Source organism: Sorex araneus, chromosome X (genome assembly GCF_027595985.1).
Source record: "Sorex araneus isolate mSorAra2 chromosome X, mSorAra2.pri, whole genome shotgun sequence".
Classification (NCBI taxonomy): domain Eukaryota; kingdom Metazoa; phylum Chordata; class Mammalia; order Eulipotyphla; family Soricidae; genus Sorex; species Sorex araneus.
In genome coordinates, this window is record NC_073313.1 from 224216588 (window position 1) to 224504945 (window position 288358).

Genomic DNA, 288358 nt, shown 5'->3' on the forward strand with positions numbered 1-288358 from the left:
CTGGGGTTGGCCACACATAAGATCTTACCACACATGAGACCAAGCCTCCTCTCTCCCCACGCCCCGCCATCCCTACCACTATTTTTCTAGCCCTGATATTTTATTTCAAATGTTAAAATAAATTTTTGACGACTTACTAGGATGTCCACAATCTGAAGATGGAGCAAGAGGAAAGATGGTCCAGTTACAGATGTAATGAGGTTGTCACTTCTCCAGTTCCTGTTGCTACAAAGATGAGCAAGGCAGATAATAAACTCCACCCTCCTGGAGCTTAGAGTCTAACCGGGGGAAATAAATACTCCACAGACATAGCATGAAAGTTAAAGCCATTCAAAACGCAAAGTCCTGCGTTTTTCTAAATATAAAACAGATGGACTTAACTTAGTTTGGCAGCCAGGGAGCGCTTCAAAGAAGAGACCATGGGAGATAATCAGGTAGAGGAAAGGAGGGTAGATAAGCATTCCAGGCGAAAGAAGGGATCTTTGTCTGCAGCTCTATGTGCAGAGCCTGCTGAATGCAGACCACTGAGAAAAGTCCAGTTGAGCCCAAATGAAGGCTAGGAGCTAGACAGGTAGCCAAGTGGACAGATAAGACATTAAAGGAATTTAAATAAAAGTGGTAGGGTGAAATGCACAGTTGCAACTGAGATGGGGAGCCTTGATTGAGGAGGGAGGACTTGATTGAGAGACCAGGGAGGGAGTTTTTATAACTCTCCTGTCAAATGAAGATGACAACCCAGAGCAGTGTGACAAGATGTGAAGGGCTTTGAGAAACATTTTAGACACAAATTTGCTGATTAAATGTCCAAGGTGAAAGAGTCAAGGTTTCTGACTGAAGTAAGAGTTTTGATGGTGGGGCTGGAGCGATAGCACAGCGGGTAAGGCGTTTGCCTTGCACGTGGCCGACCCGGGTTCAAATCCCAGCATCCCATATGGTCCCCTAAGCACCGCCAGGAGTAATTCCTGAGTGTAGAACCAGGAGTAACCCCTGTGCATCACCGGTTGTGACCCCCAAAAAAGTTTTGATGGTGTGGTGGTTTCCTAGCACCCAAACAGGCAGTGAATTTTGGAGCAGTCCTGGTTTGGGAGGGATATTCCATATGTTTTGTTTCACTATTTTGTTGAATTTGAGGTCCCTAAAAAATATCAAGGAGAGCTGTGGGGAAAGCACTTGCTATGGACTCCTCGATCTTATAAATTTAAGAGTTGTCTTTACCAGTACATAAGTGGGAACTAGAATGAGAGGTTCTAAGGAGAATATGAAGTTTTAGAAGAATGTCCTGGGAAAAAACTCGTAAACGCCACCATTTTCTTTTTTTCTTTTTTTTTACTTTTTGGGTCACACCCGGCGATGCTCAGGGGTTACTCCTGGCTCTGCACTCAGGAATTACTCCTGGCGGTGCTTGGGACACCATATGGGATGCTGGAAATCAAACCTGGATCAGCCACGTGCAAGGCAAATGCCCTATCTGCTATGCTATTGCTCCAACCCTACCACCATTTCCTAAGTTAGTAAAAACCAAGAATCAATGAAATGAAAACAGGGAAGTGGTTGGCATGTAGGAGAACAACCACGAAGCCCTGTTCCCTTCCCTGGATTAGGGGAAGTAAGGAAGAATGTGTTGTGATTACTGGCAAGGACAGAGGAGTCAGGGATCTGCCCCCCTGGTGACTCAGGGGATCACTTTGTATGGCATGCTGAAGGCACAGGTCTAACTGGTGAGGTAGGGAGACAGTGGAATAGTATATGCCCAAGACTCTAGAGATTTGGCTGGAATGAGAAGTGGGAGAAAGGAATAAAATGATAGAAACTTGAGTCATTTTAATTTCTCATTTAAAAAATGTTAGGAGAGGGAAAAGTTGAACACACAGGCAAGAGAAACAGAGCAATAGGGTTAGGATATCTGAATCACTGTATCACTGTCATCCTGTTGGTCATCAATTTGCTTGGGTGGGCACCAGTAACGTCTCCATTGTGAGACTTGTTACTGTTTTTGGTATATTGAATATGCCACGGGTAGCTTGCTAAGCTCTGCCGTGTGGGCGAGATATTCTCCGTAGCTTGATGGACTCTCCGAGAGGGGCAGAAGAATTGAACCCGGGTCAGCCACGTGCAAGGCATACGCCCTACCCGCTGTGCTATCACTTCAGCCCAGGATATCTGAATACAGAGCAGAATATAGACCAACTCCAGAATACAGAACAAATTCCTCATGAAAAAAGAACGAGAATGAGGCAAACTCAAGAATGCTTGTAGATTTGGTAGTAGGAAGTTGGTAAGTTCCTATGCAGTGTGTGTGTGCGTGTGTGTGTGTGTGTGTGTGTGTGTGTGTCTGGGCCACACCTGGTGGTCCTAGAGTCACTCCCAGTAGTACCAGGAGTATTACTGCCATTCAGTAGGGGTGGAACCCAGGGCTGCAGAATGCAGAGCACACACCCGGCATTGAGTTCTCTCCACAGCCCTATGATTGTTTCTTAAACACAAAGGGTATCACCGTCTGATGGTGAGGCAATGTGGCATCAGAGGTGTGAGCAGAGTGAGTGAGGCTAGAGGTCCAGGTGCCAGCTCCGCAAGAGGAGACCAGACTGGGGCAGGTGACCTTGACTTGGAGTGACACAAATGGAAGAAAAGTATGTCATTTTCTACAGTAATCGTCATGGTTTACAGGTCATTGGAAAGTGGTGAACTGTCAGATTTTTTTGCCGACTGATTTTAATTGTTAAAATTTGGCTATGGGGGTGGCGGGGGAGAGGGTACTCCCAGGTGTTGTTCAGAAGGCCCAGGAGCCCCTCCCACTGATACAACTATTCCAAAATTCTCTGCCTGCTTGGCCAATGTCAGGCCCAAGGCTTGTGATACAGCTCAGCCTGGCAGTGTTGGGGTTTACCCCCATCACCTTGGATGTGATAATGGACCTCCATTGCTGGAGTAGTGCCCAGCAATACTCTGAGGGGCAAACAAGGTCAGCACGCACCTTAACCCCTGTACTATTTCTTCTGCCCCCTCCCCCACCAATTGTAATTGTGCTTCTGCTCTGTGTCACACTGCTTTCTGCTGGGCAGGTGTCAGACAGAGGAGATAGAGACAAGGGGTGTGGGATATAGTAAGAGAAGGACTTAAGTGATGGGTACTGAACCTTAATCACACCGGGCAGAAGAGGCTCTGCCTCTGGCTTCTGCTTCTGTGACTGGGCTTGAGAATGAACTGGCAAAAGATCGGTGAGCAGAAGACAAGTGTGCCAGTCATATTGGATAGCGTTATTTTCACGTGGTCTTGAAGACCGAACAATCAAGTCGGCCCGAAATGCATCATTTCTACAAAGAGCAATAAATTGTGGAGATATGCCAAGACAACGGAAGAGGGATTTGAGGTGGGGAAGTGAATTGTGGGAAAGTGACTAAGAAATATGTGGGGGAACTAATGAAAGATAAGGGTTATTTTAGTACATCTGTTGATAGAGAATCACAGTTTCCAGTGAATAATATGCTCCCTTTCCTGGTTCTGAGAGCATATTTCTCATGGGAAATTAATGTCCTGCTTGTAGGTAAAAAGCAGGAGGACAGAGCGCTCTTCCCACAAGTGCTCTTTCTCTTTTGTAAGCTTATTTGGAGGAGAGTGTGGAGAGGGAAGGGCCACGGGGGATCAAACCTAGAGCCTCATATAGGCAAAGCATTTGGTCTACTTATGCTATATTTTAGTCTTTTTAATTTTCTTTATGTAGGGGCCACTCTGGAAGTGGTTGGGGCCTCCTAGGCCATACCTGGCTCAGTGTGTATGTGTGTGTGTGTGTATGGAGGGGTATGAGGGAGTGTGTGCATGTGCGCATGTGGGCAGGGTGCACATATCATGCCTAGAATCAACTGTATGGCCACACACATGCTAGGTACATGCTCAATGACTTGGGCCATATCCTTGGACTCAGACAATACTTAAATGCCTTCTGGATCCAGGAAGTACATGTAGAATGTAGGAGGCCCTGGGTTCAGTCTGGCACTGAAGAAACAAACAAAACATTCATATGTTCTATTTGCCCCAAATAATCTCTATGTCAAGATGGCATATTTAGAGGTGTCAGGTAGATAAGCAGGGAAGAGAAAGAGAGAAATGATGTAGACAGTGCATGGAGTTAGAATTCGGAAGATAGCAGAGTGAGAAAGGGGCTCAAGGATTGGATGAAACAAGAGGTGGATTCCAGGAGATGCCTTTGTTTCCACCCTGGAGGGCCAGAGCTTGTGAGCTGAGAGGAAGATGTTGTGACAGGCAGTGTTGATGTGGCCTGAAGTGTGGATGGTGAGTGAAAGGAGACACCCTCCCACCAGGGCAATTCTTTTGAATGCAAATTTGAATGGGTGACAATTACAAATAACTTTCCTGTTGGTTCTAGGGAAAAGATTCCTGAAATCCTTAACTTGGTCTTCAGAAAACCTTGCTGATTCCTTCCAGGTTCACACCTGAAAGCCTCTTCTGGCCCACTCTGGCTCCTACTTCAGGACGATGGCCTGAAATGCCCCTCTCTACCCCTTTATCAAATTAACTCCTACTTTTGACCTTCCATATTTAGATACCAGCTTAATATCACCACCTCAAAAATACCTTCCTTGCCCTTACCCCAGTTCTATTAAATATTACCTACACAGCAATTACTACTAGTGACCTAGTCTAGATGTGATTTTAAAACAGTGTGTGATTCTGGAAAAAAAACAACAGTCATTTTGTTGTGGGGTCAGAGAGAAAGTACATGAAGGAAGACCCTTGCCTTGCATGCGACTGTATCAGCATTGGTTTAAACCCACAGCACCACATACGGTTTCCTGAGCACCACCATGGTTTTTTCCTGAGCACAGAGCCAGAAATAGCATATGAATACCACTGGGTGTGGTCAGTCTTGAGTGAAAGACACCAACAGGCATGACTGATGACAAAACTCACACAGTTTGAGGCCATCAGTGTATGGAGATCTGAGCCCCGGAAGGCTTGGGAGGACCATTTCTCCTAAAGAATAAGGGATGAAGAAGGAGAGTGACATGATTTCTTTCCCATCATCACAGGAGGCTTTATTCCCTCTGGTCACTTCTGCCTGACAGTTGTGAAAATTCCAGCACTTTACAAATCCATCCTCCAGGAGCCGGTGCTCACATACATCCCTACTGGCTGCTAGACCAGGTCAACTTTGCAGCATTCCCACCACGTCCCAAGTTGGTCTGAGGTCTAGACCTGCCCATCTCGCTGGCTCTTTTTTTTTTTTTTTAATCACTGTATCTTGCCCGCATGCCTGGCTGTCTTCCCCGGGGCCCCTTGGAGGGGATGGGCTCCAGCTTCCCTCCCCACCTCGAGCAGAGTTCCCGGCAGCCGAAGACCACCGGAACCTAGCTACAGCCATGCTGGAGGCCCCTCTCCACACGTTCGGACAGGCCTCATGCATGAAGGTACCAGCAGAGGAACCCAGGTGTGTGTAATCCCATCAACGGTCAACATCCAGAGAGAGACTTAAAAGCAAGCTCTCAGAAGCGCGCTTGTAGTGATATCTTGTAGCCTACTTCTCCCTCTGGGAGAAACTGGCAATCTTCTGAGAGTTTCCTGCCCACATGGGACAACCTTGCAAGCTTCCCATGGTGTATTCATATGTTAAATCCAGTAACAAGCTGGATCTCATTCCCCTGACCCTGAAAGAGCCCCCAGTGCGACATCGTTGGGAGGGCCTAGTCGAGATAGACTTCTAAGATTTCAGGAAAAGGACGAAATGAGAGGTTACTGAGCCCCCCCCCAGAGAAATCAGTGATTAACGGGATTTTGTGATTTGTGATTCGTGATCACTGTATCAATGTATCACTGTCATCCCGTTGCTCATCGATTTGCTCGAGTGGGCACTAGTAACATCTTCATTATGAGACTTGTTGTTACTGTTTTTGACATATTGGATACGCCACGGGTAGCTTGCCAGGCTCTGCCATGCGGGCGGGATACTCTCCGTAGCTTGCTGGGTTCTCCGAGAGGGGCAGAGGAATTGAATCCGGGTCGGCAGCATACAAGGCAAATGCCCTACCTGCTGTGCTGCAGCCCTTGGGTGTGACTGCCTAGCTACTGGAAAATGGGGAACCTGGGCAGAAGTATAAAGTCGTTCACAGTATTTATAAAGTACTATTTTATAATACTATACTATATTATAAAATAAAATATATTTTATAATACAATACTATAAAGTAGTTCACAATATTTCATTACATTTAATATTCAAACACCAATCCCACCATCATATTTTGGGTGTTTCCATCTCGAACCCCAATCCTTGCCCCAAAGTGGAACCGAAATAATATATTTTGTGCTCTTTGTTATGAAAAAACCCTGAAAAAGCTACAAAAATGTAGCCTTAGAGGAAAGAAGGTGAGGATTGTTGTATTCTACCAGGGGCCATTAGGCTCTTCTGTAAGAGATCACTAACATGTTGTTAGAAGTTGAGCCATGTGTGCTTACATATATCTGTAAAAAAAAGTATTTCCCTCTAAGATTGGCTGTCTCCTACTTTGAACCCCATCAAGTGCGTTGCAGTACTCTTGGAGTATGGGTAGGGTGTGTGGTATGAAGTATCCAGGAATAGGTTCATTCATGGATGAGTCTCAGCCGTGAGTGTGATGGCGGTTGAGTTCAGGAGGTTTTCAGCTGACCAGGCTGTGCTCCTTGGGGAGAGGGGAGGAGTCTCATCCGCCCCCTAGGATGCCCCAAGTGAAACAGCCTGGCGTGGGTCCGGCAGCATGGTTATGGAGAGCATCATGTTATGCTCTTTTCCGGGAGAGAAGGACATGCTATCTGGATGGTGGACCATGACCAAGATTATCTGGCACCAGATAATGGGCGTGGCTAATGGGTGTGACTGCTGAGTCACCGGACATGGAGGGGCGGGAATACAAGCAGGGATCTCCATTCCCACTCCTGTTGAACCCAGAGTTCTCAGTCACAAATCCTGCATACCTGGGTTTTCCAGGGTTTCCCTCATGGGTGAGGCTCAGCCCGAGCATGTGGAGAGCAGCTGTGAGCATTGCGGCAGTTTGGTGCTGGAGGTTTCGGCTGCCAGGGCTGGGTCCCTTGGGGCAGGGAGGGGTCTCATCCACCCCTCTCTGGGGCGCCTGGAGGGAGGGGTTGGGCGGCATGGTTATGGTGATCGTCATGTGATGCTCCCTTCTGGGAGACTCGAGTGCTCTTTTTCTTGAGCAAGGAATCATTTAAATATTTGGTACCAAAATACTTTAACCTTTGACTGGAGGATTTTGTTCATGGATTTTCTTCTTCTTGTTGTTGCATTGTGAGCGGAAGGGTGGCAAAACTTTCAGGGCTTGGTGTTCCTCCTGGTTCCGTGCTCAGGAATCACTCTTGTTGATCCTCAGGAATCACTCTTGGAACTGGGGTCAGCAGTGTGTAAGGAAAGTGCCCTTACCTGCTGTACTATTTCTCCAGGCCCTCACTTGTTTTCTTATAATCCTCCAGCCCTTCTCCCATTTTGCATCTGGAGAGCATCCACTGACTGAGAAAATAAGTGTTTTTCTGACTTGAGTTCACATGCAGAAACCCCACAGGGAACAAGGCGTTCTTGGACAAAGTCAATGGATTCGAGAGAATACACAGTGACGCTGGAGCAAAAGTTTCCAGTCCAAGTCACCATCTGATGGGTCAAGTGATAAATTTCCCTGCATGTCTGAAGGGAAATAAAGGACATGAGCTGCGTCCCTCAGGGAAAAAGTCATGTCCCCACTATTAGATGAATGTCAGAAATCAGAGGTAAGCTGAGGCTGAGGCTGCCTTCCAGCCAGTCAGCTACCCATAGCCCACATTGGTGAGGCTCCAGAAAGCGTTTCCAGTTGTGCAAGAGGAGATTGGAGCTGCTGCAGCCCCCAGCCCTTTTCCAGCATGCAGGAGCCTGGAGAGGTGCTTTGGTAGGATGGAGTAAGGGACAGTGCACGCCTGAGGACAGACTCCTTCCCAGCAGCCACCGGGTCCTCTTTGGACAGATTAAACCCCAGACCTCAGCGAGTTGCAACTTGAGCAGGGGGGTGGGTTGGCCTTGGCCCCATTCTGCCTCCCATCTTTTTGTTTCTCCTCAAACTTTGAGCTGATATGCAGCACATACCGAGAGAGGCAGTCTTGGAATTGGGGGAGGGAGGTTACATTTCTGCCACTTGGAAGAGTTTAAACTGGTGCCAACTGTAGGCATTCATTATTGGATGAATATTTTTGAAAGAAAAACTTGCCTCTTTTGATGATTGAAAAATAAAACTCCCGTATCTTCTTGTTTGGGTTTGTCAAAGGTTTGCACATCACTTTGTTTGGGTGTTACACCCAGCAGTACTTAGTTATGCCTGGTTTTGTCCTAGTGCTCAGTCGACCGTCTAGTGCTGGTGTTGGGGATCAAACGTGAGGCTCCCACAAGTGAAGTTTTCCCCCCAGCTGTTTGCATGCTCCTTCCAGTCCTTGTTGTCCTCTCCTGCACAAATATCTGGTCTCTGCTGAACTGCAAGAAAGTCAAAGTGGGGCTGGAGCGAAGCACAGCAGGTAAGGCATTTGCCTTACACTCGGCCAACCTGTTCGATTTCCAGCATCCCATATGGTTCCCTGAGCACCGCCAAGAGAGCACAGCCAACCCCTGTGCAACGCTGGGTGTGACCCAAAAAGCAAAAAAAAAAGAAGAAGAAGATAGTCAAAGCATCAAAGTCCCTCCTTCTCTTTTCTTCCTTCTCAGCACTTTGTACATAACAAACCCACATGTTATAGCACAACTAACTATTCAACAGGATGCGTGGTCCTTCTATGCACACAATGATTGCCAGAAGACAGGTTCCGGGACTTTTAACTCTGACTTCCTTTCTAAGTTGAATGGGCTCCCCCCCGGTGTTGGTCTGCCACAGTAAGAGGTACGTATTTATATTTGTCAAGCAAGTTCTGGCGGCTCCTCTTCCCTGTGTAGGGGCAATAGCTCATGCCATCAGGAAGCTTATTGCTGGAATTGGAGCTGGAGCTTGACGTGACAAGTGACTTGAGCCTACTTTGGTTTCAGGACAGGAGGATGTTTTGTTGCCAGTTATTTTAAATACGCAAGCTGATGGCAAAGGAACCATCTTTTTTGAGAAAACTTGCTAATTCAGAGGTAAACAGGTTGTATATTCATAAACTCAGAATTAGAACTGATTGTTGTTAACATTTTCCTATGTATAATACTTATACATTATAAAAATATATCATGATTTATTGGAACTGATTAGGTAAAGAAATCTCTGAAATGTGTGTGTTTGAGGGAAAGAGAAATACTACACAAGAGAGAATTGCTTTCTTCTAGAAAGGGGATGATGTTATTATTTAAGAGTTTCAGTGATCAAAAAAAAAGTTTCAGTGATTAAATGTACTCATCCTCCTCCTCCTCCTCCTCATCATCATCATCATCATAATCATCATCATCATCATCATCATCATCCCATTGATAGTCAAATTTCTCAAGCGGTCTCAGTAACATCTCCATTCCCCCAAGCCCTGAGATTTTTTTTTCTTTCTTTTATTAGTTCACCATGTGGAAAGTTACAAAGCTTTCAGGTTTAAGTCTCAGTTATATGATGCTCAAACACCCGTCCCTTCACCGCACATATTCCACCACCAAGAATCATAATATAACTCCCCCCTTCCCCCCACCTCCCCAGCCCCCCACCCCGCATGTGTAACTGGTAAATTTCACTTTACTTTGATTACATTCAATATTTCAATAAAAAAATTCATTATTATTGATTTGGAGTTTCTCCCCCCTAAACAAGCCCTGAGATTTTAGAAGCCTCTCTCTACTCGTCCTTCCAATGATGCCGTACTGGAGGCTCTTTCAGGGTCAGAGGAATGAGACCCATCTTGTTACTGGTTTTGGCATATTAATACACCATGGGGACCTTGCCAGACTCTCCCATGTGGGCATGAAAATCCCAGTAGTTTGCCAGGCTCTCCCAGAGGGAGAAGTAGGCTATAAGGTATCACGTGGCCACTTTTTGGCCTCGCGATTCCAGGAGTTGGCTTTTAAGTCTCTGGATGCTGGCCATTGACAGGATTACACAGCGCCACCGGGTGCAGTCCTTGGGTGTGACCGCCTAGCTACCGGGAGATGGGAAATCTGGGCAAAGGAGGCCCAGTCCCAATCCGAGCAGCCTTGGAGGTCTCAGCCCTGGGTCCCACACACCTGGGTTTCTCTGCCGGTTCCTTCATGCGTGAGGCTTGTCCGAACGTGTGGAGAGGGGCCTTGAGCATGGCTATGGCTAGGCTCCGGAGGTCTTCGGCCGCCGGGGGCTCTTTTCATGGGGAGGGAAGCTGGAGCCCATCCCCTTCGAGGAGGTCCTGGGGAAGACAGCCAGGCATGTGGGCAAGAGACTCTGTGTTCAGTGACCAAATAAAGGAAATTTTAAAACTGTATTGCAAAACTTTAGGAAGAGCTGAAAATAAGGTTCTCTGGTAGCTGAGTGGGATAGGAAACTAATTATATATATATGAATTTACTTGCTGGCATATGCATGAAAATAATTCTGCTGATTAATTCAAATGTTATTGTCTTGTATTCCCTGGGGCAGAGTTAGCCAACTAGTTAGTGCCTCAATTTTAGAAATTTTTTTGATCTATATTTGATAATATATTTATTATTTTAATAAAATGATACATAATTGTGCTTATATAATAATAGTCTATTGTATTTTGGGAGGCAGTACAATGTTGTTGAGAGCACCGATTTTGGATTTAAACAGTTCAAGTAATAATTTCAGCCATTAGCTAGCCATACAACCTTGAACTAGTATTTAGTCTTTCTGAAATATGATCTCATCTGCAAAATGGGAATAATACCATCTATTTCATAGAGTTCTTAATAGAGAAAAGTAGGACAATATTTGCAATATGTTGGCTCACACCAAAACCCAGTCAATAAATAATAAGTATAATTAATTTGATTATAGATGTTGCGATGGTTTTTTGCAATAGCTTGTTTAGCAATGCAGTACTGATTGCAGCATTGCCGGTGCTGGTTGAGGAGTGCTTTCCTCTGCACTTTGAACAGCAGACAGACAGCAAACTTTTCTCACTCAGCCTCTCTCCCCGAGAACGCAGCAGTCCACGAACACTAGGACATCCGTAGGGAAGGAAAAACAGCTGTGGGAAGTGCCAGATGAAATGCTTTCACCCCAGGAATCCTCACTAAAGTATTCAGATCAAATTCTAACTGTCAACTACAATAATCAGTATTTTACAGGTTCATTACCACTGTAACTGTGAGCTAACCTTCAAGGAGTACTTATTGTATTACAGGTTTTGCCCTGTGCTTTATATTATCTTGAACTACAAATAAACAAACAAACCTGTTTATACATAGGATCTGAGGGCACCATTGATCATCAAGTTTGATTGAGCTGATCTGGATGGCTAGATAGGTGTTCCCTCCTTCCCTCACTCTTCTATATGTGTCTCTGTCCCTCTACTCCCACGCTGTGTCCTCCATTGAAGAGAATGGCTTTCTGGAATAGACAGACTGTTCTCCAGTTTAGGGTACACGAGTAGTTGCTAGAACCTCCAAACAAGCTCTCCAGATCCATTTGTAGGAGAACTAGTCAAGCTTGAAGACGCCAGGCATATCCAAATGGAGAGCTGCATGTGGCAGGCTGCCTTTCTACAAAAGCAAACAAACAGAAAACCTGTTTATACAAGTCATTATTTAATTGATTATTGGGGGCAGAGTGTTGGCCACACCCAGAGGTGCTCATGTCTTACTCCTGGCTTTGGCGTCAGGAATGATGTTTGATGGGGAGGGGGTCATATTCAGTGCCGAGGAATGAATCAGGACCAAGGCAAATGCCTTTACCTCTGTACAATACCTCCAGCACTGTCTATTTTAATTAGCTATTTATTAGTAGGGGGCCACACCTAGTGACATTCAGAGGATCGTTCAGGGTCTCCTTCCAAAAGAGCATTCTCACAGCCCTATGAACTATCTCCCCAGGCCTCTATTGTATTTTAACCCCCTAGAGGTGGATACTAGATCTTTAAACAAAAGGAAACTGAGGCCCAGCAAGGTTCTGTGAACTCTGACTGTTGAGGTTACGACAGGAAATCCTGAGACTCTGTGCTTTGAGGTGAGACCTGGGCAAGCGTGAGGAAAAGCAGCAGCCTGCATTTCCCTTCTCCCTGGTGAAACGTTTTATTTGTGTTGAAGTCTCTTTCCTTCTGAAAAAACAAATACATGAATTTTTTAAAAAAATTTTTAATAGTTAGTCACAGTGAGGGTACAGTTACAAATTTACCCATCTTCGTGCTTGTGTTTCCCTCATACAATGTTCGAGAACCCATCCCTACACCAGTGTCCATTCTCCACCACCAATGAACCCAGTATCCCTCCCACCCTCCAATCCCATCCTCCCCCCACCCCACCCCTACCCTGCCTCTGTGGCAGGGTATTCCATTTTGTTCTCTCTCCTTTTGGGTGTTGTGGTTTGCGATAGGGGTATTGAGTGGCCATCGTGTTCAGTCTCTAGTCTACTTTCAGTACGCTTCTCTCTTCTCGAGTGGGATCCCCAACTTCATTTTACTAGGTGTCCCCTTCTCTATCCGGGCTGCCTTTCCCCCAGCATGTGAGGCCAGCTTCCAAGCCATGGAGCCAACCTCCTTGTATTATATACTACTATTCTTGGGTGTTAGTCTCCTACTCTGTTATTTTATATTCCACAGATGAGTGCAATCTTTCTATGTCTGTCCCTCTCTTTCTGACTCATTTCACTTAGCATGATACTTTCCATGTTGATCCACTTCTATGCAAAGTTCATGACTTCATCTTTTCTAACAGCTTCATAGTATTCAATTGTAAGGATGTACCAAAGTTTCTTTAACCAGTCATCTGTTCTCGGGCACTCGGGTTTTTTCCAGATTCTGGTTATTGTAAACAGTGCCGCGATGAACATATAAGTGCAGAAGTCATTTCAACTATACTTTTTTGTTTCTCCGGGATATATTCCCAGAAGTGGTATTGCTGGATCAAATGGAAGCTCAATTTCTAATTTTTTGAGAAGTGTCCATATTGTTTTCCAAAAGGGCTGAACCAGTTGGCATTCCCACCAGCAGTGTAGAAGGGTCCCTTTCTCCCCACATCATCTCCAACAGCGGTTGCTTTGTTCTTTGGATGTGTGCCATTCTCTGTGGTGTGAAGTGGTATCTCATAGTTGTTTTGATCTGCATCTCCCTGATGATTAGTGATGCAGAGCATTTTTTCATGTGCCTTTTGGCCATTCATATCTCTTCCTTAGAAAAGTTTCTGAAATTCTTGATTCGTTCATGATTCAACCATACTGAGGTCCAAGGCAGATTTCTCCCCAAAAGAGGCATGCTCAGAAATACCAATGGACATTTCAGTATTCTGCTGAGTCCCAAGCAGTTATTATCATTGTTGTTGTTGTTAGCTTTGAGTCACAACCCAGGGCTTTCTCCTGTCTCTGTGGTTAGGGATAACTCATCGCAGTGCTCACTGGATCATATATGGTCCAAAGATTGAACCAGGGTTGGCTTCAGGCAAAGAAAGTGCCATCACTAATGACCTATGCTATCGCTCTGGTCATTATCATCATCATCATCATCATCATCACATCATCATCATCATCATCATCATCATCATCATCATCATTATCATGTTGTGGTACAAAGGATAGAACTCAGTCTTCAAACACACAACAGGTATGTGCTTTATTACTAGACCATGTTCTTGGCCCAAGCAATCAGCTTTTTTTTTTTAAGGGGGTTATGGGTTCCCAGGCACCAGGGAGGCGACGTGTTGCCGGAGATTGAGCCTGGCCTTCGGCATGCCAGGCATGTGCTCCAGCCCTTTGAGCAATCCTCCTAGAGCCAGTAATGACTTTAAAAGAGGAGCTTGAAAAAGACTTTCAATCCATTGAAATAATAGTCACAATAATTCATATCCTGTGTGTATGAAAACAATTAAATCCCCGGCAGAGCCACAAAACAAACAATAACCTAAATAAAATTGAGAATGGAGGGCATTAAGAATTGCTTTAAGAGCAGCGTGTCCTTGGAGAACATTTGATCCTATGTGATTGGGGCTGTCGTTTTCATGAGATCTATTGATTTCTGTCTGTTTTCTACATGAGATACAATTTAAAAATAGATACGTTTTAAAATTAAGATGAACCTCAAAATTATTTTACTTCAAGGAAGCTGCTTGGCACCTTTCCATGTCCCACACTTGTTCCTATTGACCAGAAGTCTTCTGAGTTGGGAAAATATTTTTGTTTTCCTCCCCCTTTCCGAAGTGTTCTACAAAGACCTGTACTAGTATGGGAAATATTTTCTGGGTCCCAAAGGAGCCTCGTTTGCTTGAAAGAGATATCTGAACTGAGCCCAAGCAGAGCCTCTCACAGAGGCAAGAGAGGGCTCAGAATAGCTCCTCAAACATTCTGTGCATACTTTCTTTGTTCATTGCCACATCTGCTCGGTGAGAGACAAAATGTGGTCCTGAAGAGCCTTATATGCTTCATCTTTCACGAATTTCCTAAGGGAGAACCCAAGCGGCCACTTCTCAAGAACATCTGCGTGGTTTCTGGCATAGTTACTTGTCAATGGTGCCTTCATTTTCTCCAAAATTAAAGCAGAAACAACAGAGGCCACCAAGTTAGTTTCAGGTCAACTGTTCTTCTCTAAGAAAATAAACGTATTCAGAGGAAGGAGGGGCAAATGTTATACCTGAAATATAAATTTTGCCTTACTTTGATATATATTAGCCTGTAATATACATTATATTATATAATACATAGCCTTGTTCTAATAGCCTTGTTAAAGACATCTAAGAGCCTTGTTCTCCCTCTTGAAGAACTGGACAAGCTTCCAAGAGTCTATTGCCCGCATGGGAAAGCCTTGAAAGCTCCCCATGGCGTATTCATATCCCCAATACAGTAAAAGGTATATACATACCTCTCGGAGAGCCTGGCAAGCTACCAAGAGTATCCCGCCCACACAGCAGAGCCTGGCAAGCTACCTGTGGTGTATTCAATATGCAAAAACAGTAACGATAGGTCTCATTCCCCTGGCCCTGAAAAAGCCTCCAATCATTGGGAAAGATGAGTATAGAGAGCTGCTAAAATCTCAGGGCTGAGTGTAATAGAGATGTTACTGGTGCCCGCTCAAGAAAATCGATGAACAATGGGATGACAGTGATACAGTGATTATCAAAATATATAATATATATTTGATATTATATAATATATTATCAAAATATATGTATTTATTTTATATATGTTATGCATAAAAATTGTATAATATTATATAGGAAAATGAATCCCACCCACTAAAACTTATAGTTACACTTCTTATGTAACAATAAGAATTCACCTGGGAAGTATATAGTGAAGTCTCAAACCATAAAGGTACCTAGTGTCTATTCAGGAATACTTTCTGGGAAGATGGAGAAAAAGAACAGTGGATTGGGTCTTTGCCTTGAATGTAGCTGACCTGGGTTTGATCCCTGGCACCCCACACAATCTCTTGAGCCCACCAAGAGTAATCCCTGAGCGAAAAACCAGAAGTAAGTCCTGAACACTCTGCATGTGGCTCAAAACAAACGAAAAATACTTTATGTAATAAAACAGGCTAGTGTGGAAAACTCTATCATTATAGAAATCTCTCCTGAAAATGAGGACAGAATTGCTTCTGGATTTGACAATTTTTTTTCTTTTTGGGTCACACCCGGCAATGCACAGGGGTCACTCCTGGCTCTGCACTCAGGAATCACCCCTGGCGGTGCTCAGGGGACCATGTGGGATGCTGGGAATTGAACCTGGGTCGGCCTCTGTGTGCAAGGCAAATGCCCTGCCCACTGTGCTATTACTCCCGCCCTGGATTTGACTTTTGAATTAATATTCTGAGTGGGAGAAGTGAGAAGTGTAGTGTACCATCCAGATGCCTAATATATAGTCATTAAATGTGTGATGCATAAATGGAAATAAGTATTGGAAAAGGCCACTAGTTGTTGGGATCATAAAGTTGTCATTTAGAACACTCAAAATATGTTGTCTCATTCAATTCTATTAGTTGTGAGATTGTGTTTGTTCCTTCCTTTCTCTCTCTTGTCTTTCAGTCTTGTGTCAGGATCTACCCGAGGAGCTACAAACACCACCATGAACCTCTGAGACATTGCTCTCATAGTACTGACATCTGTAAAGATGAAGGCATTGGGGAACAGCAGAACATGCTCCCACTTCTGTAGGTATGGTACTCTTGGATTGGATAAGTAAGCAGAATAACACCAGCCAAGTTAGCAAAGGAAAACTTCAATTAAATTTAAGTTATTTATGTAGAATCTAATGACTTTAAAATATTATGATAAAGCATTGTATTTCTAATTAACAACTGGACTGTTTTGATGATCCTAATTTTGTTGGCAACACCCAAGACGTCATAGGTAGGAACCAGCAGAAGACATGACTACTTCTCTCTGTCAGGTCTGATCAGGGGGTGGACTGTGGCTAGTTTAATCTTGCTGGTATGACTTACACAATGAGCATAAGTGTGTTGATTTCTTCTATCTTCTTCCTGGCCAACTAGTAGTCAGAGAAAGTTGACAATGACTTGGCGATCGAGTTACTATCTCCCAAGGGTGCTCTCCCAAGCATATGGGTTTTTTTTTTATTATTAGTGAATCACCATGAGGTACAAACTTATGAACTTTTATGTTTGCATTTCAGTCATACAGTGACTGTTTATCCATCCCTCCTCTAGTGCCCATTCTCCTCCATCACCCAGTATCCCTCCCTCCACCCCCACCCTATCCTCGACCACCCCATCTGCAAATAGTGAGAGTTGGATTTCTTCCTTTCCTATCTGGATGCTCTTAATATCTTTTTCTTGTCTAATGGCTATTGCAAGTACTTCCCGTATTATATTGAACAGAAGTGGTGAGAGTGGGCATCCTTGTCTCATCCCTGATCTTAGAGGGAAGGCTCTTGGTTTTCCCCATTGAGGATGACGCTTGTCCTAGGCTTATAGTAGATGGCTTTGACTATATTGAGGAAAGTCCCTTCTATACCCATTTTAACGAGAGTTTTCATCATAAACGGGTGCTGGATCTTGTCAAATGTCCCAAGCATATTTGAGTTGCTCTCTGGGTTGCAGCATTTGGGGACTCTGGAAGACAGGTGACTGTAATCTTTTTTTTTTTTTTTTGTCTGTGGATACCTTTCAGTACTGCTTTCTCGGCCTCCACACTTTGGGCTTTGACTTCACTTTAGCCTTTAGCCCCATCTTCATGAAAAATAAAATGCATGATTGTAAATTTTATTTTGTTTTGTTTGTTTTCAGGCCACACCTGGTAGTGCTCAGGGCTTACTCCTGGCTCTGCATTCAGGAATCATTCCTAGCTGTGCTTGAGGGACTAAATAGGATGCCAGGAATTGAACCTAGGTCAGCTGCATACAAGCAAGCCCCTTATCTGCTGTACTATCTTACTGGCCCTGATGGTTCTGAAGTTTTGGACGAAGCAGGCTATGTGCCCTTACCAGGATTCTAGACATCATAAAGAGAGGAGGCTTCACATGACAGGTGGGGCAACTGGCCTCATCTTTGCTCTCAGATAGTGGGGATAGGCTCACTGATAAACACACACCTGGATGACACCCCCAGCTACATTCTTGCAAATCATAAAAGTGGAGAGCAGTGATTGTGCAGTTAGGTGAAAGGCACAGGTTTCCCTCCACCTCTAGGGCCTTTACAGCTTTTCACTGAAAGCAATCTGAATTCTTTAAGTTCTGATAACAGATTTCACGGGACTTGGTTGACTTTGGTTTCCATTTATTGGAAGTTAGAATCCTCTGGGAAGATTAAGGAAAACCTGCCTGACCTTTTTTTCGGGGGAAACTGATTCCACAAAAGCAGAACAAATAATAACAATTCTGTAAACCAACAAATAGTCTCAAAGAGCACAAAGCAATGATGTGCTGGGTCTGTCTAAATGGAAAGTAGGATGTACTTGGTATGAGAAGCAAGTTCTCTCTTGAAAACACACGTTTCTGTTCCTTGTCTCATCTCACCCTTCAGCATATGAAGCTTCAATTAAAAAAAAAAATTGGGAATCAGCAGGGAGTCCCAGCACTGGGAAAATCATACAGATCAGGATAATGAACAAACCTGCGCTCGTGTGCACACACACACTCACACACACATACACACACACCTTCCCTTTGTTGTTCTTGTGGCTTGCTCTGATGTAACTGTAGGCTGGTTACAGGGCTGGCACATATTTGGTTGCTCTGAGATTGGGAAGGTGCAGACATCCAACTCGCAGCCTCAGACCCACAAGGTGGCACTTGCTCACTGACTGCCACATCCCGGGGCCCCATAAACAAATCACTCATGCCTTCTCTGAACATTCTCTTTAGGCATTTTAGGTTTCAGTTTACTTGGCTGCATTGGCTATCAGAATAATTGGACAATTTAAGGTGTATTGATTTCCTTGAGAACAATGGATATCTGATTGGTTTCTATAGCACAGTAATTATCACGAAATCCTCCTGTCTTCATCTTGTCTCCTTCTTACCCGCCTCATCCCCCGTGCTCCCTTGTTTTGACTCTATCATTGAGTGAAAAGACAGGAATGGAGTCTGCATATTAAGCAGTCTATCTCCACATTATCCTCTGACACCAGTTCCACTTCATTTGTGGTGCTGTAAAAAGGGTGCTACGTCCCTGTGTTTCTGTGGTCATGCAATTATAATTTGCTTTTCACATAGGCTATTTCCCTATGCACTGCAGAAGACAGCTGAAGTATTGTTAATGCACTTCCAGTTACTCTGGTTCAGGTAAGGACATCAGGCAAAGTCCTTTCAATATTACACACAGGGTGAAGTTCTACCTGAGAGATTGTTTGACTTCCAGCATCAGATTTTAAATGTGGGAGGTTGAATTAGAATTTGTTCTTATGACTCTGATACTTGGGTGTCATTGCATAGGTGTGTTGACTCTAATTTCCAAGTGGCGCCATTGTTGTCAAATGTGGGCCATTGTTACTGTTCTTATTAACTGGAGAGACTGGATCTTGAGCAACAAAGGCATGGAATGGAGCCAGACCAGCATCACCTAAAGGTTGCTTATACCCTTCTTCCTTCCCTGGGCAGGGCCACACAAATTGATGACAGCAAAAATACAGACTGCTGTTGGGGAGCAAATCCAGAGGGTACAGTGGCATAGCAGGCAGGTAAACAAGATGTTGTTAGAGTGCCATGTGTCTTTTTTTTTTTTTGGTTTTTGGGTCACACCCGGCAATGCACAGGGGTTACTCCTGGCTCTGCACTCAGGAATTACCCCTGGTGGTGCTCAGGGAATCATATGGGATGGAATCGAACCCGGGTCGGCCGTGTGCAAGGCAAATGCCCTACCCGCTGTGCTATCGTGCCAGCCCCAGAGTGCCATGTGTCTTCGCTATACGGCATAGATGTGTTGGCACTGGGAACATTGACATAAAGAGTCTTCTGAGTCAGAAGGCAAGTGGCCATTGCAGAAGGAAGGAGGTTGACAGTGCATGTATTGAATATTAAGCCATCACACCAAGTAGCTGTTTTTCCCAATTAAAGTAAGGTCTTCACACAATCAACTGTGAGAACACTCTGAAACTCAATGAAGAAGGATCCTTGTTGTTAAGTCCCCAGAATATAATGCCTGATGTAGATTAAAAAATATATATATTACAAAAATATTCAGAGAGATAAAGTGCTAGCGTTGCATATACCTGAGCCTGGTTTAATTTTTGGCACTGCATATGGTTCGGAGTTTGACCAGGGGTCCCAAAGCCAGGTGTAGCCCTTGGATACTGCTGGGTATGGCCCCAAAGTTCAACTCTCCCCCAAATATTACACCAGATATTGATGAGTATAATATTCATTGTTTGTTCTTTCTTTTTTTTCTGTTGGTGCAGGGGTCATATCTGGTAGTATGTCTACCAAGGTCTACCAGGTCAAAGCCTACCAGAACCGTAACTGTGGTGCCTGGACACTCACAAAGCCAGGGATAGAATTTAGGTTCTCACTCTGAAAAGCTTGTGCAATACCACTTGAAATTTGCCTCCACCTTAGTATTCACCTTTTAATCAAGGATTCCTCTGATTCTTTAACTTCAGGGATTACATGGTATTATAGTTGTAATCTCTTATTGCATACAATGTTTTCCTAGTTTAAAATAATCAACCTCTCATAGCGTCTGACGGTGAGGATTTGTCAATCCTAAAGAATTAATCACACTGTAATGAAATCAAAAGGGTGTTTATTTGAGAATAGGAATCATGACTCAAGTTCATGACAGAGGGGCAGTCTCAAAGAGTTTACCAATAACAACAGAAGTTTTCATTTTCAATTTTTTTGTTAGTTTTGGGGCTACACCTGGATGTACTTAGGGCTTACTTCTCACTCTGCACTTAGGGATCACTCCAGGTGGGCTTGGGGGACAAGACAAGACGCTGAGGATCAAACTAGGGTTGGCCACCTGCAAGGTAAATAAATACCCTACTGGCTGTACTATTACTATGACCCCCCCCTTTATTTTATGTTATTTTATTTTTTGGACAATGGGAATTTTAAAGGAGCAAGAAAGGGAGAGAAGTGGTCTAAGATGATAGTCCATTTAGATAAAACTTTATGAATTTATTCTTAAATTCATTTATCTCTCTAATTCATGACCAGATGTCTTTAGGTAGGGACTGAGGTGGCAGCTCAGTAATAGAAAATTTGGCTTGCATTGTGAGGCCCTAAGTTTGATCACCAGCACTGAAAAAGAAAAATCTTCAAAATAGAAGGCTGCATTGTTGGGATCTATTCTAACAATTTCTTTCTCTCCACCCCCACACCCCACGTGCGCGTACACACACACACACACACACACACACACACACACACACACACACACACACACACACCCTGCTGTCACTGAATAGCTGAGCCTGTTTAATTTTCACCTTAAAATCTCAACATGGCAGCTTGAGACAAGATGGAGTCTGACTTAAAACAGGTTCCACAGACTCAAGGAGTGATTTATCTAGATGGTTCTCTTTCAGAGATTCTCTCATGAGGCTGCAGTACAGCTCTGAGTGAAAGTGCAGCCATGTAAACACTTGGCTGGAAACTGTCAAACTGGCTCCTTCACGTGGTTCATGCTGAAGGCCCAGTTCCTCACTAGGGATCTTTGACAAAGGCTCTTAAAATGGCCTCCTGACATTACAACTGTCTTCTCTTAGAGCAAGAAGGAGCTACAAAGCTTTTTGTTATTTGCCATGAAGACACATGCATTGCCTCTACCATTGTTTGCTCACTAGAGCTGAACCATTAAGTCCTGCCCACACACAAGTGGGATGTGATGGGAATTTGACTCTTCCTTTTAGAGTTGGAACTGTTTTGAGACCTTATAATGGTTTAGTTTGTGATGCTGGGGATTGAGCCCAGACCTTCTGTGTGCAGGGCAGGTAACTGACTATGGAGCCGAGCCATTTCTCTGGTCTTTGAGAATTTAATTTTAAAATTGTTTTTTAGTTTTGGGAGTCTAGTGTTGGCCACACCCAGGGGTGCTCAAAAGCTATTAATAGTTCTGTGCTCTGAAGTGACTCTTAACATTGCTTCAGGGACTCTGCATGTGGTTTTGGCAATTGAACCAGGTTCATGGCCCAAGGAGTGGCATACAAAACCTTACCTCCTGTACTATCTCTCCAGTATCCTTGTTTAATAACTTTAAACTATATAGAAGTCTAGGTTATCAAGAAGCAGTAAATTTCATGCCCACTGTAAGATTTGTGGAAACCATTACAAAATAAAAACAAAAAGCTACTTCTTCAAGTTCAGACACTGACAGAAAAACATGAAACCAAGCAGGGCCCTTCTAGATGACAGGATCTGACCAGAGCCTGGCTTCACACATCTTTGGAAGGCAATGCTGAGCAAGTAGTTACAAGTCTGAGCTTTGAAATCAAGATTTGAATCTCAGTCCCACCACTAAATCCCATTATCCATTTCTTTAAAATAGATATGATTAATTGACCTGTCACTTAGGATTTTTGTGAGAATTAAATAAATTGACTTACAGTGGGCACTTGAGACCTACAGGTACAATGATTGCTTTATTTTTTAAAAACAATATTGGGATTGAATCCAGGGTTATACATGCAATACAAGTGCTCAATCACTGAGTTACAACCCCAGTCCTTTAATTATTACCTTTTTTTAAAAAAAAAACTTTTGGGCCACACCTAGTAATATTCATGGCTTACTCCTGGCTCTGTGCTCAGGAGTCATTCCTGGGAGTGCTCTAGAGACCTTATGTGATGCTGGGAATTGAACTTGGGTTAGATGCAAGGCTGTCCTATCTATGTTATCTTATCTGGTCTTAAAAATGATTACCTTTTGAAGTCACTTAAAGTGTAGAGAAAAGGAAAACTACTCTACTGATAATTTAATTGATTAGTTGGCTTTTGATTACAAATTATTTTAAATAGCAGTGACCTATCACATTCTCAGCAGTACCATTATTTTCTTTACCTAGCAGATACCTGTATGAGTCTTAAAAAAGTAACATGTAAGCAAACAGAATGGCTAAGATGTATTTCAGAAATGACTTATGTTCAGGATTCTAAACAGTAGAACCCAAACTACTATTTTAAGAAGATCCGTGTAAGATTATCAATTTTTCATTGGCTCTTTAGTAAGAGGCATTTATCAGCACATTAGAAATGGTTGCCATGAACTACTTCCTACTAATAACTCAGTAGATGAGGTGGAGTATTAAATAGACATTCTCCCACCGCAATATTATTTTTAAGTTGTTCAAAGATAAAAGCTAAACCAGAAACTATTTCTTAATGAAGTCTTAATACAAGCACATTTATTTGATAAGACATTTTAGAGATTTGGAAAGGTTTTCTGCTTTTCTGATGCCACTGTGGAGCCCAGAAGAGTGAAGGTCCACAGACCAACAGCAATGGAATGAAGGGGACGAGTGCTTGCTGCCTTTGTCCCGTTCAGGGGGCTGTCACTACTGCTGCTGTTATTCTGCATTGTGGGTTGTTCCATTTCAAACCACCAGCTGGCTGTCGTCAAAAGCCTGCTTCCACATGGGCCCTCTATTAAGCTCTTAACCAAAGTGTACTGTTGTGCTGACAGTTGAAAGAGTCACGTACACCAGCCAAGAGTGAAATTCACAGAATGGAGTAACTCAGTCTAACCGATCCTCAAGGAGTACCATTTGGTACCATGTTTTGTTACAGCATCAATGAGAAGAAAAATAATCCCAGTGGAAGTTGAACCAAGCAGTTCTCAAGGACCTGCTTTTGTCGTATGCATGATTTTTCTTAAAATGGATGTGATGAAGCACTGGGGAGATAGGAGCAGGGTTAAGGGGTTAAGGTGTTAGTTAGCTTTGCTTGCCGTCAACCTTGACCAGATCCCCATCACTGCATATGGACCCCTGAACACCGTCAACTGTGGCCCCCCAAGCCTCCAAACAGATAAACAAAAGATTTTTTAGAACCTCTCAGTGTCCAGGACTTTGAGTGTTACTCTATGTGCCTGGAAGACTGATTGGGGCTCCAGAGGTCTCTCTCCCTTCTTTTAAAGAGATTGTCTCATCAAGGACACGAGCAAAGAAAGTGGGCAAAGGTGCATGTTGTTTATCTGAGCAAAGAGATAAACAGAAAACATTAAGAAAAAAAAGCCCATTCCCTTTATGAGCACAGTAACAGCAAGTAGTAATGAAGTCAGGTGTAAACAGCAGGGGACCCCCCCCCAGCCCCCCACGCACCGCAGGCAGCCCTGTGCTCTTGGCAATAATCGTCTTCCATTTCTCAAGGAACTTCTTTATTTATTCCCCTACCCAAAATTAGTTCCTTAATTTGAAACAGTCATAAACAAACATTGCTAAAGAAATCCCTTGGGCTCCCTTCTCCCACACCCTCTCCCCCTACACACATTTTTTCTGTTGCTTTGTTTGTTCTTAGTTCTTTGTGCCTTTGTGCTCAGTACAAGGACCTGCAGTGGTCTAGCTTTCTGAAATCCCTTTCCGAATCTCTTGAAAACATATTTTAATTTCACTGTAGGAGCAAATTAAGTTCACATTAATTACAATCGCATACTCAATGTAAAGTGGCTTCAGTCACTTCCAAGTATAGATGTAATCATGGGGTCATGTCTAAGGTCACTGGCCGCTCTCAGACTTCTGTTGGGCTGACCAGAAGCCTTGCGCAGTGGCAGAAATGGAGCCGCTGGTCTGGAAAGCTTCTCTAGTCTCCTTGGAGAATGACACCCCCACCCACTTTTCCTCTATCTTTTCTTGACTCCTGACTTCGTTTCTGCCACTCCCTTTCCCTTCCCTACCATTCTTCCTTGGCGGTCCCTTTCCCAGCTCCTGTCAAGAAAGAATTCCGCAGCCATGTGTCTTTCTTCTCAGACTCCTCAGCACCATCTTCACCAAAGGAAATGTGGAGTCATTTGCCTGGAGTCTGTCCACCCCCCAGCCCGGCTCTCTCTCCCAGGAAACGCCAGTCTCTGACTTCCTTGATCTCTGGAGTCCACTTAGGCTGAACCGGTGGAGAAGACTGGAGGGTGGAAAGGATGGAAAGGTCAGAGTTTCTCCTCCTCTTTTCCTGTTTTGGGTGGTTTCTCAGACAATGGCAGCTTCTCTTCCACGGTTTCAGTTGCTGTCATCTAGCTCCTTCCGTCCAGGCTTCAGTGTCTGCTGGAATCTTTACTCTGTGCTGGTGGTTCCTCTTTGATAACCCCATCTGACTCATTCAGATACTGTCACCATCACGTATTCCCCTGCCCCCAGTCCTTCTTGCCTGGGCGTGGGGACTGGGGTAGGATGGGACTAATGCGTTCTATGCTTAGTCTTTGGGTTACCCATACCACCACCCCTAGAGAACCCCCTGGTTCTTGTTTTTCTATCACATGCATAACAAATTCCAGTGCTAGGGGCTGGAGCAATAGCACAGTGGGTAGGGCGTTTGCCTTGCACGCGGCCGACCCGGGTTCGATTCCCAGCATCCCATATAGTCCCCTGAGCATGGCTAGGGGTGATTCCTGAGTGCAGAGCCAGGAGCAACCCCTGTGCATCGCCGGGTGTGACCCAAAAAGCAAAAAAAAAAAAAATAACAAATTCCAGTGCTAAATTCCTCCTGTTCAAGATGTGCACAGTGGTTTCTGTTTTCTCATTTGATGTCCGCCTGAAACAGGGGCTCAGAATGATAACTAGAATAAAGCACATGAACTTACAGGTCGGGAAACAGGTGGCAGTGCTAGGAGAGTGGATGTTGGGAGAGTGCGTGCAAGCTCCAAGTCCCTGGACACATTCCTGATCCTGTGCAGCCACTCCAGCTGAAAAGCTGCAGCCACACCCTTTCCTAGTGACTGTCAATTTAAAACTGTTTAAGAAATTGACAAATTCCCCTGAATCTCTCAAATCACAGGTCTTGAGAAATCTTCATAAATTCAGTCCAATGACAAGTTTTTAGAAAATGATAGTGTGATAAAATGAAATGAGTGTAAGTGTCTAAAACACCACTCCATACCAGGTGTGGCCCAAGCCCACCCCCTAAAAGAATTTGATGTGACATAAAGGTGAAAAGGACGAGTAAATTTAAAGGTAGCACTAGCAACAACCAACCACCAGAGCAATGTCTCCACCCAACAGTTCTAACACAGTGAAATGCAGCTATGCATGGACACATTCAATGCTCCCATGGGGTTTTATTCATATAATAAATCTCATAAAACAACTATCAATATTGAATCCAATGTCAAAAGTGAAATGCAGCTATGCATGGATGTATTCAATGTTCCTGTGGGGTTTTATTCATATAGTAAACCTTGTAAAACAACCAACTATCAATATTGAATCCAATGTCAAAAAATGAAATGCAGCTATGCATGGGCGTATTTAATGCTCCCATGGAGTTTTATTCATATAGTAAACCTTGTAAAATAACTAGCTATCAATATTGAATCCAATGTCAAAAGGAGTATTGGGGTTCACATGAAGGATGCCCTAGGTAAACACAGATTGCTTTCCATCCTATTTGTTTTATCACCCTAAGCATGAAGATATTCTACCCTTCCAACACTGATGTGGGCTTTGCAGCAAAACGTTATGTGAAATTTGTCCACGACTTTCTTTCTAATTCCCAACTGAGAAGGCACATCCCACCATCTGCTTTTTACCACTGCTCAGGACTCTACAATGTGGCTTCAGTAATCACTATGTTCAATAATATTGGATCTCAGTAACGGTTTGCTACTGACAGTAACATTTAGTTTATGATTCTGGGAACGATTTGCTCTAAAGCAGTGGAGTGTAACATTTTGTGAGTTAAAGATCTTTTGGAGAATATGAGAACTATTGGAACCCTCTCTCCAGAAAAATATCTGGATAACCCATGACCACAAATGAGCACATGTACACACACACACAGTTTTAAGAGTAGTTTCACCATATTTACTGATACGAGACCAAGAGGCCCACCCTGCTCACATACGCTCCCATACACATAGTCCTTGGTCAGACATGATTCTTTTATACATATTCAAAATGACTCCAGATGGTTCCTACACAGGTAACTACAGTATAGCAAATAATTTATTTCTCCTATTCACTCATTATTCTCACTTTTGGTCTGTTTTGGGGGATGTAGAGATTCTAACCCAGGATCTCTTACTCTCCCTACCCTTTATTTAAACACTATGGTATACAAAGTTTTTCACAATACAGTTGTTTCAGGCGTTCAATGTTCCAGCACCTATCCCACCAGCAGAGTGACCTTCCCTTTCCTATTGTTTCCAATATCCCACAAACTCCCAAGGCCTGACCCCTCAGCACAAAACAAATTATTTTGTTGCAACAAAATGACTATGGAATTATTGAAAAATACTTCAGCAAAAGAAAATTTGTGAAAATGGTTGTATCTCATAATGGGATCATCAAAGTCATTATCTGAGGATTTACTAAAACTATTTGTTGTCAATTGAGTTTTCTGTGTTACTCTTTTTGCTTATTGAGTTTGGTGACTTCTATGCTACTTTTCTTTCTACTCGGGTGTGCTCCCACTGGGATGTTAGTATCATGTAATTTAAAGGTGTCCAGTGGCCACTTATGCCAAGCATGCCAGGAACTCCAGAATCTGCAGAACTTGGTGTATGATTTTCAGCAGCTCGGATTGGCTTGCAACTCTTCTGAGATCTGTGGTGAAGCTGTGAAGCTGAGCTGTTGTTTATATGGCGGTTACTATGGGTTGGCCACTAGGCCTTCTGGCACTACAGGGGAGTGGGGAGGATGCCCACTCACACCCCGAGAAGATGCCAGAGTTCTCAGTTCCCCAAATGGTATACCTGGAATTTTCATTGGCTTGATGTCTTTGCAGAGATGAGTTATAAAGCAGTGAAGTTGGACTGTTCGCATGATTTGCATAGCAGGGGCTGTGGGGTACAGGTGCAGCTGCTAGGGCTTTGGGGCAGGGTAGGGACTGACTTGACCTGCCCCTTCCCAAGGACTCCACAGAGTTTTCAGCCCAAAGACCAGTGTAACCATGAGTTTTAGAATCTTGGATTGTTATCTCTTCTGAGATTGATGGTGGAGCTATGAGGCTGGGTCATTGTTTACACGGTGGCTGTGGGATCCTCATATTTTTAAATGATGAATTTAAGCTTCAACTTGCAGAATCTGTTTATTTTCTTATTTGGGACTTATTCTATAGCAGATAATTCCATGTCTTCTACTAAAAGAGATTTCTCTATAGTGATATTAAATGGTTCTGCACCTGAAATAGTAATTTCCTCCTGCTGTTCTGAGCTGTCTCTCTTATTGGCATCACAGGAGATAAAGTTCTGTGATTAGGAGAGAGATTTATGAAGTGTTATTTTAGGTGTATGTGTATGTTGCTTTCCTGTTGTGAAACAAATATGACATGAGCCTTTCATTTGAGAATTGATTTGGGGCTGAGAGTAACATATATATTGTAATAAGTCACAGTGAATTCTTCCTATTCCATCCCTGCATCCCATGTGGGTTCAAGTGTGGATAATTTTGCTCATTCTTTTGGCCTCTGCTATGGCTTGTCAGGGATAGGACTCTTGTTAATAACTCTCAGAAGTGCTCAGCTGTGAAATAAGGACCGAAAAGATGAAATACAATTGATCCTGAGCCATTGTGATCTTTCAATTTTGTGTAAGCATGAAGTAAGTATTTAAAGTGGCCCAATACATCTTCCTGTTAAGTTTAAAAGTTCATAGATTTAAAATATTTATAGACTGACTTGGCCAGGAAGATTAAGAAAAACATATGCATTGGCTCTGAAATAGAGATAGAAATACATTATGGAATATTAATGATAGGCTGAATGGAGTCAACCCAGTGTACCCGGGTGAATGAGAATCCTGTAGAATCCAGGTCTGAGACTGTACATCAGAAGTATAGGAGTGGTCAGTAAATAGATAGATTGTCACTTGTCATTTGTCACTTGTTATTTGTCATCCCATTGCTCATTGATTTGCTCAAGCAGGCACCAGTAACGTCTCCATTCGTCCTGGTCGTATGCTAGTGTAGCCTAATGGCATCTGCTTGCTCCAGGAACACGAAGAGCATCTAACCATTCCTTCAGGGTCTTGACTAAGAAGTCTACCATCTTGTAGGTGAGCAGACATATGTTCTTTTGACGTCCCATGGAATCCAGTCAGTAACAGCTCTAGTCTAGCGATTGTCTCCAAATCGAGTTATGTGTCTGGTCCATCTGATTTTTGACACCTTGGCAAACAAGGCAACATCCCTGATTCTCGATCTTCGACGGAGGACAGAACTCCAGATTCCTTCTCTCACTTGAGTGAAACGTGATACTCCAAGCATAGCTCTTTCTATTCCTCTTTGGGAGAACCAAATAGCCTTCTCATCCTGTTTTCATAGGGCCCAGGTCTCTGAGGCATATGCTAGTACAGGAAGGATGGAGTCAAAAAGATGTGCCCAGAGCCAGAGATTCCTCATCCTCTTAACAACTTCTTTGATGCTCTTGAAGGTGTTCTATGCCACTCTCTTCCTCCTGCACAGCTCAGGTGCCAGGTCATTCTTCATGTTGTGTTCTCGACCTAGGTACACTTAACTGCTGCATTCGGAGATGTTCATTCCATTGAGAGCAAATGGAACATCAGGAACTAGTCTGTTTCTCATGAACATTGTCTTTATGAGATTCAGCTGCAGTCTGACCTTTCCACACTCATGGTTGAAGTCGGCCAGCGTTCGTGCCGCTTGGTTGATATTTGGTGTTACTAGAACGATGTTGTCACAAAGCAGAGGTGGTGTAGTTGCCGGCTGTCTATCTTCACTCCCATTCCTTCCCTTTCCAGTCATTGCATGATGTTCTGAAGGGTGGCACTGAGGATTTTCGGTGAAATGGTATCACCCTGCCAAACCCCTCTCTTTACATCAATGATCACTTCCTTGTAGAATGGTAAGATCCTGGTGGTGAATCTGTAATACAGCTTATGGAGGATCCTGATGTACTGAGTTTGAACGCCCTGTTTGGCCAGGGTCCCACTTCAGTCTCAACAGAATCAAAGGCCTTCTTTAAATCGAAGGTTAGACAAAGGCGGCATCTTGAACTCTCACAAAACCTCAATGAGCTTGGTCACCCTGTGGATATGGTCGATTGTGCTGAATCCTTTTCAGAACCCGGCTTACTTGCATGGTTGTCCTTCATCTAGTGTTCTGCCAATCCTATTCAGGATGACTCGAGTGAACAACTTGTAGAGGATGGACAACAGGCAGAATGGTAGATAGATTGAAAGTTAAAAATGACCTTTCTCTGAAACATGTGTAGCTATTTGTACTTAGCTTCTTAGAAGAGGATGTTACACCAAACTTCTTTGGGAGAAAGGTAGTTTTACAAATTGGGTGTACTCAGGAAAGAAGATACTGAAAACACCTGATGCTCATTCATCCAGGCAAAAGGCATGATTGAGTACTTACTCTATACTAGGAAGTGTGCTAAGCCTCGGAATAAGGAATAAATGAAACAGAATATTCTACCCTCTGGATGGTCTCAGTGTAGTAAAAGAAACTGGTAAACAGGCAATATGATTACAGTAGGAAGTATTGTCTGACTGAAACAATGTGTTGGAGCACTGAAGAAATTTTCTTTTCTAGTTTTGAGGGTGGCTGGAGTGATAGCACAGCAGTAGGATGTTCACCTTTCACGTAGCCGACCTGTGTTCGATTCCTCTGCCCCTCTTGGAGAGCCTGGCAAGCTACCAAGAGTATCGCGCCTGCATGGCAGAGCCTGGCAAGCTACCCGTGGTGTATTGGATATGCCAAAAACAGTAACAATAAGTCTCACAATGAGAGACATTACTGGTGCCTGCTCGAACAAATCGATGACCAACGGGATGACAGTGACAGTGATAGTTTTGAGGGTCCAGTGTTCCTTTTTGGAAGAAGCAGGAGTTTTTTGTTGTGTTTTTCAGAAAGAGAATATATCGACTAGGGAAAAGAGGAAGGAAAGGTGTCCCAGACAGCAGAACTAATAGTATGTGAAGAGGTAGATGTAGAGAGTGCTGAGAGATTACTAAGTACAAGGACTTGGTGTAAAAGTACTGGCGGGGAATGTGCTAGTGTGTAGGAGATGTTGCCTAGAGAGGGAGTTCAGGGCCCTAGTGTGCCCTGCTAACTGTGGAGGATCCTGAAAGCCGGGCTGATGAAAGAATGAGAATGTGGAGCAAAGGGCATGGATCTTTGAGAAGCCAAGAAGGGAGAATGACAGAACTTCCTGAGATGGAATGCAGAAGATGCCCCCCAAAAAAGAATTCTGGAGCGGCCTTCACTTCTGACCTGGGTAACTGGATTCATAGTGATGTTCTTCATCCTGCGTAGGAACAGAGAGGACATGGAAGGAGGTTGAAGTGAGATGAGATGATGATTTCTCTTTCCATATGGTATCTTGGGTAACTGCGAGTTTTTATATGTCTGACCTAAGGTAATAAGCAGACACTTAAATATGTGGAACTTGAGCTTAAGAGATACATAAGCATTTAGGGGCCATTAGTAGTTGAAACTTTGGATGTGGATGAAATTTGAGAGATGGAAGATGACAAGAGAACCTGAGGTGACACTGTAATTTAAGATGAAAAAGCAAACACATTGTAAAAAATATTAAGAAAAGGCAGAAAAAATATTGAGAGGAGTAAGGGAGTAGACAAACAGAAGCCAAGAAGAGTGGTTCAAGGGGGCAGTAGAGAGGTGTCAAGGGGTGACTTTGTACATGAAACTACTTTTAGGATCTAACAATTGGTAGATCACTGAGAATGTTGGCAAAACCAAGTTTTTTTTATCTAAAGGAATAGAATTTGGGTCACACCCTGGATAGTTCAGGGCTTTCTCCTGCTGCTGTGCTTAGTGATCACTCCTGGTGGTGTTCAGGGGACCTTCGGTGGTTCCTGGAATCAAATCAGGGTCAGTCATATTCAAGGCAAGTGCCTTAATGCCTGTAAACCTCTCTGGCCTAGCAAGCTTAGTTTTAATGAAATCATAGGAACAAAGGTTGAAGTGGTGTAGTAGATAAAAACCATCGACTATTTTAAATTTCCCATTTAAACATTTGAATTGAAGGAATGGGAGGCAGTTTTCTGATCCTATACCCTGAAGTGATCCCCCACAGCACTACCATCCTTGGGTCCAGGTTGTACTTCATTGATTCTAAAAGTCTGGGTAACAAAGAAGGGCGGATGACATGGGGAGACCCCTATGACAAGAGGCACAGCTCTGGGGTCCTCGTCTTCTGAGTGACTGCCTGGGTGGACATTGCAAAGAAAAAAAGGAAGGTGACAAAGAACTGAAGTAATACCCTATATTCTGGAAGGTTCTAAATACAGACAGTCATGGTTCTAATGGTGAGGCCATATCTAGCCTGCATGTGTTTTTCATACTTCACAAACAGACCCTGGAGGAATGGAATATGGGCTCTCGAACAAGAGTCCCACGGTGGATGCTCTTCTGTAATTAATAACTGAGAATAATTGCCCACCAGTCAGTTGCACTGGGAGCAAAAGAACTTAGACACTAAAATGCCTGAAAAGAAAGAGATTCCATTTTTCCCAGCCTATGACTGAATCTCAGAGGTAAGATTTGCTTTAGGCTGATAAGAAAATCTGCAAAGTTATAAAATATGCTTTCCAATTTAATGAAGCTAAAGGCTTGCAGAAGCATGCAGGATCCTGCAGGACCAGATAGGAGTTTTAAGGATATCTTTGGAAAGTAGGAATTTTTAAAAAGCAATTTACAATTCATGCAAAAGCTATTTTTTTCCGGAAGACAAAACCATTGCGACCTCTGAGTCATGTCAAAGTCATCTCAAATCCAGATGTAAAGATTTGGAAAGAATTTGTTAAAGCACATACTGGGAGGAAGGCTGGGGCAAGTGGGGCCTGGCAAGAGGACCCCAGAAAGTCTAAGTATCTGCTCCCTTTTCTCAGCAATATGAACATGGGAAGATTTGGGAAGAAACACCAATATTGTGGTATGTCTCTGGGAAATGAGCCCAGGTATCTTGTTGCTAGAAGGCACACCTGCTCTAAGACGTGGGCAGCTTTTCAGTGCTCCGGCATACGCAGTTCAGTTCTACCTCTGAAGGAAGTGGGCTAAATTTTGCTATTACTATCTTCAAAGCTTTCAACTTTCTTTTGGAGTTTAAGGAGGCTAACACTGTGACTCAGCCTGGACCTGCCTTGACTGTGACAAGTCTTTACAAGTGTTTTAAGAGTCATCTGAAACAAGTGACTAAGGTCAAAGGCCAGGTCACCTAAAATGACAATCATTTATAAAATCTATTCAGAGGTCAACACTATCTAGAGAACAATGTTCCTACGCTCTGAGGCTACAATTATGAACCAAAGAGACTAAAATATTGACCTCAAGAAGTATCTCTTCTCAATAGAGGTCAAGATTAAGAAAAGTGCTGAAACAATGAGCAGATGTATAAATAAGCTTTTGGCTTATGTTTCCCACTTGAAATATTGGTGCATTCACTTAGTAGAGCCTAGATCCTATGTTATCTTGAATGTCAATAAATTAAAATATTTTTCAGTTACATGGTTTTCTTTCCTATTACCATTTTCATAAATTAGCATCTGTGATGAATGTGTGTTTCATGTTCCAATCAATGGACACTTAGTTTTAGGAACTGAAGCAGAAAAAGAATATGACTTCATATGTGTGCTAAATTACTCTTCTTCGGTAGAGACAGATTATAGTTCCTTCCTTTGTCATATATTTACTTTTCCTTACAGTCTTCCTTGAGTATTCTTAACAAGATGACAAGAACCCTAGTGAGAAAAATGAAAATGCTTTTTAAAAGAGATTGGAAAACCTTTCATCGTTTTTCAGGTTGATTTATTGTTTAACAGCAAGGTTTTGCCATAATGGGACTAGCTTGCTAAGCTTGAGAGGAAATAAAAGACAATTATTTTACTAGATTCAATGACAAAATGCTGAATTCCAAAATATCGGAAAATTCAGGCAACTTAGTTTTCTTGGCAATGGGCTCATACTCTTTTTTGGAGGGGGGGCAATCTCAAGCAGTGCTCAAGGGGCCTTGGGGCCACTCCTGATGATATGGGCCAACAGAGCCTGTCCACTGTCAGGGCATGAAGATGCAGCACTGCTAAGGCCCGTGGACTAGGTAATACCAGGAGATGCTCTGGGGACCATGTGGGTGCTTGGGGATTGAACATAGCTCTGTATTAGTTCCCAGTTCCCATATATATATTTTTTGAGATCAGAGTATCACAGAAAGTGCTTTATGAAGTTAAAAATTATACTTTGGATTTAAAATATGTTGTTCCATTACATAGCTATATTTTAAAAAAGAATAGTTGATTTTGGTCTTCATATCTAGTATGTATAAGGAACTCTCTAAATGCCTTTTTATCTTCAAAAAGCATTAGTGAATTTTCCTGCCTGGGAGAAATTCCATCAGTCTTTTCACTCTGTAATATTCTTGTCATTTAGCTGCAGTTTTTAAAATATGAAGACTGAGTGTGTTTTTACCACTGAATCTTGGAGGCTGGAAAAGCTATAGAAATATTTTTCATAATCTCTAATCTGAATTTGAAATAATGGTTAAATATTAAGTCTTTATTTCTAAAGCCACTCTTAAATACCTTAAAACAATTTTTTTTGCATACTTCATTTAAGAAATATAAATTCAGGGACTGGATAGATAGTACAACAAGTAGTGTACTTGCTGACCCAGGTTTGACTCCTGGCACCCCATATGGTACCCTGAACCCTACCAGGACTGATCCCTGCACACAGAGCCAGGAGTAGGCCCTAGGCACCATTGGCTATGGCCCAAAAACCCAACAACAAATATATGGATTCATTTTTAGTGTAATTGGAGCACCACCATAAACTAAAAGGTATAAACTAGAAACATGATAAATAAATACCTGTTATAGAGATAAAAACACAAAAGAGCTCACAGAGTGAGTGTTCAGATATATGAAGGAAAGTATATAGTCTTGAAACAGAGGTTGGACCCTAAAGCTAAATCAACTAGATTTACATCCTGGCTCCAATGTTACGGCATAATCTCAGGGTTATCTTATATTTATCTATATTAGTTTCATCACCTGTAAAATAGGATAATAATAAGCCACTTCATACTGTTTAGGAGAGTTTAATGAGCATGCAGAGATTTTTACAATTTTCTAGAACTTTCTTAAACACTTTAAGATTGTCCTTACTATCATGGGACTGATGTTTTCAAACTGAATTATTCCTTTTGTCTTAGAAACTTAACATCAAGTTGGAGAGGCCAAATATTTATAAGGGAATAACTAGAATGATTCTTTAACATTCAGCCAATTAGTACTAACTGAGTGAATGTGGTACCAATATGTAATCCTAGTACTGAAAACCTGATGTGCACCTCCTGGCTAGTGCCACCGTGACAAATGTCGAAGCAGCACAACGAAGCACAAGTGCAACATAACCCCATCATCATGATAGCAGTGAAGGGGCAGGGAGAAAATTTAAAAAATATATTATAACATATTTAAAAAAAAGAAAGTAGGATCCATTACAAACAGAGATGAGGGCAAATTTGGTCTCAAAGAATAAGCAAAGTGTATGAAAATGAAGTGATTGGACATACAGTTGAGGAAAGAGAATATGGCAAAAACACACTCTTGGATTTAAATTCTTATGAATTTAACCAGTGTGAAATATTTAAAGACCTAGGATGAGGCTTTTGATTTAAATTGTTCACTTGGTAGCAAATAGGACAGTGAATGAACTGAACAAATCACTGTGAGCACCAGTCCACTGTTTTGCTTGTTGCATCAATACGTGACAAAAGAGGCCAGGGAGAGAGAGTACAGGGGCAAAGCGGAATGCCTAGCATATGCCCAACCCAGTCTCTGTCCTCAAAACCACATGGTTCACTGAGCACCACCACTGATGTTGACCTGGGTGATCCTTGGGAACACAGGGGCAACACGGAGGGTACACTGCATCCTCCAGCACTCACATTTAACTGCCAGCTTAGTTTGAATAAAATTATCCAGAGTAGCCCTCAGACCTCCTGAACACTTCTTGGAAGTTCCCCCACCCTCACCCCCAAATACAGTCTTACTCCCAATGATAGACTCTGTTATTTTCAAAATGTTTTAAGAGGTTTTAAAGTAAAACCAATGAAAGATAATAAGATCTCTAGATATTTAACGCTATTCTTTTCCTGAGTATGAACTTTGATTTTTTCATATTTTCCCCTGAGGATAGCAAGATTTCCATCGTTTCCACTGAAATCACTGCTTTTTTCCATGAAGGTAAGGCATAGTTTTATATTCTTTTAACCTGTAATTTGATGATTTATGTTTTTCACCCTAAAATCTTAATAATAGTCTTTCACCATCACATATCCTCTACCTCTAAGAAGACTGAGGAAAATGTAAAAAAAAAAAAAAAGAAAAAGTGTTTGTACTTTGTGGTTGGTGGATTTATTACCCACTCTTGACAATTATTAGAAAAACTTTAATCTGCTACTTTTGAATTCAAAAGTTGTTGACTGATTGTTAGAAAGTAGGGCCAGGTAGGGGAGAGTATTTTAAAGCCTTAAGGCATATCTTCAGAAGTATGGATTTTGAGATTTATGAAAACTAGGTTAATGGTATTTTAAAAGGGGAAACATGGCTTTTCGCTAAAAAGAGTTTTGGCTTTTTAATAGCTTTGTGGTACACTTTCTTAGTGTTTAACATAACGAGTACCAAAGTTTCAGTATTCAATTTTCTGAACTTGCTTAAAAATGGAGAAAGCCTCATAAACCATAATTCTGGATCCTCCAAAAGACAGAATTGCTGTACCATAACTAAGTCCCTATAGCTTTCTTGGGGAAGGAGCTCGGAAACTTCTCTCCTCCATCCCTTTCAATAGTCCTGCAGCACATACTTCTCCCAAGCCTACTGTTTTTCTTATTGAGCCTCCCAAGTAGTGCCCAGCTGGCCCAGAAAGCCCCACTAGCTATTCTTGGCCTACTGGGTCAGTGGTTCACTGCAAGGTAATGTGGTGCTGAGGATTTATCCAGGCTACCCTGGTCGTGCTGGAGAACCTCCAGGGCTGCATCTGGTGATGCTCAGGGACCATGTGGTGCTGGCATCAAATCTGTCAGGTGTATGCCCCCTAACTGCTGTACTATCTACCAAGCCCCCCAAACCTACATTTATTCAAACCTGCCATCTTCCAAGATCAAACGTCTCTAAATTTCTTTCTTATTCAAACCACTTGCTTACATTTTAAGTTTGTAAGTATGCCCTTTGAATTCTGCAATTATTGAAATGCTGAACTAGAGAGCACAGCTGAAAGATCTATTTGACCTAACTGCTAAATGCAGACAGATTGGAACCTCAATTCAGATGGGTTGGAGAGGCAAGACTAAAACATGTCATCAGGCAAGTAAGGGAAGGTAGATTCCAAGTAATCAAAGTAAATTAGCAAGCCACCACCACTGCTACATCAATCAACAACTGGAAAAATATTGTGATTATGGGCCAGAGGTGTGAAGGTGTTTGTCTTGCACAAGGCAGACCCTGGCTTGTATCCCCAGCATATGGGATCCCTAGAACCACCAGAAGAGGCCCCTGAGCACAGAGTCAGAAGATATGAGCACAGCTGGGTGCGGCTCCAGAACAAACAAACAAAAAATTATGATTACAAGCACAAGGGTGAAGTGTAGAGGAAGGATAAGATGAGAGAGAAAAATCACCATGTGCTCTACTTCCTAACGCTGGTAATACTGTCCCCTAGGGGGCGCTAGAATGCTCCAGGGTGGGGTGAGTAAGAATTTTGATCACTATAGCAGGCAGCATATTTCTTTATTCTTTTTCAATGTTTAAAAATATTTTACTGGAAACTATTTTTTTGTATTTTTATATTTATTTTTGTCTTTTAAAAAAATTATTTTATTAAAGAAACATGGTTTGTGGGGCTGGAGCGATAGCACAGCGGGTAGGGCATTTGCCTTGCACGCGGTTGACCCAGGTTCAATTCCCAGCATCCCATATGCATCCCATCCTATCTCGAGCACCGCCAGGAGTAATTCCTGAGTGCGTGCACGAGCCAGGAGTAACCCCTGTGCAATGCTGGGTGTGACCCAGAAAGAAAAAGATATATATAAATTAAATAAAATTTCTTCTAAAAAAATTAAAGAAACATGGTTTACAAAACAGTTAAATAGTGGAGTTTTAGATATACAATGTTCTAGCACCAATCCCAGCACCAAGTGTAAACTTTCCTCTACCAGTAAGGTTCATTCCCCCAACTCCCAGCCTGTCACCTTGACAGACACATTTTAAAGGTAGGCTGTTGTAGCTTGGATCTTTTGTTTCGGGTGTTGTGGAGTCTGGTTTAGATATACAACTATATCATTACCCCTCATTACCGATGTACCTGAGGCCCTGACCTCTGCTTGAGGAAAGCATTTTTCTGATTGCTTTAAGGAGGCCCATTCCCAGGAGTGCACTGAGTGATTTTTCTTGCAGAAAGGGGACAGGAGGTCAAAGAAGAAATTAGTTTGGGAACCTCTGTGCCAAAGGGTATGGCACTAGAACTTTGGCAGTGGTATGGTGAGGCCATACACAGATGGAGGTTTAAGTAACCCTCCCAGAAATTATGCAGGATTAGAAATCAATACAGATTAGTATAATTTTGTTAGAAATCAACAACAAAGAGGGTGTCATCAGGGAGTCAGCCCTTATGTAAATTATCTGGTATGAAGGCTGGCCTCTGCGGGGTATTCATGAGGCCAGAGGATCACGGGAGGAGGTCATGGGCTCAATTCTGGTCGACACTGCCCATACTCAGATCCAGCTCTGCCACCATTCCATGCCTGTCCCATGTCTGCTGCCATGTGGCAATCTCTTATGTCGTTGTTTTTGGTGCTGGGGAGCAAACCAGGGCACCACCCTCAGAAAGTATGTGTGCTCCCTTGAGCTACATTCCCAGCATGCACACAACCATCTCTACTGCCATCTCTCGTGGCATTGATGCCATGAGGCTCAGCTCGGTTTTCTTTTTTGGAGCTGCTTAAGGGCTCATTAACTCACGTTGGGATAGTCCCTTCTGGCTGTAGGCTGGGCCCTTAGCTGGTCTGTGGCCTGAGATTCCTCATTGCAGGGCAGCAGGACTTCAAGGACCAGGGCTCTGAGGGAGGGCCAGCTGGCAGAGGCTGCGCCTTCTGTGAGCTGGACTCAGAGGTCAGCTATCACTTACCTCTCCTGCTACTTCTACTCATTACAATCAGGTGTCTAACAAACACTTGAGAGGAGGGCAGTGAGGTTCACTCCTTTATGGGAAGAGTCCAAGAATCGGTGGACATGTCTTCAAACCAACATAGTCACCTCTTAGCGGGGACATCTCTTCCTTATTGACTTTCCTGACCTCGAAAACAAGAATACTCCGGGTCGTTGACCTCTCAGTTCTTTATGAAGATGAAAGAAGAATCGTAGCCAGTGCTCCATGGTTTAGCCTAGATCTAAATTATCATGCCTTCTGCAGGTCTGAATCGATACTGCTGGTGTCATCAGGGCTGATAGAGTTCCAAGCAGATACGGCCTGAGGAACCTTTCCAAACCCTACTGACAAATCCCAGCGGCTCTTACGCTGTGGGATCAGTTACTATATATGGTCTGAATTCTTTGGTTCACCTCATTTTAGTGACAGTTTCCAGATATAGGTCAGCCACTTAAACCTGGCCCCATTTATGGCAATTTATTTCATTATAGGATAAAGCAGCTAGAGCCATGAGTAATAATTACTGTGTCTACAGTGCTTTTAACACCTTGGCAAAGTAATCCTCACCTCGCCCAATGAGTAACTCAGATTGAACTACCTTACCTCCTCCAGGAGGAAGAAACCAGAACCTGGGTCAAGTGGCTTGTTCTAAATTCTACAAAGAGGGGGAAAAAAAAAAGCCAGCTGGAGGGAGAAGTTGGAGGTCCTGACTCACTGACTCTCCAACGCGCATAGTAATATCCAGATCAACACCCATTTTCACATAACACTCTATCCCGATCATTATTCAGTGGCCGTTAACACATCATACATGGACATTTGAAATTTCTCTGATGCCAGCTTTTATTTCCTGTAACAGAGAACTGGCCAGTGTTTAGTATAAAGCGAACCTATGACACGAAAGCAGTGAAGCGGTAAGAGGAAAAAAAAAAAAAGACACACTGCCATACCGAACACTTTTCTTCTTCTTTTTTTGGGTCACATTCATGTTTTTTTGTAGGATGCTTGAGCACTTTTTTTTTTTTAATCTAGGGGAGGAGGAAATATCGAGAACACTTCCGCTCTTCGCCAGGATCTCCCCCTCGCCCCCAGCAGTCGCCTTTCTCCCTGGATGTCCGTAAATCCGGGCGTTCTGAACCGCGGCAGGATCGTGCCCGAGCTGGTGTTGGGGACTCCCCGCCCCAGGACTGGACCCCCCGGGCCGGGCTGAGCCCCGCAGCCGAGGCTGCTGCCCGCGCTCACCTGGGGGCGCTGTGCCGCCGGAGGTGAGTGGGCCGGCGAGGCGGCGGCTCCCCTCGGTGCGGGGCTCGGAGGGGCGAATCCCGGGCTGCGAGGTCGCCGCCCCCGCCCCTCGGCCAGCCCCTGGGCCGGCGGCGGAGAGGGGGAGTGGCCGGCGCGTGCAGGGGAGCGCGGGGCGCGCCTTGCAGAGCGCTGGCAGCCGTGGGACCGCGTCCGCCCAGCAGCCGGGACTGAGCGGGAAGCCCCCTCATCCCCCCCACCCCGCAGCCTCCGAGCGGGCCTGCGACCCCCGGGAAGGGACGACTCCGGCGAGGCAGCGCCCACCGAGGTATTTCGAGCGCTTCCCCGCTTCTTCCCTCCCCCGGGCTCTCCGGGCTTGGACACCCCTCTTCTCGCCCCCCACGCCCGCGGCGCCCTCGAGGGCCGGCGAGACGGTCGCCCCGCTCTTTGTGCCCCCCACCCCGGGTTTCTACGGGTGGGTGGTAGGGTGGGGGGAGGGAGAGAGGGGGGACCCAAGCACCGCGCGAGGTTAGCGGGGTCTGCAGCTCGCTCCTCCCGGGCGAGGAGGGCGGTGCTGCTGCGGAGAGCTCCCCCGCGCACACGGGGGGTCGCGGTGCCGGGGTAGGGGGGGTCGCGACTCTGCAGATGCTTGGAGTAGGCGGAGGTGGGGGGGTGGCGGCAGGGTGCGGTGGTGGCGGAAAGGACACCGCCGGGGAAACTAAAGTTGCGCTGACTTTTGCCCCCGAGCTTCCCGCGTACCTGTGGGCAAAAGTGGGAGTCCGATCGCCCCCGCGGTTCGCCTGCACCCACCCGCTCCATCCCTCCGACCCAACAGCTGCTTCCTGGCCCGCGGATTCTAGGGAAGGACGTGGTGGTGGTGGCGGTGGTGGTGGCCACTCCGGGAAGGAAAGCGGAGGGAGAACAATGGGGCGTCCTGGGGAGTGGGGTTCAGGTGCGGCGTGCTCCGGCGCCGGCGGGGCCGGCCGAGGGGGCTGGGGACCCGACGGGGCTTCCTGCGCGTGCAGCTGCGCTCTCCTCCTTTGTTCCGCCGCGGCGGAGGGGCTGCCCGGGCTCCCGTTTCCTGCCCGGGATGGAATTGATTCGCAGTGCCCGAGAGGGCAGGGGAGTGGGGCGGGACTGGAATGGAAACCAGATTGGGAACCCGAGTCCTGGAGGGTGCCAGGGGCGGGCCTGGCGGGGGGTGGGTGAGGGGGGGAGGGAAGGAGAGAGGGGCTTGCTGAGCGTGCGCCGGAGAGTTGATTACAAACACCCAACATATGAGTCCAGGGGCCTGCGGATTTCTGGAGCGTCTTTGTAATGCTTTTGTTCAGCGTGCCCCAGTGCGTTTGTTGCTGCAACAAGTTGGGTACTTCCTTGAGTTCTTGGCGCTCCCGATCTTAGTTTGCTAAAATCAAATCCTCGTTCATTACAATGGAAAACTTTTGTTGTTGCTCCCCTCCTGATATGAGTTAGGCTATTTATTTGTGTGTTTGCTGTGCCAGTGGGAATCTGTGTGTATACCTAGTGAATGTTGGGAGGGTGGGTCTCCCAGAAAATTAGACATTGCTGAATAAGTGAATCAATGATGTAACGCTGAATTGAAAACCCTTTCCAGAAAGCACACCCCACACCCCAAACTTTGGGATTTTGAGTTGGGAAGCCAACAACATCTGTGTTTTCTGTCTCCCTGTGTGGGTAGTCTGGAATGAGAAAGAGAACACTTACCATTATGGTGAGTGTTTTTTTTTTCTTTTTTAAAGGGGGAGGTAGAATTAAATGTAATATGTCAGGCATTTGTTAAGTGACCCTTGCTAGATTGGAATCAGCCAATCCCCGGAGGATTGGCTGACCTGGGAGGGAATCTTGGGGGATTGAATGATGAGTGTTTTTTGAATGGAGTATTCCAGGCAAAACTGTTTGGGGAGGAGGCTGACATTTCCAGGCATTCATGCTTTGTGCCTGTGAGACACTGATGGAAGGAACCCAAAGTCAGACTGAAGGTTAGAATTACTGCGGTGATAATTTAGGAGACATTCAGTTATAAGTTTCTGGTTTCAGGGACTGGAGTGTCACCCCTGCCTTTGCTTTCTTGATAAGCCCTTGAGGGTCTACTGTTAAACCATCCTATTTAGCCGTTCATTTGGAAACCACTGGGTCTGAAAGCCTCTTAATTGCAGAAGGCATTCAGAGGCATTTACTCTGGGGGTGGGGGGAGGAGAGCACGTTCCCTGCCCACAAGTGGTAATGGAAAAGAGCTGTACTAGTTGCTGCCGAGGGTTTTTGTCTTTTCCGTGGAGGATGTGGTCAGATTTTTAGGCCTGGCTGAAAAGCAGTGGGACTTGTCCTCAGGAGCCATTATGATGTGAAGCTGAAGTGGGATGTTGGCCAGCTGTCAAGCTGTTTGTCGTTAGGAGTAACACGCTGTCTGGCAAAACATTGTGCAGTGAACAGAGAGAGTTCTCTCAGTTTCCTTGATCTTGCAAATTGTTCTGGAAGGTACTGCACAGTTGGATTCCTTCTTGGTACTCACTGCACTTCACTTGAAGCATAGTTGAAAACTCACTGCTGCCAGAGACCAATGAATCCTCTTCTGTGGCTATCGGCTATAGTTGGAGTGCCCTGCAATGAAACGTGTTTCATAGGGGCTACACCCCCTTTCTGGGAACCATCATCACTTTCTTCCACCTGGACTTGCCTTGGACTCCCCCTAGTTGTTGGGGAGTTCTGCAAACAGCAGGGGACTTCTGATCCAAGTAAGGGAAGGAGCAGGGTGCGGAAAAGGGTTTTTGGCCCAAAATCAGTTTTCCGGATGTGCTAACCATCACTCACTGTCATGAGAGACTTATTGTTACTGTTTTTGGCATATCCAATATGCACGGATAGCTTGCCAGGCTCTGCCGTGTGGGCGTGATACTCTCGGTAGCTTGCTGGGCTCTCCGAGAGGGGCAGAGGAATCGAACATGGGTCGGCCGCGTGAAAGGCGAACGGCCTACCGCTGTGTTACCGCTCCAGCCCGTGCTAACCATATATATACATATATATATGAATTTTTTTTAGCATTTATTCTTCTGTTTGGGTGAAATACTCTAAGTCTCCTCCATCTCTTCTGTTTTCAATCGCTGGACATTTGATATTAATAAAAGAATAACTACTTAGAGTTGTCACTTAGAAGTTTTTTGTGTGCTTTAAAAAAAAATCTGTACACTGATTTATTCTCACAACACTCGGTAGAAGTGGGCATTGTCTCAGTTTTACAGTTCAGTCAGAGATAAGGAATTTTGCTGTCTTGGTTCCCAAGTGGTAGGAGTGAGTCTTGTACTTTATGTCTGAGTGCTTGGCCTGTACTCTGTAGTGTCCATTGAGCAGCAGCATTTTTTATGCTCAGTTCAGCAACAGTTCGATGACCTATTTGATGAGCCCTTTGCAGATTTCAAATGATTTTCACACCATCATCGTTGATCTTCTGAAAACCACTTGCCCTATAGGCTTGGAAGTCCAGATGAGTGACATCGCAGCTCAGCTGGTGTTTGGAAACCTCCTTTTGCTGTGTGCTAGCTTGTGTGAATAAGCTTCAGTGAATGAAACTTTATTTTTAAAAAGTCAAGATTGCCAGCATTCGAAAACAAGGTTCTTTCTTGGAAGCACTTAAAAGTAGCGGGAACAGAGCGCATCTTATATAATCGTTCAGGCATTTTATAGTTAGTGAAATCCAGTGCAGCCCTTTTTATCTGACAGCCTTTATTCAAACCCCATACTTAGCTTTTTTATGGACACCCAATGCCTGAGTGTCTTTAAAGAGGAGAAACGCAGAAGGAAGGAATGCGATTATAAAGAGGAAGTGGGACATCAGAGTTGGAAACACACGTAGCAGCAGGCTGTAGACTTTCCCAGCACGTGCTCTGTGTCCTGGCAGTCGCCCCTTACAGAAGACATTCTTCCGCAGGGAAGTGTCAAGGGTCTGCCTCTACAGTATCCTCTGAGATCATCCTTGCTGAGCTCTGTGGGAACTCCCGGTCCCCAGGGTTCCTGTGCATCTCTTCTCGCCAGGGGAAGTGGGTGTGCTTAGGCCTCAGTGAGCAGAGGGAGTCGGAGGAGGTGTCTGTCTGTCTTTGGGGGAGGAATGGAAAGTGCTGGATGGCACCTGGCCTTGACCCATGAGCGACCACCCAGTGGGATGGAGTTTTAACACGTGGCCTCATCATTTATTCAGAATGCACCTGGGCAAAGGGACCAGCATTGGCCTTTTATTTTTAACTCAAGACTTCGAAGACCCAGAAGTGCTACCTTTTTTGTTTGATTGTTTTAATCTGGAACATTTGTTTTTTTTTTGGGGGGGGGGAGGCTTTTTAGGGATGTGAGCAGGTGGCGTTCACTTTTGTTTCCTCACCCCATTAAATTTTCCCAGCTAGGGAGGCCAGCTGATTCCTGGCTACTGAGTTCTGTCTGACAGGGAGCAATCTTGGCTCTCTTGGTTGAGAAGGCCTGAGGTACCTGGGTACTTCATTCTTGCAGAGTTTTCTCTTTGGGTATTGGTGTCATCTTCATCAGTCCACATTAAAACACACAGTTGATGCAAGGCCATGCATTAGAAAGCCGGGAGGCAAATCCTGCGTCCCTCCATGGTTGCTGAAATGCAGATTGTTGAGTCGGGGGAGCTGATGTTGCAAAATCATGGTTATAGCTTTGGTGACCAAGGTCCCTGCCAAAGCTGGAAAGCAATGCATGACGTATCGGAGAAAATGAGCACAGCGCTGGTTCCTTCCACAGTTTCATTTCCTCCAGCCAGAGATGAAGGTCAGGTCTTTGGCAGTTGCTTCTGAAGGCTGGATCTTCGGAAACAGTGTTCTGGTGAATTTGGTGTCTGAGGAAAGAGTGAAGGGTCTTTTGGAACCTGAGAATATAGGGGAGGAAGCAGTGGATTACCTAGTTAACCCTGGCAAGTGGCAAGATGTTGGTGTCTTTCTACTCTCTTGCCACTATACCTGCCCGCATTCCGTCCGCATCTTGTGTTCAGTCTAACTCGTCAGTTCCATGCTATGGAGGCTGCCCGGGGGCCCCAGGCAGATTTGCACGAGGGACAAGGAATGCAAGTCCCCAGTGAATGACTCACACATGTTTTATGAGACATGCATGCTGCTGTTGATTAAGTGTTGGGTGAGGGTTCTCTGCAGCTGGTTCCATTTCATCTCATTGTTCCCTTTCTGTAAGAGGAGCCTGCACAGGAGGAAATGGATCACTTCTGGATGGGTTGAGATGAAGCCTCAAACCTGCTAGCTTTCTGGGACAACGTCGTGCCTCAGGCGGCAGTGTTCTCTGCCCCGGGATTCCCAGGGCAGCCCTGAGGTGTTGGAGGTCCGCTGCTCTGCTCTCTCCTGGCCTCCAGGATTGCTTCCTCTGTTGTCTGGGAACCAGGTTCCCGTGCCTTTCCTGGGATAGTCCAGAGCCTAGAGATTTGGTTGAAAATACTTCTCAGTGTCTCCTCCTTTTCTGGGTCTTGTATGTAAGTTCCTCATCCTGTAGCGTTCTCTTTTCACTAAATGAGGGGGACTTGGTGAAAACAACCCCTGTGAAGGGAGATGGAGGGATCAGTCCTGCCTGGGAGCTTTCTCCCCAGCTCTCGGATTGAGAATACCCTCGCCAGGATCTGGGGCAGGGGTTAGCGTGTTCTGTGAGCTGAGCCGGGTCTGAGCATGGGCCTGGGGTGCAGTTGTGTGAATGAATGCCCTGCAGAGCAGAGCTCGGCCTTGGGGACAAGTAACTACTTTGCATGAGTGGGGAAGGGAGTCGTACTATTGTAAGGTAGACAGTTTTTGAAATGGAAATCTGGAAATAAGTGAAAATGGATCTTTCCCCCTTGCTTATCAGATAAACAGCAATGCTGAACTTCTAAAACTGTTCTTTGGTCCACACCAGGTGGTGCTTAAGGGTCTGACTTTGATAGCTCAGGAGACCAGAAGGAGACCAGGTCTCTGCATTCCAGAACTTCCCTATAATCCTTTATGGACTCAAGATGCTTTGAGAGGGCATAGTAGACTTAAGTTTGCTGTGTTAGAATCGTTGCATTTTGAAGGACACATTCATCCAACTATTAAGATAATTTAAAACAACAACAAAATTCAGCACCCTTATGGAGATATTTAGAAAATTGAATTAGGACATGGAAAAAGATTATCATTAACCAAGTTATATGTGTGTACCTGTCATTTCCTGAACTCGTTTTCAATGATTATCTCGACGGGTTCTTTTTTTTCCCTCCCACACACATTCATCAACAAAGAAAAGAAAGAGGGAGATGGCTCGAAGGGCTGGAGCATGTGTAATCCAGGAGGGAGCCCAGAGTTCAGACTCTGCTACCACCACATGGTCCTCGGCACTGTTAGGTGTGACTCTTAAGCATCACCTGGTGTGGACCGAAGAACAAAACAAACTTTCTGGCCAAAACCTTGAATTGAAAAATCCCTGCTGGCTTAATCACTGACATTTCCTATTGTACACCTTCCCTCTCCTTTTCCAGTCTGCCTCCTTTCAAAGGCCGTGTGATTAGACCCTGAAGTGCTATTTGCAATGTTCAGCATGCTAATGCGCATGGTTTTTAGCTGATTACTTTTTCCCTTGAAAGAGCTTCAAAATGATTGTCGCCCTTTCAGTCATTTTAGAGTTGCAGCATAAATGTTTTTAGGAAACACTTGATCTTTAAAAACACTGAGCCCATGCCAATTTGCATGACTTTTATTTTAAGCTCTTTTGCAATCTGCTTATAATTGTAGTAAGTTGACCATAGTTGCGATCCACCGCGGATGTGTAGAGCCATCTAGGAAAATGTTCTCATTTGCCTGAAATCTAATTTAGAGAACAGGGTATTGAGACATACTCCTAAAAAGATATATGAACTGCTATGTTGGGTCAGATATAGGAATCTGCTTTATGTAGAAGTAGAATACTTCGTGTTCTGTGACATTGGGAGGGGACTTGATAACGTTTCGGTTTTAAGGGATATCTCTTTTTGATGGGGGGCTTGGGACCCACATCCAACAATATTCAGGGCTTACTCCTGGCTTGTGCTCACAGATCTCTCCCGGTGGTTCTCAGGGGACCATGTGCGGTGCTGGGAATTGAACCAAAGTACAGGGCACGTGCCTTGACCCCTGAACTATTTCTTTGGACAGAACCACATGAACCACACTTACTGCAAAACGTCCTGTGCTCTTCCAGCATCTCAGCCCTCTCCATTTTCTCCGTGCTGCTTCTTCAGACACACCTTGGAACTTATGTGTGGGTACGAGAGAGGGGTCCATCCTGAATCTGACCTGAGTAGAATCCCTGTGGTACAGTTGAAGGCTTCCCACCAGGGGCAAGTCTGTCTATCCTAACCTGGGTCTCCCTTGCATGACCAGGAGAAGTCCTGGCCTCAGTGGAAGGTAATGTAGCAAATGGTTTGCTCTTTAGTAGCGTCAAGATTTGGGCTCGGACTCAATCTCTCTCTGCCTCCAGTTTTCTTATCTGCAAAATCTGGGTAGGAAAGAATTTTCTTTGGGTTGTCATAAAGACTTAAGGTGCTAAATTGTGTCTGTCCCTCGAATGCAAAGGATCAGGCTCAGAGCAAGCACTCAATAGTAAATGTCCCTGCTGCTATTGAGCCTTTCCTGAAAGTGGATGCCTGGGGTTCCCCTCCCCCTCCCACCAGGCAGTCAGATCTGTTAGCATCCCAGCAGTGCCTGTAATTTATGATTTGATACGAGGCTTATGTTACTCCTCTGGAAAAAAAAAAAGATGAAGAAAGATGGCAAGAAATAAACCAAAATGTCAACAGTGTGTTGTTGGTAGAATGACTAGGTTGACTGTTGCTCTTCTTCTTTCCACAGTTCACATGACCCGTGTCAATAATAGTGTAATAAAATCATGTGAACAAAGATCAGGCTATCAGTTGCCCAAGTGGTTGGTTGTAGTGGGCAGAAGAGGGTGGGAAGCATGACTTGATCTCATTGTTTCCCCTCAAGGAGGACTTTGTCCAGGCTGTCTTGTTTTTATTTCCCATTTATGCATAAATGTAATGGTGTTGATCTGAATTGATTTCCCTCCCCACCCCCCCGTGTATGTAGCGGGGGTACACTTGGCAGAGCTCAGGGCTTCCTCCTGGCTCTGTGCTTAGGCACCACTCTGGTGGTATGGGGGGACCATATGCGATGCCAGGAATCTAACCAGGGTCGGCTGTGTGCAAGGCAAATGCATCCCTACACTATCTTGCAAGCCCCTGAACCAGTATTTTAAAAGTCTTTAGGTATGTAACCCCAAAAGTTAGCAGATGGAGATAAAGGTCTTTTGTGAAGTCCATTTGGAATGTCTCATTGTCAACCCTCTTCCTTCCTATTTCTTCCCTGGGCTGCCTGAGTGGGCTACTTGCTCACTGTTAATGTGTCTCTTTAGTCTTCGGTTCTTCTCCTCCAAAATGCATTTCATGAATCAGCCATTTTTCCTTCCCTTTGTGAAATGCTGTGTATGTTTCTGTGATTTTTATTAGTTTTAATTGTAAAAGCTAGTGTATTTTTTTTCTTTTTGGGTCGCACCTGGTGATGCTCAGGGGTTACTCCTGACTCTTCACTCAGAAATTACTCCTGGCAGTGCTCAGGGGACTATACAGGCAGGATGCTGGGGATCAAGCCCCGGTCGGCCGCATGCAAGGCAAATGCCTTACCAGCTGTACTGTTGCTCCGACCTGGCAAATGTAATTTTTCATCCTCAAAAATCTACTTAAGTGCCTTAAATTCCCCCCGGCTGGAGCTCACCAGCTAAGCTCTGGAATCTATGGGAAGCTGGAAGGAAGACTGAGGAAAAGCTGAAGTTAAAGTTTTCATCTGGGGCTGATGGAAGGATGCTTGGATCATTGGTGGTGGAGAATGGGCACTGTTGGAGGGATGGGTATTCGATCATTGTATGACTGAAATGTAAGCACAAAAGTTTGTAAGTCTGTAACTACCTCACACAAAAGAAAAAAAAATATTGTTAACTAGTCCTAGGATGGAGTAGAAAGCTTAAATATCTCTATGAAGATAAGAAATTTAGCATTTTAAAAATACACACATATACATCTACATAAAACCATTCTATATAGATTATGGGGCTAGGTGTATATTTGGAAGATTTATGGAATTTGAAGGCTTTGTTGTTTTGAATGAAAACTGGTAAGTAGGATCTTTAGTTAAATCTAGAACGGCAAAAGTGAAAATTGCATGACAGAAGAGACATACCTTTTTGTAAAGAGTGGTTGTAAACCTGAAGATTTTGTGCAGGGAAAGACCAGGGTTATGCTTAGAGTTAAGGTAGTGAGAATGAATTTTTTTTTTCTTTTTGATCACACCCGGTGATGCACAGGGGTTACTCCTGGCTCTGCGCTCAGGAATTACCCCTGGTGGTGCTCAGGGGACCATATGGGATGCTGAGACTCGAACCCGGGTTGGCCGCGTGCAAGGCAAACGCCCTACCTGCTGTGCTATTGCTCCAGCCCCGGAGAATAGAGAATGAATTTTAAAGAGACACATTTTACATCCTAAATATAAATATTACCCTTGTCTTTAAGTCCTGAGCACACATTGAGCATAATAAATTTAGTAAAATAACTTGCATTCAAGAAAGGGAAAAAAATTTTTTTCATCTTTCCACAAGTTGCTTAGCATTGTCCGTTGGTCCCATTTTGGTATGTAGCAGACCTTTTAAACTTTTCCAAACTGGAAGGAGAGAAATCACCAAAACATAGTATTTTTTTTAAAAAATTTTTTTATTTTATAAACTAGTTCACAATATTTGGTTAAATTTAATATTCAAACACCAATCCCACTATTATAATACCTTCCCACCACCATATTTTGGATATTTCCATCCCAAACCCCACCCAAATCTCACCATCTCCCTCCTCCACTGTCCATTGATTTTAATTTTTAAAAGAATCTCATTGAGTTCTTACTTTCCTTCTGTGCACTATAATGGTGTCTAATGGTGTGTAGAGAAATAGAATTGATTTCTTGCTAGGCATATTTTTTTTCTACTGGGATTTATTCTTGGGGATGGGGTTTTTTTTTCTGGGGATGTTCAGAGGGCCCAGGGGCCCTTCCCAGTGATACTCAGCCAGACTGCTGGACTGGGTGGTTCAGTACAGACCTGCTGAGGGCCACAGAATCACTCCTTGTGGTTCTCTGGGGGCCATGTGATACCAGAGTGCCATGTGAACTTGGGGCCTTACACTTGCCAGGCGATGTGCTCCAACCCTTTGAGCTCTCTCTCTCTGGGCCTTGCAGTGCATTCTTAAAGCAGTGTCATTTTGTTAGTATCTCAGAATAATCATGGATTTGGAGCAAGCCGTGGCAGTGATGTAACCTGGCCTCTGTGAAATAACTGCCGACTTGACAAATATTGCTGCTTCAGTAAGATGTCACACTTGAATTCAGTACTCAGTCGGGCTTTGAACAAAGTGATACTTTCTGTATGTTATTCTACGATTTATAATGTTAATTAAAAAATATCTAGCCACAGTCTCCTAATTTGAATGTGATATAATTATGGGAACTCTCTACTGCAAGGAAGTCTAGTATATTATAGTAATATCTAGATTGCTAGAACGAAGATAAAGAGGGGTTAGTTTTTTTCAGAAGGGTTTATCATATTAGTTCTCTTTTTGCTTGTTTTGGGGCCACACTGAGCTGTGCTCAGGGCTTCCTTGAGGCTCTGCCCTCAGGGGTCACTCCTGATTGTGCTTGGGGTCCATATGTAGTGCCGGGCTTGAACTCAGGTTGTCCATGTGCAAGGACACTACCTACTGAACTATTGCTCTGGCTCTATCATAGTAGTTCAATTTGGAATGAAGGGATATATCCCCCGCGTGGCTCTTTGGGTCCTAGGCACACCCACAGAGGTGTGGTGTGAGCACACCTCACTGATTCTTAGACACACTCCATAGAGGTGGAGGTGTTTGTTGGGTTTAATTGAGTCACAGGAAGGGTTGAGCATGAGTATGGAAGAAATGGCAAACCTGTCTGCCCAGCCCTAATACTCGCTGTTTAGAAAGCAAAATCAAAGTATAGGTGACACAAGGTGTGAAAGGAAAGCTTGTACCATTTCTTCTCTTGGGAATTGGTCTGTTTCCCATCTCCCAGACTTGGGCATAGGTGAGTTGTCCACTTCTGTCATCCTGTCCTGGAGAAGAGGAGCTTTCCTTATCTGCTAGTGAGCCTGGGATTTCACCTGCTGTGATTCAGCTTCCTGCTCTCTCCTGGCTTTCCTGGCAGCGGCAGCTGGTACATGCCAGTCTTTCCTTCCTGGAACAGTTAATCACCGTGCAGATGTTGGGGGCCCAGTTCTACATGGTACAGCTGTTTACACGTCTCGTTGGTATTTCTTGAAAGAATTAACCAATTTTTAGGATCTCATATGTCTAGAAACTTATAGCTGGGGTTCTGAGTATAATGGGATTTGGGGGGAAACTTTATTCTGGGGGATTTTGCATTGATGAGTGTCACAAAGGGGGCATAGAGATCGAGTGGCAGTGGATGGGAATTCCGGAGTAAAGGTTCGTTGTCCTGAAACCAAGCCCTCGAGAAATTCCCGGATGACTAGAGCTCACTTAGGATATATTTTTAATAATTTTGAACTTTATATGACACAGTTATAATAGTGTTAGTGTTTTTTTGTTTGTTTTCGGTGTAAAGTTAATGTACTTTCAGCTTCAAAGTACCCAAGACCCTCAACTACTGGCTTTATGTCACATCTATCCCACCTCCTCCTTCTCCTCCCACTCTCCCCCTTCCCTATTTATACTCTCAGTTTTGTAATCAAAAACTAAGGGTTTATTATTGTTTGATGCTGTCCCTTGTTTTGACTCTCTACATACTGCAGATAAATGAGATCATCTGATGTTCCTCCTTTCACTGACATTGTTGAACATGATTCCCTGGGTCCCATCCACTTTGCAGCAAGTGTCAAGACTTCCTCATTTTTTTTTGGGGGGGGGCATGGGGAAATGGATGGCGGCAGGGTTTGGACCATACTCAACAACGCTCAATCGCTATACTCCTAGCTCTGCTCTCAGGGGTCACTCTTGGCATGCTTAGGGACCATATGTGGTGCTGGGGAACGAACTGAGGTTGAGATCATGCAAGTCTAGTGTCTTAATCCCAAGATTTTATCTTTTTATTATAATTGAACAATAGTCCATGATGTATATATATGAACCACACCTTCTCTATCCATAAGTTCATCTGTCCTGGGCATTTGGGTTGTTTCCATGTCCTGGGTATTGCACTTTGGACTGAGATGAGCATAGGAGTCACTGGGTATTTGGGTTGTTTCCGTGTCCTGGCTATTGTACGTAGGGCTGTGATGAATATAGGTGTGCACATACCTTTTCAAATTAGTATTTTTATGTTATTGGGATAGATGTCAAGAAGTAGTAGAATTGCTGGCTTGTATGTAAGCTCTTCTCTTAGTTTTTAAAGACATTTCCATACTGTTTTCCATAGAAGCTGACCCAGATGACATTCCCATAAGAGCACCTTTTTCATTACATTCCAGCCAACCCTGGTTGTTCCTAGTGTTCTTGGTTAGATATCATTCTCACTGGTGTTGAGATGATGTCACATTGCTGTTTTGGTTTGCATGTCCCTGGTGATGCATGATGATAAACAGTTTTCATGTGCTTACTGGCTGTCCTTATGCCTTCTTCATGGGAGTTCCTGTCTCCCCCTATTGTTGGATGGGGCTATTTTTTGTTGCTGTTGTTGATCTTTGTGACTGATTTATATATCTTGGATCTTAGCCCTTAATCTTAAATATGTTAACCAAATATTTTTTTCCCATGCAATAGGACACCTTTTAACTTAAATTAAAAACAATTAGGCTCATGGTTTACAATACTGCTAATGGTAGAGACTCATGCGTAAAGCATTTCGGCACCAGACTCTCCACCAGAGTGTTCCCCTCCCTCCACCATTGTTCCAGTGTCCTCTGTTCCTCCCTCATTCGTCTCTCACTGCTAACCTTTTACAGTTTGACGCAGTACCTCACTGGGACTATGTTGTATTAGAGAATCATCTTAAGAACATGAGGAATGGATGGTCTGGGGAGAAAGGTAAAAGGACTAGAGCGCATGTCTCACGTGAGCATGGCCCCAAGTTCAGTGAGGTTAAATATAGGGCTAGATTGGAGGGGCAGGGACGGTTGGAGTCTGCTGGGACTCTGTCGATTTCTGGTCTGTGTCATGTCGGGGAGAGCTGGGACAGGCAGGCCAGGACGGTGGGTTGAGTCTGAGCAGGGTCTTCCAAGCAGTAGATGAGGTTCAACAGATTCCTCCAGTGCAGGCCCTGAGCGGGGAGGACCAGCCAGGCTGTGAAGCCTGGAGGAAGACACCGCCCACAGCTGGGCCCACAGCTGGGCCCAACAGCTGGCTGAAGTTGTTGCTAAGATTCTTTGGAAGGTGGAGTGAGAAGAGAGGAAGGTGGGAGATGGAACAGCGAGGATTGTAATTATGAGACACGCAGAGGAAGGAAAAGCCAGCGAGGAAAATATAGAGTGCCAGGCAGGAAGGGAACAGCCAGGGAGAAAGGCCACACGGGCAGGGCAGTTGAGTCTTTCAGTGGGTGACAAGAGGGGGCTACAGAGGCTCTCTGGTTCAAATTCTGGGCACAACATAGAATCCCCTGAGCTCTGCACTGTTTTTCCTGAGCATAGAGCTAGGAATAGTCCCTGAGCACTGCTGAGTGTGTCCCAAATCAGTAACCCCCTCCCCTCCTAAACCGAAGAGTTGGCAGCTGGCCTCAAGGCACCTGGGGATGGCTCAGCGGCAAAAGTGTCACTTGTGGGCCAGAGAAGTGATGCTGGCTTTGCATGTGGCCAGTAGAGTTCGATACCCACCACCCAGAGGATTTCCTGAGCACCACCAGGAGTGATCACTCGAGTGCAGAGCTAGGAGTAAGCCCTGAGCAGAGCTACTTGTGACCCGAAAACCAAAGTGTCACTTGCAAGCATTAGGTGAGTTTGCTCTCACACCTACATGCATAGAAGAGTACAGACCCAGCAGTTTTGGGGTTGGGCACCCCACCCCCAGCCATGACAGCCTCAGTGATCCCCAGCCCACTGAATTATGTGCACGCGAGGACTGCGACTAAAAATATGTGCCTCCATGAGCATCACAACTCAAAAGAAACACACACACACACACACACGCACGCACACACACACAGACTGCATGGAGAAAGCTCCTAAGTGTGTGAGCACCCCAACTAGGCACTGTGCCACACTCTCATTGTCATTGCAACAACAGCCAAGGGCAGGGTTGGGAGACTCCAGCCAAACAGTGACCGGAGGCCACTTCAATGGTGCACCCTGAACAATGGGCCCTCAGGAGGCCACAGTTTTCAGAGATAGACCTTAATTGTGGAAGAAGAGGCAGAACCAGGCAGGTTTTGGAAAAGTTGATTGGTGTATTGTTACTCGGGCAGCCGGAGCAGAGTAGCAGACTCCCAGGGACTTGAACCAGCCTCTGTCCACCTTTCCCCCTGGGGATGCGTATCTCTTGTAACCAAGGTGATGGGACAGTGGTTTTCAGCTTTCTTCTGCCTGCAGCCCGTAGCTGTCCTCTTGCAGTTGAAGATCATCACAAGCATGTTTATTTCCTTGCGGTATCAGGGACTGGAAGTCCTAGATCAGGTGTCTGTAGAGTTGGTTTCTCTGAGACCATCTGGCTCTGTTCAGATGGGATGTCTGTGTACCAGCCTCCTCCTTGAATATGGAGACCATGGGCTGGAGATATGGTACCGTGGTCAGGGTGCTTTCCGTGCACACACCTGATCTGGATTCAGTCCCTGGCACCCCATGTGGTCCACGAACCCTTTTAGGAGTGTTGAGTGCAGAGGCAGGAGTAAGTTCTGAGCACCGACCACATTTTAACATATTGCCTCTTACAGGCTTATTATTCTCCAAGACATCACATTCTAAGGGAGATGCATTTGGGAAGGGGGTACAGAATACCCTAATAAAGGATGATTCCGATCACAGTTTCTTACTTACCTTCTTCCTTGTCCTGTGTTCACCCATCCTCGACAGTGTCCCCCATCTGTCACACTCTTACCGTCTGGCTTTGGTGAGGCCAGCTCTGAGGGCTTTGAGAACTTCACCCTCATTGTCCTGGTCCCTCGGTGTCTGGGTCCTGCTGGCTCTGGGTCTTGGCTCTCTTTCTAGAGTCACATTCATCCATGTGTCCTCAGCTCCTCAGTTGTGACTCAGTCTCCATGGGGAAGGGCCTTCACCCACCCTGGCACAAAGCTTATACTGGCTAGCGGGGTAGTTTCGTGTAGGGGTGTGGGAGCCTTGGAGTGATCAGGTCCCGATGGGTCACTCCTAGTGACTATTGCTCATTTCACCAAAGAACTCCCAGACAAAGCTGAGACACTGATTTAGGTATATTACAGTAAAAATTTATATTTGACTTTGTCTCAGATTTCACAAGTTTTGTTCTAGGTTCTTTTCTTGTCAAAAGCCTACCATGGTTAAAATAAGACCGAGTGGGTTGCTATCCTGGTGGAGTCCGGAGGTGGAATTATTTTGGTGGTTATGGTATTACTGCTTCTCCCCTCCCCCTTTCAGATGCTTTTTTCTTCATTTTCTCTTTTGAGTTAAAGCTATATAGAGGTATAGAGGTTATAATTATCCTCTTTGGTACTGAGCTGGGAACCATGTGAAGGAAGGGCTCAGGGTTCATGTATAAATACATGTTAAACTGTAATTATTTTTTTTGCATTTCTGGTATTTTTTTGTGTATGTGTGTGTTTGTATGTGCATGTCTGTTTACCTAGTGTTTATTGCCATCGTCCATTGCAATAATTTCAGTATAATTTTTGCATGAAAGATCGATATTTTATTAAAGAGACAGTGAGAATTCTAAAATATATATAAATCATGGATATTTAGTGACCTAATCTAGACACACCCGGTTTTTGTGGGATAGCTTTGAGGAACATTTTTAACTCTGTTGACAGTTATAAAGAAGTGTGTGATTTTAAGTATGAGACTCAAATTTAGAAACTTGATAAACACATTAGTGTTTATTCTTTGTATCTTTAAGAGTTCAGGTTGTAGATTGACAGGTGTCCTTGTACTCTTGAGTTTCATCTGGCAGTGGGTTTGAAGTGTAATTTTTTTTAAAGTGATTTATAAGCACTTCTGACTTGGGGGCAGAAGAAATACAGTAGTTGGATATAGTTTTGTAAAACCAGCCAGGTTGCTAACTTGTAATTTACTGTTCCTTCTTCTGTTTTCTAGTTCTACAGCTTTATAAAACAGTACAAGGTCTTAGTGATCTTCAATTAAACTTGCTGGATCAATTGGTCTCCCTTTTCCTCTGAAATAGCCAGTGGATGCTGGTAACAGTAACTTCTCAAAAGTTAGAGGGCTGCTATGTAGTGTAGTATAGTATACATTTGGGAATTTTAGCTTCCCTTAGGGAGATGTAGACTTACTTAGATTCAATTGTGTCTATTTCCAAACCTCTTGATGCCAATTGCATATGTCATAGTTTAGTGATTTTGATGGAATGGAGAGGTAGTACAGTGGGTCTTAGGAACTTGCCTTGCACATGACTGACCCCAGTTCAATCTCTGGCCCTGCCTGTGGTTACCTGAGCACTGCAAGGAGTGATCCCTGAGCACGGAGCCAGGAGTAAGCGTAGAGCACTGCCAGGTGTGACCCCAGAAGCTGTATATATATTTTCATAGTAACAACAGATCTATATCTATATATCTATACCCATTTATAAATAATTTCTGTGTAAATACTCAGATGTGTATATACTCATGTGTATATATATGTATACAACAGATACACATAGGCTTATGTATATGTACATATGTGTTGTTCCTATGACAATTCACTGGAACTACTTTTATATGGAGCTATCTTGATAGAAGTGGTCAGCCCAATAACTGGGTTCAGCAGTGCATGTGCATGGCCCACGAGAACTCCTACAATGCCCAGGCTTTTGTGAGCTGCTGCGGCTCAAACTTAGGACCTTACGCATCCCTGGCATACGCTCTCCTGCTTCCACTGTTAACCCCGGCATTTGAAAGCCATCTGATGAGAGTGCATTTCTCAGAATGATTGTAGACAGTTTAGGAGTAGCTGAGATATCAGCAAAGGATTTGGGGGAATCAAAAAATAAAAGGACTCAGGATAGATAAACTGAGGTATGACTATGTGAATCTGAGAGTCTTAGTGGCTCACTCAGACCTATGCTCACCAGCACTCAGGTGGGGACTGTGCCCATGAAGTCCTTCCTCCAGGCAGGGTCCGATGGAGCGACCCCTGGGAGTATTGTGGGTCCCCACAGCTGCAGAGGGAAGGGCAGGCTGAAGCTCCCAGGCTCTGTGCCTGAATTCACAAGGAGTTGCTCTGGAACCTTCCCAGGCCTCTTCATCTCCACCACTTGAAACAAATGGTGGCTGAAGGCAGAGCCCTGAGGATGGTTCATAGAAGAAGCAGCCCTGGACACTTAGTGGACAGATACTCAAAGCAGAGTTCTCAGCACTGTGATGCAAGACTGGAAAGCAAGTGGGTTTCTAGGATTGAATTTAAAATGATATGTTTAGGCGTGGAGTTTCGTTTCTCTTTTGATTTTTTTTTTTTGTTTTCAGGGGCGGGGTCGGGGGAAATGGTCCACACCTCACTATGCTTATTAGGGCTTGCTCTGGGACCATATATGGCACTGAGGATTGAATCTGGTTCATAGACAAGGCCTGCTTTACCCACTGTGCTATCTCTCTGACCCAGGTCTTTGTAATTTTACTTTGAACTAATTATTTAAAAAAACCCTTAGCCATCCAAAGTGTCCATCATTGTGCATGTAGATGAGAGCACCAGCACAGACCCAAGCCTCCCTCCCCCACTTACACACATCTCACATCAATTTCTCACCTTTTACAATAGTCATTTATTAGTTTTTTATGCTTGTTTCAGTTCCCTTGGTTCTAATTTTGTCTGTATTCCCCAACTACTGGATTCATGCTCCAACCCAGGTTTCTGCTGTCTGCTTACACGGGGGCCCTGTGAAGTTAGGAAAAGGGACCCCCTGGGGCAGGCACAGCTTTGTTTGAATCTCCATTTCCGTTTATTGTTCCAGAAGACTTTGTCTTGCTTTTTGGGCCACACTCAGTGGCACTGAGGGCCCACCTACTCCTGTTGGTGTTCAGGGATCATGCATGCCTGACTCTGTGCTTGATGGACCATATGTAGTGCCAGGGTTGAACTGGGTTGGCCATGTGCAAGGCAAGTGCCCCGCCCATTGTACTATATCGCTACCCACTCCCCCTCTCGCACCACTTAAAAAATATATTGCTGAATTGAAAACTGTGCAGGACAATTCTACTTCCTGTGTCTAGATACGCTCCCATCTGAATCTGTCTATTCTCTGATTAAATCTGTAGGGTATTTTTTTGTCTTTTTTTCCTGCTCAGACTGTCTTTGAGGACTCCCCCTCACCTATACTGACAACCTTTAAGTTTCTTTTTCAGACTCTCCCCAGCAGCGCTCAGCTTTCCAAACGCTTGAACATCAGTAATGACAGCAGTGTGTGTAAATGTCATAGATGTCACAGCCAGGCAGTGTGACACTTTTCCCCTGCCATTCCATCCCTCTCCCCGTCATCCCCCACTTTCACAGCTGTAAACTCTTTAGCTGCATGCTCAGTCTTGCCTCAGTTTACTTTTCCTCCTAGTCTCGTGGCCTGCCAAAGCTAGCCACCAGTTATCTTTAGCTGCCCTTCTGTCCAACCACTGTCTTTCTGAATGTCTTCTGTACTTGTGCTTTAAAGTTATTTTCACTTTGACCCCATTCTATTCACCCTTGAAAAGTCAAGGACAGATTTCACCTCTTAGTCATCATCCAGTCCTCCTACTCAAAATAATAGCCTCACCTCCAAACCATGCCATGAGTCTCTGTGTTCCTCTTGAAGTGAATTAGCGGCCGTGCTATTCTGTTGGAGCACGTCTTGTACTATTGTGTTGCTCTGAAGTATTTTTCCTTACCCAACTGGATGGCTCATGCCGGGGAAAGCGGTAGCTGTCTCTCTTAATTGTTTTCTCCCAGTGACTATCAGGCGCCCGATTAAAGCGGTGGGCAGTGACTGGTGGAGAGTCCAGCCTGGTTAATCATACAGCAGCCCTGGATGGAAGTGGAGGCCACTGCTTCTTAGCCACGGGTTATTGACCCACTTTTATCTTATCTCTGTGCAAAATATTTGTTGTACTTAGTGTGTTTTGCCCGTCACAGTGAATGTTTGTCTCTCCCCATCATGTGAGCTAAAAATGACAGTGCTAGTTAAATTAGTGAAAAGAAAAATGGAGAAGAAAAGTTGGTGAGTTGTTTTAATTTCTAAATGTGGGCCTTAGAAATGTCTTTTAAAACTAACACTACTTAGTTTTTCTATTAGCTTTTCACCTATCTACCTCTCTGCCTGCTTCCCTAGTTGTTTATGTAACATGATTAAAGGTGGATTATAAAGTTTTAAGTTTTTATGGCTTTTAATTTGATGATATGTGTAATTACAATATGGTATTTGTAAAGTCAAAAATGAACTGCTTCTTAAAGGGAATTAACTTTCCTTGATCAGGCATGTACAGTGTAGTTCACTATTAAGTATATATGGGTATACATATAATATTTTACAAAACTTCCTTTGGGAAAAGTTACTGGTTCTACATATGGTTCTCATATGATGAAACAGGTTAGCAATTAATTTTTGTACAGTTTTATAGGTTAAGTATATGTTCTGTGTGTGTTTGCATGTGTGTGTGTGTGTGTGTGTGTAATTTGGTGATGGCAGGGATTGAACTTAAGGCCTCACACACATGCAAAGCCTATGTTCTATTGAGCTAAGGGGAACAGACGTGTGGGAAGACATTTGTATGTTGGCATCCTTATACATGTAATGATTTCTGTGTCATAGAACTTTTAGAAATCAGCAGAACTGATATTCCAAATCCGTTAACATATATATTTAAAGTTAACACATAGATTTTAGTCAATTCTTGAATATATTACTTAAAAGATTTATTCTATTATGGCATGGTTTATAGTTGTTTTGCTGATTGCATGTCTTTGTACTTTAGGCTATATTTAGAGAATTTTTAGATTAAGGTTCTCTTGATTTTAAACTCAGTACTGCTTCCAGTATTAAGAAATAAATTGACCCAGAAAATACTTTCAAAATTTAGTATGACTTGATTTTGATCAGCTTAGATGAACATATCCACTATAATTTATCAGTTTTCTCTAAAAATTCTTTCACTGTGACAAACTGATTTTTCTTCTTGATGTTCACAATCACAGCCTGTTTTTCTTTGGGAACACCTTCGCTGTTTTTGTTTGATTAGTTCTCATCTGATAAACATTCATGAAATCCTAATGCAAAACAGTTGCACCCTTTGATTATGTAGTTTGCTAGTTTTTATTTTAATGGAAAACTGCTTAAAGAAGCTTATACATATTTTTTTGGCTATTTTTTGGGGGGGGGAGTGGTATACACCTGGATTTATTCCTGGCACTGCACTCAGGGCTCACTCCTGGCTCGGGGGACCATATGGGGTGCCAGGGATCAAACCTGGGTCAGCTTGTGCAAGACAAGTTCTTTACCCACTGTACCATTGCTTCTGCCCTTCCAGAAGCTTATAAAATTTTATTATTCTGAAAAATGTTTTCTCTTATTTTTTGGGGGAGGGGGTTTCGGAACCATAGGTGTGCCTGGGATTCAGCAAGAGAAGCAAGCGTCCTAACCCAGGTATATCTTGCTATCCCAAAACACCTTTTTATTACTCAAAAATACAACAGTCCTATTTTAAAGAACCCAATGAGCAATACAGAGTTTTCTCTTCCTTTGCTATATTTCTTAAATTGTAGTCTTTAGGTCACCCCTCTCTCTTAACAGATCTTTTCCTTTTATCTCTGTTTGACTTTATTAAACTAGCCAGTGCCATTTTTCAACTTACACGTATAGTATGAACACACAGAACATGTTTTCACGTGCCTTGATGGCTTTCGATGCAGATGCTGGTGCTCTCTGCGGTTCTCTCTGTGCTGACACCCATAAGAGATTCTTCTGCTGCTGAGGTCAGAGTGAAGCGGGCAACTTTCCTTGACCTCTTAGTAAATGTCATTGAGAAAGATTCTTGTGGACTGGTATTTGTTGGCTTTTTGGGTTTTAACATTCTTTATAACCAGACCCAGGATGCTTACTCACCCCCAAGTGAGGAAGTTCAGTCTTTCTAGAGCTGAGGGTTTCTTCTTGAATTAACAGTGACGGAAGCTGGGATGGGATATTTGGAGCTGTTGTATTCAGCCTCCTGGTGGGGAAATTGAGGTTCTGAGGGTGTGCCCAGCATCACACTGCAAGCTTGCTCTGGAGAAGGGTCTGCAACTTGACTCATGGCTGTTCCTGAGTTCTTTTCTTCTTCTTCTTCCTTTTTTTTTTTTGCTTTTTGGGTCACACCTGTTGATGCACAGGGGCTACTCCTGGCTTTGCACTCAGGAATTACTCCTGGTGGTGACCATATGGGATGCTGGGGATCGAACCCGGGTCGGCCGCGTGCAAGGCAAACTCCCTACCCACTGTGCGATTGCTCCAGCCCCTCTTCTTTTCTTCCGTGTCTAATAGATTCTGTGGTCTATTGCAGAATGCAGTAATTCATGTTTCTCTGAGGGAAGATTTGCCCCATTACTGCTAGATCATAAAGAGTGTGCTAAATTCAGTTTGTTTCCTTCTGTTATCGCTAAAGAGTCTGAAGGATGGAAGGGATGGATGAAGCCAATTGGACTGCGGTGTATCCCAGGTTATTACATGTGCTGGTTCAATCAAGTATCTCTAAGAACCTATCTGGGTCGGCTTCTCAGACTGCTTGAGGGTGGGCTTCAAGAACTGGTGGCTCCAAGAAACCCTTTCAAATCATGGTATCTTTAGTGCTAATGAGACTCCCTCAAGTGATTGGATGGTCCAATCCTGCATAAAGAGATCAGAAGAAGTGGATTATAAGTGGGGTGCAAAGGAGGAAGAGGCATGAGGCCCCTGGCGTATAGGATGAGACTGGAGACCCTCTGATGGTTAGCAGGCCAGTGCCTTTGGAAGGGAAGTTGGTTTTCCCCTGGTGACAGCAGTAAGCTGGTGACAGTTTAATCATCATTGCTTCTATTTGCTGCCCAGGCACTGACCAGGAACAAATCAGAGAAGTGTGGGGTGTGCCAGAATGGAGCGGCTTCATGGCCACCTTGGGGTTCCAGGCTCTCAGGCGTGCCAGTGTAAATACAGTCGTCGTCTTGGAATTTTTTTTTATTTTATTATTATTTTTTTAAATCTTCCTTCAGGGAATGAATTGAGAAGTCTATGAGCTATAATTAGCATGTGCCACATGGAGCTGAGTTTGTGTTTCTGGCTGTTACAGTGGTTTCTCATTTTTGGCTGCCTCTGCCACAGAAACACATTGCCCCACTCAGACATGAGCTCACTCATTCTCATGGCGCGTGAGAGTTGGCTCACGGGACTGTAGGTTCCCCAGCAAGCCAGGCCTGCTGGCTGTCCAGGTTTGGCTGTGGGGGAGGGGAGCGCCCCGCCGGAGACTGCTGAAGGCTGGGTGGTCGTCATTGCAGTTGCTCTGCCCTTGGGTGGCTGGAGCTGCTGTTGTGACCCTGCAGAACTTTTATTTTTTAATTATTTTTTTTTCTTTTATAAAGTAATTCAGGTTTGCCTTGCACGCAGCTGACCCAGGTTTGATTCCTCCATCCCTCTTGGAGAGCCCGGCAAGCTACTGAGAGTATCCCGCCCGCACGGCAGAGCCTGGCAAGCTACCCGTGGCATATTTGTTATGGCAAAAATAGTAACAAGGGGGTCGGAGCGATAGCACAGCGGGTAGAGCACGCGGCCCTTGCATGCGGGCCTTGCATGTGGCCGGCCCGGGTTCGATCCCCAGCATCCCATATGGTCCCCCAAGCACCGCCAGGAGTAATTCCTGAGTGTAAAGCCAGGAGTAACCCCTGAGCATTGCTGGGTTGTGACCCAAAAAGCAAAAAAAAAAAAAAATAGTAACAAGTCTCAGAATGGAGACATTACCGGTGCCCGCTGGAGCAAATCGATGAGCAACGGGATGATAGTGCTATAGACAGTGCTAAAGTAGTTCACAATATTTGAGTATGTTTAATATTCGAACAACAATCCCACCACCATCACACCTTCCCACCACCATATTTTGGGGGTTTCCATCCCAAAGCCCAGCCCCTGCCCCAAAGAAGAATTGATATAATGTCATATTTCCTTCTAAGGTTGGTTCCCTCTACTTTGAATCCCATCAAATGTGGTGCGGTACTCTTGGAGTATGGGTAGGGTGTGTCCGGTCCAGGGAAAGGTTCACTTGTGGGTGAGGCTTGGCCTGAGCGTGTGGGGAGTGGCTGTGAGCCTGGCGGTAGTTGGGTACTGAAGGTTTTCAACTGCCCGCTGGGTTCCTTAGGGCGGGGAGGGGTCTCACCCCACCCCCTCTGGGGTTCCCCGAGTGAAACAGCCTGGCATGGCATCTGGCAATATGGATATGGTGAGCATCATGTTGCTCCCTTCAGGGAGAGAAGTACAGGTGACCTGGGTGGTGACCAATGATGAGATTATCTGGCGCCAGCTAGGGGTGGTTTATGGGCGGGCAGAGGATGACCCTGCAGAACTTTTTCGAGGAAAAGCCATTTGGGTACTGAAAACATTCTCTGGGTACTGAACCCATGGCATGGCTGATCCAGTTGAGGCGGCTCTCCTGGGTACTGATTTAGGCAGACCTGCCCAAAGGACTAGAGCGATAGCACAGCGGGTAGGGGGCATTTGCCTTGCATGCGGCCGGCCAGGGTTCAGTTCCTCCATCCCTCTCGGAGAGCCCGGCAAGCTAACCGAGAGTATCCCGCCCGTACAGCAGAGCCTGGCAAGCTCCCCGTGGCGTATTCGATATGCCAAAAGCAGTAACAACAAATCTCACAATGGAATCGTTACTGGTGCCCGCTCGAGCAAATCAATGAACAACGGGACAGCAGTGCCCAAAGGCAAGCCTGGGAGAGTTGGGGAGCTTTTGGGGGCCAGAAGAAGAAATGGGAAGGGAGAGAGTGAGTGTGTCTGCTGCTGCTGGCCTCTGCATGGGGGCTCTGCTTTCTCTGGCTGCCCCGTTCTAAGATTGTGGCATGCCTTCGGGCACCCCTGGCCCCTTCACAGGCATCTCAACTCATGAGAAATGAGTTCTCTTGGGTCAGAGTCTGGGGCCCTCTACTGGGTCTGGGACCCACAGTCTGTGCTACACTATACTTGGTGAGTGTCAGAGGGGGAGTTCTCAATAGAGGAAACTATTGTCACAAACCTTTGTGGAAAATGACCCTTACCTAATGTAGACAGAAGCTGCTTTAAGGAAAAAAAAAAAAGCAATCGAGTTTGAAGAGCTTGACAATTTAGGGCTCAGCATTTGTGTTCACCATGGTCAGTGGGAAACGCCGAGAGGAGTCAGGAATGCTTCCTACGTGCTGGCTGGCTCCTGGCCCCATTTCTCTCGCTGTTCCAGGAAGGTTTTGCCAGGCATCCAAGACATTTTACTTATGCATCAGAAAAGATAGCTGCTAGCTTGCAACCTAAAACCTTCAATGTTGTCATAGCAGCCACTGTTTTTTTTTTTTTAAATAAGAACTCCTAATTATTCTATTTAATAGAATTGGTATTTCCACAGGAGTTGGGGGAAAAATACATGTTAAAAAAAATCTTGTGACTTTGCAAATTATAAAATTTCTCCATGCTGCCTTTCCAGTCATCAGTAACTGGCCTGTGTGTGGAATTGACGGGTGTGTGTGTGGGGGGGAGGAGGGAGCGGGAAGCCTCCTTCCTGAGTTGATGCCTTTGGTTGCCCTGGACTTTCGCAGTCCCTGACCCAAACAAACCTTGCCATTGGCAGGGGTGCCGCCCGCCCCTCTCTGCCTGCTCCTCGGGTGAGAGTGGTGGACTCATTGCCACTGTCTTCACTTAGGATGGGTGACCTGTGTGGCTTGTGGGCTTCTCTGTGCTTTTAGCTATTTCTCTCCACGCCCTGTCCACACGTATCCTGTTTTATCACCGTGACCCTTTAACTTCCTTCATGGTATCCAGAGTTGGACTAGATGATGGCAGGTGGGTCGTCTGTAGTAAAATGGCCCAATTGTTGGGCTCCTTTCTTCCCCAATCCAGGATTCTGATGAAGAGTCCTAGGAACTATCAACGAGCAAACTACCCACTATTCTTAATGAAACGCTTTAGAAAAGGCAGCGCCCCCTCTCCCTTCCTCGTGGTTTTTCACCCTGGAGGAAAGGGCTGGGAAATCAGATGGCTTTGCTTTGCATAAATGCCATGAATGGTCTCACGTTATCAGTGGCATAAAGATGTGTGTGCTGAAGGGAATGAAAATTGGCATCTCCGGGCGTGGCCACACATGCCTGTCAGGGCCCATCTCTCACACTCTCCAGGGCCCTGCAGGGCCCTCTGCTGCTCTGTGTGATGCCCAGATTGCATCTCCTTGGCAACCATTTAGTTTGAAGAAATTGTCTCATCAGTGTAATTTTTTGGGGTGTGTGTGTGTGTGAGAGAGAGTCCCAGGGGTGCCCAGGAAGCACGGAACCTCCCTGGGTATTCCTGGCCTCCAGGTCTTAGTCCCAGTGGTGCTAGGGCCACCTGAGCCACCCGGATGCTTCTCAGGGTTCCCAGGGCCACATCTTACCATCTTCAGCAAACTTTAGGACTGCACCTAGCAGCTTGGGGTGGGGGTGGGGTGGGTGGGTGGGTGGTGGGCACATGGTACCAAGAACTCACCCCAGGTTTGGCGCCTGCTAAACCTGAACTGTACCCTCTCTACTCTTAAGTCCTGGCCCGAGAAATCATTGTTTTATTCCGATTTTATCCCATGGCAAGTCCCGAGGACGTGTCTTACCTTTTGGTTTCTAACTTGAGGCTTGCATGAGCTGTCACATCCTTGCTCTGTTGCTTTGTTGTCCAAGACCCCCTGATTTCCTATTGCTGGTGGCCAACCGGACAGGGAGGGAGGAGATGATGGGGACCGCGTTGGCATGAAGCGTGAGCTTTGTCAACTTGTCCGTGGCTCTGCACACCACGGGCCTGTGGGGCCTCCGGGGACTGTGACACACGCATCCCAGTGTGACGGGGAGCTGGCTCGGGCTCGCACAGAGCACTCTGCCCGTGAGGAAGGGCCACCCATTGCTCTCAACTGGGTGTTATTTAAGATGAGCAGAATGGGCCTGACTCCAGGTTTTTCTTGTGGGCCCAGGAATCCCGTCATCCCTGCTTCTCGCTGAGGTGCGTGCGCCTCTCTCCCCACCCCCGCCCCCAAAGTTGCTCCTGCAGCAGGCGCTGAGCTAGGCCGCGCACCCACTCACCTGTTCTCCTCCGTGGATTTCCTGGCCCAGCCACCTGACTGCAGTCTCTCTGCGAGTCTATTTCCAGAGCCCTGGAGGCTGGTGATGTGTGGGTGGGGACGCGCGGGGCCCCGAGAGCTGTGGCTGTGTGTGCTGTCTCGGGGCCCGGGGCTTCAGGGAGAGACGAGCCGAGGAGGAAGGCAGCGTCATCATCTCTGAGAAAAGCTTTTTTTTTTTTCCTGGAAAATATACATGACATGAAATTGACCATTTTTATCCCTTTTAAGTATGTAGTTGAGGGGCATTAAGTACAGGTTGTGGACCGTCTCTGCCATCCATCCCTAGAACCTTTTAATCTTCCCAAACTGAAATCATGGCCGTAAACAGCAGCTTTCCACCTTGGTGCCGTGAACCTTCTCTCTCTGTCTGCATTTGACTACCCCCCCGGCTCATAAAAGTGGAACCACACATTACTTTTCCCTTTGTGCTTGGCTTACTTGGTGTGAGGTCCTGAAGATCCATCCATTTGTAGCATGTGTTATTTTTCTTTTTCTTAAAAAAAATTTTTTTTTTAAAAAAGATTAGGAACAGTATTCCTTTGTGTGTATATTATCCCCCCCCCCCGTTTTTTTGGAGGGGTCCATTTCCAGTGGTGCTTAAGGTGCAAACCTGGGGCTCCCTCATGCAAAACACTGGAGCCAGCGCTCTGAGCCATGCCTTTTTTTCTCTCTTCACCAGCTGATTGATACTTGCTTGTGCTTGACTTTCGTCTCTTGGGAGTAATGCTGCGTTGAACACGAGGGCAAAAATACCAGTTTGAGTGCCTGCTTCCTACCCAGTAGGAATTGGAATTGCTAGATCCTACCTACCTCGATTCTGTTTCTTTTCTTTGTTGCACCTGTGCTCTCCCCGCCAGTCCCCCTTGCACTTCCCTTTTAAGATCTGTTAAGGAATTTGATTATTAGCTTAAAGACACTGGTGAGTTATTAAAGGATTAGAGCAGGGCACACGTGATGAGATTGCAGCTTAGAAAGGCATCATGGGTGGTGTGTCTGGATGGGGAGGGAGAGGACGGGATCAGAGAGACCTGCCACTTAGCAGATTGTTGCCCTCGAGGTGAAAAAGGATGAAGGCTGAGCTAGGGCCATCACAGTGCCGGGAGAAAGGTGGACTGGGATGAATTGGTGACAAAGTCAATGAGACAGGCTGGTTATGAGGGAAGTAAAAGGCCCAGAATAAGAAACGGGGTCAGGCATGACTCTATGACATTTACCATAGCGGGAGATTGGGGGGGTTGGTGTGAGGTTATAGAGGCTAGAAGATTTTGTTGTACGTTGTCTTAATTAAGCTTGGACATGTGCTGCAGGCCACTAGAACATGAATGCCCAGATGATGGGCGGGCAGATTGTTGATAACAGGAATTGCTGCCTTGCAGTATAGAGAATAAAGGGCCAGATGGCCAGGCCATGCGGCTGAATTTAAAAGTCAGGAATAGTAATGGTGTGGCCTGGCAATTAATTTCACAGGTTCTTCAAATCTATTTCACACTGCTACCTGGAGGCAGAAAATCGATCTTTATCAAAGTTTGTAAAACGGGAAGTGATGGACAGTTCTTTGGTAATAAAAATTAGGGTTTCATCAGAATTCTAACGAATTCAAAAGGATGTAGACTGAAGCTTGAGGGGCAATGAATTTGGTTTATTTTTTTCTTATCTGTACTCACCTTGTGATTTCGTTTTCAATTGTGAACATGGTTGTCTAATGATTAGAAAGATTATTTGAAATTTCAGAAGTCTTTTGTTTTCTTGCCTTCGCGCACTTGGAGTAGGAGGTCCTCCATCAGCGAGGGGAGAAGTACCATGTTTATTCACTGTGCATCCCTAGCACGTAACACAGTAGTCTACCAAGTAGATTCAATATTATAAATGGTGTTTGAATGGAATAGAATAGAAATTTAATCTATCTGCTCTCAGAGAAATGAGATTCTGTACTATTTTAAAAGATCTAGGAAGGAAATTTCAGTTTTTCTTCATCACTTAGCTCATAATATTAGGTAGTGAATCAGGCCCTTTCCACTTGGCCCCCTTTGCTTTTGTTTTGTCATCGGGATTTGCTAAGATTTATTTTGCTCATGAAATCTTGCCACATTGGCTCCATTTTCTTACTTAAATGTCTTTCTCATGTTATTCTTTGCAGCATAAATGAACACTTTGAGAGCCAAATGGCTCAATTCTGTTTCCTGTCCTTTGTTGATAATATTATGTTTTTAGGGGAAGGGATGAAAGTGGCTCAAAGCCACAGTCCTTACTTTGCCTTCTGGCCGGCTGTGAGGAAACCAGGGCCGGCAGCTGGGAGAACGCACATTATTGAATGACCCAGTGGTCAGTTGTCAATTTGTATGCATGTTTTCCTTTTGTGTTCTCTGAGTGCTTAGCCTGTCTTTGAGGCTATGCTCTGTGCCTTTGGGGAAATAAATATGAATAAGGTATGACTTCAAGGAATTGATTCTCTGGAGAAAAGGCTGTCATGCATCCATGTAGACCCTGTAAGGAGGTTAATGGGTGGAACTGGAGTCAGCTAGAACAATGGTTAGACTGAGACCTTTTGAAAGTGCTGCCTGGGATGTATATTGCTAATGATGCTATGGTAGGCATGTTTAAAGCATCTCTGTAATGATCAAAGCAATGCACTTCTGCTTTCATTATCTTTCCGGTAAGAGCCTTCATATAGCATTGTTTGATATTTTCCTTCAGATTTAAGATTATGTTCCTGATTTAGTGTCAATCCTTGTTAGTCATTGTAATCTCTGCTCTGATTTGTGAATGATTATGCATAGTCAACAATAAAGCTCTCTTAAAGATCCACATGGGGGCCAGGGAGATAGCTCAACAGGCTCGGCTCAGGAGGCCACTGCTTCACTTGCAGGAGGTCCCCAGTTCCATTCCTGGCACAGCATTCACTTCCTGGATCATTGAGCCTGGAGCAATCTCTGAGTACCCCTGAATCTGTTCTCCGAGTGTGTTCTCCAATGCGATGCTCTTGGGAAGTTCGAGTGAGATGGAAGCTTTGTTTCAGCCTATTCCATATCTCTTACAAGTTATCATTAAGTTATGTATTAAATTGGAACAGTCCCGCCACATTGCCGTTCAGATATCAAATAATAGAGTGATCATGTGTTTCCTACTGCTGGGCTTTGTGGGGTCAGACTATCTCTGGGGGCAGCAGGGCAACTGGGGGGCTCTTGACTCAGAGGTTGCTGGGTGTATCATCTGGAACAAGGATGGCGTCAACACCTCATAGGTGGTTTATAATTTGAGGTTGATGTCTGGGGTAGATACTTATATTTAAATGTTAGGTTGCAAATGGCCATTTTAAGGTAGTATAGGATGTTTATGCTGCAGTTCGAGCAATCCTTGAAGCGACACTTTCATTATTTTGAACTGTATTTTTACACTGCAAAAGATGCCAGCAAATGAATTAGTGCTTACTGAACTACGTAATTAGTGACTTTGGAAGTTTTGGCGACGAGAGTTAGTGGCGTGGAAGGAATGGCTGCAAACATGTTTTGTGTTTCTAGGGTGGTCAGACAGGTGGAAGGAGCTGGGGTACCAATGGAGTCACCTGTTGGTAAGTGATGGCTGGTGACTGCTGACTCGGCACCCTCCGGTTCCCAGGCTTTCCTATGATTCCTCTGAAGACCCCTCTAGTGATTGTACCTTTGTGTTTTATTTTAATTGCTTTCACCAGTGTTGGGATAAAAAGTTAAAGTTTTAAAAAATAGGAGAGATCTGCTAGTGGTGTAATACCTCTTGTTGGACTCTGTGCTTGGTATTAAAATCAGCTGGGGATCTCAGTTGCTCGTCTGGCAGGAATGAGAAATCGAGAGACTCAGACATCACAGTGGCTGGGTAACTAGGACGGATGTACGCCTGAAGACAGGTGGACACTCAGGCCGGGCCAGAGGGCTAGGCAGCTGGACAGCAGGGTCCATCGCAGAGACTTGTCAGCTCTTCTGTGTATTGGTGCTGTGGCAGTGGTGTACATACCTTCCTTCTCTGCTCCAGCTTCATCATCACTGTGGACACTGTTTCCCAGGCCCTGGCCATGCAGATGCCATGCCTTGGGGTAGACAGCAGATCTGACTCCTTTGGATTCTGTCCTGAGAATTTGGTACTCCTCACTCAGATTGCCTGTTAGCCCAAGATAACCGGGGGCCCTCTAAAGGGAAAATTAGATGTAAACAGAAACAGGAAGGACTTTGGAAGTATGAAAAAAAAGAGATGGATCCATTCTGGCTTTCCCCTTTGCTCTCCAGCATTTTTATATACTTTCTCACTGTTCCTTCGGCTTCAGAGAGTAAAATGCCCAGCCAGTATAATGCAGCTCTTCCCACGGTGGCCAAAAACACCACCAGCCCTTCTTCAGAGGTTCAGTTAACTGAGACAGTAGCCTTTGTTTATTGTCTCTGCAGCCTCACTTGAGCCTTGGGGGAAATACCTCTATCAATCAGCAGCTCAGTTTTGATTCTCATGGGGTGGAGGGCTTGGTATGAATTGTCCTAGGGTTGTTACGCTCAACCAGACTACTCGGACAGTGAAGAACTCTTAGAAGTGTCATTGGCATTGTTGGTCCCTGTAATTCTGTGGACTAGTGACCCACACTGTCAGTATTGCCCAAACCCAAGGGTTTGAACCTAGAACTTGGCCTGACTTGTCTCCTGATCACGTGCCTTCGCTGTGGGTGGACCGAGTCCCCTGGGGACAGTTAGGAGGTAAGCAGCAGAAGAGTAGACGGGGCCTCCCTCACTTTGTAGTATCTAGATGGAAGGGTGGGAAAGAGGTAGCCCTACGCAGCCAGGGTCAGAGGTCACATCGTTGGTGTACTTGGGGTCACACTTCCACCTATAGGCAGAGCAGATGTCCTTTGTGGTCCCAGAATTTTCCTCTGGCCTCTGGCCAGACCAATTCTGGGGCAAGTTTGCCTGTTTGGGGAGGTCCTTAAGAAGTAGCCAGCACATATTTGGGCATTCATAATTTCCTTGAAATCGCTAAACCCCAGAACTAACCTGGGGCAATAAGCAATCTGAGTTGGGCATACCAAATTCTCAACCCATTCATCCAACTCCAGAACCAGGGTGTTTTGGGGGTGGCAGTGGAGGGGTTGGATTTGGACCCATACTGCTTGTGCTCAGAAATCATCAAAAGTCATTCTTGGAGGTGCTGAGCGACAGTATGTGTTTCTGGGAATTCGAACCGGGCCCTTGTAGCCAAAGGGCCAGCCAAACTCCTGGACTAGCTCTTTGGCCCAAGAACCAAGTTTCACTACAAAGCAGGCTGTGACCAATCAGTTCCTTTACTATTCGTGGCTAAAGTTGTCAATTCGAGATAGTCGGGTCCGTGTCATTCCCGTGTGCTCCTCAGTGCATTGCTTATAACACCACTACTTTTATTTGGTAAGTTGTTTGCTTTTTATCAGAGAACATCCACCCCAGAAGCCTAAATAGATTCTCAATGGAGAATAATTTGGCCTCCATAACCGAAAACTTGAATTCTGTGGCATAGGCCTCAGGCATAGCTTGACCTAGAGGTGTGTGATGTTATCAGGATGAGTGCAAGAGTTTGACTTCCCCTGGTTCTGTACTCTTCCACTCAGACTGGCCCTCTCATCAAGACACATGTGCCATAGCAGGTTCAAGTAGCACATGTGGAAGGCATGCCTCCAGCTGGAGAGCAAACCTGGGTCCTGATATTCCAGACCAAAGCCCCAGGTCAGGGAATGGGGAGTGTGATGGCTTTGAGGGTGATCCTGTAAATATACTGCCTTGGATGGTAGGGTGAAATCATCGTCTCAGGGACATGGATTCCCATGGGAGTCTTGGGAAGATAGCAGATAGATCTCAGTGTTTCCAACAAAAAGTATCCCCAGGGCTCCACTCAGGAGCCCATTTAACTCTCCCTTGTGAATTCTTCTGATCGTTTATGGAAATCTTGAGTTAGCAGATGATTTCGAAATGTGTTCCCGTGGTGAGTATTGCCTCTTTGGAGGAAAAGGGAATCATTTTCTCTCCCCTCCACCTTTCCTTCTGTTGATATGATTGAGGGGTGCAGGGAGCATGAGAGAGAATAGTACTTATGCTTAGTTGTGGTGCTCAGGTACTTGGCCGAGGTGTTCCCTTGGAGATGCTCCTTTCGCCGGTTGCACGGGAGCTCACTAGGGGTTGCACTGTTTAGTTGTGGTGCTGTACCTCACATGCCCTTGAGGGCTTGTGAAGGACCACACTCATTCACTCATGCTGCTTGCACCCAGCAGTTAGGGTGTGGCTGGAAGTCACTGGTGGGACCAGGGATCACAGATAGGTCGTTTGGGTGGCACTGGGAATTGTCCTCTGTCTTCTGCTGGTGAGATAGGCACTTCTGCCACTCAGCTTTCTCTCGGCCTCAAATATTCTTTTGTTGTAGCAAATATCGGCTAATTCCTGTGATCAGTCAACAAACAAAGTCAGGGAAGCAAACCATGTGAAGTAAGGTAGGGAGATCTCTCTACACTCTTCTTGGTGTTCCATTTTTACCCTGAGACTGACGCTATACCTAGATGCTAAAAAGAGAAACAAAAACAACATCCAGAAAAGCAAAAGCGAGATATGAATGAAACCTTCCTTGAACAAGTCGACGAATGCATTGCCTTCTTCACTGGTTTACCATATTGTATTTTATTTGGGAAAAGTGTTTTCAGAATTTTTCAACTTGCTTTTAAGGTCACAGAAGTGGGACCGTATCCCAAGTAGTACTCAGAGGACCCAAGAACCACATCTGGAGATGCTCTGGCAGTGAATTGAACTTATGATTCAGTTCAGTGCACTGTGGTACTGCTTGCTCCCAGGCCATCTGGGGCCACCATTGGTGAGTGTTAGGGGGCCATGAAGTTCCTGGGCTTCAACTTGGCATACACTCAACCCCTGAGCTGTCCCCGCCACCCTGGAGATTCACATTTAGCCAGTGGAACTCAGCCTTTATTTTACCTCTCCCCTTTGGTTTATAAGGTTGGGATCAAACCCATAGGACTTGCTGGAGACGTGTATTTGAAAAGATGGAGAAGCAGGTAATTATGGTGAAAGGCTGTCTGTCTAATCATCATTACCTGCAGCAAAGCTTTTGTCTTTGTAGGACAGTTTCTATAAATAGACTGGGAATCTACCCCAGGGCAGAGGGTTCCCATTCCTCTTCTTTTTGCTTAATTTAAATTGCTAGTTTGTGGTGGTTATTTCTGAAACCCTTCTCAGGTTGACATCCCTCTTAATCCCTTAACTTTCTTCCCTCATCTGCCAAATTATATGTAATGCATCCCAACTAGAGTGCTTTTGGCATTTCATGAGTGGGAGATCTTGAAATCTGATTTAAATGTTAATTGATTGTGACAAAGGTCGGGTACTTGTGTTCCTATTCCTGTACAAATCTTTGCCTGGACTTGGGTGTGGGACCAGCTGTCTCCTGGCTTCTGCTGCATCTCCACAGACTGGCTGGCGTCCCCACCCCGCTGATGTTGTTTGAGAATGTCTGGCCTACTTCAGAGTGTGCGAAGTCATTTTCAGTATTATTGTCACTGGGTTCCAGCCATACTTTTTTCCCCCTTCAGGTGGAGTTGACATGAGGTTAAAAAATGAGCAGAAAGCATATTTGATTTTTTTTTCTCCTTTCAATATGAAATACTTTCTGGGTTGCTTTTGTTCATAGGAGAATGCATTTCTTGTTCTCTCCTTTTTGATTTTGCAGTAACCATTTAATATTTTTTTAAAAAAGTTGGGTAACAGATAATGGATGTATTTCTGGATCTGTAGAAGTCACTACCAATACTCCTTGTTAATTGTCCCAATAGTGAGTAGTAAACAATTGTGTCATCTTTCTCAACATTCCTTGAAACAATCCATGGGACCTGGGGATGTGACTTGGTCGAAGAGCACTTGTCTTGCCTATGGGAGTTGCTGGGTTCCGTCTCTGACATGCCCGCCCCGCCCCCCCAGTAAAAATAAAACAGTCCATCTAAAATGAAATTTCTGTTGCTTGTGTTTTGGAGGGGCATCCTAAGCATGTTTATGGGGACCCTTCTGGCTATTTTTGGCCAAGCAGTCTGGGAGTTAACTAAATAAGATGTGATGTTGCAAGGGTTCTGTGGTGTCCTGGATCACCCTAGTGGTGTTAGGGGGAGGTGGGTCATTTCTAGGGATGTACCCAGTGATGCTTGGAGGAACATGTAGGGATGGGGGTCTGTTACATGCAAGACTGCACCTCTGGACTATCTTCCAGCCCTTGTGCTGCCACTCTTGAAGATGCAAGGTGGATACTCCACATTAGAATAGGGGAACAGTGTTTTCATTTGTGAAGTTTTAAGCAAGTAGGTTTCAATGATGTTGATAGAAATTTGATTAGAATCTGTGGGAATTTAATGTTGAATAGCACCATGCATGAGTATTAATTAATGATGGGGGTAAAATCAGCCCTAGCAATGCCTTACTTTTTCTGCTTGCTAGACTTTCTATATTGAGTTAAAGGGAAGTGAAAATTTTGAGTCTGTTCATTGATGACTTTGGTTTTATCATGACCTGTCTGTTGAACTGACAAGAACATTGCAATGAAGCCTTCTTGACAGAAGGCCATCGCTGCTTTACAAGTGGGTTGTGTTCTGTTCTTTAAAGATTGGGGGCCAAAAAGATAACTCAGTGGGCTGGGCATGTGCTTTAAGTATTAAGAAGATAACTTGTTTTAGGACCACCAGGTGTCATCCCCAAACCTGAAAAAGAGTACCGATGCCCGAACTGAAATTCCCCTCCATAGTTGTGGTGTTTCAAGTGGATATTGAATTCTTTAATATAAAATGTAACCCCCTCTTTAGTAATCACAGCAGAATGTCTTAATCTCCCTACGCCTCCCTGTATCCTCTCACCTTCTCTTTATTATTATTGCTGTTGTTATTGTGGTGTTTGGGGTCACCTACTTCTCTGATTTCATGCTTTGGCGGCTTGATTGCCGGGGGTTGCATACCTGGTTAGGGTGTTGTGGTTCACAGCAGCAGAGCTACTATAGAATCATGCTTGGCACATGGGGATCAAACTCCGGCAAAGCTGGTGCTCTTCCACTGAGTGCCTCATCACTGAGCTGTAGCCTCCTGCCTTAAAGTGGGAATCTAGTAACTCCCTTGGTCTCTAAGAGTTACAGTGAGATATAAATTGATCGGTACATGTGATGTTCTACTACAGCATCTGCTCTGTGGCAGGCAGTCAATAAAAGTTAGTGTCATTCTAAAAACATTTCCTGGGGAAACGCGTTCAGCATTTCATCTTGGAATGCTGGGATGTGCTCCTGGGGGAAGCAAGTTCATGGCATTCCAGCCTTCCCATTGACATGCAGGGGGTGCTTCCCAGTCATGGGTTCCATGCTCTGGCTGGAGTTATGCAACTTCCTGTGGAGAGGGGAAGATATGAAGAAGAAACTGGACATATGGGTTTCCTAATATCTCCTTGTGTAAAGGACTTGGCCTGGGATGGTTGACGTTGTGGCAACAATTTGGTAAATGGAACTTCTAAGGGCTTGATGTCACCATTAACTGCCTCAGCGGCTTCAGCTAGGGACTGTAGGGAGGAAGGGAATGGCAGTTATGAGGCCTTTGGAGTTGCTAATGATTCATTCTTGTGGTGGAGCTAAGAAATGTCAAAAAATAATTTTGCTCATTTAAACGAAACCCTTTCCCCTTTTTCCCTACAGTGGGAGACTATGGCCAAGATGGAGGTGAAAACGTCACTTCTGGACAATATGATTGGGGTTGGCGATATGGTTCTTCTCGAACCTCTCAACGAGGAGACCTTCATCAACAACCTCAAGAAGCGCTTCGACCATAATGAAATATATGTGAGTATCTAACACAGGTTGTTGGCAGGGTTTGGACTTGGTATTCGGTGACTCCCCCACCCCCTCTTTGACCTTTATGTCTGCTCTCAGAAAAGCCAGAGATGCCTGTTTATTCTCTCAGGATTGTACTTTTTCTGAATAGAAGCCTCTCCTAGTGGAACTGGCAGGCATGGGCAGACACTATGCCTGGCCATGAGGGCTGGATGGCTCAGTGCCCAGCCTAGCAGTGCCTGGGAGTGTCAGGGATCATCCACAAGTAAGCAGTGCCAGGGATCAAACCCTTGTGTGCTAGGCATGTTCTCTACTAATTCCAGCGACCTCCTCAACCCTCTAGAGGAGTTTTGTGTTCACTCCTTGGGTGCCTGATCAGTATTGGTTAAAATCAAGTGAGCTGTCTCTTCCTAAGTTTATACATTGCTGATAGAGTGCCAGATGTGTGCGGAGTCACTGTGTGTACTGGTGACTGGGGGAGGGGTGACGGTGAATGCATGTAAATGGCTGGGCTTCTGCTTTCCTTGTAACATGGATTTGGGAGAAATTTTGAAATCCCTTGGCATCTTTTAAGTCCCTTTAGAAGATTGGTATTCTGAAGGCTGGGAATATGGCCCAGTGGTAAAGTGCATGGTTTGTGTGCCTAGACCAGGGTTTGATTTCTGTTATTGCAGCAGAGAGAATGATTAGCATCTAATTATTGGGAAGAAACTCATTAAAGTGCAAGGCAGTAAGCTGTGAAAAATGTCATGAACCTTATTGACGTTTGTAATTTTCAGGGATAGGAGCAAATTACCAGATAAGAGTATGTCTTTGGATTCTGGAGATATAGGACAGTGGGTAGGACTCTCGCCTTGCATGCACCTGACCTGGGTTTGGTCCCTGGCATCCCATACGGTCCCCTGAACACTGCCAAAAGTAACCTCTGAGCATCACCAAGTGTGGCTCAAAAACCCAAAACCCATAAAACAAAAATCACCCCAAAACCAAAACTCTGTTTGGTACCTGGATATTTGAAAACCATGTCCTGCTACACAAAAAAGTATAATGCAGTATAGGAAGTTGAAAACAACTACATATTTTCAACAATAGGAGACACTTTGTGTTTTAAAAAAATTCAAAATTAAAAAAAATAATGATAAAAAATTCTTTAAAAGGATTTCACAACATTCCTTTGATTATCAATTTCCTTAAATATATTTAGAACCTGAGTAAAATATACTTCTATGCAACTCTCCTCAAATTCATCCCAAACTCAGAAATCTGCATCTGTTCAGATTAACCTGTGGTATTGACTGTACCAGTGAAATGGGGCATGAACTCATAAACTCCTGACAGAGACAAAAGCAGGGTGGAGTGGAGAGGAGTCCACTTGAATAGATTCTGCTTTGTTTGAATTCATGTCTCATATCTCCCCTTTGAAAAATTCCTTGTGTGCTTGATTACTGAGACATGCTTCATATTTTTTTTTTGTTAACATCAACAAGTGCAGGAGGAAATATAAATAAATGAAGGAGAGATCCTTGCTGTCATGGGATCAGCTAAAGCTTGTTACTTGTAAGTTAAAATGACATGCAAAGTGATGTTATTTTATGCCACTATTTTTTCCAAACAGCCAGTCATACTTCAGGGATAGCTTTGGATATCTTCTTAATGAAAACATTAGTCATCATCTGGGAATTGCGCTCTTTTGATTTGTTGGTTGGAGGTCTGATGTGGGGTGTTGACAGTAACATGAGCTATGGGAACATCGTTTTTGGAATATTAATTTGATAATTGAATTCAAAACTAGGCTGAGGTAAGTCACCTGAAGTTCTGAGCCAGGTGGGAGAGGTCTAAAAATACTACCACAGAGTGGGTAAGAGAAATGCTTGGTTTGGCAGAGAGACCCGGGGTCACTTTCCCTTCAAGTGTGGCAGTTCATCTTTCAGGTGGGAAAACGAGAGGTTGCTGCAGCTTGAATGGAAACAGATCTGAGAGCAAATAAATGGCAGGCTTGAAACATTGGTCTCTGAGTTGGAGATAAGAAGGAATCAATTATATTGTAACTAATTCCGCTGGTCATTTTTCTTTTGGGCCCTAAGAAGCACAGTATGCTTTTATTTGAACTTAAATAGAATGGACAACAGAACATTATTTGCATTTAAATACCTTAGTTGCTGGTGTCCACTAAAAAAAAAATTTCCCCTTTTTAACAAAATGCTAAATGTTAGCATTCATGAGTCTTTGGCAGATAAAGTGTCTGGTGGTCAACCCCACATGATTTTATTTTCTGACTAGGAAGGATCTTTTGTGCTATAAAACAAAAGCATAAAATTGCCTTCTGCTTCCACATATGCATATAAGTGAACATTTTCCTTCATACTTTAGGAATATCATTTCCCTGAGATGTGTCTCTTTGTATTGGAGTTTTAAACACACATTGGCGGGTCAGACATATTTCTACGGCAATAAAAGAAAAGCAGGCAATGTTTTTAATGAGGGTGTGATTTGTGGATGTACACACATATTTCTATGCAGAGAAAGAAAAACTGGCTTTGGGATAACATATGAGGACAAAGAAGGGATAGAGATTTTTGTTTTTAGATTGGGATTATAGGGTTTGTTAAAATCGGGCATTGTTTCTAGTAATAAAAACTTTGCATAGGTGGCATATGGTCCAAGTGGTAGTTCACGTACCTAGCATGTGCAAGGCCCCAAGTTCCATCTCTGGCACAGCAAGCACTGCTGAGGTGGTGCTAGTGGTCCCCAAGCACTGTGCCAGTGTGTCCGGACACTGGACCAAGGAAGCCCCAAGAATCTCAGCATTGCATGTCATGTGTGCCACCCTTGGGGAATCAGGGCATCACATGTTCAAGATGTGCTCTGCCTTGAAGCTGCAATCATGGTCCTGTCATTTATATGTTCAGAGGCCATCGTTGAGAAGGAGCCAGTGAGAGGAAGAAAACTTGGTGGAGGCTTTTGAACTCTGGGGATAAACCATAGCCCCGACTGGGGCTCATATGTGAACCTCTGAACTGAGGGATGCACCCCAGATGGCATCCTGCCATCTGCCTTCCTCCTTTGCTAGAGTTAAGAAATAGTCTCTGCCTTTAAGACCTCCTGGGAGGGGTTACTTTGCCCTTGGATAAGAATTATCAACTCTCTTATCTCCCTGTGACCCTTTGACTCTCCAGCTCGCTGAATCTGGATGTGGCCACACGACCTCATATCTCCTCATTCTCAGCAATGGAAAACAAATTATCAAATGCTTCCTTTCCAGCAGGTCTGACTTTGGGGCGGGGGGGGGGGATCTCCAAACAATAATAGTGAGTTTTTTGTTGAAATATTGAATGTAATCAGAGTAAAGAGAAAGTAAAGTGAAATTTATCAGCTACACAGACGGGGTGGGGCGCTGGGGGGCTGGAGGTGTGGTGGGGAGGTTTACTGTGGTTCTTGGTGGTGGAATATGTGCACTGGTGAAGGGATGGGTGTTTGAGCATTGTGTAACTGAGACTTGAGCCTTCATGAAAGCTTTGTAACTTTCCACATGGTGATTCAATAAAAATAAATGAATGAATGAATGAATGAATGAATAAATAAATAAAAAAGAATTCCATGTGATCCCCTCATGCTAAACATGAAGCCCTGGGGGCCAGAGTAGTAACGCTTGCTACGAAAAGCCTGTGCTTTACCTGTCTCAGATCCTGGCTTCGGTTCCCCCGATAGCCCAGCTCTCCTTCCCCAAGTAAACGCAAACCAGACCCCCAAAGCAGCCAGCCCCCTCGCCATGATTTCTGGATAGGCCCTTGGAGTCACATGCTTCTCAAAGTCCGGACTCTGCTCTCAGGAGAAAAAGTGTGAGGCCTACCTCCGGGACTGGGGGAGGGTTCGCTCTTCCCTACATGGACCCAACCAAGTCATTCTATCAACACGGCAGGCAGGAAGGGGCAAGGCCTGGATGCTCGTGAGGCCCCTGCAGGAAGGCCCTTGTAGTTTGGTAGAAGTTCTGTCCTGAAGTGGCCTCGTGGATGTTGTTGTCCCTAGAGGATGTGCGCTGCTTGGAAGCATCAGGACTTCATCCAGGTACCCCCAGTGCATGCCTCACGCTCCTGCCCGGAGCTCCTCACCGCTGCAAATAGGTGCCCCTGGGACACTGCGGGTATAGTGGAAATCTGTTTACAGAGAAATTTCCTTGAAATGTTTGCTTCTCTCACACCATGTATTTCTGCCTCCTTGGCACACCCTGTTTTTTTGTTTTTTTTTTTTTTCCCCAGTCATGCTAGCACAGAAAAACTTTGCAGGATGGTCATACCTTTTTTTTTCTTTCCCCACCCCTCCAGTAGTCATAAAATCCATGACGATTAAGTGGTGTCACACAGGTAACTCAGAGCTTATCCTGCTTGTGAATGCGTCTGGATTTGTTTTCAGTGGTTATGGTCCTCGCAGCCCTTCTTTGAATGGGAAATACTTTTAATGCTGACATAAGTAGATTTAAGCCGGTTTTAATCTGTATTGCCAGGTTATAGATCTTCTAGGTCCCGAGGTCTGAGTCAGTCCAGTTCTATAATCTTATGGTAAATGGGTTATAGCAGAACTGACTGCTTTGAAAGATTTGTAAAACTTGCCTTTGTTTTTACAATTAACATTAGGATTAGGCTTCCTTCCTAGCAGTGCTCTGTGGCCAGGGGCAGGGGAGGGCGGGGGGAGGGGAATCATACCCAGATGAGTGGTGCAGGCCTGTCAGTTTGGTGCTTGGGCTCGGGAGTGCTGAACTCTGGGCTGCCTTGAAGGGTCAGGCGCGTGCTCCAGCCCCGCGCCACAGGCCTGGGGGCGCAGGTGCTGCTTTAAAAGATCCTCAAGTGTGTGCTCCAGGACTATTTCTTCCTCATTTGAAGTGTGTTTACACACTTGTTTAAAAAGTCTCGAGTTGGTTCACGGCCTGCCGGTTGCTAGAAAGTCTAACTCTGGGACCATTCCCAGCCTGGTCTCTGGAGCAGGGCTGTTGGGTTGAAGGGACGGAGGAACCGGGGAGCAGAGACGGGAGCATTGCTCCGAGAGGCTCAGACGTGGTTTCTGTCCTCTCTCTGGGCAGAGGGCAGTTCAGGGGCACGTCAGTTCTTTGGTCTTGTCTCTATGTGGGGTCAGTGGCTGGAGATGCAGGTGGTGACAGTCCCGAGCACGGCTATTCTGCGCCTCTCCATGTCCTCTGCCAGACCTCCTTCCGGCCACCTCAGCCATGCCCCCTGCTCCGTGGTCACATTTCATGGGACTTGGGCTAGGATGGGCCGCCCGGCCAGACAGTTTTCTGTATTTCGGGTGACCGGTCGGGACGGTGGTTCTGTTCAGGAACAGGAAAGCAGCAATTTAGACAATAACGAGGTCCAGAGAAAATTTTGCTAACTAAAGAGCCAAGTCGTCCATTCCCTGTCACTTCTCACAAAGAAGTATTTTTGGTGCTGACAAGTAGATTTAGTCTGTTTTTTCTCTGACTTATTGTGCTAGAGACCCTCCAGAGAAAGGAGGTCTGAATTAGTCCAATTTTGGTATTTTCAAGTCAACACTAATTGTAAGAATGGCTGATTTATGAATCTAGTCAAAAGTGTCTTAAGCTTTGGAACTTGCTAGTATAACTTGGATCCCCATAAGGGTACTTTAAGGAAAAGTGACTAACTATACCTAGAGTCTATTTGGTTTAAAATACTGCATAACTGAAGAGATACCTCAGCTGGAGGAGTGCATACTTTGCAGGTGGGATGCCTGGTTCAAGCCCTGCAATTCCTGACCCCCTGCAACACCATTAGGTATTGGCACTTCGATACAGTGTGATAACACCATATCCCTAGAGAGTATAAGCTTCCATGCTCTTGTAAGCCAGTGTTACCTTACTTAGCACTGCAGCTCTGTCATCCCGTTGTTCCATCAATTTGCTCAAACGGGCACTAGTAACGTCTCCATCGTGAGACTTGTTGTTACTGTTTCTGGCATATCAAATACGCCACGGGTACTTGCCAGGCTCTGACGTGCGGGCAGGATACTCTCGGTAGCTTGCCTGGCTCTCCAAGAGGGACAGAGAAATTGAACCCAAGTCGGCCATGTGCAAGGCAAATGCTCTACCCACTGTGCTATCGCTCCAGTCCAGTATTACCTTAATAAAAATTCATTTAAATTGATTCTTTACATTCTGGAATTGTAGTTAGGAGGGATGTTGGACTTTTACTTTACCCAGAGAACCCAGAGAACAAGAACTGTCTTTCCTTCCACCTCCCATTCCATTTTATCCAAGGGAAGAGAGGAGGGAACCTTGGAACTGGTGAAATGACATGTCTCAACTATGTATTTGGTTGTATATGAGCCCAGTGGGCTGGTTGAATTGGTAGATTGCTGGCGAAAACAGGGGACAAACTGTGTGATTTTAGGAATGAATTTTGGGTGTTTAGAGACACACAGCACTTAGATGGCTGAAGTTAGTTTAAGAAATAGTGATGAGGCTGAAGAGAAATGTTGTGTCTCATTTCTGAACACAGTCTAAGCTCTTAGACAGCTTTATAATTTCTTTTCATAATAACATGACACTTTTAATCTTTGCAAACTCTCTCAAAGTCTTTGTTGGGAAATATGTTCTTTGGGGCTGGAGTGGTAGTACAGGGGGTCGGGTGTTGCCTTGCACACAATCTCAGGTGCTCATGTGCTACCGTCTAAGTTTCCTGTATACAAAGTCCATTTCATAAGAGTTGGCATTCCAGGACTCGTCACTGTGCACATTCTGGTGGCCAGTAGATCCCAGCTGAGGAAAACTGAATTTCTGGAATCACAACAGGTGCTCTTTGTGGGATGCCTGCTGTGTGTAAGGGGCTAGGTTTTGTACTATGACACACAGCATCCTTTATTCATCATAATTAAGTGAGGGAGAAAGTAGATTCATCCTTCTTGTTCAGATGTGGATATTTTGGTCAAGTCTTTGTAGGAGGATCACAAAAAAAATGAAGACTTGGGCCAGGTAACATGGAAATCTATACAACATTTCATACACATTTAAAACTCTTAATACTGCATGACATAGAATCAGAATCAAGAACTCAGAAACATTTTGGATGAGTTGGGTTAAATCCATCATACCCTCTTCTCAGCATGTGCACCAAGTGTAGTTTAAACCACTTACCAGCTGCAGCTCCGATTCCTAACCTTGACATTCAAGGTTCTGTGTTTATCATCGACACTGTGTCACTCACCGATCTTTGCTCTAGGCAAGCCCTTCTATTCCCTGTCTCTGAAGAGAGGCTGGGCAGACCTTTGTGCCTATGTCTCATGCTTTCATTCACCTCTTAGCATGTGCCAAACTTTCCGTTCTTTGAAGCCTAAATAATAGTCCACCGTATGTACACCCATATTTTTCTATCCCATCCCTCCATTGATGGAATAGGCATCACTTCTGTGAATAGTACTGTAGTCACTCAGAGTGTACATATACATATATACATATATATGTATATGTACATATTTATGTATATATGTAGATAGATAGATAGATAGATAGATAGATAGATAGATAGATAGATGCCTGCTCGAGCAAATCGATGAGCAACAGGGTATATGATGCAGTCTCTTGCCCCTGTGCCTGGTTATTTTTATTGGGGCCCCTCAGAGGGGGGTGGGTTGAGTTTCCCTCCCTGCCCCGAGTAAAGCCCCAGCAGCTGAAGACCTCTGAAATCCAGCCATAGCTATGCTCAAGGCCACTCTCTGACATGTTCCTTACGCAGAGGAACCCAGGTGTGGGGGACCGGGGCAGAGATCTCCAAACCTACTTGGATCAGGACTGGGCCTCCTCCACCCAGATCCCCCATTTTCCAGTAGCTTGGCAGCCACACCCACAAACTGCATCTGGCGCTGAGTAATCCCATCAACGGCCAGTATCCAGAGACTATGAAAAAAGGCTCCTGGAAGTATGCGCAACCTCTTATAACCTAATTCTCCCTCTCGAAGAACCTGGCAAGGTACCGAGAGCATCCTGCCTGCACGGCAGAACCTGGCAAGCTCTCTGTGGCATATTCGATATGCCAAGTACAGTAACAATGATGGGTCTCATTCTCCTTACCCTGAAAGAGCCTCCAATGCAGCACCACTGGGAAGAACAAGTAAAGAGAGGCTGCTAAAATCTCAGGGATAGGACGAATGGAGACTTTACTGGCACCCGCTCGAGTAAATCGATGATCAACGGGATGACAGTGATACAGTGATATATTTATGACAACAATTTTAGCAGAAATTTCTTCCATTAAAGGGGTAATTCAATTCAGCTACCACTAAACCCAAGTCATTTCCCACTCTCTTTTAGAGGAAACACTGCTGTGTTATCACACTCATGTTACACAGGTTCAACCCAGGAACTCAAGACTTCTTGGGTCTGTCTTGGACCTCTGAGGTTCACCAAGATCTTCATATCCGCTATTTAGACAGTAAGAGAAGAGTCGTATAGTTATGAACCACTTAAATCATGTTTTACCTGGTTTTATGACTTTTATGGTTAACTTTAACTTTGAAATTTTATGTTTTTATGATATAAAGTCTCACCTTGTGAGCTCTATTCTTGCCTCCTCTGGTACTCCTGATTGTAGACCCATGATGCCTAACAGGAACTTTTGCATCAAGAAAGCTTTTTGTTAAATTATATATATATGTGTCACTGTATCACTGTCATCCCGTTGCTCATCAATTTGCTCAAGCAGGCACCAGTAATGTCTCCATTGTGAGACTTGTTACTGTTTTTGGCATATTGAATATGCCATGGGTAGCTTGCCAGGCTTTGCTGTGCGGGCGGGATACTCTCGGTAGTTTGCTGGGCTCTCCAAGAGGGGCAGAAGAATCGAACTCGGGTTAGCTATATATATATATACATATATATATCTCCAATATATATACATGTATGTATATGTATATATACACACATATACACATATGTATAGATAAATAAATATGTAAATATAAATATATATAAATATAAATATATATATTTATTTAAAGAAGGCTCTTAGCAAATGCTTTGCTTGCTTGTTAAATCTAAATTCAGTCAAGGCAGTTGTGTAACCTTTGAAGTGTTGTATTTCCTGAGACCCTACCATCTGGGCTTTGTTTATTTCTAGAGGTATAAGAATCTCCACATGTTCGCATGGTCATTTAGGAGGCAGCTCAGCTTCTTACAGGAGAAGCTGTCTGTTACTCAGAGTTCCAAGGGACTGGTGTATGGCACTGTGCACACAGGCTTCTCGAGATCAGGCAATCCTCTTGGTCCTTTGCTGGAAGCTTCCCAGGCTAACAGACAGTATGGATTGTGTGTTCTACTGAAAGAAAACAGATTCTTGGCTCCTTGTGCAGCTCCCACTCGTCTTAGATGGCCATACCACTTAACCTCTTCCAACTCCGTTGTTATGAATATAATGATAGAGGATCCACATTTCTGTTTCAGGGATTTAGGGGAGGGGTATTTCAGTGTACACAATAGGTTGGCATCTTAATAGGTTTGTGGGTGAGGATTTTAAGGAATGAGTGATTGGAACCAAGAAACTAAAATTCAAGCTGAAGACAGACAGTTGGTAGACAGATGGCTTGCCTACTTTAGGTCCTGTCAAAGAACGGGCTTTAAAGATGTGGTATGAAAGAATCCCATATTAAATAACTAGCACCAAAATAGTTACCATGGTGAAAACAAATCACTGTAGGGTTTCCTTATATATTTCCCTTTTATTGCTAATTATCATTTAATTTTCAGTGTCATATGGGAAATTGAAATGTTCACTTTTAGTCTTCAGGACTTGTAAAGATTCTAATGTTTTGAAAGCTGTGATGTGAAAGATGAAGAAACATTTGTACTTTCCTCTGTATACTAAGGCTTCATTTTTGTCAATTGTGTGGAGAAATGCATGGATAATCCTATGGAATAGACACTCACTGTCACACTGTTGTTCCATTGTTCATCGATGATGGACAATGGGGCACCAGTAACGTCTCCATTGTGAGACTTGTTGTTACTGTTTTTGGCATATCGAATTCATCATGGGGAGCTTGCCAGGCTCTGCCGTGCGGGTGAGATACTCTCGGTAGCTTGCTGGTCTCTCTGAGAGGGATGGAGGAATTGAACCCGGGTCGGCTGTGTGCAAGGCAAATTCCCTACTTGCTGTGCTATCGCTCCAGGCTGAGATACTCACTAAATACTAAAATATCACTAATTTGAACAAAATTTTATTTAAAAAATCATCTTATGTATTGCACAAATTCTTATCATTTCACTTTCTAATTATGCCTGATCAAACTTAGCAGTGTTTGAAAGTGGTCTTAGGACCACTGGAGTCGAACTGTTTTAAACTTTGTGTGAGAATCTATAATTTTATATTTCAGAATTATTTTGGTCCTTCCTCCTTTCTCTCTTCCTCATTTTTCTCTCCTTGCCTCCATTCCCTTCCTTCCATCTCCCCTCTCTTCCTCCTTTTCTTCCTTCCTCTTTCCCTCCTCCCCTCATTCTTTTCTTTCCTTCCTCTCTCACCCCTCTCTCTTCTGCCACCTCTTTTTGTATTTTATTGTTTTTGTATTACTGGCTATTATTTATTTATTTACATAAGGTGAAACCTTAACCTGGCCTATCAACCTCTTCTCCTCTATGCAAATTCTTATGTGAATATTATATGCATATTTTTCTGGAGAAAGGTTCGTGGCATTTATTGGCATTCAGATAGATCAACAACTAATAAAACTATTTAGTGGAGACTGCAAATTGCTGGCGAATGTCCTTTAGAAAGACTTTGGTTTTTACTGTAATCATAATAGAGATACTCAATAGTATTCGGTTATTTACAAGGCATTTGTTCTGGAATGCTACAATATCTGAAATATGAAGATGGAGATTGTTTTGACTTGGGAATGTTTTCACATTCTTGATTTGTCTGCCCTTGAGCAGTAAGAGATAAACGTGCTAATTGAGTTTGTCCTTTACAGAAAGGTACAGCTTTTTCTCTCTCTTCCCTCTTTCCTTTTTACTCCCTACCTTTTTTCTCTATTTTTGCCTACTTTTCCTCTCCAAGATGTCAGAGGGAAGTGAGGGGTAGAGGAAGAAGCTTTTTATTTTCATGTTGGTGGTGCTTGGATGTGCCTGAGGACTTGGGGGTCTGACGGAAGTTGAGCATGGAGGGGGTGAGCTAGGAAATGACTGGGATGATTAGAAGGTTAGTTACCCCAAGTAAATATGTACACTAAGCAGATCTACACACATGTATACACATCCTACACACATATGCACATCTGGGCGGGGTAATGCAAGTCATTGTTTTTGATCAAGAGTGTAGAATTAAACCCAATTGTGAGGTCACCTTGTCCATTATGTAGAAATAGTCATTTGCAGTGTGATCAGTATACTAAAACATCCTCTGGATTTCGTTTATTTGTACTTTGGGCCACACCTGGTGGTGCTCAGGGATGACTCTTGAGTCCATGCTCAAGGATGATTCCTAGCAGGGCTCAAGGAGATGTATGTAGTGCCAGGGATCAAACCAGGTCTGCTGCATAGGCAGATGCCTCTGCCCACTGTCCTATTGTCCTATTGTTCCAGCCTCTGACATCGATTGTGTGTGTGTGTGTGTGTGTGTGTGTGTGTGTGTGTGTGGGTATTGGGGCTGGTGGGTACACCTCGCTGTGCTCAGGGCTTACTCCTGGCTCTGTCCTTGGGATTACTCCTGGTAGGGCTTTGGGGATCACATGGGATGCTTGGGATTGAACCTAGATCTTGAGAAAAGCCAGCACTGTACCCTGCTGTATGAGCACTTCAGCCCCCATCCATGGGATTTAATAGGAATTGGTTAGGGTTTTTTTTTTTTTTTTGAATCCTTGGCAATCTGAGAACCAGCTTGAAGTGAGATCACAGATCACAGTCACTGACATGACCTGCAGGGAAAAGAGAACCTTCTTGGGCTTTTTTGGTCCCTTCCCTACCAGAACTCAGGAGAAGGGCATTATGGTCACAAGTCTCCTTTGAGGGCTGGGTGGGTTATATAAATTGCCACTTGCTCTCAGTTGAATAAGTGAGTGGGACTTGAGCATGCCAGTGGTTGGTCCTTCCATTGTACCATTTTGTAAAGGTTAAAGTGCTTTTTAAATTTTCTTTCTCCTTAGCATATACAGAATAAAAGTGCCCAGCCGTTTCATCTGTATGCTTGATATTAAGAAGCTGTGTCTTATCTCCCAACTTCCTGATTTTAGCAGCTAATGAGGATAGTTTCGATTAAATTTAGTACATGATAAAATAAGAAAATTACTTTAAGTGATACCCAGTTTTGTTTTTTGTTATTTAAAATACAATTCGCAGGGTATATAATTTCTAAATCCAAGTGTTGATTGATAGGAAAATGAACCCTCTGGTCCCTCTGTTCTGTTCTCCAACCAAGAGGTTTACTTGTACTGGAGAATGCCCAGAGGGTTGTTATCTAAAATGAGAGTTGCTTTATAAATTCCTCTGAGCCAATCAGATGCTGTCAGGAGTCTCTGCATTGTATAGGAAGGAGAAGACTCTGCACACTTGGAGTATTTTAGTGGCTGGAAGGGTCTGTGAGTCATTAGTCAGTGTGCTAAGCGGAAAGGAAGAGCCCCATAGATGGCCAGAACCGGTCTCGTAGTAGAGGACAACCGATTAGGAAGTCAAGGTTAGAGATAGATTATCTGAAACATACAGAAAGTGAAATGGGGAGATATCTCCGTTTACTTTATTGTTTGCATCTTTAGACTGATAAAGCTAGTTCTATTTGGTCCCTTTTCTCTTTCCGTGTGTACACGCATGCACGTGCACATTTGTGTGTGCAGGAATGGGGGAGTTTGGGGGGTGGGGTAGGCAGTGACCCACACCCAGAGGTGTTCAGGGATTACACTTAGTTCAGCTCAGGGGTTACTCCTGGCAGGGATTGGGACCATATGGGGCTAGTGAATGCTCTGGATCAGTGAAATTCAAGGCCTTACCTCTCTGACTTCTTGGATCATTTTCTGGAGCAGTGAAGTAAACCAGCATCATGCCCCTAAGAAGCAATCTAAAGCAACAGCCATTTATTTGCACCATGTTTTCTGGGACAGCAATTCAGGCTGAGTTCAGGTCTGATCTGGGGATCACATGTGTGATTTTAGTCCTCTCATGCTCCCTGGGGCTAGGTGGTTTACAACAGCCTTACTCATGGGTAAGAGGGTTGGCAGCAGATTATGTGGTTCATCTTGATTATCCATTCAAGCTCTCCCACAGGCTAGCTCGAGTTCATTGATTATAAAAAGTAGAAATTCTAGTGCAATATACTTTCAGTTCTTTGCTATATCTCTTTGGTCTTGGTCTCTTTGGTCAAATCAAGTAACATGAAATGTATGGAGAAATAACTCCTTTTTTTTTTTTTTTTGGTAGCATACCAAAATCACATTTAAAAGATTTGTCTATTCAGAATGGAAAGAATTGTTCCAGCCATCTTTACAAACCATCTGCCCTAGTTGGACAAGAAATGGTGAGGAGAGAATTTGTTCAGTGGTAACAAATGGCAAATAGTTTTAAGGAAATATTAAGTACTGTTTGTAGTGTGCATGCTGTCATATTTCAACACAAGAATAATTGTATGAGGGGCTGAAGAGAGAGAGTACATCAGGTAAGGCGCTTGCCTTGCACTGACCTTGGTTTGATCCCTAGAACCTTGCATCGTCCTGTGAGCAATGCCAGGAGTGATCCCTTCCAGGAGTGCAGAGTGAGTGTTGTCCCAAATGAAAACAAAACAAAATAATAATCATATGAGAGTTAATGACTCCTACTATTCACTTTCTTGTTGATGAACTGTGTGAATCATCCAGTTAACAAATACTTACTGGATGTGATTAAGGGGCTGTACCTGTGATTAAGGGTGAAAGGGAAATAGCTAGGGACACTTGTCCACTTAATTCAGAATGTATACAAGTTAGAAGTAATGAAGAGGAACATTCAACCTGGTAGTGAGGCTTTTGATTTGAGGCAGCAGTTTTTTTCTGTGCCAGAATAGTGGCAGATTTTTATCGAGTCACAAGATTAGCCGCCATGAAATTTGGTTTTTCAAATCGATGTGATAGGGACTGGAGAGATAGTAAGTGGGTAGGGCACTTGTCTTGTGCACAACTGGCCTGGGTTTGATCCCTATTACCCCATATGGCTCCCCTGACCCTGATGAATACCACTGTCAGGTGTGGCCCAAAACTCCAGGAAATAAAAGAGCGTCTCGATAATTGGGCTCTTCTCTAATGACAAAATATCTATTTTCTTTGTTGCACGTAAGAGTTACTTAGAACCCAGAGTCCTGTACTGTTCACTGAAAGAATACTGATCCTAAGTAAACTTAACAGTTGTTCAGGGAATAACCGATCATTGTCTCTTCCTATCAACATGTGTAACACAATTTTCTTTTTTAGCTAGGAGTTATTTAGATAATAAGTTTCAAACATTTCCACCTGTTTGCTTAGATAAGTTGCAGTCCAAAGAAGCCTTCCTGAAAAAAGTCTACTGGGTTAAGTTAGGAAACTTGGAGCCGTCTTTCATCAGACTACATTAGTTGTATCCCTGTGGTGGAGCATCAGAAAAAAAATGCAAAAAGTTTCTTGGGAGCTGAGCATCCTGCTCACAACAGGTTCTTCTTCACTCTTGATATTATATTCATAAAGAATGAAATCATATATGAATATGGCCTTTTTCCGCTTAGGGAACTGTTATATGGCCAAATATTCTGACCTATGTTTTTAAAAAGAACAAGAGGACAGACATTCTGTGTGTCTGTTTTCCATTTTGTTTAATTTTGTAAAAATACCCGGCAATTTCCTTGATTTTAGTAGTAAAATTAGTATTGGTAAAACTGGTAAAATTAGTAGTGGTAAAACTTGTTAGGAGAGAATGTTTCCTTTTGCTGAAACTCTCAGGAAAGGGGGAGGCTAGAGGTAATTTCTATCTTGGTTTCAGCCTCTGACTTGTTTAAAATTTTTGCCACCTATATATATGTGTGTGTGTGTGTGTGTGTGTGTGTGTGTGTGTGTGTGTGTGTGTGTGTGTGTGTGTGTGTATATTTATTTATTCCTATTACCCTTTCCTCCTCTTATCTTTCTGAAGTTGAAACTGAAAGGAAAAGTTGAGACATTAAGATTGAATTACTGTTTCAATTAGATCACAATTACAATTGATTGAATGACTTTTGCTTGTGGCATTGACCTAGTCTTGCAAAATGAACTAGCCGTATACTTGGCTGCCTGGAATTTAAGATATAAATGAGAAAACAGTAAGGAGAATTCTGGTTTATGGTTTAAGAGGGTTAGCATGTGCTAAAGTACATCACTGATCTGTCAGAAAGTTAAGTTCTACATTCTCTTTATCTTATCTGACGCAATAGCACAGTGGGTAGGGTGTATGCTTTGCATGGAGCCGACCCGGGTTCGATTCCTCCATCCCTCTCCAAGAGCCGTTAAGCTATGAGAGTATCCCGCCCGCACAGCAGAGCCTGGCAAGCTACCTGTGGTGTATTCAATATGCCAAAAACAGTATCAACAAGTCTCACAATGGAGACGTTACAGGTGTCCGCTTGAGCAAATCAGTGAACAACAGGATAACAGTGCTAAAGTGCTACAATTTATTTTAGAATTTTATTTTACTCACCATGATTTACAAAACTCTTACTGTTAGGTTTCATGCATACAGAATCATAACTACATACTCTCCAGGCATGGGTCCGCTACCCTCCAGCATTGAATCAGGGAGTCTGAATGTCCCCCAACTCCCACCACTATGAGCTCAGTTCTGTAGACCATCACAGATTCTGTTCCTTGTGCCTTCTATTGTTCCCTTACTATGCTTCTTTATATCACACATAGGAAAGAGTTCATTCTGCCTGATTCCCTCCAGTTTTATCCATATGGAAGCAAATTGCATGATATTGCATGTTCAAGACAAAATCATGCAATTATAGTTGAGTGGTATTCCATTGTCTTTATATATCACAGTTCATCTAGTCACTAGTTCTTGGAAACTTGAGTTATTTAAGATTTTGGCTGCTGGGAATAGTGCTGCAATGCTCCAATGAACATAGGAAGGCAAACATCTTTTCTCGAGATGCCCAAAAGTGGGATTGCTGGGTCATTTGGAAGCTTAGTTCTTAATTTGTTGAGAAGTGTCCATATTTTAAAAAATCTGTGATCATTTAAATTTGACATTGTGTACTTCAGAAAAAAGCATTTAAATGATAGTATTCCAGCACATTAGTTATAATACAAATTATGTTATTTGAATACACAGAGGGAAATTGTGGTTTTGATATGGAACTAGTTCACTCAGAGCTCCTCACAAAAATTGAGAGACTTGTGGAAGATCAGTAGAATCAACGTCAACTTCTTCAATGGATATGGGTGTGAGTAGGAAGGAAGGGAAAACCGGGGTTACTATTGGAGGCTTAAGATGAGAGACAGGAGCACTATTTCTGACCAGAGTCAGCGAGAACATAGACCATGCTCAAAAATTAATGTGGCTGGTAATGAAACTTTGGCAGAATCGCTAGACAGTTGGGAAACTTCCTTCAAGAGTCATTAATTAATCTAGAGCTTTATTTTGCAAGGTATTTTTGAGTGTATGAACTATGTTTCCAGGTTTAGCAAAAGTGAATAAACAATCTTGACCATTGGTCTTCCAAGCTGTGAAATGGTTTCGAAAAGTGAATGGTAAGGCATGAGAGCAGGTGTTCTGAAAAAGATAAACCCTCTTACACTGAGGTTTAAGATGCTAGAAGACATCTTTGTGCTAATGCATTTATTTCATTCTTTTGTTTGCAGACATACATTGGAAGTGTGGTTATATCTGTTAACCCATACCGGTCATTGCCAATTTATTCACCAGAAAGAGTGGAAGATTATAGGAATAGAAATTTTTATGAATTGAGCCCTCACATGTAAGTACAATGTTAAAAAAGCCTTAAGTTTCTCTTTCCCTCCAGAAATGTATTGTTGACAGATGTGTGCAGATGTAACCATGGAGTCTCATGAAAATGTTTGTGGTGGAGGGAATCATTTGAAAAAGTCAGATAAGGAAAAGTGGAGGTTGATTGTCATGGCTAATTTTAAACTATGCCACCCTCCCCCATCCTTTGGTGGGGTAGAAGATTTAAGTTCTGAAGTATTTGGGTTCAGTATGTAAATGACCTCTATTCAGCTAAAACTTGTTCAGCTAAAACTCAACTAGTGCCGAATATTTTTGCTAATAAAATGGGGATGTACATAGCTTATTACTATAAAGAGTCCAGTTTGTGTTGTCATAGTCTTGTTGGGTCTAAAAAAACCCCAGTTACTGGGATTCTTGGTGGTGGAATATGAGCACTGGTGAAGGGATGGGTATTCGAGCATTATATAACTGAGATTTAAACCTGAAAACTTTGTAACTTTGTAACTTTCCACAATAAAAAATTAAAAAAAAAATAAAAAAATAAAATAAAATCTCAGGGCTGAGTGTAATAGAGACATTACTGGTGCCCGCTCAGTAAATCGACAAACAATGGGATAAAAAAATAAATAAATAAATAAAAAACCCCAGTTATGTTTTATGTAATGGTATTTGAGAGGAAAGGAATACTGCCGTCTGTGTGCAATCTCTAAATGTTGCTCACTGATGTGATTATCAGGCCTTTGTTTCTCCTTGCTTGAGGTTGATCCACTTGTTGATTTCTTTGACAAAGGTCATTTGTTAGTGTAATTCCTGTAAAAAATAACCTATCAGTATTGAAGTTGAGAGATCCTGAATTCAAGTGAAAAAAGAAAACGTAGTGTTCCTGTTTTCAGCAGAAAAGACTCTCTCTTCCTCTATGATAGAAGATTGAGTGTATTTTTTTTTTTTTGCTTTTTGGGTCACACCCAGCAATGCACAGGGGTTACTCCTGGCTTTGCACTCAGGAATTACTCCTGACAGTATTCAGGGGACCATATGGGATGCTGGGAATCGAACCCGGGTCGGCCTTGTGTGCAAGGCAAATGTCCTAGCCGCTGTGCTATTGCTCCAGCCCCGAGTGTATTATTTTTGATAGAAAATAAAATCTAATAATTGAAGAAAATGGGCGCGCGCGCGCACACACACACACACACACATATAATCATTGTCCAGTGTGAATTTATCCTGATATTGCAGTGCACAGGGCCATTTGGGGCCATTTGGAACAAAATATTTTTGTGAAATGGTTATTAAAAACTGAACACATTTTTCCCCTAAAAATAGATTTTCCAGTTGCTCTTATGTCCTTTTGTTTGAACAAAACAAAAGATCTGAAATTTGTTAACAATTTATCTATGAGACTAGAGAGATAGGAAAGCAGATAAGGCATTTAAATGTTGCACACAACTAAATTGAGTTTGATCCCTGGCATCCCATATTGTTCCCCGCGCACCACCAGGAGTGATTCTAAAGTGCAGAGCCAGGAGTAAACCCTGAACATTGCCAAGTGTAGCCCCCAAACAAAAACAAAAGAGAAAAGGAATTTATCCATATAGTTAAGTGCCTGCGATGATACACGTTATCTCCTTCTTGAAACTTTATGCCTTGAAACAATGCATCATCAAAATTAAGATCCTTGGACCTGCCATATCAGAATCTCCCGGGGAGGGCTGTGAAAATAGTCTAGTTTCCTAGGCCTGACTTCTGACAAGCCAGGAATCAACATTTTCCACTAGCTCTCCAGGTGATCCTTAAGTACGAGGAAGTTTGAAAACATGTCTCAGATACGTATTTACGCAAGCATTTCAAAACTACTGACTGCAAGTTTTATAGTGATGATGATAGCGTTTATTGAGATATTACTCAATATTACTGTGTGCAGGTACTGTTCTAAATACCTCTTAATTTCTTTTTGACTTTTGGACCAGTGCTCATGGGCTATTCCTGCTTGGTACTCAGGCAGCCATGCATTGCGCTCTCTCTCTCTCTCTCTCTCTCTCTCTCTCTCTCTCTCTCTCTCTCTCTCCTCCCTCCTCCCCCATCCCCCTTTAAATTATGAGGAACCAAACCAATGGCCTAGCTCATGCAAATCATGAACTTTACCTCTGAGCCCCAACCTCGGTCCAATACTGTACACATTTTATAAATCATTTCATTCTTGAAAGAATCCCGTAAGAGTGAGGTGCTATTGCAAACGGGGGAAACTTCACAGAAAGGCAGTTTCTCCAGAGCCCCAGGACTGGAGCCAGGAGAGAACACTGCTCTCCCGTATTGCTCCACTACAAATGAGGTTCACCTTTTCTATCCATCTTTTGGGCTCTGGCAAGTGCTTCCCTCCCCCTGCCTCTAGTTTGCTCACCATGATAACTTTAGCCCTGCCTCAGTGTGCATTCTGTGACAGTCCTGCTTGCCATTCTTCCAGCTTAAATCTCTACTCTGGGGTGGTGGGGGGCAGGGGATGTTTATGCATAGAATGCTATCTAACTAAGAACATACAAATTCATGCACTGGCGTATTCATATTTATCCCTGCCCTTGAAAGGGTCTGTGTAAGATGCTGTTAGCATGCCACTACGGCCCAGGTACCCCACCCCTAAGGAAAGGCACCAGCCCTTGTAGCACTGTAGCACTGTCGTCTCGTTGTGTTGTTCATTGATTTGCTCGAGTGGGCACCAGTAATGTCTCCATTGTGAGACTTGCTGTTACGTTTTTTGGCATATCAAATATGCCACGGGTAGATTGCCAGGTTCTGCCGTGAGGGCAGGATACTCTCAGTAGCTTGTCAGGCTCTCCAAGAGGGACGGAGAAATAGAAACTGGGTCTGCCATGTGCAAGGCAAATGCCCTACCTGCTGTGCTATCGCTCCAGCCCACCAGCCCTAGTAAGGAAATGAAATAAATAATAAATTCCTAATGTGATTAGAATAAAGACAGCACCTTTTTTTTTTCACCATTGTCTGTAAGAGACAGTGTATGGCATTTAAGGCACAGATTTCCCTGATAAATATGGAATTGCCAGGTGCAGGCCAGCCCCAGCCCCCACCCCATCTAACTGTGACCTGTCAATTCTCATACACCTCAGTCCGTCTCACCGTGGCATCTTTGCATCATCGGTATCTTCTGCCTACATTGCCTTTTTTCCAGTCCCCCTGAGCAGCTCCTGTTTTACCCTTTGCTCTCAGACTGAATTACACATAGTACATGTTCCCTTGTTCCCCAGGGAACCCGCCCAAACACTCTCCCTGCTGAGCTCCTGTCCATAGCCATAATTGCATGCTTCCCAGAGGGAATCTTTCATCCATATCAGCTGTTACTGATCTGTTTTTTTAAAAATCCCTATTTTAGCATTATGATATAATTAATTGAGAGTGTTTTCTTAATTTCAGATGGACTACCTGATGGGCTGGAGAGATAGTATAGCGGGCAAGGCACTTGCCTTGCATACACCTGGTCTGGGTTAAATCCCTGACACCTCATAAAAATCCCCTGAGCCGGCTAGGAATGACTCCTGAAGTAATCCTAATAACCACTGGGTGTGGCCATAAAACAAAAGAAATCAGGTGGATCTCTATTTGTATGTATTATGACGTGATCACCAGAATACATTGAATTAACACCTGTGATTACAGATAGCGGCTGTGTGTGTGTGTGTGTGTGTGTGTGTGTGTGTGTGTGTGTGTGTGTGTGTTGAGGTCTTTTCTTTTACTGAAAGTAATTGTAGCCACACCTGACAGTGCCCACAGGCCAGTGCAGTGTGCAGGTTAGTGCTGTGGGGCCCTCCCGGCCTATGAGGCTACTGTATGCTGAAATCTCTCATGGCAACTTCCAGATACAGTTGTTTCTCCAACAAGACATGGGCCGAGAATGTGTTCTGTTCTGTCCTCATGGATTCAATGGAAAACATCCCTCAGCTTAGAAATAAAATGCACAGTGGGTAGGGTGTTTGCCTTGTACAAGGACAACCCAGGTTTAATTCCTGCGTCCCTCTTAGAGAGCCCGGCAAGCTACCGAGAGTATCCCGCCCACCTAGCAGAGCCTGGCAAGCTAGCTGTGGCATATTTGATATGCCAAACACAGTAACAAGTCTCACAATGGAGACGTTACTGGTGCCCGCTCAAGCAAATCTATGAACAATGGGACGACAGTGCTCCAGTTCAGTGTGAAAATAATGATTAGCTCGCAAGATTTATGCATGTGAGAACTGTTTAGGAGATATCTAGGTAATATAATTATCTGGTTTGTTAAGTGCTTAGCAAGATCTTGGTCACAGTCCTTTAGTAAAGCAGCTTCTGTTCTCTGTGTTAATGTTGATAGTTGTAATGAGAAACATGAGCCGTTGTTCCAGCATTCTCACTCTTTCTCTTCCTAGTGGGACTTTCCCACTGTAGTTCACGTTCCTGCTTTAATCTAATGAATCTTGAACAGTAATGGAAACAGAGTGAACGCTAGCTCAATTTCATTTTCTCTTTCTTTTTTTTTTTTCCTTTTTGGGTCACACTGGGGTTACTCCTGGCTCTGCACTCAGGAATTACCCCTGGCGGTGCTGGGGACTATATGGGATGCTGGGAATAGAGCCCAAGGCAAATGCCCTACCTGCTGTGCTATTGCTCCAGCCCCAGCTAGCTCAATTTCTGATGCAAATCAGCCAAGTGTTACAAAGGTGGGATAAGATCCCACATCATTTTGTGATATGGTTGGATAAGATAGCTTAGTTTGGGGGTTGGAGCAGTAGGATGCTGTACTGTTTGCAGATGGTTGACAGGGGTTCAATCCTAGGCAACCTGTATGGTCTCCTGAGTGTTGACATGAGTGATCTCTAAGTACAGAGCCAGGAATAACTCTGAACCCCAACAGATGTGACCCCCCCAAAAAACAAAAGAAAACAAAATCTTAAGACTTTTTGCTGCATGCTAGCAGAACTATTTCAAGAATTTGGTTTTTAATTTGAATAAAAAAGAACTTGAGCAGCTTCTCAGCCCACGTAATTTGAAAATTTTCCAATGAGTTTACCTCAGAGTAAGTACATTTGGTATTTCATTGGCCCTACTGCTCGTGGTTAGTCTGGAAAAACATCCAGATCTTTCCCTTGGAGCTCACGTGACTTTGGAGGTATCTGGAAATTTTCTTTCCTTACATGTTAGATGACTGAAAAATATTCACATTCCGTCTTCAGTACATGACTTTCGGATAAGGACAGTGCATAAAAGAGTGAACTGAAAACAGACCATGGCTCTTAACTCTGCTCCTTTGCAGAACAAGTTTTTTTTGTTGTCTGTGGCGGATCTTTGACTCCCAGATGTGCTGGCTGCACTACTCAGCTTGGCTTCTCTCCTGCTCCTGGCTCCTCTGACCTCTCACCCCTGTGTGTGTCAGGAGCCTTGACCTTGATGTCATTGGGCGTCCTCCACAGAGAGATGAGGGCAGCACAGAAGACATACACTGTTTGACTTTCTGATTGTGAGGAGTGTCTTTCCAGTGGAAGTTCTAAATTCTTTCAAGAGAGGACTCTTAGGTGTGATAGGAAGGGTCTGTACAAGAGAGCTCTGTTGGAGAGCTCTGTACCGAGTTCATGGGTAACTTGTCTGGCCAGCATTTGCTAATAATGGATTGTGACAGGGAGAGATGAGGATCAAATGCTATCTCCCGCCACTCAGAATAGCACCAAGACCATGCACCTTTGAACCTCATAGTTACTGAATACAGGACTTTTAAAAGTTTTAGGTTTTGGCACCACACCTGGGGCCTGTGCCCAGATCATGCCTCAGAGGGTCTCTCCCTGTGGTGCTCAGGGGGCCCCATGCAACCAGGACCTCCAGCATGGAAGCATGCGCTCCCCTTGGAGCGCTCTCTCTCTCTCTCTCTCTCTCTCTCTCTCTCTCTCTCTCTCTCTCTCTCTCTCTCTCTCTCTCTCCTTCTGACCTTGCAGTGCTAGGTACTGTCAGTAGGTGACCATCAGAAGGATCTTCCTAATTTCAGATTGCGTTACTTTCCTTCTCTGAAACCTTCACGTCTTCCTCTTACTAGGATTTGAGTGAACTCCAGGTTCTTTCGTCTAATGATTAAGACCTTCCAGAGTTTTCCTTCTCTCCAACTTTAAACACCACGTGTTTCTTCCTGGAACCATCTATTTTTGATACCTGTCTTTTCCTTCCTAACTATTGCACCCCGTCTCCTGTTTCCACTGTTTAAATCCTGCCTTTGTCCTCTGGCAGTGTTTTCATTCTCAGGATAATCTAAGGGGGCCACAGTGAAAACTGTGTAAGTGTGGGGCCAGGACATGAGACTGGGGGCCACCTGGGAGAATGGGGGTGGGCTACATGAAGGAAACAAGCTCACAAAGGAGGAGCAGGGTCAGGGAAAAACAAAACATTGAGAGATACTGCCCTAAGGGCTCACAAAGGGACATTTCCCACTTCTCTTTTATGGCCCAGTCATGTGACTTTGAAGGTGCCCATGGCTTCCTGGGGCCCACTGTTGTGGACTGACAGTGCCATGTGTTCGGTGTTTGGGCCTGGCAATGCACTATGGTTCAGGCCCAGCTACGCTGGGGTGTGGGGGCCTCTAGGGCTACACTAGGTGGTTCCCAGCAGGCCATGTAGTGCTGAACATGGAACTCTGAGCCCACACATGGGAAGCATGACCACCTGACTCCTGTGGCCATTCCCTGGCCTGGCCCTTCGGTGCTGTTCTGACACTCACCAGTTCTTCCTGCACTGCAATGTGTTTTGGTGTCGTTGTTTTTAAACAAATAGAAGCTTCTGTTATTTTTGTGACTCTCAGTGCTTTTTCTCTTAGGCGATTGTTCATCAGAACTCATTAAGTAGAGAACAAAAGAGATCGAAAGTAATTTCTCATTGCATTTTACTTTATGTTGCCTCTGACAATCTAGTGAAATCACACTGTTCTTGGTGGAGTATTTGCAGAGTTTATTTGCAGTTTCACATCATTTTCATGAAAATAAGCAAGAAGATTTGATTATGCTTATTAATCCCTAATGTGTGTATTTGTGATGTAGATGACTTACCAGGTGATGATATGATAGGCATAGTGAAAGGACCTTGTCACTGGGATGTAGGGTGTATGGTGGCACCATTACAGTTCTGGTGGTCTCATCTCAGTGGGGAGATGATAGGTGTCCTCTACTATTAGGATAGCCGATGATAGTCACATTGTATCAAGTGTTACAAGCATTATTTACAGAAAACCACTCCCCCCCCCCACACAAACACTTTTTTTGTTATTTGGGCCACACCTGGTAATGCTCAGGGCTTACTCCTGTCTCTGTGCTCAGGATAACTCTTGACAGTGCTCTGGGGGACCATATGTGGTGCTGGGGATCCAGCTGGGGTCAGTCAGCCATGTGCAAAGCAAACACCTTACCCCTGTACTCTCCCTCCAGCCCCTCTTTTCCATATTTTTAAAAATTGAATCACAGTTACAAAGTTGTTCATCATTGGGTTTCACTCATACAATGTTCCAACACCCGTCCTGTATTTTTTTTCTAAGAATAAGACCACGTAATAAACTTATGAACTAGAGAAAAATGACTTAAGCCCTTGAAAATTTTCTGATTACTCTCAAAATAGGAGAGCAATTATGGCAGCATTCGAATACTGCTTGTGGCTGTTGCCCAGACATTAGCCATTGTGTCCAGGAAACCTTTGGCCTCTTATTCTGCGCCCAACTGATTTTGAGCCGCTCATGCTTTGAACCCCATGAATGACCTGTGTGTTTTGAGTTCTTCTTAATCCTCCTATCATTTTACTCCATTCAAAGGGAACCAGATAGTGTTTTCGGCGAACAGTTCTGACACTCTCAAGCTGTACAAATGCTGTGGTTGGGTGTCTAGAGCTTAGGAGAAGGGGATCAGGACAGAATACTTAAAGCCTAGTCACTTTCCTTTTACATGATTAGTCTGAGTAAAGTAAGATTTATTTGGGGAACTCCTATGACAACGGGATCTTGAGTTCTCTTGGAAGCTGCTTGACTGTGTAAATGTGTTCCCTCAGGGAAGAGGGGCAGAGAGAGTTGTGATGTTGAGCTGCTTGAGGCTTTTGTACTGTTCCTCTCATTTCATTTTTGGAATAGTTGAGCTGTGAATTGGTCCAGTATCTCCCCAAGAAACGGTTGCAGAAAGGGTTTACATTTTCTCATTTAGCATTCTTTCTCCTTAGTGCTTTAGAAAAGTTACTCATTTACTGAGCAAATATTTATCAAGTGCTTACCCTGTACCAGGCTCTCCTTTAGACACTGGGATTCAGCAGGGAACAAAGCAGATAAAATTCCTGTCATCATTATCATCAGGGAGGTCAATCTTCAAACTCAAGTCTACAGAATCTGGGATTATCCAGAGCATCAGCTAAGGAGGGAGAGGAGTCTACTCTCATGAAAACAGAACTGAACTCTTAGGAAAGTCTTGCTTTGCCTAGCAGCTTAAGTCCCTGCACTGAGGGTTACGGGCTGGAGGGCTTTGTAGCTGCTTCCTAGACCAAGTGCCATGGGAATGGAGCGCCCTTCCTCTCAGTTTGGAATCCTTCTGCATATGTTGGAAATAGTTAAAATTTTGTGCTTCCAACTCTTTGGCCTTTGATTGCTAAGGTGAGATTGCCAAGCGGAGGCAGAGAGCAGTGGGGAGGGGTTGGGCACAGAGACAGTGGTAGAGGGCCTGGGATGCTTTGGCGGTGGTGAAGGTACCAGAGCATTGTTCTGCAACACCAAGCAAGTTAACACTCTTGTAGGCCATGTTACCTGAATGACTGTATAGATAGACCCATAGCAATTCCACTCCACATGCCTGTCATGAATCAAACTATAGAATGGGCTGGACACTGTGTTTCCTTCGTTTGGGCAGGTATTTGTTTGACTTTCGATGCTTGTGGGGCACAATAGTGGTGTGCAACCACCTGCTGGTCCTATTTGCCTAAATAGGAGTGGGTGTTGAAGGTTGACAGCCACTCGTCTGCTGCTTTGGTTATGACCGCTGGTTATAACTGGCCACACGTGTGAAAATGTCGAAGCACGCTCAGCTGGAATGCTTGAGGAGGCTGGCTTCCATTAGCAGGCGGTCAGTGTGATGTATGGGAGGCCGAGGGCCAGCCGGACTCCCCAAGTCTGTGACTTCTGGGCCAAGAATATATCCCACTGCCTGTACTGTCTTTGAATCTCAAATGTTTGTCCCTTTGTTGCCTTATTGGGACTCCTCTCAAGCGTTTCCTCTACTACCCACCCCCCTTTAGAATTTTATCTTGATAAGCAGAAAACTCAGCTAACTTTTCTTTGCATATGAGACATTTTCAGATAGATTTCTGCCACCCTAATGTTTCACCATAAAAGTCACTGGAATGTGAGGGTACATTTCTAATGAAGTGTGTTTGGTATGCTGAAGCCTCAGGTTCCTAATCTTTAGATCCCTGGTTAGAATGTGTGTGGCTTTTTGCAAAACAAACCTCTTGTAAGAAAGTTTGTTTGGCAAAGGTTGTCGACTGAGCCGAACACGTGTTCATACCAGTGCATATAAGCATTTCAGTGATATTGTCTTAAGAGGAAAAGTTTGTTTTCTCAAGTCAATAGGTTGTCTTTGGCCAGAATGTTCCCAGTCCTTGCTGTGCTCTAAGAAGTTCTGTCACATTCTGGAAAAAATCCATGTCATCCAAAGGGGTAGTACTGAAGTATCAGCCCTGGAGGGATTAGTCTAATGCCTTTATCACCGATGAAGGAAGGACACATATTTTATTGGGGTGGGGAGGGAGTGTCAGGGGTACTCATTTATTGTTGAAATAAAAATAATGGCCATAGTCTGTTGTCAGTGCCTCTGTGACTGGCGACCCAGTAAGCAGGGTGAAGGAGCTTTTGGTGTGTTTTGTCGAAATAGGAATAAATACAGGGCCTGGTCTCATCTGGGCCAATCAGCAAGGCCAGGGTTAATAGAGAGCTCAGGAACCTCAGTGAGGGCTTTGGGCTTGCTTGAGAACTGACTGTGGGACTGGGAGTGTCCAGGGGCAGAATGGCACATAAAAGGGTCTCAACACTGGTAGACCACGCCTGAAAGGGGACTTCCTGTGCCCCCACTGAATGTGATACACTGCTGCCCACTCCAGCCCATGACTGAACACGAATCCCCAAGTGGAAGGGATTGTTTGTTCATTAACCTGTATAATCAGTGTCACTAAATTCCCGAAGTGTGTGAGGGGTGCTGGAGATGAAAAGGGTGGGTTTATCCTTTGGATTCCCGGGCTGAAGTGGGTGTCTGATCCGTAGACACATAGCTACTGAAGTGGAATGGTGGGAGCTGGGGAATAGAGAGGGGTGTGTGTTCTGCTCACTCTGTGACTCAGCGTTTTCCTTGCTGTTGCATGAATATGGTGACAGTGAGTGGTGCCCTTTTGTTCTCGAGAAGTGTCTGAATGTGGGTGCTGAGATGGGGTGGTGAGGAAGGGGCTCAGTTACACCGAGGGCACTGATGGATACAATGGTGGACATCTTTCGGGGCACTTATTTCACTCGTGATCTCTTTTTTCTCAAGAAATGGACACAGATGAGCACTACCAAAAATACCTCAGCTTCCTTATGTGGGCAGTTTTGAATGAACTTTTTGGTCATTGAACATTCCAAAGCTTTTCATTGCCGCCTAAGTTTCCACAGGCCCCACATTCAGTGACACAACCCCAGGCAGGCCCATGAGGACCTGGAAAGGGAAGGGAAGAGTAGGCCCAGGAAATACCTTCCCATTAGGGGAATGCTGTTGATCAGTCACTCTGCTTTTGCCATCCGAGTGTCTGCTTTGTGCCAGAGACAGACTCGGGTCCTGGGCAGAATTCTCAGCCTGGTACGAATTAACCTTCCAGCAGAGAGAGATAATAAAAGAAAAAAAGGAAGAGCAATGATGTTTTAGAGGGTGACAAGTGCCTTGAAGGATGGGCTGAGAGTGGGCATATTATCCTGTTTAAAATTCTGTGGCCACACCTGCCACACTAGAAATGTGGCATTTCATACTATTGTGGAGGATTAAGGGGGCAAGCCGTGTCATGTGTTCTAGGCCGGAGAACCACATGGACAGAAGGGGAGACAGGGTTGTAACTGCATGGCTTGCCCATGCCCCGAGTTCACGTGAGTCCCCAAGGTTGACCCGTACGATACATGCCGTGAAGGGGGAGGAAAGGAGTGAATGAAGAGCAGACTCAGGTCAGGAAGGGCTGGGGTGCAAGATTTGCACTTTTAAACAGACTGGAGGGGAGATAAGTTTGGCCTTGGAATTTGAACTCTATTGGGAGCATTCAAAGAGGGTAAAGTTCAGGGGTCTGGTATGTTTTTGCAATAGTTTTGGCTTAAAGAGAGAAGGCTAATAGACTCATTTGGAAATGGGGGGGTTGTTTCAGAGGCAATCCCATAGACCCCTGTGAAAGTGACTGGAATTGGTGAAGACTGGGGAGGAAGAGGGAGACTTAAGGCCAGTCACAGCCCCCAGCCAGCATGGGGAACCGGAGGCTTGGAAAGTTGACACAGCTTAGAGACTGTCATGCTAGTGGATGCTGAGAAGAGGTTGGTCCCACACTTTTGGCACAAGTGTGGTACAGAGAGGCTTTCTTCCCCGTACCTCTAATTCTGAGTGTGGGGAAAGTGCAGCTTGTCTGAATTTAGGGAAGAGGATGTGTTTAGACTTAGATTCTCAGTGCCCGATCCTTCCCACTTGTTCCCAGCTATTCAGTATTGATTTATTTGTCTCAGAATGACTTTGTCAAGTTGGATTTCTCTTTGTTATGCATCTCATATGTAGCTGTTATATTTTCAAAGTAATTATGAATTTTCATTTAGTTGTTCATGTCTTTCTCTTAACTCATTGGTTCGATGTTACTTTGTTGTGGAGTTCTTAAGGCACTGGAGCTTTCAGAAGCAGAGACCCGCTTTGCTCTGGGTTAACTTCGCAACCCCGAATTTGCATTTCAGGTTGTAGGGTAGAGAGGTATGTCTTCTGTGCCATGTCTCTAGTTTTGTTTTTTTACTCCTTAAACCTGGGCTTGAAATTTCCATACTGAGACATTCTCTTCTGTTGTCGGTTCCAGTGGTCTTCATCTCTTTTTTTTTTTTTGCTTTATATCCTAAGGCCTGAGAGAAGTTTGTGTTTTCTGAACACCGTGTGTGTGTGTATGTGTGTGTGTGTGTGTGTGTGTGTGTGTGTGTGTGTGTGTGTGTGTTTCCCCAGCACTGGTCAGGTGTCTGACACCAACTAAGTGTCAAACCATTCAGTTCATTTCTGACACTAGTCTACCAGAACGTGTAGACCTCACACAGGTCAAGGTCTCAGTTCTACATGAGGGCCACCCCTTTAGATGCCCCCTGCAGATAAAGCGACCTGACTTCTTCCATTTCTGCCAGCTGATTCTCCATTGGGATTTCACAGCCACGCTTCACTCAACTCCTCTCCTGTTCTTCAGAACATAGCTCTGTGATTCTTTCCAAGCCCTCTGTGTTAGGAACCTCTGCTTCCATCCCATCAAACTTACATTCTAAATATTTCTCATGATAAATATCTCATGGACTCAGTCCTTGAAGACTTGAATGGAGTTGAATCCATTTAACTCTAGAAAAAGTTGCATATATATGCATGTATATACACACACATACACACATATACATATATATATGCTTTCTCCAATTTAATCTCATTTTATTTTTGAACACTACTTTTATCCTTGCACCCCACTAAAGCTGTTATTTTTCACATCATCTATGATCTTCATCTGTGACCTTCCATGTTGTCAAATTTGAGGTCAATTTTGAATCCTCTTTTCCTTTAATTCCCAGTAACATTGGAAAAATGTGGCCCATTCCTTCCTGTTACCCCTTTAGATATGTTACTTTTTGGTCTCTACACTTTCCTGTTTTGTTCACAGCTTCTGACTGCTCTTCTTCCTCTCTGCTTTAAATGTTGGATCCTGCCCGGGTTTGGTTTTTGGCCTTTTCTTTTCTCCTTCGTAGACATGACTTAGATGAGTCTCTGGGTTTTATTTTATTTTTTAATTTTTTTATTTTTTGGGTCACACCTGGCGATGCACAGGCGTCACTCCTGGCTCTGCACTCAGGAATTACCCCTGGCGGTTCTCAGAGGACCATATGGGATGCTGGGAATTGAACCCATGTCAGCCGTGTGCAAGGCAAACGCCCTACCCACTGTGCTATTGCTCCAGCCCCTCTGTGGGTTTTAAATACCCTCTGTATATTCTGATGCGCTCAGATTTTGGTCTTCATCTGAACCCCTCCTTGAGTTCCAAGCATTCCAGCATTTCACCCTTTCCGTTTCTCCTCATCTGTCCCAGGAGACATCTGGAACTTTCTATGTTTCAAGCCAGAATTTGGATGGCCTCACTTCCTCTCCTTCTCTTTCCTTTTAGTTGGTGTCAGCAGCATCTTTTGATGCTTATGCCACAAATGTTAAAATGTTGCATCCCATCAAACATACATGCTAAATGGTTCTCGTGGAATCATTTTCCTGGTTTCTCATGAAAACGTTTCTCCCAGTCCCACCATCAGTTCAGCATTATGTCTCATTGAGTCTGCTGTTAGTTGGCCCAGTTTTACCAACTCCCTTGTCTCCATGATTATCCAGTCATCATCCCCCTTTGCTTGGGTTGCAGTCACGTATTGCTAACAATGAGACATATTCTGAGAGATACGTTGTTATTGACTTTGCTTTGTGTGAATATTGGAGAGTGTACCAACACAATGAAAGATGGCTCACTAGACCCCCTAGTGAGCACATCACATCTCTCTCATAAACCAAAGCATTGTGATGTGTCCCATGATTGCATTGTGTAGCTGCCTGCTTTGGCTCTGTTTCCTTGTACACCTCACTCCCAGCACTTGTTTCTCCACAAATATGATACCTGTTGGCTAGAGATATTTATCCTCAGGATGCTTATCAGATTGTTTTCCTTTGCCCCTCAAAAACCTATAGTCACTCCCATGAGGCCTGCAGCTCTTCCTTTCTTATAAGCGCTGCCATTACACACTTGATCTACACTGGCTAATATTCCTCAGATATAGCATATGTACACTGTATCATTCTCCTGTGTGGGGTTGGATTGCCCTCTCAATTTCGAGAGACATTTTCTCTAATTGCATGATGTGAAATAGCAATCCTCATCCTAATTCATCATTACCCCAGAGACTAATTTCTTCATACTTTATCAATAGTTCACATATTACTAGTTCATTTGCATAGTTCTTAGTTGTTCATCTTCTCTAGTAGGATATCATCTCCATGAGAGTGGAGCTTTAATTTATTTCACATATTCGTGCGTCCTTAGTAATTAGCAAATGCCTGACTTGTAAGAACTGTTTAATAAACTCAGTATTTGTTGATGGGTGAATGGAGGAATGAATTTGGGGAGTCCACTATTTATTAGAAAAGTTTCATAGAAAACAAACACGATATTTGTTTAGGAAAGTTAGGAAGAGAGAGGAAGAGCTGTATAAGGAGGTCATTATAATGACAATCACTGGCAATTACTAGGAATAAGTCGAAAGCACAGAGAGATTCAGGGATTCTAGAAGTATCATCTGTGTTGAGTTTTGAAGAAGTTCTGGAAAGAGGTGGCTATAGTCGTACAATCACTGTAGTAGGGAAGATGAAGCAGACCAGTCCTGGCTAACGCACGGTGAGCCAGGGTTATAGGGAAGAGAAAAGGTCTATGTACTGAAATGAGTTGCCTATAAGACTTTATTTTTTTCTCTTCCCCACCCCCAGTTTTCATGTTATTAAAGAACCATGATTACATCATTATTCATTATTGGATTTTTGACATACAATGGTTCATCACCAATCCCGCCACCAGTGTCTACTTCCCATTACCAGTGTCCCCAGGTGCCCTCTCCAACCCCCCACGCCCAAGCCCCCGCCTCCCATCTAGACAGGCATCCTTTGAATTTGCTTAGTAAAAGTTAGGTCTCGTGATTTCAGGAACTTTATTTTTAAGACAAAATATTTGAACCATTGAGAGGATTTACGCTTTCTGAATTAATCCATTAAGCTGTGTGTCCGGAAAACTTGCCATTCTGTATTTTCAGTCACCACCTAGAAAAAATAACTTCAGTTATTAAATACACTGAAATGTATATGTAAATGCACTGTTTTAATAAACGAGTGTAAATGACTGAATGCTGAAATGACCTTTATGTGTGTAGACAGATGTTAAACTGTTATGTTTAATGACAGATCCTTTAATTATAATTGGTCATGAATAATAATATTAAGGATGAGGTACATGTGATGAAAAAGCATATAGTTTTTCAACTATTACTGATGTCCATAAATAATGTACTCTCCTTTGGATAGGAAGTAATCCTTTTGGGATGTCAGTCGTCAGTGTCTGAATACATGAGTTGTCAGGGGGAAGAATGAGAAGAACATATTCACATTAATTTGGGACCATTCTAAACCTTAACAGGTAGCCTTGCTTAATTCCATAAAAATGTTAGCAATGGAGAAATATATTAGAGCATATACACTAGTTATGCTGGGGCAGATTCAAGAGGAACTGCAGTCTCAGACAAAGATAGAGCATGTGCCTTGGGGCTGGCAAGGATTAGAGGCTGATTGACCCAGCAAGATCTCAAGTAGACGTTATTTTTCAGAAGTTCACCTGGTGCTTTCTCTCTGTGTGGGTAGAACTTGCTTATTAGCTGTCAGGTGCACACCAGGAAGGAGTGTCTTTTTTTGTCTGCTTGGTGTCAACAGTCTTGCTATTTTTTTTTGTAGTGGGGGCTGGGGAGGCTTGGGAGAATGTTATGTGGTGCAGGGCATTGAACCCAGGTCAGTTGCTTGCAAGGCAAACTCCTTAAGCCCTGTACTATTGCTCAGGCCCCAATCTTGATATTTTCTTTCTCCTACACCTCCTTCGGGGTATTTGCTGGGATGAGGAGTGGCTGAAGTTCTTCTCTGTGGTTGGCTGTCAAGGTCTTTTACTGTGGAGGGTGAGTTGCTCAATGGGCTTTGCCAGCATCTTGACCAGCATGAGAGAAAGGTTATCAAGATGGCTCCAGTCAGCAACTCTGACCCTTCATTCCCTGCACATTCCTTTTTGGGAGAGAGGAGGAACAGGCAGCACATCAGGAGATACCCAGGGCTTACTCCTGGCTCTCTGCTCAAGGGTCACTCATGGTAAGGACGCATGAAACCATATGTGGTGCTAGGAATTGAACATTGGTCAGCCAAGTGCAAAGCAAGCACACGACCTGCTGTACTGTCTCTCCAGCCACCCCCCCCCACCCCCCGTGTCTTGCCTCTCATCAGTATGCAAGTGTGGGATCCTACTTTGGGATGCTAGTATTTGGTGTCACTCCTTTAACCCCATCCTCTTTAAACTACTTCTTGATTGTAGTTGATGGCCCTGAGTTGGGGATTATTTTTTGGATACATGTGAGGGACCCAGTATATATATTTTTTTTTGGTCTCTTTCTGCAATCCAAAAGACAAGTTTTGTAATCCAAATTTTGGTGTGTGATTGCAGGAGGGAGCAAGCAGCACAGTTACTCCTTACTCGACATCTTGACTCCACTCCCTGTGTATACACATTCTGCTCATTTCTTCTCCTTCGATCCACTCTGCAATAGTCAGAAATCCCTAGGAGGGAAGGAAGTTTGGTTTGGTTTGCTCCGTTTACCTTAGGGGAACACATGCAGACATGCTCCTGCTTTTATCTTCCATGTTCAGTATGTGTCCTTGAGTGCCCGGGAATGTGTGTTCAGGAATTGATTGTTTTGACGCCATGACTTTGATTGCTTTCAGAAGACTTTTGTATGCTCCTCTGCCCTACCTCACACGTCTCCCATGGTGTTGCTATAGTGGTAATTGCCTTGCCTGTTGTTAGTACCTTATACATAATTTGCTCTTATTAATACTGTAATGGCTGAAAAGCACATACAGAGTAGCAGAATTCAATCTGAGGTCAAGAGAAAATGTATGAAAGATATCCTTGAAGTATAAAGATGTTGAGACAAGTTCCAACATGAACACATGTAGTTACTTAAGATTACTTGATATGGGTGATTAAATATTAAATATTTCTTGCTCTCTGGTTACTCATTAGCTGGGTCATGGGTATAAGGAAGGAGGAAGTGTGGAAAGTGTGTGTTTGTTGGGTATTATTCCTACAACAAATCCGAAAAGGTATTTGATACTTTAAACCATTGTTTCCTCTTTATATGGAACACTTATCAAGATAACAGTATCATCTCTGATGTGAATGGCATGCATTGTGTTTAGGCATAAAATAGGTAATGTAGATGAATCATAAACCTAGGAAATTTTTGTTATTTTCTATATGTAGAGACATTAACTCTTCCTTGATGTCTGTGTATCTTTTTGCAACTTTTAAAACTAGCCATCACTTCAGCCCTCATGAAAATGGAGTAACTGAGCCTGAATAAATTTGTAGCTAGTGATGAGTTAGTAGAGAGCCAAATTTCTCTTGATCTATACCAGCACTGTATCATTTCTCCTTTCCCCAGGTACTCTGATCCCCCTATTCTGTAACTTCCACTCTTCTCCACATACTCAAGCCTCATTCATCTCATGTCATTTCACCTTTGAACTTTTTCCCAAGAGACCACTTGGTGGCTAAGCACTCTTTTTTCATACATGCATTGTCATGCCTTATGTATATCAAGTCCCTATTTAACTTCAAAGGAAGTACTTGTCTGGGAGGTGGAAAAAGGCATGGGATTTGGTAAAAGTCACATGACCTATTTGCTAGGATCATGTTAGTTTTGATAAAATTGTTTCTACATTTATCTGTTGGCAACCTGGAAAAGGTGACATCTTCATGCATTTAAACATGAGTTCAGGGCTGGAGCCATAGCACAGCTCGTAGGGTGTTAGTTTAGTTTGCCTTACAGGCAGCCAACCCGGGTTTGATTCCCAGCATCCCATATGGTCGCCCAGCACCGCCAGGAGTGATTCCTGAGTGCATGAGCCAGGAGTAACCCCTGTGCATCAGGTGTGTGACCCAAAAAACAAACAAAAAAATAAAAGCCAAAAACATGAGTTCAGTAGTATAATTCAGAAATAAAATAAGTCCTCAAATATTTGAAAATATATTTCTTTTATAAAGACTGAGGACAGTGCTTGTCTACATTTTCATTTGAAGCACTTTTGAAAGCATTTTAAATTACAGAAATCAAATCATTCATTCTTTGATACTGAAACTAGTAACTTTTTTGTGCTCAGACTTTAGTAGTATCATATTTTGTTGCTTTTGTTTATAGAAGCAATTAATATTCATATTTGGGGATTATCTAAGTGCTTTGATAGTTTATAGTGATAGATATATCTTTGTGCAATTTTTGTATTACTGATTTTCTTGGAGCCAAGGTGTTTATTGAGAATATACAAGCTTTACTTGTGTATATTCAATATGCCCACATATTAAGAATTATGGCAAAATTGTTTTGCAACTTAGCACAATATTTGAATGATTTGAAACTTGGTACAATGTTAATCTTTTTTGTATTCAGTACTTTCCAGATGAGTGGTAAATAAAAAATCATTTCCCCAGCATGATGTAGTAATTTTAAATAAGTAATTTTAATTTTCATGGTGGGAAAGCCAAGGTCTAACCTTTTGTCTCCAGTACATATCAGTTTATTCCAGTTTATTCTGAGTTTTAATCTGTATAAAGTAAATTACATATTTTTGAAGTTTGCTTTCAAATTTGTATCAGTTGTTTCTTTTGCTAATTGGTCATGACAAAATGCTGTAAAAGTGCTTGTAATAGATCCTTTTCAATGTGTTCACTGGATATGGATAAAAATATTTTGTATGTAAGATATTTTGGTGCAAGTGTTGATGGATATGAAAAGCAAGCTCCAGTTTATGCACTTCTACACATTTGTTGAAAAGTCTTTCTAATTTCTATGCATTCGTTGAAAAACCTTCTGAAATGTATACGCCCTACAACCCATTCTTTTTGCTGAAAAGATTTTCTGCTTTCCCTGAGTGTAGCATTTGAGTATCTTGGAAATCAAAGCTAAACTGAAAATGTGATCAATTACAAAATAATTTTTTGCATAGCACATCAAAACACATGAAATGCTTGAAAGAAGCGGATTTTCCATATCACTTAGGTTTAAGTTACATTTCTGTTATGAGATTATGCGGAGAACATCTTCTACAACAATTAACTGAAATTTCTGTGTGAGTTTTATGGAGTTCCTTCTTTTTTAATTATAGAAAAAAATCTGTATTCATTTCGTTCATTTTCTATAAGATATAGGAATTTTTTTTTTATTGAATCATCATGTAGAAAGTTACAAAGCTTTCAGGCTTAAGTCTCAGTTATGCAATGCTCAAACACCCATTCCTTCACCAGTGCACATATGCGACCACCAAGAACCTCTTCCCCACCCCTCCACCTCCCTAGCTCCCCACCACACTGCTCCCTTGAGTGGAAGCAGGCAGTGTCGTCCCATACATGGTAGTAGCGTTTAGAACGTGCAGTTCAGTGAAACGCAGGTGTCCTCCTGCACTGTTCACACTGATGTAGAACGGGATCTGATTCTCCAGTGTGGGAGCGGGGAAAAAGACATCAGCTGCCCAGTGGTTCCAATGCGCATTCCAGACCAAGAACCAAATGCACCAGGTCAGCTTTCCTAGCATTGATGATTGAGGAATGCCAGGAACATCCAGAGGACAGTTTCTTCTTCAGGTGTTCCTCTGTGGCAGTTTGCTCCTGTTTTTTGTTTTCCCCAAACTGGACTTTGAATTACAGCTGGTCTGCAGATTTAAAAAAGGTGGTGTTATCTGGAAAGGGCCTAGAGTACACATACTCCTAATAAAATTTTATCATCCACTGAGTACTAGTTGGGCTGTCATTCTATGAAAGTCGAGGTGTCAGTGGAAGAGATATTTAAATACACAGACATCTTTCCTTTGTAGAGCCATGAGCCATAAACCATACGGCAATTTGAAAATTCTAGACTGGAATGAGTTTATGACGGGGATTTGGAATTTTATAGCAGAGGCCGTCAGTCTTTTCTCTTATTTAAAGCATCTGGAGAGCTTTAAAATATCCTCCAGACTTCCTGATAGTCCTGAGAACACTGTTGAGGCCCAGACTATGACCACAACATCAGAATAGTCCGGGAGGGGGGTGTCGGGCACCAAGGTTTCAGTCATTTCATGCCTCCGCAGGTGATTGCACTGTGCAGTCAGTGCTAAGAGGCATTGTTCTTTAGGGCACAGTAACGGTGCCAGCTTTTGGTCCTGGAGCATTATTACAGAGATGGGTACTTTCTCAAGTAGGCATTTGCATTAGCTACTTGAATTGCTCTTGGAGAGAGCAGATATATAGTTATTAACATGTTTGCTTCATTTTAACCATAAGGTTAGAATAATTTGAAGAATTGAAATTGCTCATTAGAATATTTGTATGTCCTGCACAGACTTTGAACCAGCTTAAGTTACAAAGGTGAAAGTGTTTAGCCGTTGGAGATGTATTTATCCATCCTTCAAAAGTTTTGGTTTTTGGAGTTTCCATAGTGTGGTGGTTATCACATTCCTCTCACAAAAGTTTTGGTTTTTCCATCCCTACCAGTCCCAGTGATTTTTATGGTGGCAGAAAATTGCTCTGAAGAAGATAAATTCTAGAAGGGTGAGACTCCAGGCTTTCTTCCAAGGAGGCAGTGTCTTTTGCTTAAGACTAGAATTTGGGGGAGTTACTCTTTAGATGGGACTGGAGCAATAGCACAGTGGATAGGGTGTTTGCCTTGCACGCGGCCGACCCAGGTTTAGTTCCTCTGTCCCTCTCGGAGAGCCTGGCAAGCTACTGAGAGTATCTCACCCACATGGCAGAGCTGGCAAGCCACCCATGGCATATTAGATATGCCAAAAATAGTAACAACGTCTCACAATGGAGACGTTACTGGTGTCTACTCGAGCAAATCAATGAATAACAGGATGACAGTGCTACAGTGCTACTCTTTAGATATCATGGTGAAGAAAGAATCTTTAATTGAGTGTTCGAAAAGTAGATGTATATCACAGTTAGTGTTACATCATTTGTGAGAGGAGAGTTTAGGCTACACATGGTCAGTTTTTCAAAGCAAACCTAGAGAAGTGACTAGATACTGGAGGAATTAGGTCAGATCAGCTAGGGTTCGAGAAAGGGTAGAAGAGGCTGTTCTCATCGCTCATCCCTGGAGAAGACTTCAAATTGCTTTTGCCTCTTAATTCTGGAACTAAAATGGTCACAGTAAGTTACAAGTGAAGATATAATCACATTGTCTTGCTAAAGTGGAATATTTTATGTGACCACTTACTTGTTCCATCTTCAAATAGAATTTGCATAGACTAGCGTTTGAGAGAATTGCAAAATACTAATAACCTACATGAAGATTTTTAGAGCAGGTGTAGATTCCTGTTTCTCTTTAACTTTCTTTGAATCTTCTAAATTCATAGTGTTTTTCTTTGTAAATATCTAAATGTGCACATATATGTGCGGAACTTTGTGCTTTCTCCTGTACTAGATTATTCACAAAGATCTGTTAACAAAAACACAGATTTTGAAGATGTTATGCTTTATTTTTGTTCATTTCTTTTGTGAATAGGAGAAAAAACCTGTGAGGCTTCACTTGGCAGATGTACTCTGAGCATAGACTGTACCAGGCACTGAGGGTGATGACTCATGATTGTTCTTAAAGGGAGGGAAGCCTTAAGCAAAGCAATTTCCAAGAAGTGACACCACATGCTAAGGGGGTGATAGGCATACAAGGGATTTTATTTCTTTTTAATTAATTTTTAATTTGACTAGCCACACCCAGTGGTGCTTAGTGGCTCCCTCTAGCTCAGTCCTTGTAGGTTGCTCACCAAGCATTTTCAGGGATCGATTCTGGACCTCCACATGCAAAGTAGGCACACTAGCCTGCGAGTGATATCTTGGGACTTCTGTAAGGGAGTTTTAGAGATACAGAGTCCGAGGGACTCCTGGAACAAGAGGATCATTGAGGGCTTCCAAGAGTGGAGGGGTTTATTATTATTATTATTATTATTATTATTGGGCTGGAGAGATAGCACAGTGGTTGGGCGTTCGCCTTTCATGAGGCCGACTTGAGTTAGATTCCTCCGCCCCTCTCGGAGAGCTTGGCAAGCTACCAAGAGTATCGATCCTGTGCAGCAGAGCTTGGCAAGCTACCCATGTGTATTGGATCTGCCCAAAACAGTAACAATAAGTCTCTCAATGAGAGACGTTACTGGTGCCCGCTCAAACATTATCATTATTATTATTATTATTATTATTATTATTATTATTATTATTATAGGATGAATGGAGAGGTTACTACTGAGCCAGCTTGAGAAAACAACGATCAATGGGATTTTGTGATTCGTGATTATTGTTGTTGTTATTATTATTATTATTAATTTTAATTGAATCACTTTGAGCTACAGTTAGAAAACTTTCATGTTTAAGTTTCAGTCATACAATGATAGAACACCCATCCCTCCACCAGTGTACATTTTCTACCACCAGTGTCTCCAATATCGCTCCCCCCATCTCCCCCCTCACCCTGCTCCTGTGACAATTTTCCTCTTACTTTCTCTCTACTTATTGGTATTATGGTTTGCAATACAGATAATGAGAGGCCATCATGTTTGGTCCTTTATCTGCTTTCAACACACACATCCCATCCAAAGTGATCCCTCCCACCATCACTGACTTAGTGGTCCCTTCTCTATTCAGCTGCCTGCACCCCTAGCCCTTGAAGCAGGCTTCCAACCATGGAGCAACTTTCCTGGCCCTTGTCTCTACAGTCCTTGGGTCAGTGTTAGTCTCATATTATGATATCTTATATTCCACGAATGAGGGCAGTCGTTCTATGTCTGTCCCTCTCTTTCCGACTCATTTCACTTAGCATCATACTCAAATAGGAGGATGTTTGGTGGAACAGTGGGACAGAGCAGGGACTTTAGGGGTGTAAGGTGGGAGAGGGGGAGAGAATAGGCAGCCTTGGATCTGGGAAGGGCCTTACTGGCTTTGTAGTATACGTGTAAGAAGAAAACACTCCTGAGACTAGGTTCCGTGTGATGGTGATCTACCTGTTTTTTCACTTTTGAAGTAGATAGAAACTAATCTGGATATACTTGCAGGTTTTATATGGGAGGCCAAAAACTTGTATGGATTTATATTCTGCAGTGTAAACATATACCAGTACTCAGCAGCACTTGGGAGAAGTCCTATGAGCCTTTACATGTGTGTGTGTGTGGGGGGGGGGTGAGTGGAGTTGGTTAGGGGGAGGGATTTTGCATCACACCTGGCTTTGCTCAGGGCTTACTCCTGGCTCTGTGCTCAGGCATCACTTGCAACAGGGCTCAGAGAATCATATACAGTGCTAGGGCACTTGTGTTAGGGCTCAGAGGATCATATATAGTGAAGGAGCTCGAACCTCAGTCAGCTTTGTAGAAGGAAAGTGCCTTACCCACTCCACTTTCAGGCTGTGTGGGTCCTTCTAAGGATATAGAAGCTCAGGGAATATTTTCTCTTCTTCAGGCTCTTTTGCCCCTGCCCTGGTCATCTGAGAGAATTATGGCTGGCTTTCCAAACTTTCCTCTTCAGTTCCCAGTTTGATGTCTAAGGATAGACTCCTTATTAGATACCTTTCTTCTTCGTCCTTATAGAAGGTCATAAATATGAGGTGCCTGCCTGAAGGTCTGGGCAATTTCTCGAGAAGTGTGTGTGATCCGCGTATGGGATCGAGCCAAGTGTCATCGTTTCATGCCTACTTTGCAGAGTCAGTGACTTGGCTTCATAAGAACTAAAAGCAGATATGTGAATGATTTGTATTTGGGCTCAGTTTGGAGCAGTTCTTTCACAGGGGTTCTTTTAGACTCCTTGCCAGTGCCAGGCCCTTTCGAAGGATCAGCATGAAATCTAGCCACAGCAGGAGCTCAGAGCTTGCCTGTTCCATCCTCCCTGGGGCCAGCCTCTGCCAGACTGCCAGAGAGCCAGCTAGCCTCGTTTTTCAGGAGGAGGGTGGCAGGGAGACCAGCCTGGAAGCCGAGTGACATGTGATATTTTGGGATGACCCATTCTTATGTGGCCACTTTGAAGTCTTTTATTTTTATATGCAGACATTTTAGCAGTTTTAAAAAAAATCTTTTAAAAAAAAATAGACCAAATCCACTGCAGAAACAGACCTCTGACATTTGGATCGTATCTTATTCACTCCCCTTTCAGATACTTGGGGAAAGGAGGGAGTGGGAGTGAGAACCCTCTGGAAGATGCATCCAAGTAAGAAGTCAGATCATCCTTTGTTGATCACACTTGCTTCTCTCGAAGGGGGATGCCAGTTACCCCCAGCCTGCTTATTCTCTGGTGCCTTCTATCTGGACCAGATGCTCATAGGCTTATTTGGTCCACCACCCCCTTTTCTGAAACAGAATGACTCAGTGCCACCTTCAGAACGTCTTCCTTCTTCAAGTCAACAAACAGAAACACCCCCACCCACGCCACAACCTTCCCCACATTTGCACTGAGGCTACTACCTGGATCTTTCCAGTGCACCCCCTAAGCCATTTTGTGAACACATAGTGTTCAGGGATTACTCCCGACTCAGGGCACGAGAATCCTGCCGGGTGGTGTCCAGGGGACCATATGTGGTGCTGGAGATCAAAGTTGGTCGACTGCATGTGAGGTGAGAGCCTTCCCTGCCATTTGACTATCTCTCTGAGCCCACTCACTCAGCCTCCTGCTCCTGCTCCATTTTGGAAGACCCTGTCTCAGTATTCCCATGTAGCCTCCTGGAGTTTCTGGGTTTCTTTGTTAACACATGGATATGACTGTGTAGTGGTAACTAGCACTGTCATCCTGGAGTTCATCAATTTGCTCGAGCGGGCACCAGTAATGTCTCCATTGTGAGACTTGTTGTTACTGTTTTGGGCGTATCAAATATGCCACGGGTAGCTTGCCAGGCTGTGCCATGCAGGCGGGATACTCTGGGTATTTGGGCTCTCTGAGAGGAATGGAGGAATCAAACCCGGGCTGGCCGCGTGCAAGACAGCCACACTACCCGCTGTGCTATCACTCCAGTCCCTGTATAGTAATGGAACTTATTTGTTTTTGTTTGGAAATTCAAAGGAATGGTTTCTGTGTTGTTTGCTGTCTCAAATTTGCAAACCTTATTTGAATAGGTATATAGTAAAACCGAGGAGTATGTAGGGGAAGGAGGATCATTTAAGTTCAGCGTAGAGCAAGATGCTTCTACAACTTCTTTGTGGAGACTATGCAAAGTAAATGTGTTACATGTAAAACCAGAGTATTCTATAAAGGAACCTTAGCTTTGGAAGATCTGCCCGGTACAACCTTGTGTAGAGTTCTTAAAATAAGTGGGAAAGTGCCCTGAGGGGTTGTGCGGGGAGTAAGGCGCTCGGCTTGCATGCTGTCAATCCTCGTTTAACGTCCAGCACCACAAATAGAGGACCACCGGGGTCACTCCTAAGTGCAGAGCTAGGAATAAATAGCCCCTGAGCACCAACTGGGCTCAGCCTACCCTCCAACAAACTTGTCTGCTCCAACAAATCAATACATTTTAGGGAAAATCCTTGTTGTAAAATCACACAAAAGCAAGAAGTGAAATCTGGCTGGATGTGAAAGTGTCTTGGTTGGATATATTAAAGCCCTTTGAGAAGTTACTAAAGCTGAGCTAGAAGGATAGCACAGTGGGGAGGGCACTTGCCTTGCGTGTGGCTGGTCCAGGTTCAATTCCTGGCAGCACATGTGGTCTCTCTATCTACTCCAGGATTAATCCCTGAGCACAGAGCCAAGAGTAAGCCCTGAGCAGTGCTGGATGTGTCCCCCAAACAAAAAAAGTTACTAAGTTTAGGGTGGGAATGATGGACTCATTATTTGTGCATTTTTTTCTATTTTCATGTAAACATTGGAGCCATAGCATAGCGGGTAGGGCATTTGCCTTAAACACGGCTGACCCAGGTTCAGTTCCTCCGTCCGTCTCAGAGGGCCGGGTAAGCCACCGAGAGTATCTCGCCTGCATGGCAGAACCTGGCAAGCTACCCATGGCGTATTCGATATGCCAAAAACAGTAACAACAGGTCTTACAATAGAGACGTTACTGGTGCCTGCTTGAGCAAATCAATGAGCAACGGGATGACAGTGCTACAGTGGAATGTAAACACGGAAATTTTGCTTTGATAAACAGTGTTCATTATGAAGGATGTAGTTGTGAAGTATCTGGAATCAGAATATGTTTCAAAGTAAGAGAAAGACCAACGAAGTGCCATATGAAATGCTAAATCATATATGTATAAAAGACACTTAGCATTTTCAGAATTTTGACATCATTTTCCCTTCAGTAAGTAGAATACCAAGTCTTAAGGAACTGCTCTTGGGATATTTGCTTCAAGGGGTTAGTTGCCTAAAAACGGAAGTTAATTGAAATAATCTATTTTGCCAATACAATTGTGTTGGGGATTTTAAATTGTAGCAGCTTGAGAAGGAAAAGCTATTCTTGTAGACTGTAACTACATAATTACTTTTTTGAGGTCCTGGTAATAAAAGATAACTCTTAGAATTCTTTTGTTAAATGAAATGCTAAAAATACAGGGCATATTGAATTTCAGTTAAGGGGCTGGTTGTCTCTTTGCTCTTTTTTCCTTAAGTCAGGTGTGTTTTGTTAATTTCTGGTAAAAAAAGGAAATAACACAATTTCCTTCTTACTCTATATGTCTCTTAGCTACCGGCTTTGTCTCTGTGCCTAGGGGTCAAGGTTTTTAACTTTCACCACAAGACTTATTCAATAATAGTTTTGCTCTCTTTGGTCCTTAGGAAGTTGTTGATTGGTTTCCTCTTCACTATTTTTGAGACCTGGCTGTCTTTCCTTCCCTAAGACAGGAAAGGACAAATTCTAAAGTTCTAGAGGGCAAATTCTCTTAAGTGTGGTATTCAGAACCCTCGCCGTGAGTATGGTAATTCCCATCTCCTTGGGTGCCAGCCGAGTCCCTGAGTGTCCCTTGGTGTTTTCCTCTCTCTTCCCTGTACTCTTGCAGTTTAGTGACTAGGGAATAGACACCATCTGCACATCATTAATTTGTGAGATGGGGCCCTTCGGGCGCCAAGTCTGCTGGAATGGAAGCCACCTCTTTGCTTTTTTGACTGCCTGCCAAGCCCGAGCAGGATGCTGCCCCGGCCGAGGGCTTTCCCAGCGGAGCCCAGAGTTCAGGGCACCATTTTCAGAAGGAAGCCCTCCACGGCACCGGGGGTTTACTCCTCCAGTCCAGAAAGGAGTTTCTGTACTCTGAAGGCAGATGTTTCCTCCTCTTTACTTGCATATCTTAGTCCAGTTCTTTTCCTGGCATGATTTAGTCTCTTTAAGCCCCTTATCTACTTCCTAAGGCCTGTCTTCAGTACCTGACTTTTGCAGTCCCCCTTTGGAAAACAGTCACCTCTTGGCACAGTCCATCTTGATACCAGCCCCGGACTCTTTTGAGTAAACTGTCAGCCAGCTGCTTCTGGCTGCCTGTCTCAGAGGATCTCCATTGTGATTTCAGTGGCGGTCAAGTTTCTGGATTGGAAGAATTTGGGTATACCCTAAAGAGCCCCCTCTTTTTTTTTTCTTTTTTTCTTTCTGGGTTACACCTGGTGATGCTCAGGGTTTACTGCTGGCTCTGCACTCAGGAATTCCTACTGGTGGTGATCAGGGACCATATGGGATGCTGGGGATCGAATCTGGGTTGATCCTGTGCAAGGCAAATGCCTCACCCCCTGTACCATGGCTTCTGCCCCCTCCCTGAAGTTTTTATATTACAAGAGTATTTTAAGTATAATTTGTAAAATCTTGAAAGAAGGATCCGCCACTAAGTGGTTTTGGTTAATTTGGTTTGGATTCTATTTCATAATAGACACGTGAATTTATGAAATAAGTAACTTTGCTTGTACTTATAATAGTTTGGGAAGACAGTTTCTTGTGAATTACACGGTCCTGGCCACCATTCTCTAAAGCAGTGATTTCAGACCACTGTCTCTGGATCAGTCCTGTCTACAAGCGTTAGAACATTAGAAACCACTGTTCCACAGTCTTATAACATCTGTGAACCATTTTCTATTCGTAACACATTAAAATGCGTTGATTGTTGTCCTTTTAATGGTTAGATTCACTTGTGACAATGAAAATGTCCTTTTGAGTAACCCGTGAAGAAAGTCATGAGATCTGTTATCCACTGAAGCTATGAAGAAAGGTGGCAGTCTGTGGGATTTCAGAGAAAAATACTGAAGTCCATATTTTGAAGAGCCAAATTTAAAGACTTTTGTGTGCCAATTTGTCATACCTTACTTAAAAGTCTGGCTTCTGGGCTTTATTGTTGCTTCAGCATTGTCACTTCAGAACAGTTATCATTCCTGAAATGAGTTGCTTCTGTTTGTAGCTCATAGAAACAGGTGTTTTCAAATTTTGTAGCCAAAAGCAAGCAATGTAACTATGTTTGATAATATTATAAGACTAGGTATGTAAGCTTCAAAAATAAAGTTTTGATAAGATGTTTACAGAAAAACGATTGTATATGACTTTTAAAGCTGATGGTCCTGGGGGTGACTACCGTCTTGTGCTTGGGGGACTGTCGGGAGTGCTCAGGGAGGAACCACGTGTCCTGAGGATGGAATTGTGGACTCCTGCATGTAAAGCATGTGTTCTAGCATCCCACCCACCTTCTCAGGCCCATGATCACCTTCTTTTATTGAAATGGCAACGAGGGACTTTTTGTAATCTTTAGATATTTAGAAAGAAAATTATAATTCAGGTTTTGGAAACCATTTATTTTACTACCTTAGTTAATTCTAGCCTTTCTATTTCTTCATATTTGACTCCTGTTGGTGGCATGTAACTGGGTTTTGCTCTCAGATTCATTTTGATATTCTTTGCCTTTTAACTGGAGTGTTTTCTTCATTAACATTTAATGTAATAATTGATAAGATTAAATTTAGACCGAGGACTGGAGTGATCCCACAGCGGGTAGGGCGTTTGCTTTGCATGCAGCCAACCCAAGTTCGATTCCTCCATCTCTCTTGGAAAGCCCGGCAAGCTACCGAGAGTACCCTGCCTGCATGGCAGAGCCTGGCAAGCTACCCGTGGCATATTCTATATGCCAAAAACAGTAAGAAGTCTCACAATGGAGAAGTTACTGGTGCCCCCTCGTGCAAATAGATGAACAACAGGATCATAGTGCTACAGTGCTCAATTTAGATTTATTTTTAATAGATCTATGTGTTGCCTGTTTTCCCTTGTCTTTTTAGATTGTGTGAGTTTTGAGGAATTTAGTTTAAAATTTATAGTTTCTTGTAGTTCTTTTGTTCTTTTAGTTATTTTACTGATCAACAATTAGTCATGAATAAGTAATGAAGATTAATAAGTAGTACTTGATGACAATCTAGACATGATATAGATCTTTTATATTGCAGAATCTGTATAGAGTTAATGCTACAACATTTTGATTCTTCCCCATTTGTTTAATATTTCTTTTTATGTTAGTTTTATATTCTTTAATTTTTTACTTTATAATGTATATTTTGCCCATTGACTGAAAATGTTATAGGATGCCTGGTAGAAGAGCATGACTTTGAATTGACAAAGTGGTTTCTTATTTTGATTTTTGGGCTACATCGATGCGGCTTACTTACTTACTTCTGACTCTGTGACCATATGCCGGGCCGAGGATGAAGCCTGAGTCGGTCACGTGCAAGGCAAGGGCCCTACCTACTATGTTATCGCTCTGGCCATGGGGGTCTTGAAGTGGGTAAAGTTTTCAAATTGAGACAGGAATAAGACAAATAGGGAGCACATGGGTTTTCTTCTTTTACTGTCACAGCAAATCAGTGCCCAAACTCACCAGCCTGAATCCCTGATGAACAAGCTTCCAGAGCAAAGGACAAAAACCCGAACAAACACTATACCGAAACCCAAGCTTAAAAATCCCCACCCAGAACCAGATTGCAGAGAGTTGTGCCTTTGAGAAAGGCCTTGTCTCCCAGAGACAACAAGTTGCAGCTGGGGAAAGATTTCTAAGACACGGGACTTTATGCTGGGAGTGGGCATTAATCAGTTACCTAATCTATTGTCTAGCAATTTAAATACCAGAACAGGAGGCAGGGAACTGTAGGGTCCAAACAGGCGTCTGGGTTGCTGATAGAAGTCCTTGGTGACCTCTGTTAACCTTGCTGTTAGCAGTGTGATTAGATACCGTATTGGATTTCATTCTCCCTAATAAAAGAACCTGAGGGGGAATTTCTGAGATTTCCATCCACCTCTAGAAAGTAGCTGAGGTAATTTTCAAGATTTCTTGATCCTAGCAGAGGAGACTGATCTATCAACCCACATCTGCCTATTAGCAGATGGACAGAGCCCTAAGGAAAGCCCCCACCACAGACCTCCCAAAGCATAACTAGTTAGCAGGGGGGCTGCAAAGGGATTGTGTTGCCCCCTGTGCTCCTTTGGTGCCCATAGTGATCCAGGCTTGATTTCCTGCTACACTGGGGTATGCACTCCTCACGAGATGAGACTGTGGCTCCGACTTCCTTTACGCCATGGATTTCCCTACCAGCGTCTGGGTGTGCATGATCTAGTGGCTGATTAGTACCAGTGACTGAGTTCCTGAGTACTGTCTAAGCTTCTTTGAACTCAGGCCTCACAACCCTGAGCTCCTGGCCTCTGCCCAGGCCAATACAAACTCACTGTTACAGAAGGACCCAAATACTGGAAACTGAATCCTTTGGTTCTCCCTACACATAACATGCTTGACATTGATTCTTCAGGGCTGTGAAAGTCCCCATGTTTGTGAATTCATCAGTCACTGCCAAGGGCTTAAACATATCCCTTCAGCCCTCACCCTGAGTCTCCTGAAACATCAGATATAGTGAGGAGACAAATATGGATCAAGACAACAGTCTAGAAAGAACTCTTAATGTGACCGAGTTATACAGGTTACCTGAAGAGGACTTCAAAAAAAATATCCTAACAGGTGCTCACTGAAATGAGATTGATAGATGAAAACTTTAACAAAGACAGAAAAAGTATGAGATAAAGTCCAAGCAGATATTAACTTTAAAGAAAACAGTAGCTGATTTAAAAAGCAGTAGTTGGGCTCAACAGCTGAATGAAAGACACTAATGATAAAAAAAAAAAGAATAATAATAAACCCCTGAACTCAAAGTAAGACTTTGTATTCTTTCTTTGTATGATCTCAGAAATCATGGAAAATATTCCAAAAGACCAACAAAAAGAAGGAAGAATTAGAAGCAATGAAAATAGTATAAAAGCTATATGGGCAGAGAATAACAGACAGCATCATAGTCAGAGATACTCCAGAATGTGTAGAGAGAAAGGGGCAGAATTCTTTGAAGAAACAATAGTTGGGAACATCCCCTAGGAAGCTCAAAGAGTTCCAAACAAAATAACCCCCAAAAGACAACCTCAAAAAGCAACATTATTATTGAGTTTGAAATATTCAAAGGTGAAGAGAGAATCTTAAAAGCAGCAAAAGAACAGTAAGGACACACACCTAAGAGACCCATAAAAGATTATGAATAGAGGGCTGGAGAGATAGTACAGATGGCAGAATGTTTGCTTTGTAGGTCACCTGACATCACCTATGCTTTCCCCAAGCACCACCAAGAGGTGATACCTACACACAGAACAAAGAATTAGCCCTAAGCATTGCCTCTTGTGGCCCAAACCTGCCCCACTCGCCCCCAAACAAAAATAGAACAATCGATTTCTCCACAGAAATTCTGTCTTCAATAAAAACACCCTCCAACCGAGAATACTGTACCTAGTAGATTATCTCAGGCTTTAAGGAGGAATAAAGAGGTTTTCAGGTAAAAAGCAGTTAAAGCAATTCATTACTAAACAAGTCTTCCGAGTGTTTATGGGACTCCTACTAAGTGGAAAGAAACTTCAGCTAGAAGCAGTAAGATACCTACAAAATGTAAAATGGGGACAGAAGGAGATTAACAATGGGATTATTTTCGAGTATACTAATTCTTTCCTATAACCTCCATATAGTTTAGAGAATTAGAGATTTTAGATAACTGTAATTTTAGTTATATTCACTGTATCACTGTCATCCCATTATTCATTGATTTGCTGAAGCAGACACCAGTAACGTCTCCATTGTGAGACTTGTTGTTACTGTTTTTGGCATATCGAATATGCCAAGAGTAGCTTGCCAGGCTATATTATTTTATATTAAATATTTAACATTTAACTTAAATATTAAAGTATTTGTTTCTTTTTAAATTGACCTTATTTACATGTAAAAAAGAAAGCATCTTAAGGATTTTCAGGGTGTATTTTACTTTAGGTAAATTTTAGTTGTTTGTAGCACTGCAGCACTGTTGTCCCATTGCTCGTTGATTTGCTTGAGTGGGCACCAGTAACGTCTCCATTTTGAGACTTGTTGTTACTGTTTTTGGCATATCAAATACACCACAGGGAGCTTGCCAGGCTCTGCCGTGCTGGCGGGATACTCTCAGTAGCTTGTCAGGCTCTCCGAGTGGGATGGAGGAATTGAACCTGGGTCGGCCATGTGCAAGGCAAAGGCCCTACCCACTGTGCTCGGAGTGAACTTAGTTGTTTGTAATTTTAATAAATAGGGTCATTTAATTAGCATTCATCTTAATTCCTCATGATTCTTCTAATTAGTATCTGGGGAAGCAGTTGGTCATAAGATCTTCAGTTTAATTTCTGATACTGAAAACTTTGAGCTGGAGCGATAGCACAGTGGTAGGGCATTCACTTGCATGCGGCCGACCCAGATTTGATTCCTCTGCCCCTCTTGGAGAGCCTGGCAAGTTACTGAGAGTATCTCGCCTGCACAGCAGAACCTGGCAAACTACCTGTGGCCTATTCAAAATGCCAAAACAGTAACAAACAAGTCTTACAATGGAGACGTTACTGGTGCCCACTCGAGCAAATCGATGAGCAACGGGATGACAGTGACAGTGACTGATAACTTTAATTCTTCCTTCCCCTTATTTTTCTTATGTAAATGTTATTGATCTTTTACAAAACTTTTATAAAATTCATTGCTTTTCTTTTTTCCTATTGCTTTCTTTTCTTTTTGAGACTGCATGGTTAACAGTGACGGTGATGGTTTCCTGCATGAACAATCCAGCACCACTCCCTCCACCAGAATGTTTTTGCCTCCACCATTTTCCCAGTGTGCCAATCCTACTATATTTCTTTGTATCTCACATACGAGAGAGATGATTCTCTGACTGATCCTCTCCTTCTGGTGAACTTCATTCAGAACGATACTCTCCAGATCCATTCAGATAGATGCAAATTGCATGATTTTTCAACTATTCTTATAGCCTAGTAGTAATCCATTGTGTCTGTATATGTATCACATTTACTTTATCCAACCATCTGTTCTTAGACAGTTAAATGTTTTCAGGTTTGAGTTGTTGTGATGTTGCTGCAGTGAACATAGTGCAGATGGCTTTTCTGGATAGAGTTTTTGAGCCTTTGGGGAAGATGCCCAGAAATGGAGTTGCTGGGTAGTACATACACTCAATTCTTTGTTTTTTTGAGAAATGTCCATCTTGTTTTCAAAGGCTGGACAAGTTGACATTCCCACTAGAAATGAATGAGGATCCCTTTTTCTGACATCTATGCCAACACTGGTTCTGTTTGCTCTTTGGAATGTGTGCTAGTCTCACTGATTGAGGTGATATCTCGTTGTTTTGATTTGCATTTCCCTGATGGTAAGTGGTATAGAGATATTGTTCCTTTCTTTTGGCTATCTGTATATCTTTTTTTGAGGACCTTTTTTTTTTTTTTTGCTTTTTGGGTCACACCCAAGTGATGCTCAGGGGTTACTCCTGGCTTTGCACTTAGGAATTACTCCTGGCGGTGCTTGGGAGACCATTGCTGGGTGTGACCCAAAAAGCAAAAAATAAATAAATAAATAAATAAAAGATTTAAAAAATAAATTCAATACATAACTCCAAAGGTTGCTATGTAAACCACACTGTATACAGTTGTCTTTCATCATTATTGTAAGTGCTTGATTAGGTTCAGTGTGAAGTTAAAAATTGTTGAAGTGTATTGATGTTAGGAATTTTAAAAACCTTTTAGAAACATCCAATTTTTAGGGCTGGACCAGAGTTAGAAAGAAAAAAAAATAGTTGGAATTTGTAGATACTAATTGTAGATGAGAATTTTGAGACTGAGCTATTTTAAGATGGTTAAATTCAGAAGCAGAATTTCCCCAGTGTGATCTGAAAGTATTCTAAAGTTCATGATTGAATGCAAAGGAATACCATTTCAAGAGCTTCTGAAGGAAAAAAACAAAAAAAAGAAATAAAAAAGAAATGGTTATGTAAGTTGAGGAAAGTTTTCTGAGACAGTTTTGTTTCCCTATTATACACTCTTCATGAAGATTAAAAATTATATTCTTAATAAATGAGACGTCCCGAAATAGATTCTCAAAGCATCTCAGGGTGGAGACACTGGGACTGGGGAGAGTCGTGGGCTTGGAAGAACATAAGCTCTAGGTGGTGGCGATGCATTCGCGAGTCACATTTTCTCTGCTGTGCACTCGCAGTGACTTAAACTTAGAAAGGAAATGACAGGGTGGAGAGCATGAGGTTTAGGGAAAAGAAACCTGCCCATGGTCCTTGATGATCACAGAAGCAGAACCACTGTGGAGATTAACATTCTGAACAGAAATGAAATGGAAGCAAAACCTGAGTACCAGCCAGATCATTCTGAACAAGCAACTGAACAGAAAACAACAGATGAGCCTCCGAACTTAGGAAACCTAAAAGCAATAGGTACAGCTGCTTGGAAGTGCACAGTGGATGTATTTACTCCATGTTGAGGGGACTGGCTTTGCGTGAACAGCCCTCTAGTCAATCTGGAAATGAAGGCAGACCTACGTAGGCATGTCAGACCTTCTCTATTTTAGGGCTCAACTGGAAGATAGAAGGCTAACATCATATTTTGATGTGGTGGCATAAAAGCCCTGCTTGCCCTTTACATTACCATCGTTATATTATAATAAGCCATTCATTTTTGCATGTGGTAAATAACAGTGCTGACTTGCTCACAAAATAATGTGAAGCATATGGGTCACAACTGTTTTTAAGTAGAAAGTCTCTAAAGATTTATTTAGGTTCCTTAATTATAGAGTGGTTTGGAAGACTGGTATGTGGTTTCAGTTTATAGTTATAAATGTTGGCTTTGGTGATGTGTATGTGCTAATGTTGCCAGAAAAAAAAGAGAACAAGGATGGAAGGAGGGGCTCCTGTAGATTTAGGGACTGTCCCTTTGTTCAGTTTTTTGAAAAATGATATGGTCTTATTGGAAGCAAGTATAATGACAATTTTTACTGTTTTTGAGATGGATATACCAGGAGGCCAAATATTCCCCCCCACACACTACTTAGTACTTTAATTGGTCAATTTTTATGGCAGTTTGAAGTCACTGACTCCAGAGTTTTGAAAGAATACCCCTGGAGCTTTTCTCTTATAATATTCTCCATTCAATGTGTCAAGCCCAGCTTGCGGGAACAGCAGTCGATATGTAGATAGACAAGAACATTACTCTTCAACTTTATGGTAGAGCAATTCAGTGATCTTCTAAAGTTGTGGTGTGTGTGTGTATACACATGCACAGGTATAGTTATCTTTGATTATTCATGATAGAGACCATTTTGGATTATTTGGGATTAAGGAGCAGTGTAATACAAAATTGACTTGCAGTCTTGGGTGCACCAGAAAAGACTGGAGTTGAACAGCCCAGGAAGAGATAAATGAATGTGTGTGGTTGGAAGGTTCATTTGTATTTCCCATAATATTCCTCCAATTCTTGTCAGTGATGATGAGTGTCATCTCTGAAGTGTGGAGGAGGGAAAGTGTGAAATGGGGAGACTAATAGCATCTCCGCCTTGCTTCCTGCCTCCACCCTTGCCCCATGAAGGGCATAGATCAAATGAATTTTCTGTTTTCTGTATGGGGGTTGTGGATCTGGGACCATGTCTTTCCAGCCTGTCTCTTCAAAATGTCTTCTGCTTCCACAGTCCTTGTCTTCCCCACTATCCCCTGTCTGCAGTGATGCACTCAAGAGGTGTGATGAACAGCCTCTGGTTCTGTCAGAGACGGTCTAAAGAGGGCTGAGGGAAAGGAAGACCTGCTGGGGAGGAGAGATGGGTGGTCACCACTCACATACCCAAACAGCCTGTCAGTCAGAAAAGTCCCTGTGCCAGATAGTTTCATAATTTTTTTCCTTTCTGTTCCTCTTATTCATACACTCATCCAGCAGAACACATTCAGGGCATGAAGAGTCCTCAAGAGTCATGACCATTGGGATAGGTGTCTTCGAGGCTCCCACAGCAATTCAGGGAGAGTAGAAGATTCTCTGTTATGCCGTAATGTGTTGAATGGGAACAATGTGATGCACAAGGCTTCTGGGTTCTTGTTCTGAGTGTCCTCAGAGAGACTTTGGGGAATCTCTTCTCTCCTCTCAGGCCCATCTTCATCACGGTTCTTTGAGGAGGGTAGTGGTAACTTCACAGAACAGTTTCAAGGCCTAAACCAATGATGAGTATGAGAACTGGTATTTGCAAAGTGCTCAGACTGTGGTGAGTGTTGCCGTCATGTCCTTTCTGGAGGAAAGCTTGAGCCCTTGACTGAAGCGCTGGGCCTGGTTCTCCACGTTTCAGTGTCTCTGTATCCTGGCCTAGCAGTCTCTTTGCCTCCTTGCACCCGTTGTGGCCCTATGTTCTGTCTCAGAGGCAGAGATGCTATATCCTAGAGTTCAGCAGCCGGCTCAGTTTTGGCTCCTCTGTCAGGCAGAGTGACCTTGGACCTTGGTAGGGTAGATCTTGTGCCCCAGTTTCATCCATGAATTAAAATCAGGTTGTTGTTACTAGTAGTTTTATTGGATAAGTATGAAGGATTTGGGAGCATTACGTGACTGTTCAGGCTTTTTTTCAGTACTAATCATCATCTGTTTGTGTCACTCCTGCCACTGGTCTGTGGGTGGATCCTGTCATCCATGCTAATTTGGAGTCCAGTCATTTGTCTGTCTCGCACTAGCTCATCATTTATTTATCCTTCCCTTATGCTTTTCTCCCAGCCATATTGGACTTACTCCCTCACCCCTCAAATAGTTAGACTATTTTGGCCTTTGTTTTTGCCTAAAAACCCTTGCTTCCTAATGAATTCCCATGCGGGCTTTTCTTTTTTGTTTTCTGGTCCTACGTTTGGGGGCTACACACAGTCGTGTTTGTCTCTGTGCTCAAGAGTGATCCTCGGAATTGCTCAGGGGACCATGTATGCCCGGGAGTAGAATCAGGGTCGGCTGCAGGCTAGGCAAGTGCCTTAATCCCCGTATTATCTCCCTGGCCCCTAGTTAATGAATTCTTTTGGATTAGTTTTTTCACCTTTTTTTTTTTAATTGAATCATTGTGAGATAGACCCTTACATAGCTGTTCAGTACGAGGTTTCAGTCATACAGTATTCCAACACCCATCCCTCTACCAGCCTACAATTCCCAGCACTAGGGTCTTTCCACCTCTTAGCATTCTAGGGTTCTGACATTGCTGTCTTGTTGCACTTATTTCATTGGGTGATCATTTTCTTTATGAATCTCTCCCCTTTGTTTTCTAAAACAAGGACTGAGATTTCATTATCATTACACTCCAACATGTGCTTATCACGTGGTATACTCTCAACCAATGCTTGCTTATAAATGTGCTAGCAAAAGGAACTTTTACATGTTTTAGCATGTTTTAGATATAGTATCATGTTATGAAAACAATTTTTTTTAATTGGGTGGGGAAGGGACTGAAGAGGGGAAAGGTCAACCTGGGGACGGGCCTGGTCTTACTTCATGGGGAGAGCGGGAGAGGAGGCCCTGGTAGGGGGTTCTCTGTCATCATAGAACATGGTGAGAAGCTTGTGAACCTGGGACAGGACCTGATCCATGGCAGACACATGCGTGTCTGAGGTATGTCAGCTTTAACTGTTTGTGAAGGCAGTGGTTCCTTCTTTACCTTTGTGATAATGATATTAGTGTCTTTACACTGTTGGAAAGATTTTCCTTCTTACTGTTCTGAAACCCCTTGGTGTCAACCTGAAGACCTCGCTGTTGTCCAGTTGTCGATATGATGTCGATATTGGTTCTTTGCGTTGCCTAGATTTTATTAAAAACAAATGATCAACCTATCATGCAGGTTAAAGATAGCCCAAGTTCGGGGTACAATAAATAAGTAGTATTTTGGTTAATAGTATTTGGAAAAAACATTTCGGAGGACTACCAAGGGTGAAAAGTTTTATTTACCTCAAAAATTTGAAGGAAATAATGTGTTGTCTCAGCTTTCTATCTAAAGCTTGGCAGTGACCCATTAAAGAACACATAGTTAAATCTGATAAGCACATTATTATAAGCTGAATTTAAGGACTTTCCCCCATTGTTCTCCGCAGCTTTGCCCTGTCAGATGAAGCATACAGATCTCTCCGAGATCAAGATAAAGACCAATGTATTCTTATCACCGGGGAGAGTGGGGCTGGAAAAACAGGTAAGGCCATCTGCACAACCTTTCTTTGTCCTCTGTCAAGGGCAAGTACTGCAGAGAGTGAAGCAGGAAGAGGGCCAGGGCCTAGAGCCTCATTAACATACAGCTGCCCATGGCACATGCAAGGGATATATTGTCTGGGAAGGACTTTCTTCCGCTCACACATGAAGATACAGATGATTCTAAAAAGGGTTTACTAGCCTGTGTGTTTGTGTGTGTGCTTGTGTGTTGGGGGTGGGGGTGGCAGATAAGATAATTCAAGAGGTGAGTTTCCTGCATCCAAACTTTGTTCTTTTCCTGATTCTCCCAAAGCTCTGCTAGGGGTTACTCCTGAGCACAGAGCTGGGAATAGCACCTGAGCTCTTATTGGTGTGGCCCAAATACCCCAAATCAAAACAAAACCATATGGGCTCTGATGCTGGATTCTGGAATGTTCTAGCCCCTCAAGGTCTTTGACCTTTCCACCAAGAACCCAGTGACTGTGCATGCTGCCAGTGCTTGTTACCTTCTTAAGGAGCTACAAGTTATTGGGGAACAAATTTTTGGGGGGAACAAAACCTCAATAATTTGGGCACCAGGAGGGCACAACCACAGATGATCTCCGAAAGTGAGGGAAGGCCCCAGGGAAATGTTGAATTTCGCTCTAGACATGCCTTCATCTGAAACACACAAAAATGAAATTTTCAGATAAGCTTTTAGATGGGCTGGCAACCTCTCCCTCTAAAACAAACACACAAATGGACAGATTAACTTGTGTTTTCTTTTTTCTTTCTGACTTTTAATAAAAGCAATTTGTGTGATTGATGGTCATGAGAAAATGATTTTGCACATGGAAAAAGTTTCAGAAGAGCAGGGTTTTCTAAGTCCAAACTTGGACAGATCCAAACAGCTGTTGTCAGAGAGTTTCTGGGGTGAAATGAATGAGTCCTTGAGGGGAAAGGATAGTGAAGGAGAGAGTATTTTCAGGACCTTTTATTTTGTTAAATGTTCTTGCTCTATAGATAAGACTCTGATGGTAGGTGATTTCTGCTAGCTTGCCAAAGTGGGATTTAAATGCTTCTGCTTTGCTTGGTTATATATGGCTAAGAGAAGAAAATGGATGTTTCACTCAACTGACTGAGTCCATTTTATTTATAACCTTTAGTGATATTTATGCTTTTACAACCTTACTTTTCTGACCTGAAATGTCTTTTTCTACCTACACCTATTTCTTCTTCCCTTTCTGTAGGAGTACAGCAGGCATTTGGATAATATGATTTCATTCAAGGCCTTTCTTTCATTATACTGTTGAGAAAACAACAAAAGTAATCCCAGTTAGTGGCAAATACGTCATTATTTGAGGATCTATTTTTGTTGTTATTTAAACCAGGTTCAAGAATCTAGGACTTACTAAGCCTCCTTCCTTCCCCCTATGTAGGTGAAGGAAGAATGACAAAGTATGTCTAGCTCCTTTTCTTGAACCTTTTAGAGACATAGTACCGTGTTTCTTAGTAAAATTATGTAGCCCTAGGCTGTGGAGAGGTAGAAATGGAGAAGAAATGACTGGCACATAGAGTAATAGAAAGCACTGTCTTATGTAGATTGGGAAAGTTTATTTATAGACTAGTGTAGGGACCTGTAGACGTTTGTAGTACTGAATAGCACTCTGCTTTGTGAGGTAATTTGTCATTCAGATCCAGCTGACCTAAGTTGTTCCTACCTAGATTTGAATTGTCCTGACTCATTGGTCTGGACTATACCATCTGGCACCTTACTAAATATTGTCAACAACCTTTCCTCAGTTATTCAAATCATTCATTATATCTTCCTAGGGATACATATTTCTTTTTGTCCTATGCAATCAGTCATCTTGGAATTAATTCCTGAATATCTATGGATGAGCCAGAATCCATTCATGTCTGTATGGAGTTTATAGCCCAACAGAGAAGATAAAGAGTATCACTAGCCTACATATGAAAATACTTATGTACTCATGTATGCATGTGGTTCATACAAAAAAAACATTGAGAGTAGTGAATGAGAAGTACAGGGTGACTAGAAGAACTTACATCAGGAGGACTGAATTTCATTCCATATCCCTCAAAATCCAGGTGACAGGATTCTGGAATCATACCATTTGTTAACATACAGCATAAAATTATAAATGTAGAGGTAAATAAAATACTTCATCTTAGTTTTGGAGGCTGTGGTGGGACCACTAGTTCTCTTTATGTGTTGGTAGATTTCTCCAATCACTAGTATTGATTAGAACACGTTTATTGCTTCATAGTATCCTTTTCATCATGTAAGATATTGTAGGGTTTCTACAGATTTACTGATAATAGGTTAGATCTTCTTGCTCCATTACTGTTTAATGTGCTATTTTAATCTTATATATGAAATCTTCTGTTTGTTTTTCTTAATTTCAAGCTTGAAAAATTCCCAAATGCTGATTCTGCTCCTTGTTTGAAGAGTCACTGCCATCCCTTTGGATGTAATAATAATGGCCACTTAGCATTGAGCACTTACCCCATGATGGGCTTAGGAGTAACTATTCTCCTTATTCCCCTTGTTTATGATGGGATCATTGACCCCTATAAAAAGTTAGCATCTTGTTCAAACTGACATAATTCCCACGTATCTTGCATGGGCTGCTGGAACAAAATGCGAGAGACTAGGTAGTTTAAACAATAGGTAATTTCTTTTTCATCGTTCTGTAGATTGCAGAGTCCAGCAACAGGGTTCTTCCTGCCAGTGCAGTTCCTGGTGAGGGCCTCTTCCTGAGCTGCAGACAGCTGCTGTCTTACTAATTCCTCACACAGTGCAGTGCAGAGACAGAGAACCGGTGATCTCTCTTCTACTTATAAAGCACTAAACCATCATAGAATTCTCATCTTCTTGTCCCCATCCAAAGCCCCACCTTGAGGGGCCGGTTAGGGTTTCAGTGTATGATTTTGGCATGTGGGGGGTGGAAGAACAGACATCCAGCCTATAACAACTGTTTGTCTCTTTAAAATGTGCAGCCCTGGGGATCAAACCTTGGGCTCAGGTACACACTTTGCCACTGAGCGATGTCCCTGTGGCACCATTTTTATCCCCTTATGCTAAAGTGTATCTTCAAACTTTGAGGTTGATTTTGAGTATCATTAAATCATTACCCTTATTAAGTCTCCTTTAACTAGCCTCCAAGTCTTGTTAAAACAGGTATTTTGTTTTCCTCATCTTTGTGTCTCTACAGTTTAGCCTGATGATTGGCACATGGTATGTAGTCACTTTGTAGTTGAGTAACTGAATAAATATCTTTGCTCAATTTGAAAATCTAGTGCCAGTGCTTCTGTGCTTTATTTAAGTAATTGAGTAGCAAATAGGACCAGGGCAAAGAGTACTCTTCATGAAAATGCTCAGTCTCATTTCAAATATAAACCCTTTCTATTAAAAGTCTGGCTTAATTCTGGGGCATCATTTCTGATCTTTCGTTATTAATGCTTTAGGTTGATTTAGGGTGTTTTTGGTAATGTTCTGGCTGCCTAAGTTATTTTTCAGTTAACACCTTTTATGTAGTCTCTAAACTTACATAACCTGTTTGACTTCACTACTTGGATGTCTGAGACATCTCAAACTAAGCATACAATCAGATCAACTTTTGTAGAGTAATTGTTGTTATAAATTGAACTAGGTCCTTATACAGGTGTACACTCCACTACTGAACTCCACCCTCCCCACCCACAAAGTCAAAATCTTGATTTTTCTCTTTCCCTTCCTACCCAAATTTAATAATCTCAATAAATGGTATCAATCCGGTTTTTCAGGCTAGAAATGGAAGAGTTGTCCTTGATTCCTCCCTGCCCCCATATTTTTCATGTGAAATCTGTTTTCTATTCTTGTCAGTTCTCTCCAGAATCTCTTTCATGCCAAGCTGTATTTTCTTTCCTTTCTGTCCATCTGGAGACTAGTGCGAGTCACCATTTCCCTGAAGGATTAAATATAATAGTAATGTCTGATGGTTCTCTACCTCCCTACAGTCCCTTTTCAGAAATGATCTTATAACTGGAAGGTTTGTATCCCTCGTACAGACTTTGTACCTTGTCCCTTATCCTAATTCCCTGTCTGCCGCCACTATTCTTGCTGTATTTTTTCCCCCCTTGGCCTTTATCTCCTACGGGGTATCCTGATTGTATGATTTTTTAATCTTTCTGTTACTGTGGTACAAGACATGTTTTGATTTTATAATTAAAGCCATAAAAATTAAAGGATAAATTTCACTTGATCTTGGTATTAGTGCTGAATTTGATTAGTATTCTGTTGAGAACTTTGGTCTCATATTTATCCAGGATATTGATCTGTACTTTCTTCCTGCTACTCTTATTTGGCTCTAGCATCAGGTTTATACCGGCCTTGTTGGAGTTCCCTTTTCTTCAGCATTTTGAAAAAGTTTGAAATGGGTTGGCATTAATTCTTCTTGAATTGTTTTGTAGAATTCACCAGTAAAGTCAACTGAACCTACACTTTTCCTTGTTGGGAGGCTTTTAGATAAGTAAAAAGATAATTAAAAATAAGATCACTTATTCAACCGTCTCGTTATTCGTCTATTTTTTCATCATTCATTCTTGGTGCATTGTGTTTCTAGGAATTTATTCACTTCTTCTAGTATGTCTAATTTGTGTATAAATTGTCCATAACTGCTTGGGATTCTTTGTATTTCTGTGGTATTTTCTTTCCTTTTTCTTCTACGTACTTTGTGCTTATATTTTTGTTCCAGTTTCTTGAAAAATGTTGTTTGTTTATCTGAGATCTGTATTCTTGATGTATGCAAGTATAGCTCTAAACTCTCCTCTTTGACTGTATCCCTTAAGTTTTGGAATTAATTTACATTTTTGTTTTATCTCAAGATATTTTTTATTTTGTAACATTTTCCATTTAATAAAATGAAAGGCAAACCCAGCAGGCCTGTCCCACAAAATTCTGTATGATCTAGCCCAGTGTTTTTGACCTTTTTACACCGTGTGGACTGGCACAGGTTGGCATATTGACCCTGGCCATTAGTTGAAAACCACTGGTTCAAGCCCTTAACCTGCTTCTGCAATTCCCCCGCTTCCCCTGGTTTCTCTCCTTTAATAGTAACAACTTATATTGAATATTCATTAGAAGGCTGTACATCCATTTTTAGAATATTTATTTGAATCTCTGGGGAGGGGGGCTCTTACCTGCATTTGCTTTGGCATTTGTGATTTCTTGTAACTGTTCACAACTTTCCAGTTTGTTTGTGGGACCATGAGAGGTGGTGGCATTATACCTACTGGTCCCTGTCCAGCAGTGGTGGGGGGGACATGCAGTGCCTTGGGATCATATCCAGGGCTGAACCCATGTCAGGCATGTGTGACAGGACTTTTAGCTCTTTATCTGGCCATCTACGAAGGACTTTGAGAACACATTAATGTTCATCAGGAGAGAGCTGTTGCCCCGACTTTATTCCTTGTGTAATAGAACTTAATTTTAGAAGCCATATGGATATTAGTCTGTTTCCAGGTTGACTGGTGAAATGGTAGTTCATAGTCAAGTTACCTCTGGCCCTTGGTCAAGGTTTTGTCATGCTTTTCATTCCTGTTCTGTCTTTTCCACTCTATCTCCAACCTTAGTCACTTCACACAACTTGGTTCTTATTTATTCAGTGTGGACATAAAGAGGAAATTATGCTACATGTATTACGTGTGTGTAAGGTTTTTTTACTTATTTTTTGGTAGTGCCTGGAAATACATTCATTGAGGGTCTGATGGTAAAAGTTTATTCTTTTTTTTTTTTTTAAAGAAATATTTTATTGAACCACCGTGAAAACAAGAAAAAAAATACAAAGCTTTCAGGTTTAAGTCACAGTCAAATACTGATTAAACCACCATCCCTTCACCAGTGCACCCGTTCCACCACCAAGAACCCCAATACACCCCCTTCCCACCCCACCCCCCATCTAAGTAGCTAATGATATTCCCATTATTCTCTCTATATATTGAGTACATTTCATATTTCCATACAGAACTCACTATTGTTGATTGGAAATTTTCCCCAACAATCGGGCCTGCTGAATAAGCATCATCTAATAATTTCTCTTCCTTGGTAAAAGTGAAGACTTTGAGTCCGCATGGCCGCGATAGCGGCCGCGCGGTTTTGGGTTTCTAATATTTTAGCTCAGTTCACAGTCAAAATGCATGGCTGCAAGAATCTGCTCTGGTGCCAAAATGGGTTAGGAGACCTCAGGATCACAGTCAGTAGGCGCGGAGGCTCTGCTTCTCGTGCCGCGGCTCTTGGTTCATCTCTGGGCGGAAGGCGCGCCGGGAACACCTCCCCTCCCAGGATCACCTGCAGGCTACATCACTAAAGAGAGTCCTACCTCCTGGTGGAGGGGTCTTAGAGGGTGGCTCTCACCGCGTGGCTGCTGCCGCTGCCGCCATTTTCGCTCAGAAAAATGGGGTGGAGAGGGAAAAAAATCCCTCCCCGGGCTGCACGAGGTTGTAGTTCAGTTCACAGGTAAAAGTTTATTCTTAAGTGAGTCATCAGAAGTGGATTGTAGTCACTGATTTGATTGGTTTTGGTCACTTGTTTCTCTTCTCTGGAATGTATGTTTTAAGAAGCCAGACATATATTGACTTGTGAGCCATGTCAATACATGGCCTCGTTCTCAGAGAGTTGCCTTTCTCCTGGAGAAATATTCCACCTCCTGAGGGTTTATTTATTGACCTGGAGAATAAGGTCTGGGGGCCCTTCCCACTGAGTATTGGCCTAGATGGTCTAGTTCCAGGAGCGGCCCTGACAGTGTGTTAATCTGGCCTTGTGGTGCTGGGCATTGCCCAGGCTACCCTGCCTCTGCCGAAGGGCCTTCAGAGCTGTACTCCGTGGTGCTGGGGAACATTGTGGTGCAAGGGATCGAGCCAGGGTTGATAGCCTGCAAAGCATATACCTGAATCCCCAGCTCTTTCTCCACCCCCTCATGTATGTTCTTTAGTAAGAACATTGGTGGAAGTTGCTGGCAGTGCTTCCAAAGGTTGGCGTTCGTTCTTTTCTGAGAAAACAAATGTAGAAACACCTTATTTTCCTAGTAGGTATCTAGTGGCAGGAGTTTATTATCTTTCCTGGAGTTTTTCTTTTGACATTTTTAAGTCCCGTAACTTTTACTCCTGCCTCTATGCCTGGATATCTTTACCAGGGCCCCTCGGAGAGGGAGCAGGTTGAGTTTTCCTCACCTCCTGAAGCAGAGCCCCAGTAACCAAAGACCTCCAGAACCTAGCCACAGCCATGCTCAAGGCCATTCTCCACACTCTTGGATGAGCCTCATGCATGAAGGAACCGGCAGAGGAACCCAGGTGTGCGGGACCCGGGGCTGAGATCTTCAAGCCTAATCAGATCAGGATGGGGCCTCCTCCGCCCAGATCCCCCTTTTTCTAGTAGCTAGGCAGTCACACCCACAACTGACCCCCACATCCCCTTCGGTGCTGTGTAATCCCATCAACAGTCAAGATCTAGAGACTATAAAAGAAAGCTCCCGGTCCTCTTATTGTCCAGTTCTCCCTCTCGGAGAACCCGGCAAGCTACCAAGAGTATCCTGCCCACATGGCAGAGCCTGGCAAGCTTCCCGTGGCATATTCGATATGCCAAAAACAGTAACAATGATGGGGATCTTTCCCCTGACCTTGAAAGACACCGTTGGGAAGGACAAATAAAGAAAGGCTGCTAAAATCTTAGGGCTAGGACAAATGAAGACGTTACTGACGCCCACTCAAGCAAATTGATGAACAACGGATGACAGTGATACAGTGAATTTTTACCATCCCATATCATAGTGCAATGATAGTTTATTTTCTAAGAATTAGTCTGGGTTATAAGCCCCTTTTTTGGCAAGTGATGATGTTATTTGTCTTAAGCATTGGGTGGACCCTGTGGACTCTGATAAAGGGGGCACTCAGGGAGAGGTGCGAACTCTCGGAGTCTTTTGGAGTTCTGCTTAATTCATCACTACTGTGCTAAATAAAATTATGATCATGCCTCATGTGGACACAAAGCCCATTGCCTTGAACATAAGCATTTTGGTGGCGAGCCATTGAAATACTGCTGGGGATGGGGAGACAGAACATGAGGAAAGCATCATAGCTACATTTTTCCTAAGCACATCGGAATAAATCTGTGGGTCTAAGAAGGTGATCCTGACATAAGAAAACATTATAAATTATTTAGATTCTAATTTTACAGTTACATCAGTTTCTAGGAACTCTCCTACCATCTGCTAAAAGAGTTAAGAAGCCTGCCATACACATTAAGACTCTTGGTTCTGAACCCCAGCTGACCTTGTACTACTCTGAGTCTGTGACAGTACTCTGACTCTGGCAGTGACAGCAATGTCACTGACTTCGTAGCCTAAACATGGACGAGCATTAGCAGCGCTGAAGAAACCCATGTTGAGAGAGAATAACTGAGCAAACTCAGTGCCAGAATGCCTGCATCGTTATGCTTTATGTCTTCCCACATGGGAAAGCCCCTTTCTTAATGCACATGCGTCACATAAATGACCGGATTTTGCGGCAAACTTTCCAGAAGCAGAGTAACACACACATGGTTGTTTTTGACTGAAAACATTGCAGTCAGGACTCTTTCTGGAGCCAACCCATGCTCTTTTTTTATTGTGACACCCATGGTCTTTGTACTGTGATTGGAACAGTTTACAACTTCCTGTCAGATCAGTCTGGATGTGCTGCAGCTGGGTCATTTTACAGCACTGCAGGCTGGTAGTGCAGCTAAGAAGGATGCGTCTCTGTTGCAGAGCTCTTGTTTCATAGTGCACAAACATAGCCTTATTGATTTGATTTAGGAAGTTTTTTTGGTTTGGGGGTCACACTCGGCAGTGCACAGGGCTTATTCCTGGCTCTGCACTCATGCATCACTCCTGATGGGCTCAGGAGATCATATGTGATGCTGGGGATTGAACCCAAGTTGCCCATGTGCAAGGCAAGCATCCTTCCCACTGTATTATCCCTTCAGCCTGATTCAGAAGTTTTCCTCTTTAGGTGACAACCGACCAGACCCTTGTAAGCCCAGTCTTTGGAAAATCTTTGCCAGTTTAACCCAAGAAATGGAGAGGTATAGACGTAGATAAAAATATCAGTATGTGAAATGTGTGATAGTCTATCTTGTATGGCATGTGTGAAATGTGTGACACTGCATTTTGTATGGCATGTGGCTTATGTAACACCTATACCATGTATCTGAATTCACTCATACCTGTTAAATTATGAATTAATTAGAAGCTCTGTGGGAGGGAGCCCCCCGCCCCCCCCCCAAGAAGTCTTGCTTATATTCCTACTTTCCCCACTCTGACACAGCAATTGGACCCATGTGGCGCCTGCTCAGTTGACATGCCGAGATTTGGATGTCTGTGTCAATCCTTTATCTTCCTGGGTCACAGACATTTTTCATTGAAATGTTTGTTTTTCCCTGCCCCTTCACCTACTGTGAAATTCTCATTTCATGATGGTTTGTTTTATTAAAAATATAAAATTATGTAGTGAGATGGTTATTGTACTACTGTACGATATTTATTGTACTATTTGCATAATGCGTATATAATTAGTTGCAACCTAGGGCAGGATAACTGAGGAGACAGATTAAGTGCTCCTACTTAAACAGGAAATTAGAATCCTCAGAAACATAAACTGACATCTTCTACTCTTTTCCTATCTTTCCAAGAATGAATTTTAATGGAGACAATGATTGAGAATTATTTTTTAGAAGCCATTGGTTCGTTAGTGGAATATCTGTTTAGCCCTGGATTTCCTGCTATTTTCTGTTGAGGAAGGTTTGACTTGTTTTTTCATTCAGTCTTTGGGGCTAAAATGATAGTACAGCAGGTAAAGGACTTTTTGCCCGGCACTCAGCTGACATGGATTTGATCCATGGTGCCCTATATTGCTCCCTCCTCTCCCCCCCATCCATGAGCAATCCTTGAGAGCAGATCTAGGACTAAGCCCTGAGTACCGTGGCTGTGGACCAAGGAAACAAAAAGCAAACAAAAAACCAGATTGTTCAGTCTGTTTTTAAAGTGAATGAATGTTAGCGTTCAAGTTACATTCATACATGTATATGAATACATATCAAGGTGCCTTGAATGAGAAGAGATGAAAAGGGGGCTGGAGTGATAGCACAGCAGGTAGAACCCTTGCCTTGATGTATTCGACCCAGCTTCAGTCCCTAGTGCCCCATATGGCCCCTTAAACACTGCCAGATGAGTTTCCAAAACAAAACAAATTATAAAGAATGAGGAACTTGAGCACTGATTCTAATTATGCTGTTACATTTTGCCAGCTCATGTTTAAGAATGGCAGTGCTTTTCAGAATTTTGCATACACATGAAGAATATACACATGAAAATCATTTTTATCATTTTATAGAATACATGCAAGACACTGTCATTGAGACAATTACTGACCAGTATATTCATAATGCACTCAAAAATATTGCTTTTCTTAAGTCTTAGTTTCAGGCTGTGTTTGCCTGAATCATGTTTAGTTAGCCTTGTAGCAATCAGCATAATTAAGAACTGGGTTTTGATATGAAGGAGCTAATTTAATTCTTAATTTGTCTCAGAAATATGATATTTCTCATTCATAAGGGTTCTTACATACATATTTTATTTGGATAAATATGTAAAGATTGAATACAGATCTAAATTTATTTGAACTTTGACACAGAAGAGCCAAAAGGAAATGAATCAGAAATCCTCATGAGATAGATGCTATTTCCTGTTTCCAGCATGGTGAAATGTGAAAATAGTCCTTTCAGCTATGTTGGACCTTACAATGGTCTCAGGAAGGGATTGAACTAGTTTAGGAGGAGAGGGTTTTTCCCTCTTTTCGATAGTGAGATTTTGAAGAAAACCATCTTTTTTTGAAGAGGCAGGGCAATTCCTGACTCTCCTCTAGGTTTACTGCAGACTCTGAGCTCAGGGATCACTCTTGATAGGGTGCCTGAGATTGAACCTGGCAACACAAGATGAGCCCCTTGGCTGTTGTACTGTCTCTTCAACCCAAGAAAATTATTTTTAATTCCAATTCGCAAAAATTAATTATTAAAATAAATGAACTAATAGAATTCCTAAAGCTCTGTTTCCCTGCTATACTATCTTTCTGGCCCCTAGAATAATTTTTTAATAGCGTAGAATTCTAAGTGTCTATGGACTGTACTAAAAACTTTTATTTGAATTATTTAAATGTTCCAGGTTAATATAAAAGTGAACTCTAATTTTCATTTAATTCATTTAAATGTTTCAGAGACATGGTGGTTTATGTGTAATTGTCAGCCAGGTGATACAAGCCCAAACAAAATTCCAGAAGATATGCTTCTTCTGGACCACGAGAGAGCTTGATTTCATTGTATTCTGGCCTTTGAGCAGGCAGATCAATTTTTTGTTTGTTCTGAGGCTATACCTGGTATTGCTCAGCATTATTCCTGGTTTTTGCACCAAGGAATTACTCCTGGTGGGCTTGGGTTACCATATGGGGTTCTGGGGGTCGAACCTGGGTCATATATATCAGGCAAACAACCTATTTGCTGTACTAACACTCTAGCCCAGGGCAGAGCAAATTTTTTTTTGAAGCTAAATTTTATTTTTATAAAGTTGTTCACAATAATTCATTACATTTAATATTCAAACACCAATTCCACCACTATTGCACCTTCCCACTATTTAGAAGGTTTCCACCCCAAATCCCAAATCGTACCCCCCAAAGCAGAACCAAAATAATGTAGTTTTGTATTGCTTGTTCTGAATGGTCTGCTAAAAATGGTCCAATAAAGTTTCCTTAGAGGAAAGTGTGTGAAGATTGTTGTATTTCATCCTGGAGTAATTAAGCCCTTATATAGGAGATTACTAACATGTTTGTTAAACTCAATCAAATGTTGTGTGCTACTCTTGGTACATCTGTGGTGTAGAGTATGAGAGGTTGCTTCAGGAATTCTAAAGTTTAGAATACGGTTGATACACTCATGGGTGAGGCCTATGTTGCTCTCTTCCAGGAGCTTTATTTCTGAGCCTCTAGATCATGGCTGTTGATGAGATCATATTGTGCCAGGGACAGTCTGTGGGTGTGACTGCCAAGCTACTGGTCAGTTTGGGAGATGGGGGCAGTAGGCCGATTCTCACTCGAGTGAGCTTGGAGATTTCAGTCACAGGTCCTGCATACCTGGGTTTTTCTACAGATTCACTCATGGGTAAGGCTAGTTCTAGCCCATGGAGAACGGCTGTGAACATGATGGCAATTGAGTTCTGGAGGTTTTCAGCTGTCTGGGCACTGTTGGGATGGGGAGGGAAACTCACCCCCGCCTCTACCCTACTCACTTCAAGAATCTCTGGTTCAACTCATCTAATTAGACTAGATGATCCAATCATACCAAACCTGTGGGCGGTCTTCATTATCCTCCTGTCATTCCTTTTGCTGAATGTCTCTGACCCTGGGTAAATGAAAAGCTACATAATAGGAATTATTCATCGCACTCAAAACTCAGGGGGTCAACCTTAGTCTTCTGTTAACTAGCTCGTGAGTGCTCACTGAAGCAGGTTACCAAACTCCATATGGTCTGATGTTGTTACTCATCATCTGGATATAATAGCATCCGTCACACGGGCTGGTGTGAGGGTCAAATGAGCACATGTAAACAATTCATGTTTTTAATAGGAGAAACATGCAGCATTACTTGAGATTAGGGCTTGTGGTTCTGAGAATCAATAATCATTCAAGAGAGTGGCACATACGTGCATATACATACATGAATACACACATAAAACACAAGTAAGTTCTTTCAGGCGTATAGGAATAAAATATAAAAGTGCAGGCCAGTTTTTCTTGATTTTATTCCAGAGATTATGGACTTCACTCTAACTGACCCTCAAATTTCAGACAAATGTCAACATCATATTGTTTGTTGTTTAGTAGAACATAATCTGACAGTGTTGCTTTTTAGAACTACCGTTGATCTAACAGTTGAGTAACAAACATGGATGGCAAAATGGATGTCTATTTAATATTTTAGAAGGGGGGCTGGAGCGATAGCACAGCGGGTAGGGCGTTTGCCTTGCACGCGGCCAACCCGGGTTCGAATCCCAGCATCCCATATGGTCCCCTGAGCACCGCCAGGGGTGATTCCTGAGTGCAGAGCCAGGAGTAACCCCTGTGCATTGCCAGGTGTGACCCAAAAAGCAAAAAAAAAAAAAAAAAAAAAAAAAAATTAGAAGGGTTTGGGAAATTAGACTTACTTCCAGTAGTGAAGGCATCTGAAACCAGTATTAGTGGTTTTCTCACCCAGTTAACCTCTTCTCTGCCCAAACATTAAAACATGTCTCCTTAATGTATTAATGGCTTGTTTCCATCCACAGAGGCCAGCAAGCTAGTGATGTCCTATGTCGCAGCTGTTTGTGGAAAAGGAGCAGAAGTTAATCAAGTCAAGGAACAGCTTTTACAGTCCAACCCAGTCCTGGAAGGTAGGATTTTCTGTGTGATGGGTCTCTGAGATGCATGTCACAAGTCCATTGTTCAGGCACTTTAGGAACCAGTGTGCTGGGCAGTGGGCCTAGAGAAGAGAGTAAGAAAACGATCGCTGCTCTGCCTAGCACAGGGATTGCATCCCAGTAGCCTAGGTACCCTTGGCATCTTGAGCTTAATAGAGCGAACAGTTTACTTATGCCCCAGGAGCTTTACCATTTACAATCATTTTTCTCTTTTAATGTTTATTGTTGGGTAGAGCGTTTTCCTTGCACGTGCCTGGCCCAGGCTTTGCCTTGCACGTGCCTGACCCAGGTTTGATTCCACCGTCTCTCTCCAACAAGCAGCCCGGAGAGTATCTCACGCACCCGGCAGAGCCTGGCAAGCTACCTATGGCGTATTTGATATGCCAAAAACAATAACAACAAGTCTCACAAGGGAGACGTGACTGGTGCCTACTTGAGCAAATCGATGAACAATGGGACAACAGTGCTACAGTGCTAATGTTTATAATTCAGCATTGCTTAAAAATAATCTTAGTATTTGGCTTGATGGCTAGGGAAACCTTTGTAGGAGAGAACAAGGCTGTGGGTGCTGGGCTCTTTTTGTCATTCAAGAGAGCACCATGGCTGGTTCTTTCAGCAATCAGGGAAACTAGGACTGTGCCTGAGAAACATGTTAGGGCACATTTTTTACAGGGTCACAGAAAGCCTAAACATGGCTCTCGAGCTCAGATTCTGAGGTTGGTTGCCTGTGTATGTGGGCCAGACCACCATACCACCATGTCAGAATGCCACATACCAGACCGTTACACCAAGAAAATGACTCTTAACTCTCTCATTAAAGTCTGAGGTGTAGGTACTGACAAGGCAGGTTTACTGCTGAGTCCTTTTGGCCTGTAGGAACCACTTTTTGCTTTGTGTACATGTGACCTCTGATTGTATAGGTGGGGTGGGAGGTGAGAAGGGGGATAAGAAAAGGCTCCTGAGCTCATCCAAATAGAATTGCCTCTTAAAGGCTTCATATCCAAATGCTATCACATATAAATTTGGGGGCAGAACATAAACTGTTCAGCTCACAGCATCATCAAGCCAACACAAGATCAATCCTCTTATAATACCGTGGGTGTTAGCATAAATATTGGTATAAATACTTAAATTGGAAATAGTAAATCATCTTTTCCTATTGATGGCATGCCACCCTCCTTTGAGAGGGAGAATTGTGCCATATTTGATAGTGCTTAGGATTGATTCCTGGCTCTGTGCTCAGGATCACTCCTGGCAGAACACATGGTTTTGGAGATCAGACCTGACGTGTGTAAGGCAAGTTTACTACCTGCTATACTGTATCTTTTGTCTTGATGGCAAGTTCTTAATGTTGCTCTACATTGTAAGCATGGTCTCTGCTGTCATTTAACACAGTTGTTGGGACAAAGTAGGGTCATTGGGATAGAGTAGGGCTGTTGAGTGCTTCACAGTATTGTTAAAAGCATCCTTCTCCTCTATACACAAGATGTGTCTCATAACTAATATTGAAAATGTCTCCATTAATTGGCAAATGCCCCCCAAAGGGGTCCAAAACACTGCTGATTAGAATATTTGGTCTAGAGAAATCACTTGGTTCAACCCTTTGTTCTAAGTAATGTAGGGCCAAGATCTAACATTGGGGTGGATGGTGTACCTACCCTGTGGAGAGCAAAACCCTAGGTCTTTGGCCTTCATTACTCAGACTTAATTCATTCCTCCATTTTATTACCAGGAAACATTGGTGACCTTTATTCCCTTGGTACTGAACTAAGTGGGAGACGAAGATCCAAACATTTTGCATTGTTCTTGTTCTTTCCCCTCAGTATTTCAAAAATGATGCTGTTATACAAAGATTTAGCATTTTGATCTTACTGTTGGAGTATTTGACTTCTTATTTACTGACTATTGCTTTTAGGTTAGGGTGTTATTTGTACATTGTATTTCTGTATTTGCTTTTAGAAGAATGCCTGATCTAAAGGAGCAATACTGGAATGTTATAGCTTGCATCTGTGATTAGAAGCTGGGCCTTTATTTAGTGGTATTTGAAACTAGGTCTCAGTGTAGGAAATAGAAGCAGTGTCTACATGGCCATATATTATCTTTTATGGGCATGCTTTACTTTATAACTGGAGCTGCTACTGAAAATGAATATTTAGAACAATGAAGTTAAAAAAAACAATTGAGGAATGTGTCTCAAGTGTTCTATAATGGAACACTTGTTTTTGATTCTGTGGTTCACATAAAAGACTTCAGTGTTTAGTAATGTGCAACTCAGATTTGCTTGATGAAAAGATGGTTTATGGCTTGCAAACGGTGCCCCAAATAAAGTGTATTTTGAAGTAACTCTTTCACTTGCCCTTGACCTTCAAGGCACAATAAACTGCCTTTTATGTGTCAATAAGATGTCAAGCAAGACTTTGGGGTTGTGGCGAGGGGGCTTGTTTTATCTTGACACTTCTGCATGTTCACACCCACCACAAAGGACTAGCCTGTGAAAACATGAAAAAAAAAAAGTAATGGTCTTAGATCTTGAAGAGAATAAGGTCAGCCCTCACCTTTGTCCAGGTTGCATGTAGTGAGTGTCTTGGCTAGTGGTGGCCACGGGCTAATAAGCACGTGAGCCTCTTCAGTTGCATTCTCATTAGTGAGTCTTGGAGGTGTGTACCCTTGTTCAACACAGCACCTCAGTTCATTTCCCACCAAGAGACAATGTGGTATCAGAAATACCAGTCCATCTGCTTGTTCCAGGTGGAGTCTATGATCCAAGAACGCTCCCAGTGTTGGTGTAAATTTTATACTTGTGCGGTTTTATCTTTATGGGGTGGAGGTTGTACACTTGGCAGAACAACCTTAGTGAGCGACAAATGAAAGGTGTATCTGACCTTTGTCATTCATTCAGAAGGGCAGTGGACTCCAATATGGTATTCTCAATAAGGCAAGGATGGTATGAACTCATTCCAGTATATCAGATATTTCTGTCTTCAGTTCTACTGAGGAAGTGGCTCCATGTCCACACAAATACTATTCTTGGTTGTCAGTGGGCATATAATTTATATCCCTATTGTTTAGGGACCTAGGAAAACACATGAGGGGTTGTTTTCTTGAGAGTAGAGAATAGGGAAAGGCAAAACCAATGCCACCAGTGAGGTTCCTGGTGGAGGGATCCAGAGATCCCTCCACATTGAGGGATCACTCCTGATCCTCCTGATGTTTATATTTTGTATTCTGAGTGAATTAGATTTCATGTTTGGCAGGGGGAACTTTATTGAGATAATCTAATGAGACAAACACTTTGATCCTATTGGGAAAGATAGTCATTTCTAGATCTTACTGTTTCTGAATTTCAGAGTTATTATTTGTCATTTTTAAGTAACTTTATTTTAAAATTAAACAATTTAAGGTTTCTCTTGCTCTTTTTTCTACCTGGAAGTCTCAAGAATTCCACTTTAACCTTCTGTTGCATTAAGTAGTTGTCTCTGAACTAACCTTTTACACGGATGATAATGTTGGACCAGCATAGAATTCTTGCTTGTTAGCACTCAATCAGTTACTGTCAGAAGCAGTAAGAGGTGCTGAATATAATAAGAATAATTAGAATGGAAAAGGTTAAATTTATACTATTATTTCAGAATTCTAACTCGTTTTTAAAAATAAAATTATAATAATACATGGATACTTTAACAACTTAGGAGTTCTGTTAAGTTTGTTTCTATGGAAATTTTAGGCAGAATGTAATTGTTACAAGTTGTATTTTATTTTATGTATAGATACCATTAATTTATCTTTATGCTTAAAATTATTTTTTTCTAATATATTCATACATCTGTTTCTTTCTAGCATTTGGAAATGCCAAAACTGTAAGGAATGACAACTCCTCTAGATTTGTGAGTATTTATATAAACATGTGTTAACAATGATAATTAGTTAATATATTTAGACAGCCAATAGGTATTTGATATTTATTAATACCCATATTTAAAAATGAAAGAATATCATTTCTGTTGTCCTGAAACTTGTAGAAGAACTATTTTTTCCTTTTCTTTTCCCCATTCTGGAATTTTTCTTTTCCTTTTTAGAGTGATAGGCTACTTTTCTTTTATCTGTACTTGTCATCTTTTATAAGATTGGTATAAATAGGACTGTTCGAAATAACTCTTGTCTGAGTATTTTGGGGGGGAGTGGGTAGGTACATCCCATAATACTCAAGGGTTACTTCTGGCTCTGCACTCAAGAATTACTCCTGGTGGTGCTGGGGGACCATGTGGGATGCTAGGGATCAAACCTGGGTCAACTGCATGCAAGCCAAGCACCTTACCCCACTGTGCTGTCTCTCCAGCCCTTCTTATCTGAGTTTTCATATGTAGAAATGATCACTCAGAATCAGAAATTAAGTAGAGAAGGGTAAAACTGGGTGTTGAATTTATGTGTTGTAGAACTCAAGTCCTGATTTCAGCAGCACCACCAGTGGGTTGGGGGTTGTATTCTGAAACATTAGGAAGCTCTGATCAATTGACTCAGCAACTAATGGGACAGGAAGAGTGGAGGGAGCAAACTGTAGAAATCAAAGCTGAAGGATGTTTTAAATCTGGTTGAGTTGGGAAATGCTAATTCTGCTCATCCTTCCTGGCCTCATCTCAGCCTGCATTGCCACGTCAGCCACTGTGATGCCCCAAGCGGGGATGTTCTCCTTGGTGCCTTTAGTCTCCAAAGAAACAAACGCTAGATGCAGCTGGGGGAAATATGTTGACTGTGATGGTGGCATTTTGAAATTGGTCTCTTCTTTGGTTTAAATGATTGCATAATAAAGGTTCGTTTGCATTGTAGCTCTCTTAATTGCTTCTGTGGAGCCATTTTTCATCTTTCCCACTTACCTGAGATCCTCCTTGCCCTTTCTCTCCCTTTTCTGCTTTTAGTGCTCCCCTGTCCCCCATCCCCAGTTGCCTTTTTCTCTCTTGCTTCAGGCAAGAGAATGACCCCAAGCGGGAGAGAGCTTTAGTAGTTTATAAAGTGGGACACTAAAATTCCTCCTTCTCAGGCTGTGAATTTTTTCCATTGGATTAGCCCCTAAAGTTGTTGTAACTGATTTGAACCATGCTTTTTCCTGTTGTGGTAACATGGCTAATCTCATTATATAAATAGAGTGGGAAGCCAGTGTGGAGAGTTAGAAATAAGTCCTATAGATCATCCTTCTTCTGTGGGTTAGAGATTTTATTTTTGCTATTTGCAAATTATGTATGTATACACATACTTTTCAAAGTATGTGCAAATATATTTAGTCTCCCAATGACAAAAATGTAGACAGTCTTTTTTGCTGAAAGAGTCACTGCTGCTTGGTGATAATTGAAACTAGTGAAAGGTTAGTGGGTGATCTGGCTTATTAAGTAACTTCAGATAAATCCCGTTATAACATGGGTATTAGGACTGAGCATAATACTTGATTATAGGCTTAATCTTTTCATCCAGTTTTCAGTAATTTCTCTGCTTTGTCATCTGTGACATGAACACTAAGGTCCTTAAATTCCACAATAAATTTAAATTTACTACTGCATATAGCAGTGGTCTTTTACTCTGAGGTTCTGGCTTAATCCTCATTGCCCTTTGGTTTGCTGCTGCTCAGCCTCCCTTTTAGTCTGTATTCAGGGTTGATTTTTCTTCTGTTCTCTTCAACGTTCTTGTCCTTGACTCTCAGGTGGTACTGTTAGATCTGCTTCACAGCAGTCTCCCTCATCATCATCTTCCAAGCCCTCAGCCTTGGTGCCTCACCTTTCCCTCTGTCTGTATATGCATCCTCCTACGGCACTGGGAGAGTCTGAGCTCCCAGCTCCTCCCCACCCACCTCTGATCTAGGTGTGCCACTTGCATTGTCCAGGAACATTTCATCAGAGCTATCCCCAGCTTGATGATCAACTCCTGACTGTCTCGGGTAGTTGCCCTTATTCGCTTCCTTCCTGGCTGCTGTACTTGGGTGTTCCCCCACCCCACAATATCACCGAGTGTCACTGCCTGTCCGTTGCCTAGGCCATGTTTCTGGACTCAGTTACCTAGATCCAAAGCCAAAGAGTAATTCTGATGAGTCTTTGATTCTGAGCTGGTCTTACTACAAAATCATGCATTTTGTGTTCCATTGCAACTTTGCGTTCCATTTTATTCACTATCCAGCATTAATCCAGCATTTCTTGCTGTAGCTTCAATTATATATATATATATTTTTTTGCTTTTTGGGTCACACCCAGCGATGCTCAGGGGTTACTCCTGGCTTTGCACTCAGGAATTACTCCTGGCGGTGCTTGGGGGACCATATGGGATGCTGGGGATCGAACCCGGGTTGGCCGCGTGCAAGGCAAACGCCCTACGCGCTGTGCTATCACTCCGGCCCCGCTTCAATTACATTTTACCAGTGTAAAGTATTTCCCAGTTAGTGCATATATCACTGTATAACTGTCATCCCGTTGTTCATCGGTTTGCTCGAACAGGCTCCAATAACATCTCCGTTCGTCCCTGTCATGTGCTAGTGTATATATAAAGGGTGTAATCTCTTTTTATTCCCCCCTGATTTTAATCTTGAGTTCACACATCAGAAGTTTGAAGCGCATATCTGAAGTGGGAAAGCTACATGATGGCTCAGAAGATCTTTTTTTAAATAAGCCAGCAGAATGCAGTTAGCTTTGCATCAATGGTGTTTTTGCTATGAATTATTTATGGAAGCCTATTGTTTTGCATCATGGTTACTTAAATTGTGTCTCTCTTAATTACATTTTCTTTTCTTTTTTGCTTTTTGGGTCACACCTGGCAGTGCACAGGGGTTATTCCTGGCTCTGCACTTAGGAATCACCCCTGGCGGTGCTCAGGGGACCACATGGGATGCTGGGAATCGAACCCAGGTCGGCCGCGTGCAGGGCAAACGCACTACCCGCTATGCTATCGCTCCAGCCCCTCTCTTAATTACATTTAAACAAGTGTATAAAAATAAGGGCATAATGTGCTATTATCTAAGAAGTTGTGCTGACTGAATATTTTGAACACTCACAAAATCTTTCTTTGGCAGGGCAAATATATGGACATTGAATTTGATTTTAAAGGCGACCCACTGGGAGGAGTGATAAGTAACTGTGAGTATTTAATTTCAGTCCTCTTGAAACAGTTCCGAATAAAAAATTAAATACCCAACATTTAAAATAATGTATTTTAGACACTGGATCTCCAAGAGGCAAGGATAAGAATAGGTTTCCTTTTCTTAGACTTTTATATGTTTCAGACTGTCTTGAAATAATTAGTGTTAAAATCTTTTTAGAATGTAAAGACTTCGAATCTCTGCCTTTGACAAACTTTTTAGAAGTAAACTCAAACTATAGTCCCAAGGCTTGGAAGATAATGCAAAGAGCTGAAGCATATGCCTGCATGCATGATGGTCTGAGTTTGCTCTCTGGTACCATGCCCTGTTCTCTTCCTATCTCAATTCTCACCCATAGAAAACCTGGGTATAGCCTAGGTAGCGCCCTGCACTGCTGTGGGGAGCTAAGCCTGAATATAAGCACTGAACAAGCAGGTACACACCAGGAAAGAAGGCAGGAAGGGAAGGAGAAGAGGGGAAGGAGGGAGGCCACACCCATCAGAGTTTAGGGCTTACTCCTGGCTCTGTGCTCAGGGACCCCTCCTCGAAGGCACAGGGGGCCATCTGGGGCGCCAGAAAATGTTATTTTCTGTAATAAAATTTTTCTGTGATTTAAAAATATATAAATCAATGCTAATTTAATAACCTATTCCAGTAACATTTATCCAAGATGAATAGATCTGTACTTAAAATTTTATTGTGAAAAACTTTGTCTTCATTATGTCATTAAATGTGATATGTCTATTTGTCTAAGTACTGATTTATTAGCCTCCTTCAGTCAGAATTTGTGATTATGGAAATCAGATGTTATCTGTCTGGTGAAGTACTTAAGAAGACCGTGTGAAGTCAGCTTCACAGAGAGTTGACATAGCGGAGCCACTCTCTAGGGCTTGGTGTCGGGTCAGTATCTGTTGTAACTGGGTCCTGTGGTCAGTGCCATGGAGCCAAGCGTGTACAGCTCTGCCCAGTATCTCTCAGTTCAGAGCATTTGCAAGAATCACTCAAAATTTGCCCTGCTCTTGCCACATTATCCTCTTGCATCCTCGGGGTGCGTGAAGGGCATACTCCTAAAACCCATTCTTCTGGCCTCTCAGCACCCCATGGTGCATTTGGGATTATTAGAATGAAAAGATCAATTTGAACTAGTGGGAGGGAAAAAAGCACCAAATATTACTCAAATACCCAAAGCACCATATATCTGATTTATTGACTAATGGCATTCCTTCTTCACATGAGATTTTATAATGATTCCTAAATATTAAACTAAATAGAACAAGACAGGATCGCAGAAGAGGAATTATGTAGTCATAACTCCTAGATACCAAAGTGGTCCCCGAGATCTTACTTATAAACTCTTGAACCACTGGGATGTTATTTGAGAGGTGGTGTATTAAATAATGCTGAATTGTGCAACTGATTTTTTTTAATGGACACAACTTTATAGAATAATCTTTTAGGGCCAAAGTTTCCTCATATTTGAAACAATAGGATTGAATTGATAGGATTCTTTGGCTCTTTCCACTTTCATCATTCTGCATTTTCTTTACTAATTTTTCCATTTTAGAGTCCCCGGCTGCTCACTCTGTAAATCGTGCATTGGGATTATATGTAGTGTAAAGTGTATAATTGCTAAAGAAACATCTTTTTTTTTTTTCTTTTTGGGTCATACCCAGCGATGCTCAGGGGTTACTCCTGGCCCTGCACTCAGGAATCACTCTTGGCGGTGCTCAGGGGACCGTATGAGATGCTGAGAATTGAACTCAGGTTGGCAAGGCAAGCGCCCTACGCTCCAGCCCCAAGAAATGTCTTGAAGAGAAAGCTTTAGCGTGAAACTAAATAGAATTTTACTTAGGCTAGATAGTTTTTTTGATATGTTAAATATGGAAGCAAAATTACTGAGAAAATTGTATATTGCATAACCAAAAGCAGATTATTACAGCTTTCTTAGTCTCTGAGATTCCTTCCCTTCATTGTATCAGCTATATACAAGCTTTCAGGAAAAATCGAGTCCATTTAAATACACCAATCCAGGGAATAATTAGTTTTTATTCTGAAAACTACCCATTAGGCTTTTTATTCTCTTATAAGACAAACTAACTCTCATGGTTGATTTAATAATAAGTATTTTTATATGAGGTTAAATTTACTTTTTTGAAAAGTAGAACTTCTGCATGTAAGCATTCTAGAATAATTTAATCAATATTTCTTTTGAAGACCCTGGAACAGAAAAGAATAAAATGACTTTATTTAAACATAACTTATATTTTGAGATTTTTAAGTTCCAAACAGAAATCTCTTCCTGTTCCCTAACATTTTACTGTTTCTATGGATAATAAATATTATACACTCAATTCTTTTCCAGTTAAGATTATTATGTCATTTGAATGGATTTCATATGGTGTTTGTTACCATTTGTTCCCACAGTAGAATTGCACTGAAGTTTGTTGTAGTGGGAACACCCTGGTATTTTTGTGTGTCCTTTGTATTGGCAGGGAAGAGAGACAGTAGCAGTGAAAGCAGGAAATTTCACCCTGTTGGGAGAACTGACTCAGAAGTGGTCAGTGGGCATTAGCTGTCTCCTTGGCTCAGGGGGTGTTTGCAAGCAAACCCATTCTCGTTTACTTCAAGTTTCTTAATTCAGCTTCTTATGTAGTCAAGCAGAGAAGACAAGATTTACTATTGTGTAGAAGGATATTGTGCTTCCTTTACCAGCAGCAGCCCAGTGAAAGCTTAGATTATTGTTGGCTGTAATTATTACCTTTGCAGACAACACACAATTACCTGAGCCATTGTGTACCAGGAAGTCAAAAAGAAACCTAAGTAACTCACCTCCACTTTTGAAAGGAGGTCCTGGAGAACTTCAGCCTTGAACTCCCCAGAAAGCTGGATAACGGCCTCCCCCCCCCCCCCGTTTATAACAATGATGAAAGAGGTGTTACAAAAATTGAAAATGATACACTAGTTTCAGTTTAAAAAATATGGCAGCTCATCCAGATGTTTGGCTGGGAAATAATGTTTCTCATACTCTTTTAATGCTTAGTCTTAGTCTTATGAAACTTACTCGATCATATTTGAGGCTTGGGGAATCCAGTATTTGGAACTAGAAACATAGGAAACCTGTGGCTTTTATTAATAGGCACTAGATGACAATTTGGATGGGAGACAATGCAGACCAAGTATCAAGGACATTTTTCTTACAGAAGAGGAGACAGGGAGAAGGCTGTCCTGTCCACGGTGTGTGTAAGATCCTGCCTTTAGACCTGACACACACGTGCTCAGTCAGTGCTGGAAATGCAGACAGAATCAGATATCATCAGCTCCTACCTTTTTCTCTTTCAGTGGGGAAGGGGGACAGGGTATCATCACCAGCCTACTTGGGCAACTCTTACTGGCATATCCTGTAGGTTTCAGTGTGAACAAAAGAGACCGTGGTACTTAATTCTCTGTGCATCCATTCCTTTCTCTCTGAAATTGGGTTAACTATACTAATCTCATGAAATATAAATTTTTGCTAACATGTAAAGCACTTGTAACAGTGTTTGGCATATAGTAAGTGTTCAAAAAAGATTTGCTTTAAAGGGTTGAGAAGACAGTTCGAGGTCTTAACCCTTGTTCTGTCTGATTCCCTTTTTGGATAATTTTATCTGCATATTTTAGGCCAATACTTTTTATTAATTTTTTTTAAATCTTAGGATGGCCAATATACTAGTAGATTACATGTTACTGGCTTCGCTGTTCATCCTGTACAAAGTACTGGGATTCTGTGGAGAAAAGCAAATGCTGAAATTGGCGTGTGGTCCAGTTACCATCACTCTACAGTACAGCTCCCTGCCCATGGTGGGGTGAAACAGTGCCCTTTTTTATGCTTTTGAATTTGGTGGGCCAAGAATTAAGATGGAGTCTAGCAGGTGGGGCTGGTTTCTGTGACCTGTGGAACTGTGCTCAGAAGACTGATGCTTAGGGCTGGTATGGAATCTCTGGTGGTCTTGTCACTCAGTCAGGCTTCTGGGTTGCAATAGTTTGAAGTCTGGGCTTTGGTGGATCTGTGGACTAGAGCTACCTGTTTGTGGCCACTATAGTTTGGATTCTGCATAACGTGGCAATAAGGTGCTGACTAGGAGAGCCCTGGAAGAAATATCCCCACAGCAGATGCTCCAGCGGAACCAGGGCAAAGCCTGAGAATTAGCCTGGAAACCACATGGCATCACGGCATCTGTATAAAATGTCAGTGTAGGCTGAGGATGGTGCCTGTTTTTGTAGACATTAAGATTCAGGACAGAAGTCGCTGCTGCCTCTCAGTGGGACGAGTGGCAAGGAATTTGTGACCATTTCATTTTAAATTGCCTGAGTGAAGTGTTGTTTTCAGAGCTGATTACAGTAATTCCTCACCTCTGTCCATACTACGGGCAAGTCCCCTTTCTCCATGACTGAAGACTGGGCTGTGACTCTGGTTTTGGTCAGTGATGAAGACACATGAAAAACTGGTTTCACACTGGAATATGTCCCCTCCTGCTCCTCTTGGGAATTCTCATGTGTATGAACTTGGGCTAGTCCACTGACTGGTATGACACACCGAATCAACATCAAGACATAAGCCTGAGGCCATCTCTGATTACCCAACAGCCAGAGACCCTATTGGCTGATTTCTCAGGCCAGGAAGCCAAGCAGAGATCGGCCAAGGTGGCTCAGACCAGATCCACGAAGCTAAACTAATAATAAATAGTATTGTTCTAAGTTACAAATTTTCTGGGAGATGTGTTATGCAGCAAACCCGACAGGTACAGAGGTCTAAGTATGATAGCTTTTCCTCCATCCAGTTTGGAAACACATGAAAAGTTGGTACATTGTGTTCTGCAGAAGTTGTTTTTCTTCGAATGGTTAAAGAAGAAGGTGAAAAAAAGTGACTTTGAGTTCAAGCCCAAGCCCATAGGACTCTGATGCCAGACTCAGACAGGCGTAAAAGCATCAGGCCGCTGCTGGTGTATCCTGTGTCACTTGACCCTCACAGCACTAGGCTACTGCGGTCCCAGGAAGGAACCCAGGACTGAACAGGATCTTCTTGGCCCTTTCTTTTTCTGATTTCAACTTCTTAGGAGATGCTTCTGGACTCAAAGCAAGAAAATATGGCCTCACTGCCATCAAGGAAGTTGGGGAAAACAACCAGTCTCTCTGCATGCTTTCTCTTTCACAGTTCTTACTGCTTGTTATGATACAGTTGGTTTGTACTGTAAACGCCAGGTCATGCCAGTTAAGTGTGTGTATGGAGTGTTTGTGCCATCTTATGTAGTATGAACTATAATCTTACTCTTTAAACTTGTTTGAAATGCATAGTTTGTTCTTCCCCTTACATCATACCTTTGATTTTTATTGACAAGTCAGCTATTAGGAGTGAAGCCACCTATTAGAACACTTCTTTTTTTTTTGCAATTTTTATATATTTTATTTTCATAAAAGTAGTTCACAGTAGTTTATTACAGATAATATTCAAACACCAATCCCACCACCAAGCACCTTCCCACCACAATAAGAGGGAAGTTGTGAAGGTTGTTGTATTTCATTCTGGAGCCATTTAAGCCCATATATATAAGAGAATACAAACAAGTACGTTAAAACCAAACAGATGTGTGCTACTTCTGGTATCTAAGTGGGCTAGAGTTAAGAGATCATGTGGCCGTGAATGCAGCCGTGCATTCCAGTACATTCTGCAGTGCTCTCTTCCAGAAGATTTCTTTGGCCGTTGATGAGATTAGATGGATGGCTCTGGGGGAAGTTTGTGAGTGTGACTGCCAACTACTGGAAAACTGGATTGGGAGGCCCAGTCCCAATCCAAGCAGGCTTAGAGATCTCAGTCACGGGGCCCACATACCTGGATTTTTCTATCGGTTCCCTCTTGGGTGAGGCTCGTCCAAGCATGTGGAGAATGGCCTTGAGCATGGCGGCAAGTTGGGTTCTGGAGGTTTTCAGCTGCCAGGGTACTGCTGGGGCAGGGAGAGAGACTCAACCCACCCCACTCTGAGATGCCCTGGTTAGAACAGTTCTTGCTTCTGGAATGTATGAATTGATGTACAGTTGAAGACTATCTGTACAGATGCCAGTTCTTTTTTTTTCCCTTCCTTTGGTTTTTGCATCACATCCAGCAGTGCTTAGGACTTACTCCTGGCTCTGCATTTAGGCATCACTCCTGGCAGGGCTTGGGGCACCAGGTATCAAACTCAGGTTGACCTCATAGAAGGCAAGTGCCCTGTCTGCTGTGCCAATGCTGTAGCTCCAAATGCCATTTCTTAGCAACTCAAATAGTCATCAGTAAATCATGTTTGCTTTTTAATCTGTTCTCTAGGGTTAAAATTTATCAGAAAGTCAGACAATATATTGCTACTTAGTAATACCAAACTAGGCTTTTTTTTTGTACTTTGATGTTCAAAGCTCTTTAAGGAAGACTGAAATAATCATTTATAGAGTAGAATAAAACTGAAATTTGAAAGAGCTAATTTGGTAGTTTGTATTGGATGGCATTATATAAAAGCAGATGTTTTCCTTTGTTTCAAGCTGACTTTCGTGTCTTTTGCAAAAATAAGTTTGCCATGCAAAAGACTATCACAAATCAAAACTAGATATAAAAATATAAAAGAAGCCAGATGTTCAAATATCTCTTACTTGACCTTCAATTATGGGATGAGCATGAGTTTATGAGGATAAAATGTATAGTAATAAAATATTATGGACTGAATATTTTACTAAGTTTATGTCAGGCAGGACTGGAACCATAGTACAGCGGGTAGGGCGTTTGCCCTGCACGGGGCCGACCCACGTTCGATTCCTCCGCCCCTCTCGGAGAACCCAGCAAGCTATCGAGAGTATTCTGCCCACACGGCAGAGCCCGGGAAGCTACCTGTGGTGTATTCGATATGCCAAAAACAGTAACAACAAGTCTCACAATGGAGATGTTGCCAGTGCCCACTCGAACAAATTGATGAACAACAGGATGACAGTGCTACAGTGCTATGTCAGGCTATGGAATTTTGGATTAAGCTTTGTTTATGAGGAAGTTTTCCAGTTTTAAACATTTGTATTAGAAAACTAAACTATGTGCCCAGAATTATAGTACAGTGGGTAAGGCACTTAACTTGTATGCATGCAACCAGCCTGGGTTCAATCCCGGCTTCCCATATGGTATTACATGCTCTGCCAGAAGTCATCCCTGAGTGTCGAGTAACCCCTGAACATAATTGAGTGTGGCCCAAAAGCCAAGCAAAAAGAAAGAAGAAGAAGAAGAAGAAGAAGAAGAAGAAAAGAAAGGAAGTTGTGCTGTGAAAATACAAACATGCTTTTTATATCTTATATAAATAACCGGATTCTAATCGAAAGCATTAGTTAGAAGATAAGCTGTATTTCCTTTGTTGTATGTGTGATCCAGAACCCTTCCACAATTCTTGTGTGCAGTCTGTCCAATTAGCTATAGTGCTGTTTTCAAGCTTAATGACTCTGACTTTTGATTTAAAACTATTTAAGATCATTTCTTAAAAAAGTCACTGCCACAATGGAGACAGAAAAAAGGCGGGGAAACGCATGCCATATGTTTTCAATCTCTCAGAGTCTGTAACTCTCAAGTAGTCAGAATACCAGGGTGAGACAGTCGCTTCCTGTGCGTGCATAGGCACGATTTGTAAGAAGACATTTGTCCCATCATTTTCACTTTAAAGTTTGTCATTGGTGTGGAACTTCCTCATTGTCATTATTGAGGGTTCTGTTTTCTATTTCCAGAAAAAGGAGAGTTCTTCTTAGTCTGTAGACTCCTCAGAATAAGCATAAGTTGAGTTTTCCACTAAAACTAGCATGAATAATTTACTTTTAGTAATTCATTAGTTACTGGGTGCTGGGTTTATTTATTTGGGTCTTGAGCCACACCCTTAGAGAGGAGCACAGAAACAGTGTTTTGCATCGTGACTTTCATTGGTATTCCCCCCCTGCTGGCAAAATTAACACAAATCTTGTTCTTTTGCTGCCTAAGTCAAGGATATGGGCTTTTTTTTTTTAGAATGGAGTTGATAAGTAAATTGAGAGATTTACTTGATGCTGCTGCTAATGCTTCATCTGTCTTGTCCCAAAATATGATACTTTTTTTCCCTTCCCAACCAACTTCTCACCCTTTTATTCCTTTGCTTACTGGAAAGACTTGGTTCTGAAGCAGCTACAATGTGAACATTTTACTTATTCATGTATTGTGTCATGGGACCATAATGCAGCACCTGTATAGGCACATGTTGTAATTAAACTGGAGCGATAGCACAGCGGGTAGGGCGTTTGCCTTTTATGTGGCCAACCTAGGTTCAATTCCTCCATCTCTCTCAGAGAGCCTGGCAAGCTATGGAGAGTATCCCGCCTGCACGGCAGAGCATGGCAAGCTGCCTGTTGCGTATTTGATATGCCCAAAACAGTAACAACAAGTCTCACAGTGGAGACATTACTGGTGCCTGCTTCAGCAAATCAATGAATAATAGGATGACAGTGCTACAGTCAAAATTAAGAAAACCCCAGACTTATAGCCTGATTCTGATAATGGTCAGGTGGTGGTGTAGCAGGGTGGTGAATTGTGTGGGGAGATTTTGATTGCAAAGTGTTTTGGTAGCTTGTTGTTTCCTTTTAGAATGCCTTGCTAAAGGTTGGGGCACATTCTTTCCCTGTGAGAGCTCTGGGTTTCATCCTTGCCACTGTATGGTCCCTCTGGTACTGCCTGGTCTCTCAAAACTGATCTGGGGACAACCCCAAGCACTGCCAAATATAACCCTCTCCCTCCCTAACTCAAGAAGAATGACTTCATAAATTTAATCCTTCCTTCACTTTGGTTGACTTTGGTGCTGAAATTTATGTTAATAAACCACCCAATGGGAAGCCACCAATGGTATTTGCTGATTTCAACTGTTAAATTTAATAGCAACTTGTGTTTTGAACTGGGAATATTGCATTGGAAAATCTGAACGCTCTTCAACTCTCTATTCTTTATCTGTCACATGCAGTTGTTGTCATTGTCCTCCTCTTCCTCCTTCTCCTGCTCTTTCTACTCCTCCTCCTTTTTTCTTTTTCACTTTTGGACCACACCTGGCAATACTCAGGGCTGACTCCTGACTCTGTGCTCCAGGATCACTCCTGGCAGTATTCAGGGACCCTGTGGGATTCTGGGGATGGAACCCAGGTCAACCACTTACAAGGCAAGTGCCCTTCACACAATACTCTCTTTCCAGCCCATTCATACTTATCTTTACTAAATATTTTTCGGCAGAAATTCAGTTAGTGTTGGCAGAAGAATCTGCAGTCAAAGACTCTACCAGTGTTTTGCTCTTGCTTAATTCTGGGCCAGATTTAAGTAAAATAAAATGGTTGAAGGTCGAGTCCTTATAGGGAATTGAATTTCTGTCATGTACTTTGAATGATTTTTTATTTGGTTTTATACTCAGTTTATGTTAGTGCATGCATATCAGAAGGCTTTGAATAGTGATAAATTATTTGGGGCCAAGCATTTTGCATCATTTCTTTCTATCTGGAAACCTGAAACTATAAGAAAACCTATAAATAGAAGCGTCTGGGGTAATAGTGTAAGCATTTTAAGAGATGAAAGCTTCAGGTGTTTATCATAAAAAGATTCTCATTTGTGAGTGAGTTGCTCAGGAGAAGTCATATATTTGTGTGAAATACAACATTTTCAAATGTTTACAGATTTTCTGTTTTTTGTGTTGGAAGATTATAAAGAGAACAAGTCACCTAAAGCTTTGAATACTGGCCCCATGGTTTAGTAACCAGGCATTATAAGCCTGGTTTTGTCATTTGGAAAACAGAGATTATGAAACCCAGCTTAGGGAAGGTGCTCAGAGTTGAATGTGATAACAACTGAAAAGCTCAGAAGACAGAATGGGAGGCCTTTCTACTACTTCCCTTTTGCACCTTTCATTTTAAACACTCACAGCATTGTGTTTCCTATTTGCATGTGAGAGTAATTGCTGATTGTATCAGTGTGGGGCTGCCAAGAAGTGTATTCATCCACATAGCCTTTTGCACTGTGTACAGGTGAATGTTATTCTTTACCTTGGTTTTAGTTGCTGGCTTTTAGAGCCTTTTCTCTCTATTTCTCTGAGCATTCATCTGTTAAAAAGTACCAGACGTTATAAAACTGGCTGGTGTATTGCCATTGCTCATTGTAACCCTGTCACATACTTTGCAAGTATTCTTTGCCTTGAAGTCCCACAGTTTGCTTATTGGCATGAGATTGGCTAAGTGCTGCCAAACAGTGGTTTGTCATTATTATTGCAATGCCACTGTGAGGTGAGACTGTGTAGGCTGCCAGTGCAAAGAGCTTGGGATTTGCATGGTTTGACTGGTGAAAGACACATGATCCTAAACTTCCCCACCCACTTACTGTGTCCCGAGCGTCTTGGCATCCCACCGTGGAAAGAGATAGAACTGATGGTTTGGGTGAAGTAATCTGGAACACTTAATAGCGCTTGTCTTACCAAAAAGAAGAAGGTCTTTAGGTTTGTCATGGGTTCTGGACTCATTACCAGGAGAGATCCTGACAGTAAGTGACAAACAGTGAGTTGACTAAAGGAGTTTACAGAGGAGTAGGTGAAGTAAGCTGGAGCATTTGTTCCTATGGTTCTTGTAGTTGAGTTACTTGCAGTTGAGGTGTTCACAGTTGAGTTAGATTTGTGGGATATCGTAGGGGAATTAGCTTCTCCAAGAAAAGTCTGTCCACTGTCAGTGGTGATTACTGCTAATATTTTACTCTCAAGACCTCCTGTGAGTGTGGTTGGATGATATAAAATGCTACATTTTCATCCCTGTGTGTTTATTCTATCTCTTCTTTGTATGCCCATATATACATACTAAGTATTTAAAATGTCCATTCCTGTGGTCAGAGTGATAGTATAGTGGGTAAGGTGTTTTCTTTTCATGCAGCCGAGCCAGTTTCAATCTCCAGCACACCATTTGGTCCCCCAAGCACTGCCGGGATGGATTCCTGAATGCAGAGCCAGGAGTGAGTCCTGAGAGCTGCCCAGTGTGACCCCCCAAACCTTAAGTAAAATGTTCAATCCTTAGAAACAATGAGATTATATAATCTTTTCCCCTGCTTAAATTTGTGTCACTTTCCATTCGTTCAATTTTCCAGTATTCTGTGTCTATAATTTGAGAACCTTAACTGTCATTCAAGTTATCAAAAAAAAAAAACCAACCCACAAACTCCACAGTATTTTATTCTTAATAATGTTGGTATTTATATGAAAAGGGAACATATACCTATTCTCTTTTCCGGTGATTTGACTTTAATCTCCTTATAATCTATCTTTTCTTTCTTACAATTGACCTCCTGTATTTAAATTATCTGACTCCCAGACCTCTGGTCTATTTTCTTTAACTCAACCTACATTCCACCTCCAAAACTGAGATAGTTTTTAGAATTTCAAAAACCATCCTCAGATAAATTGTACATCATTTTACCCTTACTCATTTATTTGATCATATTTAGAATTCAACCTGACTAGATGTTAGATGTGTTGAGTTTGGCTTTTGTCTACAGGACCTTCTCTTTTAAATTATTTTAAAAATCATTAGGTAACACTTACTTGAAAAAATGTAACTGTTTATATGTATTAGGGATATGATGTTACCACACTATGCCCACCACCAAAATGCCTATATAGCTCCACTACTCTCCATTGGATAGTTACATTTTTATATCACTTGTCCATCATAAATAGAAGTCCAGTAGGAATATTCTCTGTTATTATACCTTCTGGTAATTTCTTTCATATTCTTTCCTCCCTCCCTCCTTCTGCCACTCCCTCCAAGTGTGTATGTATAAAAATACATCAATTTTCAGGATAAAAGCTAATCTGGTATAAAGGATGCTGTAAAAATCATCTTCCACTCAATGAAATCTAAAATCTCTTTCTAAAACGTGAAAAATCTGTTATACATTTTGTCAAGTAACAGCGTGTGTTGATATAAAGTAGGGTCAATTTCTCATCTGCAAAATAATGCCTTATAAAATTGTGAGGAACATTCAATACAGTAATGTTTAGACGGCATATAATACATTGTAAGACCTCTGAAATGTTAATCTTATAGTCATAATTATAGAGTGGGTTGATAATTGATGGATCATATTTTATTCCTTAGATTTATAATGTTACATATTGAAAGCTGAACTTAGTGCTTGTTTCTGGGCCTCCGACTGGTGGTACCGAAGGGGGAGACCATATGTGATGCCAAAGATCAACCTGGGACTGTTGCATGCAAATCACCTTAACTCTTACACTGTCTCTCCAGCCCTTCGTGTCACTCTAAGCCAAGAAAATGTCAATATAAAAATGGTTTTTAATAAGCTGATTGTATACCTTTTTTCTTATTCTCTGTTTTTTTGACACCTGATTTGTTTGATTTAGTGATTTTAGTATTGATGGTTCTTCTTCCTGAAAGGTCACCTGAAACCTGAAACCGTAGCTTCTTTTGTAATTTTATTCACACAGAACAGTAAATGAAAAAGAAAGAGAGACCCCGATGGGTGTGTAAGACACTGCTCTTGCACTGTGGCACCAAGAAAATAATTAATACGCTACTAAGATTTGGTTCTTCTGGTTCTTTCTCTCCTCAGATCTTTTAGAGAAATCTCGAGTTGTTAAGCAACCAAAAGGTGAAAGAAACTTCCACGTGTTCTATCAGCTGCTCTCTGGTGCCTCTGAGGAGCTGCTCAGTGAGTCCCCGTTTCTATTTCTACTCTCACAGCATTTCCCAAAGTATTCTCTTTTCAAGTGCCCATATATTCCTCCCTGCCTTTCTCCCAAGGTTTCTGGGACAGGGATTGAAGTGAAGAACATTGGGTGTTGGCTCCTCTCTCACCACAGACAGGCCCATACACCTTTTAAGTGTTTTTTTTTTAAAAGAGATTTTATTGAGGTGAGGGTCAGTGCTAAGTTTTAAAAAAAAACGAAATGGAAGAATACAATTAGTCTTGTTGAGGAAAGGGAGATTAACAGGGAACTGTTGCTGTCTACAGTTACATAAAAACAAATTACTCAGTGAAGATTTAAAAATAGTGATATGATGTTTTCAACTGCTGTAACTGATAAAAATCTGACATTTGGGTATTTTTGAGAATTTATATAAATCCATAATAAGAACAAGCACCCTACCCACTGTTCTATTGCTCTAGTTCCCTTGTATTCATTATTATAAGCTGGAAAGCACCCAGTATCCAATTGTGAGGACTCATAAAACAGACGCATTATGTTATAATCAAATCATGAAAGTGCTTTGTGTTATAAAGCATGGAAAGGACTGGGCCCAATGTAAGTTTTCCATGCCTTTATAACATGAAACATTTTCATGGCCAAGTGTATATTTTCATGGCCAACATATACCTGACCCAATATAAATAAGTATAAAAGAAGCAGAGTTTTAAAAGTGTAAAACAGTAATGAAGATTTAAAAAAAAAAACCTATTTTTGATGTGTAGGCCTTGATTTCTCTGTGTACTTGAAACATAATAGAACAATTATGTTCTCTGCGGGATTAAAAGAGCTTAATATTAAAGGTGATGGATTTATTGAAGAAGTTATTGTGTGTGTGTGTGTGTGTGTGTGTGTGTGTGTGTGTGTGTGTGTGTGTGTTTCAACAGATAAACTTAAGCTCGAGCGGGATTTCAGCAGATATAACTACCTGAGTTTGGACTCCGCTAAAGTTAATGGAGTGGACGATGCAGCCAATTTCAGAACTGTTAGGGTAAGCTGTAATCTTTTATTACTTTTTAATTAGGTAACTCAATATTGTTTCACTGAAATTGATAGCAGTGCTAAGTGCAATGTATAACTCACCTTTCCAAAGGTTTTTAGAATTTTATAAGAATTTGACATATCTTATGACTTTCATTTATTTTGGTTTAGAGGCTGTATCCAGTATTGTTCTACAGCATTTGGGAGACTGTGCAGTGCAGGAGAGGGAACAAATGTTGGGCTCCCACTGGCAGGTGCTATGCTCTGGTCCTTTAAGCCATCTCCCTAGTTTCATGGCTCTGAATTTTGACTAGCTCAGATACCAAATATTGTGAAGCCAGGGCTTTACTGGAGCATGCAGCATTACTGTGATTTTTTTTTTTATTGCCTTGAGTTTGGACACATTTAATTTTGTGTTTAAATCCCAAATATTTTCATAGCTATAGTTCAGTAGTTAAGTTTGCAACATGAAAATCAACCTAGGTTCTGGTTTGGTTTACTCTTATTTTTAAAAGAAAATTACGCTTTTATTTATTTTTTAAGAAATTATGTATAAACTAAAATAATTAGCATTTTTATTTCATTAGAAACGATAGTATTTAAAATAGTATATGCTGTATTTTGAAATAGTATATATGGCATTTGGAAAATTGCTGCTGTCAGGACATGAAACAGTAGCTGGGATTTACTTCCAAATTAAATAGCTACATTGGTGAGAAGAGGGTTTAGATTATAGATAAAATTATGGTTTTTACACTTTATTCTTTGAGAGTGAGTGAAAAATGATTCTTCTGCTGTTGTCTCTACTTTGTACACATTTGAAATTTTTCATAGCAAGAAAAAATTATACTACTCCCATTGCTGAGTAGCCTAGCTATTAAACATAAATAAGTGAGAAATGAAATAAAGTGGGTCATTGTCCAAAAAATAAAGCATTTTTTTTAACAGTGTAAACTATATTAATAGGGCCCTGTTGGTGGTGGATATAGTTTTTAAGACCTGAGTTCACAGCCAAATTTACAAGTTACCTGCTTGGCAAATCACTGGCACCCGCTAAAAGTTTATGACCTAATAAATGTTATTTGTTATCCATAGTGCATTTGATCAGATATTTTACCTTTGCAAAGCACAGGGATTTTTTTTAAATATGTAAAATATTTTGTTGGGTTATGAAAACTTTTTTGCTTAGTTTCACTTTTATCAGCTGAATACCAGTACAGAAAACTTAGGACTTCTACACAGTCTGAGCTGCTTGGAATGGGAACCCAAGGTTCAGCTCACAACCTTTTTTTTTTTTTTCTTTCCGTTGTCTGCCAGCTCATACACTTTTCACTCTTTGCTCCTAGAATCTCAGCAGGAAACCACTGAACAAGATACAGCCCCTCACTGAATGTCAGTAGGTTTCCCCTTTGGAATGTGTATCCAGGATGTTTTCTCTTCCCAGAGTTTTTTTGGTGGTTGTTTTTGTATGTTCAGAAATAAATCTATTATTTGTTTAAAAATACAAAAGGACTACAGGGAAAAAAAAATGCTCTTTCCCCATCTCAGAATGCCATGCAGATTGTGGGTTTTATGGACCATGAAGCGGAGTCTGTCTTGGAAGTGGTCGCAACGGTGTTGAAACTGGGGAACATCGAGTTCAAGCCCGAATCTCGAGTGAATGGCTTAGATGAAAGCAAAATCAAAGACAAGAACGGTAAGTCTGCAAAAAAGCAACATTCATTGTAGAGCAGACTTGCTTTGAACACCTGCCCAGTTCTTAATCTCAGAGGGAAAACCCTGGGTTTTTTGTTGGGGTTTGAGCAGACTCATTATAGTAAAACTTCTGATATGTACATCTTTCATACAGCTCAGCGTGGCTGTGATTGCGAACGCATACCCAAAGCCTTGAGAATGTCACATTGTGTGTCTCTCCTCTCCCTACAGAGCTAAAAGAAATCTGTGAGTTGACTGGCATTGACCAGTCAGTCCTAGAACGAGCCTTCAGTTTCCGAACAGTGGAGGCCAAGCAGGAGAAGGTTTCCACGACACTAAATGTGGCTCAGGTGGGTGAGAGCCAGTGTTCAGAAGTGAGATTTTAAAGACGGTGCTGTTTTTGTAAGAGGCAATGAGCATTTTTCTGTTTTGGGCTGTCATCGTTTTCAGCAGGCAGAGCAGTTAACTAAACAGAAAAGCTCTCAGAACTTGCTCACAGAACTTAACCTTTGGGCAGGAAGACTAGACAATAGCTCATAGTTCTAAGAAATAAACGTGTCGGGCAAGCTTAGCAAATGGTTTGGCAGCAAAGAGAAATCTCGGAGCCCATAAAGGGAACCCCACGGGGCTGGGGCTGTGGGAGATGGGTCTAAGTGAGGTGGCACATGGGTGCACAGAGGCACGATCTGCTGTTTTGTTTTAGTGGTTTACCAGGCTGCAATGTGGAGAGCTGAGTATATAGAAGGAGAAGGAGCAAGCTTAGTCCGCGTGGGCTGCTGTAGAATAGAACACCACCCACTGGTAGCTTCACTAGCAACATTTTTCGCCGAGGTCTGGAGACTGGGAGTCAGAGAGCAGGTCCAGTTTGGGTAGATTCGTGGGCAAGAGGGGAGGAAAGAGGTTTCTGGGGTTACTCATGACCACACCCTAAAGACCCCTCCTCTGAATACCATCCTATTGAGATTACAGCTTAAACATAGGGAGCTGGGTGGGTGAGAGAAACATGGCCACGGAGTTCATATCACAGGGTCTTGGAGACCCTTCAGGCCGTGTACTAGCCTGAGATGGCTCGAGCCAAGTGGAGGTGGTGGGGTAAGAAGTGGATCTGTGTTCATATGTTGTTGTTTTTTTCTTTTTGGGGGTCACACCTGGCGATGCACAGGGGTTACTCCTGGCTCTGCACTCAGGAATTACTCCTGGCGGTGCTGGGCGACCATGTGGGATGCTGGGGATCAAACCCAGGTCGGCCGCATGCAAGGCAAATGCCCTACCCGCTGTGCTATCACATCTGGCCCCGGCCGTGTCCATATGTTTTAAGATTGTTGCAGTAGGATTTGCTGATGGCTTCATGTGTGGGGTGAGAGGAGGAGAAGAGTTGAAAGATGACATCCAGTCTTTGGGGCCCAAGCACCTGGAAAAATGTCATTGCCAGGGAATGATTTGGAGAAGGCAGTGAGCGGGAGAAGTGGATAAAGCAGTTAGTGGTCAGATGGGCAGACTGGCCTTTCTGCCTTCCTTATTGGTGCTCCTCCATCCTCTGTATTGCAACCAGGAAATGTTGCCGAGACACATCTGAATTGCTTTCTTCCTTCCTTTGGTTCTGTTATGTGGATGGTTAGAGGCATTTATGCTGCTTGAATATATGTGTGTAATAGGCAGTTTTGGGTGCCTTTTTTAAACTCTTTGTTTTACAACTTCATGGAAATTATGTCTGAGCCAGTCTTGAAGGTCTAGCTATATAAAGAGTGGATAAAGGAAACATTTCAGAAAGGAAACAAAATCAGGTTTGGCATACACATCAGAAAGGGGTTGATCGGGCTTAGCTATAGCATTAGCTATATATCTACCCGCCCCACTTCGCTTCTCTTTGCTTTCTTGTTGTTTTCTTGATGAGGGTTGCACACGTTCGACTCTTAGGGGTTGTACATCTCGTGGTGATACTTGCACACATGTATGGGAGGCACTTTAAGCCACCAAGTCATCCCCAGACCCCGTACAGCTTTAGATAGAGAAGAGGATTCAGAGCATTGTGTTTGCAAAGATGAAATTTGTAGTCTGTATGGAGCATGTGCAACCTGCGAGTGTGCATTAGACTCGCCTGGGGAGTTCTTAACCATGATTTGCAGGACGGATACCCAGGTGATGTGATTGAGCAGGTCTAGGGTACAAACACACCTGTGTTTCCGATCAGTTGCTTTTCTACTTCATGGTTTTTTGGGGGGCAGGCTTTGGAAAGGCTCCCCAGCATTGTTTAGGGGCCTCCAGAGCAAGGTAGCCCCTTCCCATTGACACAAGGCTGCCTGTACATTGCCACCTTGACCCAGCACTCGCTGGTCGCTGAACCACACCTCTGAGTGCTGGTGGGGCCTTGTTGGGGCCAGGGATTGGACTCGGAACCTCGAACACTCAGGGCTTATGCTCCTGCCCTCTGTTCCCTCTCCTGGCCCCTGCTATTGCTTTGTAACAACCCTCTGCAATGTTTCAGTTGAGCTGCTCCTGTATGAGGTTGAGGCCGCTGCTTTGCTGGGTAGAATTTTCCATATTCCTTTCACCTGCAGTATCTGAGACTGTGACTTTACACTCTCAATGATTCCGGTCCTTATTCTGATTGGTTATTTCGTTTGTTTGTTTGTTTGTGGGCCACACCTTGAGGTGCTCAGGGCTTCCTCCTGGCTCCACACTCAGAGATTACTCCTGGTGGGGTTCAGGGGTATATCACGTGCGGAGAACCAAACCCAGGTAGGCCGCATGCCAGGCAAGGACCTTGCTACCCACTCTGGTTCCATTTTTTAATGTAGACCTGGAGTATCTGTTCTTACTGATCTTCACTGCTTAAAAGGTTTCAATTCCAGTGAGAAGTGTTTTGTTCTCTTTGCCTCCTAACTTCAATTCCTGCATCTCATCATTTTAACTGACCTTGTGTCTCATTTTCCTCAAGGCATTTTTGATCCATGATGATAATGATTGACACCTTGACTCCAGGCTCCTGCCACTGATGACTCACACTCGCATATGGTTTTATTGCAGCGTCCATAGGTTAATATTAAAATTGTGGAAGCTCAGGCAAAGTTGGCTTTCAGTTTCTACCACGCATCCTCTCCTTGACTTCTGTGATCTCTTGTCTTTAATCTGACTCTGCACTGTTCTTAGTTTATTCCCTGCTAGTTCTCTAAAATCCGTATTATTTTCACATGGTGTTTTTTTTGCTCCAGTTTATCTCCCCAACCCTCTGCCCACCCCCTTGAGGGCTATGGCTCATTTCCTTTTGCGTGTCTAAATCGCATACCTAATTGCACCTTTTCCAGGGAGCCATCCTTGATTGCATAGGCCCTCTGTGGTTCTTCCCTAAACTTCTTTTCTCTCCTGGAGCTTGGCACTGCCCTCTGCTTGTCTCACATGTCTTAGGTTTCATCCTCCCTGCCCTGCTGGGAAGCATCCAGAGGGTGAACCTTATGTCCATGCTTTCCTGTGATTCTGCCCTGACTGACAGGCACTATCCCGGGCCATCTCTGAAGCAGATACCAGCTATCCTCAGTGAAGCTTATGCAGCTCTAAGAGCACCATGTTTTCTTTTTTTAAATTTTTTTATTTTATTGAATGCCCTTGAGATACAGTTACAAGCTTTCATGTTCGAGTTACATTCATACAGTGATCAAACACCCATCCCTCCACCAGTGCACATTCTCCCACCGCCCACCACCAATCTCCCCCGTATATGACCCCTTTCCAACCCTCCCCCTGCCTCCCTGGCAGACAATTTTCCCTATAATCTCTCTCTACTTTTTTTTTTTTTGCTTTTTGGGTCACGATGCACAGGGGTTACTCTGGGCTCATGCACTCAGAAATTACTCCTGGCGGTGCTAGGGGGACCATATGGGATGCTGGGAATCGAACCTGCATTGGCCTCGTGCTAAGCACATGCCCTACCCACTGTGCTATTGCTCCAGCCCCTCTCTCTACTTTTGGGCATTATAGTTTCCAATACAGATATTGAGAGGTTATCATGTTTGGTCCTTTATCTACTTTCAGCACACATCTCCCATCTGGATCCTGACAGATCCCTCCAACCATCATTATCTTAGTGATCCCTTCTCGACTCCAGGGAGCACCATCTTGTCTTACGGTGCTTACTGGCTTCGACAGTGATGGTGAGCTGTCTGCTCTCATTTCCACACACCTGATCCTTAAGGGAACCAGCATTCCTGCCCTTACTTTTGAAGATATTGTGGAGACCTGTGTCACAGTCAGGAAGTCTAATGTGGTAAATTGACAACCCCTGGGGCTAGATCTCGTGCAGTATGCAGTTTTTAAAACTGGACTAAAGTAGGCCTTTTTGTTGTATTGTTTGCTTTATAAATTCAGAATCTTGAGCACCTTTAACCTAGACTGCATCCTCCAGCTCCAGCAGAGGATGCCACGGCTTCCCGTTCGTTTCTACCCAGGAGTTCCTGGAAGCATTTGAGTTGGAGGCTCCTAGCATAAATATTTGTTTAAAGGAAGCAACGAAGTTTAGTATTGGCTGTGAATGCAATTTAAAAAATACTTAGTAATATACCGGGGTAAACTGCCCCTGTCAATTCGTGTGGCATATTGAAATGGTAGTATTAGATATGCCAAAAACAGTAACAAGTCTCACAGTGGAGACATTACTGGTGCCCACTCGAGCAAATCGATGAGCAACGGGATGACAGTGACAGTTTATTAGAAGCAGATAACATTTTTACGTTAAAATGTTTAAAAACCTGGATGCTATTATGATGATAAAGGGTCTATTTCAAATTATGTATTGTGATTTTGTGGCATTTTGAAAGGGGAAGAATTTAGAAATTACATAGGCTCATGAGGTTTTACTAGTAGAAGAGGGAAATGTTATTAGTATAACTATCTCAAATCTTCTGTGTTAGGCACTGTTCTGAGCATTGCAATGCCGTATTTATTGCAAAAAAAGAGAAAGAAAGACATATACATCTCTTTTGAGAGACTTCTCTTTCTCTCTTTCACTCTTTCTCTCTCTTTCACTCTTTCTCTCTCTTTCTCTCTCTCTCAGCATTTTTGTGTACTTTCTGCTATGGAATCATCCCCCACCCCGCACACTTCCATTGCACAGTTGTGCTTTTTTTGTTTGTTTTGCCAGCTTGTAAGATCATGTCCTCACAGTGCTTGATGCAGCTCTCTGAGGGCAGCAAGGTCTGGGATTAGCAGGGCAGCTCCAGGTGAAGGAGGAGCAGAGCGAGTTGTTCCAGCTGCAGCAGGTGGCCTGGGATGCAACCCTGTTGTTCAAGTTGTTTGGCCTCATCATTTTGGAAGAAATAAGGAAAAGAGAATTACCACATAAGCTCATCCATCGTGTTCTTATAAAATAAAAACGTAATAGCTTGGGGCTGCAGCGATAGCACAGCGAGTAGGGCATTAGCCTTGCACATGGCAGACCCGGGTTCGATTCCCAGCATCCCATATGGTCCCCTGAGCACCGCCAGGAGTAATTCCTGAGTGCAGAGCCAGGAGTGACCCCTGTGCATCCCTGGGTGTGACCCATAAAGCAAAAAAAAAAAAATAACGAACCAAAAAAACGTAATAGCTTAAAGGTGATACTCAACCTTTTGCTTAGAAGCCGCAGATGCAGCCAGAGTGTTCACAGTAGATCCGCTCCTAACTTTCTTCTCTGCAGCTGCCAGCACCCTGTCCAGGTTTTCTGGGACCTCTAGTGCCAGTCTCCTTGTTTCATATTGGCACTACGTGCCTGGCACCTGTGCAGATGGAGAAGGTTCCTGATATTCTCCTCCCCACCAACTTGCTTCAGCCTGTGGATTCTTCATGCCTTTTTTTTTCCCCATTGTTTTTTCGAGCCACACCTTTGCCACTAAACTCTTTTTGCATCCTCCAGCCTTCTAGAGATTTCTGTGCTTCAGCCACTTCCCTTTCAGGTAGCTCTCAGTAACTTTCAAATAAGTTAGCAATTGAAAGGGTTTTATGTTCATCACAGTGTATCACCCAGCAGCGCGATACTGCGGTTTTCATTGTTGATGATTACAAATTGAAAGGTTAAGTTTTTTTCATGTATATCTTGTACATTTCTTTTTCTATGTGTAGGAGTTCAAAGCTAGTAGTATTAGAGACAGTTTTAAAGACATTAAGGATACTTTTAAATTTTCACGTAATGAAAATATTTTTTATCATCTAATTTTATCAATGATTATTCACCAACGACCATGTTGCTTCTCTTTTAGTGGGTATTTTCTTATTTTACTTTAATTCTTCCCCTCAGGTTGGGCTGTTATTGCTTCTGGTTTTTCTCTGTTAAAGAATATGGTCTTATATCTTATATACATATATGATAGCATCATACATCTTATGAGACATCTTATGTGGTGAATTTTAGAATTAGTTTCCTGGGAGGCTAAAAGGTATAACTGGGTTGAAAGAACTTGCCTAATTCTTTTAATAGCTTGACTGTTCATCGAGAGTATAATAAAAACTAACTCTGAAAAGAAATTTGAAATAGAACAATCCTAAATATATTTTAAAATAGCATTTAAAAGTGTGTAATAATAATTACGGCTGTTGAATTTCTGTTTTGTTTTTATTAGGCTTACTATGCCCGTGATGCTCTGGCTAAAAACCTCTATAGCCGCTTGTTTTCATGGTTGGTGAATCGGATCAATGAAAGCATCAAGGTACTGAATCTCTGTAACCTAATCGTTGTAATCAATGGCATTTAGAAAGCAAACTCTAAGTGAGTTCAATATTCTATTCAGAAGAGAGATGACCACATCTGCAAAGAGTGACTGAAGAAGAATTTACCTTGTGGAGGACTGAAGTCTGTTAGTTCTGTCTGTCTGTTTTGTTTGGCTGTGTTTATTCTATGAAATCTCACCTGTGCATAGTCTTTGCAAGGTTACTCTGAGAATCAGCATCCCAGGTCTTGATTGTGGCTCACCCTCTAGTTGTAGACCCTTGACTGAATAGGTCACTTGATGTCTTTAGCTTCAATAAAATGAGAGTAATGGACTAGATAGTATTGAATGGTTCTTGCTATGCTAAGATTCAGTCATCTTTTTTATAATTAAGTTCCTCTAATGCCTTTTTACATTTCCATCTATCACTAAAATAATCTATCCCAGTATCCCATCTCACATGTTAAAAAACACCCAACTTAGAGTCATTCTCTTGGTTATGAGTACAGTTAACCTAGATATATTTGTGTTCTATGATTTTTAGTATTACATTACATGCCGAAATTAGCTCATTAATTTGGGACTTTTTTTTAAAGGCACAAACAAAAGTGAGAAAGAAGGTCATGGGTGTTTTGGACATTTATGGCTTTGAGATTTTTGAGGTAAGTCTTTTTCTGTGTTTCGTGTTACTTTTGTTAATTTGGAACAAAATTTTGAAACTATAACCTGTGTACAGATGTGGTGATGCGAGTGCGCATCATTACTGGGAGAGTGAGCATTTTAGAGTTAGCACTATTTTAGAATAATTTCTTAAGAGCAGTACTTGATTTTTGAAATAAAAAATTCAAAGCTCTTACCATGAAATTTCTTACAAGGTTTATGTATGGACATTATTCCTGTAGCCCTTTTTTCAGTGATAGATTGCTTGGAAACTGAGGCAGGATGATGCTTTGGACAGAAGCCAAGAATAGAATAGCCAAATGAGGGTCACAGTCTGCCAGACCAATGTTCTCATCTCTGTGAGACTTGGGGAGAATTGCTTGAGCATGCTTGGAAATCATCGTGGCGCCACGATCTGGACTGGTTTTAAGATCCCATCCAGCTGGGATCTTAAAACATGGTTCTGCAGTAGAGGGTGAACTAATTTCTGCTGACACTCATAATGATATTTTAAAGACCCTATGCTCATTACAGTATTCAAACATCCTGTACTTATTTGAGAATCTCTTGTTTACCCTGAGACTAGCTTTGACATTTAGAAGCTGCTATGAGGACCTTTTCAAACATTCTTCTTACGTTTATGAATGATATTTTAGTTGGTTCAGGAAGATAATGCATAGATCAGTTTCCTTTTTCCTTGATTCTACCCCACAAATAAAGATGTATGAAATTTTTTAAATAATGAAGTCCTGCCCAAAATAACTACCCAAAGAATTTATGTGGTCTAAATGACCAGATTTACAGAATCATGGAAATACAATCAGACATTCCTTGCAGCTAACTTTTTTTTAACCATAAATACTATTTTCTTATTCGGTTTTGTGATAGTTTCTCCTCCTGCTTGATTGTATTCCATATTAAATAGCTAGTGTTAAATAATAATTAAGGGCTAACTAGGCAAGCATTATGGTAAGTGCTTCATATGTAATTACTCCATCTTTACAATAACCCCCTGTGTGAGCTAGTTACTATTATTCCTGTTTTACAGAAGAGCAAGTGAGACTGAAAGTCCAGTAATTCCCCAAGGTTTTATGACCACTAAGTGGTAGGCCAGAGCTTAACCCTTTCAGTATTCCTAGTAATAAAAGACCTGCTAAAGCATGCACTGTTATTCAGTCTTTTTCCGTCATAGCCCCTTTTGACATTGTTTTCTCCTGGTTGGCTGCTTCGTCTCGTGTCATGGCCTCTGATTTAGGCCATTTTTATCTGTGACTACTCTGGAGCATCTTGGGGTCCCAGCAACCTTATTGCCCCTCGATTGAGAAACACTGTGCTGAAGGACATTTTCCATTTCCTAAATGCACCGAGTTCTTATCCAAAAATTAGAAAAATAACCCAGTGTGCTCAGTCTCTTACACTTCCTGTTTTTGCACCACTGTCATCACTCCAAGTCTGGTCAGTATTAGGAGTACTATCACTCCAGCCCCTTACCTCAACATTGTTACTGGATTGTCTAAAAATGCCTGCATTGGGGCTGGAGCACAGTGAGTAGGGCATTTGCCTTGCAGGCAGCCGACTCGGCTTCAATTCCCAGCATCCCATATGGTCCCCTGGGCACTGCCAGCCAGGAGTAATTCCTGAGTGCAGAGCCCAGAGTAACCCCTGTGCATCGCCACTGGGTATGACCCAAAAAGCAAAAAATGCCTGCATTGTTTTTCTAAATGTTTTTTCTTTGTTCAAAGGAATTACTTAATACTTCTCAACCTAGCCTTACTTTTGAAAACTTAGAAGTCCAGACTGTACCCCAGACCTGTAAAGCAAGTCTCCAGGTGTGGGGCCCTGGCAGCCACCGTGTTATTTTAATTTTTACTATTTTAAAATATTCTACTTAAAATATTCTACTTATTTATATTGGAGGGTTGAACTTAGGACCTCACATGTGCGCGGAATGTGCTTTACCACTGGTGTTGCACCCGTAGTCCTTGGCAACAGTATTTTCACAGCCCCAGGTGATTGCAGTGTGCAGTGAGTGGTGAGACTACGGGAGCAGACAGGAGTCTGCAGAGGGAACTCAGTTTCAAGCATAAGTGCTGCTCTCGCTGCTTGGCTTCTGCATGAAATGCCCCTGGTAAATATTGAGCCTCGTGGATGGTTTGTTCCCCCTACACCTCACCTGTGTATGTATAATAGACCCCAAAACAATTAGGTGACTTTTTTTTAACTTTTTTAAACAGAAACTTCACTCACAGCACACTCCAACACATCATAGCCATAGCCAATCTTTGGAGGCCCATAAACTCATTTTAAGTGAATGAGTTAACAGTTTAATTTTGATTTGTTTTCTTTTTATAGTTTCGTGAGAACATTAAGATATGTTTCTCATAAGTAATGTTTCTCTTCATCTTCCTCTCCTAACTGCCTCAGATTGATCTTCCAGAATCTTAATCTTTTTTAATAGTCTGCTTTTTATTTCTTATAAATAAATTTAGGGGCCGGAGCGATAGCACAGCGGGTAGGGCGTTTGCCTTGTACACGGCCGACCCGGGTTCGATCCCCGGCATCCCATATGGTCCCCCAAACACCGCCAGGAGTAATTCCTGAGTGCAAAGCCAGGAGTAACCCCTGAGCATCGTTGGGTGTGACCCAAAAAGCAAAAAAGCAAAAATAATTAAAATATAAATAAATAAATAAATAAATTTAGTTGGGGGAAAGCAGGATGAAGATTTGGTTTTGAACTTTTACATGCTTTTCGAGGCAGAACTAAAATGTTATTTATATACACTCCCCAGATGACAGAGTATATTTTCCTGAAATTTCATCAGCATTTAAACTCAGGAGTGGAAACATCCATGAGTCCATAGCACGGAACACTAGAAATTTAAGGATTTTAAAAGTCCCACAACAAGCTGAGGTCCAAAGGGCCAAAGTATGACATGTAAGAAGGAATATTCAGATTTCACATCAGTGAAGAAATGGAAATTTCTGTGATACTGTTCAGACAACGAAAAATGTATGGAGACTCAAGTGATAGACTGTAGAGACAATTCTGGCATTGTTCCTCAGGGCAATTAAAGGATTGTGGGTTCTGCCTTTTAGAATGCCCGAAGTATCTTTTTAAAAAATTGTATGGTAAAGGTTCAGAATGGTTTTTACTCACTGTTTCTAAATGTGCTTTGCGACCCTGTCATCATTCCCATGAAAACATTCTTCAGCCAACTTGCTAGAAACCTTTCTTTCACTTTAGTCTGTCTCTAAAAGGAAGAGGGAAGCCAGTGCATTCAACCATGGGATGATGGCATATGAATTTGCAGAATGTTCCTGGACTGGCTGGTAAACAGACCTGTCCTGCTAGTGCATATGATATGATGTGTGTTTAGAAAACAGATTAGTGGGCACTGATATGACAAGTAAGGTGAAGTGAATTGAAATTTTTAGAGGATAAAAATTCAGCTACGTATCTTGGAAGAGCATGAGTTCTGTTTCACAAGGATGAAGAATTTTTATCCAGACACCCTATCCATTACAGAACTGAGTTTGGATATTCTTATACCTTAAGATATGGCCCTGAGCACTAGTGGGTGTGACACAAAGGCAACGAAAGAAAAAAGCTTCAGAACTTACGATTTGAATTGATTCATCTTATTATTCATCAGATAGCAATTAAAATTGATAGGCAGCTTAGTGGGAATGTCTAATGCTGAATGTCTTGAAAGCCAAACCAGGGCTACAGTGAACATTCCATTTTTTATTTGCTTGAGCAAGTTTATTCATCTTGCCCTTCTGAACCACTCTGGAAGTCACCCATCTCTCCTAGAGGTGTGCTGGGCTTGATGTAGTGGTTGTCCCAAATTAAGCCATCTAATAGCTCGGCAAGAGTTAATGTAGCCTGGTAAGTCTTTTCATTATGATTTGTTGTCTAAAATGTTTTTAAAATAAAACTGATTGTGGTTACATGCAAACATTCTGTTTTAAGCTTTTGAATTTTGTTTTTATGGGTTACAAAGCTTTAGAGTTGAAGAGAAAGGGTGCAGTTTAAAATAGATTTTAGAATGCAAATGGAAAGATTAAAATAGTTCATAATATTATGTACATAATTATTCTTGCTATAGCTTAAAAACAGATTTTGAAAAAATAAGCAGTGCCTTGTACTGTAATATTTTTCCTGCGTACCATATTTTTGAGTGCTTATCTCAAAGAAGAATGTTATATATTTAAAGGAAGTTTCTGTAAAACTTTAACCATCCCTGCAATTGTGTGAATGTCAAAAATATCATATTTAATGTTTTTCTCATCTGAAGACTTTTAATATCTGAAAATAAAGCAGTTTGTCATCTGTTCCCAATTTTTGACATTATAACTTTGTAAAAACAGGTTGTTTTACAGGTTAAGTGCACGATGTTTTTCTATGGAGAGAGCACTATAGTGGAGATAGCTCTGAAGCCTTCAAGTACATGCTTGCTAGGATTGACAGTACATTTTAAAACAGTGACCCTGCACTGAAAGCCTTATAGATTTTAAATAAATATGACTTTCACTGTCATCCCATTGCTCATTGATTTGCTCGAGCGGGCACCAGTAACATCTCCATTGCAAGACTTGTTACTGTTTTTGGCATATCAAATACTCCATGTATTTGGATGGTACTCCATGTATTTAATGGTAGCTTGACAGGCTCTGCCATTCGGGTGGGATACTCTCGGTAGCTTGCCAGGCTCTCTGAGAGGAATGGAGGAATCAAACCCAGGCCGGCCACGTGCAAGGCAAATACCCTACCCACTGTGCTATCACTCCAGCCCTAAATAAGTATAACTTTTATTTATGATGCAAGACTCTGTGTGTGCTGCTTACAGCAACCCCACCCCCAGCTATTATATACAGTGTTAGACTTCAATTGAAAGTGTTAAACCATTAGGGAACTCCAATAAAATAGGCAACAGTACTTGGCAGGGGGCACTCCTAACAGTATTTGGGGTATTTGCGATGCTGGCAGTCAAACCTGGTTCTCCTGTATGCATTATAGCCCATTGAATTATCTCCCTTGCTCTAGTACTTTTTATTTTAATAAACTGTGGTCTTTCTATTTTAACCACCTCACTGTTTTCCTACATACGGTATCCACCTGCAAACGTTAACTACGAACATAAAGATGGAAGTGACAGTGCCCCCTTTATTTTACCATCTTCCTTTCAATATTTATTGCTCTTAAAGAGCGATATCCCAAAGATATAAATGTCTCTCTTAAAAAGTAGGCATTATCATTAACCTCTTTTATTGCTTTGGAAGATACAGACAGTAGCAGGTGGTATTTTATACCTGGATGGGAGGGGTCACAAAGAGACTGTGTCAAGGGACTGTGTAATGCTGCATATCTTTCAAGATCTTTCTGGTGGAAAGCTCATGATTGATACTTAGGAATGAGCACTGTTGGGGTATGATTTTATTTCACATGTTTGTTGAAAGGATGGACTCAAACTCGAGAATTCTGAAGAAACACAAGTTGTAAATTTTGGCGTATTCTTCATTGTGGAGTAAGTGCCTACTGCTACCCACAATAAATGCACTGTAGAACTGTATGGAGCCTAGAAGCCTTGTTTGCCTGTGCTCTCTAGAGCAGTCCTCTGGCATGGAGTAATTTTAAGCTTCTTTCAAGAGAATCGTATCATGGAAAATTGTATTTCATGTTTTCATCCCAATGATATGCGCTGGATATACTGGTTTGAAGATGTTCTTGAAAGTTTATAGTTTTATTGCTCAGTCTTCATTGATAAATGTGAATTAAACCAGTATTCTTTCAGTAATTTTTTTATTGAGGTATCATAGTCGGCAGTACTACTAAAGTTATTTCCTATTGGCAAAGCTGCTACACCAATTCCTTCCAGTGTTTCAGGGTCCCTACTCCATTATCCCACATAGAACAATGACTTCCAACCACTGTTCCATAGACCAGTGCTCATCTGCAGCTGTAGAAAGGTTGAAAACCATGGGTCTACCACCTAGGTTATAACTGTTGGTGGGGTGCTATGAAGGATAGGTGCTGATCCACAGACTAAAAGAGGTTGAAGAACTGGGTTAGACACTGGAGAAAATAAACCCATACATGGAGCATGGATAGAAAAGTGAAGAGGGGATGAATCATTTCTTGGGAGCCTTTTCTTACTTCCTCCTTTGGAGACTGAGTCATGAGATCAAAGCATGGGAGAATGTTCGACTCAGGGTTTGCAGGCCACCCCTACCCTTCTTATCAAACCTAATACATTTGTCCAAATACCAAGTTTTTTTCTGGATCTTTATCTTCCTCTGATGGTTCCTACACTCAGTTTGCATATTTTATGAAGGGGAGAGGGACCCAGGGGAAAACCTGCTCATGTTTAATCAGTGCAGAGATGCGGCACTGCTTTGAAACGCTGTCCATTGCAGTTGTATCGGTGCATCCCAGGTTGTTTTTAATTTTTGCAATTTATAAATTTCTGCAAGTTATTTTTCATGATTTTGGAAGACTCATTTCCCTCAAAACTTGACAGTGAGTGAAGCTTAGATCAAAAGAAATGTGGCTACATTTCTTTTCCTTAGTAATAATCACCTTGGTGAATTGTGGCATGTTTTGGAATCCGTGGGGTGTGCTTTTCATTGATGTTCACATATCATACGGGAAAAGTAGTTGGCTTCTGTCATTTTTTTTTCTTTTGGAGAGAACAGAGGGATTTGGCCACAACTGGGGTGCTCAGGGTGTACTCCTGGCTCTGCACTCAGGGATCACTTCTGGTGAGGGTCAGGGAACCATGATGGTGCCCGGGGAGCAAATCTGAGTCTACTGCATACAAGGCCCCCACCCACTGTACCATCTCTCCAGCCCCTCTGTCACCTTGTATTTGGGGGGTTGACAAGGTGGGTTGCTGTGACTTAAGGGGAAGTGTTTTTGTATGGACTAAAGGAGGATTTCTTCATTCTTTTGCTGACATTCCAACTGTCACTATAATGGCCCCCCGAAAGCCTATTTCACACACCTATTTTTCCTAATGTGTTTGGACTTCAAGAAATTTTGTGTTTCATTACTTAAACTAAATCTTACTTGTATTATCACATGTAGCTCTTGACAGAACCCCAATTCACACACCACATCTAGGAATGGTGGTCGTCTTTTTTTTTTTTTTTTTTTTGCTTTTTGGGTCACACCTGGCGATGCACAGGCTTTACTCCTGGCTCTGCACTCAGGAATTACCCCTGGTAGTGTTCAGGGGACCATATGGGATGCTGGGAATAGAACCCGGGTCGGCCGCATGCAAGGCAAACGCCCTACCCTCTGTGCTATCGCTCCAGCTCCAATGGTGGTCTTCTTTTAATTGATCAGATCTGCATCGTGATTTCAAGTTTTAAGCCAATAAAAAATAGGGCTTGAATGTTAAGATCTGTCATCTGCACCAATGAGTAACTCTGAATGAGTATTTCCTTTTAGAAGTTTATTGCCAATGATGTACTGACTGCATTTTATGTAATCTGTCCCCTTTTGCACCAGAATGCAGTAAGTATGAACTGTTTGCAGTGGCACTCTGTTGCATGCTCCTGTGTTAATAGCTTCTCCAGCTGTGTGAATTTCACAGTAAATGGTCTTTGATTAACTATGTGAAGTACAGAATTCAGGAGTGCTTTTTCCTCCTTCTTATAATTGTAAGGAACGTTAACTTGACTCCATCCATTATGCTTTAAGTGTGAAGCTTTGCCTCTCATTTCTAATCTGCTTGTTGTGTATTTCATAGTCTTGTTCAAGAAATATACTACACACTGTCCACAGAATGGGCCTAAGGATGCCATTTTCTCTCCCCTTCTACCTCTTCTTTAATTGTCATTTAAAGATTCAGCATAGTTTTGTTAAAATAGCTCATTGGGCATAAACTTGATAAATAATAGGAGATATTTATTCTATGAATTTGTATTCTTAAAGATCAAAAACTGAAAAAGCCCAAAGATCTTTGCATATAAGCCATTAAAATTTAACTTTACTTATGTTTTCTTTTTGTGGTAATGGTATTGAATGAGGAAATATTTTACCAGATCAGGAAAACCTGACATTCATATATGAAGTGGCCTTATGCCCATACTAGTACTATAAGGCATGTGTACCGATTGACTTCAGTTTTTGTTAAGCTCTGAGGATTGGAACACATTATTTTTAAAATTTTATGGAAAATGAGTCCTAGGAGGAAATCCCTTTTATGTCTCAGATGATTTTTGTACAAAGATTAATACTAAAGTGTGCCTGTTGGAAAAAATCATTAGGGATCAAGAATTTTAAAACAACTTTTTAATCCTTGACTCTGTTTTAACATTAAAAGGTCAGCATTAGAATATCTCTGTCATTTGTGGCTGAGAATTAAAATTTTCCTCAAATTAGTGACTTATCACCCACAATTACAGCATGCTGAGCTAACTTCTGGGGAACAAAAATATTGTCAGATTTATCATTGTAAATATTTCAAGATTTGTCTTCAGTGGACTGCAGTTTCTTTTGATAGATGAACTTTAAAAGTACTTGACACTTTTGCTTTCATCATTTCTGGAGAGCTAGAAGATCAGTTGCTTGTATTCATAGGAAGTGGCAAATTTCATTTCCGCCATTGTACATAGACCTTTGTACCTCCCTTCAGTGGGACGGTGATGAGTCAGTAAGGTTTTCAGTGATGGTGTCATACTGTTCCTCACTCCCAGCACCCCTGTGTCTCTTTGCAGAGGGTGTGGGAAGGTGGGGATAGAGGTGAAAATAGCATTTGGTTACCCGATCTGCCTCTTCCTGGATGGTGTAGTTTGTTGGTGAAGTGTGTTTACATGGCAGACATGCATTTTGTGTCTTTGCTATGTGCAGCAGTATGTTGGGTCTTGTGAATTGTTCGCAACTGGTGTGGGCATGACTCTTTTCCATCAGAGTTAATAGGAAAAAACTGATGTGAAGGTGAAATCCCTGAGAATGATGACAGGTAAATGTGTGAACCTTATGAGAGGACAGATTGTTCCTTAGCTAGGGATATTTTGATGTGTTGAGTCTCTGAAGTCCCCATCTTATGCCCTCATTCATTCACTCTCATTCTTCAATCAAATGCATTTATTGACTACACACTTGCTAGATATAAGGTCCTGTGCAAGGTTTGGATGTACTTTATTGAAGTACACATAGCCAACTGTTGCCCTTAAGAATCTTAAGAATGCAATCTTTTTTTTTTTTTTTTTTTTGCTTTTTGGGTCACACCCAACGATGCTCAGGGGTTACTCCTGGCTTTGCACTCAGGAATTACTCCTGGCGGTGCTTGGGGGACCATATGGGATGCCGGGGATCGAACCCGGGTCGGCCGCGTGCAAGGCAAACGCCCTACCCGCTGTGCTATCGCTCCGGCCCCTTAAGAATGCAATCTTAATGAGACAGATAAATCAGAAACTAATCTTATGTGTACCCAAATATGCATAGATAGCATTTGTTAAATCTGTTTTTCTTTTATTTTTAAGAACTGGCCCCGCTCAGGGCTTACTCCTGGCAGTATTTAGGCAATCATATGAGGTGCTGGGGGGTTGAATTGGGGTTGGCAGCATGCAAGGCAAGCACCTTAGCCCCTGTATGTATGATTTCTCCAGCCCAGCATAATTTTCTAAAGGGCTAGTGTATAAAAGTCAGAATGTGGGATTGGGCCTAGGTGAGAAAGGAATCCGTAGTTAGATGAGAAATCTCAGACTTTCATTTTTCATTTTTTAAAAAACTTCAATATATTTTTGTTTCTTGTTTTTCAAAATTTATTTCATTAAAGCACCGTTACAAGGTTATTCATAGTTGGGTTTTTATATACAACATTCTCATCACTGATCACAGCACCAGTGCCAGCTTCTCTCCACCAGTGTTCCCAGTTTCTCTCTCCTACCTCCTGACCCAAGCCCCAGCCTGCCATTCTTTTCCTTTTATTTAATCTACTCACAATTTTGTGACATACAGTTAGAAAGCTTTCATGGTTGAGTTTCAGTCATAAAATGATAGGACACCCATCCCTTCTTGGCGTACATTTTCCACTACCAATGTCCCCAGTATCCCTCCTGCCACCCTCACCTTTACCCTAACCCCTGCCTCTATGACAATTTTTTTCTTACTCTCTCTTCTTTGGGGTATTATGGTTTGAAATACAGATACTGAGAGGCCATCATGTTTGGTCCTTTGTCTACTTTCATCACACATCTCCCATCCCGAGCAACCCCTGCAACCATCATTGACTTAATGGTTCCTTCTCTATCCTAACTGCCTTCTCTCTAGCCTGCCATCTTGACAGGCACTTTTTAAGTTTGGTTATTAAAGGCACATGAAAATATGCTCATCATCACTTATTATCAGGGAAATCCATATCAAGATAACAGTGAGATATCATTTCACACTGGTGAGAATGACACAGATCAAAAATAATGGGAGCAATCTGTGTTAGTGGTGCTGTGGTGAAAAAGGAACTCTCACCTGCTCTTGGTGGGACTGTTGTCTGGTTCAACCCCAGTGGGAAACAGTATGGAGGCTTCTCAGTAAGCTTAAAACTGAGCCGCCATATGATCCAGCAATTCCACTTTTGGGTATCTATCCCCAAGACAGAAAAAGTTATTCAAAAGAACATATGCACACCATTATCCATTGTAGCATTCAGTACCATAACTAAAATTTGGAATCAGCCCAGGTGTCCAACAATAGATCAGTAGATCATGAAGATGTGGTATATATACACAGTGGAATACTACGCAGCTATAGAGTATCAGCTTTAGAATGGAATAAGGACTTTATTGACAGATTGTATGAATATCACTGTTATAGTTTCTTGGCCTTCAAGGTAAAAGTATTTAAAAATTTTGTTTTCAGATGTGGGGTACTTCTTTGTCAACTGAAAGTCTTCATCTTTCCAATACTGCATCCCTTGCGTATACTTCGACACTTTGTTTGTTCCTTTGCTTCATACGTCATTCCTGAAGTGCCCATGTGATGTGCAAGCCTCTGTCCCAGGAGCCATGTGCTGGGGCACAGTTAAATCCACAAGCCAATGTGTGATGTTTTTGTATATTGAGATGTTGGCATGTCATGGATACAGAGTATAAGATTTATTTTTATTTTTTTCATAGGACAACAGCTTTGAGCAGTTCATTATTAACTATTGTAATGAAAAGCTGCAACAAATCTTCATTGAACTTACACTTAAAGAAGAACAGGAAGAGTATATACGAGAGGTACAGTTGACACTTCTTAAAAATTATTCTTATAATGGTTTGTGATATCAGCATATATGATGATATCACAATGGTCTTTTCCATATGAGGAAATAAAATGGAGCAAACTCCAGTAACACGGATGACTCTTAGGTGCTTTATGCTAACTAAAAAACATTGTGCTCAAAAGGCTACGTACATTCTAGATAATTCTATTTCCATATTGCTCTGGTGAGGGCAAAGCTGTAGAAATGGTATCAGCAACCATGAGAGATTTTGACTGCTAAACTGTTGAAGGGAATTTGCGGGGCTAAATGTGCTGGTGGTTACGATACTTTGCTTTCCCAAAATGCAAGAGAACTATATACACCAAACATTGTGTTTTATATAAATTTGATCTGAGGCTTTATTTAATGTTAAAAAGTGTTGATTTTCTAAAATTTTCTAATGAAACTAGGTAATATTTATTGAGTGCTTACTATTGTCAGACATTTTTCTGGTGTTCTGTATGAATTATCTCACCTACTATAATTTTAAAATAGTCAAAAGTAAAGTTTACATAGTCCTTTCAACCTTAATTCTAAAACACACTTGGTTTTCACTCTTATCTCAGAAATAATTTAAATTATATCATTATATCTGTAATTTTTGTGCTTTCCATTTATTTTAATCTTTTCAGAGTTAAACCTTAAATAATTTTCTTTATTTTTCTATAGTGTCACTTTATCTCCTGAAGGACATTATATTCTCTAGTTCTCATTGTAGGTTTTTCTAATTTTGACTGTTATCCCCAGCGGCTTAGGAAAATAATCCATTCACTTAAAAGCTAAATCATAAATGCCTCATCTGTTTTAGAAACGTTTTACACTTGTCTAGCACCTTTTGGTAACATAAACATCCTAAAAGCCAGATTCATTCTCTTCCTGTCTTCTCATCATAAAGAGAATGCCCAGACTTTGATCTGTTACTTAAAACAGTTTGTCTAAAACACTTCTAAGAGTATATAGAAAGATTCCTCACTTGCTGTATGAATGAAATTTCTCCCTCTGAGAAGAAAAAGCAGTGTTTACACTTATGGGCAGGAGGGTGAGCAGATGCCGAAGGGTTGCATTTGGCAGTGCAGATTTGGCTTTGTAGCAGGCCGTAGATTCAGCAGATAGGTTTTTGTGAATCATTATGTTTGAACAACTTTGACTTAACGCTTGACTTTTTTTACGCTGAAAGAGTTAACTGCTCCACAGCATGGGACTGACTAAAATTAATTTTTTTTCCTTGTGATTGCAAATTAAGAACAGAAAAATCTAGGCCCTAGATTCTTGGGATCAAGTTCTGGCTTATTTCCTTATAAACATTGTAAATATACACAAAGTAATATTGACCCAAGGGCTTGTTGAGTAAATGTTTGGCTCCAGGCCAGGGAAGTGCATGGGAAATTGCCACAGATGGGAGAGTGGAATGGGAGACAATCTCAGAGCAGGTCAAGGGTGCACATTTCAATCAGATCATGTTGAGGGTGCACGGCTGCACTAAGAACGTTTTGGGAACTAGAAAATGGTATTTATGGTTCTGCTTTTCTAAAGACAGTGTTCAGAAAGGAAGTAAAGTATGGTTAAAGGAGCAAAATGCTCTTATAGGCAGTGGTTTTGTGGCATCTTCCTGTGGAATTTGATTTGTTCTATCTTGTTTTTCAGGACATAGAATGGACACATATTGAGTATTTCAATAATGCCATCATTTGTGATCTCATAGAAAATGTGAGTACTGAGTATGACTTTCTAAAGAATTTCTTAGTATATGATATACTAAAGGAAACCCTTTGTGCATTATTGGTAGGAGTAAAATTGTTGCAGCTGCTTTGGAAAATAGTGTGGGTGTTCCTCAAATTAAAAGTGGAACAATCATATGATCCAGCAATATACTTTATGGATATGTTTCTGAAGAAAATGGAATTGGGATATGGGAGAGGTGATAACTGTATTCCCTTGTTTATTACTACATTGTTCACAATTCAAAGCATGGAAGCAACCTAAGTTTCTACAGATAAATGAAGAAGATAAGGTATATGAGCGTATATAACAAATGTACATACACATATTATAATGGAATATTCAGCATTAGGAAGAAGGAAGTTCTGCCACTGATAACATGAACAAACCATGAGGGCTTTATGCTCGGTAAAATAAGGTAGAGAGGAAGAGACAGCTATCATATATTACTGCTTTATGGAATCAGAAAATACCAAACTCACGAAACTAAAGTAAAATGGTGGCTGCTGGGAGCTGGGGGAAAGGAAAGGTGTTGTTCAAAGGGTGTAAACATTTGGTTATATGAAAAATCAGATCTTGGCATTTACTGTACTGGAGCACGGTGAATATTGTCATGATGAATATAATGAGACTGGACTGAATCTTAAACAGTAGGGGAGTATATCATAAATATTCTGCAGCATGGTGAGTATTGTCATGGTGAATACAGTAAGACCGGATTGTATCTCAAAACAGTGAGGGAGTAGATCAGATCATAAATATTCTCCCCCCCAAAAAAGGGAATTAAACCTTCATGATGGGAATGTTAAGTAATAATAATATTGTAGCAGTAGTCATTTTTCAAAATACAGCACCGTCGCACTGTCACACTGTCATCTGTTGTTTATCCATTTGCTTGAGCGGGCACCAGTAACGTCTCCATTGTGAGACTTGTTATTACTGTTTTTGGCATGTGTGTCAAATTAATAAATTAAACACACCTTAAACTTTACAATGTAAAGGTCAGTTACATCTCAGTAGAACTGGAAAAAATATTAAAATCAACCAAACTATGGTGTTCAAATAAAGACAAAGGATGATAAGGGGATGCCCTTCAGAGCCAAATTCATTAGGGTAATGAGCGGGTTGCCCTTGCCTTAATTCCAAGAACAAGTGTAGGGAGAAAGATGGCACCCTTGACTCTGTAAATGGCACTGATGGCAAAATGGTTCAGGTGACTAAGTACCTGTATGTGAGTGGATTAATGCTTACTACCTGAAAAAATTCTGGTTATATGGTAACCTTTCTGAATCCAAGATTTTTCTTTTGTGCACTGTAGTCTGTTGTTGTATTTAAGTCAGACGTGTAAAGGTTAATTTCTGTGTGAAAATGTGGAGACTTATTTTATGCTCAGGTTTTCTCACTTCTGGCTTTTGTCATCACAAAGTAATTTGAAACAATACAGGACCTCTTGTCCTACAGTCTGTTTAGCTGTCAGTGGTGGGTGTTAGATTTCAAGATTGCAGGCAGTCTCTAACTGTCCAGAAATCACTCCCTATTCATCTTAACAAATCCTTTACATAACTGTAATCTGCGAATATATTTTCCCTTTCTTTTTAGAAATAGTCCTGAAACTTTTGATGAAATGCAACATTAAAAACAATAGGTCATTACTATTTCCAATTTAAAAAGTCACTTTGCTTTGAGAATTTTAAACAGGCATTAGAATGTGGCTATTGCATTTCCACCTAAGCAATTCAGAACTTTAGTCTAGGGGCTGGAGCGATAGCACAATGGGTAGGGCATTTGCCTTGCAGGTGGCCGACCCGGGTTCAATTCCCAGCATTCCATATGGTCCCCTGAGCACCGCCAGGGGTAATTCCTGAGTGCATGAGCCAGGATTAACCCCTGTGCATCACCGGGTGTGACCCAAAAAGCAAAAAAAAATAAAAAAGAACTTTAGTCTAAAGTCTAGAAAAATCACCACCAGATTTTTCTGAAAAGTTTTCTGGTAAATTTGGTGACCAATCATTTACTTTGCAAAGTAACATCCAGAATTCATGACCAGCATGTTTTCCACCATAAACAATGCATAGCCCTTAATGATTTCCCTTTAGAAGCAGAATTGTGTTCCTTTAAAAGGAGGAAGGCCCACATATGATGGTAAAACACTTAATTGAAGAAAATTACCTCAGGCAGAAATCCCCTTGTCTATATGATTGAAGAAACTCATGTTCATGTAGGAGCCTGGTTGAGTAAAGGAAATACTTCCTTCCAGCATGAAGCAACAATAATGTTTATTCTGGGGCTCTTGTGAACCATGTGATTTCTAAGAGTCCACACTTCCCTCAGGTTTGTGTGGAATGAATAAATATAAGCCAGAGGATGTCAGGGCCTTGTGTAGAGAAGGGACAAGAAAGGGGTGGAGGGGACTTTGCCGTGGTGGAAATGGGTGGGGTTGTTTGTGCGTGAAATGCATTGTTATCTTTGGAATTGAGACATGGGGCCCTGGGGGTGCTTTAAGGAACAGTCACCTTAATTTTGTTCAGTAGAAGACTCACAATTTTTTAACTGGACCCACTGCTTTTTTTTTCTTTTTTTTTTTTTGAGTCAGGCCTCTCGATGCACAGGCGTTATTCCTGGCTCTGCACTCAGGAATTACTCCTGGTGGTGCTCAGGGGACCATATGGGATGCTGGGAATCAAACCCGGGTTGGCCACGTGCAAGGCAAATGCCCTACCCGCTGTGCTATCACTCCAGCCCCTGCTTTTTTTTTAATGAATATGATCAACAACGACGACGACGACGAGAGAATGAATATGATCATGGAATCTAAATACACATAAAATATATTCTCGTGTTAAACATCCAAATATTTGGAAATTTGGGGCTGGAGTGATAGCACAGCGGGTAGGGCGTTTGCCTTGCACGCGGCCGACCCGGGTTCGAATCCCAGCATCCCATATGGTCCCCCGAGCACCGCCAGGAGTAATTCCTGAGTGCATGAGCCAGGAGTGACCCCTGTGCAGGTGTGACCCAAAAAGCAAAAAAAAAAAAAAAAAAAAAACCAAATATTTGGAAATTCTATATGGATAAATTATATTCAAAACAGAGACTTTTGAAACATAACTTGATGGCATTGGCCATTAAAGGCTGCATTCTAGATCATGTCATGATCTTTCTTAGATGATAAGCTTTCATTTGAACAACAGAAACAACTTGGCAACATCTGAAACCAATTTCTTTCTCAAGCTATACCTTGAATAGCAGTAATTTGTGACTTGTTGGTCACATTACAAACACTTGTCACCTTTGTTTCTTGGCTTTTTTTTTAGCAGTTTCTTCTTTGAGCTCTAACTTGCCTTTTTCACTTAACAGTATGAATTTTTGTTCCCCACCAGTTGAAGTGGCAGAGGTGATCCATGAATCCCGTTCTGGGGGAAGCAGATGGGAGGGGAAGAAAGGCCCATCTGGACTTAACCCGGTTCCCTCCAACCCCAGCACACACACCTGAGACACCTCAGAGGAGGAGGGACTGCGGGGGCTTATTCTGTTGTCCTGATGCTCTGCTTTTTGTGGAAACTGGGTGGAATTTTCTGGTGACTTAAGCTGATTGTGTTCGGTGGTGCAATTAGGAATAATCACAAAACAATGCATCGAGGAAGGAAGGAAGGAAACCTTTTTATTTCCGTTCTCTCAGAACACGAATGGGATCCTGGCCATGCTGGATGAGGAGTGCCTGAGGCCAGGCACGGTCACCGATGAGACCTTCTTGGAAAAGCTGAACCAGGTCTGCGCCACCCACCAGCACTTTGAGAGCAGGATGAGCAAGTGCTCTCGCTTCCTCAACGACACGTCCCTGCCTCACAGCTGCTTCAGGATTCAGCATTACGCGGGCAAGGTATAGGGGAGCCGGAAGCGCGCGGCCTGGCTGCTGGGTCCTCCCTTGGGGAGGGGAGCTCTCAGAAGTGCCCACTTGTAAGGGTAAATCGAGTCACCAGATGGTAGAATCAATTCATGGTCAGTGGCATGATGTGGAATAAAATGCATATTGCTGCTGAGCGGAAAAAGGAAAACCGAGGGGCTTTATGAAATTTGTTCAAAAAATGATTTTTTTCAATTACCTTCTATCTCTAAGCTACCCAGGGTGGGGGGCGGGGGAATCTGTCAATAGATCAATAGCAGTAATAGAGATTTTCCAGTATAAATTAGGAGTCATTAAGGACTGAGAAAGATACTATGTATTTAGAAAAGAATAATGCATATAATACCAGTTTTATTATTTATTTTGAAATACTAGAGGTTGGAGGGTGAGTGTTCGAACATGCACAAAGCCCCGAGTTTGTTCTCCAACCCCACAGGGACTCTTCCCCTAGCACCACCGAGCATGGCCTTGGTGCTCCCTGAGCACCATGGGTTGAGCTCCACTAAAAGTAGCCCTGAGCCCTGACTATTGCCTGCTGTGGTTTTTATTAAATATTGGGACACCATAGTGGTTTTTTTTTTCCCCTTTCTTTTCACTAACCTACACTATTAAATGACAGTTTTCTGTATGGAAAGATGAGTCAGATGGCTGAGCACATCCATGCTTTCTTTGCATGTAGAAGGCCTGGTCCCTGGTACCACGTGTTCCCCAAATCCCCAGTGGGCGTGATCCCATGCACAGAGCAAGGAGCAGCTCCTGATCACCTCCGCCCCCAATGAAAGATAAATAGATAAATACGTTCTGGTCAGTTTCTCTGCTGACTTAGGTGTCTATGAAATATAGAATTGGCATGGGTGAGCTAAGGAAAATAAAAAGTAAAACCCTCAAAACTATGCGCAAACACCAGAGAAAACGAAAAATCTTTGAAAATGTTATGATAACATTTTTGGAGTTTATTCTTGCAAATCCTGAAGGGTAATGGGATTTATTCCGAACCCTTTCCGGGATGTAGACAGATGGAATTTATATTTGGCGGCTAATTCAGTATTCGAATGTGACTAATGTGTTGAGGATTTGCTGATGGAGAAGCGAGGCTAAAATACAGATATCCTTGGAATATTTTTGAACGTTTTTTGACACTTGCGTGTGCATCTTGTCAGCCACCGTCTCGTCTGCTGGCTCCTCTTAGGTGCTGTATCAGGTTGAAGGATTTGTGGACAAAAACAATGACCTCCTCTACCGAGACCTATCCCAAGCCATGTGGAAGGCCAGCCACACCCTCGTGAAGTCTTTGTTCCCCGAAGGGAATCCTGCCAAGATCAACCTGAAGAGGCCGCCTACAGCAGGCTCACAGTTCAAGGCCTCCGTGGCCACGCTGATGAAAAACCTGCAGACCAAGAATCCAAATTACATTAGGTATTTCCACACATCAAATGCTTTGGATAGCTCCGTTGTGAGCGCCCTCCTCAGAAGGGTCATTTTCCTGTTTGCTTAAGCCCGAGTGTGGCCCAGGCAAAGATAGTTCACAGTACCGATAGCTCAGTTGCTACGCTGTCAAGCTTGTTATAAAAATGCTTAGTGCTCCTTCTTGCCCCCGCAAGTAAGGAGTTTCAAATAAGGAGGAAAAAAAGCCTGTGAGCGGAGATGGAAATAGAGAAATTGGGATGTTGGCATGGAATAGAGGTTCTCAACTTTCTGAGTGTGTATGTATACATATGATAAATTAAGCATAATGTGAATTTTTTCTGGTACCGGGTTGTTGTTTTTTTATTTTTTAATTAGTGAGTCACAGTGAGGGTACAGTTACAGATTCAAACATTTTGTGCTTGTTTTTCCCTCATGCAGTGTTCGGGAGCCCATCCGCCCACCAGTGTCCACCACCACCAATGAACCCAGTATCCCTCCCATCCCCCAATCCCATCCCCCCACCCCACCCCGCCTCTGTGGGAGGGCATTCCAATTTGTTCTCTCTCTCTCTCCTTTTGGGTGTTGTGGTCTGCAGTAGGGGTATTGAGTGGCCATCATGTTCGGTCACTAGTCCACTTTCAGTGCGCATTTCCCTTTCTGGTAAGGGTTTTATCTCAGATTTGTTCGATTTATTTCAGACTCTTGTTATATTATCCTAAACATGGCATCAAAGCTACTGGGACTTTAGTTATGACTGTGGTATTAAGGAAGTATGTACCTCTTTCTTTTTTTTTTTTTTTAATTTATTTATTTTTAATTAGAGAATCACCGTGAGGGTACAGTTACAGATTTATACACTTTTGTGCTTATACTTCCCTCATACAAAGTTTGGGAACCCATCCCTTCACCAGTGCCCATTCTCCACCACCCGTAAACCCAGTGTCCCTCCCACCCTCCCCAATCCCATCTCCCCCCCACCCCACCCTGCCACTGTGGCAAGGCATTCCCTTCTGTTTTCTCTCTCTAATTAGCTGTTGTGGTTTGCAATAAAGGTGTTGAGTGGCCGCTGTGCTCAGTCTCTAGCCCTCATTCAGCCCGCAACTCCCTTCCCCCACATGGCCTTCGACTACAATGTAGTTGGTGATCGCTTCTCTGAGTTGACCTTTCCCCAGAACGTGAGGCCAGCCTCGAAGCCATGGAGTCAACCTCCTGGTACTTATTTCTACAGTTCTTGGGTGTTAGTCTCCCACTCTGTTATTCTATATACCATAGATGAGTGCAATCTTTCTATGTCTGTCTCTCTCTTTCTGACTCATTTCACTCAGCATGAAACTTTTCATGCCCATCCACTTGACTACAAAATTCTTGACCTCCTTTTTTCTAACAGCTGCATAGTATTCCATTGTATAGATGTACCAAAGTTTCCTCAACCAGTCATCCGTTCTGGGGCATTCGGGTTTTTTCCAGATTCTGGCTATTGTAAACAGTGCTGCGATGAACATACATGTGCAGATGTTGTTTCGATTGTACTTTTTTGCCTCTCTGGGATATATTCCCAGCAGTGGTATTGCTGGGTCAAATGGGAATTCAATATCTAATTTTTTGAGAGTCGTCCAAATTGTTTTCCAGAAGGGCTGAACCAGTCGGCATTCCCACCAGCAGTGAAGAAGGGTCCCTTTCTCCCCACATCCTCTCCAACAGCGGTTGCTTTTGTTCTTTTGGATGTGTGCTAGTCTCTGTGGTGTGAGGTGGTATCTCAAAGTTGTTTTGATCTGCATCTCTCTGATGATTAGTGATGCAGAGCACTTTTTCATGTGCCTTTTGGCCATTCGTATTTCTTCCTTGGTAAAGTTTCTGTTCATTTCTTCGCCCCATTTTTTGATGGGGTTGGATGTTTTCTTCTTGTAGAGTTCAACCAGTGCTTTATATACCATTGATATCAACCCCTTATCTGATGGGTATTGTGTAAATATCCTTTCCCATTCTGTGGATAGTCTTTGTATTCTGGTCACTGTATCTCTTGCGGTGCAGAAGCTTTTTAGTTTAATGTAGTCCCATTTGTTGATCTCTGTTTTTACTAGATTGCTTAGTTCCGTGTCACCTTTGAAGATACCTTTATCTTCAATATCGTGGAGGGTTTCGCCGACCTTGTCTTCAATGTACCTTATGGTTTGTGGTCTAATGTTGAGGTCTTTAATCCATTTTGATCTGACTTTTGTGCATGGTGTCAGGTCAAGGTCTAAACCCATTTTTTTGCATGTGGTTGTCCAGTTGTGCCAGCACCATTTGTGAAAGAGGCTTTCCTTGCTCCACTTCACATCTCTTGCTCCCTTATCAAAGATTAGATGGTCATACATTTGGGGTTGTGTGTAGGGATATTCCACCCTGTTCCATTGGTCTACGGCTCTGCCTTTGTTCCAGTACCATGCTGTTTTAATTGTTACTGCTTTGTAGTAAAGTTTGAGGTTGGGGATGGTGATGCCTCCCATCATCTTTTTCCCAAGAATTGTTTTAGCTATCCTTGGACGTTTGTTATTCCATATGAATTTTAGGATTGCTTGATCCATTTCTTTGAAGAATGTCATGGGTATACTTATAGGGATCGCATTGACTCTGTATAATGCTTTAGGGAGTATTGCCATTTTGACAACATTGATTCTCCCTATCCACGAGCAGGGTATATGTTTCCATTTCCTCATGTCCTCTTTGATTTCATGGAGTAGCGTTATGTAGTTTTCTTTGTAAAGGTCTTTTACTTCCTTGGTTAAGCTGATTCCGAGGTACCTGATTTTCTGGGGCACGATTGTGAATGGGATTGCTTTTTTCATGTCCCTTTCCTCTGCCTCATTGTTTGCATATATGAAGGCCATGGATTTTTGGGTATTGATTTTGTAGCCTGCAACTTTACTGTATGTCTATTGTTTCTAAGAGTTTCTTAGTAGAGGTTTTAGGCTTCTCTAGATATAGTATCATGTCGTCTACAAATAGTGAGAGTTTGATTTCTTCCCTTCCTATCTGGATGCCCTTAATCTCTTTTTCTTGTCTAATAGCTATCACAAGTACTTCCAGTACTATATTGAAGAGGAGTGGTGAGAGTGGGCATCCTTGTCTTGTGCCTGATCTCAGAGGAAAGGCCCTTAGTTTTTCCCCGTTGAGGATAATGCTTGCCGTAGGCTTGTGATAGATGGCTTCGACTATCTTGAGGAAAGTTCCTCCAAACCCCATTTTGGCGAGGGTTTTCATCATGAAAGGATGTTGGATCTTGTCAAATGCTTTCTCTGCATCTATTGATATGATCATATGGTTTTTATCTTTACTTTTGTTGATATGCTGGATTATGTTGATTGATTTCCGAATGTTAAACCATCCTTGCATCCCTGGGATGAATCCCACTTGGTCGTGATGTATGATCTTTTTGATGAGTTGTTGGATCCTATTTGCTAGTATTTTGTTGAGGATCTTCGCATCGGTGTTCATCAGGGAAATTGGTCTGTAATTTTCTTTCTTAGTGGTGTCTTTGTTTGCTTTTGGTATTAGGGAGATATGTGCTTCATAGAAACTGTTTGGGAGAGTTCCTGTTTTTTCAATTTCCTGGAAAAGTTTGAGGAAAACAGGCAATAGGTCTTCTTTAAATGTTTGGAAGAATTCGCCAGTGAAACCATCTGGGCCTGGGCTTTTGTTTTTGGGGAGGTTTTTGATTACCGTTTCAATTTCCTTAACATTGATGGGTCTATTCAGGTATTCCAGGTCTTCTTTCTTCAGTGTTGGGAGATTATAGGAATCAAGGAATCCATCCATTTCTTTTAGGTTCTCCTTTTTTGTGGCGTAAAGACTTTCAAAGTAGTCTCTAATGATCTTTTGAATCTCACTGGTTTCTGTTATGATGTCCCCCTTTTCATTTCTGATTCGATTTATTAGAGTTTTCTCTCTTTCTTTCTTTGTGAGACTTGCTAGCGGTTTATCAATCTTATTTATTTTCTCAAAGAACCAACTCTTTGTTTCATTGATCTTTCGGATTGTTTTTTTGGTTTCGATGTCATTAATTTCTGCTCTAATTTTTATTATTTCTTTTCTTCGGTCTGGTTTGGGGTCCTTTCTCTGGTCCTTTTCTAGGGTCTTGAGTCGTGAAGTCAAGCTATCTATGTGGGTCCTTTCTTCCTTCCTGAGGAATGCTTGGAGAGCTATAAATTTTCCCCTTAACACGGCTTTAGCTGCGTCCCATAGGTTTTGGTAGCTCGTGTCTTCATTCTCATTTGTTTCTAAGTATCTTTTGATTTCTTCCTTGATTTCCTTCTTGACCCACTCATTGTTCAACATGGAATTGTTTAATTTCCAGGTGTTTGATTTGATTTTCCGTATTTGTGGGTGGTTAGCTTCTATCTTCAGCGCATCGTGGTCTGAAAAGATGGTTGATACAATTTCTATTTTTCCGATTCTATTGAGGTATGTTCTGGGGCCCAGTACATGGTCTATTTTTGAAAATGTTCCATGTGCACTGGAAAAGAATGTGTATTCTTTCTTTTTGGGGTGTAAGGCCCTGTATAGGTCTATTAGGCCTCTCTCTTCAATTTCTTCATTCAGAGTCAGTGTTTCCTTGTTGAGTTTTGTTCTTGTGGATCTATCTAGAGGTGATAAGGCCATATTGAAGTCTCCGACTACAATTGTGCTGTTAGTGATGTCCTCTTTGAAGTCTGTTAGGAGTCGTTTTAAATATTTAGCCGGTCGTTTGTTAGGAGCATATACGTTTAAGAGTGTGATTTCTTCCTGTTGTACATATCCCTTGATAAACAGAAAATGACCTTCGCTGTCCCTTTTGATCTTTTTCATCCTGAAATCTATGTTGTCGGATACCAGGATGGCCACTCCAGCTTTTTTAAGGGGGTTGTTTGCTTGGAGGATTGTTTTCCATCCTTTGACTTTGAGTCTATGTTTACTCTGTTTGTTCAGGTGTGTTTCTTGCAGGCAACAGAATGTTGGGTTTAATTTCCGGATCCATTTAGCCACTCTGTGTCTTTTGATAGGTGCATTTAGGCCATTGACATTGAGAGAGATTATTGTGATGTGGTTTTGTGTCATCTTTCTGTGGGATTTGTTGTTCTTATGGGGCTCCTCCTTGTCTTACAGTAGCCCCTTTAGACCTTCTTTCAAGATTGGTTTTGAGTCTATGAAGTTCCTGAGCTGTTGTTTATCCGAGAAATAGTGTATGGTTCCTTCGAGTTTGAGTGAGAGTTTAGCTGGATAAAGTATTCTTGGTGAGGCATTCATTTCATTGAGTTTTTTCACTATGTCCCACCATTGTCTTCGGGCTCGGAGGGTTTCTTCTGACAGATCGGCCGTAAATCTGAGGGGTGCTCCTTTGTATGTGATTTCCCTCTTTGACCTTGCTACTTGTAGAATTGTGTCTCTATCTACAGCATCCGCCATTCTGACTATGATATGCCTTGGAGTCTTTTTATTTGGGTCTCTTTTTGCTGGCACTCTTCGGACTTCTTGTATCTGGACGCCTGCCTTCTCCAGCTCTGGGAATTTCTTAGTGATGATGTCTTTGACTATGTTTTTTTCATTGGGGTTACTTCCCTGTGGTTCTGGTACTCCAATGATTCTTATGTTGTTCCTCTTGAAGTCATCCCCCAGGGCTCTGATTCGCTCTATAGCCATTTTGAGGTCTTTCGCCATTATTTGTTGCTGTCTGCAAGCTTTCTGCAGCTCATCCTCAAGCTCGCTGATTCTGTCTTCGGCTGTAGTCATTCTGCTGTTGAGGGCATCTAGTGAGATTTTTATTTCATCTACCGATTGCTTTATTTGTGAGACTTCCGTTCGAAGGTTTGAAATTTCTGCTCTCATTTCTGCTCTCATTTCTTCCTGTATTTTCTTGGTAGACCGTTCCAGCGCTTGATTCATCTCCTCCCTTAATTTATTGGATGTCTGTTCCATAGTTGCTTGGAGTAGGTCGACTCTCCTCCATATTTCCTCTCTGAATTGTTTATCTGAGAGGTCGTAGATGTTGGGAGACTCTTTTGAGATTTCTAGTATCTTTTCTTCTCCCTCTCTTCGTGGAGGGGATTTTTGCTGTTTCTTCATATTGTCACGGAAGTGCAGAGTTGGAACCTTGTAGTTATTTATTCCTCTTCCTTTTTGTGGGAAGAAGGGGCTCCGATTGTGCTAAACTTCCCTTATTCACTGATAGCTTTTATACTGTCAGCCTAAGCTAATGGCTATTTTGCGTAAATGTTTGAGATCGCAAAAGTGAGTTTTCAAAGGAATACACAGTACGGATTGAGCTGAGGTAGCAAAGAATAACTGCGGCCGCGTTAGCGTTGGCCGCTCTGAGAGGAGGCCACGCCCACTTTAGACCACGCCCACTAAGACACAGGCCACGCCCCCAGTGTCTTCCTGTTGATGGGGGGGACGTGCGCAGTTACAAGCCGGTTCGGGAGACGGGGTGCGCTGGGCGAGCAGGGAGTGACATCAGAAACTCGGGAGACGCAGACGGCAGCGGGAAGTGGGGGAAAGGGAGGGCGTGCCCGAGGGATGGTCCTCGTACCTGATGGACGTGCGCAGTTACAAGCCGGTTTGGGAGACGGGGTGCGCCGGGCGAGCAGGGAGTGACTTCAGAAACTCGGGAGACAAAGACGGCAGCGGGAAGTGGGGGAAAGGGAGGGCCTCAGGGAGTTCTTTGAAGGAATGAATTCTATCAATTGTGGCCAAAGGAGAAGGCATGGAATGGTAAAAAAAAATAAATAACTGCGGCCGCGTTAGCGGCCGCCGCTCCGGAAAGAGGTCACGCCCGCTTTTAGGCCACGCCCCCTGAGATGAGGACACGCCCCTAAGCAGCAGAGTGGGGATTGGTCAGGATCGGACGGCGGCGGCGGAAAGGTGCCAGGCAGGGGCTTCAGGAGAAGCCCCGAGCCGCGGCGGGCAGGGGGCGGGGAGGGGGCTTCTCCGCGCTGAGGCAGGCTCTCCCTGTACCTCTTTCTTTCCTGTGAGAATGACAGCCTGGTGAAAACCATGGTTCCTAAAACAATTTTTTTTTTAATGAAAGAAATTTCCTTACAAAACATTTTCTAATTTACCTTTTTTTTTTTAATCCATTTCAAAGGCATCTTGAATGGGGATATCTCAAGATTCAGTGAAGACCAGTTAGCCTTAGATTCTGGCATAGCCAGCATACCTTGCTTTTAATTAATATGGGCACTTTGAATTGTTTCTGGTTTTTTTGTTTGTTTGTTTCCCAAAGTGGCCACACTTCAGTTTCTTACAGACAAAGTGTGTGACTGTGGTGAAATGTGTATATGTATTGAGGGTGGTGAGTGTATAGGAGGTAAGTGTCTAACAGTTCAGATTTCCCTACACACATACACAGCTGTATTTTCTTTGCAGATTCCGTTATGAGAAAACTAATGTGAAGAACATAACTGATATTTATTTCTATTGGTAACATGTATAAGTAGAAAAGATCCCTATGTTTGGATGTAGACAGTTTAAAATATTGATTCTATAAAGATCCTGATTTCAAAGAGGGAAATAACAAGGAAACTCTATAATCAGTTACTTTTGTCATTCTCAATTAAAGGGTCTTTAGGAAATACTTAACTGTTTCTTGGAGATATAATTTGCATTGTATTCATAGACCCTAGAGTGGCTCAGTTATTTTTTCTATATTTCTATATATATTTCTATATTGATTACCACCAAGACATGGAAGAAGTTTACCTCTTAAGAAACTTTCTTCATTCCCAGGACTTCCCTTTTATTTTAATTGAATTCTAAGGTGGTTACTATATTATCATAGGGATTTTTAATCTAAAATCTTTTGAGTTTCAGATTTTATATTAAAGTGTTTTTTCATATTGATATGCCATTGTTATAGCACCATATATTAAAATATAAAAATCATATTTTTTGAAGTAAATCGATTTTATTTGGAGGGTTTTTGAGGGGGAAAGAGAGTGAGAGCGAGAGAGCGAGAGAGAGAGAGAGAGAGAGAGAGAGAGAGAGAGAGAGAGAGAGAAACATGCGCAAGAGAGAACGCAGACTTCTCCAAGAGTGGAAGGAGTACCCCTACACACACCCCAGCATTAGACAGGAAATCATGAAAGTACACATCTCAAGAGGGGAGATGCAGGTGACACAAGTATTCGGCCATATGGGCACAAGCAGCACATGGACTCAGGCAGCATATGCGCTAAAAATCATTTTTTATTCAGTTGTGTTGATGCCTATGTTGGAAATCAATTGAATGTAACTATAGGGGCCTAGGTTAAAATTTACTAGTCTGTTACACTGGCATAAGTGTTTTGTTTTGGTTTCGATTTGGGCGACACACCAGCAGGGCTCAGGGATTAGTTCTGTCTCTGTGCTTAGTGTTTTTAATCTTTTTGCTGATAGTACAGTAATGTCTGTGAATCTTACGATACAATTTGTTGAATTTTTTTGTATTCTAGTATAGCATCATCCAGTTTCCTAGTGTCCTTCCCTCTCAGTCCCCACTGTCTCTCTTCCCAGAAATATGAGCAGCACTGATTTTGAATCACATCTTTGTTTTGTGATTCAAAACACTTCATCCAGGTGGAGTCATACGCTGTTGTACCCTTTCATGTTAGACTTCTTTCACCCAACATGACACTGTCATTCATATAATTGTAGATGCTAAGATTTGAGGGGTTTTAAACTGCTATGGGTGCGGGTTATTTTTAGGATACTGTAAAATTTTTGAAGTAGTTTTTAAAAATAAGTTTCCTAAGAATCGCAACTATAATGGGATCTTGAACAGCATGGATATTGAGGCACTATTCTTCTCCTCTGTGGTTGAAAATCTGCTTAAGACTTTTAGCTTCCCTCAAACTTAAATACTACTGATCATTTTGACTGTATTCTGATTACATCAGCAGCTAGTTAACATATACTTTGTTATGTGTATCATATATCATGGACTGGAGCGATAGCACAGCTGTAGGGCATTTGCCTTTCACACGGCTGACCCATGTTCAATTCTTCCGCCCCTCTCTGAGAGCCCAGCAAGCTACCGAGGGTATTGTGCCCGCATGGCAGAGCCTGGCAAGCTACCCGTGGCGTATTGGATATGCCAAACACGGTAACAATAAGTCTCACAATGAGAGATGTTACTGGTTCCCTCTTGAACAAATCGATGAGCAACAGGATGACAGTGACAGTGATCATATATCATAGTCTTAAAGTAAGCTAATGAAAAGAAAATGATATTAAAAGCATGAGGAAGGAAAAATACACATTCATAATACTATACAGCATTGACAGTATTGCATGTTTCTGTCCTTAAAGGAGAAGTGGGCTCCTCACAATTCTAGCAACATGTTCTTCAAGATCATTTATAATTATCAGGAAACAGTTGTATATAGTTTATAGAATCTGGGCAGATCCAGAGAAGGTGGGATTTAAAGCTAAAATCTTTTCATCTTTCAGGTGTATCAAACCAAATGATAAAAAAGCAGCACACATCTTCAATGAGGCATTAGTGTGTCATCAGATCCGATACCTGGGTCTTATGGAGAATGTCCGAGTGCGGAGGGCAGGCTATGCCTTCAGGCAGGCCTATGAACCTTGCCTTGAGAGATATAAAATGCTTTGTAAACAAACGTGGCCTCATTGGAAAGGACCTGCAAGGTAAGAAGTACATCGATCGTATCTAATAGAAAAAAAATTAAAGTCCAGAAATTATATATTGTTTTCTTTACTGGCTGAAGGGCCAAGCCATTTCTGGGCATATTTAGTGTTACCTCGATTTGGAACTTTCTTCCATGGGCATGTCATTTTGTGCTCATTCTTGATTATTTGTGGAGGACTCGGTATTTCTTTTCTCCACTCCTTTTCATAGTTCTTGTTACTACAGTGACTGGTTTGCTGGTGGTGCACCAGTTTGAATTCATTTTGTTGTGGTGGTCATGGCACCAGGGATTCCCCTGCAGGGCTGCTGCCATGTGGAGCCCTGCAGAGAATAGAACTTAAGCTCCGTATCTTTGGAGTTGTGGACATGTCGTACCCCTTAACCCACCCCTGGGCCTTTGGTATCTTAAAGGTCATAACAGGACTTATCAAATCCACATTTTCATTATGTATGTTGATAGAAACTAAGGGGTTTTTTTTTCCCACAAGTTGGGAGAGGGGGTTTGTATTTGTTAAATGCCTTTGTGTATAAACCAGTTAGAAGAGGGGTGGAGTTTGAAGCATCGGGGGTAAGTACTCTCATCTTTCTCCTTTCATCTCTACTTTCCATTTTCCTATGGAGATGTGTAAAGTCAGTGGGTGGGGGAGAGACGCACCTTTGCCTGGGCCAACACAGGGTAAGAAGCGGATGCAGGAATATGGATTAGATTAGTGTTTCCCAGGTGGACAAAGTTTCCCCAGGAGTGTTTGGAAATTCAAGGAGCAGTTGGAGGCTGTTTTCTGATTGTTTGTGTAAAGAAGGTAGATTCCTAGGGGAACACTGGGAGTTGTTTGTTTGTTTTCTAAAAGTAGGCAATAGAGCAAATAAGCTTGGGAGGCCACTGGTTTGGATTGTCAGTGTTTATTGCTAGTAGTGGAACTGGATTGGAAATGATGACTTCGGCGTAGAACTCTGCTCATCCCCTCTGAATTACACTACCTGGCCAGGCCAGACAAGTGTCCCTCTGCTCTGTAGGTCTTTTAGCTATACCCACACAGGGTAACTTTATGTTCCCTTTACCTGAAGCAGTGCTCTCTTCTCTGCAGGTCATAGATGCTCTCCCAGGATGAGTTCAGGAGGGCCTGAATATCCATTATTGGAGCAAGGCAGGATGGAGGGTTTGCCTTTTACTATGTAGTATTGCTGGGACTGGCCTTCCACTGAAGCATCATCATCATGGGTGTGCTGCCTGATGCTTAAATTCCGTATCAAAATAATGGAGACGTAGATGCCTTTAGCCAATACAGCTCATTTTCAGGGTATTATGGTTAGCATGTGCCTAATCTACTTTTGATGTATTCACTCCCTACTTGGCACCTTGTCTTCACATTGCTTGGATAATATTTCATTTTCTGGAGCGGATGTCGAAGCTAACCTCCAGGGTAGCGAGGTCGGAACAGACCCCAGGCCCAGTTTCTTCCACATAAGACCTGCTTTGTATGATGCCCAGTTGTCTTGCCACCTAGTGTTCCTCAGACCATGTCTGTATTCTCAGGAGCAGGAGCAATGCTTAAAATATTTTCAAGTATCAGGGCCAGGTGCAGTGCATGTGGTGGACCTGGGTTTTGATCCTCGGCATCCCATTTGGTCCTCTAACCACTTTCAGGACTAAGTTCTGAGTGCAGAGCCAGGAGTAAGTCCCGAGCATTATCAGGTCTGACCCTAAAACAAAAAACAAACAAAAAAAAATTTAAAAAATAAAATGTTTTCAAGTCTGAATCTGGCCCTGAATGGTATATTGTCATGGGTATATATGATGCAAATCACTGCCTTCGAGAATGAAATCGAGACATTCGCTTTAATGTCAAATGATCTCAGATTTTGTAGTTACGAAGCCAACTTTAGTATTTTAGCTTTTACAATATTTGCGATAATTTGTGGAATTTCACTTGAAAATTCCTAGAAGCATGCTTTCTGTAATGAAACCGTATTTTTTTGCCACCACGAACCTGATAAAATGATTTAAAGTTGTGATAAACTAACTTTGTAACTCAGAAAACTCAATTTTTTTTATATATATAGAGCTGGTGTGGAGGTTCTTTTTAATGAATTAGAATTTCCTGTAGAAGAATATTCCTTTGGTAGATCAAAGATATTCATCCGAAACCCAAGAACAGTAAGTAATTAAAGCCTTTATGCTCTGAACCTACATCACAGTTATGTAAATATGGTCTTAAAAGCAATTTAACTATAATTTTGTTGAAGATCGAAATAAAAATTTTCATATTCTTTGTTTATTCACAACTGTCCAAGAGGTGGATGAGGAAGGATTAGTATAAATTTAGGGGTCTTTTCTCTGAACTATCAAAGTCTTTTTGAACTAATAGTTTTCTCAACACTTAATGATCTCATAGAGTATGATATCTATCATATCTCTATATCTATATCTATCAATGTATGTTGATACAACATTGACACCTCTCTCATTTGAGGGAAATTTAGCCTATATTTCTAAGTCTGAATTGCACAGTAATTTTAGAAAAGATAGGACTCTTATTTAGAGATAATGAAAACCTGCAGTATAATTAGGGTAGCTCTTGATTTGATTTGTAAATTTGGAAAATTTAGAATTAGGATAGAAATGTGGCCAATGAGGGGGCTGGAGCAATAGCACAGTGGGTAGGGCATTTGCCTTGCACGCATCCGTCCCGGGTTTGATTCCCAGCATCCCTGAGCACCGCCAGAAGTAATTCCTGAGTGTAAGGTCAGGAGTAACCCCTATGCATCACCGGGTGTGACACCTCTCCCCAAAAAAAAAAAAAAGAAATGTGGCCAATGTTTCTTTTTTTTTTTTTTACCTTCACACTATCTATGAGGATACAGTTATCAATGGGAAACATAGGCCACATTTCCCATTGATAACTGTATCCTCATAGATAGTGTGAAGGTAAAACTATGCTCAGATCTTCCCTTTGATGATTTATCATCAATTCTGAATCACCAAGTGTAGAATATGGATCTTGCACTCATTCATCAAAATGTATTTAATAGTTTTTCTTTTCTTTCTTGCTGTGTATGGTTGACTTCAACCCCATGTCATTTTACCTCCTAAACATATCTTTCATGTATGCCATAAGTTTGGGGTAGAGTTTTGATATATTTACCATTTCTTATTAGTTATTTAAGCTAGAAGACCTGAGGAAGCAGCGACTTGAGGACTTGGCCACTCTCATTCAGAAGATTTATAGGGGCTGGAAGAGCCGCACACACTTCCTGCTGATGAGAAAAAGCCAAATCGTGATCTCTGCCTGGTGTAGGAGATACTCTGTAAGTGTGTGGCATTCTTCACCTGTAAAACAACACTTGATTGCAGATCAGTATCGTAAACTTACTATGGCATAACTGTTACATATTTTGTTCTCTCAATGACTTCGTGAATGTGTCCTCTTGTTCCTTATTTTTAATAGCCACCCCCAATAGTGCTAAGGGGCCCTGGGATCACTCTTGATAACACTTGACCCAGAAGTGTGATACTTGTGGGCCACAAGGTATACACTTGGTGGATTTCCCAGAAATCTAATTTGGCCTCACACCTCAAGTGATAGACTCTTGAGCTCTTCCCTCACTCCCCCCTTTTTAAAGATGAAAATCTTAAGGCACTGAATCATTAACTTGCCCACTAATTCACAAAGCTACTAATTGGCAGAGGTGGGACTTCAGTCCAAGACAGTTGAGTACACCTAATGCCTTCAATGGAAGGATGGATGGGTGGACAGATGAACATATGGTTGTGTGGATGGGTGGATGAATAACAAACAAAAATTTCTATCATGAATTTACTCATATTGGAAAAGACAACCTTTTAACTGTGGCTGCATCATAAAGATTTTCCAAAATATTTGGCTGTTTCCCATTGTAGCAGCAGTACTAAAATTGACTATAGTTCCTCTAGAATGCTAATGCCACATTCTAGTATAGCTCTGGGCTTGGGCAAAGGATTGGAATTTCTTTATTTCTTAAATATTTCACCTCATTACCAGAATCAATAATAAATGATGTTTACTTGACTCAGAATTGAATTTCTTTTTGGAATATTTTTCCTCACTTGATTATTGAGCATCTCTTTGAAGGAATACAGGGTCTTGCAAGACTCAAGAAATGAATTTCAGTGTTAAGAGTCATTCTCCCAAATACATTTTTATTCTGTGCTTTTACTAGAAAGTGAGTTTGGAAATAAATTAAATTTGTAGTCAGGTCTCTTAGATTATTATCTTCACGCAGCCATAGAGAGGTTTTAATGTAAGGCATGTATAATCAGTAGATAATTTATGTTGACTTATTCTCATCCTATATTTTAGCGCACTATTTTTAAGTTTTAGAAAAAATTGCTTTCTCAGGTTATAAAAGTATGATCAATAGCACAAGTGTCTAAATATGAGCCTGTTCGGTCATATTATTGATGAATTCATTTCTCTGAAGTCTGCAAAAGCTCAGAAACCATTGTCATCTAACTGACTGCATGTGGCAGTAGAACTCGGCTTCTCTGCAGATTATAATGCTGCTTTATTTTCTTTTTGTCTGAGAAAGAAGGGTCCAACAAACAACTGATTCTTTTATCACTGTTTATTTGAAACAGTTAAGCAGATCTATGTTTAGATATTTACTGAATTTATCTATCTTTCATTCTACCGATATTTTTAAAACGGTTGCACTGTGGGTTGTAAGGGATAGCAAGATGAACAAAACAATCTAATTCTTGACCTCATAGTGTTTACATCTGGTGCAGAACAATATGCATTTAAGCAAATAAATGGTGGGAACAATTGCATATTGTGCTAGGTGCTAAGAAGGAAAGAGAACTGAGAGTCAGGATGTGACTTTAGGTAGGATGACTAAGGATTCTCTTTGGAGAGGCCAACTCAACATTGGAGAGTTGAGAAGAAACAGACAAATCAAAGAACACAAGAACAGCTAGTGCTCTGCACCCTCCTTCCCAGTTTAGAGTTTTTAGAGTATCTCCATATGAAAAAGAGTCTAATTAATTCATGATGCTGAAAAGTACCAGTAATAATTGTGCACTGGAAGCAAGTCATTTCTACCAGGATGCTATTTCTTTTTCCCATCCTTGACTTGTAATCTTCTTCCAGCCCTTGAATGTAGAATAAAGTGGAATTCACATTCATTGTCTCACTAGTCAAGGACCCTATACAGGGCAGAAGCTTAATACATTGTTCTATTGATAATATTTCACATACGTTTGTTAGCTGAGTTCCCCGTTAGCAGTAGAGTTAATGCATCAAAACTTAAAGAAGCCATGCATGTTAGACGCTAGCCTTGTAAGGAATAAGGTGAGAAATGAAACCATGAAGAGGGAATGCTCACCCTAAAACACAAAAAAAGCAAGAAGAAGAAGGAAAAAAAGAGAGGACTCAAATGTAGACATAGAACTTAGCGTAGATGCAGTCAAAATGTAGTTAGTGAGTATCTGCCTGATTCACGCTCTGACTTACAGCAGCATAACAGAATACTTAGTCATGGTGGATCCTGAGTCATTTACAAATTACTTAATTTGATTTAGCATGCTTTGAGGTCTACTATGGATTAGCTATAATAATTTGAAGTTGTTTACTACTTTGGTTCCTATGCATACTGGTTCCCAGAATGCATCTAAGCAATGCAGATCCAGGGAGTTGAGTGCATTCCCTGAGCCTGTATATAATCTTTCTCAGGGCTGGTCACATCTGCATTACAGATGTGTAAATTGAACCACTAACATCTTCCCCTTTCATCCTACAGCAACAAAAGCGGTATCAGCAGATAAAGCGCTCTACTTTGCTGATTCAGTCTTACATCCGGGGCTGGAAGGTAAGTAGGAAAGAAGTGAGCCTTTTGAACTTGGGGCTTTCAGGTTCTTCAAAAGAATCAAGTCCTTACGCTTGTCCTGCAGGGAGGCCTCTTGTCTCCTGCTTACCCCGTAAACAGATGGAAAGAATAAATATTATGGACCAAGCTGGGGCTCTGGCGACCACATCTTGGCTGCTTCCTTCTAACTGGCTTTCTTTTTAAGTGCTTTGTTCTCTGAGCAGGAAGTTCTTGAAATAATACCCGTACATGATTTCAATATCCGCTTGCCTCCTGTTTGCTAGAGAGCCTCAAGTCCAGAGGGTGGTCTCACACTGTTGCCTCTGTACTCGCCAGTCTGTCAGGCCTCCGCATCCCCGTCCAGAGGTTCCTGGGGACCCATTTTTGGTCTTCCCCATAAGGAGGGAAAGATTCTGAGCTCTGACCACTCTAGCAGGGATCATGGTGGGAATCTGGTTCATGGCAAGATTTGCTTTGAAGAGGTCAGTGAAAACAGATCAGATCTAGCCTGTTGCCTACTTTTGTGTATCCTGGAGGTTGAGCATGGTTGTTTTTTGGTTTGTTTCTTGGGGGATGGGGTTGCTTTTTATCTTTTTTTATTGAGTAACTGTGAGATACAGTTACAGAGCTTTCATGTTTGAGTTTCAGTCATACAATGATTGAACACCCATCCCTCCACAAGTGCACATTTTTCACCCACCCTTCCTTCTGCCTCTAGCTTTTTATCTTTCTTTTTGGTTTTCTAAGCATTCTTTTTATTTAAAAAAAAGGCAAAGAATAATTCGTGAAATAAAAAAATACATAAAAGTGTTTTGTTGTTACATGGACACGTTCATTTATTTTCTGTCTTATCTGTGACTGATTTAACACTGCAGCAGCTGAGTTGAGAGAGGATAGAGGCCATATGATGTGCAAAGCCAAAAATATTTACCGTCTGGCCATTTTTCTGCTAGGAGATTTTGAGGAGTCGACCAGATCTAGAGAGTTTACTGTAAGGTGGTTCCCAGGCTATAGCCCATTCAGTAGGTCAGGAATCCTTTGCTTCTGTTGCCATTTCTCTAGGCCCAAAAACAACCCACGATCTTGGGATTCTACTACATCAAATGCCAGAATGCAAATCTGAGCTTGCAGAGTTAGTGAAATTGCTGCCTACAGTTTCTTCTTTGACCTTATGAAGTCCTCATCCCACTCTTCATTCAGGACTTTGGAGACAGGAATCAAAACCTGCCTCCCAACCAGGTACCCCCACAAAGTCAGCGCTCAGCTTTGGAACAGTGAACTAGTTTTATTTTAGTGGACTTTGAGCCTCCCTTCGGGATACCGACAGTTACAGTCTGTACAGCAGTGTAAAGGCCTACAAATTGATCACTGAAGATCTTCCAGTTACATGCTAAGAACTGTTTCAGATACCTGACCGACACCAGCTTGTTGTTACATTCCTTCCAGGGATAGTAATAGTGTGGGGGCCTCCCTCTCAGGCTAGATCAGCTCCCCATCACCTGTCCTGACACCAGTCTGTAGACTGGCAGTAAGAACCAAGGCAGCAGACCAGTGGTTTACTACCTCTCTATACCTACTGACCACCAGCAGCAGTTTGTGGACCTATGGTAACCACTGGGGTAGGTGTCTCCAACTAGCCCCTTCTTAAAGTCAGTCTGGGGCTAAGAAGTTACTTCCCCCTTTGCTTTCTTTATACTGTTGAGTTTTCACTTGCAAAAGGCCATGAAAACTACTTTCTCAGTCACTGTGAATTCATCTGGAGGCTAACTTTCCATTTTTCTGGGCAATTCTGTGCCATAGGCTCGAAAAATCCTGCGGGAACTGAAGCATCAAAAGCGTTGTAAGGAAGCCGCCACCACCATTGCAGCTTACTGGCATGGTACCCAGGTAGGCCAGAGACTCCAAAGAAAGGCCGCAGTTTGGGAGTAACAAGGGAAACAGCAAATCCTCATCTGGGGCCAGAAAATGTTTCACTGGCTTAAGCTACTGAGCACGCATTTGCCATTCGCTCTTTCCAACATTTGGTGTGGGTGGTGGCACACGCTTTCGAGTTTACCGTATGGTGGTGACTGGTGTCTATCTTCTTTCTCCATTGGGAATCAGCAGTAACCTTTCTTGCCTTACACTTTTCTGTCACTCCTTTTCAACTGCATCACAGGCGCGAAGGGAACTGAGCCGGCTGAAGGAGGAGGCTAGGAATAAACATGCTATTGCAGTTATTTGGGCTTACTGGCTTGGATCTAAGGTACTTGAAATGCACATCCCACCCTCCACCCTGGAATCTGCAATAATTAGTCCATTTCGCTAGCATTTCAGGGGATGAATATCTACAATTAACAGTGGCTCACACTGGTGCATGCAGTAAGCCTGGAAATGTTAGTGTCGGTAGTGCATGGAACGGTCTTAAACATGTATAGGCAAAGAAAGACTAATTGCTTACTAACGAGACCATAGTAGAATTGCTCTTGATTGAAAGTCGTAAGTAACATGCATGTTTCATTTCTTTCTTGTTTTTTTTCTCTACATGTATTTGTGGTTTCCTAAAGGTGTGTGTTGGGGAAGTGGGTGTGGAGGGCATGTTGGGAACTATTAAGAACAGGGTTACAGTTGCTCTTTTACAATGTGCTGACAATATAAATGTCTTTAACGCATGCCTTACAAAATATTAATCCCTGAATGAAATTGTTTTTTAGGCAGCTATTGATTATGATGAGAAAAATGTTACATGGAAAAGAACACTTTTTTTTGTCTTCTGTGATTTAACAGAAAGCTCTGTTCATACAAAACTAGCTATAATTGCCACTGAAGAATCCCAGGAATCTCAGCATCAGCTGTTTGTTTTCAGAAACAAAGGCCTCCTGAAATACTCACACTAATCCCCAGGCAGAGTTGTGGGCTCTGTGAACATTTCACATTCCCCAAGGGATGAGATTTTTAGATGTTTGGGGGACTTAGAAAATCAAAGGTCATCGCTGCCAAAATATGTGTATTCTCATCAGAAATACAAATAATCTAGTCTTCTGCTATCAGGACTACCTTGTTGACATTTTAGGAGCATCTTGTGAGGGAAAAAAATGAGACAAAGGCAACATTTGTGTGCAGAATACCTTCATTTGAGGAAAAAATGGAGCCAGTTGTTCCTTGGTGCTTTCCTATGAAAACCTGTGAACAGCAAATCAGTTCTTTAGCAAACTAAGGAATATGTATCTGCAGAGGCAGGAATCAGACATGGTTATTCCTGGGATTTCCCACTGGGTGAGCTCATTTCCCAGTCTCAGTGCCGCCAAGAAGAGAAAAATCAATGCCTGTCTATTAAAATAGCATGCCTCAGAATAACGTCTCCCAAGACTGGCTTTTACCACGTGTGCCACTTTTTTGCCTTGCTTCAGTCAATTTGCCACTCGTATAATTTGGGGACCTAACCTAGCCATGTATTTTTTGCACAGGCTAATGCTAATTTTCTAACTGTAGCAAGTTTTGAGTTTGGTTTTATTGTTGGAACTTCAGAGAAAACACCTTTATCCCTTCCAAATTTCTAAATGGCTGTGTGCAAACTGACTTTTGCCCTGTGTCCAATTGAAAGCAAGCCCTTAGGAATGTGCGGGCACGTTAGGGCCTTGTGTTGGCACAAAGGGAATGAGGTGCCAAACGCATGTCTCATTCTAAGGCAAGGGAGTAGAAGTGTAGTAGAATTACCATCCTACTGAGGTGCATAGAGGTGGAGGGAGGGGAAAATAGAAGTGAAGGGGCAAAAGAGCGATGACCGCATCCCCACGGAGCTAACCCTCCTGAAACAATCTCCGCAGAGCAAAATACAAGGGATCGCACCAATCTGACCCTGGACTTTGGGTGTTTAATGATTTATGCACTATTTCGCTATCATTCTGATGCACTATTCAAAAATTGACTCTTCTGGATGGTGGGGGTGTCTTTTTCTGGTCATTTGTGCTGTCTGCGTTGGGCTGTCTCTTTTATTTACTATCTAAAACATTCTAGGCTCGAAGGGAATTGAAACGCTTGAAGGAGGAGGCTAGGCGTAAGCATGCAGTTGCTGTCATTTGGGCTTACTGGCTTGGACTGAAGGTACTTCTTCAACCCCTTCTCTCTGTCCAGGGTGAACTTGATGAAGCCTAGCATCTACTAACCCCTAGAAAATGATTGATTTTGCTTGCTAATGATCTGCAGAGTCTTTCCCAATGTCATCTTGCCTAATTTTATTCCTTTTTCAGAACAAACCTACACACTGGTATTTCCCGATTTTACCATGCTATTTATTTTAATAATAGGTTGAAAGTAATAGCGATGAAGCCTAATTCCATTCAAGGCACTTTGTTATCTGATTCCTATTTTGTGTTCATGATGCTAAAGTTTTTTTTCTTTTTTCTTTTTAATTCATGAGTCAGTCAGTTCATTGGTTCGAGCTTAAACACAGACTCATCATCTGCAGTTACCATCCCAGGCAGGGGTGACAAATGTTTGTTTCCACTTTTCCACGTGTTTAGCTCCACCTGGAACAGAGCTTCCCTCAGTCATTCTAATTATTTAGCATAGAAGTCAAAGGGTTTTGCATCCACACGTGTCCATGTTCAGCCAGATTAAAGAGATCTTTAGGGGGAAGTGCAGGATGAGTAGCAGCTTGGTGCTGATTTCTAATTGAGGTAAGAATGCACGTTAGGAAATTATAAGACCCGGGACAACCCTGAGAAGAGGCTTTAGGCAATTACAGGATTTTTTTGTCTTCCTAATCATCAATGACTAATCAGCGTAGAGATCCACCCTTAGTGGCTTTTGAGCAATAATCAGACCCCCTTTGACATCATTTATTTTTTCCCTTGGTTTCCCAACTGGTTTGCAGGGGATCCTTAGGCAAGTGTTGGCAGTTCTTGGCAAAGCGGGCCAGACTATTTAGTTACGCGGGCCCACAGATGCTGTGCTGCTGCCCAGCCCCTCTGTCCAGGGGGCTCCCTAGACCAGCCTGGGAATACTGAGGGTCTCCAGGGTCACCACTAGTGGTGCTGTACCTGGTGCCAGGGAGAAAACTGACGTCAGTGCATGCAGCGTGTGTGCATTGATTCCTGTGCTATCTCTAGGCCCTCTTTATTATATTCAGTCTAACACCATAACAAATGCATTTTCTGAATATTTGAATATGATCCCAGAAACCGTTAACTGTGAATCTGAATAGCATTTGTGATATCTGTAAGCTTTTCTTTGAAGAATCTCATTTTTTTCTTGAAAGTTTAGCTTTTTTTTTTTTTTAGTAATTACACCTTTTTTTATTATGAGGAATAGTCAGGTAATTTTTGAATTAAAAATTAGATTGAAGGGGGCTGGAGTGATAGCACAGCGGGTAGGGCGTTTGCCTTGCACGCGGCCAACCCGGGTTCGAATCCCAGCATCCCATATGGTCCCCCGAGCACCGCCAGGAGTAATTCCTGAGTGCATGAGCCAGGAGTGACCCCTGTGCATCGCTGGGTGTGACCCAAAAAAAAAAAAAATTAGATTGAAGATGAATTTAAGATGCTCTATTTCAGGATTTCTGAACAAGTTCTCTGACTTTATTTTAAAGACAAAACTAGAGATTTTTATTTCCCATTTTATTCATTTGTTCTAGTTTGCATTCTAGTTTTCATAAAAGGCAGAAATCCAGCAATGCATCAGGAGTTTTGCTTTCTATAATTACCTCTACTAGGCATATCATGTTTATTTTCATTTTTCTGGGTTTAACTGCATATTTTCACATTAGTGGTGTGTGCTAGCAACCTATAAACAAAATTTGTTCTGTATCATAAACCAGTGTTAAATAATTTTAATTTTAAAAGATTAGTATATAAGGAGATGTTACTTTAGCAGAAGTTAACTGGGTTTATTTTAGACAGAGTTTTTTAATTTCTGTCAAAACAAATACTTTACTGTTTCACTATCATTATTATGAAATAGCATAAAAATTTCTTTGAAGTCCAAGAACATAGTGATTTTAGAACACAGTGCTTTTATGCACTTTTTATAAAGGGAATTTTATTGGGATGAGCAGTAGCTTTGTCCTTTAAATATAATTTGCTGCTGCTTCTGGAAATGATTATAAAGTTAAGTGAAACCTTTAGAACTCCCTGTGCCCATTCAGATGTCAGAATGTTGCCAAGACTTTACTATCTGTAACTTTGCTTGGGAGAAGCATTTGATAGATACCATTGTGTGTGTGTGTCCATTCTAACCTTTTAGGTTTGAAATTCAAAAATGATTGTGAAAATCTAACAAAACTATAACTACAATTTAAAAAGGTCATCAGTATCCTATGAACTGTATCAAAAGAGAAATCCCTATTTTAGTGTATGGAATAACTGTTAAATTAATAATTCACAGCCATAGGGAATTTCTATGTCACTTGGATGCCTCGAGGGCCAATTCAGTCACATGCACAGATGAAAAGTAGATGAGCAGCCCTAGGGCTTTGCGCAGTTGCACCCTGCACAGCTACTCTGCTCTACCCAGGCCTTTCCATATGGACACAGGACCACTAACCACTGGATTCCAGAAAAGAAACATTTTTGCTTTGGTTTTTTTTGCAGACCACAGTCAGTGGTGGCTCAGGTTCTGTCCTTGGGTCACTCCTAGCAGTGCTCAAAGGACAGTCTGCAGTGCCTAGAATAGAACCAGGGTTGGCCATGTCCAAGGCCTTACTGCTGTACTGTCCCTCTGCCCAATCCTAGAAAAATGTAATAGAAACCTGTATCAGAATCCTATGAATTTTTAATTGAAAAATATGAATATAAAACATCGATTCGGTTAGTGTTCATTTATCATATGAACTTAACTTGATTAGTAGGTTGCTAGCTTACAGCCTGTAATATTAAAATATTTTCAGCATATCCAATTAAACTCAGAAAACAGAGGACAAAATAAAGGCACATAATGGTGATGTCTGAAATATTTAAATAGGTCTATATTCCACTGAAATGAGCTCTCATTTATAGCTAGATGATAATACTTTTTTTCTTGATTTTACTCAGCAAACCCCTCAGTTATTTTGCTTCTTGGACATTAGTGTATAAAGTGAATGCAACAGTGTAGCATGAGGGAGAATAGTAATAATCAAACTGATAATATGGTGCCCTAAGTGCTCTGTTAGAACTGAGCAGAAGGATTGGTGGAAGTAAGGATAGGAAAAAATAATGTAATTGAATGAAAGAGGAGGTAGTTCAGAAGTCTTTTCAGTTCTTTATTTTGGACACATTCACCTCTTTATATGCAATTCTGAGGTCTTATCTTCCTGCCCCAAGCTTTAGGACACTGATGTAGTTATCTAGACATTTTTTTATCTTTTTAAGAATAACCTAAAAGAAAAATTACTTCATATAATTCTCCTTGATGTATATCCTGTGATGAATCTGAAGCTGTGCCTGTAGAAAGCTTCTCATTAAATCATCTCGTTCTTTCAAAACTAGTTAGGAGGATTTAAAACATACTCTTATTATCATTTGGTTTCTCAGTTTCTTTTTTCTCTGACTTAAAATCCAGTGTCTGAAAATTCCTTGTTATTTTACTGCATCAAGAAAAGCACTTAGAAATGTACTTGTCCTGCCCGTTTTCCTTTATCCTCTTTACGGGCATATAATGGCTAAACACTAACTGTTATATTCCTGCTTTTTAAAGGTACGCAGAGAGTATCGGAAATTCTTCAGAGCCAATGCTGGAAAGAAAATTTATGAATTCACCCTTCAGAGAATTGTAAGTTTATGATATATAGATATGTATACAGACATATACATATATACACATATGTATATGTATATATATATATATATATATTAGTATTTTGGAGTTAACTTGTTATAGCACCAGTTCAAAATTATTTTTACTTCTGTCATAACAGTTAAATCATAACTGCTAATTGTCATCTTTTTTTAATCCCTCAAATTTGATAAAATTGTTTAAGCTATTAATGCTATAAGAATCCCAAGAACCGCAAGTGTCTTGGTTTTGCCTGCTATAATGGAGTTTCTACAGAGAACATGGCTAAGACAATAAGCCTTGTTTCTCACAATGTCCCCGTGAGGGCCTTTTCCTGTTTCCCTCATGTGATAATAGAGCACAAGAGAAGTAGTTGCTCTTTTAATTCTCATTATCAGGACCCTCATCCCTTCATATGCGCTCTAGCCTCCTGACCTCATCTAAACCTAATTACCTCCCAAAGACCCATTTCTTGACACCAGGCCAGTGAATGGTAAGGCTTCAAGATAGACCTTTGGGGTAAATTACCAGGGTCTTAGCCTGCTAAACTGCCATGCAGTCTGCAGGGCAAGATTGGCAAACTAGTAGCTAGAGTGTTGAGGGACAGAAGACTGTCACCCCACAGGGTGGAGTCTCAAATTCACCTGTGTCTTTCAGAGCTATATATGTGGCAGTGAGGAATACAAACCTTGCTTTCACGCATATCAACAGCACAGCAGGTAGGGCGTTTGCCTTGCACTCGGTCGACCCATGTTCGATTCCTCCACTCCTCTTGGAGAGGCCAGCAAGCTACCAAGAGTATCTCGCCCGCACAACAGAGCCTGGCAAGCTACCCGTGGCGTATTCGATATGCCAAAAACAGTAACGATAAGTCTCACAATGGTGACTTCCTGGTGCCCACTCAAGCAAATCAATGAACAGTGGGATGACAGCGATACAGTGAATGTGTCACTTGAGAGCAGGTTACTTCACTTCCGTGTGCCTCATTTTGTCGTTTATAAGATAGGAATACTAGCACTCACCTCATGGCGTTCTTATAAAGATGGAGTGAAACATAAAGCTCTTAGCTTACCCTTGTGAAGTACTCCAGAGCCAATAAAACTTTATGCAGTGAGGGAAATGTATTGTCTGCCTTGTGCATTACAGTAAGTAATTCACTGGTGGTGAGTGAGCTCTTGAAATGTAATTCATCTGAGAAACACGGATTTTTAATTTGTTTGACTCTTTAGTATTTAAATCTATAGTATTTAAATCTAGATCACCACATGTGTCTGACATGTGTCTGACTACTAAATTAGTGTGGCTCTCTCATGTTGGCTGGTATTAGTATTAATATTAGTAATACTATGGAGTTTAGATTTCTCCAGTACTACCCAGAGTAGTGGTAGCGTGTAACTCTAAGGAGTCACAGAAGATTTTTGGACTAAAATTGTCAAAATGCCACAAAAGACTGATCTGCATATGTGATGTACATTCAATAATGTCTTGTCTTGGATAATTTACTCATTTAGGATTATGTCATTCCCAACACAGGTGCGAAAATATTTCTTGGAAATGAAAAACAAAATGCCTTCCTTATCTCCAATAGACAAGAATTGGCCACCGAGACCTTATCTGTTCTTAGATTCTACTCACAAGGAGCTGAAAAGGATTTTCCACTTGTGGAGGGTAAAAACAATGTCTTGTTGGTTTTCTCCTCCACACCCCCCACCCCGCCCCGCTGCTAGATTCCTTATTGTGCATTTTTGAAGGTTTGAGTAGTGCTGCACAAAAGCAGATTTTTGCCACCACCTTCCCCTGGGCTGCAAGAGAAGCCTGCGTCCGAGTCATCTGAGGACTCTAGTTTGAACCTTGCCCCAAATCCTACAGCTGCGGGAGTCTCCTCCCAGACACAGCTGGGAAATGGGGCACGTGGCTCTACATTCTCCCCTTTCGGATTCCAGTGGCTTTCAAGGAGCCTGGGGGAGTTAGCATCTTCTTTTTCATTATCATCTTAAGGAGCACTACAGGAGAGAGAAATAATAAAGTTTAAGCAGCTTCAGATAATGTAAGATCCTGCAGATTGTATGAGCCGACTTTCTCACATTTATTAAACATCCACATGTACATGTGAACACACACACTTTGATGAACTGGGGCGGGGTGGATGGGGGATCTTTAAGGTGGATGCCAGAGATAGCTCAAAGCCTTGCATATGTCAAGCCTGAGTTCAGTCTCTGCTACCTCATGGCCCTCCAGGCAATTGAGTTTATCTCCGGTGTCCCCCAAGCACTTCTGGGTGTGGCTCTTGAGGCCCCAGCACCACTAGGCTGAACTCTGCACTCTTAGGCAAGCATTACCTGCTTAATATTTGTTAAGAATGGCCCCCAGGACCCTGAGCATGACTGGAGAAGCTCCTTTAAACGTAAGATGCTTTAAAGTGCCTCCAAAAGACATTTAAAAGAATAAATTTTCCTCTACCTGAAATAAAGGGGAAGTTACAATCTGTTTGCTGCTACCTTACATTGTGACTCATATGACTCCCCCTTTCTCCATCCCTTCCCTGTGTTGATGCTGTTGTAATGTCCAGGGTTCACTCACTTGGTTGCTGTACTTGCCGGGGGCACATACTTGTGGCACCAACAATCAGAATGGTAGTATCTGCCCTACTCTGTGATGTGTCATAATGTTGGAGGTTGAACTTGTGGCCTCATATGTGTCAGGAAAGCACTGTACTATCAAGAGACATCCCTCTGCCCATCATTTTGTTTTATAAGAGAAAATGCAGTCTTTTTCTATTATCTGGTATGAGCCATATGGTAGCTATATAGACATCAACTTTATTTCAGTAACTCAGTTGCTATATAGCTTGCTAAATATTCACCAGATTTAGATATCATAAAATTAGACTGAAACATTTGTTTCTAATCAGTGGATGATTCATGGATCTGTCCTCTAAACCTCTTTTCCACCCACCACTGTAACTTGTTCCTTACCAGAGTCATATAGAACTATAGCGAGTGGGTGACGTTATCACTGATTTAAAGTATTAGCACTACCGGTAGAACTGAATTCTGTACTCTTAGTCATTTTGTGGAGATTCATCAACAGTTTTAATGTACATTTCCCCTTTTGAAGTCTGCCATAGAAACAGTTATTAGTTGTGCTGCGTTCAGGACTGGGGGTAAGAAGCCTGCTCTGAGAACATCATCTAGCTCCTGCATCTCACTCTTGACCCTCTTGAGTCGAGTCAGTAGTAGGGACTTGGCAGGGGGTGCCTGGCACTGTAAGTGCTGGCAGCAGTGCCAATACTGCTATATGCAATTGCGTGGCTGACTCTCACCATCCCTGAGAATATATGAGTGACCCTGGCCCTGTTGCCACCTATCTGACTTCTTAGGGTGTGGTCCCAGAACTGGGTCTGTACAGGGCCAGTTCTCAGGACCTCTGTCAAATGGAGCAGTGTCGTGCAGAGTCTTAAGTTGGCATCTTTGTGGTTCAACATCACTCGACTAGATTGAATAGATCACTCTCCACATATGTCAGTGAAAAATACAGTGGAATAGAGACTCAGGAAGCGCACCTGCAGAAAGGCTCGGGGTGGTTTTGTGAATCTCTGGCATCTGCCAACCATCCGCATCCATGTGTGCAGGTGTGCTGGGGTTGGCCATGTGGTGGTGTTTTGCACTGGGAGTCAGCAGGAGTGGGACTGCCCCGGTCCTGTGGGGTAGGGACTGACCTCATGGAGAAAACAGCTCTCCCACTGGGGCTTGTGCCTGCAGGGTCCTGGTGTGTTTTAAGGAAGCATCCCAAGTTTTGCAATGCAAATAGGTCTTATAACATTCTCTAAGGCCTCATCATCTTAAAAATAAATATAAACACAAAGGAAAGGTTGGGAATGGAGTTTAGTGGCCGAGCACATGTAAGAAACCCTGAGTTCAGTCTCTGGCACCTAAAAATAAATAAAGCCCATAAAGCCAAAATTCTTCTGACTTTTTCATGGAACATTTTATGCACATTCACTCTTACTCTTATTACTGTTAAATTAGCTTAGCATGCTTAAGAATGAGTAATGATTTGCTTATATGAATTATCTTTTCTTTTCGTATCTCACAGTGTAAAAAATACAGAGACCAGTTTACAGACCAGCGGAAACTTATTTATGAGGAGAAGCTAGAGGCCAGTGAACTCTTCAAAGACAAGAAGGCATTATACCCATCAAGGTAATATGGGTTCCTTTTGTGCATAAAAATTGGTGTTGTAATAGCTTCTCAAATACATTTGTGGGACTTTTCTATTCATTTGATTTTAATAATACATGAGATTTTTAATTTTGGAAATTATGATCAACTGGATATGAATTTACATGAAGACATTCAATTAATTGCTTCCTTAGCATACTTTAGTCTCATTTTATTGATTTTGCATGTGTTTAACTCCTTGGGCATGAGTTCAAATAGTTCACTAAATACTTACAAATCACCATTTAAAATAAAAAGTGTGTAGACACTTAAGAATACTGCACAGTGTAAATCATTGTTAATTTTCAAAGACTGGCCTGATTTCTTTTGGCTGTAAAGTATAATCACCACTCCAACTTCCTTCATTTAACAGGCCAAGTCAGGGTCTCATTTGTAAGAAAAATAAAAATGGGGGGAGCCAGGGGAGCACTTTTGAAGTGCTATTTCCACTATAGACTGCCCTTGCTCTTGGTCTGCTGACTTCAGTGACCTGTGGGGTAAGTTCCGTGCCTAACTGTAGACATCAAGTACCCTGATACAACTTGCCAAGAGATGTCCTTTGGAAAAATTGCCTGTTTGTTAAATGTTTCAAGTTCATTTCCTCCCAAAAAACCATCTCCCCTTTTCATCAGATGTTTATGAGTTTAGACTATACTGTTTGGGGCTAAATCTAGCATCCTTTTAATGGCCTTGAAATAAAAGCGTATTATGTGCTTGGTATATTCACATGGCATGCATATGCTAGGTTTATATGCTCTTGCCTTTATAAATGTTTGTACAGGTAAAACATTTCCCTTTTAAATGTAAAATGAATATAAGGCACAAGCATAAGTTTCCCAACTCGTTTGGTTAAATATTTAACTGACATATCATATCCTTGGTCAGCGTCTCTGGCTGTTGAGAGAAATGTTCTTCCTCCCTAAGTTAGATATAGTGTCTAATTCCAAGCTGTTCCAATTGCAAGCTCAATAAAACATATTTACACACGGAGTCTGCTGGACTTGCTCTCTTTGGCAGTAGTTTTATTCCACCTTTTCTTTATGAATAACCCTAATGAATATTTCATAGAGGTGATTTTTTTTTTAGGAACTGGAGGGAGAAAAACACTTTGGGGAAGAGGCGGTTCCAAGCAGTGCTCTGGGGCCCCTGCCTGTCCTGACACCCAGGCTGCTTGGTGTTGTGCCTGGGCCCAAGGATGAGGTGCAGCTTGCACCTTGCAGTGCTGGGGGTTACCTGGATCCACCCAGTAGTGCTTGGAACCCCTCGAGGGCCCCCCTAGGTGCAGGAGGGCAGACACTGCTGGGGATGAAACCCAAGTAAACCTCATGCAAGCAAGGCATGAGCCCCAACCTAGCTACTTGTTTCTGGCCATGAAAAACACAGTTTTCAAGAAATAAATTCAGTCTCTTAGCCCAATAAATTCAGTCTCTTAGCCCCCCCCCTTTTTTTTAATTGAATCTCTGTGAGATAGACCCTTAGAAAGCTGTTCGTGATTGGATTTCAATCATAGAGTATTCCCATACCCATCCCTCCACCAGTGTCCCCAGGTTCTCTCCCATCACCCCCCCACCCCATGCCTGCCTCTATGGTAGATGCTCTAGCTCACACTCTCCTCCCCCCCCACCTCTCTGTCAGGCTCTCTGGATCACGCTCACACTCACACTCACTCTCTCACTCCCTCTCACTCTCCCTCTTCCTCCCTCCCTCCCCCCTTTTTGGGTATTGGGTATTATGGTTTATAATATTGATACTGAAAGATTATCAAGAATATTTCTTACCTACTTTTAACCCTCAGATCTTGTCCAGCATGATCATTCCCAGCTATTATTGTCTTACTGGTCTCTCCTCTATCTTACCTACCCTCATTTCACACACACTTTTGGTTAGTTCCAGACATTGACCAGTCCTCCTAATCCCTGTATGTGTGTGTGTGTGTGTACACGTGTGTGTGTACATATACACACATCACTGTATAACTGGTGTCCCTATTTTCATCGATTTGCTCGAGCGGGCACCAGTAACCTCTCCATTCTGAGACTTGCTACTGTTTTTGGCATATAGAATACACCATGGGTGACTTGCCAGCCTCTGCTGTGTGGACAAAATACTCTGGGTAGCTTGCTGGGCTTTCCGAGAAAGGAGGAGGAATCAAACTTAGGTCAGCCGCATGCAAGGCAAATGCCCTATGTGCTGTGCTATCACTCCAGCCCATATAGGTAGGTAGATAGATAGATAGATAGATAGATAGATAGATAGATAGATAGATAGATAGATAGATGTATATATGCATATATGTATATATATGTGACAAATGAACTCTTTCTGTCTCTGTCTCTCTACTCTGATTCATTTCACTCAGCATGTTACACTCCATGTCCATCCATTTATAGGCAAATTTTATGACTTCATTTTTCCTGATATCTGCGTAGTATTCCATTGTGTAGATGTGCCATAGTTTCTTTATCCATTCGTCTGTTCTCGGGCAGTCAGGTTGTTTCCAGATTCTGGCTATGGTGAATAGTTCTTAGCCGTTTTTAAAGGCTTAATCACAAGCACATTTGAATATGAACAAAAAGAAATGTTCACTCTAATCCAAGCCTTCTTGGGGTCTTTTTTTAATAAGTTTTCAGAGATGGTGCCCACCTACTCTCCTGCAGTGAGAGGTGGAATAATTTTCCTCCCACACTGCGCCGGCAAGCGCATATGGGTGTTGGCCTTTTATATCCTCTGAGCTCTGAAACACTACCTACATGCTTTTTTTTTTCTTACCCGTTTCCACCCTTCACATGAGCATTTAAAGGCTGTATTTGCAAATTGCCAGAACTTCATAACTGAAAACAAAGCTGCAGATTTTTATTCTTACCACCTTTGAAGCAATTGCTATGGCAGGGTCAGGGTGCAGGTGTTTAGGTAATGGGCATCTCAGTGCAGTGTTCGTAGATGGAGGAAGTGGTCCAGTACTGAGGACACTGCCCTATTTCTAAACGTTTTCCTTGACCACTTCTGCCATGTAGCGCTGTATTCTTGGAGAAGAGACTTGATTCTTTATTCACATGTTGCCTATTTTACAGTATGAGTTATGTGATGGTGTTAAGGACTTTATAGTTTTTTCCTAAAGTAGTTGCTCTAGATCCAGTGTTTTTCCAGATGGCCTATTGATTTTCTCACTCCCTGCAAGAAACTGAAAAATCTGTAGCAAGTGATTGTAATGATCTGTGCCCTTTTTGTTTTTCAACTACCACATAATGTTTAAAGGCTTTAATAAAATCCTTTCATGGGCATCTTTAATTCTGTATTAGTAGATTAAAAGAGAAGGCCTTTTCTTTCATATGAGGCCATTCACTTGGGTCTGGCTGTTCTTGTGAATGATTTTTATTGTGATTGTTCCATATGATAAGGCTTTATCAAAGTTCTGCCTACCAAATGCTATGACCACATCAAAAATATATTTAAAATAGGTTTTAAGCTTCATTTCCAACTTCAGTTTAAGACTCATGCAAGTATAATGCATAAAATAGATCAAACAAATGCACTTTTTGTGAAGTGGTCAGGCACTCTTCAAAATCAACAGGCTTATCCACCTCTTTCCAATAGTGTCTCCATTTGACACCCTGACTAATGTGAAGGAATTCTTTCCTTTAGTGTTGGACAGCCATTTCAAGGGGCTTACCTGGAAATCAACAAGAATCCCAAGTATAAGAAACTCAAAGATGCCATTGAAGAAAAGATTATCATTGCTGAAATTGTGAACAAAATTAACCGTGCTAATGGAAAGGTAAAAGTGCTCATAGTTCTTAGTCAGAAAAGTTTATCTGTTGGGATGGTTAGCTTTGGCTTCCTGAATGATGAAATACTAATTTCCTATTCTTTATAGTTACTCTACGGGGAACTATTTTCCTTTACCTTAATGCTTAGGGATTTTACTTTGCCTTTGACATTTTTATAAACTAAAATGCACTGTTTGTGGATTTTGTTATATTCTCAGTAGGCCTGTGGAGAGATTAGAATAAGTTATGTGTTTCTGTAACTAACCACCGCTGTAAAATTTACTCTCCTTAGGGGGTATTTTTGAATCACTGGTTTTACATCTCTTTTTAAATTTTGTCTTAGAGTACATCCCGGATTTTCCTTCTAACAAACAATAATCTCCTCCTTGCTGATCAAAAGTCCGGTCAGATCAAGTCAGAGGTTCCTCTGGTGGACGTGACCAAAGTATCAATGAGCTCACAAAATGATGGTTTCTTCGCCATCCATCTCAAAGAGGTAAACATGTCACTACTCACAGAAGGCATATTACATTTGTCTTGTCTTACCTTTGATTAGAAATATTGTATATCTGATTCTTCCTTTTACCTGAATTTATTTATCCTTTCTGAGTTGCAACATTTTGACCGTGTTCAACCTTCTGTAAATCTCCGGCATGTTTTTCCAGTAAATGAGTAAGGCTTATAACTTATTGACTTCTTCACTTGAGTTCCTTCATAGTTAGTGTTTTGTTTGGGGGCCACACCCGGTGATGGTCAGGTCAGGGCTTATTCTGGTTCTGTGTTCAGGGTTCACTCCTGGCAGGGCTCGGAGGACCATATGGAGACTCATACCCAGGTCAGGACCTCCAAGCAAATGCCTACCCACCGTACTATCACTCTGGCTGCCACTTGAGTTTTGAGTTCACTAAATACAGCTTTCATTTGCACCCACCACGGTGTGCTTTATTTTAAGTCTAATAACACTCAGATACTCAGACTTTTTTGAATTATGCTTCCTCCTACTCTTTCTTCTGTATACCGGCTTTGTAAATGTCTTTATCTTTAATTTGGGTGGTTTTTATTTTTTGAATGCAATTGTACTAAAATAACTGCTTAATAACTTTCACCTAAAGGTTTATTGATGTTCTGAGTTAAACCAGGACCCTCCTCTGACCTGAGTCTTTAAGAGCATAGACTCTCGAGTTGATCTCACTGACTTCACAGTGGTTATGGGCCAAGTCATTTAACCTCATATGCCTACCTTATTTTTCTCTTTCGAAACAGGGATGACAATAATACCCACATCACAGCATTATAGTAAGAATCAAATGAACACTATACAATAGAATAAACACTAGAAAAGAAAATACTTAACCTAGAATCTGTGAAAATATAGTCTTAAATAAACAAATATTAGCAGATACCAATTATTTTTAGGGACATACATCTAAATAATACATCTAAATAATTGTGCATTTCCCCTGGCTGGATATAACCTTAGAATAATTCCATAAGTTTAATTTAGCCTCTTCTCCCCACAGGTAAAGGGGCCATCTCTGATTTTATCATAGTGATTCTCCTGGTGTTGACTGACCTTTAAAGGAGCTCCCATGCCCGGACCCACCCTCCAGTTCCATCCCATCAGTTTTCTGGGCAGGGCCATCGGTGTCCTGTGTTTGAAAACTCCCAGATGTGTTCTTTGTGCAATAACATTGAGAGCCACTGCCCTAGGGTCTTTGTTGCGAGTGTTACTGTCATGCTTACTTTTTAACAAATGAATCACTGTGAACTCTTTAAACAGCTCTTTCAGACTGAGTTATAGGGTAGGTCCGTGCTTCTTGAACCAGACTGTAAATAAACCAACCAGGGACCTCATTGTGGATTAGCCCTGCGGTAGGATTGAGGTTCTGCTTTTCTAACAAGCTCCCAAGCGATGCAGATGTGCTTCTGGTCCATCGAGCAGCCTGTGGGGAGCTGGGGGTTAGGTAACCTTACTCAAGTGTTCTGACCAAGATGAAAGAAAATACTGCTTTTGTCTTTACTGTTTATGCAGGGGTGTTGGATGCCAGACCTATCTTGCTTTTAAAATGCTATAAATTTTCCTTAAATAAAAACCCTGTATTTACTTCCCAAGATGCCTTTAATTATCATGGTCTGATTCTCTGTGTGTTCTTTCAGGGCTCTGAAGCCGCTAGTAAGGGAGACTTCCTCTTCAGCAGTGATCACCTGATCGAAATGGCCACCAAGCTGTATCGGACAACTCTCAGCCAAACCAAACAGAAGCTCAATATTGAAATTTCTGATGAGTATGTTCCTCGGTTGTTCACATATGTATTTTCGGTGTTGTTACTTTGATTGTGCATTCTGACTTCACTTATACAACATCTGCTTTCTAAGGACCAAGTATGTGTTTGGTATTTGTTCTAGGTGGTAGTCGGGCAATGACTCGCAGTGACTGGGTCTCCCACTAGTGTACCTGAGATCCTAGCTGAAGAGCCTGATTTGCACAAATGAAAGCAGAGACGAAGTGCCATTGACTGCTGACACATATTTGTGGCTTAAAAGAAAACTTTAGAGTGGGTGACAGGGTATATTTTAGGTCAGGAAGCCTCTCATGCCATGACATTTGTGAGGATCTTGGAGTGGGCCTAGTCTAGGAAGGTGCTTTGTTCCAGGGAGGCAGAAGGTGCAGAGATCTGAGATAGGAGTAAGTTCTGTGACAGAACACAATGGCAAGGAAACCCAGGGAGACAGGGCACAGGCTACAAAGCTTGGGAGCTGATTGTAGCCCCAAGCTGAGGAGCTGAGATTTTACTGACAGTGATGAAAAGCCATTATAGGGTGGGGCATAGCTATGGTCACTGTCATCCCATTGCTTATCAATTTGTTCAAGCGGGCACCAGTAACGTGTCTCAATTTGAGACTTATTGTTACTGATTTTGGCATATCAAATATGCCACGGGTAGCTTGACAGGCTCTGCCGTGCAGGCGTGATACTCTCGGTAGCTTTTCGGGCTCTCCGAGAGGGGCAGAGGAATCGAACACGGGTCGGCCGCATGAAAGGCAAACACCCTACCACTATGCTGTCACTCCAGCCCTTAGCTATGGTATGATTTGATTTAGGACTTTTTTTTCTTTCTTTTTTTTTTTAAATTGAGGCACTATGAGATACAGTCACATAGCTATACATGCCTGGGTTTCAGTCATACAGTGTTGCAACATCCATCCCTCCACCAGTGAACATTTCCCTCCACCAGTGACCCCAGGTTCCCTCTGTCACCCCTACCCCCACCCCCCATCGCACCCCCAAAAGAACAGAGAGAGAAGAATTTTCAAAGGTTGTTTTGGGTGCATGTGGAGAATCGCAATCGGAAAGCAAGAGTAGAAGAGAGCCAGGAGCTTCTCCAAGCTGCCTTGGGAAAGGTTTAGGGTGCGTGTAGCAGGTAGGTGAGATTTAGTCAGATTCTAAGTGGAACTGGAAAGAAAACAAAAGAACTTAATGGATTCAGGTGGTAGGTTTGGGGTCCAAATCTTGTAAGTGGCATCAAAGAAAAAGGATGCTAGGATGATCTGGTAAGGTGAAGTCAAGAGTACTCTGGGGATGTGTTAGACTTGAGATAACTTTGTTCACCTACAATAAACTAATTATAGAAAATAGTTTTTGAATATTAACATGCCACAGATTTTAATTTTTGGTTTTTTTGAGGGGGTCTAATTGTAGAGGGTATTCACATACACTTATTCAACTGTTGATAGATTAGCACTGCACTGTCATCCCGTTGTTCATCGATTTGCTCGAGCGAGCACCAGTAACATCTCCATTGTGAGACTTGTTACTATTTTTGGCATATCGAATATGCCACCAGTAGCTTGCCAGCCTCTGCCATGGGAGTGGGATACTTTCAGTAGCTTGTCGGGTTCTCTGAGAGGGACAGAGGAATCAAACCCAGGCCGGCCACGTGCAAAGCAAATGCCCTGCCTGCTGTGCTATCGCTCCAGTCCTGTTGATAGATTATTTTAATGAATTTGAGTTACTCTGTTGATTACTTAATTAATTTTCAATAAATTCTTTACTATATGCTTCTTTACTGTACACACAATAGGAAAAAAATTGCAAAGCCAGATTTCTCAGAAAATGACTTTATTTTCTGATTAAGATTTAATCTGCCTTTTCTATTTTCAACTCTTCTTAGAATTCTTTCTAAAATAAACCCATACCTATTTCTCTCCCTTCATAAGCCAGATTCTTTATTTGGTGTGTTAGGATTTACATGTCTTCAGGTTTATGGTCTCTTCTCTGTGTGCAGTGAGAGTTTGTACTTTGATGAAGAGTGGACCACCCTGAAAGTTGCAGCTTGGACTGAATCACTTATTACTGAACAAGTGTCATTAAAAAAAATATTGGGGTGGTGGGGGAAGTAATGAATAATGAGATTCCATTCAGTTATGATTTTAATCTTTTAAGGCCTATTTGAGCTTTAAACTGCCTCTAGGTCACTTTTTGTTTGTTTGTTTTTAATAACCTTGGGAGCTGCTCTTTCCCACTTGTCGCAGGAAGGTTCTACGTGTTCCAGATGCAGAAACTCGTTGGTCTGTTGGCGAGGGAACCTTGTTGTCCCTGCCGCCTGCTTTATAACGGCAAGGATGCCCCAGCAGAGAGTTGCTTCTTCTAAGCAAAGTATTACCCCAACTGGCGTTTCTAAAACCCTGCCTTGGGAGGATGTAATAACAAAGTGTATCGAAGAACATGTTCTCTGGAAATAAAAGTCCTTCTGGACTGTGGAACATCCCAGAGGCTCTGCAGTCTCATTGCACATTAGGAGCCACCTGAGGGGCATTGGAGGATGGGTGGCTTGTCTTGTTGTCAACCACCACAGGAAGCCTCAGTGGGCCTCACAGTTTTGTGTTTGAATCATACAACCAAGGATGTGTTCTGGGCGCTAATTTCGCTTCAGGGTGACCTAGACCCTATCTGGTCTCAGAGACGCATAGAATGTTCTAGACATGTCCGCTTTCAGTAAACTTGCTGGTCTGAGTGAAGATTTATAATGTGGCCATGTGAGGAAAACAGTTATTAACAGCATAAATCAGTTCGTGACAGCTTTTCTTCCTTTCTTTCACCTCCTTCTTAACTCTTAATCATTGGTCAGTCTCATACAATAAAACAGCCTATGGATGCTTGCCTAGCCCTGCATGGGCAGCTCAGGAAACCTAGAGTCAAAGGTTCTGGTATTCTGGTATAGCCTTTTTAATAACTCTGCGTGCTTTCTTGCAGGGCTTAGCTATCTCCTTAGGGAGCATTTTAAATTTAAACAAAATTTTACAAAGTCATGGATGGGGATGGGGGAGGTGGGAGGGGCGGATGGAATGTCTGTGCCTAAATATGTTTAGTCCATTGCATGGCCAACTGTGCAGATTTTGTGTGGTAAGCAGTATGTAGTGCAGTGACTGGTACCATCCTCAGTGGAAACTTTTCATAATTAGAAGCAGTTATTTTAGCAAAATTAAGCTTCATAATCATCATGAGTAAACAGGATCCGTTTACATAGGAGACTCAAAGTCTTGTTTACTCCCTATCGAAGTTTTAACCTGCACATAAAGAAGTTAAAGTTGAATTCAAACAACCCAGTTGCCTTGTAAATCCCAGCCCATAAACTTCCAAACCGCGTGCTCTGGTACTCTGTAAGTAGATCACATTTTAAGGATCAGCTGTGAGGTTTACATTATTTCTATAAATGAAGTTCTACGTGTAGTGAAAACTAAAGTAAATTTACTCTCTGAAACACTGAAGATATGTTTACTTCCTTCTGTGTGCAAATATACATAGGACATATATTGTCTAAATTATTTGACTAATTTTATGATATTTCAGAAATTATCACGAAATCCCCATTAATCGCCGATTTCTTGAGCGGGCTCAGTAACCTCTCCATTTGTCCTTTCCCTGAGATCTTAGAAGTCTCTTGACTTAGTCCTCCCAATGATGTCACACTGGAGGCTCTTTCAGGGTCAGGGGAATGAGATCCAGCTTGTTACTGGATTTAGCATATGAATACACCATGGGAAGCTTGCAAGGCTGTCCCATGTGGGCAGGAAACTCTCAGAAGCTTGCCAGTTTCTCCCAGAGGGAGAAGTAGGCTACAAGATATCTGGGAGCTTGCTTTTAAGTCTCTGGATGTTGGCCGTTGATAGAATTACACACACCTGGGTTCCTCTGCCGGTACCTTCATGTGTGAGGCCTGTCCGAACGTGTGGAGAGGGGCCTCGAGCATGGCTTTAATTCAGAAATTTAATTCAGAAATTAAAGCAATTAAGTTGTGTTTCTTTTGCTGTGAGGTTGTAACTGGTATTGATGCTGTAAAATAACTTAACATTATTAATTGCTGGAGAATGATTATATAATTCTCCATTTTCTTACTGTGGGTCCATTTTCACCTCATAAGGTCAGTAATAAATTTTGCCTACTATTAATTTCTAGAGTAAAAGACAGTCATTGAGTATGGTGACAGCCAATGTAACATGCTAACGTTTTTGGGAAACATTTTTGGGAAAGAGTTCTCTATACATTATATCACAACTTCTCTTTGAAAATTAAGTTGTAGACAAAATTGATTCCTTAATATTTGTGTTAAACATTAAAGATCATTTTTGAGGCATCCTGAAACAAGTATTTTGTTTGTCTTGGTTGAGTTTTTAATCATCTATTTTTTTTTAGTTAGATGCCATAATTTACGAAGTTAGCTCATAGCTGAGTCAGGTATACAATTTTCCCAAACCTGCCCTATCACTAGAGCCAACTCTTTTCCACCATGCCCCCATTTACCTTCCTACTCTCCAACCTGCCTCCTAGACAGGCATATTTTTAAGTTTGGTTATTATAGCTTGGATCTGTCTCATTGTTTTCAGTTTTGTTTGGTTCTGTGGTCTGACTATTCGGTTAAATTTTCTTTTTGAGGGGAGCTTGGGGCTTACTCTGGCTCTGGATTCAAGGATCACTCCTGGCTCAAGGAAATGTATGCAGCACCAAGGATTTTACCAGGGTTGGCCATGTGCAAGGCATGTGCATTAATCCTTGGACTATCTTTTTGGCCTGAGATGCAAGTATTTTTATCCAGAGTGATCTGTAACACTGTAGCATTGTCATCCCATTGTTTGTCGATTGGCTCGAGCAGGCACCAGTAACATCTCCATTGTAAGATTTGTTGTTACTGTTTTTGGCATATTGAATACAGCACCAGTAGCTTGCCAGGCTCTGCCGTGCAGGCAGGATACTCTCGGTAGCTTGCCTGGCTCTCCGAGAGGGATGAAGGAATCAAACCCAGGTTGGCCGCGTGCAAGGCAAATGCCCTACCCACTGTGCTGTCGCTCCAGTCCCCAGAGAGATCAAGTAGGCAAATTTGGAACTATGCTATAGCGTTCCCCCACCCCAGTGCTTTCAAGTTAAAAAGAAACAACCCCTTTAAAGGGTCAGAAGTACAATCATTTTATATCCTATGATTCAGAAGCTTATGTGTCATGTTCCACTTCAGTAGAAGTACAGAGCAGAGCTGCTTAGATTTTAGCTCTTGCTGTCAGCAAGCTTATAATCTCTCACATAATTGTTAGAGGGACTCAAACCTCTGAACACTCTTCTGTGGCGAATGCAGTAGAAACATAGAACATTACTGTTTCTGGTGGTGGAAAGAAGAAACAAGGCTTTGAGGTGGCAGAACTTGGGATCTCTCCCTCACGGGTATCGGCCAGCAGTGGAGATGTTTGTTGTAGAAAAGCCCAAGGAATGGTTTGAGGATAAGCCCTTCTGGGCCTATCTGTGAAGACAATGATGTGAACTGGAAAGTTTTCCAACTGATGTGCCACATATAGCACGTAGTACGGCATAGAAGAGATGGCTTTATGTGTATACTTATGTGTTTTTAATTTTATAATTTTCTATGTAGATAATGGAATGGATATTGAAAATATAAGTGACAGTCAACCTTGTAATTTTATGTTTATTCTGTATAGCTCACAGCTATTTTGAAATATGTTTATTTAGGATAGAAGTCAGTATTTATATAGTGTGAATCTGGAACAGGAATCCCATGGGAAACACTTGGATAGTTTTGGAAACTGTGGTCTGGAGGGTCCCTCTACCCCTTCCTCTTCTGAAATTCTTTATTCCAGTCTCTCAGTTTGATGAAGTTTTAATGGAAGCCCCTTCCCGCATTTCTAGTTTTGCTACATAGAGAGGAAGGGAAAAGGAAAAGCAGTATGCTAGTCTTTGCAGTTGAAAGACAGAAGTAATTCATTGTATCACTGCTTTCTTTACGGACTGTGACTAGTTCATGTATTTCAAAGCTGTGACAGCCAGTAGTACCTGCAGTGTAATGCCTGATGATGTGAATCCAAGTGTAGAAGTGCTTATGTTAGGGGTATTACTTGTCAATATCAACAACTGATTAAAACAATAAAAGCTAGTATTAGCATAAACATCTCAGCTGTTGTGTCTGTGCTCTAATCTGTTTTATTCTCTTCTCCTAGGTTCCTGGTGCAGTTCAGACAAGACAAAGTATGTGTGAAGTTTATTCAGGGCAACCAGAAAAACGGGAGTGTGCCGACATGCAAACGAAAAAACAACCGTCTCCTAGAAGTTGCAGTTCCTTAAGTCTCCTCTCCTCCTCTTCCATGGACTTGTTTCTTTGTAATAGTGCAATTCGGCTTGGTTTTATTGGGGCTCATTTTATGTTTGAGAACTGCCAAAGACTAATACTGTTAGAGTTCTTGGCAAAATAAAAAACATTTGACTAATCCATTTTTTTATTATTGGAATAGTTTTAACCCTTAAAGTACACATTCTGTCCTGGAACAGAGTGTAAAAAAACTAACATGTCTATACCACATTTTATATGTTCTTTTCTAGTCATCCAGTTAGATCTGTGTACCCTCCATCTGCATATTACTCATAAATCATTAATACATCTAGATCTAGAAAATGGTCTTAAAAGATCGTGCATTCACGCGTCAAGTATTTATTAAATGCCTACTGTGTGCTGTCTAGGCACTGTGCTAGATGACCTTACTAAGAACCCTTGTTTGATTTTAGGGCCGTCGCATTCTGGCTGGTTTCTACTAGCTTTGCTAAGGCTAAAAGATTGAAAATGTTGAAACCAAAAGAGTAACTATTCATGATAGACAGCATTGTTAGGAACCCTAACAAGGGTCTTTAGTGGTGGATTCTACGAGGACTGGTCCTCGGGGTGGAAATAAATAACCAGGTACAATGCCTGTACATGTGGTTTCTGTCTGAAAAGAAAACAGTGACATTTGAACAGGACCTGGAATTTGTTCAAATCTCTTGCTTTTAAACAATAGAAAAAAAGAGTCATTCTTATTTTAGAAAAAGTAACACAAGCAGCTCATAAGATTATTTTTTCCTGTTTCTGGAAGACACCATACATGATCTTAGATCTGCTAATATCTACAGTATGTTGTTTTCACTCAAATTCAAGAAGTTCATACAGTCAAGGACTGAAAGCCTTTCACATAGTGGCAAAGCGTTCTATACAATGTGCAATAGACATCTGTAATCTTTTTTTGGAAGTTTTATTTATAATGTTCATTTTGTGTGAAAGAGGTGATTGGTACAGGGTGCATATTTTAGTCAGGATCAAAATAAAGTTGTGTTACTTTGCAGGACTTTTTTGTTCAAATTTACAGATTTACAAATTAAGGATTCATTTTGGAAGCTTATACTTTAAACATTGGAATAAAATCATTTCTTATTTGGGAGGATAATGTATATACATTGATATATTAAATAATAAAACTGTTCTAATTTGGTGCCATTTTCTGAATCACAACTGTATTTTTGTATTTCAAGCTATTTTCTTATGTGTGTGTTAACATGTGTATTGTCACACAGGGAGGCTTTGCAGTCCAAACGTGCTATGTTCGCAATATAATTGAATTTCACTTACCTTTATAAACCAGAAACATTCATTGAAAATATTTTCTGCGGATTTTCTTTTAACTCTGTACTTAAAAAAAAAATCTTCTCATAAAATTTTGGAAGCTTTTGTGTTTATTGCAGCAAATAGAGGATTCAAGACCTACTTTTCCTTTGGTCTTTTCCAACATGTACGTAATGAGGTAGATTGATGAACTTCCAAAATAGGTGAGTAGAAATGGAAATGATTGGGGTTTTTTTTAAATGTTTTTTAAAATATGTAATATATTTACATTGTTATCATACAAGTTAGTTTAAAAAGATAGCTCACTAGCACCAGAGCAATAATACAGAGAGTAAGGCCTCACCTTGCTTGTGACCGACCTGGTTTTGATCCCCGGCATCCCATGTGGTCTCTCAAGCCTGCCAGGAATGATTTCTGAGTACGGCGTAATCCCTGAGCATTGCTGGGATGACTCAGGAATGACTCTCCTCTCCCCAGCCCCCCAAAGGAAACCAGTTCACATTCTCCATTCTGTCAGTCTCCAGTCTGTTCCTGTGCTGTCCTCAAAGTTAGTCACTATGTTTAATCCTTTTGTATCTTATACATATGCTTACTGACAGAAATAGAGACATAGATCCTCTTCTTCCCAGTGCTATAATAGTAGTAAAAGTATTTTTGTTGTTTTTTGTTTGGGCTCAGGACTTATTCCTAGCTCTGCTTAGAGATCACACCTGATGGGTTTATAGGATCATTTCTAATATCAAGGCTTTCCACATGCCAAACAAGCACCATATTCCCATACTTTCTCTCTGGTCCAAAATTACTACATTTTTCTGTACTTTGCCTTTTTCACTCAGCATAATGAAGAGTGCTTAATTGTATGGGTATTCTGCACTGTATTTCCCCCTCAGTGATCGTCCGCAGGTTGTTCTCTGATTGGAGGTTTAACTTCAAGATAGAGGACCAATAACCCATTGATCTACTTGAATACACAGATTTTTTTGTTTAATTTTATTCTTTAATTAGTGAATCACCATGAGGGTACAGATACAGATTCACACATGTTAGAACTTGTTTTTCCCTCATACAACGTTCACAAACACATCCCTCCACGAGTGCCCATTCTCCATCACCAATAAACCCAGTATCCTTCCTCCCCCAATCCCATCTCCCCCCCACCCCACCCTGCCTCTGTGGCAGGGTACTCCCTTTTGATGTCTCTCTCTCCAACTGGGTGTTGTGGTTTGCAATAGGGGTATTGAGTGGCCATTGTGTTCTGTCTCTAGTCTACTTTCAGCAAGCATCTCCCTTCCCGGGCAGGATCTCAGACCACATTTTACTTGGTGGTCCCTTCCCTGAGTTACGCAGAATGAGAGACCAGCCTCCAAGCCATGGAGACAACCTCCTGGTACTTATTTCTACTATACTTGGGCGTTAGTCTTATAGTCTATTATTCTATATTCCACAGATGAGTGCAATCTTTCTATGTCTGTCTCTCTCTTTCTGACTCATTTCACTTAGCATGATACTTTCCATGTTGATCCACTTATATGCAAAGTTCATGACTTCATTTTTTTCTAATGGCTGCATAGTATTTCATTGTATAGATGTACCAGAGTTTCTTTAACCAGTCATCTGTTCTCAGGCATTCGGGTTTTTTCCAGATTCTGGCTATTTTAAACAGTGCTACGATGAACATAAAAGTGCAGATGTCATTTCAACTATACTTTTTTGCTTCTCCGGGCTATATTCCCAGTAGTGGTATTACTGGGTCAAATGGGAGCTCAATTTCTAATTTTCTGAGAAGCGTCCATATTGTTTTCCAGAAGGGCTGAACCAGTTGGCATTCCCACCAGCAGTGAAGAAGGGTCCCTTTCTCCCCACATCCTCTCCAACAGCGGTTGCTTTTGTTCTTTTGGATGTGTGCCAGTCTCTGTGGTGTGAGGTGGTATCTCATGGTTGTTTTAATCTGCATCTCCCTGATGATTAGTGATGTAGAGCACTTTTTCATGTGCCGTTTGGCCATTCGTATCTCTTCCTTGGGAAAGTTTCTGTTCATTTCTTCGCCCCATTTTCTGATGGGGTTGGGTGTTTTCTTCTTGAGGAGTTCAACCAGTGCCTTATATAACCTTGATATCAACTCCTTATCTGATTGGTATTGGGTGAATATCCTTTCCCATTCTGTAGACTGTCTTTGTTGAATACACAGATTTTTGAAATTTAGCAAGAAAACATCTGCTAAGTAGGGTAAAATTCGCCTTAGTGTTCACTGAATCAAAGTAGTCATCAGAGTCAATCATCCCTCCTTGAACAATACAGTCGGAACCAAGAGTTTGCACTAAGTGCATGCTTTGAATGTGTGTAGTAATCCTTTCTTCTTCATGAGGTATGTGTAGCTAATGTGTTGACTGACTCTCAGAGGTGTCTTGCATTTACTGCTGGGGAAAGAAGTGTGGCTTCCCCACACTAGAAATGAAGAGAGCTGCTTTATGCCAGGTAACAGTATAGAGCAAACCATTGCAGTTAGTCTGGGTCAAAACCAGACTAACAAAAAAAAAACTTTGTTTTGTTATCTTAAAGTAATGGGCTGGAGCGATAGCACAGCGAGTAGGGCGTTTGCCTTGCACGCGGCCAACCTGGGTTCGATTCCTCCGCCCCTCTCAGAGATCCCGGCAAGCTACCGAGAGTATCTCGCTGGCACAGCAGAGCCTGGCAAGCTACCCATGGCATATTTGATATGCCAAAAATGGTAACAAATCTCACAATGGAGATTTTACTGGTGCCTGCTCAAGCAATTCAGTGAACAATGGTATGACAGTGACAGTGAGTGATACAAATAAGGTAATGCTTTATTACTTTTTTTTTTTGGCCTGGCCCAGGGGGACCATATGAAAACCCAGGTTGGCTATGTGCAAGACAAGAGCCATACCACTGTACTGTGTTTCTAGTCCAGGAAAATTTGGTTTGGTTGCGGGGCAGGGTGTTGGGGGGCCGTCAGTGGTCAGGGCTTTTTCTTGGCTCTAGGCTCAGGAATCATTCCTGGCAAGACTCATAGGACCATCCCGAGTGCTAGGGATAGACGCACATGCAGAGAAGCCCCCTTACCTGCTATACTGTTGCTCCAGCCCTAGGAAAGTTCATTTTAAGAAAACAAAAACAAAGCTGCATAGTCCTGGGCCAACAGGCTATTCAGATTTGATTTTAAGAGCAACACTTTAGGAAAATATCCCTGTGATCAGACAAGCGTATTATAGTTGGAAAGTCACTTAGAAAGTTAGCAGACTTCCTTTGTAGTCGCACACAGCAGACTGTCCTAACAGGTCCTCCAGATAGTAATTCTGATACACACTGAAATGTCTAGAACTGCTTTGTAACTGCACCTGGTACGGTTGGCTGAACCTGCTGGGTTCCATCCTACCCAACACTAGATCCGCTTTACAGAGTGTGAGTGACTGATTCTTCCATTAACTTTGAGTTTTCTGTTACTGTTCTGCTGTGCAGAACTGTGACATTGCACAATGTCATTCTTCTGGTAGCTTATTCCCAATCATCACTTGGTTTCTTTCCTCCAGGAATGATTCTTAAGTCATAGTTTTTTCCTACAGGGCCAAGCGAGATGGAAGGCAGGTGCTGGAAGGAGCCAGGAAGACAGGAAGAGCCTCAGATGCAATTAGAGTGCTTTTCATTTCACTTAAGGAAGGTAGCTCTCCAGAGGGGGTAGTTATTGATTTTTTTCTGAAAAACAGGCAGTAATTCAAATAGATTGGGAATTTTCAGTCTTCAGGACTCATAGAAGTCATGTTTGAAAAATAAACTGGTTATGAAAGTCCAAAAGCCAATCATGGCAGTTGCCAAGTTTGCAGTGTGATGGATGCAGTTAATCTTGACTCTGACTTGCATCTACTGCCATAGGGCAAGGAAGGAACCTGAGAATAGTTACTCTCTAATATACTTGTTACAGTTTTGTTTGTCACATTCTTGGAACAGTAACTTGGACGCAACACTCAACACTCTGGATGTGAGATCCTCAGTTCAAGGTTGAATATCTTTGCTCATTCCCTAGGGGTTATGGCATTGTACAAAGAACCGGGGTCAAGAGTTATGAGAACCTTAGGCACATCCTCAATGTGGAGGATTTGGATGCAACTGAAGAAACCGAACTTTCATAGCCATGCCATTTTGATAAATATGCATAATAAGGACTCTCGAGGTAATTAAATATAATTGTGATAATTAGAGTGTGGCTTAAAATTTTCTTTGACTAAAAGCAATAAACAGCACTTTTTTTATGTACCATGCACACAGAGGTAAGGTATTTAATCCTAAGATGTTCAAGTAGCAGTCACTCTTAAAAAGGATCTATGTTGTTGGGGGGTGGGAGATTTGGAGATCAAATCCCTTGATATGTCAATTAAATTTAATATTTTCCAGAATGGGCTGTAATAAGACTTTTTTAAAATTTTATTTTATTGAATCACTGTGAGATAGTTACAAGCTTTCATGTTTGGGTTATAGTCTCACAATTATCAAACACCCATCCCTCCACCAGTGCACATTCCCCACCACCTGTATCCCAGGTATACCCCCCCTCTCCCACCCTCCCCCTGTCTCTATGGCAGACAATATTCCCCATACTCTCTCTCTACTTTTGGGCATTATGGCTTGCAACACATACACTGAGAGGTCATGTTTGTTCCATTATCTACTTTCGGCATGCATCTCCTATTCCAACTAGATCCTCCAGCCATCATTTTCTTAGTGATCCCTTCAATAAGAGACTTTTTAAATGCTGGGTATTGTTTTCTGTAAGTAGTTGCAGCCATCAAAGTTCACTGCAAACAGAGACTGAGGGGAAGAAGGCAAGAAAACAAAGGACAGTGGACTTTTCCTTCCTCCGAGTGAGCCAAACAGCAGTGTGTCTGCATTGTCCATTTGGGAATCCATTGTTGAGGAATAACTCTTGTTGGAGTGGCACTTTTTTTTTGGATCTGATTCTAACAGTTGTAGGATTCTATAGATTCTGTTGTGTGCTGACTCGTCTTCTGATTCGCTTGGTGGCTATGACAAGCTGGTGTCAGCTGGTCCCAAGGAGAAAATGAATGGTTTGGAATTGGTGTGTTCCAAGTCTTGGAACTCTTTGCCTCATTCTCTCTGATTTGAAGACCTTTTTCACAATCTGGAATTGATCAGAGTCTAGCAGAAGCCACAGTCATCCTCGTTCACTGTTTTCTGCTGGCATGGTGGCCAGACCCCCTCTGCTCAGTTCCGTGAAATTCACCAGAAATCCAAGTTTAAAACCACAGAAAATCGTCTCAACTTTGTAGCATTTAAGGAGAAAATTGGGGACAGAACTTAATTTCATGATTGCCCAAACATCTCAGTTCTGAGAAAAATGTAAACTATCTCACTTCTGCTGATTTCTGTTCCTTTTCATTTTGAAAATAACTGGTACTTCATTAGTTTTACAACATACTGATTTGATAAACGTTTATAGTGAGATACTTTGCAAAATCTATTTAATATCCTAATACCTAACAGTTATAATTTTTTTCTTATGAGATGTATTAATATCCTAATACCTAACAGTTATAATTTTTTTCTTATGAGATGTATTAGAATTACTCTGAAAATATTTTGCTCATTTAATCACTCTCCAATGTCCCCATTTTCTCTCTCTTTAACTGAAAGGATTATGCCTAGAGGTTCTAATGGGGTCACCTAGGAAATTTAGATGTTTCTTATATTGATTGTACGTAGTATTTTGGTTTTCCACTGACTCGGTGGTTCCTGTCTACATTACTAATAATCCCTTTTTTAAACTTTTCATAACGTCTTCACAAAATCACCAGTTTTTGTGAGCATTTGCTTTGGTTCTTAGGTGATAATATATTTCCCTCTCCACTTAGATTCCTTTGGTAGTGAATGGTCTCTTGGTTCCTTTCATTGAACAGTCCTTTATAACTAGTGATCCTGTACAATGGTAATAGTTCATAAACAAGGCCCAATGTGTTAAAGGTATAGTACACAGCTTGATTCTCTAGTATTCCCACACTTTTTTTGTTTTCTATTTGGGTCACACCTGGCGATGCACAGGGGTTACTCCTGGCTCATGCACTCAGGAATTACTCCTGGCAGTGCTCGGGGGACCATATGGGATGCTGAGAATCAAACCCAGGTCGGCCACGTGCAAGACAAACACCCTACCCGCTGTGCTGTCATTCCAGCCTCTCCCACACTTGTAATTTTTATTTTTTTAATTATTCTAGGTAAGCAGCCAATTCTTCCTGTGTGTGGTTCTCGGCTACTTGACTTCAAATTGCCTTTTCTAACATGATTGCTACAAGCATCACTTTCTGCATTTTCGGTTTTGTTTTGTTTTTATACTTTATTTATTTTTAGACTGGCTTTATCCAGACAACTGGATAAAGAAACTATGGTACATTTACACAGTGGAATACCATGCAGCTGTTGGGAAAAATTAAGTCATGAAATCCACTTGTTTATGATGGACACTCACTGATTCATGAGTGAAATTAATCAGAAGGAGAGGGACAGACATAGAATGATTGCGCTCATTTGTGGGACAAAAAAAAATTAGCATGAGATTAATACCCAAGGACACAAGCCAGGAGGATTGGTCCACAGTTGGAAATCTGCCTCGGGTGCTGGGAGGAGAAGGCATCTGGGATAGAGAAGGAACCACTATGGCAATGATAGTTGGAAACGATCACTCTGGATAAGAACTGCACGCTACATGTAGATAAAGGAACAAACATGATAACCACCAGTATCTGTATTGCAAACCATAATGCCCAAAAAGAGAGAGAGAAGAAAAGTACCTGCCATATAGGCAGTCTGGGGTGCGGGGGAAGGAGGGCAGGAGGAAAACTGGGAACATTGGTGGTGGGAAAGGCACACACTGGAGGGGCGATGGGTGTTAGAATATTGTATGACAAACACAATTATGAGCAGCTTTGTAAATGTATATCTCACGGTGATTCAATTTTAAAATTTAATTTAAAAATGAATGAGAGAACAGAAATAGGGAAAATATTTTTTAATTGAATCACAGTGAGATACACAGTTAAAAAGTTGTTCATGATTGGGTTTCAGTCATATAACGGTCCAACTCCTGTCCCTTCACCAGTGTACATTTCCCACCACCATTGTCACCAGTTTCCCTCATGCCCCTCCCCACCTCCATAGCAGGCATTTTTCTTCCCTCTGTGTCTATCTGTCTGTCTCTCGCACTGTCATGCGTGTCCACTACTTTACTTTGGGGCATTATTGCTTGCAATTACAGATACTGAAAGGTTATCAGGTTTATCCCTTTACTTTCAACATTCAGTTCTCTTTTTTTCTTGAGGGACAAACTATAAGCATAGGAAAGCATATTTAACATTTTATATGCAGCAATAAATAACCAATTGCTTGGAGAGGTGCCCATGTCTGTTAAGTCAAAGAGGAAAAAGTATGTTTGCTTTCATTTCATACATGAGAGAGGCAGAGGGACTGAATTGAGAGATTGTACCCTTCAGTTAGCGTATAATTTACTGTCTTTGTTTATTCAGTAACATAATGACAAGATAATTTTGCCACATTATGGTCTTCTAAATTTCTAATAATTGAAAAGGAGGTAGAATCATATTTGAGCAGAGTAATTATCCAGACTCATTCTCATTGATGACCTAAAAATGATGGTCAGAACTCAGCAGAAAAGACAATCAGATAGAACTCTGTGCTGTTTTATTGAAGCAAAAACTATTTAGAATGGGAGAAATCAGTAAATTTTTGTTCAGAATAGTCCTGCATTTTTGAGAATGGGTGGAAGAACTAAAATTTTAAAAACCACCAAAGATGTCATTTATACAGAAGAGGAGAAAAGAATTCTTCTTGGAGCATTGTTTTGTAGAATTTGAGTGATAATCATAAAAGAAAGATGTCTATAGGTATCTTGGTGTTTATTTTTGTTGGAAAGCACCTTTATTTTTATTGTAGTCTTGAATATGAACAAGCTAATAATTCTGTGTCCAAGCATTGTGTGGACAGACTTGAGATGAGGTAAGGATCGGGAAATAGCAAGACTTCATATCCAGTCCCTCTCTTCATCTCAGAGGCTATTTGGTAACAGCTGTCTTCACTCTTTGGAAAGTTGGACTTGGATCTGAAAAATAAATGGCGTCTGTTAACATTAAATGAAAAGCACTTGGGAGCTCTCCATGAAACATAATAAAAGGGGAAAGAAATCCACCCACCAATTTGTTCTTTCTACTAGAAGAAACCCCACAGAGGAAGATGCCACGGGTGGCATCTTGAACTTACCCCAAACCACATCAGACACTACACAGTTTGAAGCATTGATTCCCAGTGTAATTTGATAATGTGTATATGCAGACATAATGCTTATCTCTCGGTCTAAAGAAGCCATTTGTGGTGGGCACATGTGGCAAGTCAGAAAAATTGGTGCAGGTCTGCCTTGTTCATCTGACTCATTCGGAAACCACCATTACTCATGGGTTTCCCACTTGCCTTCCAAACCCTGTCCTAGAATACTTCATCTTTGGAACAGCCACTTTAGGATTTTATTACATTTCCTGCTGAGACATGGAGTGTTCTAATAATGGGTACTGCTTTATCTTGAGTATAGACATTTTAAATTCTTAGAGTTTTGTCGTTGAGCCCTATTCTGATGTGACTGGTTTATATCTCTACGAAGAACACAACTTTTTCTTTTCAGAAAGCTAATCAAATACTTTTAAACCAAAATGAAATGCCTGAATGTGCCATTTTGATCTCTGAGACTCAACTCAGCTAGCCTTATGCCAGATACATGTCATTAGGTAAAATTGCCTGATGGCTTTCTAGAATTCCCGTAGTTTCATTCAGAGGCATAGAATGTCTCAGAAGTTGCCATCTTGATTTAGAATGTGGTTGTTGAGGATTGGGTGTTATTGAAGGGAAGGCACAGTTAACACTTATCCAAAAGGAAGAGAATCTACACACGGTGAAATTTCAGGAATATTGGTAAAACATTAAGCAATTGTGAGTTAGGTGGTATCCACTGTTGGCCAGTGTGAGGGCCTATCCCTAACTTTGTTCATGAATTCTTGCATAAGTGTAGTTGTGTGGTTTGCTTCTTTTAGGCAAACAATTTAAGTTCGTACCAAGTAAGCTCTCACTTCCTAATGGAATTACATGTTTGCAAGTCTGACCATTAGCAGGTAGAACTTGGTTATGTAGACTTGTAAACCAAGCAAAACTCAAATATTTTGTTGGAGTTACCAATCTGTTACCAAAGTTACCAAAGTAATTATCCAACCCATTACTTTGTAAATATAGAAAAATCAAGATTAGAGAAAGCCAATCACTAGTCAAACATTTTATAGCCCCTGGCAAAACTGACTAACCCATCTTTTTTGGATTTTCCACTTCCCACTACAGAAATTATGAGAAGAATCAAGAAAAGATACTGTAGTGCCTGAGTTTTCATTTATTAGTCACTGTCACTGTCATCCCGTTGTTCATCGATTTGCTCGAGCGGTCACCAGTAACTTCTCCATTGTGAGACTTGTTACTGTTTTTGGCATATCGAATATGCCACAGTCATGCCGGAGTTTGCCAGGCTCTGCTATACGGGCCAAGATACTCTCGGTAGCTGCATTTACCTCCTCATTTATTAGTAGCAATAGTCATTAGTGGAATAAAAAATAATACACCAAAAAAAATTACACAGGACCCTAATAGGAGCCCAAATGGACTTTGGCTGCATGAGGTAATAGTTAATAGTGAAGATACACAACCTCGCTTCCACATTTGGTCCTCACTTCTTCCCTGGGCATTCCAGTCCCTCTAAATAGGAAGGCTTTATTGTTTTTATAACCTGTTACATAATGGAATGTTCAGACCTGTTTCTCCCAAAATACTGCAGTAGTTCAGTCTCACCCTTGCTACCACCCACAATTTTGCATAAAAGCTATTTATGGGGCTTTACCTTCCATAGCTGTAACCATCTTTCTGACAGTCCTAAGGAAATCCATTACATTTTCCCCTGGTCTTAATTCTTAATCAAATTACCTTTGCTTTTTTTTTTTTTTGGCTTTTTTGGGTCACACCCAGCGATGCTCAGGGGTCACTCCTGGCTCTGCACTCAGGAATTACCCTTGGCAGTGCTCAGAGGACCATATGGGATGCTGGAAATCGAACCCGGTCGGCTGCATGCAAGGCAAACGCCCTACCCGCTGTGCCCCAACCTTTGCTCTTATAAACAGTCCCATACCTTGAACTGTTACTTTTGAGTTCCACTAGAGTCACTTCCTGCCCACCTTCTCTCTGTTGTCATTACTTTGGTGACCAAAGATGGCACTTTCTGATTTCTATGCTCCCCGTGGGTGCCCAGGACCCTAGCAGCAGATGGGCCAGGATCACAGGAGGCTTCTGTCTGCAATGAAAAGCTGAGCTCAGGGCTGCAGGCCAGGCACTCTACCACTGTGTTCTCCCCTGGCTCTCTGGAGTCCCTTTTCTGTGGACAAGCCTATAGAATAGAGACATCCAAAGGAAGAGTGCCAATTGTCAGGCAGAGCTGGGAGTCATTTTAGATGATGGTGGTTTTTTTTTGGATGGTTGTTCTTTTAGAGAATGAAGAGACTCCTCCCAATAGTTTCTCTCTTGGGAGAAAATGAGTTACTTCAGATTTATTTGATAAAGCCCTTACATAAAGTAACAGTATTTAAATCTGTATGAGAACTTGGCCCTTGATTACTTATTGTAAGAATGATTGTGGCGGCTTGCAATTTACAGTTTATTTCATAGGGTGGATCTGGGAATTGTGTTTCATGAGGCCAAAGTAGGCCTCTGTCTGCTCCCTCTGCTAAAGCAACCGATGATGGCATTTGAACACTGTGACAAGGCTTACCCTTGAAAGACATGACTGCTGTCATATAGAATGGCACTTGAATAGAGATTTCAAGTCTCTTCAGAAGTCAGCTAGCTTCAGTAAACCTTGACCCTGATACACATGTGCGCACATGCGCACACACACAGCCCAGGCCTTCTGTGACCCCCACCAACCTCCCCCCGACACAGACAGAGGTATATCTGCTTTGTTAAGAGACTCTGTCAGCCTCCACTAATGCTTCACTTTCCCCTCTTGGCCTCCACCTCCCTAATCCTCCTGCCTCTGAACTCCCTCAGCACACCCTCAAGAGAAGGCGCCCAAGTCATTAGCACTGAGATTGGCCTGGAGGCAAACCTGAGGGATCTGAGAAGAGTTGTTTATGGAGGGTTTCTAGGAATGATCCCGAACAAAGCTCTGCTGAGTATGGCCCCAAAACAACCATTAGGAATTGTGAGAAGTTGATCGTCAATAAAGATTTAAATACCCTGTGGTGAAACGCATTCCAGACAAAAATTAAAAAATGTCTTTATTAGAGAGCTACTTCAGAAAGCTGCAAACATAACTTCCAGCTTGGTTCTTTCCTGAGGAAACTCAAACATTAGCATATGAGCATAAGAGGTTAGGCCAGGACCTGAAATGAAGGGCCTAAGAGGTTCGATAAAAATAAAAAGTGAAAATGACGGAAAAGACAAAAAGTAAAGGGATAAAAAATGTAGAAAAGGGCCACGATTTTGAGAACACGCCTCCTAAGAAAATCTTGTCATCAGGGTGTTCACTGTGTAGCACAGGGTTGGTTTTTACTATATGCTTTTATTTTTACTGAGTGATCTTTACGAGGCAGTGAATGTTCATGTGTTAAGGGGGTACAGTGTCACCATACCACAGCTCTCACCAAAGTGCCACTATCTTTCGACTACATTCTCTTTCAGATTTTTTGCCGTAGTTCCAAGGGGAAGTTCTATCTACATTCCCAGCAGCAGTGGCTGTGAGCTCTTTTTCTCTCCACATCCCTGCCAACACTTGTTGGTTCAGGGCTTTTAAATGTAGGCCATTCTCACCGGTGGAATGTAATATTGTCAACTTGATTTACATTTCCCTGATCATCAGTGATAATGAAATTTTTTCATGAATCTAGTAGATCTCTATAGGTCTTCTTCAATAAAGTAATCTGCCCAGGTCTTCTTTTTGATGAGTATTTTGTTTTTATGTTGTTGAGCTTTGTTTATTCACTATGTAGATTAGCTATTAGACCTTTAACAGATGTATTATGTGGGAATATTTTATCCCGATCAATAGAACCTTTGTTTTAATGACAGTTTCTTGCTCTCTGTGGTATTTTTTGTTTGGATTTGATTTGTATACTTTAATAGAGAAATTTTAAAGAAAATTTTCCACAGAAAAGGAAAATTGCTGGGAGAAAATTTTTGAGTTTATTATTATTATTATTATTATTATTATTTTAATTAGTGAATCACCATGAGGGTACAGTTACAGATTTATACACTTTCGTGCTAGTGTTTTTGTCATACAATGTACAAGAACCCATCCCTCCACCAGTGTCCATTCTCCACCACCAATGAACCCAGCATCCCTCCCACCCTCCAATCCCATCCCCCCACCCCACCCCGACTCTGTGGCAGGGCATTCCCTTTTATTCTCTCTCTCTTTTGGGGTGTTGTGGTTTGCAATAGAGGTATTGAGTGGCCATTGTGTTCAATCTATAGTCTACTTTCAGCACACTTCTCCCTTCCCGAGTGGGTTCTCCAGCAACATTTTACTTGGTGTTCCCTTAAGAGTTTTATTTTTTGCAGTGTCGGGGATCAAACCTAAAGACTCCCATATGCAAGGCAAGTGTTCTGCTGCTGCTGCTGAGATAGAGCCCTAGTCCTGGAATTAGGTTTAAATTTTTTTTTATTTTAGGACCAGGGTGATTGGGTAAAGAGACTGAAATGCGTGCTTTGCATGTAGAAGCTTGGAGTTTGAGTGTTACTACCACATGTACCCCAGATACCACTGGGAATGGCTCCTCAAAGTATTTTAGTATTTGTTGAGTTTTGGTGTTTTTTTTAATGGCAGCAGTATATGTTCTATTTTCAAAGAGGCAGGCTATTTTTGTTAGCTTTGTCTTTTTTTAAAAACTTTAGGTTTGGCATGTCACATCCCTCAGTGCTCAAGGTTCAGCCCTGGCACTGGCTTTAGTCATCACTCCTGGTGGTGCTCAGGAGACCATATGTGGTGCTGGGATCTAACTGAGGTCGTCTGCGTGCAAGGCAGGCATTTTACCCACTACATTATCTTTTTGCCACTTCCTCTTATATGTTAACCCCCCTAATAAAATAAATGTTATAGAAGAAAGTTACAATATGAACAAATATGTTTTCTACCAACAAAAATGACTACTGCTTTGAAGTAAATTTTCTCAACTACTAAGCTGTAGCAATAGCACAGTGGGTAAGTGCATTTGCCTTGCACGCAGCCAACCCAGGTTCGATTCCTCCGTCCCTCTCAGAGAGCCTGGCAAGCTACCAAGAGTATCCCGACCCCACAGCAGAGCCTGGCAAGCTACCCGTGGCATATTTGATATGCCAAAAACAGTAACAACAAGTCTCATGATGGAGATGTTGTTGGTGCCTGCTCGAGCAAATCGATGAACAATGGGACAACAGTGGTACAGTGTTATAAAACATGGGATAAGAACAGCTGTTTTAGCATCTTCAGCTTGCCCTTCAGCTACTTAGTGAGAAAGGCAGCTAGAATAGAGACAGGCTGACACTCCACTGCCTGAGCACCAAATGGCTCTTGAACCTGCACAGTTGGCACGTTGGATTACAAAGAGAAATAATTGCATCTGCAAAGTTTAATTTATGCTATTTTTAAGATTTATAAAGAATCGCTTAATATCGGGCTGGAGCGATAGCACAGCAGTTGGGCATTCGCTTTTTACGCGTCCAACCCAAGTTCGATTCCTCCGCCCCTCTTGGAGAGCCCAGAAAGCTACCGAGAGTATCGAGCCCGCGCGGCAGAGCCTGGCAAGCTACCCGTGCTGTATTGGATATGCCAAAAACAGTAACAATAAGTCTTTCAATGAGAGACGTTACTGGTGCCCGCTTGAACAAATCAATGAGCAACGGGATGACAGCTTAGTATTGTTTTACTTTAAAGCCTTGAGAGCTCAGATGCTATAGAAAATGTAGAGACTCATTCCTTCTTTTTCTGGCATTTATTTACAATATGGAAAGTCATATTTGCATTTAATTTAAATAGGGGACTTTTCTTGACAGTACTGTTCAGAGGATTTTCATGCACTCTGACTGACATATTGATGTTAAAACAATTCAATATTTGTTATTCTTTGAAACCTATGATTGTGTCGCTCACAGACAAATTGTTTTCCAGAACAAAAACTGCCCAGAATCCTCAGCTTTGCAGATACTGTACATGTATACATGCATGAACGTACATTTTAAAAATGGGGGGGGAACTGTTACTTTGCTCTTTAAACTCATCTTTACAAACAGGCAGACCCGTCTTATCTGTGATACATCTAATCAGGAAGTACTGAGCTATTTTTATAACTATTTTGCAATTTAATACCGCATCTTTCTGCATCCCTTGAAAACAACATGTCCTCTCCCTCAAAGATCATAACATTTGGGTTAAATTTTTTAAAAAATTAAAATAGAATCTCATGATGCTAACTTGGACTCTATCCATCATTCTGGACGAAGCAAAGTCCCAGATGCCAGACCCCTAGAGGTCACTGTTAGCTCCTTCCCTGCTACTGGAAAAATGTAGCTTCTTTCTGTGCTCTCGGCCAAATTTCCCGTCGCTCTCTGCACCAGGGGTTGGTATAAGCTATAAGCCTTTGTGACTCTTGGCACTTCAGACAGACTACACGGGAAGAAGGATTTGAGATCAAGGAACCAATGATCACAACCTGGAGGCCTGGGCATGAACTAACTGTGAAAACCAAGCTTCAGGCAGGACACAGCTACCAGGGCAAGGAAGAGGCAGGGGGTGGCACTGCAGAAGGGCAGGAAATAGCTCTGATGCCAAAAGCTATTCCAGTTGGATTCCTTACCACAGTCTCAAATTGAAGACTACTGTCAACTAGTTCAGCCTTAAATTTTTCCTTCCCACTAGACTCCTAGAGCTCCGTTATAAAAATGATTTGGTTAAATCAAAAGTTGTTTGGAGAACTCTAAAGATCTTTTAGGAAGGCTCCACATGGGAACTTTGCAGAGAACAGCATCCTGCATGTTTGAGTACGATTGCCTTCTGCATGCCCTGACCCCCCCCCACCCCCCCGCTCCACTCCTTTTCTACTTTCCCACTCTGGATTGCTCCCTGGTGCCCAGGCAGGACATCTCCCCACACTTCCTTCCTCTCACCCCACTGTGCTCTGCACTTCATCTTCATCTCTCAGTCTGGTTCAAGCCTCCCCGGAAAGTTTATTCTCTTCTACTTGCACGCATACTTATCTCCTTCCTACTTGCCCCTTAACCTCTCAGTTTTCTCCAGAGAATTATATTTCTTCTTTATCCTCCGGCACTTCTAAGCCAAAACTGTGTTGATCATAGCAAAGTAACTCTTTCCTTTAGAGCACTTAGCTAACTTCAAATGTTTGCCTTCACTTGTGAGACTCTTCTGTAAGTTTCTCCCTTACAAGGGTCTAACTAAGTAGGTGGATACTTTGGTTTCTCTAGCTTATTTTTATATTCCCAGCTGCTACACAGTAGCAGGCATATGACAGGCACTCGATAAATATTTTCTGAATTATTAAATGGGGGAAAAATGCAGTATTTATTAAGCACCTAGTGAATGTCTGTCAGATACTGTTCCAAATGCTGGAGATATAATGACAGACCCTGAAGGTCCTGTTTTATGTTCAAATTAATGTACCAAACCTCATATCAGTGAAAAGTTAAAGAGAAAGTATTTTAACCATAGTGTATATATCCAATATGATCAAACTCTAAAATTCATGCCACTTCATCCACATAAACATGGGAATAGTCTCAGGGCTACAGCAAATATACAGCAGGTAGAGTGTTTGCCTTGCATGTAGCTGACCCAGGTTCCATTCCCAGACCCAATATGGTCCTTCAAGCCTGTCAGAAGTCATTCCTGATTGTAGGGGCAGACGTAAGCCCTGAGCACTGTCAGGTGTAGCCCCAAACCAAAACATGAGAATTGTCTTTAGTGTTGCAATCTCAGCATACCTCGGGGTAATTTTTATGGCAAAGGTATTTATATCTCTAGTAATGAACTTAAAGATTAACTTCAAATAAATCCTGTCTTCCTGATTATATGAGATTTCAGTCCAGGCAAAAACCCAGTGAAGCACACAAAGACTGTAGAATGATAAGAACCTGGCTTAAAAACAAAATGCGTTTCATCTGCTCATTGTTCCAACATTACTACCAGGGAGAAATTAGCCAGGACTATGCAGTGCTGGTCTTAACACCAATCTCCTTCCAATATTATGGACTGTTCTTCTCTTGGCCTCTTTCTCTTTCTGGGGAAAAGCCAAACAAATTGCTTTTGTTGATGTGGAAGACCTTTTGCCAACTAGGAAAGGAAGCAGTCATATGAAATTTATTTTCATAAAAAATTAATTTTTCATAAGATTGAAAGTCATATCATAAGAACTAATGAAAGTGTTATGTTAATTTCATAGAAATTTTATTTGCATAATTTTTCTCATTTGCATATTTATGCACCCAGCAAATGCAGACAGAGGACTTTACAAAGACTGTGACAATTAAAGTATATATAGTACTCCTTTAAAAAGTCTGAAAATAAAAATTATGTCTGGACTACATGTATGCTGCACATTACATTGTCACTGCAGCTAAAGGCAGAATTGAGAGACCAGAAAGATAGTATAGGGTTAATGAACTTATGTGCAGCCGAACCTGATCCCCTGCACCATCACTCTATCACTGTCATCCCATTGCTCATCAATTTGCTCGACCAGGTGCCAGTATCGTCTCTATTCATCCCTGTCGAGTTCATTGTTACTGTTTTTAGCATATTGAATATACACCATGAGTAGCTTGCCAGGTTCTGCCATGCAAGATGTCCTGTACCATATGGTTTCTCAAGCAATGTTAGGTGTGACTCTGGAGGTTTCCCAGCCTTGTAGGTAGCCCAGATAATCTCTTTTTTTAATTTTTTTTTAATTTTATTGAATCACCGTGAGATAGTTACAAGCTTTCATGTTTAGGTTACAGTCTCACAATGATCAAACACCCATCCTTCCACCAGTGCACAATGCCCACCACCAATATCCCCGAATACCCCCCCTTTCCCACCCTCCCCTTGCCTCCAATGCAGACAATATTCTCCATATTCTCTCTCTACTTTTGGGCATTATAGCTTGCAACACAGACCCTGAGAGGTCATCATGCTTGGTCCATTATCTACTTTCGGCATGCATCTCCCATCCCAACTGGTTTCTCCACCCATCATTTTCTTGGTGATCCCTTCTCTATTCCAAGCCCAGATAATCTCTTAAGACACCCTTGTGAGCATTTGGGAGACCTTGCCCAAAAAGACAGAATTGAGGGCCTGAGTTTGAGACCTTGTGGCAGTCATGCATCGTATGAGATGCTGTGTTCTAAGCACTTCAGACAAAATACAAGAACAAAGGCCAGAGCAATAGTACAAGCAGGTAGGGCACTTGCCTTGCATGTGGCCACTTTAATCCCCGACACCCCATATGGTCCCATGAGCACTGTTAGAAATAATTCCTGAGCACAGAGTCAGGAGTAACCCCTGAGCACTGCCAGCTGTGCCCCAAAACAAAGTAAACCAGCAAAATTGAAAATCACAATGGTAGTGACTTAAAATTGGACTTAACTCAAGTGGAAACTTTACCATGTTCTTCATTGATTTCATCAAACTAGAATGCAGTAAAAAGTGCTCATATTTAAACTAATAAAGGAATGGCATGTCATCAATGTGATTAATCTTCCAAGAAGGTTTTTTTCTTATCAGTTCTGTTTAAATATTTTCAGTTGCTTTGATAGTACCTTTCTGCAGAGCAAATCTGCTGAAGCATATGCTTTCTTTGAAGTGTGCCCTTGCTTACAACAACTGAATGAATCAGGGAAACTACAAAGAGTGTGTTGAGCTGTTGAACACGGGTAAAGCAGCTGTTGCTTGTAGGTAGTGCTGTTCCAAAGACTCGATGTCGTTTATGAATGGAAATCTTCCACACACCCCGCTCTTAAAAAAAAAAAAAAAGAAGACCGAGAAGGAGCGTCCCTTTTTCCCCACATCCACGCCAGCACTGGTTGCTTTTGTTCTTTTGAATGTGTGCCAGTCTCTGTGGTGTGAGATGATATCTCATTGTTGTTTTGATTTGCATCTCCCTGATGACTAGTGATGTGGAGCATTTTTTCATGTGCCTTTTGGCTATTTGTATTTCTTTTTTGAGAAAACTTCTGTTCATTTCTTCTCCCCATTTTTTGATGGGGTTGGAGGTTTTTTTCTTATACAATTCTACAAGTATCTTGTATATCCTGGATATTAATTCCTTATCAGATGGGTATTGGGTAAATATTCTTTCCCATTCTGTGGGCTCTTTCTGTATTTTGGTCACTGTTTCTTTTAAAGTGCAGAAGCTTCTTAGTTTGATGTAGTCTTATTTGTTTATGTTTGTTTCCACTTGCATGGTCAGTGCTGTTTCATCCTTAAAAATGTTTTTAGCTTCAATGTCATGGAGAGTTCTGCCTACATTTTCTTACTGTTGGTTGGAATGCCGACTGCTCCAGCCTTTCTGGAAAACAATATGGACAGTCCTTCAAAAACTAGAAATTGAGCTTCCATATGACCCTGCAATACCACTTCTGGGAATATATCCCGAGAATGCAAAAGAGCACAGTAGAAGTGACATCTGTACCTATATATTTATTGCAGCACTGTTTACAATAGCCAAAATATTGAAACAACCCGAGTGCCCTAAAACAGATGATTGGTTAAAGAAACTTTGATACATCTACACAATGGAATACTATGCAGTTATTAAGAGAGATGAAGTCATGAAATTTGCTTATAAATGGATAAACATGGAGAGTATCATGCTAAGTGATATGAGTCAGAAAGAGAGGGACAGACATAGAGGGACTGTACTCATTTGTGGAGTCTAGGGTAACATCAAATGAGGCTGACACCCAAGGACGGTAGATACGAGGGCCAGGGGGATTGCCCCAGAGCTGGAAGACTTCTTCATGAGCAGAGGGGAGAAAGCAGATGGAATAGAGAAGGGATCACTAAGAAAATGATAGCTGGAGGAATGAGTTAGGATGGGAGATGCATGCCCAAAGTAGATAATGGACCAAACATGATGACCTTTCAGTGTCTGTGTTGCAAGCCATAATGCCCAAAAGTAGAGAGTATGGGGAATATTGTCTGCCATGGAGGCAGGGGGAGGGTGGGAAAGAGGGGGTATACCAGGTATATTGGTGGTGGAGAATGTGCTCTGGTGGAGGAATGGGTGTTTGATCATTGTGAGATTGTAACCCAAACATGAAAGCTTATAACTATCTCATGGTGATTCAATAAAATTTAAAAAATTTAAAATTTTTTTAAAAATTTTAAAAAAAGAAAAAAATAAGAGACAGGTGCTAAAGAACTGGAATATGACTCTAGTGCCTGCATACCTGCCTGAGATGGTGAGTTGGATCTCAGCACCTCCCACGTTGCTCACTGAGCTTGGTTACCTGCTCTGCCCTGCTGTCACAGGCACCATGTCACGAGTATGTGGCCCCCAGCACACGACTGCAACAACAGAGAGAAGGAAGAGAAAACTCGGGTGGCAAGGCTTATTCCTGGAAAACAGGTTTTGGGCACAATTCCCTTATTTAAAATTTCTTCATGGGAATAGTCTCAGAGCTGGAGCAGCAGTACAGAGGGCAGGGTGTTTGCCTTGCATGTAGCTGATCGAGCCAGGGAATAATATGAGTGAATTTTTATTTTTCACAAAGAAAACTTCTCATAACAATTGGTATTATTAAGGAGGAGGGGAGATTCAATTCCATTATGTAATTCTCCAGTCCCACTAGACCATTCCCTTTTTGTGACTCCCATTGCTTTAAGCACCCCTGACTGGATGCGCACATTTTCTTTCTTCATTTGGTTGCCAGTCATAAAGCTTTTCTTCATTCCGGGCAAGCATCGCCAACACAGCAAGCAACTCGGTACCTTTCGAGAATGTGCTCCTGCTCAGGGCAGATATTTAGGACTCTCTGGCTGAGTTTTTTCCACATCAGTGCTTTCATCTCAGCCCATTAGGGGAAAGGCATATAAATCATGGGGCGGTGCACTCCCTGGAATGCACCACAGCCTCCCCCAGGAACGCCTGCATCAGGAGGAGTCTGTGGAAGACTGAGACATGCCAAGGGGAGTTATCTCTGCACCTCAGCTCCAGAGAGGCAATGAGGACAGAGGGTTTGAGGAGCTCTGGACCCGCAGTGACTGTGGGCTGGACCTGGGCAGGCCAGATGTTCTAAGTCACTAGTGGAGAAGTGTTTGTGGTTGGATTCTGTTTGAAACTGATTGTGATAGTCTCCTGAGACAGCTTGTGATAAATTGTATAATAAAAATGTTAAAAATAGCATATTTATTCCCTGGAAAAGCTGGGTTCCCACAATTCAGTGAGCTGGGAAAATTGCTAAGCTTTTTGGACACAAAGTGCTGATTCTCTGTTCTTTATAACCCTTTTCATTTATACATAATTTTTTTCATTATTTTTTAAATGCCAATGTTCAAGCTATCCCTTAGAAAAGCCTACTTTTATATTTTAGTGAAATTTTTTAATTCAAATAAAAATATATACTTTTGATAAATTTATTACAAAAATTACTGCTGTTTTTAGAAAATAATTTCTAGGTATTATACATACAAATCCTGCCCAAAAGCAATATGTGAATCATAAATGTAATTCATATATGTAACCTCAAACATTTTAGTAAACATTAAAACAAAAGGCACAATATTCAATATATTAACCTATAAATTTCATCATTTTGATATTAATTTATTGTAAAATATATTGAGGGGCATTGATCTTGGTTAAGAATATAAGAGGTGAATTTATCTGTGGAATATAAATTAACAGAATTGGAGACTAACACCCAGGAGTAGTAGAGATAAGGACCAGGAGGTCTGCTCCACGGCTTGGAAACCAGCCTCACATGCTGGGGGAAAAGGCAGCTCAGATAGAAAAGGGACCACCAAATAAAAGATATTGGGAGGTCCCATTTGGGTTGAAAGATGTGTGTCAAAAGAATATAGACCAAACATGATGGCCACTCAATACCGCTATTGCAAACTACAACACCCAAAAGGAGAAAGAACAAAAGGGAATGCCCTGCCACAGAGGTGGAGTGAGGTGGAGTTGGGGGATGGGGTGGGGGTTGTGGGAGGGATACTGGGAACTTTGGTGGAGGAGAATGGGCACTGGTGGAGGGATGGGTAAACAATCACTGTATGACTGAAATGCAAACATGAATGTTCGTAAGTTTGTAACTGTACCTCATGGTGATTCACTAATTTAAAAAAAAAGTGTAAGAGATGAAGAGTAAGTTGAGACAGCAGGGAAGTCCTTTGTTGTGCCAACAGGTGAATTTATACAAGAAATATTTACACATGTCCTATTGGTTCTATTTCCCTATAGAGCAAGTTAAACAAGGAAGGACTTCTTTAGTCACAGAAATGACCAGTGAGGTATGGAGATGCTGACATTAATACACCAGCTCATTGATATTATGACAATATTGGGATTTTCTTGATTTTTCCCTCATACTTACTGCCATATGGTTGCCTCTCCAAACAGAACATCTACATTGATACAGGGACAAGGAACTAAGATTGGTACTTAAACTAAATACCTGGTGCCAGGGAAATGCTTAAACTAAATAATCCAAAAACTAAAGCTTTCTAAACCTTTCCCTTCTATTCTTCTATGTAGATCACCTTGTAGCTCAAAATTACACAGAATGTAAAGGAGCAGGAAAAGAAAGTGATTTCTTTTTCTACTCTCTATAGCAGAAATTCACAAAACTAAAGAGATTGAAAATGACTATTGTTGCAACCAAACCACAGTGTCAAACTTTAAAGCTGACGCAGTTCTTTTCAAAGGGGTTAGGTATGCCTTTGATGATACAGATTTTTTAATAGCTCTGATTTTGAATTAAGTACTTATTACTTTGACTGCTCAGCTTCAAACGCTTTTTCCGTGTAGAGAGGAATACTATAAAGTAGCAAGGTAGAGGGGTGGGTACTTTTTTTCTCCCTAGGTGGATGGTTATGGTCACAGGACCTTCACAGTGACTCAGGCACTCATAAAGTTTAGGCTCTTTATACCAAACCCCAGTTCTGGTTCTTCCCAAGAATACTTGGATCTGCCTCTGAGGCACTCTACAATCCACCATGTGGGGCAGGCATCTGAGGTGGCTGGTGATGGAAATGATTTCTCACATTTCTTGGGAAGAGGAGGTGAGATCAGGTGTGGACAAGCTCCTAGACTATCATGAGACCCCATCCATCCATCTTTTTTTGTGCACTGTGTGAAATCCCAGCTCTCTCTTCCTCACTTTTTGGTGGTATCCCCCTTCTCTTAAAATGTTCCTTCCCCTCCCGTTGTACTCTTTGGCCCCACTACCATTTGCTTATCCTGCTGCCTTTAGGCTATATACCCACGCTGCCTCGAAGCCATACTTTCTTATTTGCTTCTGTGTCTGCTCACTCTAGTTTTTTAAAGCATGACAGACGGTAAGATCATTAGCTTCTGAATAACATCCAAATTCTATAACCTCATGGCAGTGCACATCGAGAATGTACATGGTAGAGAGGAACAAAATCAGGAGGTCAACCAGTGATAACACAAGGCCATTTGTTGGTTGAGGGTCTTAGACATTTCAGAGGTTTTGAGATGAAATAATTATGTACATTAAAACCCTAAATATCATCATTATTGTAAAATACATTTTTAGAAGAGTTTTTTCAGGGAAGTGGGTGAGAGCATCATCTGAGTTAAAATGGAAAATTGCAGCAACTTAAAATTCATCAAATGTGTTTAAGCCCATAACTTACCAAATTTGGTTCCTTGGTGGAGGTATACTGACACAATGGTGGGTTTGAAGTTGGAATATTAAGTGCCTGAAGCTCTCTTATTATATCCTTTGCAAATTGCAGTGTTTATATAAAATAAATTTAAAAAGCACACACAAAATGGTTTAATGTTAAGAATATAGGTTCTCTATAACAGAGTGATTAAAAGCTTAGGATGATTAGAGCTATATCCTCTGTGTTTTATTTGTACAATCTTTAAAATGTTATTATATTGATATTCGTCTTAAAATTGTTATTCCAAGGGACTGTTATGTGTCTAATATGGGCTAAAATAGATAGATAATTATAATGATTCTATCATCTTCCTTGCCCATGGTTCATGGAAAAACAAGGTTCTTGATAAGAAAGGAGACACTAATGTGGTTAAGAAGAGGTTCTATAAAATTTGTTAAGTAAGTCAATGGTGGAGAGCATACTTCCCATGGATAGCTCTGGGCCTGATCCTGACATCAACCAAGCAAACAGACAAGCAAACCCTCTGTAATCTCAAAACTGAATTGGAACTCCCACTCTAACTCCTCCCCCAAGTACTAATAACTTATTCTCAGGTAACAGCCATTGAAAAGTCCTAGAAACTACACATAAGCAATGAAGATATTGCACCAGAGCAATGAACAGTGAACATCTCTAGCACCTACTTTGTGCTCTTCCAGTGTGATTTTTCACAAAAGATCTTTGGAGAAATGACTGATCTCAGAATAAGATAGGAAAAGAACAAAATGATTCTGGAGTATCATGTCATTGTCAATGAAAGGGAAGCTGTCGAAGGCCACTGGGGTCATAGCCAAAGGACTTGGTGATCAATGTGAAGGGGTCCCCACCGGTCCAAGAACAGCTTCTGAGTTAAAATGGAAAGTTGCAATAAGTTGAAACTCATCAAATGTGTTTAAACCCATAACTTACCAAAACGTAAAAAGTAATTAATGCATTGGAAGATAATAAGAAACCAAATCATTAAGAACTGAAAAATTAGAGCTAACACACCTCTTTTCCTTTATGAACTATAACACTAGATGAGAAGTGTGTTGATCAGAAATTTCTAAACAAAAGTGAAAAAATTATAACAAGAGTTTTACCACTTTGTAATTTACAATGAGTGACTGTAGGCATTAAGTATCAACAGCCCCTAGAACAACTTAAGATTACCAGGTCACACCTGTTTTTATATCACTATATCACTATCATCCCGTTGCTCATAGATTTGCTCGAGTGAGCACCAGTAATTTCTTCATTGTGAGACTTGTTACTGTTTTTGGCATATCGAATACGCCAAGGGTAGCTTGCCATGCTCTGCTGTGTGGGCGAGATATTCTTGGTAGCTTGCTGGGCTCTCCAAGAGGGGCAGAGGAATTGAACCCAGGTCACCCTAGTGCTAGGCAAACGCCTTACCAGCTGTGTTATCGCTCCAGCCAATATGTATGGCTCCAGTCACATGGCAGCGTCTATGTAGTCTTAAAATTTTTACCTGGGACTGGATAACTAGTACAGTGATTAGAGTGTTTGCCTTGCATATGGCAGACCCAGGTTTGAGCCTGAGAACAACATATGGTCCCCTGAACCCACCTGGAGTGCTCTCTGAGTGTAGAGCCAGCAGTAAGATCTGTGCATTATCAATGTGGACCCCCAAATAAACAAAAATCTTACCTACTGGTCTGGAGTAGGAAGAACCTAGGTGTGCGAGACCCAGGGCTGAGATCTTCAAGACTGACTGGGACTGGGCCTCTTCCACCCAGATCCCTCATTTTCCAGTAGCTAGGCAGTCACATCCAGAGACTGCCCCAGAGCCGTGTAATCCCATCAATGGCCAACATCCAGAGACTATAAAACCAAGCTTCCGGACATCAAATAGCCTAATTCTCTCTCTTGGAGACAAGCTACTGAAAGTTTCCTGCCTGAATGGGAGAGCCAGGCAAGCTTCCCATGGCGTATTCATATGCCCAAACCAGTAACAGATATAAACATAGCTCTCGAAGAGCCCAGCAAGCTGGCGAGAGTATCCCGCCTGCATAACAGAGCCTGGCAAGCTATTCATGGCGTATTCGATATGCCAAAAACAGTAGCGATAGGTCTCATTCCCCTGACCCTGAAAGAGCCTTCGATCGTTGGGAAAGATGAGTAAGGAGAGGCTGCAAAAATCTCAGGTCTGAGTGTAATAGAGACGTTACTGGTGCCCACTCAAGAGTAAATCAACAAACAATGGGATGACAGTGATACAGTGATACTGGTCTGGAGAAATGGTACAAAGTTTAGGACATTATTCTCCTGACTCTAGCATGTGACTGCCTCCATGATAGTGGTTCAAATCTTAGCATCTTAGCCCCAGAACACAGAGCCAGGTGTAGCTCCAAAACAAAAGTACCACTAGATATTTGTCAAAGGGATGGATCCAACAGGACACTGTCTCTGGATTCAGCTTCGAATTTGCATGGAACTGACAGGAGAAAGAAAGGATAAGTTAGAAAAGTAGTTCCTTGTGTGGAGAGAAGTTGATTGTTTCAAAGCACATTACAGGGCTTGGGATTAAGACTAATGACTTTTTTTTAATCACCTTGGAATTGTTTGTCTTAAAATTATTATATTTTGTCTTAAAATAATTCTGCATCGGATTTCTATGGTTTTCTGTTCTAGTGTCTCATTTTCCAATAAGATTTGAAAGGACATGGAAAAAAAGAAGATGAAACAACAGATTGAGTGAAATTTTCCACAATGTTCCAAAGGCAGCTTCTCACTAAGGTCATGAGCTGATTTTACATAGAAAACTCACTTCTATGGTACTTTGGGTTGTTAATCCATGAGCTATGGGTTTTTTTTTAAATAAGTAAACAATACAAAGATAGGCTTTGTCCCTTGCTCTCCCAGAAATAGTGAGAAAAATAGTTATAGGTTTTTCTCTTTCAGAAGTGTTGCTTAATATTACCTCAAACTTCTTTGTGATTTATTATGGCAATAAATTTCTGTGAATCAGGATGTGGGACAAGATGCATGATTTTGGATTGTTGATTTATACTTCCCACTAATTCATATCACCTAAGTGAAATCTCTTAAACAAGTTGATACTTGAAGTCTGGGCACATAAAGACAATGTCTTGCATACTAAAGATACAGATAAATGCTTATATTTAAAAGTTTACAAGGATGAACAAGGCAGAGGAATATATTAAACTGCACCATATAACTAAATTCAGACTATAAACTTATGCTTTTAATAGGTTGATAATTTGGAAGAGCTTCATTAATAGTGTCTCAGAATTTAGTCCGTTATGTTAATTTCTTTTTGGGAATGGGGATGGTGAGAAGATTGGGCCACACCAGTCAGTGTTCAGGGCTTACTTCTAGTTCTATGCTCAGGGATTACTCCTTGCAGTGTTTAAAGGACTTTATGTGGTGCCAGGGATCAAACCTGGGTCAGCCACCACATGCAACCTAAGTAACTCAACCATTGTCCTATCTCTTGAGCCCCTGCTATCTTAATGTCTTGCATAATCTCATGTTTTAAATAAGCTGATATAGATATAAATACAAAATTTACATTTTCAGCACAGGTTTCCTTTCTGAATTTTATTTGTATGTTTACCTTCTGAATCCTACTTGGATGACTAAGTAGGATTATTATGAGTCCCAAAATTCTCCTTTCCATCTCCACAAATCTTTCTAATCACACTTCTGATATCTAAATAAATGATTGATTTCTTATCTTTATATCTCTCTGACTTTCACACTATCATCACATACTTTCAATCTATTATCAAATTATTTTTATTGTACTTTCAAAATTTTCTTATAATTTGTACTACTATCACTTTGGTTCAAGCTGCAATCATCTACTTCAATTTCAATGTAATTTCAAATATACAAACATTGTTGAAGTGTTAACAGCTCCATAAGGCCATTACCTAGAAATCTGTCACAATAATATAGCATACAGTTCGATTGCCTTGCAAGCAACCAACCAACCCAGGTTTGATTCCCAGCATACCCCGAGCCCTATCAGAAGTGATCCCTGAGTGCAGAGCCAGGAATAAGCCCTGAGCAACACCAGGTATATCCCTCCCCAACTTTACCACCCCCCAAAAAAATCCCATTATCTAAAGCTTTACTATTTTTACTATTATTATTTTTTATTATTGAATCACTGTGAGGTACAGGTACAGGCTTACAAACTTCCATGTTTGCATTTTAGTTATACAATGATCGAGTACCCATACCTCCACCAGTGTCCATTTTCCACCACCAATGGTCCCAGCATCCCTCCTACCACCCCCACCCCATCCCCTCCATCCTCCCTACTTCTGTGGTGGGGCATTCCCTTTTGCTCTCTCTCCTTTTGTGTGTTATGGTTTGCAACAAAGGTATTGAGCGGCCATCATGTTCGGTCTATAGCCTACTTTTAGCATGCATCTTTCAACCCGAAAGTCCTCCCAATATCCTTTACTTGGTGTTCCCTTCTCTATCTGAGTGCCTTTTCCTCCAGCATGTGGGGTTTCCAAGCCATGGAGCAGACCTCCTGGTCCTTATCTCTATTATTCTTGTGTGTTAGTTCCCCATTCTGTTACTTTATATTCCACAGATGAGTGCAATCTTTCTATGCCTGTCTCTCTCTTTCTAACTCATTTCACTTAACATGATATTTTCCATGTTGATCCACTTACATGAAAATTTTATGACTTCATCTTTTCTAACAATTGCATGGTATTCCATAGTGTAGATGTACTAAAGCCTCTTTAACCAGTCATCTGTTCTTGGGCACTCGGGTTTTTTCCAGATTTTGGCTATATAGCGCAACAGTGAACACACAAGTACAGATGTCTTTTTGACTATACTTTTTTGCCTCTCCGGGATATATTCCCAGGAGTGGTATTTCTGGGTCAAATGGGAGCTCAATTTCTAATTTTTTGAGAATTGTCCATACTGTTTTCCAAAAGGGCTGAACCAATCAGCATTCCCACCAGCAGTGAAGGAGAGTCCCTTTCTCCTCACATCCACGCCAACACCAGTTGTAAAGCTTTAATATTTTTTTTAACTTTTTCATTTACTCAACTCTTATCCCCCCCTCTCTCAAATATGCTAACAGAACATAATGCACACTTATTTATTATTCTGAACCTTAATGCTGGCTAAAATGGTATATATCTGTATTTTAAGTATTAAAGTACTTTTTGTTCCTGAATACTTAATAATTTGTAGGGATATGCTTTTAAGACAGGCAAAGATACTATTTCTCACTAAATTTCCAATGGCTAATTTTAGCCTCTGATGAGTTTTTCATTCTAATTTATTAGTTGTAGAGTTTACCTTTCTCCCAAATGTATTTTTTTACATCAGTATGAACTCATGAAATCTGGTATGATTTAGTGTATTATATCCTATTACTTTAAATATTAATTTTGATGTTCATTTAAAATATCCTTCTCATATATTTTATATCAAACTATGTTGTAGATCCCATAATCATAAAGAGTGAGAAATTTAGGCCAACAAGTTGGACTATAGGGCTGAAGTACTTGGTTTGTATGCAGGATCCCAGGTTCAATTCAGCATCTCATGGTTCCCTGAGCACTGTCAGTTGTGTCCCTCCAAAATTAGGTAAGTTGGAGCAGAGAGATAGTCCTGGGGTTAATATGAGTGCCTTGCATGTGACCAGCACAGGTTCTACCCCCGGCACTCACCACATAAGGTCCCCTGAGCTTAACCAAGTTAAAAGTGAGAAATTTTCTAAATAGGGAAAGATACCTTTTGCTTTTTTGCATATATCTAGGATTTCTGTGACTTTCATCCCTTGCTCTTAACTATCATTTGCCTATTTGTTTGCCTGGGACAATACCTGATGGTGCTCAGGGATTATGTCTACTTCAGGGATCATATCTGGCAGAGCTCAGGGGACCATATATATATATATGTATATATATACATATATATATACATATATGTATAGTGCCAGTGATCAAACCCAGGCTAACCATATGAAGGCAAATACCTTATTTCTGTACATTTGTTTAATCTGATGTCACTCTTATTTAAAAAAAAAATTGTAAATCTCTTGTAATTCTAGTGGCACAGGCTTGATATTGTCTTCTCTTTTTGGAACCTTACTTACTCAGATATATGCTACTTGACACTGTCCCATAGGTCACTAAATTAATATTTTTCCAGGCTGGTCCAGATCTGGGTATTAGCTCAGATACTACTCCTGATGCCCCAAAATGAATCATTTTTTTTCTTTCAGCTCCCTGTTGTTAAGCCCATCTAGTGTTTTTTGTTTGTTTGTTTGTTTGGGGCCACACCCAGTGACTCTCAGGGACTGTTCCTGGCTCTGTGCTCAGGGGACATTTATGGTGCTACAGATAAAACCAGAGTCACACTGAAGTGGCCTCATACAAGGCAAATGCTTTATCTCTGTACTTCTCTGGTTCCATCTAGTGAATTTTTCATTTGAGATAGTGTATTTCTCAACTCATTTTGCCAGTTTTATTGTTTCCATTTTTTTCTGTTGAGATGTGTCAATAATTATGACTATATGGGCCAGAGAGTGCAGTGGATAAAATGCATGCCTTGTACCCAGTTTACTGGGGTTTGATCCCTGTATCCATATGGGCCCCTGACCCTTCCAGGAGTGAATCTTGAGCAGAGTCAGAGAAAGGCCTGAGCATAGCCAGGTGTGACCCCAGATTTTATATATATATATATATATATATATTTTTTTTTTTTTTTCAGTCCTTTCACACATTTATAATAGTGCTTTAAAGTTTTTGTCTGTTAATTACACCATCTAGTTGTGATTCCTCTCTATAGCTTTCCTGGGTTAGCTCCTATTGATTACTTTTCCCCTTGACCATTAAACACATTTTTCTTTTCCGTTGCCTGTATAAAAAATTTGGATTTTAAACTGGATATTATGGGAAATATTTCATCTTGGATTCTATTTTCCAGTTATTATAGTAAAAAATCCATGCAGTTGAACTTAACTTCAGACTTTGTCCTCCTTTTTGTGAGCAGTAGTCGAAATCTCAGGTTAGTTCTTGTGATCTCTATGTTGTTTCCCACTGGGATTTAAAAAAAAAAAATCTCACGTGTTTGCAGTTCAAGGGTTATCCAAGTAGATCTTTCACTCCTCATTTTGTGGAATCTCTTTTTCCTGAAATTTCTCTTCTCAAATTTCAGCAACACTTAGAGACCTGAATTCTGTCCTCTGACTCTACAAAGACTGTGAGACTGTGCTGAATGAATTCTAATTACCCAGTGATCTACACCTTGGAATCTATAGTCCAGTGAAAACCCACCATCTCACTTATTATATCATTCTTGCTTTAAACTGTTGAATTATATCCAGTTTCTATCTGCTTCCAGTCAGTTGACAGTGCCTTACATTTTTTAAAAAATGGAACTTATCCAGATTTTATGAATGTTAAATATAAAAGACTTTATGGGACATGTTACTCCTGCCATCCCTGGAACTAAAACTGAACACCATTTCTCACTAACATGGCTCCTCATTGTTCTCCTGCCCGACTCTTGCCCTGCCCTGCAATCTTCTGTCTAGTGGCCCTAAGTAGCTCTTTAATATTTATATCATGTCACTTTCCTTTTCTGGTCGAAACCTTCTATTTATGTCTCACCTCATCAGAGTAAAAGCCAGATTTTTTCTAATGACCTACAAGGTATTTCACCATCTGGCCCCTTCATTAACTGCATCTCGCATTCTGCTCCAGATACACCTGCTTCCTTTTGTGCCAAAACACCTTATATATGATCCTGTCTTAGAGTCTAAGGTCTAGCTATTCTTCTTGCCTGAAATGAGCTCCCTGAAGGCAGAGGGGTTGTCCCTTTTATTCAGTGCCCTCTCCTTAGATAATAACAGTGACTAGTGAAGAGAGGTTTACATGACATTTCTCAAGTAAGAGTCAATCAATTTGAGTTCTTTTTGTTTGGTCAAGTTTATGCTTAACCCATAAGTATAATCCCAGTGGTAAAGTTTGACTTCTCAATAGTGATCATGCATTAAGGTATGTGTGCCAACATCTCTTCTTAAATAATAAGCGTTTTCCTCTTTTGCCTCAGTACAGCAATAAAAGATTCCATTCTACCTAATGATTTGGCCAACTCTAAATGTACATGGTAGCTAAATTGTGATATAATACAAACACAAGGGCTTTAGCATTTAACAAAAAAACACTAAATATTAACAGCTGCATAACTGTGTATTATTAAGTACTTAATTTCCTCACCTAGAAAGGAGATAATTAACCAGATATATTGGTTGAGGTTACTTGAGAATGACAGAAAAATCCCAAATAATAGTGCATGAAATTCTTTATCTTGTAGTGCAATCCATAGTGGTCTTCAACCACAAGTTCACCTGAAGTTCCAAGCTGGTTGTCCTTACTTCAACTACCATGTCCCCTCCCACCAGCAAGAAGGAGGAAAGAAACAGAGTCTTAAAGTCTATCATGAAATACTTATCCCAATAAGATAAATAGTAACATCCAAGAAAAATAGTCACATCCAAGCTAATTGTAAAACAGCGTTTATTTTGGATGGTTATCAGTCCACTTAAAATTTTATTACCATGAAAGATGACAAGAATAAGTGTTAGAAGGCAAATGGTAACCTTCCTTTCCTTTATACTTTACGGTAAATATTAAATGACTGCAAGAATCATGATTTCTGAAAGCATTTAAACTACTAATTGTCTTCTTTCCTTTTCTCATTAAATTGTTTATTGACCTTTTCCGCTCAATAAAACTAGTATTTTTTCATTCCTTTTTCTGCTTCTTGTTCCTAACACATATCTGTGGTGCTTCCCAGAACCTTTCGGTCTTCTCCATTTTTTTTTGTAGATAAGAGATGATCTAATCATAGCAATATAAAAATGACTATTTCAGAAGATTTTAAACCATTGTGCCCATCCTGGGATTGCCTGACCTCAGAATAGGACTGCTTAACAATAAATCATCTTTTATTGTTGAGTGCTGCTTTTTGAAAGATGTCTTTCAGATCCTAAGAATTGCTCAGTTCAAGATGCAGTATGGGAGACGTTCTGTGTTATATTTGTGTTTGACCTAATACTGTTAGTTCTTTTCTCAACACTGCATGCAAAATGAGATCTGTAATGTCATAGCATCTAAGTAATAAGTGTTTTCATTTTAGGCGAAGGAATTATTTACCTAGAAGTGTATGAACACACTTCAAACAGATCCAAGCACAACTGCACTGCTTAAAGTATAGGCAGTATTATAGGCAAAAATCACTGGCATAGATAATCTCCTATGGAGAATCGGATATAGGGAACAAGTGCTGTTGATTATGACAAGGTAGTTGACAAAGAAGTCAAGATTCTTGTTCACTTCGGTAATTTCAGTTGCAAACTGGGGTTCCTTAACAAAGGCAACTCAAGCAATTTAGAGCAATCTCCTTAAAAAATGCAGAGTTGGGGCCAAGGGTTAAGGCACTTGTCTTGCAATGCAGCCAACCCTGGCTTGATACAGAGCACCACATATGTTCCCCAGAGCACTGGCCAAGGGTTACTCCTAAGGACAGAGCCAGGAACAGCCCCTGAAACAACACCAACTATAGCCAAATCCACCACTTCATCCCCAAAGATGCCTGATCAATGACAACAACTCAAGAGAGGGATCCACAGAACCTAAATAAACCACAAATGAACAGACTGACATCAAATCTTTAATAGGTGGGGTACCTGGTGCAGAGGGAGCAGAAAAGGGTGAGGCCAGTGAGGCCAGTGTGTGGTCATCCATGACAGATCATTAAAGCTGATGTTCCAGCCCACCCCTTCCCACTACACAGCATTGCCTGTTGCACTTGATTTTTCTCACTATTGTTTTTTGTGTTTACCATCCTCTACCTCCTAGTGTTTTCTTTAATTTTCACTTTAAAAAATGATCTTCCCTGCATGTTGTCAAAAATATTATCCTGCCTTTTCCTCAACATTAATGTACCTCTGGTTTGTTTATAGTTCTAAAGCAGTGGTTCTCCAATAAGTATACTTTTGACCCCAGGGAACATTTGTCAATGTCTGGAAGTATTTGGGTTTGCTATACTAGGACAGAAAAGTAGTTTGCTACTGGTATCCTAAGTAAGCAGAGCCAAGGATATAGTAGATATTCACTTGTGAACACTCTACTAGGTATAGTTTTATATCCTTGTGCTTCTGCTACTTTCTTTAATGGTCAGGGCTGAAAAACTCTAATTAAATGCATATATTCTCAACAAAGATAATAACTTTAATCTTAACAATAGTCAAGGCTACTTGGCAAAATCTTCTATCTTAGTGTTTAATGTCCTGGGAAAGGATTCTGGCAATTTAGAAATAGGTCTACAAAGACCCCTTAGAGATGTGGTCACAGAAAAAGCTTGAGAAATCTTGATCTATTGTTAAGAAACTTTCAGGGGAAAAAATTCAGTTGTAGCAAGCCCTTGCACAAAGCACACAGTTGCAAGCCAGCAAAACCTGGCTTCTGGCATTGATATACAACAACCTACTAGAATTAAACATGAGTTTAAAATAGATTGGTCCTAATTTCCTGGGAAGAAGGGCATGGGGGCCAACCATCAGTGAACTAGTCCTTCTTTGAGAAAAGCATATATTCTTTTGGTTCCCAAAGGCATCATAAGATGTTTTGCGCCAGTAATTTACATAATGACACCCAGTGACCTAGAAGAATTAATGTGCCTTTAAATGATAAGTCATTATGGCTTCCCCAAAGGCCCTAATTTATGTGATAGTTGAGCACTAAAATGTAGAAAAGGAAGGCCATTGTTTTAAAGAGCATCACGTTTCCACTACTGAAAAAATTCGTCTCTTTCCACTTAGCATGTTTCCTTTTGCTTAAAGGTATTGCTCTTACTAAAAAGACTGGACATTGCATTTCTTCTCTGAAGGTCAGAAGCAAATATATCCTGTTGTGACATTTTGTTCTGTCCAGACTATGAGAAAAGTCGTATTATAAAATGATTAATCTATAATATAACTCCAGACTCTGGGCCAATAATTTCTGTTTCCTCTAACCAGTTAACATTTTGTATTATTATTGTACCAATTTTTAAAAATCAAATCTGATTGGAATTCCCTCTGCTGAGAGGTAAGGTTTTACTAAGAGAAAATGGAGGGCATGCAGAGTGTTTAGCATTGGACAGACTTTCAGAGGGACACACTTTCAGTTCAGACTGTTTGCTTTTGCTAGCTCTTCCACCCCGTGCTTAGGAGCCATCCCAGGAGATCATTTACTCAAGGATCGGAAGCTTTGCAGAGCTTCTGCCAGTGGAACCCATAGCAGCGCCTGGCCTGAGAGGAGGGTAAGGGAAGGCGAAGCCTTTTTTAAATTCAGAAAATACTCTTAAAACTTTGAGGACCGAGTTTGGGGATTTGTTGACTAGAATAATTAAGAGGAGGTCGGTTCAGGAATGTGGCCTTCGTGGTCCACACAGCTGCAGAAGACTCTGGGAAGAAAGACTCCTCACTTCCTGTAACCGTGGGTTGTTCCGTTGGGACTTCCTGTCACAGGCTGTCCTGAGGGCTCTGACCATCCCCTTCAAAGTTTTTCCTCCTACCAGTTCCCTCATCTTTAAACAAAAGAATAAGGAGAGAATGAGCTCACTGAAATTGATGCCAAATTTATGCTTTCTAGCAGAACACTTTTCTAAATGAATTCACATGTCTTGAAACATTTTTTTTTCCTTCGTAAGCTTAGTTATAGTGTAAGAAAAATAAAGTGAGACAGGAGTAGGGAAGAGAGAAAAGGCTTTTAAGAAATCACGACCCAAGTTTTACAGGATTCAATTTCAAAAATAGTCACTGGGTTCAGTTCTTACTGTGACAATATGGGGTAAAGCCGTTTAATTTTACATGCACACAATATTTTCATTTTAAACCTGGTCTGGTTTTCTAACAGAGGAAATTATTTTGGCATTGTGAAAGTTTGCTTTTCATAGTCCTTTGAGAACAATTTAATTGGGTTTCATGCATGATCCTTTATATTTTCGATTTCAGAGACACAATCAACCAGTGTTTGTTTATTCAATGGTACATTGAATTGTCTTTGTTAAACAAATAAATGATATAATAACCTAGAAATAGCGATTTTACAAGCCAAACACAAAGGGGGTAAATAACTTGCACATGCAATTTTGTGTGTTTAACCCTTTTCAGGTCCAAAAAGTGCAACAATGTTTCATACTGATTGCATGAATCATAGGCAAAGAAAAGTGTTCAGGCACCAATTCTCAAAGCTATTGATAATAATTCCTTTGGCTTGTGTGCATTTCACCCATTTCTTCACATAGATGATCTCATTTGGTTTTCCATCAGTTGGGGACTGGCAAGCATTCTACGGTGGTTATAGATTTCTTCCACACATCAGTTACAGAAGAATAGAACTTGTGTACAACTCACATTCATTTCTGAGGCTGGTTGGCTCGATGGAGTTCACTTTTAGGGCTCCACTAGAACCTGAATTCCATAAAGCACCTCTTCCTAATTAGAATCACAAGACATTCCACAAGGTGAGCAAATAACAACAAAATATTTTTCCTCTAGAAGCAGAAATTTGGGTAGGGGAAGTGGGTGGATTTCACACAGCCTGTACTCCCCACCCATGGCAGGCGCCGGCATATAGAAAAAGGAACCAATATTACCCTAATCTGATAACCTCCTTTCCAGGCTTTTCAGCCATGGGAAAAATACAACCTGCAAGGGAAGGCATCGGGGTTCTTGGATGTCCTGAAACAATGAAGACAGGAAAGCTAGATGTCTATACATGTTGCCTCTGTGAGGGCCATAGTTCTCTTGCTGCGGGTCTCATGGTGCTGTCACTTTGTTTATACACGAGGGGAAGGGACTGTTTGCTCAGATGCTGGTGATGCACCTGCAGCCCATCCCCAGGATAGCTGCTGGAAGAACTGCACGACTGCCCTCTGCTTGTGGCTCTTTCTTTCACTGCCCTCACCTCTCTTCATCTCCCCATAGGTTGGGAGATCTTCCTCTTGTCTAACAAGGGAAAGGAAGAGAAGATGCCTTTGAAAGACAATACCAGAACATCTCTGAAATGATATTCATGATATTCTCTCTCTCTGTCTCTCTCTCTGTCTCTGTCCCTGTCTCTGTCTCTGTCTCTCTCTGTCTCTCTGTCTCTCTCTGTCTCTCTGTCTCTGTCTCTGTCTCTGTCTCTGTCTCTGTCTCTGTCTCTCTCTCTCTCTCTCTCTCTCTCAGAAAACAAGGTACAGAAAGTGGATCGCCACAGTGGCTAATTTTTCCAGGGGTCTCTTCCGCTCTGGGGTCCCTTCCTGGTACTTCTTGGTCAGCCAGTCCAGTGGTCCAATGCAGGACCTGAGGATGCAATGCAAGGCTGCTCAATGCTGGGATTACCTGAGCCACCCTGATGGTTACTGAGGCAGGGCTGCTCCGGAGAACTTATGGTGCCAAACTGGGGCTAACTGCATGCAAAGCATGCATCTTAACCTCCCCAGCTCCCTACAGTTGCTTTTGTTTTGGGCCCACACCCAACTGTATTCAGGGCTTCTTATTCCTGGTTCTGGAGCTCAAGGATCACTTTTGGTTGGGACTACAAGCAGTGTAGCAGATCAAACCCAGGTCACCTGCATGCAAGGCAAACAACCTATCCACTGTAGTATCTTTCCAGCTTCTAATTTCTATTTTTTTAATTGAATCACCGTGAGAACAGTTACAAAGCTTTCCAGTCTAAGTCTCAGTTGTACAATGATCAAACACCCATCCCCTCAGCAATACACACCCTCCCCCACCAAGAACCCCAGTATACCCCCTCATTCCACCCATCTCCCCACCTCTGTGGCAGATGATTTCCACCTTACTCTGTCTCTGCTTTGATCACAGTCAATATTTAAACAAAAGATCCATCATTATTATTTGGAATTTTCTCCAACAATCAGACCTGCCGAAAAGGCATCATTAGGTAATTTGTTTTCTATTGCTGATATGAAGAGCATTTTGGATTTCTGATATTTAAGTAATAAGTCTGGAGGGATTTCTGCCAAAAGCTGCTGGGTTCTGGAATTTGTTTGTGTGTCTCTGGGGTTGTGGCCGTTCAGGAGCCAGGAGCTGTTCGTGGGGGGCAACTCAAGGCCTTGTCGGGGCAGGGAGAGAGGCCAGTTCCACCCCCCATCCCGTGAGGCCCTGCGTGTCACATCACTGCAGTCTCATACCTGGATGTCCAATAGACTCTGAAAAGGTGGCAGTCACCACGCCCGCACGGCAGAGTCTAGCAGGCTACCCATGGCGTATTCGATATGCCAACACAGTAACAACAATCGGCCTCATTCACTTGACATCGAAAGAGCAAGGAGAGGCTGAAAAAAATCTCAGGGACGAACTAGACTGCCCAAACGAAGAAAGACTAAAATGATTGTCTGTACTTTCAATGCACGTACGCTGGCATCAGAAGCATCCATCGAGAACCTGATGGTGCAAGTGCAGAAGATCAAGTACAACATCATTGGTCTGACCAAAACAAGAAGACATCAATCACATCACACCATTTTTGACACTGGAGAAGAATTGTTCCTTGGAACGTGCTACAACAGAGGCGTCGGTGGTGTTGGTGTCCTTGTCAACACAACTTGGCCATGAGCATTGATTCATTTGAATGCCTAACAACCCGAATCGGATGATTATGCTTGAATAGATGTGGCTCACTGCCTGCAGATTCTATCTTCCTTCTCTACGCACCAACTTCCAACTACAATAAAGAAGAAATTGAGAGGTTCACCACCAGGATCTTACCATTCTACAAGGAATTGATCATTGATGTAAAGAGAGGGGTGCGGCAGGGTGATACCATTTCACTGAAACTCTTCAGTGCCACCCTTGAGAACATCATGTGACAGCTAGAATGGGAAGGAATGGGAGTGAAGATAGATGGTCAGCAATTGCACCACCACCGCTTCACTGATGACATCATTCTCATAATGCCAAACATTAGTCAAGTGGCACAAATGCTGGCCAACTTCAACCACGAGTGTGGAAAAGTCAGATTGCAGCTGAATCTCAACAAGAGCTCATGAAAAACGAACTAGCCCCTGAAGCTCCATTTGCTCTCAATGGAACGAACATCTCTGAATGCAGCAGCTATGTGTACCTGGGTCAGGAAATCAACATGAGGAACGACTTGGCACCAGAACTGCACAGGAGGAAGAGAGCAACGTGGAATGCCTTCAAGAACGTCAAAGAAGTGCTTAAAAGGACAAGGAACCTCTGACTCTGGGCACACTTTTCGATTCCACTGTTCTTCATGCACTAACATATGCCTCAGAGACCTGGATCCTACGCAAACAGGATGAGAAGGCTATTAGGGTATCCCCAAGAGGAATCAAAAGAGCTATGCTAGGAGTATCACATCTCACTCAAGTGAGAGATGGAATCCAGAGTTCTTTCCTCTGTCGATGGTCAAGAATCAGGGACGCTGTCTCGTTTGCCAAGGCATCAAAAATCAGATGGGCCAGTCATGTAATGTGATTCAGAGACGACCACTGGACTAGAGCTGTTACTGACTGGATTCCACAGGATGTCAAAAGACCGCATGGACGCCCATCAACTAGATGGTCATATTTTTTCGTCAAATCCCTGGATGAAAGACTTGAGGCTCTTCCTGTTCCTGGAGCAAGCAGATATCATTGGGCTGCACTAGCACGCAACAGGGGCAAATGGTGATGTTACTGGCACCCACTCAAGCAAATCGAAGATCAATGGGATGACGAGTGATACAAGTGATACCACACTGCCAGGGAGAAAAGGCAGAAGGGGATGGACACCTTTCCCCACCCAGGTGGCACTGCAGTATAGTTTAATTCTCAGTCTAAATGCATTTCTACCTGAAGCCACTGGGTTCTGAGGTTGGTCTCTGCTTCTGGGATCATGGCCATTCAGGAGCCAGGAGCCATTCATGGGCGGCAACTTGGGGCCTCAATAGGGAAGGGAGAGAGGCTAGTCCCAACCCCATCCTGTGAGGCCCCGCATGTTGCCGCTGTCTCTCTAGTTTTGGGCAGGAGCAAACGCTAGATCATTTCTTTTCCATTGCTCACTTTGTATATCAGGAGAGGTCACGCGGCCACATAGGCAGCCACGTACTTTGGAGGAATATTCCTGGTGCCCACATACTGGAGCCATGCTTGTTGAAGCTCATGGTCACTGGGATTCCATCTGGAGAAGGTGGGGAGACTGCACCTGCTCTATCTGGGGGTCCCAGAGATATTGGCTCGGTATGGAGCTCGGCGAATTCTCCAGTGTTGTGGTGCCTGCTGGCTTTCTTCACTGCTGAGTGTGGCAAGATGGCACCAGGGGCAGGTTGAGGGCGTGACTTCCGGCATCAGGGGCAGGCTGGGAGCTGGGATGGAACTTCCCAGTTCCAGTGCCAGTATGTGGTTCTGAGGAATAATCCTCTAGCCACAGAATGGAACCATGCTTGTAGAAGCTCATTCGTTGCCAGGGTTCCATCTGGAGAAGGCAGGGAGACTGCACCTGGTCCATCTGGGGTGTCCTGGGGATATTGGCTCAGTATGGAGCTCGGAGAATTCTTTGGTGTTGTGGTACCTGCCAGCTTTCTTCACTGCTCCTAATTTTTATTTTTAAAAATTAAAAAAACTCTACTATAAAGGCCAGAGCCAGGATACAATGGCACCTTTGGAGGTGGTTCCCAGGCCTCACACATGCACTGTGCTGCAGAGATCTCTCCTGCAGCATCTCTTACACCACCATGTTAGGCTGACATGAGTCATGTCTAAATCAGCAAAGAAAAATGATGGTCACACCTGCTACATTTTTTTTTATTGAATACCAAATCTATGTGGTAAAGTATGCATTTACTCCATACTTTGTTTTCCAGGCTCTGGGTGAAAGATTGCTCTGTGAATAATGAAACACAGCACTTCCCATAATCTCCGACAGGCTGGCAGGGAACACAGCTCTGGTTAGATCTCTGACCGGGAAGTATAAACCATGCCACTCATTTTCCATATGTTGATATCGTATTGAAAGAAATGGGATCTCAAAGGAGCCCCTTTTGATGCTCTATTTTTCTTCTCTTTTTGTTTTGTTTGGGGGCCACACCTGGTAATATTTGGGGTTAGCTTCTGGTTCTCTGCTCAGGGATCACACCTAACAGTCATCAGAGCCCCCCATGTGGTGCTGGGCATTGAACCAGGATTATTTGCATGGAAGGCCAGTGCCTTGGCCCTCTGCTATTTCTCTGCTTTGTGTTACTTTTCTTATGAGAAGTGCAAGTTTTGGAGATATCTAGAAGTTAAATAGAAATTAACCTCGATGAGTTTCAGAAAGAAGAAACAGAAGGAAAATCATTTAAAAAATAAATATAAAGAAACCCCAAAACAAACAAACAACAACAAAAGACACCTGGTTAAAACAACCTGGCTTTGTTAGAGGAACCTAAAGTAACTTACTACCACTGGGGCAGAAAATATAAAAACTAAGGTAAAATAATATGGTGGAGGGAAGAAGGGGACTGAAAATTTTACATGAGAAAATTAGAAAAAGAGAATTTAGCAAAGGTGAAAGTTAGCTAGCAGAAAGCCCAAACAATAGTGGCTACAAAATAAGCATTTGTTTTTAATGTTGCCTGTTTATGAAGCCTGGCCTATGTTCTTGTAAACCCCCATGCAAAGCGTCAGTTTAATATCTGGTGTAGAACTCCTTACAGCATCGTTACTTTTTTGTTTTTTCACATCACACAAAAAATATTGGGATTCTTTTGATTGGGTAAATTTAAGGCAGTTTCTATTTCCCTAACCGATCTCCTGGAATAACACTGTGGCCAGCGTGAGGTCCTGCTTGACCCAATTCAGGTGCTTGTTATATCATTTCTGAATTTTAAAAAGGAATTTCTTTTGTACTTTCATACTTGTGTACTTGAGCAGAAGCTCAAGAAACTTCAAAGCTTCCTACAGTCCTGCATTCAAGGTTCTCCTCCAATGAACCCTCAATTAATCCATGGAAATAGTTCAAGCTTTTCCATCTGTGACTTGGTTGGGCCAGTCCCTGTGCCCTCAGGAAGCACAATCCTTTTCATGCCCATACTTTTTCCCCTCCACTCTCTTCTCATCCTTGACTCAGTGTACACTTCAGGACTGTGCTCAAGCCCTAACTTGTCCTGGTTGTCATCCTGCACATTAGTTTAAAAATCCTGTCCCCATTGTGCGCATAACATTTATTCTCTAATACCACTTTGTCTATCCATTAAAAGGGGACTGTCTTGTTCTTTTTTTTTCAATGTTACTGAATTTTTGTTCTAAGTTTCCATGTGAACGTCTCCTGTCCTATGGTTCACCTTCTACATAAAACCTTCAGATATTTTTCATGATAAAAAAAGAAAACCAATGCATCAGTGAAAGTTAATAACTCTCTAAGAGCTTTGGCTGAAGTTTAAGATTATTGGGAAGCTTCCTTGAATTGAGCTATCAGTTGTCAGGAGAATGATGTGTCCTAGATATCCACTGAGATGAGAATCCATGTATACTTGGGGAATTTATTGTGTCACATCTTTAAACCTTCTGTATATTTATTATGGGTACTTTCTTTTGTAGATAGAAAAAAAATCACTTTTTACAACCTTAAATATTAACCAGGGTACTAAGTAGGTATGAATAACAAAGTCTTCTTATGGGTTAGCATCTGTCCAAGTAAGTGGAACTTATATCATTGCCAGGTTGCTTGTTGGGGGAGGAAAAAGAAACCTACCAGATCTCAGAATTAGTATTTAATTCTGGTGACAGTATACATCTTCAGAAATGTAACAAACTTTTTTTCTGCCAAAACAAATGTGTAAGCATAATTATATCTAAGCAGCAGTCAAATGGTCTAAGAAAGCCATATAATACTCCAGAGAATTTAACTTGAATAGTAAGAAAACAAACAAACAAAAACAAGTTATATTTATGTTGTCTGACTAATCAATCTAGCTTGGTACAATTCTCAAAATACATGAAACGGGCCTTTGACTTTTCAGTAAAAGGGGACTTTAAAGCCGGTGACCATAGTTGATTTATCTAGAGAAAATGATTAACTGGAAGGTAGGTATATGAGATTTGATTTTTTGATGTGGCATTTTAGGGGAAATTGAAATTCTTTCTTAGGCCTTCTGGCATTGAATATCTATAAATGTGTCTTTAAGTACAAAAAAAAAAATCTTGGCCATGAATAATGACTGGAATAATTTTTCCCAAATCGATAATTTATTGCTTTTCTACTCAAGTAAGTTTGTTCAACAAAATATGTTCAACAAAATTTAGCTTCCCCACTAAATTTGATGTCAAAATCTTTCACGGCGTAAATTAATCTCAGGATCTCTAGTTCTTTTTCAAATTGGGCCAACTTTCACCTAGAGGCTTTTCAATACCAGCAACTTGAGAGCTCGGGCTCCTGGACTGTCCTAGATCCAGTGCTCACCTCCTTCCTCTTGAGGTGGAGGTGAGCAGAGACTCTAGCTCCAAGGGCCTGTTTTATCATATTTCATGTCTGCATACTGTGCCTTGACAACACTTTCTCTGCTTCTTTGTTAAGTTTCTACAAACGGATTTCTTTCTTATTTTCATCAAGTGGGGCATCAGTGAACCTCACCTCCCAAACCCCAACCCATAAATTAATTTAAACTGGACTCCTACTCAGACTTCAACCAAAACCTCATTTCTAGATTCAGTAATTGTTCTTGCATCCATTTAGTAGAATTTTCTATTGTGCATTGTGCATTTAGTGAATATGGACATTTAGAGCTTTTAAAAGTATAGTAGAATTATTCTTATCTTATGAGAGCAAGATGGGAACTGGTTGATAGATTTAAAAAACAACAACACTGTTTAAAGTCTAAATTCTTTTTTTAAAAAAAGTATATTTTGCAGTACCAGGTATTGAACCCAGGATCTTCTACATACTAGCCATGTTTTCTACCACTAAGTCACTACTCTAGTCAAAATATTACATGTTTTATTTACTTATCTTGGTCACTCTTGGCAGTACCTAGGGCTTACTCCTGGCAGTATTCAAGGGACCATATGCAGTGCCAGCGAGCAAACTAAGATCAGCTGCATGCAAGACAAGAGTCTTATCCTTTGTACTATCTCTCTGCCTCCAAAATATTATATATTTTAAGTATTTGATTTTAATCTGAAGCTATTCAGTATGCATTTTCCGCAAGTTTTAAAAGTTTTTTAAGAACCAAGTTTCTTCTGAGTAGAGTAATGTCATATTTAGTTTTTGTTTATGATGGGTAGAACATATAAGGATATATTTAAATATAATTTTTATGGGCTAGAGCGATAGCACAGCGGGTAGGGCATTCGCCTTCTGTGTGGCCAACCCAGGTTTGATTACTCCGCCCCTCTCTGAGAGCCCAGCAAGCTACTGAGAGTATCTTGCCCCCATGGCAGAGCTTGGCAAGCTACCCGTGGCGTATTCCATATGGCAAAAACAGTAACAATGAATCTCACAATGAAGACATTACTGGTGCCCACTTGAGCAAATCGATGAGCAACGGGATGACAGTGACAGTGATAATTTTTATTATCCTTTTAATCTTATAAAGTTTTCTTGCTCACAATTGATAGTAACTTTATTTTGTGTAGTGCCATGCCTTTTCAAGTCTATCCAAAGCATTTGACTTTGTTTTTGTAGGCAAAATTCTCTTTACTCACTCATATATCATAAGTTTGTGTGACTGACATAAAGACATATTGAACACAAGGATATAAATAATATGTGTAATAAGTAGGTTTGCAACAAATGCAACAGACTGCAGATAAGTTGATAACTCAACTAATAGGATCAGAAATAAGAAAGCAAAAGAGAACTCTAAAGCAACACGTTAGCATCCAAAGTGTTCTAGGCACCATTCAGTGGGTTCTAAAGAAGAAACAAGCATATCAGCTGCCAATATAGCAGAAATAAGTTCATGAGCATGTCTACTGACCAACTGCATAAGGCAACCAAACTCTCAGCTTAAGCAACTCAAGAGAAAGAAACTTCTTTTACAATTCTAGATAATAATGTAGGGAAAGAACCGGACAGGATTAAAGAATCAGGTGTCATTCCTGAGACCTGTTACCAGGACCATTAGATTCTAGGAGAGCACAACTTGGGGGCACAGTAAATATAAAGACATTAATAATGTAACCTTCTTGTAATAAGGCTACATTAATCCAATATTAAGTCATTTTTACTCTTTTCTTAAATTTTAAGATGCTTAAAACTTATTTAGAAAAAATTATGTAGTAAATTCATTAAGAAAGGATCATTATGTAAAAATAATAATAACAACGGACTGGAGTGATAGCACAGTGGGTAGGGCATTTGCTTTGCACGCAGCCGACCCGGGTTCGATTCCTCCATTCCTCTCAGAAAGCCTGGCAAGTTACCGAGAGTATACCGCCTGCATGGCAGAGCCTGGAAAGCTACCCGTGGCATATTAGATATGCCAAAAACTATCAAACAAATCTCACGATGGAGACATAATTTGTGCCTGCTCAAGCAAATCGATGAGCAACGGGATGACAGTGCTACGACAGTGCAATAATAACAACATATGTAGCAGCAAATTCCCACCAATAATATGTCTGATTCGATGTTCAGGCACTCTGCCATCTGCTTCTATGATTATTACTTACTTTGTGAACCCTAACCTTGACCGGGTACCTTTTCACAGTCCAACCATTTTACTGAAGTTTCCCAGTTTATACCTATCCCTTAGAAAAAATTTTTTTAAATCCTCATGGTTTTCCTCAATATATGTTCAGTTGACAGATTTGCTTCCTATTTCAAGGAAAAAGAGTCCGTGAGAATAGCTGCAACAATCTCATATTTTGTTACCCATTTCTCAGCTTCTCCTTTTTTAATGGGTCAACCATCCACAGCATTTTTCTGCAGTCAACTCCCTACTTGAGCACTGCATCCCACTCATCCTTTTTCTATGCTGAAATACTTACCTCCCTTAATTGTTTTCTCTCCCTGGGAGTCATCAGTTTCCCCCTTCATCGTTACCATTTTCATTAGTATGCATACAAGGTTGCTAATATTTTTTAAAGTTAAGTTCACTAGAAGGAATGATCCCTGAGCACAGAGCCAGGAGTAATCTCTGGGCACAATCATGTGTGGCCCCAAACCAATTAATCAATCAGTCAATAATTAGAATTTTTTTTTTTTGCTTTTTGGGTCACACCCAGCGATGCTTAGGGCTTATTCCTGGCTTTGCACTCAGGAATCACTCCTGGTGGTGCTTGGGGGATCATATGGGATGCTGGGGATCGAACCCAGGTCGACCGCGTGCAAGGCAAACGCCCTACTGTCTGTGCTATGGCTACGGCCCCAAGAATTTTTTTCTTTTTTGGGTCACACCTAGCAATGCACAGGGGTTATCCCTGGCTCTGCATTCAGGAATTACTCCTGGTGGTTCTCAGAGGACCATAGGGGGTGCTGAGAATCGACCCCGGATCGTCCACGTGCAAGGCAAACGCCCTACCTGCTGTCCTATCGCTCCAGTCCCTATAATTAGAAATTTTAAAGCTAACTACAGCTTTGAGTTCTACTTTTAAATAAAAAGTTATGAAGAATAACACTATCATTTTAAAATATTCAAATATTCTAAAAAATCATTCATTTCCCTACAGGACTTACCATAATTCTTCCCTGGAATCAAATTGTTAGGTCCTTTTTTTTTTTTTTTTTTGGTTTTTGAGTCACACTGGCAATGCACAGAAGTTACTCCTGACTCATGCACTCAGGAAATACTACTGGTGGTGCTCAGAGGACCATATGGGATGCTGGGAATAGAACCCAGGTCGGCCGTGTGCAAGGCAAACGCCCTAACAGGCTGTGCTATCACTCTAGCCCCAGGTCCTTTTTTTCTTGAACATCTAGAAGAGCAGTCAATCATAAATGATAATAAAAATAATTTGCAAAGATTTTACTTTGTACTAAGTCCTGTGCTAGTAGCTTACACTCTCGTTTATACTGCATGATACACATAATAAAAAAACTAAAGGAATAATAAAAATCAAAAATGGTTTTATTTTTATTTTTTTTTTCTTTTTGGGTCACACCCAGCGATGCTCAGGGGTTACTCCTGGCTCTGCACTCAGGAATTACTCCTGGCGGTGCTTGGGGGACCATATGGGATGCTGGGGATCGAACCCGGGTCGGCCGCATGCAAGGCAAACGCCCTAACAGGCTGTGCTATCACTCTAGCCCCAGGTCCTTTTTTTCTTGAACATCTAGAAGAGCAGTCAATCATAAATGATAATAAAAATAATTTGCAAAGATTTTACTTTGTACTAAGTCCTGTGCTAGTAGCTTACACTCTCGTTTATACTGCATGATACACATAATAAAAAAACTAAAGGAATAATAAAAATCAAAAATGGTTTTATTTTTATTTTTTTTTCTTTTTGGGTCACACCCAGCGATGCTCAGGGGTTACTCCTGGCTCTGCACTCAGGAATTACTCCTGGCGGTGCTTGGGGGACCATATGGGATGCTGGGGATCGAACCCGGGTCGGCCGCATGCAAGGCGAACGCCCTACCCGCTGTGCTATCGCTCCGGCCCAAAAAAAAATGGTTTTATTTTTAAATAAAGAAAACTTAAAATATCTTTTGTCTTTATATCCCATGCTGGTGATTGTCCGTCTGCTGTTTTTTATGAAGTTATCTATAGTTTCAGTTTCCACTTTCTTTCTTTTCTCTCTTGAATCCTCTGTAATTAAGCTTTTGTTCTTACTTATACCATTAATTATTAACTCTCAGTCTCCATCTTGCTTGATTTATTAGCAGAATGGAACAAAGATGATAATTCTCTTCTTCAAACATTTTTCGTTTTGTTTCTAAAACAGGTCTTCAATTTTGCTCCTATTCACAGGCTGAAATTTCTTTTGTTCTTTTTTTTTTCTTTTTGGGTCACACCCGGTGATGCACATACTCCTGGCTCTGCACTCAGGAATTACCCCTGGTGGTGCTCATGAAACAACATGGGATGCTGGGAATCGAACCTAGGTTGTTCACATGCAAGGTAAACGCCCTACCTGCTGTGCCATTGTTCCAGCCCTGAAATTTCTTAAACTTTGCTAGTTGCTTCTTTATTTTATTCTTTTCTAAATTTAATTTTATTTTTACAATGTTGCTCACAATAATTTATTACATTCAATATTCTAACACCAATACCACTACCATTATACCTTCCCACCACCATCATACCTTCCCACCCCCATTGTTTTGAATTTTCCCACCCCACCCAAATCTGCACTCAAAGCAGGTCCTAAATAATTTATTTTGTATTGCCTGTCATAAATAATCCACTAAAAATGATCCAAAACTTTTCCTTAGAAGAAAGTGTGTGAAGATTGTTGTATCTTACCCTGGAATCATTAAGCCCCTGTATATGAGATTACTAACATGTTGTTACAGGTTGAGTCTTGTGCTAATTTTTTTATTTTTGATTACGATCAGTTGCCTTCTACTTTATACCCCACTTCTTATCTTTCACATCTCTGAACAGTGAGCCACATTCAGAGTTACTAGTTATCCTAGTTTTTGATGGTCACATTAGTTTAAATATTTGTATAGATGGTGGCTCCTTTATCTATACACAACTCTAGTTGCTTCCTTGAATTCTAGATAATTGCCTTTTCAATAGTTCCACTTGTGTGACAATACACATCTGAACTCAATATAGTTAGTTCTGTTGTAACAATTATTTCGAAATCGTTAATTCATTCTGACATGATTGATAATTAGGATATAATTTAATACTAACACTAGTTTTTCTGTTGTTTGCAAACACTTTTGTCTGGTAGAAATGCTACATGAATCCAGAAAACTGCACCCAGCAAAGTTAACAAGGGCTCACAAGCCACATACATGAGCACAACAGACATCCCAGTGCACATGTGTTATCAGGTTGTATTCAACTATTTTCACTAGTTCTATATGGCTCTAATTAGGAAACATCCATATATAGCTAAGTGTTCTTCAAATAAGTGGGAAATTTTATATGTGCTTACTTCACGAAGCACCCTGTTAACTGAAAATCATAAAAAATAGGAAGAAGCCCAGTGGTCCATCCCCATGGTTGTGTTGTAGTGACTTAGGAAAGAGACAGTTACAAGTTACATAAATTTCTGTTAAATGTATCTTGCAAAACCAGCATGACTGTAGCCTGTATGTGATCAATTTTGAAAAACAGAATGGAATCCATATTGCAGAGCATGACAGAAAATGCAACAAATATGTTTCTAAACCTCCGTGGTTGGAGCAACTTTAGAGTCTGTGAAATCAGTAATAATAGAGACAAAAGGAATGAAAAGACAGACATAAGAACGATGTGAAAAAATATATATAATAAAATCGCAAGAGGAATCTTTTTCTGGCCAGAGAACTAGTACAGGGGTAGGAGCTTGCCTTGCATGCAGTCGACCCCAGGTTTATGTCCAGCACTGCATGTCATCTCCAAACATCACCAACGTGCTCCCCAACGTGCTCTCCAAGCACAGAGCCAGAAGTAAGCCTGAGCATGGCTGGGTGTGGCCCGACCCTACCCGCCAGAAGAGCAATGTTTCTCATGATCAAAGAGACAGCACACACACTGAACTCCAAAACCTCAAATGGAAATTTCCAGTTGCCTAATCCTGCACAAACAAGTATTTTTATGCTATTAATGCCTACTTTAAGTGGTTTCAAGTATTATTGCAATTTTGAGATCCTTTAGCTATGAGTCAAACCAAAAAAAAAAAAAGCTAGCGAATTCCCAGCAGTGCAGGACTTCACAAAAATAGCTACACAGTACATCAAATCTGCAGTTTTTGATTTTAAAAATGTATATATTATAACAGTATACTCTGAAGGACTTACTAAAGAAGTTAAAACTGGCCCCAGGATTCATAGCTGAGAAAGTTGGATATCACTTACTGTAACATTCAACACTCATGTGAGTGGAGGTCTATGAAGCCACAGGAGGTCTTTATAGATATATACACATATATCTCTGTTAAGAGAGAAGAGAGGAGAGGAGAGAAGAGTGGAGGAAAGGAGGGGAGGAGAGGAGAGGGGAAGGGATTTATTATAGGAATTGGCTCCTGCAATTATTGAAGTTGATGTGTTCCACAATCTGCCATCCACAAGCTGGTGGCAATTTGGTCCAAAATCAAATCCCAGGACCACAGTATCATGTAATTCCTGGTTTGAGATAAAAGACTTTTGAATGAGGAAACCATCAACACAAGCCCCAAGGTTTGATAATATGGACCTCCAGTATCCAAGACTAGTGGAAGTGAAAGTCCCAGCTCACGAAGACAAGGCAAAACTCGGTTTTTCTTTGTCTTTCATATTCTATTCTCTCAATGAGTGTACTGGAATATGCTCACCTACATAGATAGATCTTCCTTATACAGTTCACCGAACACAATACTACTCTGAAAACCCTCCAGACAACCAGACATAATGTGTTATCTAACAGCTATTGGAGTATTCCCTCAGGTTGATACATAAAACCAATATTCACACTTCTCTTAAAACTTTGCAAGTACAGTACAACCTCTGTGATATCTTTCACAAGCAACTTCATGTCGTTTAGAATGAAGGTATTTATGAATTGATTGTGGCACTTGCTCATCTATAAACCATTTGTCATGTGCAAAACTATGCTATCTTCTGTTTTAGATGTGTATCTTTTAAAAAATGTGTCCCTCTGTAATTTTTTAGTATTATGCCTATAACTGCACTTTCCCTCATAAGTTTTGAATTATTATTTTTTAATTTTCTTCAGCCAGGCTGAAGACCACTGGAACCTAGCTGCAGCCATGCTGGAGGCCCCTCTCCACACATTCGGACAGGCCACATGCATGAAGGCAGAGGAACCCAGGTGTGTGTAATCCCATCAGCGGCCAACATCCAGAGAGACTTAAAAACAAGCTCTCAGAAGTGTGCGACCGCAAAGCGGCTGCGCGATATCTTTAGCCTACTTCTCCCTCTGGGAGAAACTGGCAATCCTCTGAGAGTTTCCTGCTCACATGGGACAGCCTTGCAAGCTTCCCATGGTGTATTCATATGCAAAATCCAGTAACAAGCTGGATCTCATTCCCCTGACCCTGAAGAGCCCCCAGTGCAACATTGTTAGGAGGGCCAAGTCGAGATAGACTTCTAAGATCTCAGGGAAAGGACGAAATGAGATGATACTGAGCCCGCCCGAGAAATCGGTGATTAATGAGATATTGTGATTGATTGATTGATTGAATATTCTTTATTGTTTTGGGGCCACGCCTGGTGGTACTGAGGGCTTACTCCTGGCTCCACACTCAGGGATCATTCCTGGAAGGTTTGGGGAACTTAAAGGGTGTGGGGATCAAATCTAGTTGTCTACATGCAAGGCAAGTGCCCTACCCTCTGTCCTATCTCTCTAGCCCCTATTCTTTAATTCTTATGGTGAGTTTTAGGGACACATATTATAACATAACTAACTGTATATCCAAGAACTGTTTTTCCCCTAAAGCCTATTCCTCATATAATCTTCCCAATTGTAGTTAATGCCTCTTCATTCAACTGGTTGCTGAAAATTTAGAAGTTATCTTATTTGTTTGTGTTTTGAATAAAATTTGGCAGTGCTCAGGATTTCCCCCTGGTTCTGTGCTCAGGGGTCACTCCTGATGATATTCAGGAGACTGTGTAATACTTGGGACTCAAACCAGGGTCAGCCACATGCAAGTCAAGTGCCTTAACCCCTGTACTATCTCTCTGGTTCCTGAAGTTATCCTTAAATTGTCTTCTCTTATCTATATCCTGGTGGTTCTATTTTCTGTTCATTTGGGTTTCTGTGGCAGTATCAAGGATAGAACCAAGGGCCTCACATACACCAGGCCTGTGATCTACCACTGAGCCACATCCTTGCGATTCTCATTTTTAAAACATGCAGAATGTGACCTTTTCCCCACCATTCCTACTAGATTATGTCCCTAGTCACTGTATGCTGTCCCCTGCATACAGGCATTGTCCAATTCACAGTGGTTCAACATAGGTTTTTTTTCCACTTTGCAGTGCTGCATAAGAGATATGCATTCAGGGAAACTATTTTGAACTTCATTCTTTCCCTGAGCCATTGATCTGTGGTATAACATTGTTCCATATGGAATGATACTGTCTTACGATGCTGTGGTAGGGCAGCAAATCTCAGCACAGTCAGTTTCAGCCCTAGCAATCATAAGAGTCAACTTCCAGAGCTCTCTAGAATACTGGGTCGTCAGGTGTATGTTCTGTTTTTCACCTAGAGTACAGTCTACGACAAATTCCATGCAAATATCAGTACTTGATTATGAAGTAGATTTGGTCCACTGGTGCAAGTGTTCTGAGTAAGTTTAAGATTGGCTAAGCTAAGTTGTTTGCAAAAGTTAGAGTACACTAAATGTGCATTTGACTTCTCAGTGGTATTCCCAGAATACAGTGGGTTTATCGGGAAGTTAGCCTGTCATAAGTCAAGGCAGATTGGTATTGATTGAGCCTTTTGAATGGCTCCCTGACTTTCCTCTTGACTCTTGTGCCCACTCACCCCTCATCAACAGAATATGTTCTCTCACTACAGGCAACATTGAGTATATATTTTCTCCTTTGCCCCAACTATCTTAGAACTTTCATATGCCCAGAGTCCAGTGCAGAGTTCTTACAGTGGCCTGCAATGTCCTGTATAAACTGACCCTCCTCCATTACCTGTCTGGCCTCACCTCCTACTGGGTTTCCTTTGCTCTAGATGCTTTCTGGTATTTTGTTATTGTTGTTGAGACCACACCCAGTGGTACTTGGGGAGCCATATGTAGTACTCAGATTTGAACCAGGGTCAGTCCCAGTTACAAGCTGAATACTAGGCAAGCATTTTTACCTTTGTACTAGCTCTTTGACCCCCTTCCTGATAGTTTTTGAATCTGACAGGCTTATACCTGCTTCAGGTGAATTTTCATCCTGTTCCTCTGGAGAGTACTGACTGTGCTCTGGTGTGGTGTCGTACAACACATTCCTCTCCAGTATTTGCTCAGACCTCACCTTACCAGGAAGCCTTCATCCGCACCCCATTTAGAATTTCACTTCAAGTTCCTCTAGTCATAGTTTCTCTACCTCCACTGTATTATTTTTACTTATTTCTTCATAACATTAATCACCATTAGACATGCCCTGCATAGAATTCTTTGGACTTATTCATATATTTTATATCAAACTGTGGCATGAAATAAAGACTGCCATCTCTGGCAGCTTTTTTATAGAGAGGTAAGTTTTTTCCCTTGAGTCTAGGTCAATGTGGGGCACTGACAACGTCATTCCCGAAACAAGTCCTGAAAGGTCACAGGGCATCTGCCTTGTGCCTTGGGACAGGTGCTTTTGGAACCCAACTTTCCCCTGAGGGAGCCCTGCCCAAAAGGGGAGGCCATGCCTGGGTGCTGATGTCAGCCAGGAGTAGTCTGAGTCATGTTAGACCAGGTGTTCAGAATCTAGGGGAAGATGATTGCACGGGAAACTGTAATAAGTAATTCCAGCTAAGGATGAAAGATTCCATGACAATGTGCTGTGGGAGAATGAGTCAATATTTTTTCATGAAAGGTGGGATTGAGGGGACAGAAAAGGGTGACCCTTGACCAGTCTTGAAGAACAAGCAGGGATTTGCCAAGTCAAGGATATAAAAAAGAAGAACTGAACTCATGTTTCCAATGCTAAGATAGCTGTGAGGGAAGGAAGAGAAGGCTTTTTCTTTTTTTTTTTTTAATTTATTTATTTTTAATTAGAGAATCACCGTGAGGGTACAGTTACAGATTTATACACTTTTGTGCTTATACTTCCCTCATACAAAGTTTGGGAACCCATCCCTTCACCAGTGCCCATTCTCCACCACCCGTAAACCCAGCGTCCCTCCCACCCTCCCCAATCCCATCTCCCCCCCACCCCACCCTGCCACTGTGGCAAGGCATTCCCTTCTGTTTTCTCTCTCTAATTAGCTGTTGTGGTTTGCAATAAAGGTGTTGAGTGGCCGCTGTGCTCAGTCTCTAGCCCTCATTCAGCCCGCAACTCCCTTCCCCCACATGGCCTTCGACTACAATGTAGTTGGTGATCGCTTCTCTGAGTTGACCTTTCCCCGGAACGTGAGGCCAGCCTCGAAGCCATGGAGTCAACCTCCTGGTACTTATTTCTACAGTTCTTGGGTGTTAGTCTCCCACTCTGTTATTCTATATACCATAGATGAGTGCAATCTTTCTATGTCTGTCTCTCTCTTTCTGACTCATTTCACTCAGCATGAAACTTTTCATGCCCATCCACTTAACTACAAAATTCTTGACCTCCTTTTTTCTAACAGCTGCATAGTATTCCATTGTATAGATGTACCAAAGTTTCCTCAACCAGTCATCCGTTCTGGGGCATTCGGGTTTTTTCCAGATTCTGGCTATTGTAAACAGTGCTGCGATGAACATACATGTGCAGATGTTGTTTCGATTGTACTTTTTTGCCTCTCTGGGATATATTCCCAGCAGTGGTATTGCTGGGTCAAATGGGAATTCAATATCTAATTTTTTGAGAGTCGT

At 42.0% G+C, this 288358-nt stretch overlaps 1 protein-coding gene across 4 annotated transcripts; it reads left to right on the forward strand.

Annotated features, from left to right (window-relative positions):
- The first annotated feature begins 39973 nt into the window (after positions 1-39973).
- On the forward strand, positions 39974-234633 carry MYO1B (myosin IB). Of its 4 annotated transcripts, none has more exons than XM_055122358.1 (31): positions 39974-40100; positions 76260-76403; positions 93210-93325; positions 131833-131927; positions 145312-145416; positions 149281-149327; positions 152489-152552; positions 165198-165296; positions 166221-166324; positions 167863-168010; positions 168241-168359; positions 174597-174683; positions 175280-175345; positions 186468-186572; positions 188243-188305; positions 191997-192197; positions 193411-193637; positions 203070-203270; positions 205333-205426; positions 206428-206577; positions 209047-209115; positions 210913-210999; positions 211271-211357; positions 213109-213195; positions 216766-216840; positions 218377-218511; positions 220939-221045; positions 224706-224838; positions 225174-225326; positions 226988-227115; positions 233330-234633. In XM_055122358.1, exons 2-31 carry the CDS (start codon positions 76269-76271, stop codon positions 233451-233453), a joined length of 3411 nt encoding a protein of 1136 aa, XP_054978333.1. In that variant the 5' UTR covers positions 39974-40100; positions 76260-76268; the 3' UTR covers positions 233454-234633. The 4 variants fall into 4 exon arrangements, with proteins under 4 accessions (XP_054978333.1, XP_054978332.1, XP_054978334.1 ...); XM_055122357.1 differs by lacking the exon at positions 39974-40100 and adding an exon at positions 40113-40402; XM_055122359.1 differs by lacking the exons at positions 39974-40100; positions 211271-211357 and adding an exon at positions 40113-40402.
- Positions 234634-288358: the final 53725 nt, after the last annotated feature.

Bases quoted from the DNA above. Each gene is read 5' to 3' on its own strand.
- MYO1B (XM_055122358.1), top strand. From the start codon at position 76,269: ATGGCCAAGATGGAGGTGAAAACGTCACTTCTGGACAATATGATTGGG. The intron at 131,928-145,311 runs GTAAGGCCATCT...TTCCATCCACAG, and splicing joins GAGTGGGGCTGGAAAAACAG to AGGCCAGCAAGCTAGTGATG. The intron at 166,325-167,862 runs GTAAGCTGTAAT...TCCCCATCTCAG, and splicing joins CCAATTTCAGAACTGTTAGG to AATGCCATGCAGATTGTGGG.